General features: G+C 41.1%; 11 protein-coding genes across 32 annotated transcripts in view; 3 read left to right on the forward strand and 8 right to left on the reverse strand.

Moving 5' to 3' along the window:
* Window positions 1-1459: 1459 nt before the first annotated feature.
* Window positions 1460-45704, forward strand: trpc7b (transient receptor potential cation channel, subfamily C, member 7b). The gene is made up of 12 exons (XM_068325640.1): window positions 1460-1947; window positions 6365-7127; window positions 13527-13709; window positions 16855-17019; window positions 22126-22342; window positions 23324-23557; window positions 25133-25397; window positions 41363-41558; window positions 42272-42493; window positions 44275-44355; window positions 45085-45160; window positions 45506-45704. The coding sequence occupies exons 1-12, from the start codon at window positions 1460-1462 to the stop codon at window positions 45643-45645; spliced, it is 3030 nt and encodes a 1009-aa protein (XP_068181741.1). The 3' UTR covers window positions 45646-45704.
* Window positions 45705-103067: 57363 nt separating this feature from the next.
* On the forward strand, window positions 103068-106523 carry LOC137602340 (small integral membrane protein 32). 2 transcript variants are annotated; one of them, XM_068324948.1, is made up of 3 exons: window positions 103068-104287; window positions 104367-104564; window positions 104968-106523. In XM_068324948.1, the coding sequence occupies exon 3, from the start codon at window positions 105002-105004 to the stop codon at window positions 105341-105343; it is 342 nt and encodes a 113-aa protein (XP_068181049.1). In that variant the 5' UTR covers window positions 103068-104287; window positions 104367-104564; window positions 104968-105001; the 3' UTR covers window positions 105344-106523. The 2 variants fall into 2 exon arrangements, with proteins under 2 accessions (XP_068181049.1, XP_068181048.1); XM_068324947.1 differs by having other exon boundaries at window positions 103068-104564.
* Window positions 106524-106805: 282 nt separating this feature from the next.
* On the forward strand, window positions 106806-203772 carry LOC137603184 (protein diaphanous homolog 1). The gene is made up of 28 exons (XM_068326422.1): window positions 106806-108276; window positions 109413-109532; window positions 123428-123454; window positions 123831-123989; window positions 124401-124502; window positions 124757-124887; window positions 125762-125842; window positions 125941-126004; window positions 126578-126717; window positions 126893-126998; window positions 127295-127405; window positions 128504-128621; window positions 130671-130788; window positions 133617-133732; window positions 136191-136255; window positions 138039-138218; window positions 142056-142559; window positions 145539-145653; window positions 178859-178951; window positions 179078-179172; window positions 180346-180447; window positions 180740-180979; window positions 182517-182646; window positions 182902-183026; window positions 183172-183336; window positions 183874-184006; window positions 187467-187556; window positions 200125-203772. Exons 2-28 carry the CDS (start codon window positions 109434-109436, stop codon window positions 200310-200312), a joined length of 3597 nt encoding a protein of 1198 aa, XP_068182523.1. The 5' UTR covers window positions 106806-108276; window positions 109413-109433; the 3' UTR covers window positions 200313-203772.
* Window positions 203773-221574: 17802 nt separating this feature from the next.
* LOC137602779 (protocadherin gamma-A2-like) overlaps window positions 221575-288358 on the reverse strand; it is a 208616-nt gene continuing 141832 nt past the window's right edge. For 5 of the 21 annotated variants that reach the window (XM_068325809.1, XM_068325800.1, XM_068325812.1 and 2 more), the window contains exons 2-5: window positions 228912-228970; window positions 227926-227979; window positions 225620-225717; window positions 221575-224287 (exon numbers count right to left, since the gene is read on the reverse strand). In XM_068325809.1, the coding sequence (XP_068181910.1) occupies window positions 224004-224287; window positions 225620-225717; window positions 227926-227979; window positions 228912-228970 (495 nt within the window). In that variant the 3' untranslated portion in view covers window positions 221575-224003. Of the gene's footprint in view, window positions 224288-225619; window positions 225718-227925; window positions 227980-228911; window positions 228971-233107; window positions 235886-236722; window positions 237717-272819; window positions 275199-275658; window positions 278059-280669; window positions 283055-283847; window positions 286415-288358 lie in introns of those variants that run through there. The other 16 variants (XM_068325810.1, XM_068325807.1, XM_068325806.1 and 13 more) reach the window with 13 other exon arrangements.
* Window positions 240150-246677, reverse strand: LOC137603128 (uncharacterized). Its single transcript, XM_068326366.1, has 2 exons — window positions 244208-246677; window positions 240150-242662 (listed from the first exon to the last, which is right to left on the reverse strand). The coding sequence occupies exons 1-2, from the start codon at window positions 246663-246665 to the stop codon at window positions 240150-240152; spliced, it is 4971 nt and encodes a 1656-aa protein (XP_068182467.1). The 5' UTR covers window positions 246666-246677.
* Window positions 247654-250537, reverse strand: LOC137602964 (protocadherin gamma-C5-like). Its single transcript, XM_068326106.1, has one exon. The coding sequence runs from the start codon at window positions 250131-250133 to the stop codon at window positions 247662-247664; it is 2472 nt and encodes an 823-aa protein (XP_068182207.1). The 5' UTR covers window positions 250134-250537; the 3' UTR covers window positions 247654-247661.
* On the reverse strand, window positions 250898-253842 carry LOC137602975 (protocadherin gamma-C5-like). The gene has a single exon (XM_068326125.1). It carries the CDS (start codon window positions 253680-253682, stop codon window positions 251214-251216), a length of 2469 nt encoding a protein of 822 aa, XP_068182226.1. The 5' UTR covers window positions 253683-253842; the 3' UTR covers window positions 250898-251213.
* Window positions 254285-257868, reverse strand: LOC137602828 (protocadherin gamma-C5-like). Its single transcript, XM_068325885.1, has one exon. The coding sequence runs from the start codon at window positions 257455-257457 to the stop codon at window positions 254968-254970; it is 2490 nt and encodes an 829-aa protein (XP_068181986.1). The 5' UTR covers window positions 257458-257868; the 3' UTR covers window positions 254285-254967.
* Window positions 258363-267782, reverse strand: LOC137603130 (protocadherin gamma-C5-like). Its single transcript, XM_068326367.1, has 2 exons — window positions 267764-267782; window positions 258363-259521 (listed from the first exon to the last, which is right to left on the reverse strand). Exon 2 carries the CDS (start codon window positions 259302-259304, stop codon window positions 258363-258365), a length of 942 nt encoding a protein of 313 aa, XP_068182468.1. The 5' UTR covers window positions 259305-259521; window positions 267764-267782.
* Window positions 262214-264682, reverse strand: LOC137603131 (protocadherin gamma-C5-like). The gene has a single exon (XM_068326368.1). The coding sequence runs from the start codon at window positions 264680-264682 to the stop codon at window positions 262214-262216; it is 2469 nt and encodes an 822-aa protein (XP_068182469.1).
* Window positions 286845-288358, reverse strand: part of LOC137603132 (protocadherin beta-16-like) — a 2397-nt gene continuing 883 nt past the window's right edge. The window contains exon 1 of the mRNA XM_068326369.1: window positions 286845-288358. This exon is cut by the window's right edge and continues 883 nt beyond it. Within this exon, the coding sequence (XP_068182470.1) occupies window positions 286845-288358 (1514 nt within the window).

The following is a 288358-nucleotide window of genomic DNA, read 5'->3' on the forward strand; positions in this document are numbered from 1 at the left end:
TAATATGCAACATTTGTTATCTCCTGGAACTTACTATGAGGGACTTTATCAACCTACTGAAGTGAGCCAGATGTAAATAGGAAAACCTCAAAGCTTGACAGTCAAAACTGAACGCATAAACTAGAACCTGTCAAGAAATTTTTAGAAACTATTTAATTTATAGATTAATATTTGTAGAGATAATTGGTCTGTCATTTGTAAGAATTAAGTCATTAAGAAATAATCATCATTTTATAAAATTAAATTCAATGCCACATATTTCAATCCAGTCTTCAGTCTAGACATTTTGGGGAAATGCACATGATATTTTTTTCTTTGTGGTGAGGGTGTCTCTGCAGTGCACTGCGTCGCGCTCGGAGTGTCCCACGCCTCTCGCCCTTAAATCAAATGGGATAGGCTCAAGCAACCCCCGTAACCTGCAAAAGCAGTCAAGAAGATGAATGAATGAATAAATAAATGGTGTGTGTGTGTGTGTGTGTGTGTGTGTGTGTGTGTGTGTGTGTGTGTGTGTGTGTGTGTGTGTGTGTGTGTGTGTGTGTGTGTGTGTGTGTGTGTGTGTGTGTGTGTGTGTGTGTGTGTGTGTGTATTGATCACAGAAATTGGAGCACACTGGCTATTGTGTTTGTTTGGTTCAGGATTTCTACCTCGAATTGCTGGAACACACACACAAGAACATTGACAGGGACATATTCAGCGCTGCATGTTCTCAGTCTGTATTCAGATGGCCAATAACAAGATTATATCAGTATATCAGTAAGTGGCAAGCAACTCACTGGCACATTAACCCCTTCACTCTCGAACCCTAACTAAGCTTGCTCTCTTGCATTTTGATCCTGTCTTTCTGTTTTCCAGTGTCTCTCGCCTCTGTGAACAGGCTGGGCCACTGCAAACTATCTACAAAATATATAAGGAAGGAATTCCTGTTTTTCTCCATTTTTTTTAGTGCGTGCTAATCTATCTCACTTTCCTTTGAAAAATGTTGTCAGAGCTAATAGAGCCTTAATTACCACATCCCATAAGCGTGTTATGTTAAAAGAACAGGATAGTGAACCCAGAGTTTATTAAAAAAAAAAAAAGAAAAGAAAAAAGACACCCATTTCATTATATCAGTCAAAGTGCAACCACAGACCCATGTTCTGTCCAACATTAAATTGGAACAAGACATGTATTAAGTGTTTGAAAAGCAACACAAAGTGTAATTTAAGATACAGTAATTTCTTGAGCTGCCCGTCGTTTATTTCCCCCCATTTTGTGGGAGCAGGGCTGGTCCCTGCGCGCGCACCCTCGGTGCTCTCATCGCTCTTGTGTAAAGGTGCGGACTTGGATCGTCGCTGCTTCGTGGCTCAGGAAAAACTTGTGCCAGTAAGTTTTGGCAAAAAAAAAATTAAAAATTAATATACTGGATGTCTATCGCATAGATTGAAATATTTAAAGTACGTGTTGCTCAACAACTCCCTGAATGTCTGACGAGGGAGAGGAAAGCGACAGCGGAGAAAGAGGGCACCTCTCTGAGTCTCCCTCCCCGCCTCTGTCTGTCTGCGCTCCACGAGAATCCCCGTCCTCTGAGCGGACCCCGGACCTCTTCTCGTCTGCGTCTCCGCTACTGGAGGCTACGGATCCGCCTTACCTCTCATCCCCGGAACGCCTTCACGCGTCCCCAGAGAACCTGAGAACCAGGGAGTCACAACACTTAACACCTCCAAAGTTCAACCAGGCTACCAAAGACAGAGGCTCTCCTTTTCTTTCGCGACGGAATGTGCGGATAGATTCGGGGTACGACCGCAGCGATGACCCGTTTCCCAAGTGGAGAGGACGATGCGCGGCGAACGCGGAGCGCCTTCAGTACCGCGGACAGATGCTCCACAGGACCCCGGAGCTCTCAGACAAGGAGAACCACTGCTCTGTCGAGTCCAACGACACCGAGTTCAACTCCGAGAGCAGGCAAACGTGAGTCAGGCTTTTCTAGTCACCAACAACTTCTATTAATCCACCCGGATGGGTGATATACAGTATAAGTAAAGTGCCCGATTAGGCCTTGCTCTGTATGTGCTATTGGAGAAACTGCTATTTGCAGACGTGTAACCTGGCTGAAGGGTGCATTGGAATTGGTGGAGCTGCTCTGGGTGAACACAACTCAATCAACTCAACACCAATCAACAAGTAGAATGGTTGCTTGATTGGTGGATTTATTAACCCCCCCCACCACCACCACCACCACCACCACCACATGTTGCAAAAAGTGCTCAACCTCTACCTTGATGTAGTATTTGCTGAGTGATGATTTTAAAGAATTGTCCCCCCCCCACCCCACCCCAAAAAAGCAGTATACTTCTGAATTTTTCACTCTCAACCTTTCTACTAAGCAGTTGTGTATAGATTTCAATGAGTAGTGGAGGCCTGCATAATCCATCCAAGGGAAGTGTTTCTCTGTAGTGCAAAAGTTTAGAATAGTTTGAATACATGTGTAAACAGTGGTGTTTGGTTGCATATGTTTGTTTATGTGAGATACATTAAGTTTAGGGAGAGAGAAAGAGAGAGACACGTGAAACCTGACACACACATACCAAGACATAAACATACTCGTACAACTCTACTGTAATTTGTAAGAATTTTCATGTCACATTCTATAACCCAGTTGCCCTACTTTATATTTCTACTGCTTCAACTCCTTGTCAAATAGGTGCTCACATAACCTTATGCTGGATGAATTACATCCACAGACGAGTGGGACAGACACATGTGACAATGGACATTCATGTAGCACAGCCAGCTAAGCTTTGACATCAGATACGGAAAACGGCAGGCCTCATTGTCAGGCCTTTGATCTGCTCTGTCCTTTGATTCATCACTGTACGGATAGAAAAAGCAAGTATGCTAAGTGTGTGCGTGTGTGTGTGTGTGCGTGTGCGTGTGTGTGTGCGTGTGTGTGTGTAAGAGGGATGGAAAGGTTGAACATGCCTGTTTCTCATTAAGAGTGATATATGGTGTGAGGATTTTGCCTTTGATCTTAGAAATTGGCAATTTACTGCTTGAAAGTGTTTGTGTGTGTGTGTGTGTGTGCGTGTGTGTGTGTGTGTGTTTGATTAAGAGAGGAAATGTATAACTCCTCTAAATGTTCTTTTCACATCTTTGCAATGTTAAAATTAGTCACTCATGTAAATACAGTATATCTGCATGAATAAGAAAGTCTTTTCACATAATTCCAAACCGGATTCATCTTTTCTTCACGTATCTAGTCAGTTACGCTTCACGTTGTCTCCTTGGTCTAACTTATAGACCTAACTTATAGCACAAATGTTTTCTTGAATCAATCCTTTTTAAACTCATCTGAAAAGATGCTAAAATATAAATTATGTTGAAGAAATACCATAGAACTCAATTATATTTTCTTTGGTGCCTTACCTTTGTCATTAAGGAACTCGATTTACATAAAAAATGCATACCAATATCATTAAATTCAAGTGCAATTCCACTGGCATGGAAGAACTAGAACCTGACTGGATAGAAGATGTATAATTTAAACCCACTGTACATGCAAGTTGCAGTGGTGGTTTTCCATTTCTCCAACAGTTTGCTGTAGGGAGTGGAGGCTGCTGCTTGCCTTGGCAATCATCTGTAGCTGCCGGTGACATGAATGCATTATCGAAATGAGAGTTGCAATTCATTGACAGCTGAATAAGTGACGTGTTTGGTTTAGGGATTAAAAATTGTCAGCATATGATTATATCATGATTTGCTCGACACTGTAGATTAGCGCTAAATGAATGGCGACATATCAAGACACAGTTTTGCAAACTATTGAAGCTCTCAGTAGCTTTCATTTGAATATTTAGATTCTCATGTCAGTAGACTATTAAGACAGTCAAGCTTCAACGAAGCTGCATAATTCAAGATATTTATTGTAAAAGTCCGTAACTAGACCAATGATACGTGAATCAACAAGTTCCCCGATCGCATCTATGTGGTCAGTATATTTCATAATAAATGCTTTTGGGACCTTTTCCTGTCATAGCATGAACATGATGATGGTCATACGTTCTGCTATGTTTTGATGGGTTGCAACCAGAAGCACAGCAATGCCACAAATCATTACCCCTAAAAACACAATGTGATGTTCATTTCTCTGTGTACACACTAGGTTTGTAAGGAGATGCACAAAGTATACACAACCCAGTCCCACAGACAGACACACACACTTCCTTTCCATCATCCATCTCTATTGTAACTGCCCGTCTTATCTTTGTGATTGTAATTCCAAGCAGAAATGATGCAGGTAAATTCTATTTCACATCAGAACCACAAACAGGCAGAGATGAATGGAGAGGAAGACACAGTAGGATGGAAAAAGCCATTTCATTATGTTACTATAAGGTTATCTAAACGGGCTGGCATCCAGACTGTCTTCTCATGTATGAAGATGAGGATCGAAAACATCTGTGTGTGTGTGGACATGGGGGTTAGAAGAAATATCAAGTACTTCTTTCAAAGCAGACCAGTGGTTAATAAACAAAAATATGTATTATTCTTTTGTTTTCTTTATCACTGGTAAATATCAGATTTCATATGTGTGCCCCACTTCCACAAAGATCTATACCCAGGACTCAGACCTCTATGTGTGGAGTTTTCATGTTGTCCCTGTGTCTTAATGGGCCCACTTGTGGCTCTGGTTTTCTCCCTCATTCTATATTCATGCAACAGCAGATCTGTCATCTCCAAGCTGTCCATAGTTGTGAATCTGAGCATGAATGGTTGTCTGTCTGGTTCAATGTGTGAGAGCCCTGTGATGAGCCGACATTTTTTATGGGTGCTGTTGGTGTGATTCTGCATCACACATTATGTTTTTTTAGTGTCTGAAACACATAGCAGCAGTGCATGTGTGCAAGAAAGGGACAAAGTGAGCGAGAACTTCAGCCATACACTCGTGATTGACATTCTAAGGCATACAAACTGATCGTGTAGATCGAAAATCAAAAGCTGCAAGCCTTTTATACCCTTTCAGCATAAGCTGATAAAAACACATTCTCTCTGTGGGGCTGTCTCTCGCTGTCTAACACACACACACACACACATACACACACACACACACACACACACACACACACACACACACACACACACACACACACACACACACACACACACACACACACACACACACACACACACACACACACTCACACTCTCCTACAGCGATTTGCCTCGGTGAGTTCTCTTAATACTGTGAGTTTCCCTTCCTTTGACACCCTCAGGGAATTTTCGTTTTCACTTTTTCCTTCAATGCCCAGCCATTTTCGCGCATGCGCACACATGCACAGACACACGCGTGTGTGTACAGATAATTTTGTAACATAACTTTTTGCCAAGCTGGACCATTTCATTTCTGAATTTTAAAACTTAATTTCTCCATTTGAGCATGCAAGTCTGACTTTATCTCTTCTGCACAGTAATTATACATGCTATGATGTTGGCATTTTATACATTAAATTCAGATTGCACATTTCACCAATGAGGGCTAAACTCTTGCCTGTAATTTCCTACCAACAGCCCTAATAGCTGTTTCATTTCAAATCTCAGATTGAGTGTGTTTCCCTCTATACACACAACATCACTCGCTCTTTCTCACTCTCATTTTCCCAGCTTTGGAGAACATCAAGGCTTTCTCGCACGGGTCAGAGTGTCAGACAGTCATCAACCAGGTCTTTGTGTTTCTAAAACACAACAGGAGAAGTACAATTGTGGCAATATAATGTTTTTTTTCAGTTACAACACTGTTTTCTAGGGGCTCTGGAAAGTACAAGCTACAGTACTTATATTTGAAGAGTCCCTAGAGAGAAACATATTTAACCCATTGGAATTTGCTGCATACAGAAAGGAGGAATATGTTTATGCTTGTATGTGAGTGAGCTTCGATATATAGCCGTGGATTACCCTCTTTGGATGACCACTGAGTCGTAGTGTGAATTTTTCATACCAGAGACAATTAAGGCGATGGCTTCATCCTTCTCTCTAGTCTCTTGCCAATTGGTTGCTCTGAGATACCTGAGCAATGAATGCTGAACCTGGTAGCAGCTCATTGATCTGACACTGTGCAGATAGTTTATGGATGTCTTGGTGAGATTATTTGGCGGGCTATGGGAGAGTCCATGCTAAGTGCTGCTGGTTGTGTTTGACCTGTCCTTGTCTGTGGAGGACAGAAGACGAACTCATTTGATGAGTAATGACTTTGCCTTGTTATGCCATCATCAGTTTGATGTAACTAACGATATTGTTTTATTGTTTTGTTTTGTTTTTTCATTTCTCCTGTACTTACTCTCCATCACATCATCACTGCTTTACGATCCGTTGTCCTCTTTATTGTTCTCAGGGTAGAAGCCATGCATCGACGGCACACCACATTGAGGGAGAAAGGGCGTCGGCAGGCGGTGAGGGGCCCGGCCTATATGTTCAATGAACGTGGCTCGCCTCTCACTGCAGAGGAGGAACGTTTTTTGGATGCCGCTGAATATGGCAACATTCCTGTGGTCCGGAAAATGCTTGAAGAATCCAAAACCCTCAACTTCAATTGTGTGGACTACATGGGCCAGAATGCTTTGCAGCTAGCGGTGGGAAATGAGCACCTAGAAGTGACTGAGCTGCTGCTAAAAAAGGAAGGCTTGGCACGTATTGGGGACGGTCTGCTTTTGGCTATCTCCAAGGGCTACGTTCGAATCGTTGAAGCGATTCTTGCCAACCCTGCTTTTGGTGGAGGACTCCGACTGGCTTTAAGCCCTCTGGAGCAAGAGATGCGTGATGATGACTTTTATGCCTATGATGAAGATGGAACCCGTTTTTCACATGATGTCACACCCATCATCCTGGCTTCTCACTGCCAGGAATATGAGATTGTTCACATTCTTTTGACAAAGGGAGCCCGCATTGAAAGGCCGCATGACTATTTCTGCAAGTGTACAGAATGTATAGAGAAACAGAAGAGGGACTCGTTCAGCCACTCGCGCTCCAGAATGAATGCATATAAGGGCTTAGCCAGTGCCGCTTATCTGTCACTCAGTAGTGAGGACCCTGTGCTAACCGCCCTCGAGCTCAGCAATGAACTGGCAAGACTGGCCAACATCGAGACTGAGTTTAAGGTGAGTCAATGTCTTTATATTTTTTTCAGTGTCTTTTCTTGTTTGTTTTATATTTATTAGCATTCACGAGAGCTTTATTCTCACTTCTCACAAAGGGTTGTATCAAAAGTATAAAGGACATATCTGCCTAAATGACATATTGCACTGTTTATAACAATTTATTATTTATATATGATTACAATCCCAGGGTTCCGACTATCCCTGACCCCTTTTTGGGCTTTCAATATTTTAGGGACATTGTGCCAAATGAAAAAGTTGTTTAACTTCCAAAGATTCAATTTTGTCACCAAATTTTTAGCTTGAAAGGATCTCCCAATGAACATTCAGGTTTTTATTACGCTTTTTAACTTTTACCAATACAATTTTTCCCTCAGTTGTGGTGAAAGAAGATTTCTAAACACTTGTCAGCACCCTGGATGGAAACCAGATAGGGGGGATGGTGGGCCTTAACTAAACAAAATCTGTTTATGTCTGTGAGACCAGTTGTGTGTCTGTGGTCAAAATGTAAGATGAAGAAGTGCTCAAAATTTGATTAAGAAGACTTTTAGGATTTTTGCTACAGGTGGCAATCGTTGCCCATTTCCTAACAATAAAAATAACATGATTTCAGTTTTGTCTATTGACCGGTGCATTTTGTCTGTTGAATGTTGCATTTTGCAATTTGCACAGCACAAATTCAACAGTTGTCACCTTGGAGTTGCAACCAATAATAAAAAATAATAGAAGTGCCACATTCCACGAGTACACATACATTTGTGTTTTGTTACATGTTTTGAAACACTCTTTATTGCCATGTATTAAATTATAACCCCCGGTGTAAAATGTTTTCAAAACTTCTTTGAAATGTGGGTTCAGCCTGACCTCACGTTTTTTACATGTGGCCACAATTGATATCTATTCCTGAATGTTAATGTTTTTTAAGTCAAATAGATCTTTTCAAGTGTATTTGACTTCACTAGTATGATGTCAAGACTTTCATCAAAAGGCAAATAGGCTCAAACAATGCCAAATGTGAAAACTTCATGAGTCTGAACAGAACTCAAATTCTGAGAGATGAATTCTCCTGCTGCACGCACTTCTATTTCCTGTTTTTGTATTGTGAGACTATCATAAAATCTGTGAGCAATAGAGCTTGATTTTGTCTCCATTTTGCTTGTTCTACTGCAGAGCTGTTTACTGTCTCTTAATCCTCTGTGAAAGTTGAACTTTTGTTGACGTACTTGTACATTCAAAGGCCGTAGAAAGTTTTGTATTTACTGTGGGTGTCTGTTTTTCTCAAGCCAAAAATCCTAGGGAAAACACTGTAAAGTTATTATATGGATGGATAATTAATTTGTTAATATATGTCCGTCCTTATTCATTTACTCCCCAGCTTTAAGGCACATGTTTGCATTTGTCATTCAGGCTTTCTGCTCACCATTTGCACACACACACACACACACACACACACACACACACCAACACACCACTGTTCCCCATTTTCTTGGTTAATGAGAAAGGCTTACCTGAGGGACCACATTTGTGTGGGAGCACATCCGGCTCATTACAGTCTCATTATCACTACGTTGTCTTCTCTCTTTATTTTACCTTCTAACCTTTTCTGCCTCATCCTCTCATTAAGTTAAAACGTCAAACAATAGTGAAACAGTTCACCAGTAATATTAGATATAATATTAGTCTTGATTCACATAATGTGTTCAAGTATGGGTAATAGATAAGTCAGCACATTGATTGAGGCATTGTGTCCATGATTGCAACACTGCTTTATGACAGTCATTTTAAGGATAGCCAAACAATGTAATACTTTCCCTGCTTATACCAACTCCAGCATTGCAGTGTTGTTGTTTTTTACTCTTACTGTATGTACTTGTTTCAATGAAGAAGTTCATTAGGTGATAATTCAGTTTCTCAGGTGAATAGCTTATTCAAAATGTGTGGTATCTTAAAGATGGGAACTGCATATGGGGCTAAAACCAAAACACAAACTTTGAAAGCAGGACTTGTATTAAAATATATTCATCCATCCATCCATCCATCATTTGGAAATACAGTGCGCCCTTGTTACTCTCGATTAATGCATTCCAGGAACCACACGCGAATAACTAAATCTGGGATAGAGCGACAAACTATTTATCTTATTATTTACGGTCATTTAAATGTTTATGAACCCTCCCCATACTGATATTAAACCACCTTCTATCTGTATTACCTTTTCCCACACTTTTATCGACCGTTTAAAGCACTTTTGTGTCTCACGTAAGTCTGAGACTCACAGAACGGAGCGCACTTGCTGATGCCGTCAGCCAATAGAATGTGCATAAGATATCACGTGACTGCCTACCAACAATTTGTGATGAGGTGAAGTCCTTGATATGCGAATGCACGAGGGATTAGTGTAATTCAAAACATACTTTGTTTGAGAAAAGCAGTGCTAGTGTCACCACATCACCAACATCTTACATGCTGTAAGATGTTTGGAAACTTTGGAAACAAACTCCAGCAACTCCAACATTGACTGCAGCTCCAAGCTCAGACCATAACCAACCATGACTTCCACTCATAACAGTGAAGTGTTGCTGAGCCCTCTTCACTTTACCCTGCGCCATTCTATTCCAACTAATTAATTTATCTCTTCATTGTTCGACACATTCACAGGGTCCACAATAGTGATATTTCTTGCAATATTGCCATGCATTGCATACTTTCACACACTTGTAAACTCAAAGTAAATATTACTGTTTCCCAAGCTGCCCCTGTGCAGAGACAGTGTTGGTGCTGTTGGATGTTTATGCGAGGACTGCTTTAGGCATGTCAGGATAACAGTGTAACATTCATCTTCAACATCTTACTTTTCGAGACAGGCCATCAATTTCTCATAAGGGCCCCTGGACACACAGAAGAACAAACGGGACACATACACCCTCCATAGCCTGAGAAGAGACAGAGCAAGACAAAGTCTAGCAAAGTGGGTTTCATAAGATTTTTTTTTTTAATTGTAAATCCCATTTAACTTGTTTCACTGTAGTTTTAGTGCAGTTAAGTTCAAATTAGGACACACCTGAAGTAAACAAAGTGATGGTGGTGAATGTTCACATCTTTTGAGCCTTCAGTCCTCCCTGTCCTCTGTCCTTCACCTCCTTCTGTCAATGGTTTGTCTGCCTTCAGTTTTCTCATCTGTCTCTATTTTCATTCCCACAGCATTACAGATAGTAGACAGTACATACATTTCCACACACATCAATTGTGTGTAGTTTATTCTTGATGTTTCTCCGATGATGGAAATGTTATTAATAAATCCTTATTGAGTACTGTATTTACTTCCCTGAAGAATTGCTGTTCTCTACATGTAAGCAAATGTGAGACTGTAAGTGATTTTGTCCAGAAGCAGCCTGAAGGCAAAACTTACCAAATGTCACCTTTTTTTTCACATCCCCTAAAGCTTCAACAGATGCTGTGTACCCCATTGGTACTTCTTCATCAACAGACCATATACAAAGAGAATCACAGTAAAACCCTCCAAAAACAATTAGAATGTCTTTATTGCAAGAGTACGATCACAGAGATATTATAAAAGAAACTCCACTGCATTTTGGATCTTAGCCATCACCACTGCTTTAGTCTACACTCCTTGTCAGATGTCTGCAAGTGGATTATTGTCATTGGTCAGCATCACTACAAAACATATTTTTAATTTATATTGACCACATATACAAGAACAGTATATAAGCATTGTCTCTGTAACATGCTGCGTGTGAGAACAAATCAGGAGTGGAATTTCACTCTCATCACTGACACCCACATGACTATGCTACTGTTTCAGAAGTAGGATGTGAGATTTTTTCAAATGATATCACAACCAGAAAAGAACTTTATAGATGTTGATGTAAACTTGTCTTCAGTTGTTACTCCAAACATTTGGTCAAGCTTGGAAAGTGTTGAGAGATCTGCTACAGACATGAAGAATGAGGACAGATCAAATGAAATACTGTTCCTGTGTGTACAACATCAGAAATCAGGAGAATCAGGCAGAGTAGACAACAGAAGGGCTAGGAGCATAGGAAAATTATTCAAAAGTGTATTCAGTAAATATTGTTTTATCAATAATTACAGCCATATTTCTAGTTCAAAGTAAAATACCCAAATGCAGAGAGAAAAGCAACAAGACAAAAATGAAGTTGGATGGAAGTTCTGGTAAATCATTCAAACACAATTGCAGTAAGACTGATCCAGCAGAACAAAAGAACCAAAATAATTCAAAAAGCTGATCAAAACACACAAAAAACAGCTCAGCAACACAGAAAAACACAGAGACTTCTGAAAATGGCAGGAAAAAGGGTTATGATGTAGGAGTACACATAGGGGCTGATGAAAATAATTGCAGCAAGCTAGGAAGCAGGAGGAAACAAAAGACTTAAAATCACAAGACAAAATACAATTATAAAGGAGAGAAATCAAAAAGAAAAGGAATTAATTAAATAAAAACCCCAAACCACTGTATCTCAGCCAAACCACTATGGATTGCTCAAGCGGTATAATTTCCTAGTTAGCATTATTAAACTTAACAAACAATCAATGATGGGTAATAATGATCTGTTTAACACTCCAATTAAATAATTAAGTTGAATTGAGGTAGAATAAAACACAAGGAACCAACCTTAATCAGATTATGAAAAAACAAAAACAAATCTTCAATTTACTGCAAATCTTTTTTTTTTTTTAAGTTAAAGGGAAAATAATACAAACAAAAGAAAACATTAAGCATACAAAGGTTCAAATTCAAATCTAAATGCCCTCTGAGGACAAAATAAAGTTGAAAGTCTGCATCCAATTAATATTTAATATTTATTTAGAAACACAGACAGTCTGAGTGGAAGAACACTTTCACTAAAAATTATACAGTCAGCAGGTTAAACAGATTAAGACACTGTCCAACAAAGTGCAGAGAGATGTTGGAAGAAATGGGAAATATATTGTACTGTAATTATGTTGGTTCTTTAATTCCTCCATATTATAAATGAACACTCCTTGACATACAATGAATTTAAGTATTTTTCTCAGTCATCCCAGAGGTGGAATATAGTGTTAGAAGGCTACAGGCCCTCTCTGTTGTGGTCCTCATAGCTCAGTACATCCTGACACGGTCCCGGATCCATTTTTCCTTTCTGTCCTCTGCATCCTGAATTCATTCCCATTCAATCCACTCATTCTTGTCACCTGTGTTACTGCAGCCACCTGTTTTCCATCTCCATTCAGGCTCCAGCCTACTTATGCTCAACGCAGACCTCAGTTTGCCGCCAGATTGTCATTGACATCCTACTCTTCAAGCTTTCTTGAACTTCCATGTGATGCTGCCTGTTTGTCTGATCTTCTGCCAACCTCTTGTAGGATTTTGATAATTAAAACTATGAATGTGGACTGCATTTGGGTCCTAACCACACCTGTGACACATCCTTCTTGTAGACATCAACAGCAGGGAAGCATAAAAAAATATTGTAATGACCAGAAGATAATGATAATGTGATAATGTCCATCCATCCATCTTCAACTGCTTATCTGAGGCCGGGTTGCGTGGGCAACAGTCTCAGGAGGGATGCCCATACTTCCCTCTCCCCAGACCCTCTTACAGCTCCTCCGGGGGACGTTCATATTCCCAGGTGTTCCCAAGCCTGGGAATGCCTGGGAATGTGAGAATGTACCTACTAAATATAAAAGCGCAAGCATGGTAAGCAAGTAGCAATGTGTATGTTGTTGGTCTGTGAGGCCATTAAGTACATCAAGACCTGAGAATGGATGGTTTTCTCACTTTTTCATACATTCATTTTTTTGTAAATTATTGACCGCTTTCTAAATGAGTTGAGCAGTTCTAAAGCTTATGATGTCATGTATTTTCAGTAGTTTAGATTTAATGATTTGTATGAGCTCTATAATGAGCATTGTGGATAATTTAATAATTTAAAATGAGCATAAAGGGAATTAAACCTTTCATGGATACCCAGATCAAATCAAGGCATCTCCATTCATAAGTACACATATTTCTTAAAGATAGTCTTGCTCTTTGCTTTGGATGGAAGGTCAAACACAAACCCAAATCATTTATCAAGTCTTGTTGCATTTTATCTTAATCTATACCTATTTATTTCCAAATGAAAAGGTCATGAAAAAAATCACACTGTAACCCTTTCATTTTTTATACACAAGCCACATTATAATTGGAATGATAATAAATGTCTCTAAGATGTTGACATTTGTTGAGTCCAAGCTCTAAGGTAAGGGTTAAACAAACAAGGTCACAAGTTTAATGAAACCAGTTGTTTCAACATATAAAAACATTGATTCTTCTGTCCTTTCTTCCCTTTCTCTTCTCTTTTCAATATTCACCTGAAACCATGATCCATGCAGAATGACTATCGTAAGCTATCCATGCAGTGTAAGGACTTTGTGGTTGGTGTGTTGGACCTTTGTCGGAACACAGAAGAAGTGGAGGCAATCCTGAATGGTGATGTGGACCAGTGCCCCGCTAGCCCCTACAACCGACCCTGCCTCAGCCGTGTCAAGCTTGCCATCAAGTATGAAGTCAAGAAGGTATGATGATCAGAAATAACCCATGAATCCACTATCTGCTGTTTATACTGAACAAAATTATAGGTAGGTGCAGTTATAGTTAGCAGTGTGATCACATGCACTGGAACTGCACAACATGCAAAAGCTGAAATCACTTTAAAAGAATCAAAATTCTGCAACTAACAGTAACCACAGACCCCAGAAAAAAAGTATCTGCAGTTGTTCTTTCATACTCATTAAAGACTTATCAGCGTGTGTGCAGACAATACATGTTCATCAATGTGGCCTGAGTTAACAATAGAATTAATCCTTGCTGAATAGAGGTGTACTTAAAAGAGGACATTCCCTTAAAAGTCCCTCGTTCCCATTCTCATCTGTGTCCTATAGACACATGCACACATACTGTATTTATGTTTGACTTTCATGTGCTGCATTTCTATTCCAGCCATGTATGTCCTTTGTATGTGAGTGTGTGTGTATGTATGTGTGTGTGTGTGTGTGTGTGTGTGTGCGTGCGTGCGTGCGTGTGTGTGTGTGTGTGTGTCTGTGTCTGTGTGTCTGTGTGTGTGTGTGTGTGTGTGTAAATGGTGATGTGTGTTTGTGAGTAGAAGGCCTATTAGAGCTGTGTTTTCATCCAGTAGAGGAGAGTGTGACCAATACTAAGAGAGCTAATTAAGCTGCTGGCAAGAAGAGACCGGAGGGTGAGATTGTAATGGAAACCAGGTGGAGCATGACCACAGGTTGTTTGCAGGGTTCATGTTTTGGATCATTGAGCTGATAAACTAATGACTAGACTGGGAAACTATGTTAACTATGATTTAATCTGCAATGGCTTTGTGACATTTACCTCCGAATGCAGAAATGGTTGAGTGCAATCAGCATCACCAGCAGAGTGTCTGTTTGGTGGATAAGAGCAGAGAATGTCAATCAACACCTCAGGTACATGGTCCCTTTGGCTGAGGTTGATTTAGAAAAAGGTAGGGGTAATTGATTGAGGAAGAAAAAAAAGGAAAACGAAGAACAGCATTCACAAGAGACAACCTGTTGTTCAGATCTTAGATATGAATGAAACGTAATACACAAGCACAGTTGGATTTTTACACTAGCTGACTGTACAGAGAGCATTGATTTTCTCTGTTGTGTGCATCCTTCCTCTGGTTGGAACAAAAACAGCCATCACCAGACCTCTGGTTGCTTTGATTAATCCACTTCCTTTCTTGGAATAATGTTGTCAACAGATGCTGGCTAAGACTCATCTAATAAAGCCAACGTGCTCCAGTAATGAATACTAACACTTGGTGCCTCTTATTTCCTGCTTATTTTCCTTTGGATATTATAAGTCACAGGGATAATTTCCAAACTGTGACATTATTCATAATAAATTGACCATGAATAATTTATTTTAAATATGATGTATGCACATTACTTGTGCTCTAAATTGAAAAGCGGTTCACCCTCCCAGTTGCTTAAGAATATTTTTAATATGAATAAAAGGAGGAGCAGCGAGGACCCTCTCCATGAATATACTGTATATATTTTTCAAACTTGTTGCTTTTACATTCAGTACATTAATTTAATGGAAAAGCAGAAAAATATGACTTTTCAGGATGAAGGTAATTAATAGTGTTTTATATTTAATTCTGAGCAGAAATTGAAAAAAAAATCCAATCTGCTGTTTTTCTAATAAATATTCAAACATACTGTTGGGATAGGTCCAGAAACTAAAACCTGCATTTAATAACTGCTTGCAGATGTCATGTCCATTGCTGATGACTGTCAGCCCTGTTCAGGGAGGTCATGCTGGACTGTGCTACAGGCAGCATGGTATTCACCATGGCATGTCCAGAATCCTTCATGGCTGTCATGTGTGATCAGAGTGAGTCTGTAAGGAGAACGGTGCTAGAGACAGTTCTGGTATTCTCTGTTGATTTCCAATCAACCTGCATGGAGCTGGATTGTAAGTAAGTTTGTAAGGTTCCACTTGCCAACATTGAGGTGATTTTGTTGCGTTCTGGTAGGGTTTATCATTCTTTCTCCTCACACAAAGGACCACATATCGGTCCTCCTGCTGGATTGATGCCCTTCTATTACATTGTCCAGCTTTGTCTGTGTAATGGCTGGTCTCGTCCATGTCCTTTAGACTGTGCTGGAAGACACAGCTAGCCTTCTTGTGACAACACATATGGCTCTGCCATCCTGGGAAATCTAAATTACCTGGGCAACCTGACTGGGCAGGTATCACCTCATGGTACCAGTATTGCAAGGACGGCAAAGCAAGTAGAATCAGTCACAGCTGCTGCTTTTCAAACCAGTCCCTTTTGGGGGTTGACTTGCCTTTGCCCCTCCGTTACACCTATTGTCACTTTCAGTTGCACCATAGCAGGTAAAGATGATTCATAATCATGAGCAGTGTGTGTCCCGCCTTAGAGTCCAGACAGTGGTAGTAGGGTGGCAGATTATACTGACTGAAACTGATCAATGATGAACTTGGTGAATCTGTGATGACTGAGATGGAGCGTGCACAAAACAGTAGCATGAATGGTCTGGAACAGATTGAGTAATTTAAAGAGAAATCAGGAATATGCTGATGGTGCTAATAATGACGGTGTGGTATTGTTGTATTGGAAAGTTGACCATCTGAGGAGCAAAGGCTATAACTTAATGGTTGACCACAGACAATGAAATTAGCAGGAAATTAAGATGGAGCATGTGTGAGAAATGTATAATGACAGAAAGAACAAATGTATGCAGTGTTTATTTATGAGAATCCATGTGTACATGTAAATTCATATATTGTCTATGCATGTTTGTGTTCTTGTGTGTGAAACATTTAGTAAATATTAAATTAAATCTGTAATTTTACAGGGTTTTCTACCAAATACAGATCGATGTGACTGTGCCAGCTGTCAGTTTGTTATAGACTGCTGCGACTGCTGTGCTATTTTAGTGTAGCTGCCACAGGCTACATGCTTTCAGACTGCTCGACAGGGTGGCAAAAGCACATTTTATTGCTTCTTTGAAAATATCCATATAAATGGTTGTCATGGCTGCAAGTTGCTCCTGTCTGTCCGTCCACTTCTTTTTTGTCCTTCTTCATCTTCCTTGCCCTCTATCCCAATATCCTCTTCCTTTTCTTTATGTTTCTTTTCAATATATATCTTTCCAGTTTGTTGCCCATCCCAACTGTCAGCAGCAGCTGTTGACTATCTGGTACGAGAATCTGCCTGGTCTGAGACAACAGTCCATCGGAGTGAAGTGCTGGACAGTGCTGGGAGTAACTGTAGGTCTGCCCTTCCTGGCAATCGCCTACTGGATTGTGCCATGTAGCAAGGTATAACCACACATCCACACAGGGAATGAGTTTGCTTTTAAAAACATCAAAATTTATGGAAAAGTAAATCTCACAAAGTCTGTTCCATAAATGGAAAACAGTACCTCACTCTGGGTTTTTATTCCCACTTATGAAGTGACCTTCAAACCACCAGAGGCTCTAAAAGGTTATTAATAGCAGCAAATCTTATAAATGCATAGGACCAAGGCCAGTAAGAGTTTTATAAAGGAAAAGAGTAAACAATAGAAACCAAACAATAGAAACTGCATCTTCAAATCAATTCTGAAGGAGACATGTAGTCAAGATACTTTAAAATTAGCATAAGGTCTACTCTCTTTCTGCATACGAGCATCTGCAGCTTTGTGACATTATTTTTAGAAAGAATGTTATTTATTTATTTATTTATATTATTTTCTTAATATGAGACTCTTTTTGGGATCCAAGATCTGATTGTCACTCTTGAACTTGGGTTAATGCTTGCACTTTCATGTAAAATTTGTCTTTATGTGTCTGTTTTGATTTGATTGAGCTTCAGGAGATCTTACGCCACCCACAATTTAATATATGAAAGATACAGTAGTTAAGAAGGACATACGTTACTCTACGTCATCAGGAGATGTTGCTGTGTATCTTCAGCATGGTTGTTGAAGTAATGTTTTGCCTTTTTATATTGTTAATTAATATTGTAGTCACATGTAAAATAAACAAAGCATTATGAATTTCTCAGTTATCCACTGGACTTTTGAAGAAGCCTCTTCAGTTCTGAAGAAGCCTCTTGGCGAAACATCTTCAAGAAACTTTCTTGAAGTCCAGTGAATTGTAGTGAATATTTCCGCATCATCATCAAAATATGTCCTCATTTAAAAATACGTTTTTTTAAAATTAAAATTCAGACCCAAAATTCAAAAAACTGCATTGTAACTAATGATGGAGTACACACACATTGCATACGCACACGTCGCGTGCATAAACACGAAGAACACTGGCCTATGAAAGAATATATACAGTATTAGCTTGATTACGGTACAACATTCACAACATTCCACGATATATTGAATCATAACCGCTCTGTCGTCATCCATACTGTATCACTGGTTTCTTCAGTTCACAGACCTAAATGATATAACCATGTTATTAAAGCCTTATTAATGCTAACATTACTAAAATACCAAAGAAATACTCCATTCTACATTTAAGATATCTTTGAGTCAAAAACATTTACTATAGAACCATTTTGTTTCTTATACAGTATTGTATTTTCACAAATCTTTGAAAATGCTGTAATCTATTTTTGTAACCATATGTTTAAGGCAAAATATTGTTAGTCAAGATTATTCATGGAGTAGTACTGTAGGGTAGTAGTATGTAGGGAGTAGTAATATGCTGAACTCGAATATCAATTCATCAATTATTTTCCAGGAAATTTAAGTCTGGGTCCTAATGTTGGCTGCAGAGACAGGCAGAATACCCTGAAATACCACAGATTTCAAATTAAAAGCCATGCAATCACCATTTGATGATAAGACCCCAAGGCCACATTTGGTTAACATGCCATCAAGCAGATTATTATTCTGTGGAACACACACACACAAACACACACACACACACACACACACACACACACACACACACACACACACACACACACACACACACACACACACACACACACACACACACACACACACACACACACACACTAGGGCACTAACTTTGAAAGCATAGCTGCCATCAAAACAAGGATTCAGTCATGAGATGCTGCTTTAGATCTCATTGGACCACAGAAACACTTTAGTATTAATGTATGTGTGTGTATTCACAAATGTGCATATACAGTACATTTGATTATTACAATCCTATAAGCGTTGAGCTTTCAGCGAATGACAAAAAAGCTATGTAATGCAAACCACATGTTGTTATTGTTATTATCTTTTAGATCATTTTTAAAAGACTGTTGCAACCTGAAAACTGAGATGTTGAAAAGGCAGCACTACAGAGAGTGGCAAAATCAACTCACCCAAATCAATCAGTGAGCAACAATAAGAATGCGTATTGTGACAGCAGCTCAACAGAAACAAGTATAATAACAAATATGAAATAGGAGAAACGCAGAGGTGAAGACAATATTGCTGTTTTTGCTGCTCGAAAGTAAGTGGTAAACTGCTGAGGAGGTAGTCTATTTAAAGGATGAATATCTTGTATTTATTTGACATTGAATGTCTCTTATTGATTTAAAACGACTGGAAATAATGATAGCATGCATAGTGATGGCACACAAATTGTTAGGAGGACACAAGAATGGTTTGTTTACTTTGAGAGACAGAAAATAAAATAAAAACACAAATACAAGTTAGTTTTAAATAAAAAGGCCTGAAAAGACAGTTAGGTTTCCTTGTAAGCTGCATATGCGCAGCAATGAATACTTTTTTAAAAACCTTTGATGAAATTTATACAGCAACCAAAACAGTTTCCCTGGAAGGGTCAACAGCATTTGATTATTAATGAACTGTTGCTGAATTAATTAGAGAAATTATGTACTTGTCATTAACAGCTTCTATATTTTCATTTTATGCTGTTTAATATTCTCCCCCTTTACCTCTCCAATAAAATATTGCCTTTATTGGGATTAGGATCAAGTTGGATGGTTCTATGATGGGAAATGATTAATCAAACTTTTTGCACAAATCATAATGAAGGAAAGTTAGGAACAAAACAGGGAAAGGAATTAAACAGGTAAACTAAACAGGAAAGAAGGAAATGAGAAAGAAAAATGACAATAATAGAAATTGAGGAAACAAAAGCAAAATCTGTCATAAAAACTAGAAAAAAAGAAGGAAACAAGGGAGGTTTCCTCACTACTCTTTAGAGATTCATGAGCTCTGAGCTAATAAGTTCAAAAGTTAGCTACAGGAGAGAGTCATTATCATTTATTATCTCATCATTATCATTATCATTATTCCAGTAGAGTCTTAATTCATCTGAAAGGATGCAAACATTTTTATCACATGGAAAATATTACAGCTAGGAAGACAGCAAAGGGGATTTGATGCGTTATTGAAATGCATTTGTAAAAATATTAAAATTATATGATGGATTGCCAAGTAGATAATTTAAGTTTACCTCTTTCATGTTGATTGGAGGTTTGGACTCCACAGATGAATTCTGAAGTAGACTCAGAGAAAGCAGTGTAATTTTTTTAATTTGATTTTTTTCGCTATCTTTGACATATTGACATTGCTTTACATGACAGTTCTGTTGCACACAAAATACCCAAAGGAGTTTGATTAAACTTGGTCGAAGATATGATCACGTAACAGCAAAGAGCTGTTACACATTTTATAAAATATGCATGCAACATACAGTAGGGATTTATTCAGTATACTTATACATTTAAGCATACAATAGTTTGCTCATTGTACGTTAATCAGTTGAATTTGGATGAGGGTTTAACTTAATTAAAAGACTATTATGGTCTCTACTGAATCAATGTGTTAGACAGAGACAGAGAAATGGAAAGAAACAAGGAAAAGAAACTCAATATATCATCTTTTGTCATGGAAGCACAAAATGCAAATGTGAAATGTATTATCTCAAATGAAGACATGCTAATAAGGAATAATGAAGAGTGTAACAGCTCCTTTCTGGCCTTGTGAAATTTCCATTTTACATGAGACATCTTATTTGGTCAGCATGATCGTGTTACCAGTGGCCTCCATTTTAATGGAAGAGAGACGATCAACTTGTCACCATTGCACTAATAAAAACAAAAAAAACAAAAACGAGAACAAATAAACAAACCAAAAATTGGGATTACTTCTTGTCACTACAGTCGACTTGATCTGGATCGGCCATTGCATTTTATCTCAGGTGAATTTGACACGCCTTATTAGCAGCGCAGATGAAGTGAATGAAAAAGGGAATCATCCCGGTGGCAGAAGAACTTTCAGCAGAGGGTCTGCAGGGTTAACAGTTATTAGACTCTTACTGTGTAGTATGGAAGAGTTTTTTCGCACGGGGGCAGCTATTGAATCCGGTGTGTCAGTGTGCATGCAGAGAGTGAAGATATCCTGTCGGTAGATTTTATTAAACTCAGCAGGTTTGGGATCTGAGTAATGTCTGTATGGGGTGGGAAGTGTCTGTGAATGTGTGTGTACATACGTGTGTCTTGCCATTATTTCATCGAAATATGAGAAGCTCCCTCTGCGTGGCACATTTGATGCTCACACAGTAACACAGTACCTCACGTTCTCCCCGTATGATTTCCATCTGCTGATTGTTTAGCCTCTAGTTGGGATCTGGAGTTAGTACATCGACAAATTACAACAGCCGGTCTTTGCCTGGTCAGACGTGTGTAATAGTTGGCTTTCAGAATCTGATCTCCAAGGATACTTGTTGAAAAGCATGAAAAATGAAGTCTCAATAGTAAATAAAAAAGGATGTTTTTGTTCTGTTGCAATTTTGTTTTTTTTCTTCTATTTTTTTACCTGGAAAAATACAAGTTGAGCTTCAGCCTGATTCTGCTTCTATTTTTCATGAGTGATGGATACATTAAGTCTGACATCAGATCATGGACTTTGGTCACTTTTTACACATGTTTACAGACATAATTATTTATCCATGTGTAAAATGGTATTCATCAACTTCTTCAACTGGCGAAACAAGAAGACATAGGTGGACTACATATGATGCACGTGAAGTTTAAACAGGTAACACTGACACATATTTTTTCTGAGTTATGTTGAGAACAATACTCAAACAAAATTTCTGTTTTAAGAATGAATCAAAAGACTGACGAAATGAAAGTTACACAACTGTATGCATACAGTACAGTATATTGTCTGCATGAAGGAGACTCATTTTCATGAGCCATGTTTCTAAAAGCAGCTATAGTCTCTGCCTAGGAAGCAGCAGGTAGCCACAGTTTTATTCCATGCTTTTATTGGGGATCATTACCAAGACAAATTTTAACAGTGAAGATCACATAAACCAGACTAGTCAGCAAACCATATTTAAATGCAGATATTCCCGTGTCTCCTTAATCGTTGTGTATACTACACATACACCATGAACATGATCTGATTATGTCGTCATGCCTCCCACTTCCAGATTGGTCAGATCCTGCGAAGCCCCTTCATGAAATTTGTGGCCCATGCCGTGTCTTTCACCATCTTCTTGGGTTTACTGGTCGTCAATGCTTCTGACCGCTTTGAGGGTGTGAAGAACCTGCCCAATGAGACAATCACAGACCACCCACGACAGGTGTTCAGGGTAAAGACTACCCAGTTCTCCTGGACAGAGATGCTGATCATGAAGTGGGTATTGGGTGAGTGTCCACACATAATGGTGTCATGAAATTAGCCTCATTTGCAGTTGACCAAGATGCAAATAATTTTCTAAATACAAGTCACTCAATGAAATATGTAGGTTGGAATTACTGCATTGATGTCCAGTCACACAACCTGTGCTTGCTCCTACTTTCGTATCAATACATTGATAGATTGATGACAAAAAGGGTTTTTCTATCCTATTACATCGTCTCTCTCTCTCTCTCTCTCTCTCTCTCTCTCTCTCTATATATATATATATATATATATATATATATATATATATATATATATATATATAGTGTTGCTGCTCATCATGGTAAGCTCGGGGAAAATTTAGACGTTCACCTGACAGGCGGTGCTGAAGACATATGACACAGGAGAAGGAACGATGAAAGCAGTAGAGGCATACAGATGAAAATAAAACGACAGGCATGAAGAAACAGGCAGATGGACAGGGATGACAGGAAGATAGATAGGTACATCCAGATAAATAGCTACTGGCAATATTTATCTGACCTCAGCTACTTCCCATCTGCTGATGCTCTTCCTTCCATCTATACACGTGCACACACACACACACACACACACACACACACACACACACACACACACACACACACACACACACACACACATATAACAACAACATGTGGGTGGTTTGTGTACATCGCTGCTGATTTGCTACTATTTTTATTTATTTAAGTGTAATGGAACTCTTCTTTCCCAGATGTAGTGATTTCCAGGAGCAGGTGCTCATTGTTTTATGAATGATTGTGACTGCCCAAAAAATGATGGTGGCTTAGATAGAGCAGAGTAATTGCAAGTGTGTTTTCAAAGCCAATTAATTCTTCTAAAGATGATGGGTATCAAGGTGACTTCAGTGGACATTTTACTCCTTGTTTGGGTCTGAATCAAGTGTAGTAATCCAGGTCCGATTAGGGTTTCACTGAGTGTCAACATGTGTCATCCTTCCTCAGGTATGATTTGGTCAGAATGCAAGGAGATCTGGAGTGATGGGCCCAGAGAGTATGTCATGCACCTGTGGAATGTTTTGGACTTTGGCATGTTGTCCATATTTGTGGCATCTTTCACGGCACGCTTCATGGCGTTCCTCAAGGCAACCAAAGCCCAGCAGTATGTTGACATGCACGTGCCAGACGAAGACATCAGCAATGCTTCACTGCCTGAAGAAGTTGCATACTTCACTTTCGGTAAGCAGTTGCTAAATATGAATATAATTAATTAAGATAAAACATATTATATTTGCTTCAAGCTCATGTTAAGTAATTTCCTATATATTTCCTTTATGTGACAATCTTTTTTGTCCTTTGCCACTGTGATAACATTTATTCATCACCAATAAATTTTTCTGATTGGCACAAAAACACAAAGTCTTACCATGGGTCAATTTGACACCACCTGATGAAATATAATGGCCTTCATGAGATTCTTGGATGATCATTGGGCTGCATGAATCACTGATGAGTGATTCATGCAGGAGGAGCATATAAAAAAATATCAACCTAAGCACCTGTGATGACACATTTGCACTGCTGCTGCAGTCTGCTCTCGCCGTCTTTCCTGCTCAAGAACAGCTCCTCTCAAACAAGCAGTTATCAACGCATTATCCAGCTTCAGGCTACTGGAATGTACACCCCTGAGTGTCCTGCTCAGAGAACCTACATCAGTACTGTCATCTGGTGGTTTGACACTGTCATGACACATTATTAAACAGAAGGTGTACGGTTTATTACATATGTATGTGGTATTGCTATCCATGTCTCGTTTTTTTGCTAAGAGGATAAATTGTATGCACTCCCGTTTAACAGCAAATTGTATCTTAAACTTTATTCTTTTTTCTTTCTTTTTGTCTTTCTTTATTCATTTTTTTCCATTAAGGCTCTTAAGTAATTTCTTTTGTACCTCCTTTTTCCTTCAAGGTTAATTGTCCTCTCAGTTTATATGTCTCTCTCTCTGTCCTTACTTCTCAGACTCACTGCTCTTTATCCATTCTCTGTGCTACACACACATCTCATGCTTCTTACCTTCCCTCCTCCTTCATCCTCCTCTCAGCAGCTCTTTCATCACATAATTTGTATATTCAATATCCCCCTTTCCTACATCACAGTACATGTTGCTTCAAGACGTCAGAATTATGATCTTTAGGAAAATCATGTGGATCTTTGATTATATGGTTGGTGCATACCTGGAAAAAACAAATGTTTACATTCTAACTCAAACATTTCTGCTATGTATGCTTATAGTCACATTACAAAAAAACAGTAGCAAAGATGTGAAAAATAAACATGGACTTTGATGAAAAAAATTACTTATAGAATAGTTAAAGTATCAAATCATGCCACAACATGATTTTAATTGATGACGGAAAAGGACTGAACATTTATAATACAGGAATACAGTTAAAAATATAATTTCTCCTTTCAGTCCTTCCAGGAAATTTTGAAATTACATTTGTACTAATTAACACAAACTCAACCATACATTCTGCACCACCTTGCAGTTTTGTCCATATCACCACAAATGTAATTAAACCTTAGCAGTTTCTAAGATTTAGCCTCCAACGTCCTGGAAGAGCTGACCATTAATTCTGGAGATATTCCAGCCTGGCTGAAATGACTACCATCCAAGATCCCATTACTTTATTTTCTTAATGTGCAAATAACTCCCTTGAAATATAAATAACTCAACAAGTCATGTTCTGACTCTTCAGGAAGGCATTCACATGATAGAGCTTATCTCATCACTTGTCTTTAATTTTCTTCCAGCCAGGAACAAGTGGCGTCCATCAGACCCCCAGATCATTTCAGAAGGCCTGTACGCCATTGCTGTGGTACTCAGCTTCTCACGCATTGCTTACATCCTGCCAGCCAATGAGAGCTTTGGCCCACTGCAGATCTCACTGGGGCGAACAGTCAAAGATATTTTCAAGTTCATGGTCATCTTCATCATGGTGTTTGTGGCCTTTATGATCGGCATGTTCAACTTGTACTCATACTACCTGGGAGCCAAGTACAATCCTGCCTTCACCACGTGAGTTATGCTTGGCTGTGAAAGCAAATGTGTGTCACTTTTTAAATGATGGTTATGTCAAAACATAGATAAGCAGGGTGCACACAAAAATGTGTGCACTAGGCATGGAGGCTAAGCTTTATTGTAGCCTGTACTCTTTGCTGCATGACAAACCCCTGCTTTTCCAGTCACATTTCAGTTGTACCACAACAAGAAAAAGTTAAGTAATAAATAAATAAACCAGGTAGATTTCTATGATGGCCCTGCTTTTCATGTTTATATCTGAAATGATAGCAAGTAAATTAAAAGGAATATAGTATTGACAAAAGGGTTTCATTGGATGTGCCTACATTGCAGACAAAGGCACAAAACAAGGAAATCCTCAGGAGAAGATAAATTGTCACATGTCTTGCTTAATGAGACTGAGTTCATTAAATCCATGGTGCTTTGTCCATGGCAGAGATTAAAGTTTAATCTTCAATCAGGCATAATGGTAGCCATCTGAATAATACGTTAATTTTAATAAGGAGGACAGGGGAATGCAATGGCTCATTCATTATGTTTTATAGCATAGGCTGTTTGAGTGGGTTTTGAAATCACAATTTTAAAAAATGGGCAGAATATTTCGCTTTGAGTATTTTGTAAGGAAGAGAAATTGTCTTTTTGGCTTCCATAAAGACAACCAGTGTGAGGCAAATTTCCTATTTCCGCTATTTAGATGACCTGTCCTACTGTTCCTGTTTTTGTCCTGGTAGGATGATAAAGTTTTCACATCCTATCGTTCGAAACTACAACCCTTTGAATTGTCCGGACCACGGAGCTGTCTTCATCACCCTGTTAGGATGATGAAGTTTTCAGAGTTGAGTCAATAATCTGGGTGGGATGGGTCATGGTTGAACAATTGTAGGATTGTCAAAAGAGTAATTCAATCATCCAAATGCAGAATATAGCCCCTATTCTGCATTTGGTGGCAATGTTGTTGTGTTTGAAGCTGGAAAATCATCCAACTAAAATCACAAAAGTGTACTAACGACCATTATCATACACTTTTCTGAGGCAGAAAGTTCTCTAAATGTCCTGAAGTGAGTGGAGGGCACAGGCGCTGTACTTGGGGGCTGGAAAAGATCATCTGGAAATTGTGTCCCTTTGGTGCTGTGGAGCAACTAGCAAACACACATATGCAGTAACTCAGAAGACTCTTGACAAAGCAGTGATTCTCAAGAGATGCTTTTGTGTTTTCCGTGTTTGTGGGTGCAATACAGGGTGTGGAGGTTTTGTAGTAACCGAGTCTGCAAACTTCCCCGTTGGGGGCTGTTGGTTAGCCTGAGAGCTGTGGAGACCCACTGTAAGTCTTGAGAGCAATGACTTAGAAAGTCCTTGATCCTGAAGTGGTCAGCATTTGTTGAAACTCCAGTAGTTATGTGACCGGTCTGCTTGAGATAGAGGCAGAGCTTAGGTGATTAGGAACAACCTCATGGTGGTCCCCTGATGTTTCAGTCAAAGAACTGTGACAATGGCATCCTCCTTAAATCAATTTGCTCTGTATGCATATCAATTTGAGTCCAATGTGGATGGGAGGATGGTAATGATGTGGCGTCAGACTCCCAGGTCTACATGATTACTGCTGAAAGTTCCACCGGAAGACAGCCATTAAAGCAGATGATGGTGGTCTTTTCGGCAGCAGGATAAGTGTAGCAGACCTACAGCAGGGATTGAAACTTGTTTGTGTGTGTGTTTCTATGTAGCACAGCAGAAATTTTATTAAAATAAATGGCAAAAGTAAAAATTGATAGAGTTTGGGTTTATGGTTACCACTGGGGATTTTGTCTAAAGACTTGTTTGAACTGCAGGATTTATACTAACTCATTCAAGCATCTTGCGTGCTCATCCTTTCACATCAGGCACACCCAGAGTGATGGTGGATCTTTCAATGTCATTGTCTCATATTTGTAGGTCAGTCATTCATCTTTGGCTGCTGACAGAATTTTTTATCTTTATTTATGTCAGAATGAAAACTCCATATGTATGTTGTCGCTCAATGCCACATATTTCAAGATATCTGCAGATTCAAACAAATGATATTAGACTGTGCAGAATCTGACAGAGCTTTCTAGGTTGTGATTTAAAATGATGAATGGGTAAGATTTAAGTGGCTTCCAAGGAACCAATGTGGAATGAATGATAACAGCAAGGTAACTGTTAGTTAAGGAGTAATTTCTAATTAAATTTTTAGTAGTAAGTAAATTATAAATGATTAGTTAACTAAGAAACTAATAGTTTTAATTTGATTTTAATTTAATTTAATATATTTTAGTAATCCCTGGAGGGAAATTAAGAGTAAACTCTAGTTAGTCAAATCCAATCACATGTATATGTTAGTTTGTACAGGCCATGAACAAACAAACACACACAGGGGGCTGTACGCACGCAGAGCTTGGCTGTCATCTTCCTCTCCACCACCACCTCCACTGAGTCCAGGGAGCAGCCTAGGACAGAACCCGCCTTCCTAATCAGCCTGTCTCGTCTCTTCCTGTCGGCTGCAGTGATGCTGCTCCCCCAGCAGACCACCCCATGAAAAATAGCTGAGGCTACTACTGTGTCATAAATAGTCTTCAGGAGTAGCCCCCGCACTCCAAAAGACCTCAGCCTCCTGAGCAGATAGAGTCTGCTCTGAACCTTTTTATAGAGAGAGTGAGTGTTGGTACTCCAGTCCAGTTTATTGTTCAGGTGAACACCCAGGTACTTGTAAGAGGACACCACCTCAGTGTCCGTACCCTGGATATTCACTGGTGTAACCAGGCAGTGATCGCCTGCGGAAAACCACCACCAGTTCCTTGATTTTACCCGCGTTGATCTGGAGGCAGTTCCGCTGGCACCAGTTCACAAAGTCCTGGTTCAGTTCTCTGTACTCTCTGCCGTCCCCATCAGTGACGAGGTCGACAATTACTTAGTCGTCAGAGAACTTCTGCAGGTGACATGTGGGGGAGTTGTAGGAGAAGTCTCCAGTGTAGAGGGTGAACAGGAACGGAGCCAGAACCGTTGCCTGTGGTGCCCCCGTGCTGCAGACAACTGTGCTTGACACACAATCCCGGGTCCTCAAGAACTGCAGGCGATTGGTCAAGTAGTCCAATATCCAGTCCATGGGAGATAAATGAAGTTGTTTTTTTCCGGTGATCTCCAGTTTGTCCCTTAGCAGTGCCGGTTGAAAGCACTGGAGAAATCAAAAAACCTGATCAAGGTTAGAGCAATAGGCACTTTTGTTCCTTCTAGATAATTTACTGAATTACTGTGGATTTCCTCAGCAGTACAAAAATAAGGCAATACATAATAATACAAGAATGAGAATGGTTACTGAGCATGGTTACTGCTGTTTTGTTTCTAGTTGTGCTGAAGAATTGTCCCATGATTGTAACTTTTCTTGCTGGCAGTATTTACCTGCCATTTGTACCTGAATTTCCCTTGGGATCATTAAAGTATATATCTATCTATCTATCTATCTATTTGCTGCATGTGATTATACACCTGATTGTCTACCTGCGGGCTCTGTACTGCATGTTCATGTGGTACAGACCCATTTATCTTTAGTGTGTGTGCAGATGTGTTTCATCTATAAATAGTTTTTATTTACACATAACTGTTGAGAATCATCAGGTCAGAGAGCTTTAAAATTCCCTTTATATTTCCTTGTAAAAATATTACATCTCCAAAGCTTGTAAGCTGTAGTTAAGTGGGTAGTGGCCAATACCAGGTGGAGTAATATTATATACTAATCTATGTTATATTTGTGCCGCTATTTGTTAAAGTGCACCAGATGTCTAGCTACTATTATCCTCCCATGTTTCTCCTGAAGCCTGGGAGCAATTTGCACGTTTATGACCCGCTGAACATGCATCTTAGAATCACTGATGCTAAAAGAGGTGTGATGGGACTTCTTGTGTAAGGGCTCGTCTTTCCCATACTGAGGTGTGAACCTAGCAGCTTCTCTGCTCGGAGGACTTAGAGGCTGTGAGTTCTGCTTGACTGCCCACACAAAGCCCAGGATCCAAGGCAATGTGATGAACAGACAGACACAACATTGATATGAGACGAGTTTGTCATATAGAATAAAAGATGGGGAGAAACATGGGTTAATAGAGTTGAGACGGACAGTCATTGAGATTGTGGTCATAAGTACGAAAGAAAATTGTAGATGGAGTGCCTTATCATTCCTATTGTATACTGATTGTTTAGACCAGGGGTCTCCAAACTTTGTCCTGCAAGGGCCACATAACTTTTCCCTTCTCTGATGGGGGGCCGGGGTCAGTTTGTATCAGAAAAACTGTTGCGATTGCAGGAGTGCCTAAACGCAAACACTTATTGTCTTCCAGAATTAAATATTAATAACCCTTTCCAGTTATGTCATGTGGGAGGGCGGCATAGAAGTCAATGAGACTGTCCGGCTTGAATGCGTCCTTCAGAACATCACAGTTCTGTAACTCGGCCAATTCAAACTGATAAAAAAGCGACGCTTCATCAATGTCAGCAACAAAGGGGTTCTGGAGAAGACGGACTTTCTTTTGCATTAGCATAGTTAACGGAATCGCACACCGAACTCTGCCGTCTGCATTTCCAGTGCTTCCACACACCTCCAGTTGGGAACGGGACCGCTGGGTTCTCTGCAGAAAGGTTTTGGGTTGCAGGGAGATAAATGAAGTTGTTTTTTTCACTTTGTCCAAAACTCATGCTAGGTTTATTTCAAATGCTATTATTATGTTGCAGATGAGTTTACTTTGGCCTCGTAGCTGCAAGTTAAAGCTATCCAGCATTTCTGTCAAGTCTGTTAAAAATGCAAGGTGCCATTTCCACTCTGGATCGATTTGCTCTGGAACCGTTTTGTCGAAGGGGGGGAGCATTTTTCTGGAACTGTTCAAGGGGCTGTGCCAAATATGGAGGTGGGTTGTATCCGGCTCGCGGGGCTTAGTCTGGGGTCCACCGGTTTAGATTTTAGAGAATTTCATCAAAGCTGACATCAAAACTCTGTTAAAATCCTAGCAACGTCTGACCTCATCACTGAGGGTTATTTTTGATTATATAAATGTGCTTTTATTCCTGTTCCTAGGGCACTTCTCTGAATTACCTGTGACACATTGCTACTGCAGGGGTTTCAACATGATAGATACCTCTTAATTTTGGTTGTTGTTGTCAGTACTGCCACCAGGGGTCATTCTCGTGTTAAATCTCACCTGTCTCAGAAGTGGTTGGCATAGATGCCAGGACTGAACAGTCAAAGACAAAATAATTACACATTTGACATTTTTTGTTTGTCATGCTTTATTATTATTGTTACTATAAGAATTTGAAATTCACATATTATGATGCATTTTTCTGAGTGTTTTGTGTCTGTGCATGTTAATTATTCTGCCCCAACCAAATGGTTCTGCATGTGACATGTTTGAAGGGGGTAATTGTGAATTCAAAACAACATCTCTCTGTCGTTCAGCAGAGGACAAGAGCCAGTACAGATGGAAGTGTGTGTGGATGTGCTCTGTGTGTGTGTGTGTGTGTGTGTGTGTGTGTGTGTGTGTGTGTGTGTGTGTGTGTGTGTGTGTGTGTGTGTGTGTGTGTGTGTGTGTGTGTGTGTGTGTGTGTGTGTGTGTGTGTGTGTGGGCTGTGTGACTTAAACTATCTGGTAGGACATGTTTGATGGGAGGCAGAAGAAAGGGCTGTTCTGATAGCTCTGATACAGGAAAAGGAGCAGACAGCCAGGTGGAGGTACTAATGACACCTCAGGAGGGTCCATTCAGACTCAGGGGCAGAAGGAGGGATGGGTATGGTGTAAGAGTGTAGCAGATGATATCACTCTGTCACACATAGGCTCACACAAGCTAACATCCACAGAATACACACATGTATGCGCAGCTGGATAGAGCTTAATGAAGACTGAGCAGAAATAGCCACACTTACCCAATCCCCATAGGAGAGAAGACTCAGACAGGGATATCTGACTCACGCACAATGCTGTCTGTTGAGTGCACACACAGTAATGTTCTCAAATGTGCAAATACACTTAAGTGGGGTGACACATGCAAGGGGAAACACTTTCACACCTTCTCAGCCTCCTTTTTTTTTTTTTTTTTTTTGGATCTGCAATATCAAGTGCTATGGAGGGCTAATAAACATTTACGTACAGATCAATTCAAACACACTTATCAGGATTCTGATTTGGACAGTGTCACTGAGGCAGTGGACCTGTCTCCATGTTTTAGTCAACCATGCATGACAACACTGCCTAGAAAGAGAGACAGGGAGAGGAGGAGGACAGGACGGGTGGAGGCACAGAAAGGAGAAATGTGTGCAAGTTTTTTGAAATAGTCAAAGGTGAAAGCTGTGCACATTTTCTAGGCAAGACCTTGAAAGTTTTGTTTAAAATTACAGATGCTAAACTAAATAAATTCATCAAGGAGCAACGGGAAAGGGCAAGGAAGGGTGATTTTGGTTCAGCTGCAAAAAATGTATCAGACAAGCCAGGATTCTTTCAAAAAGGAGAAAAAAGAAGGATAAGAGGTCAAACTGCCTGAGAAACAGACAACTGCACATAATTAGCTTAGGTTTAAAGTAGATGCATTTCACTAGGAGGTGTTTAAAATGGACAGGTGAAATCGTAAAATTAAAGTGACATTAATAAAATAATATTGTATTTGCTGAATATACATTATGTCAGCTGTTCTGTTTCCATCTATTAAAGCATATTACTTTGCCACTTCTCTGTGTATCGTTATTTTTGATTTTACATTTTGATTAGGATTATTGGATTGCTTTATTTGGGCTATGTTTCATACTAGTGAGATATAATCAAATTGAAAATCACAATTAGACACTGTGGGTAAGACAAGAAATATATCAGAATTAAGTCATATTAGTCATTCTAAATGGAGAGAAAGATAGGCAGCGAGGACAGAAATAGTAGAATGGATGTGGAATGGATAAAGGATGGAACATGAAATTGGAGAGGAGTACACCAGGTTGCAATATGAGGATGAGGCTGAAGACTGAGAGAACATGTCAGGCAGAAATAAGGGAAAAACAAGAGGAATGAGTCGTTGAGATAGAATTGCCAAGATTTGGATCATAGTTCCAAGACTGGAATCCTGGTGAGAGAGAGTGATGAGGTCTGAAAAGAGAAGAATTGACTGAGAGAGAGCAAAGAGTGAAAGAGATGCTTGACAGGGTCAGGGTGAGCAAGAAAGAGAATTTATTCACTCTGGAAGTGGCTGTGCTCAGCCTTTAGCAATTGAAAGTATGTGAATGTGAAGAGACACGACCAAAGGACACTCATACCTCCACTACATGAAATGAATGCTGTTAAGGTGATGCCACAACCCACCCTACTCTGCCTCTGATTACCTCAACATTAGTATGACGCTTCACACGTAAACTTTTTTTTTTTGATATACTGATTATGATCCTCACAGGGAAATTAGTGGTATACTCTAGTTAGTTGAATATCATGCATATATATTAGTGTATACAGGCCCTGAACACACAAACACACACAGGGGGCCTGTACGCATGTAGGGGAGGTAGAGTGGCAGGCAGCTCCTCTGTGGTGCGCCCATATGAGCAACTTGTAAGGGGGATGGCACTTTGCTCAAGGGCGCCTCGGCAGTGCTCTGGAGGTGAGCTGACGCCTCCCACAGTCAGCTCACCTCCTGTTTTTTTGGGAGGGAGCGGGAATCAAACTGCCATCTCAGAACATTGGCCGTCCCGCTCTAACGCGCTCTACCACTGAGCCACTACCGCTCCCATGAACCTTGAATACATATAAAATATAATTTTTACACCAAGCCTGTCAGAGGCAGAGAAGATGGAACAATGCATCATCAAGAGTAAGATTTGAAAAGGAAAATCTTTGATCCTGTAAAGGGAATACTGGACTCGATAGAGCTCCTTGCTCATATTATTACATCAAATATGAAGCACCCCATCATGGACTTGTCCAACATTGTCCTGGATATGTCTTAAAACTACTTGATTAGCTGAGAGGCTCCCTAACCCGAATTCCCTAATGACACCTTGAGCTGAACTGATTAGCTTTGATTCCAGCAAGGCTTTGGGTTAAAGTTCAGACTCACCTAGCTGAATCAAGCAAGAAATCTAACAAACAGCAAGAATGGTTACACCACAACCAAACACTTCTCATTACACTGTAACCTGCAGAGATTAACATGTCAAAAAATTTCAAAAAGACTAAGTACAAACCAATGCCAGACCCTAAAGGATTACTCCCAACATAGCACATGTTAAGTGGGTGAAGGAAATATTAGTACCTATAAACATCTCTGTGACTGAAGACTCAAAAACTACACTTGTAAAATAAAAGACAGGGAATTTAGCAATGGCTGAGGCATCTGTCATGGAGCTAATAGGCCTACTGCCACTTGTTCTCTATACACATCCAAGCGGTGTGATAACTGGAGGGATTTTTTTGACATCCCACAAAGAAAAACTGAGGTCTGAAGAAGACTTTTCCCTGTTAGAGGAGAAACTGATTGGCTGTCAGTTGCAACATGCTTCATTTCAAAACACATTCCAACCCTTGGCAACAGAATCAAATCCTTCAGAAGAACATAGAGTACATGAATGGCTGTCATCAGGATGAAGTACCCATGGTATCAAGCTTATTGACAATTTTCACAAATTTTGGAACAAAGTCCCTGGGGACTTCTGAAGCAGTTGCAGGGTACCAACGGGCCAAAAGGACTGCAGCTTCGGCTGTGATGGAGGCAAAACAGAGGGTGTGGGAGGAGTTCGGAGAGGCCATGGAGAAGGACTATCGGACGGCACCAAAGTTGTTCTTAAGGACTGTCGACACCTCAGGCAGGGGGAAACAGGGGACCATCCAAGCTGTATATGGCAAGGATGGGACACTGGTGACCTTGACTGAGGAGGTTGTCGGTCGGTGGAAGGAACACTTTGAGGAACTCCTGAATCCAACCACCCCAACTGACCCGTCCTCTGTTGCAGAGGCAGAGCTGGAGGATGATGGGGGATTCGAGTCAATCTCTCGGGGTGAAGTCACTGAGGTAGTTAAACAACTTCGCAGTGGCAAAGCCCTGGGTGTTGATGAGATTCGCCCGGAAATGCTGAAGGCTCTGGGTGTTGAGGGGCTGTCATGGATGACACGCCTCTTTAACATTGCGTGGAAAATCTGGGACAGTGCCGAAAGAGTGGCAGACTGGGGTGGTGGTTCCTCTTTTTAAAAAGGGGGACCAGAGGGTGTGTGCCAACTACAGGGACATCACACTCCTCAGCCTCCCTGAGAAAGTTTACTCCAAGGTGCTGGAAAGGAGGGTCTGGCCGATTGTCGAACCTCAGATTGAGGAGGAAAAATGTGGGTTCTGTCCTTGTCGTGGAACAACGAACCAGCTTTTTACTCTTGTAGGGATCCTAGAGGGGGCTTGGGAGTATGCCCATCCAGTCTACATGTGTTTTGTGGACTTGGAGAAGGCGTACGATCGGGTCCCCAGGGATATACTGTGGGAGGTACTGCGGGAGTATGGGGTGAGGGGGCCTCTCCTCAGGGCCATCCAATCCCTGTACGCCCAAAGTGAGAGCTGCGTTCGGGTTCTCGGCAGTAAGTCGGACTTGTTCCGAGTAGCTGTTGGCCTTTGCCAGGGCTCCGCTTTATCACAAATTTGTGATTTTCATGGACAGGATAACGAGGTGTAGTCGTGGTGAGGAGGGGTTACAGTTTGGTGGCCTGAAGATTGCATCGCTGCTTTTTGCAGATGATGTGGTCCTGTTTGTGTCATCAGCCTGTGACCTGCAGCACTCACTGGTCCGGTTTGTAGCCGTGTGTGAAGCGGTGGGGATGAGGATTAGCACCTCCAAATCTGAGGCCATGGTCCTTGGCAGGAAACCGGTGGACTACCTTCTCCGAGGGGGGAATAAGGTCCTTCAACAGGTAAAGGAGTTTAAGTATATTGGGGTCCTGTTCATGAGTGAGGGAACAATGGAGTGTGAGATTGGACGGAGAAATGGGGCAGCAGGAGCGGTATTGCAGTCGCTTTACCGCACTGTTGTCACAAAGGAGCTAAGCCGAGAGGCAAAGCTCTCTATCTACCGTTCAATCTTTGTTCCTACCCTCACCAATGGTCATGAGCAATGGGTCATGACCGAACGAACGAGATCGCGGATACAAGCGGCTGAAACGGGCTTTCTCAGGCGGATAACTGGTGTCTCCCTTAGAGTTAAGGGGAAAAACACTGCTGTTCGCGAGGGGCTCAGAGTAGAGCCGCTGCTCCTTCGCGTGGAAAGGAGTCAGTTGAGGTGGTTTTGGCATCTGGTGCGGATGCCTCCGGGACGCCTCCCTAGGGAAGTGTTTCTAGCACGTCCAGCTGGGAGGAGACCTCGGGGGAGACCCAGGACCAGGTGGAGGGATTATATCTCAACACTGGCCTGGGAACGCCTTGGGATCCCCCAGTCAGAGCTGATGGATGTGGCCGGGGAAAGGGAAGTTTGGGGCTCCTTGTTGAAGCTGCTGCCCCTGCGACCCGATTCCGGATAAGCGGTGGAAGATGAATGGATGGAGACCTTTTTTTTCTTCATTCAAACATGACAGTCTACCTCATACTGTCAGTACTTGAAAATGAAGAATGTTGATGTAAGAGTAAATTCTAGCATACACAGATTCAGGTCTAATTTATCCCAACTAGACCCTAAGCCCCACATCACTCAATGCAATTAGGGACAAAATGTCTCCAGTCCCATTCTCGACCACCCTCAGCAGAGATCTGACATCTCTCCCACCAATCAAGAAGGGCCCTTAAACCACTGACACTTAGCAAATACTGTTATGGGCAGATAAAAAAATCTAGCAAAACCTTGTTAACTCCATGGGCTACTTAAAAGTACTGACAGATCTGCGTCTCTGGAAACATAAAGTCATCATTCATACCAGGTAATAATCCATGTGCAATGCATGTAAATAATATAATAGAAAAACAATGTTTACATTTCTGCTTAATTATGTTATACAACATATTTGAGCATAACAGAATAAACATTGAGGACATGGACTAATCACTGCAAGCATAAAACCAATATCATGGGTTGGTAGAGCAGTAGAGCAACCTCTCCAAACATATCTTTTTATCTAGTTTTGAAAAAAAGAGGCAAACGCACAAAATCACTGAGTATGGTCTCACTGACAGTCCCATGCACCACTTCAACATGCTGATAAGTTCTGGGAGGGGTTTGTCAAATGTCCATTACTGTAAAAGTTTTAGTGATGAAAAGAGCAAAACCAGTGCATTGTTTACCTGGCTCATACTTTTTATTGCAGGATACCAAAGGAGAAGGCAATTCAAAAAGTTGCCTCAAGACATACAACAAAACAGTTTTTGTTGCTTTTCTGGCTTTTATGTCTCAGTTTAAACCCTGTGGTCTGTCATACAAATACGCACAAAGCCTCTTGAATGAGTACGCTCACGACAGGCAAACACATCAGATTTGATCAGTTCCTTGTTCTGTCTCCTTCGATTTAAAGTAGAGGCATAGGTACTATGGAGAGAAGAGGACTGGAAGAGGAAAGGAGAGATTAATATCTGCCTGATGACTGAATGGAGGAAGAAGGGAGAAAGAACAGAAGACCAGAAAACTGCTGTTCCTTAAAAACATCTATATTTGCATTTAAAGTCAGCCAATGTGAAAATAATTCTACAGATGTCAGAATAATTCTACAGATTAATAAAAGTAGAAACATCGACAGGAAATAAACCAGTTAAAACAGAAAGGAGGAAATCAAAGGAAGAGATTGATACAGAAATGGCTCAAAGCTGTTTGGATGAAAGACTGAAAGAGCTTGAGGGAGGAAAGGAGAGAGATATAGAGAAAGATATCAAAGCAGTGGTAATGGGAATGTAATGAGAAAATGGGTGAGAGAGAAAGAGAAACCTAATGAGAGGCCTACCAGAGATAGGAAGAGGCAGATAGAAAGGAACGAAAACAACAAGAGAGACAAATATAAAGCTAGAAAGATAGGGGGGGTTGATTTTGTTCTGATGGTGATTGGGTTTGGACTGATCCCGCAGAGCTGAGGTGACTCACCAGTCTCCCACACAACCAAACATACACACACACACACACACACACACACACACACACACACACACACACACACACACACACACACACACACACACATATACAGCGCGTGTGTGTGTGTGTGTGTGTGTGTGTGTGTGTGTGTGTGTGTGTGTGTGTGTGTGTGTGTGTGTGTGTGTGCGCGCGCATTAGCACACAATTGGGAGCTGCCAATCTTAATAATAAATAATAACACACTGTCCTGCTCTGGCTCCAGATGCCCGCTGCTTGGTGTACAATGCTGCACAACACGTAAACACACACAGACACACACACATGCTTGTTAAAATCATCCTCGAGCACTGAGTATCTCATTTGTCTTACCAACAGTAACAGTATAAAACAAACATGGAATGACCAGCTAACAGGAGCAAAACAATATTTATTGATCTTGATATCCAAGGATATATTTTAGAATTTCATTAATCTCACTTTGTCCCAGAGAGACATCTATTATACTGTGTCCGATGTACAGAAAAGCAGAAACACCAGAAAACACTGTTGGGTCTGGAAACAGACCTCCTACTCTCATATAGTAAATCCTTCTATCCTTACCATTCATATCAGTGAATTAGGTAGAAGGAAGAGTGTGGAGGTGCAAAACATGTTGTCATGAACCATATGTTAACTCATATGGGGTCATAAGAGGGGTTCTCTAGCCATACTGCTGTCTTCACACACATTTCTAACAGCTTTTTGTAATTTTATATATTTATATCAATATATCCGCCAAGCTGGGCAGATGAACAGTATGCATGAATAGTATGTGTTGAGAGTGTAATTTTAACAATCTCAGAGTTCACTTATCCCTGCGAGTGTCTGGATTCAATAGCGCATTTGTGGCCTGGAACAGAGCCCTTCATCAGTATCTACACTCACATTTTCTGAACAAGAAAATCTAAATCAAAAGAACGTTTCACACGGGTGGGAAGGGAAGAAGTGCTGGAAGAAAGGATAATTTTATAAAAAGATAATTGGAAAAAGGGCGGCATGGTGGCACAGTGGGTATCGCTGTCGCCACACAACACGGTGGGTCCGGGTTCATATCCTGCTCTGTGCGGAGTTTGCATGTTCTCCCCATGTCTGCGTGGGTTCTCTCCGGGTTCTCCGACTTCCTCCCACCTTAAAAAATATGCGCTTCAGGTTGATTGGCCGGTCCCAAATTGCCCGTAGGAGAGAGTGTGTGCGTGCATGGTTGTCTGTCTTTGTATGTGGCTCCGCGGCTGGCATCGTGCCCGAAGTGTCCCCCGCCTCACGCCCTATGCCAGCTGGGATAGGCGCCAGCTCCCTGTGACCTCCTGCGGTCGATAAAGATAAAGATAAAATGAATAATTGGAAGAATTGCACAATCAGGGCTTTATAATTGTCCTTTTTTTCCAAGTTTTTTTTTTTTATTTCAGAGCGATGGACAAATGTTTTTTTAATCTTGAGAGAGAGGTTCCACGTAAGTGATGAGACATTATTTAACCAAGAGAAGAAGGCTTTTCTACCAAAATCCTTCTTTACAGCTCTCCTGATTGTGGTTATGGGTGATAGTAAGGGAGTGGATGATATTGCTGATCATAGCATTTGGTCGCTGTTAGTCTCACAGCAACCTGATGGCGAGGGCGTCTAACTCAAAGGATTGATACTATTCATCCTCAGGAGCTTGTTTGTGTTCACACGTCTCAAGTGTGATACGTAATGTCTCGGTGTTTATGATAATGATGCCTCTGCATCAGCGTTCACTGTGAAGGAAATGCCTATTTCTAAGATGTTAGAAAACAAGCGTTCACTGATTACAAGATTATCACTGATGTTCTTCTATTATTATTTATGTTTATGTTTTGTGCTATGCCACCCCCATGTCTGATGATATATTTATGTGGTTGTTTTTCCTGAAGTCCCCCTTTTGTTGATAAGCAGTGATTGATACGTTATTGAAGAGTTATTTTCCCGCTATGGTAAATTGTCTCATACCTCCACCTTCGGACAAGTCAGAGATCAAGGGTTGATAGGAGATCTGGACCTCCGAAAGTCTTGAGTATTTTGAGTTTGGGAGTCCAGTGTACAGTGTGTCCTCAAACTATAGAGGTTAAAGCAGTGCATGACACAGTGAAACCAAATTAAAGGTATAAAGGGCAGTGAATATGCGGAAGAGCTGCTATCAGCAGAAGATTTATGCTAAGTTTATGGAGGAACATGTTTTGGAACCAGATTTTATGCTCACCTCATCTCTCTTTTTTAAGACCAATAAAAAAGTCTGAAAAAGGGATTGATGGTTTTTTTTGTAGAAATGTTATTGCAAGCAACTTTTTCTTTCTTTTTTTGTTTGCACATCAGCTCAGTTTTTTAGCACTCAGGATAAAACTCTGCACAATCTCATACACTGAAACACCAAGATGGAGTTTAGCACTGATTCTAGGCATAATACCACAAGGACATCTGTCATGTTAGCAGATCACCAAGTAGTCGATACATGTTGACATTGAACAATCAATATAAATAAAATTTATTTTAAAGTGATGCATTATTTAATCTAAATAGGCAAGCAATAGTTAAGTCATTACTTTTTCAGCAGCCTATTCTTCTCTGACGAGACCAAGTACTGAGCCGATAATTGTACCCTGGAAAATGGTGTATTTTTTGAAAGAAAAGTGTTAAATGAAGGCAGAGATCTGTTTCACATCAGTTTTGACAAAGAAAAACACACACGCACGCACGCACGCACACACACACACACACACACACACACACACACACACACACACACACACACACACACACACACACACACACAACTCTGGTCTTGAAGGTTAAATAGTGTTTTTTTGTCTGACTAAAAGGTTAAATCTAAAGTGCCCAGAAGAGTTTGTTCCCATGGGCTTGTGAGAAAAAGAAAAAGGACACAGTCAGGCCTGTTTATCTGTTTGTGTCTGTCATCCTATACATTTGAGGTGTTTTTTGCTCTCTGTGCCCTCTCTCTGCTTGACAATGAAACTTGGTCTCTGTGAAAGAAATGAAGCTGGAACCTTCCTACAGCCACAAACCTAGATATCTGCTCTCCCCAGTCTCCTTCCAACTTTCCCCTCCCCCAGCAATCTCAGCAGGTGGCTTCTACCTCCTTGCCACTTGCCAGTCAAGGAAAATTTGCTGACAGATATGTAACTGAATGTCAATTTACACAGGTCTCAGAGCTTTTTACTTCTTATAAGTCTCAAAAGTTTCATAGTGGAATCCAGGTCAGAGCATGCTTCATTTTCGAAATGAGAAAGGTTTTTCGTCTCGGTGTCAAGGGAAAAAGTTTCGCTTAAAGAAATGCTGGTCTGTCTAACAAAAAGTCTCTGAAATCTAATTATTATGACAGTCAAAATTTGATAACAAAATGAATATCATCACAACTTTTTGAACATATTCCCTTCCGAACGACCTCTATGAATGGAAATACGTTGCCTTTTTATACATGCAGATTCGAAAAAGATCACTTACCCATCTATTGCAATGCAAGTGGGGTTTTTTTCATTACCTTTTGTGACTTTTCCAAATTTATTTGATAAAAATTTCAGCAAAATGTATCAGACTCTATCACTTTCTTCCTATTGACTCAACAATATCTTAAATCCGTCTGCTCCTTCAGCTTTGCAGAAGTGAAGCATGTATTTGTGAATTTGGAACGGAGAATGTGTGTAACTGTATCAGGTGTATGTGCGTTTATTTTTGAGAGATAAATGTCTAATGGTTTCGGGACTCATCAGGTATTTCATCAGTGCCACATCATAAACCCCACAACTGGGTGTTTGTGTGAAAGAGCAATAAGCTGTTAACACAGTTCATTGTCATATGCTGATTTCTCACTGCTGTATTTTCTCTTTCATTCCTTCCAGGGTTGAGGAGAGTTTTAAGACTCTGTTCTGGTCGATCTTTGGTCTTTCTGAAGTGATCTCAGTGGTGTTGAAGTACGACCATAAGTTTATAGAAAACATTGGCTACGTGTTATATGGAGTCTATAATGTCACAATGGTGGTAGTTCTTCTCAACATGCTCATCGCCATGATCAACAGCTCATACCAAGAGATAGAGGTGAGTAAGTTCATAGGCCTTTTTTGATCCAGTGAGAGCTGTAAACACCACAAGTCATACCCCTTAAAATCAGAATTCAAAATAAAAGCTGAGTCAAATCTCAAAATAAACTCAATGATATTATTCTCACCAAGTATATTTTTTTTGTTATCAAACATGTTAAAAAGACTACCACTTAATAGTCAGTAATCTAGCATATCTGAAATGGTCCAAGTGAAATTATTTCACCTGCAATATCCCACAAAAAACAGACGGACCATAGCCCATTATTGACTGACATATATTGCTTTTTGGTAGCAAAGCATAAGCATTACAGTTCATCACTTTGGCCAGCATTTTCATCCCGGATATCTGCGTTGTTGTGTGGACGGAAGGCATAACCGCAACAAAAAGCCTTGCTGCCCGATGCCTTACGCCACATTGTTCACGTGATTCCTTTGGGCAGATGCGCCGTGATCGGTTGGGCGGTAGTGGGTGGAGTTAAAACGTGACACCGTGAGGTTTTCAAGTGAGCTTATTCAAATATATAGGTGGGGAGATGCTTTTTGGTAGCAAAGTAAAAGCATTACAGTTATAGCTATTCACACATAGTTCTAGCAAACATTAGTTTCCTGTTGTTGAAATGTTTGATCTGTTCTAACTAATATTTTATAGTTTTGGCATAGCAATATTGATCATAATATGTATGAGTGTATGTCGGCTGGTCTCTGCAGGAGGACGCTGATGTGGAGTGGAAGTTTGCACGAGCCAAGTTGTGGCTCTCCTACTTTGATGAGGGTCGCACGCTACCCGCCCCCTTCAACCTGGTTCCCAGCCCAAAGTCATTCTACTACCTGGTCCTCCGCATCAAGTCCTGCCTGATACGCCTCTGCAAGGCCAAAAGTCATCGGCACAACAATGAATTGGAGTTGGGCATGCTAAACCAACAAGTCAAGGTCAGCATGAAGAATTCTCCTTGGTTGTGATCATGTGATAAATAACACAAACCAAAATCAAGTTGCTGTTTTATGCACGTTATCTAATGTTACAGACAAAAACTAATTGTCTGGCATTAATGTTGACACTTGTGATATTTGCTTTGACCATCAGTTTAGTTTCTTTACAATTGTGCATTTTTTTTACTTCTTATAAAGAATGACAGGTATGGTGATAATCAAGTTATATACTTTCCATGTTGATATTGCAGGATTATTTTCTGTTAAAGGATTTGTTTTCCCTTTAGATTCATTTAATGAACTGGTGAACTCACACAGGGGGCAAAGGAAAAGCTCATTATTTGCATCTATAACAATCTGCTGTGGGCTTGTTTTTATATTCTTGGGTTAACTGTTTGCCACTGACAATTATAATGTGTCCCATGTGTTCAGAAAACTCACACACAGCAAGTTTCATTTATTTACGCAGCTTCTTCTTCTCAAGGATTGTCCACCTAAATAGAATAGCTGCAATGAAATTAAATTGTCAGGTGAAGAAAATGAATTGTTTAACAGAGAATCCATCTTATAGAAGGCCTTGTCCACAGGCATTTGTCTCATTCCTCAGGTCAAATAGTTCACCTAAGCTATTAGTCAGGCCATCTGATCTGCCCGATCACCCAGGCAGGTTTCAGGTTGGAAGAAGATAAGTTACATCCATCTACCTCTGAGAGTGCCGAAACTTCTCTCCAGCCTTAACTGTTTAAGGGCATAGCTAAGCCGAAGCAGTAGCAATTAATGAAGCAGAAGCAATTAACACAATAGAGAATATCGTCTAAGAATCAAAGACTGAAGTGCTTCTTGTGTAGAACTTCCACAGTTTGAGGAAAGTCAATGCGCTGAATAGAAGTGAAAAATGTTAGTTTATTGTCAGCATATGTCTGGACAGAGTCAGACATAGAGCTACTTAATGCATAAGTCCAGTATGAATGACTGAGTCTCTTCTAATTAATTTATTAGGGACCAGTAAGTTCAGTTATTAAATTCCAGTCAAAAGGGGGGGTAAAGGATATTATATTAACTATATTAATATATACTATATATTATATTAACTAATTTTATTCTGCTCTTTGTTCAGACACCTATATAATAATAATTATTATTATTATAATAACAATAATAATAATAATAATAATAATAATAATAATAATAATAATAATAATAATAATAATAATAATAATAATAATGGATTAGATTTATTTAGCGCTTTTCTGGACACTCAAATTTGTTTTTACACTGGATGCATTATTCACTGACTCTTCATTCATACCTGGTGATGGTAAGCGACATATGTAGCTATGGCTGCCCTGGGGCAGACTGACGGAGACATGGCTGCCAATCTGTCCATACGGCCCCTTCGACCACCACCGGAAAAATCACACACATTCACACACTAGCGAGTGCCCCACTGGAGGCAAGGAGGGTACAGTGTCTTGCCCAAGGACACAAAGACAAATGACTCAGCGGGAACAGGAATTGAACCGCCGATCTTGAATCACTGGATGACTTGCTCTACCACTGAGCCACTGCCGCCCCTATATGCAGATACACTATAATGTTAAAGGAATTTTGACACTTCAGTGCTGAAATGAGGTGGAAGATATATCAAGCTTGGGATGCAAGTATTAAGGAAAGCCTTTTGTTTTTTGTTTGGCAGTGTTCCCCACTTTTCTGATGCTTCAGTTATAGAAGATTATTTGACCCTGAAATATGATGTTAACACTTAACTGATGTCTGCACAGGACGAGTGCTTCAGGTCTTACCCACGTCCAGGAGAAGAGTTCTTCCCCAGAAAATCTAGGAAACTCCCAACCAGATACCAGGTAAGACAGAGGATGAAGGATGGGTAGAAAATATCAGAAAAGAACAAAAGAGCATAATGAATGAAGAAAATATATAGGGAAAATAGAGATGGAAGGAATAATGCGAAGGGTGAATAGGGTAAAAAGTAACCAGAATGGATGGCAGATGTGAAGAGTGAGGAGAAATAAAAGAAATCAATTACCAAGAGTTCAAACAGAAGGGCACTGGCTGAATGGGAGGCAGGATGAAACAAGGCATTGGGAGTGAAAGGAGGATGAGCAGGGAACAAAATTAGAACAACACAGTGTGACTGAAAAATGTTACTAATGAGCTGATTGGAGGAGATTGAAAGCATCCCACTGAGCGAGGACAAGAAGCTCTCCTCCTTAGTCTGCCTTCACCCTTTCACCTGGGGGAAGTCTTAACTCTCTTCACTACTCATCTGTGCCTCATTTCCAACATCCAGCACACAGATACACAAAATGAGTCCTGCCAACCATTGAAATGTCACTTGATCGTACATTTGTAGATGTGCTGTATGGATGGTGACAGGTATCGACGTATCAGCCTCCTCACATGCGGAGATTGGCTGCTAAAGCCCTGCTGGCTGCTAATCCCTCATGGTTATAGATCAATATTATTTTCAACACACTCCCTGCCAGTGTGTTGCTCTCTACTACCTGGCACTATTCCTTTTTCCATCACACTTGCCACATTGGCCACATTTAATCTACGTCTCCTCTTCATAGAACATAATGAAGCGCCTGATTAAGCGCTATGTCCTTAAGGCTCAAGTGGACAGAGAGAGTGATGAAGTCAATGAAGGTAAATGCTCCCTCTTCATTAAAGCCTGCTGTCTTTATGTCATTGTTTGCTCAACGAATGTGAATGTGTTACTGTAGGCAATGTTGAAAGGCGAAGTGTTGTGTGAGTGTGTGTGTGTGTGTGTGTGTGTGTGTGTGTGTGTGTGTGCGTGCGTGCGTGCGTGCGTGCGTGCGTGTGTGTGTGTGTGTGTGGAGAGAGAGAGAGAAAGCCATGGAATGAGGTTGTCCTGCATATGCTCCTGCATTCCAATAGGACAGATTTGCGGCCTTGTTAAATGTAGACATGTCTGCATGTCCTCTGCTTTACAAGCCCTGACTGTTGTCTCCATGTGTGACTGCATTGTAGGTGAGCTGAAGGAGATCAAGCAAGACATTTCCAGCCTTCGTTACGAGCTCCTGGAGGAGAAGTCGCAGGCTGCCGGAGAGCTGGCTCTGCTCATCCAACAACTTGGTGACAAGTTTGGCAAGAACACCATGAGACACTGACAGAACTTGCAAGGAGGGGAGAGGAAAAGCGGGACGGATATGAAAGATTAAAGGAGGGCAGAAAGTAAGGTCCAAATGGATATTTTTAAGACCTTTGTAAAAATATAAATGGGAACAAAGGGGGGGGGGGTTCTTGGGTTAACAAATAAAGCACAGATATCAAATATTCTCACTCAAAAGGCAAGTGGTATGTTTATGCCATGAGCAATTGGGGGAATCTGAAAGCAGGAAACAACTAAAGCAAGTGTGAGTATAAGGGTCAGAGTTGAAGTAAACTCAGTTGGAGTGGGTTTGTGTTGACAGCTGAATACTAATTAAAAGCAAGGTCTTTGGGGAATGAGAGAGGAAAGAGAGACAGAGGATGGGGTAGGGTCAGAAGAATGAAAAAGAGAACTTCAGCAACATGAGAAGGGAAAAGGCATCACAGGTCAGAAGATTGAAGCAGTACAACAAAGAGGGCCGCCATATCTGCTGCCTAGAGATATTGGCATGTTACCCACATGAAGGAGAGAGAAATGCCAATTGAGAGAGAGGATGACACAGATGGCCTTTATAAGAATAGGCATAGTGAAGCCTGTTAAGGTACTGTACACCCCTTTATATACCAGGCTATCTAATTAATGCATTTCAACCCATGTGTCATAATTTCTGATCAGAGCTCAGACGATTCAGGGAAAGGCAGGATGCATGTCTCATATAGAAATGTAACGTCAACCTCATATTGTTGTGTTTGTCATAAAGCATTTTTATGTCCACATAACACAATAGAGACAAATTGCTGCAGCTCCATTTGGACCTTCTCCAAGAGATCTTACATTAGAAGAATCTGACTTTGATGAGGCAATAAGATTACTCCACACATCTTACCTTTTGCCACAGTGTTCCATAAATGTTGTAATAATAGCTAACTCATGAGAAGCACATCCAGATAGCTCATTAAAAAAACAAGGAGAAACAAGTCAATACCTATGTAATACATATTTTAACTGCTGCATATCAATACAATATTAAATATGATCACGATAACTAATGTACTGCAATGAACTAGTGACTCATCTAGGGCGTTTAGCCCCTCATTCCCGTAGCCAGCTGGGATAGGCTCCAGCGTAACCAACGACCTGTATTTTGGATAAGCAGCTAAAGACGAGAATTAAACTCGTCTCTTCTTCAAGAAGATGAATGAATGAATAACCAATGTAAATATTTTCCTTTTTTGAACCGTTGTAGCACACCGGCATGTTTTACTTCCGCTGAAATTTTCTCAAATAAGTGCATTTACCACGGGGGTAGGAAATCCAGATTGCGTCAGTCACTGGAAATGAAAAAAATTGTTTGAGTTAAAGAGATAAATGAAAAAATGTGAGATTTTATTTATGGAACAGCAGTATAGTCAATCCAAATTTGGCTGCTCAGGCTGTGTGGAGTAATTTTATGGTCTTACTTTTGGAGACTTGCTTTTTTACATACTGCTGCACAAGCTAAATGAGTCTTTTAGATTTCACCAGAGATTTGAATGAAGGCATTTGGAAAGTATAGCATTTACTTTGAACAAAGTGGGAGACCTTATCTACAGCAAACAATATAGAGAAGTAGATACAAATCTGGGGCTAAGGATTTTGTCTACAAGCCAAAACATCTGATGTTATTGTTACATAAACCTAGGACCGTTAATAACAAGTATATCTCTTCACTTATTTTCTGTAATCCTCTCCAATCCAGATCAGAGACATAATTGTACAATTTTAATGACATTCTGTAGAATACTGTATTGTTGTTATCAATCTTTATTATGTTATGATACCCCAGTAATTTCTAAATTCAACTGCTTCTGAGAGATATCATCCTGTTTATTTTTTCATGTAGTAATTCAACGATGTCATTATCATCATTAGACACTTTCACTGTTGAATTTTTAATCAATTTATGGAATAGGTCTCACCAAGAATTCAGCCCTGGAATCAAATCCTTGGAATGAATCATATAAATCCTCCTTTTTGTATAAAATGAAAACATTATCAAGCACTTCATGTATCTGTTCAGATTTGACAAGGTTCTAAAACTTGTGCAATCTACTGCAGTGCAGTAGACTCAGCACACATCTTTACACCATTGAAGTAGGATCTTTCACTATTGTTTGCTGTTGCAGACACACAAATGTTATTTTGAGTCATGTTTTCATTGAAGATAAACAGTGGCATTTAAACTTGTGTCTTCATTTATTTGTAATATGTGTTTGTCACAGAGTGTGCAGAAATCTATAAGTGATGAAAAGATTCCCAAAGTTTTATCATTCCATCTCCTGAAGTATAAATTACCTGAAATGCTGTATTTTTAACGTTCAAGTGAGAAATATTGATTAAAACAAAATCTTTTATGGTATATTGTCATATTTTTGATCCTTGGATTAAAGAGAGCAAGCTCAAAACTGTTTGTTTAATCATTGTCTCATTCCAAAACGTATCCTGAGCACTGATGATATGGATGCTGAGTTTAAAACTGCCAGGCAGGAGGCCTAGAGGAAAACCAAAGAGGAGGTTTATGGATGTAGTGAAAGAGGACATGAAGGTAGTTGGTGTGAGAGAAGAGGATGCAGAAGACAGGGTTAGATGGAGGCAATTGATATGCTGTGGTGACCCCTGAAGGGAAAAGCCGAAAGGATTTCTGTCTCTCATGGACAATTACTGATATTTTCCGAACACACTCAAGCATGGACACAGCTTCCATCCCATAAGCATCAATCACCTCCTCGAGCCAAATTAGTCATTCTTTGCTGTGTTTCATTTGAAAGAAGCCCGCAAGACGGGATCTAATGAGGGCCAACTTTAAACACATAAGAGATGGTTGAAGACCATGTAGATGTCTTAATCATATCATATATAAATAAAACATTTATCATGGTTGTAACTAACCTCCAATTATTTTACTACTCTAATAGGACAGTATACTTAAAAAAAAAAAACTAATTACAGTATAATCACCTGGGTGATGTTAAATGCTCAAGTCATCTGCGAAACACCCTTATCCAGTTTTTGGAGCCGTCACATAGCTGATGGAGTAAGGGAGAACTGGGCTGTCAAGGGGCTATCAAAAGAAAAGCCTCATCAGTGTTTATCAAAAGCCACAGTTCACTGCATCAGGATGGTTGGAGGGATTGAAATGACAACTCTCTGACAAGCCCTCCAGGTGGCTCAACTGGCCCGCAAGGCTGTGAGGAAAAATGGGAGCACAGGCAGCCACGATTATACTCAAAATTACAAGTGGTGAGCATGACACAGCATGAACACACAGAGAAATATGTGGGTTGTGTATTGAACTCTACTTTCTGTACTGATAAAGTGTTTGTGGGTTTTAATGTTAAGCAAAAATGGGCTTGGAAGTGTCAAGTATCTTGGTTTACTGTAAAAGCTTTCCCTATCATTTTCTGAATACCCACTCTATCAAAAACCTGTCCTGAACAGGAATTTCATTTCATTGTCCCTCTGGTGAGATATATTTACTCACCAGGACAAAGGATTGAGGGTTAATTTGTTTCAGAATATCCATACAGTCTGAAAACCTCTTAGCAATATCATTCAATTAATTTTCAGAAACCAGTCAGGATTATTGTGGAATTTAAAATGAGCAAGAATTAGTTTTCTCTTCAAATGATTTCATTTAGGCCCAACACAAATGCCTGTTGTATGTCATGCATTCTCTCTGGTGTCTGCCTTCCCTGTGTCCACCAGCTGTCACTATCATAATAAACCAGAAGTTTATTATGAGTGCCAAACAACAATCTTAAAACAAATTATTATTTTACATTATAATTATAATAACAAAATAATATTGATCCTGTTGTTATAACAAATTACATATTTAATACTCCTTTTTCCATACTGGTGGAAGACGGTAATTTCATATAAAAATTCATCAAAATGTTACCTCATACCTTACAATTGGCACTTCTCATAATCCAAACCAAGTCACATCCCATCCCTTTGTATAACTGCATGGAACCCTATCGCAGGAATCATTATCACTTTCTGTATCATTGTCTCACAGTATCTTTATTATTTTTTCTCCTCGATAAGTCACCATTCACAACTATAATCTGGGGATCTAGCATGTCCACTGTTTAGGGATGAATTACTGATATGTAATGCAACACTTGAACTGCTAAAATATTTCCTGCAAATATTCTCCTGTTCACTCTCTGTTAGAGCTGTGTATGATTATGCAAGTAGAATAAGGAAGACTTAGACAGAAGGTTCTGTTTATAACAATGCTGGCGCTGCTGCTTGTCATATACAGCAACATTTCCCTCAGCGTATTAATGTATCGTTGTGGCCAATACTGTTCATCTTCTGACTCCCTTAGCTTTTCTTTCTCCTTTGTTCACCTCTGTGTTGGGTTTTTTATGTACTGTCACCCTCTCTCATTCACACACCCTTCTATTTTCACTTTGAGTTTTTCAATATGCTGTTTCATCCTGTCTGTCTCTCCTCTTTCTGTTTTGTATCTACACATTTTTAATATCTCTTCCTTTCCATGCCAAACTAGTCGTGTCTAAGTATTTGTCCACCCCCAGTTTGCTGCTCAACTCACACTACAAATACACACATACTCAAAGTGGGATCAGAAACTCTATCCCTCCCTTGTGACTCCTTTTTTTTTTTTTTGACTGCTTAACTCCTGCCCTCCTTCATCACCCATTTCATCATGGTAGTTGGGGCTTCTGTGGAGAATTTCTGCTCTATTGTGTGGGTACTGGACTAGCAATGCCCTCCCCACACTCAGATAAGCCCCCATTTACCTGAGTCAGTGTGATCCCTGGCTTCCAAAGACCCTCTTCACTGATCCTGAACACAAACATATTCACATTTATTTAAAACAGGGATAGAAATGGAATGGAATTATTAAGAGACTAAGAATCAAATTTTGGTTTAAATTTTTTATTCCCAGACACACATATATATAAGTGTGTCTGGAAAGTGTATTTTATCCTGATTTGAAATTCTCAGTGTTCGGATTATGGTTGTATTATACTGTGTTACGTTTAAGTAAAGATTCAGTGTACGTTCACCACTGCCTTCATACACTACCAATTTAAATGCAATTGCCCAAAATACAGCAAAAAATATTACATAGTAATGAATGTAGTCTATTTACTACATGTACATGTGTGCGTTTCATTGATTACATGACAGCTGTTAACCATTGAGACTATCTATCTGTCACTTTATTGCAAAATACGTAGATGCATCATTCATGCCTCCATTAGTGAGGCAGCATTTACAGTAGTGTTCTGATGAGATAATCAAGTGACTCATTATGAAGCATTTGATTTCTGCCAATGGCCAGATACACAAGCTGGGAGAAATCATATTTTACTATTTGATTTTTTCCCCCACAGATGTCAACAAAGAGGTGGTTGGGAGGAAGACTGTACAAAAATGAAAGACAATTACATGTCACTTTGTTGTTTGCATAATGTTCTTGTTTGAAATCAGCCAGACAATAAAAATATACTTACTTGAGGGTTAAAAAATCCTAGAAAAAAATTCTAAAATCCCTATTAATGTAACAGGTGATTCTCATCCTCGTTTGAAGGATATCGGGATCGGGTTTTGAATATTCCTGTTCTGCTAGGGGTTTGATCGGTGGAGTTGGCTCATTACTCGCAGTTAATGAGTTCCAGGAAACAAATCTTTTTCTATCCGGGCTGCGTGTCCCTGCGATGAAAACTGCTGGGACCTTAGTGTGTGTGACCCGTCTCTACATATACAAACAGAATGGACAGAGTTAAAACAGCAGTTTTCTGATGTGTAACAGCTCCATGTCAAAGACGCGTTGAATATTTGTCTTCTTCTTTTTTTAGGAGTCACAAGTTTATATATTTATTTATTTATTCATTCATTCATTCATGTTCCTCGCCAAAGACGCCGACGCCAGTTCTGGGTCAGACAGTGCTGCTGGTGGGAGAAATCTGTGATAGAGGTCGTCCTCTAGGAGGAACGGCATGAATTTACACATGTCCCGGTCCTCTCTCCTGTCGTTCTTGGAGTTGTTACAAAATTATCCGTTTATAAATTTGTTGCCCAATGCACTTATGCGGTTACGTGTGGACAGAGATTTTTCGAAAACGGACACAAATTTTTTTCTGTGCGGGCAAAAAAAGTTGGGGTTTCAAAAAGATCAAGCTATGTGCAGACATGGCCTTAGTCTGGTTGTAGAAGATGATCGCTTCTGTTTTTTTCTTTGGGCTGTTTTCATCCACCGTCTTATGGGAGTGCATTGTGCTAAGCAACAGAACAGCCTTTCCCTTCTTTCTTACATAGCTGATCATGGTCATGTTGCCATTGAACCTAAATTCGGTGTTGTGGACTTCTCTGGACTTGATCGCCTTCATGACTGGAAGAATGTCTGACTTGTTCTGTCGCAAACAGTCAGATGCTCCACCAGGAGATGTTCTCCAAGAGGCACGCTGGTGAAGAAGTTGTGAGTGGAGATGTTACAACCTGTGTGTCTGAATCTACTCCACAACTGACAAACAACATTCTTCCCAGGTTGTCTCCCTGTCTCCACTTTGAGTATCCCATCAATTGCATATGGGATGCATGCATCACAAACCCAGAAGATCTTTATGTCGTACTTGGCGGGCTTGCTTGGCTTGTACTGCAGAAGCTAGGTCCCCTCTCTGAAAGCCAAAAGTTGTTCATCCACTGTCACACATTCACTGGGGATGAATTGGCCCCGGCATTTGACCAGGAACAGGTCCCATATGTGGCGCAAAGCTGCCAGGCGATCTGTTTTAAGTCGGTTGGCTCTGGTCCACTTGTCTTCAAACATAAAGTGGCTCAGTGGTAAAGCGGGCAGTAGAGCGCGTCATCCAATGTTTTAAGATTGGCGGTTCGATTCCCGCTCCTGCCCAAAAACACCAGGAGTGCGAGCTGACAGTGTGAGGTGTCAGCTCACCTCTGGAGCACTACCAAGGCGCCCTTGAGCAAGGTGCCATCCCCCTTACAAGTTGCTCATTTGGGCACTCCACAAAGGGGCTGCACGCCACTCTACCTCCCACTGCATGTGTACAGGCCCCTTATGTGTGTTTGTGTGTACACACTAATATATATGCATGTGTACTAACTAGAGTGTGCCACTAATTTCCCTGTGGGTATTCATTCAGTATATAAAAAAAAAATTACGAAACGGCAAATGTCATCAAATCCTCGAATTTACATTGTGGCCTTGCACAATGACTTGTGCTGAGGACTCCAAAAAAAGCATACGCACCAAGTGACCCAGAATAGTATGCCTCCATGCATGATTGCTCTTCGCCACATGAATTTTTTGTGTGTGTGTGTGTGTGTGTGTGTGTGTGTGTGTGTGTGTGTGTGTGTGTGTTTGTGTGTGTGTTTGTGTGTGTGTGTGTGTGTGTCAGTAATGGAACTATACAACATCCAATTTGAATTTCATTCAAAGACGCTGATGCAAGCAGAGTCATCAGAGTCAGCATTACCAGCCAACCGTTAACAAGCGTCTCATATGAAGATGTCTCACTTTCTCTGTGTTTGAGGAACTGCCCATCGAAACTTTCCTCACATGATTCTCAGGGTGATGCTGAGGCCGACTCTTCATCTTCATCTGCTGCTTCACTAAAAATGCTTGCTTTGGAGGCTCTCTATTTTCAATAAGTTACTGCTTTTTAGGCAAGAGGAGGAAACAGTTTGTCACACTACCTGCAGATTCTGTCACACACATATGTGGAGGCTAAGAATAAATTCAGTGCATAATAAACTTCTTCATTCCAATCCGTTGTTTCTTATGTGCAAGTGTTACGTTTATTTATTTGAAAAGAATTGGTGTCTCACTTATGTAATTTTTTGTCAACTTTTATATTTAAAACATGGTTTTCAACTTCCAACTAGGAAGTTTGTTCTTTTCTTTGAAGCTTTTATTTTGGATCCCTCTGTGGACTTAATTCCCCCTTTATGTTTTTTTAAAGTTCTTTGCACTCCTTTCTCTCACAAAATCGATTCTGCCCAGTGTTTAATCCCTTTCTGTGCTGTCTCCAATCTTTGTGTAAAATCTTATCATTTTGATGGCATAGCTTTGCATTGAAATTGTGGGAACTGGCCAAATTAGTCACCATTAATTTTAGTGAGGCGGCACGGTGGCGCAGTGGGTAGCGCTGTCGCCTCATAACACGGCGGGTCCGGGTTTGAGTCCCGCTCTGTGCGGAGTTTGCATGCTCTCCCAGTGTCTGCGTGGTTATACATTTCATTCATCTTGCGATGATAGATGCAATTTATTGATCCCAAAGGAATTTAGTGATGTTGAAGTGTCTGTTGAAGTGTCCAGGACGGCCTGTTGGTGAGAAAATAGGATCCCCAGGGGGACTGTTTTTTTGGGAATCAGATTGTGCAAGTAGTTTTGCCCTCTGCATTACGTTTAACTGTCCTTCAGATGGCTCATGATGGCGCAGCTGGTCATTTGGGTGTGAGGAAAACCTACGATTTAATCATGCGGCATTTTTACTGGCCACGTTTGAAAAGAGATGTTTCAGCCTTTATCAAAACCTGCCACACATGTCAGTTGACTGGAAAACCAAATCAGGCAATTAAACCTGCCCCTCTATCCCATTCCAGTTGCTGAACACCCCTTTGAACATCTGATTGTTGACTGCGTTGGCCCTTTGCCACGTTCAAAAGCTGGTAGTAGCTTTTTGCTAACTGTCATGTGTCAGGCTACCCGTTATCCTGCTGCTTATCCCCTTAAGAACATCACCGCCAGGTCAGTTGTGAAAGCTCTGACACAGTTCATGTCTATTTTTGGAATTCCAAAGGTTGTCCACTTTGATCAAGGGTCTAATTTCTCATCAAAATTTTTGTTAAAACAACTAAATATCAAACATTCACAGTCCAGCGCCTACCACACCCGGAGCCAGGGAGCTCTGGAGAGATTCCATCAAACGTTGAAGTCTGTTCTCCGAGCATATTGTACAGAGTTGGACAGAGATTGGGAGGAAGGTGTCAGGACTGAGACAGGAGCGGAGACCAGGTGCGTCTGAACTAAAGTCTTTATTCCAGCAAAGGCACACGAGGGAAGCACGGGAAAGACCGGTGCACGAGTCCAGGGAAAACAGAGCGGGACGGGCGGCGTGCAGACACGGGAGGATACGGACAGGACTTACGGGGAAACAGGCAGGCAGGCAGAGGTACAAGTCCGAGAGGCAGAGTTCGTGGTCGGGGACAAAGCTGAGTTCTAATACAGTTCCAGGCAGGCAGGTCGGGGTCCAAAGACAATCCGGGGTCAAGGTAGGAGTCAGGATGAACTGGCGACAAACAAGGCATCTACACAGAGGATCTGATACTGGGTCCGTGTTCCAGCTGGGTCTTTATAGTCCGCGATTAGGGGTAAAACGGTGACAGGTGTGTCTGTGATGATTGGATGCAGGTGTGGGATCTGCGCAGCGGGAAACCCAGCGCGAGGCTGGGGTCGGACCCCGAGCAGGGTCGTGTCATAAGGTTTGCCCTGGCTGCTGTTGGTTGTCAGGGAGGTGTCCCAAGAGACTTTGGGTTTCAGCCCCAATGACCTGGTTTTTGGACATAAAATTCGAGGCCCTTTAGCATCTTCAAAGTGACTGGCAAGCAAAACAGGCCCCACAAAACTTAATAGACTATGTAAATGGTTTCAGACATCGACTGCATTGTGCAAAAAAATTGGCAAGAGAGAATCTACATGCAGCTCAAAATAACATGAAAAGTCTCTATGATTGGCTCTCCTCTCTCTTAAACTGCTTCCTAAGGAACCAAGGTTGCTGAGGGAGGTGGTCGCGACGGTCGAGGATGGAGATCGCCTGCAGGTCGTGAGGTTATTCATAGCTAACTTAGTAGCATAGGTCTTGAGGTTACTCACAAGTTAATATTAATACACCAGGGTGTTTTTGTTTGTTCTCAGCCTTCCGAACTGGTTATGGGATGACAATGGAATGGTTATGTTTTAGCGGTGATTTAATTTGGGGATCCTAGTTAGGATCCCCCATTTTTAAGGGAGGGGGTGTCACGACTTTGAGCAATCTGTTTGCCTGTCTCTCACTGGTCTGTCTTTCTTGCAGCTACTAGGCGTTGGATGGTAGGCGGAGCTGTGAGGGAGTGCCAGTTAGTGCCCGCCATACTGGGTACTGCCTGCAGGGCTTTTTAAGGACTGCCCATTTGGTCACAATCACTCTCAGCTGGGCCTGCTGGAGCCTCATCAGCCTGATCACTTCGCTTGGTTTGTTGCACCTTACAACACGACTTTACACCATGATTCACTCATCCACGCATGGCTAACATGACTGATACCCTTCATACATACACATGCCATCAGTAACTTGCTTTTGCTCATTTGTTTTAGTTAAATAAAACTAACACTGACTGTTACATCTGTGTGTGGCCTCCCTTTTGTTGCCGACCTTGAGCCAGGTGGTAACAGAAAAAATACAGTGTGTTCTGGTTTTGTCATATTAAAAGACAAGTAGTCTTCAATGGTGTGTATATAGGTTTTAATGTGTAATATCTTTAATGATCATCCATTGTCTTTGGCAGTTTCTGCCATCAGACTTGTAAAAAATTCTTGAAACTTTCCTCCCTCCCTAAAATGACAAGGACTTGTTTACAGAGAAGATGTCTATATCCTAAATTAAACAGCACACTTAACACAGTCATTAAGCTTTTAACTTGTATAGTTGAGATTAAAAAAAAATCTGAAAAAAAATTATCAAGTCTCATAGCTGATACCTTTAGAGATGGTTTCTATGTTCCTTAATACTAAGTCTCCACATTTTTGTGGGTAGAGCCCGTGGGCAGTATGAGATGCTCGACCTGCTGCTTAGATGATGGAGGGGTACAACGATTTGAGAGAATACTTTGTCTTTAACCCTGAAAAAATCTTTGCAGAGGAAATCTTTGGTGACCTCAACACCTTTAAAAACGTATTCCTGGTAATTTTTTTTGCATGTGAATGAAGAGTTATGTTTCATCTTTTGAAAAGGGTGCAGGTGTAGCTGTAGTATGTTGTTGAGCCATATGATGAAAAAGGGACAGCCTATATTATTTTGAAGTTTTCTGTCGGGGAAGTTTATGCTTTTATTTTTAAAAGTGGAAAGTACCCCTTCCGCAGAGACGTTCAGGAGTTTTTCAGGAGTTCGACTGCGTTCGTCAGAGAGATGATCAAGAGGCCTGTGACACAGGCACACCTTGTGCACAGGCACACCTTGTGGTGGTCCACCTTGTGGTCGTCTCTGTCATCTGTGGTGAAAGAGACCACTGGACTTGGTCAGCATCTCTTTTATAGCTGCATGTATGTCCTCTCCCCTCGTGTGTGTTTCATAGTGGTGTTACACTCAGCAAAGAGCTCCTTATCTTTGTGAAGGAACCTAACACACACAAAAGCTACAACTCATCGGTGGCCACAGATATACATGGTGCTCTCTGAATAGCTTCATCAAGCTGTAAATATTTCTGATTTTCTGGTTTCTGAACATTCGTTTGCATTTTCCTCGGTCATTTTACCCTCAGCTCGGACTTCGGGAGATAATTCTGCGCAAAAGCTCTGTGCTTTGTTTCGTAGTGGTGCTTCACGTTATTAATTAATTAATGCTACGTGTTCAGACTATATGAGGTCAAATGGTTTTGAACTGCCTGACGGAAGAATAAACATAAATTTCATCCACTCATTGTTAAGCGGCGGTTTCCCTCATTAACCTCCCTTCGTTTGGAGCTATTCTGTCTCCAGTGTCTCCCTTCCTCTGTGGTCCGCTATAGCGGTAAACTCACAGCGGTAGCCGGCTATCTCACCTCCAGTTGCGCAGACAGCGCAGGTAAACAAACGATCTGATTGGGTGAACTGAGTGGGGCAATTACCGTGTTAACTGGAGGAGCAGCGCCCGCCGTCTGTAGACGCGACCGCCAGTAAAAATGCGCCAAGAAAATCTACTCGTGAATTTATCATGGAGTGGTCATGGGCCCGGACAGAACCATCACGCGGTCGAGATCCGGACCGCGGTCAGCCATTTGGTGACCCCTGGTCTATTCATTGAAGGCCACAAGATCATCTTTTGTCTGAGGATACTCTCTCTCCTTCCTTATCTGTGCATATCAGCACCTCTTCTATTATATCATCAGACATGAACCCCTTCCATACATCTATTGGGGAGACAGTCCTAAACCCAGGTACAAGTCCTGGCCGAATACGTTGAAAACTGTGACTTGGTGTTGTAGCCTGTCTGGGGGGATAACTCTGCCCAGTAAGACCCCTTGTGGCTCCTTCAGTTTGGTACAAAATCCACATCATCTTCAGATGACTCATCAGTGTGTGTCTGACTAACCTTGTTCAGTGGGGGGACAATAAGCTCGGTCTTCCATATCTGAGATGTCAGAATCTGAGTCAATGACTGCGACTGGCTCTTCATCCCATCCGTCCTGGATCATTTGCAGGGCATGGTCCAAAGGGATCCTAGCTGGCCTGCTATCAGCCATTTTCCTATAAATTAAAACACACATTTAACCGGTAATGTGATCACACGTTAGAATATGTCACGAAAAAGGTAAGTTCATAAATAGAGAAATAACTTCTGCGTATGTTACTCTGTAGCAGTGGAGAGCTTCCTGACACCAGGTGTGTTGTTTGGAAAGTTTCAGCAGGAGTGAATAATTGACAACAGGTGTCTAAGTGGGACAGTAAAAGTGGCTACAAATTAAAGGTTCATACAAAAATCCATAAAAACTATTTGGGGGTCATATGTGACCCCAGTTTTGGAAGTGGGGCAGTGATACAAAAAAATTGCAATTTCTTGAAAATACTTCATTATATTTTCAAAATGAAATGGCTCCATGTCACAAACATATTTTACGAGGAATACCTCTCCTTAAATCATTTCCTATATATTTCCTTTATGTGACGATCTTTTTTTGTCCTTAGCCACAGTGATTGCATCTATTCATCACCAATACATTTTTTCTGATCGACACAAAAACAGTCTTATCAAATAAACGCTTCTTAAAAAGGGCTAATTTGACACCACCTGATGAAATATAATGGCCTTCATGAGATTCTCAGACAAACATTGGGCTGCATGAATCACGGATGAGGAGAAGCATATGAAAAATATCAACCTAAGCACCTGTGATGACACATTTGTCTCGACGCACTGCTGCTGCAGCCTGTTCTTGCCGTCTTTCCAGCTCAAGAACAGCTCTTCTCAAAGAAGAAGTTATCAGAGAACCTACATCTGTACTGTCATCTGCTGGTTTGACACTGTCATGACACATTATTGAACAGAAGGTCAGTCAGTCATCTTCAGATTACCACCGCCGCACCGTGTCACGGGGAGCCAGAGCCTATCTCGGCGGCATAGGGCGTGAGACACTCCGGGCACGACGCCAGTGCACCGCGGAGCCACACACAAAGACATACAACCATGCACTCACACACTCATTCCTACGGGCAATTTGGAACAGCCAATCAACCTGAAGCGCATGCTTTTGGAGGTGGGAAGAAGCCGGAGAACCCAGAGAGAACCCACGCAGACACGGGGAGAGCATGCGAACTCCGCACAGAACCCGGGTCCGCCGTGTTGTGAGGCGGCAGCGCTAACCACTGCGCCACCGTGCCGCCCTGAACAGAAGGTGTACAGTTTATTACTAGTGTGTCTGGTATTGATATCCATGTCTTTTTTTCTTTGCTAAGAGGATAAACTGTATGCACTCCCATTTAACAGCAAATTATATCTTGAACTTGATTCTTTTTTCTTTTTGTCTTTATTCATTTTCTTCATTATGGCTATTAATTAATTTTTAATTAATTTCTTTTGTACCTCCTTTTTCCTTCAAGGTTAATTACATCCTGCTTCAAACTGGTGATGTATTGTGATTGTCAGTGTTCATCTGTTTGTCCGTTCGTCCGTCAGTCTGTTCGTCCGTTAGTTAGTCCACCAAATATCTTCTTAGACGTTGCAGATAGAAAGATGACACAAAAGGCACATTACTTGGGCGGCAAAGAGGATGAAAATGAGATGACCTAGACCTTGAGAAAAGTAAGTCAAGGTCAAATTTCAACTTTTGTACACTCAGGAACCGGATAACATAGAAACACGAAGGAGAAGGCCTGTGTGAGTAATGATGTTCATCATGATGTTTGTGGCCTTTGCACCCGGGATGTTCAACCTGTACTCATACTACCTGGTAGCCAAGTACAATCCTGCCTTCACCATGTGAGTTGTGCTTGGCTGTGAAAGCAAATATGTGTCACTTTTTAAATGAAGGTTATGTGAAGACATACATAAAATACATGAAAGTGTGTGCGCTACGCGTGGAGGCTAAGCTTTATTGTAGCCTGGACTCTTTACTGCATGATACACCCCTGCTTTTCCAGTCACACTTCAGTTGTACCCAAACAAAAAATAGAAAAGTTCTGAAATCAATAAATAAACCTGGTATATTTCTGTGATGGTCTTGCTGTTCATGTTTATATCTGAATTGATAGGAGTTTAATTAAAAGGAATACAGTATTGTCAAAAGGGTCTCATTGAATGTGGCTACATTGCAGACAAAGGCACAAAACAAGGAAATCCTCAGGAGAAGATAAATTGTCAGGTCTTGCGTAATGTTCTGGTAGGATGATTGTTTTCAGACTTGAGTCACTAATCGGGGTAGGGTGGGTCATGGTGGAACAATTGTAGTATTATCCATCCATCCATCTTCAACCGCTTATCCGGGGCCGGGTCGCAGGGGCAACAGTCTCAGCAGGAATACCCCTTCTTCCCTCTCCCCAGACACCTCCAGCTCCTCCAGGGGTGGCCTGAGGCATTCCCAGGCCAGCTGAGAGACGCAGTCCCTCCAGAGTGTCCTAGGTCTTCCTCGAGGTCTCCTTCTGGTAGGACATACCCGGAACACCTCCCCAGGGAAATGTTAAGGAAACAGAACACAGAATTATGTATTTCTGCTAGGAGCCGACCCTTCACCACCTCAGAAGACGACAAAACCTTGACGTTGTCCTTGGATTTAAAAAGAATAGCCAGACCTGCACTAAAACTACTGGCATGACTGAGGACAAGGGACCCCTCCCACCATAAAGTCCATTCCAACTCATCAGAAGGAGTATTGTGAGTCTCCTGGAGAAACATCACTTCCAACTCCTTTCTGAGTTATAACTTCAGACGCTAAAGCTTTTTTGTGCTTATCTCTCCCTCTGTTGATGCTCAAAGAACCGATTTTAAATTTCTCCATACGAAAGATAACAAAGAGAAACAGACAAAAAGCAACATTCAATGAAACAAAAGTTCAGCAAGAAACACAGTGTTGTACATGATCATTTAGAATTTCTTCCTTTCTGAACCATTTTACCAGATTTTTTCCTTTCGCAGAGTTGTAATGTGTGTTTTTTAAATGAAATCGCTTTCATCCAACTGATCAAAACCAATCCTCCTTTTAAGTACATTAACTGAACGGATTAATTTATCAGTATCATCGAAGTAATCACTAATGTCTGTTGATCTTTTATATGTTTCATCAAGGAAATAAAAAATGTCCTCTAAAGAATACAGATCCGTAAGCTTGCTGGAAGACTCACCCACAGAGACTGTATCTAACTCAGAATCGTAGTCCATCTCAGTCTCGACCGATTCCTGAGACACAATCTGTCCGTCATTCCCATTTTCATTCACATCATTTGAAGCGGTAGCAGCAACATCACCGGTCCGAGAAGCCCCAGTGACCTCAAACGTAGAGCTGCTGCCGCCGCTGGCCTCCACAGCTCCGGTGACCCGCTTCTCCTCAGCCTGGTTCGACCTTCCATGGATCTCTTATTTGACCTCTTTCTTGATTTTTTTATTTGGCACAATTACAGAAACACTTTCAGTACCCCCGGCATCGCGTGCCGTCAACGATTCGACCACACTGGTTCCATTTTTTACGACATCAATATACTTTTCCGTTTCATTATCGGGTGTGTCCAGAAACATGAACACCTGCCGGCGCAGGGACTGAACATGCTTCAGTTTAGGGCTTTTACAACCCAATTTTACCTCAGTGAACCCCCTTACAAATTCACCGAACCGACGGAGCCCATTTTCCAACATCTCATTTGAAATAAACGGCGGAACACCTGACATGGTGATCCGCGTGGATCGTGCAGACAGTGGGGGCACCTGAACAAACAGCTGATTGATGAACACACCACGCTCAGCTGATAGACGTTCTGGTCTTCATTTAGGAAGACAACCACGCCTTTGTTCATCCTTGAGGCACACAACACATTCTCATGACCCACCTGGTCTCCTACCGCCAGCAGAACATCTTCCACCGATCCGAACTCCCTGCTGAAGTGGCGGCTCGGCGGTCGCCATTTCGCCCTGAGAGTCCTCACAACACCAGCAAATACACAAATAACGATTCACACACCAAAAAAGATTAACCACTTACCTGACCATGTGCATAGTGCAGAAGAAAAAGAAAGGGTGCAATTAGTCCAACCACAAGGACAGAAAAATTATTCAAACCATTCGCACCACTCGATCCACCACTCACACTCACTGGAAACCGGAAAGAGGAGAGGAGAGGAGATACTTGCTGATATTTTTGACATTTGCTCGCACATTACATTGTACATTATGCATAGGGGGAAATATCATATTACACATAGAGTTTACAATGTTCTTATTGGGTGCAATAATGGCTCTGTTTTTCTGATTTAATGGTTTTGAGATGCCTTCCAGAATTCAACTAGTCGAGGTTGAGGTATTAGCCTCATCTATAGTGCGATGAGGCCTTGAGAATACCATACGCTTTTCTGAGGCAGACAGTTCCCTAACTGTCCTCAAGTGAGGGGAGAGTACAGGCAATGATTGGGGGGTGGGGGGGGAGGTGGAAATGACTATGGAAATTATTTCCCTCTGGTGCTGTGGAGCAACTAGCAAACACACATATGCAGTAACTCAGAAGACTCTTGACAGAGCAGTGATTCTCAAGAGGTGATTTTGTGTTTTCCGTGTTTGTGGGTGCAATATAGGGTGTGGAGGTGTTGTAGTAACCGAGTCTGCAAACATCCCCGTTGGGGGCTGTTGGTTAGCCTGAGAGCTGTGGAGACCCACTGTAAGTCTTGATAGCAATGACCTAGAAAGTCCTTGATCCTGAAGTGGTCAGCATTTGTTGAAACTCCAGTAGTTATGTGACCGGTCTGCTTGAGATAGAGGCAGAGCTTAGGTGATTAGGAACAACCTCATGGTGGTCCCCTGATGTTTCAGACAAAAAACTGTGACAATGGCATCCTTCATAGATCAATTTACTCTGTATGCATATCGATTTTAGTCCAATGTGGATGGGAGGATGGTAATGATGTGGCATCAGACCAGTTTCTCCGAGCGCTTCATGATTACTGCTGAAAGTTCCACCGGAAGACAGCCATTAAAGCAGATGATGGCGTTCTTTTTGGCAGCAGGATAAGTGTGGCAGACCTAAACCAGGGATTGAAACTTGTTTGTGTGTGTGTTTCTATGTAGCACAGCAGCAATGTTATTAAAAGAAATGACGAAGTAAGATTTGATGGACTTTGGGTTTATAGTTGCCACTGGGGATTTTGTCTAAAGACTTGTTTGAACTGCAGGATTTATACTAACTCATTCAAGCATCTTGTGTGCTCATCCTTTCATATCAGACACACCCAGAGTAATGGTGGATCTTTCAATGTCATTGTTTCCTATTTGTAGGTCAGTCATTCATCTTTGGCTGCTGACAGAATCTTTTATCTTTAGTTATGTTAGAATGAAAATTCCATATGTATGTTGTCGCTCACTGTCACATACTTCTCAGAAAAATATATCTGCAGATTCAAACAAATGACATTAGACTGTGTTGAATATCTGACAGAGCTTTCTTGGCTGTGATTTCAAATGGTAAATGGGAAAGATTTAAGTAGCTTCCAAGAAACCAATGTGGAAAGAATGATAACAGCAAGGTAACTGTTAGTTAATGAGCAATTTCTAATCCAATTTTTAGTAGCAAATAAACCATTAATAATTAGTTAACTAAGAAACAAAAAAGTGACATAATATTCATGTTATAACGAAGAATATTCCCAATAATTTCAGAGCAATAACTATATAAATATGATGATTAGTTATCTTCTCTATTTAAATGTGATGTTCAATTATCCACAAAAAATAATGACCACAGTATATAATGTATTTATGAACTTTATTTCTTTTTTCTGTTGTTTAATAAGAAAACGCTGACTATTACTCTACTACTCAATCAGTTGTCTGCTAACCTTCAAGAATTCTGTAAAAACAATCATTGTTTTCCATCCTTTGTCTTAAACATAATTCCCTAACCAGAAATGTTTCGGCATGTTAGGTATGTGGTACAGTCAGGATCAGATTGAACTCACACTGAACTCAGAATTTGTTCAAGGTTAGAGCAACATGCAGTTATTATCACTTGGATAATCTACCACAGAAGTGTCTACATTTGTCTTTACAGACCTTTTTTTTTGCTCCACTTGCCTGAATTGCTGTTGATTTTCCCAACAGTATAATAATAAAGCAATTAATAACAATACAAGAATGAGCACGATTACTGAGCACGGTTATTGATGTTTTGCTTCTAGTTGTGCTAGAAAACTGTCCCATGATTGTAATATTTCTTGCTGGCAGTATTTCCCTGCCATCTGCTGCATCTTTTTTTTTTTTTTAAATTTAATTTTATTTAGTTTATTTTTTTCGGACATGTTAATATAACAGACTTTACACCTTCATCATATTTAAATTCAACAACAACATCCGAAAAAGGGCAGACGGATAGCAGCCAATAGGCTTGTGAAATTCCCATCCCCCAGAAACAACAAACATTTTTCATTAGAATATGTAATCAACAAACTCAGACATTAAAAGTTTTCAAGCAGTTCATAGATTTAATTTTGACAGACGTTCATACCCTTATCCACTTCCAGATATTAGCCTTTTACCCTAGAGTATAACCATGTTTACATTCTTCCTAGTAACACAAGGTTTGTTAACATCATGGATAGTCAAAACAAGAAGTTGGCCTTGCCAGTGTTCTCCACAAGAATATAATGATCATATTCACCTCTTTCAGCAGACAGTGTTTATACAAGAATTAACCAGTTTATTGCAGACACTTTAACATTTTCACATGGTATTATATTGTGAAAAGATATCAATATGCTCTTTAAAGTCTCAAAGTTAATGTTATCCCATGTTATCACAAATACATGTTTTGTTTTGTTTTTTTGTTGTTGTCCACCTGATTGTCCACCTGTGGGCTCTGTACTGTATGTCCATGTGTTACAGACAAATTTATCTTCAGCGTGTGTGCAGCTGTGTTTCATCTATAAATAGTTTTTATTTACACATAACTGTTAAGCATCATCAGGTCAGAGAGGTTTAAAATTGCCTTCAGCCATTCACATTTGCTTGTAAAAAAATATTACATCTCCAAAGCTTGTAAGCTGTATTTAAGTGGGTAGTGGCCAATACCAGGTGGAGTAACATTATATACTAGTCTATGTTACATTTGTGCTGCTATTTGTTAGAGTGCACCAGATGTCTAGCTACTATTATCCTCCCATATTTCTCCTGTCTGGTATATGAAGCCTGGGAGCAATTTGCACGTTTATGACCAGCTGAACATGCATCTTAGAATCACTGATGATAAAAGACGTGTGATTGGACTTCTAGTGTAAGGTCTCGTCTTTCCCATACTGACTTACCCCACACTGTGGTGTGAATATAGCAGCTTCTCTGCTTGGAGGACTTAGAGGCTGTGAGTTCTGGTTGACTGCCCACACAAAGCCCAGGATCCAAGGCAATGTGATGAACAGACAGACAAAGCATTGATATGAGACGAGTTTGTCATATAGAATGACAGATGGGGAGAAACATGGGTTAATAGAGTTGAAACGGACAGTCGTAGAGATTGTGGTCGTAAGTACTAAAGAAAATTGTAGAAGGATTGCCTCATCATCCCTATGATGATTGTTTAGGCTTCAGAGAGAAATATCAAAGTTGACGTCAAAACTCTGTTAAAATCCCAGCAACTTCTGACCTCATCACTGGGGGGTTATTTTTGATTATATAAATGTGTTTGTATTCTTGTTTCTGGGGCGCTCCTCTGAATTACCTGTTGACACACTATTGGATATGTTTCAACATGATAGATGCCTCTTAATTTTGATTGTTGTTGTCAGTGTTGCCACAAGGGGTCATTCTCGTGTTAAATCTCACCTGTCTTAGAAGTGGATTGGCACAGATGTCTTGACTGAACTGAAGTGAGAAAATAATTATATATTTTACATTTTTTGCTTGTCATACTTTATTATTATTGTTACTACAGTATAAGACTTTAAATTCAGGCATTGTGATTCATTTTTGTGAGTGTTTTGTGTCTGTGCATGTTTAATATTCTGTATCAACCAAATGGTTCTGCGTGTGACATGTTTGAAGGGGGTAATTGTGAATTCAAAACAACATCTCTCTGTCGTTCAGCAGAGGACAAGAGCCAGTACAGATGGAAGTGTATGTGGATGTGCTCTGTGTGTGTGTGTGTGTGCGTGCGTGCGTGCGTGCGTGTGTGTGTGTGTGTGTGTGTGTGTGTGTGTGTGTGGGCTGTGCGACTTAAACTATCTGGTAGGACATGTTTGATGGGAGGAAGAAGAAAGGGCTGTTCTGATAGCTCTGATACAGGAAAAGGAGCAGACAGCCAGGTGGAGGTACTAATGACACCTCAGGAGGGTCCATTCAGACTCAGGGGCAGAAGGAGGGATGGGTATGGTGTAAGAATGTAGCAGACGATATCACTCTGTCACACATAGGCTCACACAAGCTAACATCCACAGAATACACACATGTATGCACAGCTGGATAGAGCTTAATGAAGACTGAGCAGAAATAGCCACACTTACCCAATCCCCATAGGAGAGAAGACTCAGACAGGGATATCTGACTCACGCACAATGCTGTCTGTTGAGTGCACACACAGTAATGTTCTCAAATGTGCAAATACACTTAAGTGGGGTGACACATGCAAGGGGAAACACTTTCACACCTTCTCAGCCTCCCTTTTTTTTGTATATGCAATATCAGGTGCTACGGGGGGCAAATAAACATTTATGTACAGATCAATTCACACACACTCTTATCAGGATTCTGATTTGGACAGTGCCACTGAGGCAGTGGACCTGTCTCCATGTTTTAGTCAATCATGCATGACAACACTGCCTAGAAAAAGAGACAGGGAGAGGAGGAGGACAGGACGGGTGGAGGCACAGAAAGGAGAAATGTGTGCAAGTTTTTTGAAATAGTCAAAGGTGAAAGCTGTGCACATTTTCTGGGCAAGACCTTGAAAGTTTTGTTTAAAATTACAGATGCTAAATTAAGTAAATGCATCAAGGAGCAAGGGGAAAATTCAAGGAAGGATGATTTTGGCTCAGCTGCAAAAAATGTATCAGACAAGCCAGGATTCTTTGAAAAGGGGGAAAAAAAGAAGGATAAGAGGTCAAACAGCTTGATGAGCTGACAACTGCACAGGATTAGCTTGGGTTTAAAGTAGACGCCTTTCACTAGGAGCCATTTAAAATGTAGAGGTCAGATTACCACCGCTATATCCGCTGCAGCGGGTCACGGGGAGCCAGAGCCTAGGCGGGCGGCATAGGGCGTAGGGGGACACTCTGGGCACAACGCCAGTGCACCGCAGAGCCACACACAAAGACACACAACCATGCACACACACACTCATTCCTACGGGCAATGTGAAACGGTCAATCAACCTGAAGCGCATGCTTTTGGAGGTGGGAGGAAGCCACAGAACCCGGAGAGAACCCACGCAGACACGGGGAGAGCATGTGAGCTGGAGCGGGACTCAAACCCGGGCCCGTCGTGTTGTGAGGCGACAGCGCTAACCACTGCGCCACCGTGCCGCCCCAAAATGGAGAGGTGAAATCAGAAAATTAAAGTGACATTAGTTAAATAATATTGTATGTGCTGAATATACATTATATCAGCTTTTCTGTTTCCAACTATTAAAGCACATTACTTTGCCACTTCTCTTCTCTCATACTAGTGAGACATAATCAAATTGAAAATCACAATTAGACACTGTCGGTAAGAAAAGAAATATATCAGAATAATGATGACATTTTAAATGGAGAGTAAGATAGACAGAGAAAACCGAAATAGTGGAATGGATGTGGAATGGATAAAGAACGAAATATGGATTTTGAGAGAAGTACATCAAGTTGCAATACAAGGACAAGAACTAATGCAGTCAGAGACTGCAACATCCTGCAACACCCCTGAATTCAAAATTTTACCCTGCCCTACTTGCATAGGTCAAAGATCAAAGCTAGTGCTCTGACCTACTTTCATAGAACAAAGCAGTAGCTTTGGACTACGGTCTTACTCAAGTTTTCTCAAGGTCAAGGTCATCATCTCATTTTCATCCCCTTTGCCGCCCACATAATGTGATTTTTGTTTCATCTTTGTATCTGCAACGGTTGCGAAGATATTTGGTGGACGAACGGACGGACAGTCGGACGGACGAACGGACTAACAGATGAACAAACAAACACTGACAATTACAATACATCACCGCTTTGAAGCGGGATGAGAGAACATGTCAGGCAGAAGGGAAGGGAAAAACAAGAGGAACGAGTCGTTGAGTCTAGAATTGCCAAGAGTTGGAACATCGTTGCCAGACTGGAATCCTTGTGAGAGAGAGCGACGAGGTCTGAAAGCAGAAGAGGTGACTGAGAGAGAGCAAAGAGTGAAAGAGATTTTTGAGACAAAGTCAGGGTGAGTAAAAAACAGAATTTATTCACTCTGAAAGTGGCTGTGCTCAGCCTTTAGCAATTTAAAATATGTGAATGTGAAGAGACACGACCAAAGGACACTCATACCTCCACTACATGAAATGAATGCTGTTAAAGGGACAGTAAAGTTCATTTTAAGTGACATATATTTTATTCATCATTATGAAAAATAGACGTCACTGGGGCCAAACATAGATTAACAGCCATAAGAAACGATGCAATTCTAGACGCGATTAACACCAACAATATCATGGTTGCCTGCGCAGTGAACGTTGTGTCAACAGAACAGCAAAAAGACGTGAAGACAAGGACCTGTCGTTCTTTAGAATAGGTACCTTCTGGGAAGGTATCGTGCTAAAAATGCTAACACCTATCAATGGGATTGTCCATACTATGTTAGCACTGAGCTAACCGTCATTTATTACTATTGGACTGTGTGGAATTAATAACAACTCCAGTAGTTATTAATTCCACACTGAATTTATTTGAAAGGCGCGTCCTTATGCTGTTTTGTTGACACAACCATTCACCGCGCAAAAAATATCCAAAAGACAAAGTACAAACCAATGATACACCTACGGGATTACTCCCAACATAGCACGTGATAAGCAGGTGGAGATAGGAAATCTTGGTACCTACAATCTACAAGTGAAACAAAATAAAAGACTGAAAATTTAGCAATAGCTGAGGCATCTGCCATGGAGCTAATAGGCCTACTGCCACTTGTTCTCTATACACATCCAAGCAGTGTGATAACTGGAGGGATTTTTTTTGACATCCCACAAAGAAAAACTGAGGTCTGAAGAAGACTTTTCCCTGTTAGAGGAGAAACTGAGTGACTGTCAGTTGCAACATGCTTCATTTCAGAACACATTCCAACCCTTGGCAACGGAATCAAATGCTTCAGAAGAACATAGAGTACATGTATGGCTGTCATCAGGAGGAAGTACCCATGGTATCAATCCCCCTTACTAGATCTTACGCCTCACATCACTCAAATACAATCAGAGATCAAATGTCTCCAGTCCCATTTTCCACCACCCTCAGCAGATATCTAACATCTCTCCCACCAATCAAGAAGGGCCCTTAAACCACTGACACTTAGCCAATACTTTTATGGGCAGATAAAAAAAATCAAGCCCATGTAAGCTTCATGGGCTACTTAAAAGTACTGGCAAAGCTGCTAAAAGTACTGACAAAGCTGCTTGTCTGGACACGTAAACTCATCATTCATACCAGGTAATAACCAATGTGCAAAGCATGTAAATAATGTAATAGCAAAACAGTATTTACATTTCTGCTTAATTATATTATACAGCATATTTAAGCATAACAGAATAAACATTGAGGACATGGACTAATCACTGCAAGCATAAAACTAATATCATGGGTTGGTTTGCTACAGTAGTGCAACCTCTCCAAACATATCTTTTTATCTAGTTTTGAAAAAAAGAGGCAAACACACAAATTCACTGAGTATGGTCTCACTGACAGTCCCATGCACCACTTCAACATGCTGATACATTCTGGGAGGGGTTTGTCAAATGTCCATTACTGTAAATGTTTTAGTGATGAAAAGAGCAAAACCAATGCATTGTTTACCTGGCTCATATTTTTTATTATAGGATACCAAAAATAAGTCCTAACACATGGTTTAGTGCTGTCTATAATAAAAAGACAAAGCAGAAAACATGTAAGAAAAAAACCAGGCAGCAAAAGAGATGGCAATTCAAAAAGTTGAGCTTGATTCACTATCAAAACATTTTTAATTGCTCATCTTGTGGTGTTATATTCCCAGCTTAATAAGATTTGTTTCACAATTTGCCTCAAGACATACAACAAAACAGTTTTTGTTGCATTGCTGGCTTTATGTCTCAGTTTAAACCCTGTGGTCTGTCATACAAATACACACAAAGCCTCTTGAATGAGTACGCTCACGACAGGCAAACACATCAGATTTGTTCAGTTCCTTGTTCTGTCTCCTTCAATTTTTGTCTCCATCAAGCACACACAAAGGCTGAGAGGCTGTATCAATTCATTTTATTCATTTATTTAAAGTAGAGGCATAGGTACAATGGAGAGAAGAGGACTGGAAGAGGAAAGGAGAGATTAATATCTGCCTGATGACTGAATGGCGGAAGCAGGGAGAAAGAAGACCAGAAGATTGCAGTTCTTTAGAAAATCTATGTATGCATTTATATTCAGCCAATGTAGAATAATTCTATAGATTAATAAAAGAAGGGCAGGAAATAAACCAATAAAAACAGAAAGGAGGAAATCAAAGGAAGAGATAGATACAGAAACGGCTAAAAGCTGTTTGGATGAAAGACTGAAAGAGCTTGAGGGAGGAAAGGAGAGAGATATAGAGAAAGATATCAAAGCAGTGGTAATGGGAATGTAATGAGAAAAAGGGTGAGAGAGAAAGAGAAACCTAATGAGAGGCAGATTTGAGAAAGGAAGAGGCCGATAGAAAGGAACGAAAACAACAAGAGAGACAAATATAAAGCTAGAAAGATAGGGGGGGTTGATTTTGTTCTGATGGTGATTGGGTTTGGACTGATCCCGCAGAGCTGAGGTGACTCACCAGTCTCCCACACAACCAAACACACACACACACACACACACACACTCACACATATACAGCATGTATGTGTGTATGTGTGTGTGTGTGTGTGTGTGTGTGTGTGTGTGTGTGTGTGTGTGTGTGTGTGTGTGTGTGTGTGTGTGTGTGTGTGTGTGTGTGTGTGTGTGTGTGTGTGCACATGTGCATGCGCACATTAAGACACCCTATTGGGAGCTGCCAATCTTAATAATAGATAATAACACACTGTCCAACTCTGTCTCCAGATGCCCACTGTCCCTGCTGATTCACTGCTTGGTGTACAACGCTGCACAACACGTAAACACACACAGACACACACACACATGTGCTTGTTAAAATCATCCTCGCGCACTGAGTATCTCATTTGTCTTACCAACAGTAACAGTATAAAACAAACATGGAATGACCAGCTAACAGGAGCAAAACAATATTTATTGATCTTGATATCCAAGGATATATTTTAGAATTTCATTAATCTCACTTTGTCCCAGAGAGACATCTATTATACTGTGTCCGATGTACAGAAAAGCAGAAACACCAGAAAACACTGTTGGGTCTGGAAACAGACATCCTACTCTCATATAGTAAATCCTTCTATCCTTACCATTCATATCATTGAATTAGGTAGAAGGAAGAGTGTGGAGGTGCAAAACATGTTGTCATGAACCATATGTTAACTCAAATGGGGCCATTTACTGTATATCAATTTATCTGCCAAGCTGGGCAGATGAACAGTGTGTATGAATAGTCCACTATGTGTTGAGAGTGTAATTTTTACAATCTCAGAGTTCACTTATCCCTGCGAGTGTCTGGATTCAATAGCGCATTTGTGGCCTGGAACAGAGCCCTTCATCAGTATCTACACTCACATTTTCTGAACAAGAAAATCTAAATCAAGCGAACGTTTCACACGGGTGGGAAGAAAGAATAATTTTATAAAACGATAATTGGAAAAATTGCACAATCAGGGCCAGATAATTTTCCTTTTTTTCAAAGTTTCTTATTTCAGAGCGATGGACAAATGTTTTTTTAATTTTGAGAGAGAGGTTCCAGATAAGTGACGAGACATTATTTAACCAAGAGAAGAAGGCTTTTCAACCAAAATAATCCTTTACAGCTCTCCTGATTACGCGATAAGCTCTGGATATGTGTGATAGCAGAGGATAGGATGATATTGCTGATCATAGCATTTGGTCACTGTTAGTCTCACAGCAACCTGATGGCGAGGGCGTCTAACTCAAAGGATTGATACTATTCATCCTCAGGAGCTTGTTTGTGTTCACACGTCTCAAGTGTGATACGTAATGTCTCTGTGTTTATGATAATGATGCCTCTGCATCAGCGTTCACTGTGAAGGAAATACTTATTTCTAAGTTTTTTTTTAAAAAGGCATCCAAGGTTCACTGGTTATCACTGATGTTCTTCTGTTATTCTCTATGTTTATGTTTCGTGCTATGCCCCCTATGTCTGATGATATACTCATGTGGTTGTTTGTTCTGAAGTCCCCTTTTTGTTGTTAAGCAGTGATTGATACCTTATTTAAGGATTATTTTTCTGCTATGGCAAATTGCCTCATATCTCACCTTCAGAGATCAAGGGTTGATAGGAGATCTGGACCTCCAAAAGTCAGCAGTATTTTGAGTTTGGGAGTCCAGTGTACAGTGTGTCCTCAAACCATAGAGGTTAAAGCAGTGCATGACTCAGTGAAAACCAAATTACTCGTCATTCCCTCAACGGTGTCAAGGGCAGTGAATATGTGCAAGAGCTGCTATCAGCAGCAGCAGATTTACGTCACATTTGCTAAGAAACATGTTTTGCTACCAGATTTTATGCTCTCCTCATCTCTATTTTTTAAGACCAATAAAAAAGAAGAGAGGAGTCCTGGTTGTGAAAAGGGGATTGATGATTTTTCTTGCACAGATGTTATTGCAAGCAACTTTGTTTCTTCCTTTTTTTCCCACATCAACACAGTTTTTAGGCACTCAGTATAAAACTGACATCTGTCATGTTAGCAGGTCACCAAATAGGTGATAGATTTTGACATGGATCAATCAATATAAACAAAACTTCTTTTATAGTGATGCATTATTTAATCTAAATAGGCAAGCAATAGTTAAGTCATTACTTTTTCAGCAGCCTATTCTTCTCAGATCAGAACAAGTAATGTGCAGATAATTGTTTCCCTGGAAAATGGTGTATTTTTTGAAAGGAAAGTGTTCAATGAAGGCAGAGTATATCTGTTTCACACTAGATTTTAATAAAACACACACACACACACACACACACACACACACACACACAAACACACACACACACACACAAACACACACACCACTCTGGTCTTGAAGGTTAAATAGTGTTTTTTGCCTGACTTAAAGGTTAATCCAAAGAGCCCAGAGGAGTTTGTTCCCATGGGTCTGTGAAAGAATGAAAAAGGATACAGTCAGACCCATTTATCTGTTTGTGTCTGTCTTCCTATACATTAGAGATTGTGTTTTTTGTTCTCTGTGCCCTGTCTTTATTGCCACTGAAACTTTGTCTCTTTGAAAGAACTGAAGCTGGAACCTTCCTACAGCCACAGACCTAGATATCTGATCTCTCCAGTCTCCTTCCAACTCCCCCCTCCCCCAGCAATCTCAGCAGGTGGCTTCTACCTCCTTGCCACTTGCCAGTCAAGGAAAATTTGCTGAAAGATATGTACCTGAATGTCAATGTACACAGGTCTCAAACGTCTAATTTTTACTGTGGAACCCAGGTCAGAGCATGTTTCATTTTTGAAATGAAAAGATATCTAACAAAAATCTCTGTAATCTAATTATTATGACATTCAAATTGTGCATAACAAAATGAATATCATCACGACTTTTTGAAAATGTTCCCTTCTGAACGACCTCTATGAATGTTAATATGTTGCTTTTTTATAGATGGAGATTCAGAAAAGATCACTTACCCATTTATTGAAATGCAAGTGAATTTTTTTTTTCATTACCTTTTGTGACTTTTCCAAATATATTTGATAAACGTTCAGCAAAATATATCAGACTCAATGAATTTGTTTCTATTGATCCAACAATATCTTAAGTGCATTTCCTGCTTCTTCAGCTTTGCAGAAGTGAAGAATGTATTTGTGTATTTGGAAAGCAGAATGTGTGTAATTGTATCAGGTGTATGTGCGTTTATTTTTCAGAGATAAATGTCTAATGGTTTCAGGACTCATCAGGTATTTCATCAGTGCCACATCATAAACCCCACAACTGGGTGTTTGTGTGAAAGAGCAATAAGCTGTTAACACAGTTCATTGTCATATGCTGATTTCTCACTGCTGTATTTTCTCTTTCATTCCTTCCAGGGTTGAGGAGAGTTTCTGTTCTGGTCGATCTTTGGTCTTTCTGAAGTGATCTCAGTGGTGTTGAAGTACGACCACAAGTTCATAGAGAACATTGACTGTGTGTCATATGGAGTCTATAATGTCACAATTGTGGTAGTTCTTTTCAACATGCTCATTGCTATGATCAACAGCTCCTACCGAGAGATAGAGGTGAGTAAGTTCATAGGCGTTTTTTGATCCAGTCTAAGCCTGTTTAACCCTTGGATGCACAAGTTACCGATACATCCAATCTTCCACAGGGGAGGTCAAACATGACCCCATGGACTGATTTTCTTCCACAGCCTCAAAATGAAAAGTTGCAATATGTAGCATGTATGTGGTCATTGACAATATCAAATTGGGCTAGATTAGAAGATATAGTTCGGCTCCAAGAGTGAAGGGAGGAAGAGACTGAGTATTGAAATTGGTACCATATATTCAAAAAACATAGAATAACAAAGAATGGCTATTCACATAAAGAAAAAACAGAAATTAAATTTCAAACTTGAATTAGCTTTCAAGGGGAAAAAATCAGTGCCATCAAATGAAAACATTCAATTAATACATTCAATTCAAGAGTCGAGTGCACATTGAGCTCAACAAAAGTTCGGGTTGTCCACAACACTGGGCTGTAACACGATGACTTGTGGCAGGATTTCCAGAGGGATAGTGTACAAAGTGAGGGAAGGGAATGGACGCTGGCGACCACAGACTGATAGAACATCCACAGGAGCTTCCTGCAGACGTTGAATGCCCTCAGCCTCCTCAGACAGTACATCCTGCTCTGTGCTTTCTTGTACAGCTGCCTCATGTTGCTTGTCCAGTCCAGCTTGTTGTCCAGCCACAGCCCAAGATATTTATAGGTCTGTACAACCTCCACCTCCTCTATTCCTATCAGAACTGGTCTATGTTGGGGTCTGCCCCTCCTGAAGTCAATGACCAGCTCTTTAGTTTTGGAGGTGTTGAGCTGCAACACCAGTCAACAAAGTTCTTCACCATGCATCTATACTCCTCCTCATTGTCCCTGATACATCCCACGATGGCTGTGTCATCTATGAACTTCTGGATGTGACACAGTTCTGAGTTGTAGCAGAAGTCCGCCGTGTACAGGGTGAAGAGGATTGGGGACAAGACAGTCCCCTGTGGAGCACCGAAGCAGCTGACCACAGTATCAGACGTGGCATTCTTTAGCCTGACGAACTGTGGTCTGTTGGTGAAGTAGTCATGGATCCAAGCAACCAGGCCGGGGTCCACTCGCATTTTTAAGAGTTTGTCCTGCAGTATACAGATAAAGCGCAACTCACCAGTTCAGCAGTATAACGAACGTAATCACGCTGGTAGTAAGCTCTCACAAGTTGACGTAGTTAACGAGTTGAGTTTCAAGTTTTGGCACAGCGAAATTACAACTTTCAGCATGCAGCGTTGTCTCTCTCCTCCCTGCCCCTCTCGCATCACCCGACTGACTTCCTGTGACGCCGTTTTAAGGGTACCGATAGGCTGCGTGGGGTCATGTGACAGTCCACAACGATGCCAGACTGTTGCTAGGAGACAGCTAGAAAATCCGAATGAACTGTTTTCCACCAGGTTACAAATACATTCATATTCAAGGTATTCGCAATGAAACAAGTTTGTAACACGAAACCATTGGAATTATTTATTTATTATCTCATTTTCTGGAAGAATTTGCAGCAAAAAAAGATCGATCTCTCAACGTCTGCATCTGTCACAAACTACTTGCTTCTGGCTATGACCAATGCACAACGGGATACTGCATTTGACGCAGCAATCAGTGGTTTTGTGTTCTTTCTTTCTGGAATACAACCTGCACCTCTTCCGCTGGTGATGTGTATCTGTTCCCTCCGGTCGGGTCGCAGCAGTCTTTGTCACTCCGACCTTTTCCTTTGTGGCTGTGATGTAGGCTGGTAGGTTCGGAGTACCTTCCAGTCAACTTCTCATGCGAGGTGTCACAAGCTTTGTTGAGAGCTCCGTGAGTAATTGTCGTCTTCCATAGGTGATGCCGATGTAAACTTCAGGGTGCTGAGCCATGTAAAGTGTATAGGCATTCAGAGCAGCAACGTCAATCATGTTATACCAGAGCACCATGCGCTATGTCTGGGTCTGGCGTTTGCAGGTGTAGTTGCCAACCATCTGGTACATTATATCCACTCCTCCTTTCGTCTGATTGTAGAAGAGAATCGCTTCTGGGATGGGATACTGGCTCCCAAGTTTCAATTGTGAATGAGAAGTGGAAAGAAACACAAATGCTGTTTGAAAAATTGAGAGATGTGGCAGAACTGATTGATGGGCCAGATGATTTAAAGATAGCAGCCGACAATGGGCAAGACATGCCTTATGTTGGCTGGATTGAGGTTACATTTAAACTTGCTGCAGATAGCGCTACTACAGAGGAAGTTGTCGTTCCTATGCAAGTGATGAAGGGTCATCAGTTCCATCAGCCCATTGTAGGCTACATGGTCATTGAACAAATTGTGGAAACGGCTATTAATCATCCAGAGGATACAAGTAAGGAGCAGCTACATGCAATTCTAAAAGCTGCTTTTCCAAATTTGGAAAAGACTACTGTGCCTGTGTTTGTTGAGGTAGTGAGTGCAGAGCAGTCATGTGAATATGTTGTGAAGACAGGCAGAGGAAGAGTCAATATCCTAAAGCACTACTCTCTTCAGATTACATGTAAAGAACAGACAAGACCCTTAAAAAATTATGCCGCGCTTCTTTTTGAACCGGAAGTGAACCCTCAGTGGACTGAAGGATTCATATTTTGTGAGACACTTGGAACAGTGAGAGGGGAAGCTCCACCTTACGTGCTGCTTGATGTCCAAAATCCTACCGATCATGATATAATATTGTCAGGGAAAACGGTGGTAGGCACCTTGAATCAAGTACAAGCGATATATCCTGCTAGTGTTTTTGAGAAGTGCACCCCCTCCCCCACAATGACAGTAAACGAGACCACGGTTGGTAGTGAGAAAGTTGATGACAGTGTATGGGATCTGCCTGTTGATGTGAGCCATCTGAGTAAAACAGAAAAGTGTAGACTGCAGAAGATGTTGCGTGAGGAGTGTGCCTAATTCTCAAAATGTGACGATGACATAGGAGAAATCCCAACATTGGGACATTCCCTGTCCCTAAAGGACATGGAACCAGTGGCACGCACCTACCTCTCCGTACCAAAACCATTGTACAAGGAGATGAAAGATTAACTCCATAATCTCATCTCCCAGGGGTGGATATAAAAGTCAGACTCATCATATGCATCACCTGTTTTCTGTGTGAGAAAGAAGGATGGAAGCCTGCGTCTGTGCATAGACTACAGGGAGTTAAACCGGAAAACTCATACCGATAGACAGCCCGTTCCAAGGTTGCAGGACATCCTCGATGGACTCGGGGGCAACAGCTGGTTTTCAGCGTTAGGGTAAAGCATATCACCAGGGTTTTATGGAGGAGTCAAGCATGACGATTGACTGCATTTGTAACTCTGTGGGGCCTGTACGAATGGATAAGAATCCCATTCAGGTTGATGAATGCCCCAGCTGCATTCCAACGCTGTATGGAAGAATGTCTTGTAGATGTAAGGGACAACATCTGTGTGCCATACCTGGATGATACTTTGGTATACAGTCAGTCTTTTGATAACCACGTGGATCACGTGAGGCAGGTACTTCAACAGCTGAGAAAATATGGGATAAAGCTGAAACCAGGCAAATGTGAAATGTTTAGGCGTGAAGTTCGTTACCTAGGGAGAATTGTGTCAGCTGAGGGAAGTAAGATTGATCCAGCTGATACAGAAGCAGTAAGGGCATTGAAGGAAAAGAGACCAAGTACTGACAGTTAAGATCAATAATGGGTCTTTTGAGCTACTATAGACAGTACATCAAAGATTTCTCATGAATCGCAGGTCCACTTTACAGTTTATTGAAAGGAGCATCAGATAATGACAAAGAAAAGAAAGAGGCAACGGAGGCAACAAAGGACATTGAACATTATGTCGCCAGAGTATGCACCTGTCGTAAACAAAAGACAGAAACCAGAGCACCATTGGTCAACAACTACACAGCCTTTTGAACTTGTGTCAATACATTTTCTTGATCTGGGTAAGTGTTCAGGCGGCTTTGTATACATCCTAGTCGTGGTTGACCATTATACTCGTTTCGATCAGGCGTACCCAACCACCTCAAAATCTGCGAAGACAGTGGCAGATTGGATTTTCAATGATTATGCTCTGAAGTTTGGACTCCTAGCTCGGATCCATCATGATCAAGGTGGCGAGTTTGAGAACCAACTTTTTGCTCAGTTAAAGAAAAACTGTGGTGTGTCAGGATCAAGAACAACCCCTTACCACCCACAGGGTAAAGGACAGGTAGAACGATTCAACCGAACACTCCTGCAAATGCTAAAAACACTAACTGAAAAAGAGAAGTCAAATTGTAAGTCATCCCTGAATAAGCTCATACATGCATACAATTGCACAAGATCCGAAGTGACACTGAAGAAAAGAGAGCGAAAGAGAAGACGAAAGAATTGGCTAGCGTCGTGTGGTCAGATGGAAAATTGATAAAACATACACCTGGATTAAGAAAACGGCATCGCTCATTGGTGATTTTAATCCCCCCTTTTTCCGGAGTGTAACATTCCCAGCCTGATGCTGATAATCAAGTGTATACTTTCCATGTGGATATTGCAGGGTTATTTCCTGTTAAAAGATTTGCTTTCCCTTTAGATACATTTAATGAACTGGTGAACTCACACAAGGGGCAGAAGAAAAGCTCATTATGTGCATCTATAACAGTCTGCTGTGGGCTTATTTTTATAGTCTCGGGTTAACTGTTTGCCACTGACAAATACAATATGTCCGATGTGTTCAGAAAATTCAAACTCTGCAAGTTTTTAATGCATCTGAAGTTTCATTTATTTACGCAGCTTCTTCTTCTCAAGGATTGTCCACCTAAATAGAATAGCTGCAATCAAAATAAATTGTCAGGTGAAGAAAATGAATTGTTTAACAGAGAATCCATCTTATTGAAGGCCTTGTCCACAGGCATTTGTCTCATTCCTCAGGTCAAATAGTTCACCTAAGCTATTAGTCAGGCCATCTGATCTGCCCGATCAGCCAGGCAGGTTTCAGGTTGGAAGAAGATAAGTTACATCCATCTACCTCTGAGAGTGCCAAAAGTTCTCTCCAGCCTTAACTGTTTAAGGGCATAGCCGTGCTGAAGAAGCAGCGATTAATGCTTAAGGTAAAAAATGATCAAAAAAACACAATAGAGAATATCGTCTAAGAATCAAAGAAGACAGGGAGGACTGAATTGCTTCTTGCGTAGAATTTCCACAGTTTGAGGAAAGTCATTGCGCTGAAAAGAAGTGAAAAATGTTAGTTTATTGTCAGCATATGTCTGGACAGAGTCAGACATAGAGCTACTTAATGCATAATTCCAGTATGAATGACTGAGTCTCTTCTAATGAATTTATTAGGGACCAGTAAGTTCAGTTATTAAATTCCAGTCAAAAGGGGGAGTAAAGGATATTATATTACAGCACACAAAAATAAAGCATGCTATCGATAGGAAAAAGGTCATAACATACATGCGTAACAAAATTAAGCTTTGACAGAAAGACTTTGTAAAAACCTCTGCATGAAATTTTCCCATTAACCATATAACCAGATAGTAACTGTTTTTTTTTACAGGTAGTGAGATAGTTCAATAAAGGAGTAAGTAGACAACTATTTCAGTTGCCTCCTTATAGTAAATAATACGGTGTCACATTAAGTGTTAGTGTTAGAATACAAATGAGTTTCCCTGAAAAAAAAAAAGGATAAATCAATATTCAGGAGTCAAACATAAAAACCAATAAGATTATAATTCATTACAAAATCAATATGATGCCCTGGGTGACTGAATACCTCTGTATAAATGTCATCTATGCCATATTATGGATTGTTATTCCATATTGGAACATTGGATTGTTATTCACATTTCATGTGAAAATGATCCTTTGTTAAACTAATTTTATTCTGCTCTATGTTCAGACACCTATATATGCAGATACACTAATGTTAAAGGAATTTTGACAACTCAGTGTTGAAATGAAGTGGAAGATATATTCAGCTTTGGATGTAAGTATTAAGGACAGCCTTTTGTTGTTGTTTCCGGCAATTTTTTTCCCTACTGACACCCTTTTCAGATGCTTCAATTATAGAAGATGATTTGACCCTGAAATATGTTAACACTTAACTGTTGTCTGCACAGGATGAGTACTTCAGGTCTTATCCACGCACGGGAGAAGAGTTCTTCCCCAGAAAATCTAGGAAACTCCCAACAAGATACCAGGTAAGACAGAGGATGAAGGATGGGTAGAAAATATCAGAAAAGAACAAAAAAGCATAATGAATGAAGAAAATATATAGGGAAAATAGAGATGGAAGGAATAATGAGAAGGGTGAATAGGGTAAAAAGTAACCAGAATGAATGGCAGATGTGAAGAGTGAGGAGAAATAAAAGAAATAAATTACCAAGAGTTCAAACAGAAGGGCACTGGCTGAATGGGAGGCAGGATGAAACAAGGCATTGGGAGTGAAAGGAGGATGAGCAGGGAACAAAATTAGAACAACACAGTGTGACTGAAAAATGTTACTAATGAGCTGATTGGAGGAGATTGAAAGCATCCCACTGAGCGAGGACAAGAAGCTCTCCTCCTTAGTCTGCCTTCACCCTTTCACCTGGGGGAAGTCTTAACTCTCTTCACTACTCATCTGTGCCTCATTTCCAACATCCAGCACACAGATACACAAAATGAGTCCTGCCAACCATTGAAATGTCACTTGATCATACATTTGTAGATGTGCTGTATGGATGGTGACAGGTATCGACGTATCAGCCTCCTCACATGCGGAGATTGGCTGCTAAAGCCCTGCTGGCTGCTAATCCCTCATGGTTATAGATCAATATTATTTTCAACACACTCCCTGCCAGTGTGTTGCTCTCTACTACCTGGCACTATGCCTTTTTCCATCACACTTGCCACATTGGCCACTTTTAATTTATGTCTCCTCTTCATAGAACATAATTAAGCGCCTGATTAAGCGCTATGTCCTTAAGGCTCAAGTGGACAGAGAGAGTGATGAAGTCAATGAAGGTAAAAGCTCCCTCTTCATTAAAGCCTGCTGTCTTTATGTCATTGTTTGCTCAACGAATGTGAATGTGTTACTGTAGGCAATGTTGAAAGGCGAAGTGTTGTGTGAGTGTGTGTGTGTGTGTGTGTGTGTGTGTGTGTGTGTGTGTGTGTGTGTGTGTGTGTGTGTGTGTGTGTGTGTGTGTGTGTGTGTGTGTGTGTGTGTGTGTGTGTGTGTGGAGAGAGAGAGAGAGAAAGCCATGGAATGAGGTTGTCCTGCATATGCTCCTGCATTCCAATAGGACAGATTTGCGACCTTGTTAAATGTAGACATGTCTGCATGTCCTCTGCTTTACAAGCCCTGACTGTTGTCTCCATGTGTGACTGCATTGTAGGTGAGCTGAAGGAGATCAAGCAAGACATTTCCAGCCTTCGTTATGAGCTCCTGGAGGAGAAGTCGCAGGCTGCCGGAGAGCTGGCTCTGCTCATCCAACAACTTGGTGACAAGTTTGGCAAGAACACCATGAGACACTGACAGAACTTGCAAGGAGGGGAGAGGAAAAGCGGGACGGATATGAAAGAAAGGGCAAAAAGTAAGGTCCAAGCAGATATTTTTAAAGACTTTGGTAAAAATAGAAATGGGAAGAAAAGAGGAGGGGAAACCTTGGGGAAACAAATAAAGCACAGATATCAAATATTCTCACTCAAAAGGCAAGTGGTGTGTTTATGCCATGAGCAATTGGGGGAATCTGAAAGCAGGAAACCACTAAAGCAAGTGTGAGTATAAGGGTCAGAGTTGAAGTAAACTCAGTTGGAGAGGGTTTGTGTTGACAGCTGAATACTAATTAAAAGCAAGGTCTTTGGGGAATGAGAGAGAAAAGAGAGACAGAGGATGGGGTAGGGTCAGAAGAATGAAAAAGAGAACTTCAGCAACATGAGAAGGGAAAAGGCATCACAGGTCAGAAGATTGAAGCAGTACAACAAAGAGGGCCGCCATATCTGCTGCCTAGAGATATTGGCATGTTACCCACATGAAGGAGAGAGAAATGCCAATTTAGAGAGAGGATGACACAGATGGCCTTTATAAGAATAGGCATAGTGAAGCCTGTTAAGGTACTGTACACCCCTTTATATACCAGGCTATCTAATTAATGCATTTCAACCCATGTGTCATAATTTCTGATCAGAGCTCAGACGATTCAAGGATGTATGCCTCATTTAGAAATGCAACGTCAACCTCATATTGTTGTGTCTGTCATAAAGCTTTTTAATGTCCACATAACACACAATATAGACAAATTGCTGCAGCTCCATATAGACAGTCTACAAGAAATCTTGCATTAGAAGAATCTGACTTTCATTTCTGAAATTTGAAGGAATGGGATTACCTCAGACATCTTACCTTTTGCCTCAGTGTTCCATCAATGTTGTAATAATAGCTAACGCATGAGAAGCACATCCACATAGCTCATTAAAAAAACAAGGAGAAACAAGTCAATATATGTAATGCATATTTTAACTGCTGCATATCAATAAAACATCAAATATGATCACGATAACTAATGTACTGCAATGAACTAGTGACTCATCTAGGCTGTTTAGCCCCTCATTCCCGTAGCCAGCTGGGATAGGCTCTAGCATAACCCACGACCCGTATTTTGGATAAGCGGCTAAAAACGAGAATTGAAATCGTCTCGTCTTCAAGAAGATGAATGAATGAATAACCAATGTAAATATTTTCCTTTTTGTTGAACCAATTTAGCACACCGGCATGTTTTACTTCTGCTGAAATGTTATTGAATTAATGCATTTAGCAAGGAGAAAATCCAGATTGCTTCAGTCACCGGAGATGAAAAAAATGTGTGAGATATAGAGATAAATGAAAAAATGTGAATAGCAGCATAGTCAATCCAAATTTGGCTGCTTAGGCTGTGTGGAGTAATTTTATGGTCTTACTTTTGGAGACTTGCTTTTTTACATACTGCTGCACAAGCTAAATGAGTCTTTTAGATTTCACCAGAGATTTGAATGACGTTAAGCCATTTGGAAATTACAGCATTTTACTTTGAACAAAGTGGGAGACCTTATCTACAGCAAACAATATAGAGAAGTAGATACAAATCTGGTGCCAAGGATTTTGTCTACAAGCCAAAACATCTGATATTATTGTAACATAAACCTAGGACTGTTAATAACAAGTATATCTCTTCACTTATTTTCTGTAATTCTGTCCAATCCAGAACAGAGATATGATTCTACAATTTGAATGAGGTTCTTTAGAATACTGTATTGTTGTTATCAATGTTTATTACGTTATGATACCCCAGTAATTTCTAAATTCAACTGTTTCTGAGAAATATTATCCATTGCTCTGTTTATTTTTTCCTATTGTAATTCAAAAATGTCATTATCATTAGATGCTTTCACTTTTGAATTTTTCATCAGGTTATTGATTCAGCCCTGGAATCAAATACAGTGCCTTGCGAAAGTATTGACCCCAAAAAAACTTTTTGACGTTTTGCCACATTTCAGGCTTCAAACTTAAAGATAACAAACTGAAAATATTTTTCAAGAATCAACAACATGTGAGACACAATCGTGAAGTGGAACCAAATTTATTCAACGTTTTATATTGTGTTTAAAAATAAAAAACTGAAAAGTAGGATGTGCAAATGTGAGACCAAATGACACACAGGTGCACTGTGACTGCTGACTGTTTATCATTGTTGTCATTTAGGTCAACATTGGATCATTCAGAAGTCATCAGGGAACTTCTGGAGTCAGTTAGCTGGGCTGAGAGAACAGGGGGCCAACACTTCTGTACATCCTACTTTTCAGGTTTTTATTTGTAAACACAATATAAAACATTGAATAAATTTGGTTGCACTTCACAATTGTGTCACACATGTTGTTGATTCTTGAAAAATATTTTCAGTTTGTTATCTTTAAGTTTGAAGCCTGAAATGTGGAAAAAATGTCAAAAAGTTCTTGTGGGGGGCCAATACTTTCACAAGGCACTGTATACAGAATATATCATATAATTCCATTGATTCTAATAAATCAAAACATTATCAAGCACTTAATGCAACTACATTTTGAAATGACTGTTGGATGCTAACGTAAAAAGGTGATAAGAATCAGCAGACACCTACTACGCCAGTTCAAAAAAAAAAAAATCTAAACTGTGAGGTATCTCTGTTCAGTTTGGACAAGGTTCTAAAGCTTGTGCAATCTGAACAGATGTGTGCTAATTCTACTGCAGTGCAATAGACTCAGCACACATCTGCACATTTTGTGCAATTTCCTCCGGGATTATTAAAGTATCTATCTATCTATCTATCTATCTTTACAACCATTGAAGTAGAATGTCACCAATGTTTGCTTTTGCAGACACGCATATGTTATTTTGAGTCATGTTTTCACTGAAGATAAACAGTCGCATTTGAACTTGTGTCTTCGTTTATTTGTGCTGTGTGTTTGTCAGAGAGTGTGAAGAGGTCTATAATAAATCATGAAAAGATTCACAGACAAAGTTGTATCATTCCATCTCCTGAAGGATAAAATTACCCAAAATGCTGTATTTTTAACTTGTAAGCAAGAAATATTGATTAAAACAAAATCTTTTCCTGTATATTGTCATAGTTTTGATCCTTGGATTAAAGAGCGTAAGCTCAAAACTGTTTTTTTAATCATTTGAGAACACCGCTGACAGTTGGAGTTTTATCAAATTCACTGACAAAGCAGGCTGCTACAACGCTCTCCCCGTCAGCAATGGTATCGGCACACATACACAAAAGTACACATTAGACCAAATGCTCCTTAGACAAACATTTGGGCAACCAGAAAAAGTGCGCCTCAAATGAGCAATTTGTAAAGGGGACGGCACCTTGCTCAAGAGTGCCCGGAGGTGCTCCGGAGGTGAGCTGACACCTCCCACTGTCAGTTCACCTCCGGGTATTTTTTTTTGGGTGGGAGTGGGAATCGAGTCATTGGACGACCCGCTCTACCGCTCAACCACTGAGCCACTGCCGCCCCATAAATTGTTGTAATATATCAATGATTTTCAAATAGTGTGGCGCGCCTTCCAATGGGGGGGCCTGGTGCATGCAACCTCAGGGTCACATGTAAATAATAGAGCATGCACAGGAAGTATGTACTCCTCTGCTATGGTGTAACGTTTTTATAACGTGTGCACACACACACACACACACACACACACACACACACACACACACACACACACACACACACACCAAAGGCTTGAGTGGCAGAGGGTGGGAGGTGTACAATGTTTTTTTCTTTCTAGGGGTGGCTTAACAGAAAACATTTGAGGTAGCACTTTTTAGAAAGCAACATTTCAGTAGCACTGTTCTACATATATACACAGTGTGTGCAGCTGACTGAGGCACCTCTTGCCTTGCTAGCAGCCTGAACATGTCAAACATCCTAAAAACTCTTTGATGCAGCGCTGGAAACATCCAGTTTCAACATGCGTACAGATGTTCATCAGGCCATCAGGCCTCTATACCGTTCATCCGCCACACTCTCTCTGCATTGTCTCAGCCTGTCACTGCACGGCTTCCTTTTATTGGCTCAGCTTCTGTCACACAAAGGCTAACAAACACTGAAATATTTACCTAGACTTTCCGTACATGGACATGTTGTCGACTGTGATGGAGGGTTGACATTTTGCGTGTATTTTTGTTGCATTTGCATTGAATCTGGTTTATATAGAAAGTGTCATTTCAGAACCAGATATATTTTAAATAAAAACTGTTTTCCATTGATTTTACCATCATTTCACGGCTGGGCAATAGTCATCAGTAGATCCATCTGTCCATCCACCTGTTATAATTTTTTTTGTCTGAAGCATATCTCCAGCACCAAACATTGCACATATCAACCATTTTTTTATATTGAATTCAAAATTACTTACATTTAATGAGGTTTTCATGAAAACCTGGAGGATGATCATCATTAGGTTTAGAATTTTTAGAATTCTTGTTAATTCTTGTTAAGACTACGTTGTTTGGTTTCTCCATAATATACATCTACAGCATTAGATTTTTGGCTCTCTAAAGTGTCATGGTTTACTGTAGGACCCAAATGCGCAGACGTCAGGTAAAACAGGGGGAAAAAAAAGATTTATTAGACAATAAATGTGTAGAGACAGTGGACCAGATGACCAGGCTGAAGGGGTGAGTCGGCAAATCCTGTCAGTACCCCCCCCTCCATGACCGCCTCCTGGCGGTCCACTGAGCTTGTCAGGATGGGCACGGTAAAAGTCCACAATCAACTCGGGATCCAGGATGAGGCTGCGGGACACCCAGGAATGCTCCTAAGGGCCATACCCCTCCCAGTCTACCAAGAACTGGTAGCCACGGCGGCGAACATCCAATAGACGGCGAATGGTAAACGCCGGATGGTCATCAATGACCCAGGGGGAGGAGGGGAATCGGTAGGAGGGCAGAGAGGACTAGAATGAACCGGTTTCAGCTGAGACACATGGAAGGTGGGGTGAATCTTCATGGAAGAAGGTAACCTCAGACGAACAGCGGCAGGATTTACAACTTCAACAACTTCAAACGGACCAATGAAACGGGGTGCCAATTTTCTAGACTACCTGCAGGGGAATGTTTTTGCTGCCAGCCGCACTTTTTGACCTACTTGGTAGGGAAGAGTTGAGGTCTGGTGTCTATCAGTGATCTGCTTGTTTCGCTCAGCAGAACGAAGCAAGGATGAACGAGCACACCTCCAAATCTCCCGACAGCGCCGAACATGCTGTTGGACGGATGGAACAGCGATCTCTGCTTCCTGTTCAGGAAACAGTGGAGGCAAATATCAAAGAGCACATTCAAAAGGTGACATACCAGTAGCAGCTGACGGGAGAGAGTTGTGAGCGTATTCCACCCAAGGGAGATATAAACTCCAGTCCGCAGGATTTTGTGCCACAACACAACGAAGGGCAGCCTCCAAATGTTGATTAACCCGCTCACACTGGCCATTAGTCTCTGGATGAAAGCCGGAGGACAGACTCACTCGAGCTCCCAAGGCTTCACAGAACCGCCTCCAAACATGGGAAATGAACTGTGGTCCTCTATCCCAAACAATTTCCAGAGGAGTCCCATGTAACCGAAAGACGTGTTGGACCAGCAAGTCAGCAGTCTCGCGGGCAGTGGGAAACTTGGGTAAGGGCACAAAATGAACAGTTTTAGAGAAGCGGTCAATTATGGTCATAATAATGGAGTTACCTTGAGAGATGGGAAGACCAGAAATGAAGTCAAGGGCTATGTGAGACCAGGGACGAGTTGGAATGGGCAAGGGACGGAGAAGACCAGCTGGCCATTGATTGGACATCTTCCCTCGAACACAAACTGTACAGGCTAAAACATTCTCTGGTGTCCTTCTCCATTGTTGGCCACCAGAAATGGCGTCTGAGGAGGGATAGGGTTCGGCGAATTCCCGGATGGCAGGCAAATCGGGACGTATGCCCCCACTGCATGACCTGGGAACGGACAACCTGTGGGACATACAAACAGTTGGGAGGACCATTACCCGGATCAGGATCAGTCTCTTGCGCTCTCCTGATGCAGGACTCTATCTCCCAAGTAACAGCAGCTAAAACACAAGAGGGTGGGAGAATGTTTTCAGCAATGTCAGGTGAGTCTGCAGGAGAAAACTGTCGGGAAAGAGCATCGGGGTTGGTGTTTCCTGAACCAGGTCGATAGGTCAAGGTCAAATTAAAAAGTCTAAAAAAACGAAACCCATCTAGCCTGACGGGAGTTGAGCCGCTTAGCTGACTGGATGTACGATAAGTTTTTGTGATCCGTCTAGACCACAAACGGGTGTTCTGCTCCCTCCAGATAGTGCCGCCACTCCTCCAAGGCCAACTTGACAGCAAGTTCATCTTTCAATTGTTCAGAAAGTCCATTCAAGAAAACGCTCTGCAGAGCCAAATCATCCCACCCACTCTCGACTGCGAGAGTCCGGAATTCAACTGAGTAGTCTGCCACACTACAAGTCCCCTGGGTTACTGAGAGGAGCCTCTTAGAAGCTTCTCTACCCTGGACAGGATGGTCAAAAACCTCTCAGCTCCTGTTCAAAAGTCATGTAATCATTGCAAATCTCAGGTTGGTTTTGCCATTTTGCAGCTGCCCACTCTAACGCCCTCCCATGGAGAAGTCCCATAATAAATGCTATTTTGGAATTGTCCGTGGCGTAAGTGTTCGGCTTTTGACTAAACACCAGTGAGCACTGCAGTAAAAAAAAACTCCCACATTTACCCATACCACCTGAATAATGCTCAGGGTCCGGAATATGCACTTCTCTGAAGGACGGCGGTGGAGACTGAGGTGCAGGCGGAAACTATGAGGGACTCAGAAGAGGGAGAGAGAGAGAAGCAACTGCAAATCCTGACAAAAGGAATGGAAGATATGTCATATTAATGCAGTTGCTAAGTTACCCTTGTCAAGGAGAAACTGGAACATCTCTCCACGTGAAGGATCCGATCATCAGACCTATCGATGCATAACAGGCATGATGAAGCTGGTTTAGATTAGCCTAGCTACTCACTACCTTACAGATATTTAATCTGCTTCTTCTGATGCAACGTCCAGTTGAATAGCCCTTGAACTAAAAGCAGTAGTGGCGTTCAAAGCAGCTCTCTTAATGATATTGGCACTTGGTCCTGTATTGTTTCTACAGTAGGTATATTTTTAGCGGCTTGAAAAATAAACTTCAAGATTTGTTTATGTTGTTGGCTAGAATGAACTTTGCTAATAAGAATAAACAGCTCATCTCATCATCATTGAAAGTCAGTCTAAACCAAAGAGATTTGCATTCATTCAGACTTTGAATACTTCTAAATGATCTTTTACTCATTTCTGGTTTATTATATACTGTGTGTTGCTTTTTTGCATATCAAAGGAGACATTTACTCACTGATTCTTTGATGGTTGTTGTCACTGTCCAAAGAAAAAGTTGGTTTCAATCCTTTCAGTGTAATTACCAGGTACCATATACCAGCAGAGAAGGAATATCAACCTACTTTAACAACACACGCACGCACGCAGGCGACACACACACACACACACACACACACACACACACACACACACACACACACACACACACACACACACACACACACACAAACTCACTCACTTACTCACTGCAGCTGGTGTTTGGTTGTGGAGCTACAAAATAAGTACTATGAAACTTTAACCTGGGTTTTTATTCCCCTTTGAGAGTGCTGATGACATAGAGGGTGAAGAAATATGTTTTTATAGGTTCAGCCTTCATCACTAGTTCTGTGTTCTGTGCAAGAGAAGCTCACAAGTGGAATGCTGATGGTCAAAGTAATACCAAGATTTTCCTTTTCTTTCTTGGCCATGCACCCCACCAGAAGCCCAAACTCACACAATGAATAAAATATAAGTTGTGTTTTAAGTCATATTTCTTGATGAATCACAAATGATCATCACAAATGTTCTGTGGTAATCACAGAACAGACCATAACCATCTGTTTTCCCCATTTTTCCCCTCTCTTCCCCATCATTTACTGCTACACTATTGCACTATATATGCAGACCATTAAAACAGACAGGCCAAAACACTGTCAAGAAAGAAAAGATCTCATTCAATCCAAGAAAGGGTGTACAGCACACAGACACACACGCATGTACGTGTGTGCGCACACACACATACACACACATAATCAACATCAGTCATGATCCTTACTGGACTATCTCCATAGCAACTGAGTCAGTCCAAGGTGGATGATGTTCTGTTGGAAGTTTACAGGGATTCATCCATTATCTGATTTCCCTAACTGAATTTTAATATGAGATTTTGGCCGTAAGGATATTATGCAATAATACACTATCAATATGAATATTTATGGTTGTGTGTATGCGTTAGTTATGTACATGTATCTTAACCAGGAGATGAACTTTGATCTCCTGTGACCTGTGAGGAGACATTAACATCTGGATTTACATCGAAAACTGTGTGTTTGTGTTTATTTGTTAGTCTGTGTCTTAGAGCAGCACTCTATAGCATGACATCACTTCGCTGGTTTAATTTGTCCCAATAGCCCAAGGCAGGAAAGTATTTCCATTCCACCCTCACTTCCTCCTCCTCTTCATCCTCCCTCTCTCTGTCTCTCTCTCTCCATTTATTTATCTCTGCTTCTGTCTCTACTGAGCGATATGGCGTCCCGTCATTGAAAGAAAGGGATCTCAGGAATTTGGAGGTGTTGCTAGACTCCAACGTGTCTCCTGACTACCGCCTGAAAGTCGCCTCTGGGAAAAACTTAGCAGTATGTATAGAGGTAGAAAAATGCTTGCCTGTATAAATATACTCATACATGGCAGCTACACCTGGTTTATTGTTAGAAACTCAAAACATGCGTAGGTGGGCTCAAATACTCTCTCTGCCAGAATTGAAATCCTCAAACATTCAGTGAGGTGTGAAAACTCACATATCTACCACAAGACTAAATAATTTCTTATATCCTATATACCTCTCCACCAATTTTTTTGAACATGCATCATTAAAATTCAAAAACATGACATGTGTAAGTATGTATGCAAGGTTTCTGAGTCTTTTTTTGTGTAAAAAAAATTACAAGACAATGTAGTCAAGAGTGTACTTCATCTATCATGTCTAACTTTTCACGGTTCGGTATTGGGGCTCTGTTGCTCTGTTGTGCTGTGGTGTGGCAGGAGGAGAGGCCGAACATGTGGGCGGGGCCTTATCTCCACATCTGTGGCTCCGCTGATAATCCTGAGGTTTTTTAAGCCTGGTTCCCTTTCGGGTCTGTGCCAGATTATTTTGTACTCACGCCCTTGTATCTAGTTTTTGGAATTCTTGAGTCTTCTTGTGTTTCCTGATTTTTTTGCTTTGCCTGAATAAACAATGGAGGAAAACTTCTCCACCGATGTTTACATCTTTCATATTAGAGCCACATGCATAAAGAAGGACACAAGCACTGTGATAGTGTATGTAACACTTTAACTGTGAGCTCTTTGAATGTCACTGAGCCTAAGTCTTGACCTGCAGTAGGTGTCATGAGATGTGATGCTCTATATGCCTGATCTAGCAGCATACTTATTGGCTTTTTTAGGATCAGAACATGCCAGGGCTTATCAGGCCTCCTCTTCTTCCTCTTATTCTCATGTGTGACTCATCTACTCAACCCACGTCTTACTCAACATCATGTAAATATTTCTTAAAATTGTTTAATGTACATAGTTAATTTATTAAAAGTAAAGATTACTGATTAAACACCTTAAACACATATCACAACAAAAAAATCTGAATTTTGAATTATCTGAAAACTGAATATATCTTAATTCATATTTCAGTCATTAAATTTTTTTTTTTTTAAATTACCAAAAATTATACCTCATTCAAAAGGGCTGACTTCAATCCTGGGCGATGTTTTTCTACAAAAACAAGTAAAAAATAATTTATCACGCAAGATAAAAAACAGTAAGGTCATTGATTGAGCACCATTTTCTGTTGGTGATGTTTCAGGCTGGTCAGTCATCTTAACCAAATTGAGAATATCACATCAATGTTCGACTGGTTGATAGAAAATGTGGGGGCACTGGTAGCTGTCAGAAATAAAATTAACAGCACTAATGTAAGACACTGCAAAAAAGCAACGATAAGAGCAAATGGCTGATTTTTGAAGAAAAACGAGGGGAAATCTATCACATTCTAAAACGAACCCTGACCACAGACAATATGGTATTTTGTACCATTGTCTGTTAATTATTGTTTATAAAAGAGTAGCTTTCAAAATTTCACATTATCTTTATTCTCTATGATTCTGTCTCCCATGGACAACCATTTTTAATTTCTGAAAACACTCAAGCATGGACACAGTTTCCATCCCATAGTCATCAATCACCTCCTGGAGCCAAATTAGTCATTCTTTGCTGTGTCTCATTAGAAGGAAGCCCGCCAGAGAGGATCTAATGAGGGCCAATCTTAAACACATAAGAGATGGTTGAAGACCATGTAGATGTCTTAATCATATCATATACTGTATAAATAAAACATTCATCATGGTCGTAACTAACCTCCAAATATTGTACTGCTGTGATAGGACAGCACACTTAAAAAAATCATAACTACAGTATGATGACCAGTGTGATGTTAAAAGTTCAAATCATCTGCGAATCACCCTTATCCAGTTTTTGGAGCCGTCACATAGCTGATGGAGTGAGGGAGAACAGGGCTGTCAAGGGGGCTATCAAAAGAAAAGCCTCATCAGTGTTTACCAATTCTTAAAAGCCATAGTTCACTGCTTCAGGATGGTTGGAGGGATTGAAATGACAACTCTCTGACAAGCCCTCCAGGTGGCTCAACTGGCCCGCAAGGCTGTGCTAAAAAATGGGAGCACAGACAGCCACGATTATACTCAAAATTGCAAGTGGAGAGCATGACACAGCATGGACACACAGATAAATATGTGGTGCATATATTTGACTCTACTTTATGTTCTGTTAAAGCGTTTGTGGGTTTTAATGTTGAAGGGGTCCTATTATGAAAAACACATTTTTTCAGGTCTTCCCTAATCCGACCAAATCCTAGAATCTGGAAAACAAATGCTCTCTGCATCAATAGATATTTGGAATCTTTAGGATTCATTGCCGAACAGAATCAAAACGATTGGATTCATAAAGCGCCAAACCTTACCTCATCTCCGAGGTGATTGGTAGAAATATTGACTTATCCTGAGTCATATTTGATTGTCCACCCTGATATTGGCATGGTCATCCCTGAGTGGGAGTTTGTTAAGGCTAGTAGCAGTGTGTGGTAGCGACATGGCTCAGAGCAACACACAGAAAGTTCCAAACAACCTGTTGAAATCAGCTAGCATTTGGCTAACTAGTGAGGTGTGTGTGTGTGTGTGTGTGTGTGTGTGTGTGTGTGTGTGTGTGTGTGTGTGTGTGTGTGTGCGTGTGTGTGTGTACGCGCGTGCGCATGGACATGTGTGTGGTTCATGATCAGACTACGGTACCAGTGTGTTATAACGACCTGGCTCAGAGCTAGACAATGAAAGTTCCTCACAAGCTGTTGAAGTCAGCTAGCATTTGGCTAACTAGTTAGCGCTGTTTCAGTCATGTGTGTGTGTGTGTGTGGCCATCCAAGGCTATCTCCAGTATCACAGCGAACACATAATCAGTTACACATTAAACAGTAATTCAGAACAATTGTTTTTTGGTGAAGGAAAGCAGCTTTAGCTCTTCTAAGTGATCGGAGAGCTGCGTGTACCCACACACACACACACACACACACACACAAGAATACAAAACTTGGTCTTACTGGTAAAATCCCATGTTTCATTAGTTAGCGTTAGCTTAGCTCCCCTGTCATTTGCAATCTCTCATTGTCCATGACGATGGATGGATCTGTAATGCGGGCGCGTTCACGTTTGACACGTAAACAAAATGCACGTGAACGCAAGGACGAGGGAGGTGTTGATAGAGGCAGCTCAGAGGGGGGAGGGGGTTGTGACAGAGAGCTTGCAGGCACGCCCTGTAAATTATATACATCTAAATTATGGAAATTTAGGTCATAGAGCAAACGTGCTTGAACATTTTAATAGCGATATATAGTGAGATAGCATTACGGTCTCACTGTGTAGTTACCAGCACAGCTAGCCAAGTCATTGCGAAATCTACGTTGAGGCTTGGCTGGCTGGTACCTCACTGCAGGTCTCTTCTCAGTATTTCAGGGATAAATGTGAAAATTCAGCAATTTTGGGTAACAATAATCTATTGGTGATGCTAAACTGAAAACAACTTTATAATACTGTTACGATTGGAGGTATGTTATGTTATGTTGTTTCCCCTTGGTTTGTGTTTGTGTTCACCAGATCCGTCCCTTCTCAATAGGTTTCACCAGTGTGATCATTCTAAGGCCTGCACAACTGAAACCATTTGCTCTCCAATCAAGAACTCACCAATCATCTCTCCCCTGGTTTCTATATCAGTTCAGTTGTTTGCCTTGTGGAGAGAGGTGGCAGCTCTCATTTTTGGCTTGTGTTGTTTGTGTTGTTATCTTGTTTTCCCAGCTTTGTTACAATTTTGTTGTGGTTTTGCTTATGACCATGTGTTTGCCTTTTTTTGATGTTAATCTAATTTTGTCTTTTCTTCTCTCCTCAGGCGGGGCCAGAGCCAAGAGGTAGGGGACTTAGCTAGACACCTGCAGGTATACATCGTGTTTCCCACCTCACGTAGCCAATCCTTTGTTATACACACTAGCTAGAGTGCTGGCACTAACTTTTGTATTTTTGGGGCACTACGGTGCCTGTTTTGTTAGGGATAGTTTTGGGCTTATTTTTTGGAAGAAGGGTTTAGTTTCTTTTGGGACTTTTATTTAGTGACCAGTGCATAGCTTAGGGGGTTGGGGTCTATGTGTGTCCGTGCTCTGTGTTTTTTTTTTTTGTAAATAAATCATTGTTATTAGTAACATTGGTTGTCCTGCCTCCCTCATTCGCACCCGTGCTGTCTTATGTTACGCTGTCGGCCTGACCATCAAAGGAGGGCGTAACATACACATCACTGGATATATATAATCATTTAATTTATTTCTTCCATTTTCCTTTTTTTTTATGATGGCAGGTGAGGTCGTGCCTCACCTGCCTCCCCTGACCGCACATCACTGCTATAATCTATAGCGATCTAACATGTCCACCAATGAATTACTGACATGTAATGCAACACTGGAACTGCTAAAATATTTCCTGCAAATATTCTCCTGTTCACTGTCTGTTAAAGTGGTGTACGAGCAGAATAAGCAAGACTTAGACAGGAAGTTCTGTTTATAACAACGTCAGCGCTGCTGCTTGTCATATACAGCAACATTTCCCTCCCTGTATTTATGTATCGACAACATACTTTCCCTTTTATGGACTGGTCATAGTTGTGGCCAATACTGTTCATCTTGTGACTCCCTTAGCTTTTCTTTCTCCTTTGTTCACCTCTGTGTTGGGCTGTTTTTAATTTACTGTCACCTTCTCTCATTCACACACCCTTCTATTTTCAGTTCGAGTTTTTCAATATGTTTCATCCTGTCTGTCTCAACAACTATACATTCCTCTTTTGCTTTCTGTTTGTATCTACACTCTTCTAATATCTCTTCTTTTCTATGCCAAACTAGCCGTCTGTAACTATTTGTCCACCCCCAGTTTGCTCCTCGAATCACACTACAAATACACACATACTCAAAGTGGGTTCAGAAACTCCGTCCCTCCCTTGTGACTTTTTTTTTTGACTGCTTAACTCCTGCCCTCCTTCAACATCCATTTCATCATGGCAGTTGGGGCTTCTGTGGAGAATTTCTGCTCTATTGCGTGTGTACTGGACTAGCAATGCCTTCCCCACACTCAGATAAGCCCCCCTTTACCTGAGGCAGTGTGATCCCTGGCTTCCAAAGACCCTCATCACTGATCCTGAACACAAATATATTGACATTTATTTAAAATGAGGATAGAAATGGAATAGAATGGGATGATGAGATTCGCCCGGAAATGCGGAAGGCTCTTAGTGTTGAGGGGCTGTCATGGACAATACGCCTCATTAACGTTGTGTGGAAGTCTGGGACAGTGCCAAAAGAGTGGCAGATTGGGGTTGGTGGTTTCTCTTTTTAAAAAAGGGGACCAGAGGGTGTGTGCCAATAACAGGGGCATCACTCTCCTCAGCCTCCCTGGGAAAGTTTACTCAAAAGTGCTGGAAAGGAGAGTCCGGCCGATTGTCGAACCTCAGATTAAGGAGGAACGATATGGGTTTCGGGTTCTCAGCAGCAAGTCGGACTTGTTCTGAGTAGCTGTTGGCCCTCACCAGGGCAGCAGGAGCGGAAGAATTGGGGCAGTAGGAGCGGTCTTGCAGTCGCTTTACTGTGATGTTTCCACAAAGCTCTCCATCTACCGTTCAATCTTCATTCCTACCCTCACCTATGGTCATGAACCATCGGTTGTGACCGAAAGAACAAGACTGTGGATACAAGTGGCGGAAATGCGCTTTCTAAGGCAGATAGTAGTGTCTCCCTTGAAGATAGGGTGAGAAACACTGCTATTCGTGAGGGGCTCAGGATATGGATAAGCGGAAGAAGATGGATGGATGGATGGACGGACGGACGGACGGACGGACGGACGGACGGATGGATGGATGGATGGAATGGAATTATTGATAGACTAACAATCCACTTTAAGTTTATTCTTTTATTCTCAGACACACTTATATTGTGTCTGGGAAGTGAACTTTATCTTGATTTTGATTTCTCACAGGGTTTGGGTTATGGTTGTACAGTGTGCCCTCGTTCTTCTCGGTTAATGCGTTCCAGGAACCACATGCGATTAGCAAATTCTGCGATAAAGCGACAGAATATTTATCTTATTATTTACAGTAATTTAAACGATTATGAACTCTCCCCATAGTGATATTAAACCACCTTCTATCTGTATTACCTTTTCTCACACTGTTATTGACTGTTTAAAGCACTTGTGTCTCACGGAAGTCCAAGACTCACGGAACGGAGTGCATTTCCGTATGCTGTCAGCCAATAGAATGCACGCACAGTATCACGTGACTGCCAACCAGTGAGGTGAAGTCGCAAGCGTTGATGCACAAATGCGCGAGGGCGCACTGTATTACACTTGATATTATATTTAAGTAAATATTTAGAATACCTGTACTTTCTCCACTGCCTTCATACACTACAAATTTAAATGCATTTGCCCAAAATACAATAAAAAATATTACAACATTGTAATGAATGTAGTCTATTTACAACATGTACAATTTAATATGTAGTGGTAGAGTATGTGTGCGTTTCATTGATGACATGACAGCTGTTGCCCATTGAAACTATCTATCCATCACTTTATTGCAAAATCAAGTAAATGCATCATTTATGCCTCCATTAGTGAGGACTAGCATTTAGTGTTCTGGTGAGATAATCAAGTGACTCATTATGGAGCATTTGATTTCTGCCAGTGGGGGAGTTTGAGACACAAGCAGGGAGAAATCCTACTTTACTATCTGATTTTTTTCCCCCACAGATGTCAACAAGGGGATGGTTTCGACGAAGACGGTACAAAAATGAGAGAGAGAGAGAAAGAGAGAGAGAGGGAGAGACAGAGAGAGAGAGAGGAGACAATTGCATACCATTTTGTTGTTTGCAAATGTACTTGTTTGAATCATTCAGACAGACAATGAAGATGTACTGACATAAGGGATAAAAAAAATCCTAACTTGCTGTGTTGCTATTAGTGATTGCATTGATGGTGTTGTGTGATGTTTTTGACTTGCGTACAGTATGTGTTTTGGGTTTGCTGGCACGTGTCACTGCATGGGCTCTGTCTTTGCCTCTGTTTATATCAGTGTGTAGGACTGTGCGTGTCTATGTGTGTGTGTGTGTGTGTGTGTGTGTGTGTGTGTGTGTGTGTGTGTGTGTGTGTGTGTGTGTGTGTGTGTGTGTGTGTGTGTGTGTGTGTGTGTGTGTGTGTGTGTGTGTGTGTGTGTGTGTGTGTGTGTGTGTGTGTGTGTGTGTGTGTGTGTGTGTTGAATGTGTTTGCAGGAGCATGCACACCAATGTCCTCTTAATCTGTCTGTCTTTGGCTTTTGTATGTTTTGGTCTTGACAGACTGTCTGGGATGGCTCTTATCAGATGTGATGTGTGTGTCTTACATGTGAGTTTTAATAGTGTGTGTTGTGTGTATGACTGTGTCTGCCCAAGTGAGGGAAGATCGCAGCTTTGCTTAGAAAAACTGATTCTAATTCATTTCAGAGTTTTGGTAGTTTTGTTTCCTGACCTAACCTGCCAGTGGAGTAGTCTCGCACTGGCAAAAATAAAGGAACACTTCCTTAAGCTGTGTGGAAAACAACAGAAACAGACTTTGCTGTGAAAATGACATAAGAGTAGCACTTGCCAAGGTGAAGCCCCAATATCTGAACTGGTCTCTCAGTAACAACAACAGAAGTCACTCTGATTTGCAGGTAGGTCATTTCATGTGAGTTCAAGCACTGTCTTGGTTTTGTTCCTTGAAATAAGTGACATTAATGCACAATTCATTAAACACAAAAGTAAAACATATACAGTATTTTCCACACCTAAAAGCCTTTAATTTTCTCAATTTCTTATAATCCAATGTGCCTTATAAATGAAAAAAGTTTTAATTAAGACCATGTATTGAAGATGAGTTCTCAGATGCATTTTATAATCCAGTGCGCCTTATGTATGATTTTTTTTTTTTTAAAACAGGCCATTCATTGAAGGTGCACCTTATAATCCAGTGTGACTTATAATACGGAAAATACAGTACTTACTGTATGTCTTAAATTTGAAAAACTTATTTATTAATTTATTTACTAAAGAAGGGTTCGGTGAGTGAGTATATGAAACTGGCAGGGTTTGGTACCTCCAACAAGGTTAAGAACCACTGCTCTAGACCAAACCACATCGCTGGTCTCACCACAGTTTTGTACACCTTTCCTTTCATTTTAGCTGAAACTCTTCTATCACACATCACACCTGACACTTTCCTCCACCCGTTCCATCCTACCTGTACACGCTTGTTCTCCTCTTGTCCACACTCTCCATTGCTCTGGACTGTTGACCCTAAGTACTTAAAATCCTCCACCTTGTTGATCTCTTCTCCCTGTAACCTCACTATTCCTCTTGGGTCCGTCTTATTCACACACATGTACTCTGTCTTACAGCGGCTAACCTTCATTCCTCTCCTTTCCAGGACAAACCTCCACCTCTCTAGCTTCTCCTCCACCTGTTCCCTGCTCTCACTACAGATAACAATGTCATCTGCAGACATCATAGTCCGTGGAGATTCCTGTCTAACCTCGTCTGTCAGCCTGTCCATCACCATAGCGAACAAGAAGGGGCTCAGAGCTGATCCCTGATGCAGTCCCACCTCCACCTTGAGCTCCTCTGTCACACCTACAGCACACCTCACCACTGTCTTACAGTCCTCATACATGTCCTACACTGCTCTAACATACTTCTCTTCCACTCCAGACTTCCTCATACAATACTAGAGTTCCTCTCTGGGCACCCTGTCGTAAGCTTTCACCAGATCTACAAAAACACAATGCAGCTCCCTCTGACCTTCTCTGTACTTCTCTATCAACATCCTCAAAGCAAATACTGCATCTGTAGTACTCTTTTTTGGCATGAAACCATACTGCTGCTCACAAATGCTGCTGCTCTAGGTACTCTTTACTTCACTGTTGCTTGACATGGTATATTTTGAGGTGACTGGAATCACCTGACGCAAAGACAGTATGCAATATTTTTGAGGGAGGATTTTCTGGATCCTTCTGCCATGAAGAAAGAATGCAAAAAAGACTAATGAAAAAGAGCCCCTGAGCAGATAAAATTCTCTATTTATCTCAGTACAGAGCAGAGTTTTGTTAGTGTGCATTTAATGACAAAAAGAGAGTGTTGACTCTCTGTGCATGAGCTACATAATCCATGCCAGACAATTTTGTTGGTTATGTCTTATCACCAAACACAATAAGCTTCTTTTTCTTCATCTTGTAAAATAACAGTATTAAAAAGAAATTTAAAAACTTCAAGTTTTCTTGTTTATCTACTTTTTGAGCTCTTGGTCTGTCATGGATGAGTTGTCATTTTCCCCCTTTTTATGGACTTAAAGGATTAAGAAAAAAACAGACGAAAAAGGGTTGCAGAGAGAAGGGAGGAAAGTGATGGAAGGAAAAACATGAAGACAAGTGACCACACAACAGAGAAAAAGAAGCTGGAACTGGGAGAAAAAAGAGATGAAGACAAGATAGTACACAGGCAGTAATGTATGTTGAATGTTTGTTGTATATATTTTTTATTGTATTGTGCTATTTATTTTAGTTTTGCAAGTTTATATACAGTGCGCCCTCGTTGCTCCCGGTTAATTGTTCCAGGAACCACACGCCAATAACGAATTCCGTAACATAGCGACAGACAATTTCTTATTATTTACGGTAATTTATACGTTAATGAACCCTCCCCATGCTGATATTAAACCACCTTCTATCTGTATTACCTTTTCCCACACTCTTATCGACTGTTTAAAGCACTTTTGTGTCTCACGGAAGTGCGCTGAGTTGCGAGACTCACAGAACTTAGCGCACTTCCAGATGCCGTCAGCCAATAGAATGCTCGCACGGTATCGAGTGACTACCTACTAAAATTTGCGATGAGGTGAAGTTGCATGTGTTGATGCGCAAATGCGTGAAGGATTACTGTACACTGTGGTGCACTGGCATCACGTCCGGCGTGTCCCGTGCCTCACATCCCCTAGTGGGCTAGGAAAGGCTCCAGCAATCCGCGACCTGGGACAGTGGATGAAGCGGGTATAGACGTTGAATGAATGGATGAATGCAACTTGGATACAGGATCTATGGATGTATCAATCTATCATCTATATCTCTGTCTGTCTAGTTGTCTTATGTCTCTCTACATGATTTGTTCATATAAAGTTTTTAATTTATATTCATTGTCAGATCTATTATAATTTTTATATGGACAAAAGCAAATGCAGTGGAACATCAACAGCACGATTACTGACTCAATGTAAAATATTTAAGGTGAGGTATTCTTTCTAAAACAAAATCAGATCATGTGTATCTGCTACGTTTATTAATTTTCTTTAAAAAAAACTGTTTCTATTTATTTATGATGTGTAATTTTAGTCTGTTAATAAACTCAGTGGAGGTTTGCAAACACATTTCAATATCACCGCTTGAAGGCAGTTAAGCCATTTTTGGTTTTTTGCAAAATGGGTCAGACTTTTCTTGTGTCTTCATATTTGCCTTTTGGACTGTTATTTTTGTGTTTTGTGTGTGTGTGTGCATTTGTGTTGTATTATAAGGATGACGATAGCAAAAAGCCCTTAGCAAAGCAGGGAATGCATGCTACACCCCAAAAAGCAATAATAAACGGTAATCTCCTTAGCCACCACAATTATTGCTGTCCCTCTACATATGTAAACAATGCTTTAGGCTGTATTTATATTTCCCATGTGACTGGCACATTGCAACAAACTGTGCTCCGTATAATCCTCTTTGTTGGTGAACACAAAGTTGATGTCAGACATCCTTATTTGTTATGTGTTTTTCTAAAACTTTATGTTTGCTTGTGTGTCTGTACATGTGGAGTAAAAACTGTCAGTGGTTTACAATGTGTGTGTACATGTGCCTGTGTCTGCATGCGCACCTCCATGTTTGTCCTCTATGGCTGTCCGCCATTCCATTGTGATAAAACTGATGCAAATGAATATGAAACCAGAGCTTTTAGCTTCTGGCCCATTGTGCTGCATGAATCCTCATGTTTGGAGTACACCGTAATGCCTTGATAGAAATATACATTGAACTCTGACCATTATTCAGCACTTACAGACATTGTCATTATTTTCAGGGATGTACTATAAATGTAACTGCAAAATAAAAAAGATTGACCATGTTGTGAGAAGTACAGCCCAGATATTCAGAGCTGATAGAGATATAAGTAATGCCTGTGATGTAAATTACTCCTGTAAGTGTAAGAAAGATAGGAAATGTCATACCAAAATGAGAAAAGTATGTCACTTGTCATTTCCTAACATTTTAATTTAAACTTGTCGGCCCAAGCACTCTTAACCATCTGACTTTTATAAATAATAATAATAATAATAATAATAATAATAATAATAATAATAATAATAAGAAGAAGAAGAAGAAGAAGAAGAAGATTTTTTTTTTTGATTTTTGCAAAAACACTTTAATCTCATTCAAACATTTTGCAGTTTTACATCAGATGAAAGCATTTAAGTGCCTCAGAACATCTTTTCCAAACAAACTTCAATCACATTTAGAACATTTAGAACATTTAGAACATTTTACAAATTTTCATTAGATGAAATTTCAAAAACACTAAACACTCAAAAACATTAAACACCAAGAAACAAAGGGAAATACAATATAAGAATTAGTGCATTATAACAGGAAGTTTGCAAAAGTGAGGTGGTCATCAACTAAAGTGCATAGGACATTTTTGTAACACCAGATGTTCCTAAAGTTATTCAGGTCTTTTGTCAATTTATAGAAACCAAATTCTAGTTTTAAGCGACATCTGATGTTACAGCAAAAAACAGTAGCTGCTTCTTGAGCGGTATTGTTTTCAATTTTCCTCTTCCTGGTCACATGAATTGCAAGTTTTGCCTCCCCAGAAATAAAATTTAAAAGCTGCCACTTTCTCTGATTCGATCTATTGTACCCAGCACCGTAGATGAATTTCCTGATACTAAAGTTTTCATTAAACAAGTTAAAAAGAAGAAGAAGAAGAAGAATAACAATAATAAGAGGAAGAATAATAATGATAATAACAACAATGATAATAATAAGAGGAAGAATAATAATGATAATAACAACAACAACAATAATAATAATAATAATTAGTTTAGTAATGCAATGTAATTTACAAACACAAAAATCAACTGTAATGAACTGACTGCTAGTCAAATCCAGCAAATGTACAGTGAAGAAAACGTAGCAAATGGACTGACAGTCTTGCTCTGATATCATATAATCATTTCACACCAAAAAATACCTGGTAGTTTTCATTCATTCATTCATTCATTCATTCATTCAATTTTCTTGAAAATGAATGAATGCACCTTGCAGATCATGAGATACGATGGATCATATCCCAGCTTATTGTGGTCTAGAGGCGGGGTACACGCGTAGACAGCCAACCACTCACCCACACACTCACACCGACGGACAATACGGAGCGATGAATTCACCGTAGTTGCATGTTTGATGGAAGTGGGAGAGACCCATAAAGAACCCACTCAGACACGGGGAGGACATGCAAACCGCACAGAAAGGAATCAAACCCTGAACCCAGAAAGGCTGCCCACTGCGCCACCCTGCTGCCCTCCCTGGTAGTGTTCTAAAATGTAATACAGTACTGTAATCCCCATGAGTTCTTACGCACACTCACCAATTTCACACCTTTTCTATTCTCCCATCACTTGGATATGAGGCATTTCCCGCTCTAGCACAATAGCCAAGAAACTTTACTAAAGCATGAGAGACTAGATAGACGGACGGACAGACAGACAGACAGGCAGACAGACAGATAGATAGGTCTTGTGATTTTACAGTAATAGTGACGTACCGCCAGAGTCATCCTTACCCTCTCCAGATGTCCTAATATGTAATTCTTCTCTCTCTCTCTCCCTCTCTCTCTCTCTGTCCCTCCCTCTCTCCCTCTCTCTCTCCCTCTCTCTCTCTTTCTGTCTTACGCTCTCTCCGCCTGTCTGCGGGACAAACGGAGAGCTGTTTATGACCCGCTGAGCTGTTGTGCCATTCAATAATCCATCCATTCTACTTCACTTGGTTAAACCGAATCAATAATCGGGTAAACCGATGGTTGCGACACGTATCGATCATATACCGAATAAAAGACAAAGCAAACCACGCCAAGTAAGTACAGTACAAGCAAAGGTGATGTTCTGCGTACCGAGACGCACAAGGCGACACGTGTTCGCACCAGCAGGCGTAGTCGAAGTTCATCTCTTTGGATGAATCCTAGTTATTCGGATATCTCAAGAAGCCCGCGATAACGACGCCTGTCTTCAACCATCACGTTTTGCAGCAGGACGATTTGACTGTAACCCTCAACAAGTGGATTTGGTAATGACTTTTCTTTTTCTAGGATTCTGATGTACAGTGGTACGATTGATTTATCAGATTGTTTTGTGTATTGGGATAGGCCGCTTTAATACCCCACACGGCGACACATGGTACGTGGGGGCGCGTTGGAAGCTATCGACCCACCGCGTCTCCACAACGCGTCTTCGCTGGGGCTGGAGCGGACAGAGTCGGACAGAGTCGGGGACGCTGAGGAATGCGGAGTCGGGGTTTTGTCTTCTTCAGCTCACCTGCGGAATCCTTCGCAGCGCACACCAAAGTAAGTGATTTCCTCAACTAAATCCAGGAGATCTGTGTCGTTTTAATGTGAATTAAGATTCTACAAAGAAATCATAACATCACTTGCATTTCTAGGAATCTTTAGTTTGCCCTTAACAATGACTCCCGCCTGCTACTTCAAGGTGCTTTCATTACCTCTAATGGCATCGCTGCACACAGTGCAGATTATCTGTGGATGGAGTTTATCAGTGACCTTGACAAACATTAAACCTATATTTGGGGTCGTTAATTATAAATCTTCATGTCATATGCTAGAATGTTTTTGTTAATTTGTCCACCAGATATCACTTGTGGTTTTCTACCGCTGCTGTTACAGTAGAGAAACATTGAGTCGACAGTGTCAGAAGGCTACATAACCCTCTCCCCGTGTTGTCGTCCTGTAGCCGACCGACGGCACCGGTGAGTCCGTGAGGCGCCATGCTGAGGCAGATCTTCCTCAATTCCACCGACACACCGGACTTCGATCTGGTGCTCATGGCCCAGTCCTCCACGCACAATCCCTCCTCCGTGAACGGCTCCCACGGCGGCTCGGTGAGCGTGGCGGCTCTCCTGAGACCCACCACCGGGCGAGGTGGGGGAGGGCTCCGGGAGGGCGAGCTCCACAAACCGGACCTGATCACTTACATAGTCATGTGCCTGCTGCTCTTCTTGTTGGTACTGCTCATTGTGTTCTTCATCAACTGTCAGCTCCGAAACTCATTTTTCGCCTCCATGCCATATGATAGGTCGCTGAGAGAGGCCCGGACCTCCTACAAATAGCTTGTGAACCACAATGACAACAACTGAACTCCAGAGAATCCTGTGGTGATACAGACTTTACGGTCACCCCTGAACTGCTACATCATCCGATGAAAGGGATGGATTTGAATTGTCATCCGATGAAGGGGATGGATTAGAATAGGCATCCCATTCTGGCAATATCCTGTAACACCAAACAAAACACTTGTTTCAGTCTTGATCATGTCAGATGCTGTCCACATTGATCTCCTCATGACCATCCCAAAAGTATGGCACTTCTGCCCATGTGGAAGAGATTAGTGGTGGGTCAACATAGAATTGAATGAATTATTATTGGTCATTAAATGAAACTTGAAATAACCATTCATCCCTCCTGCAACCACCTTGTTCCAACTGCGCTGCACTTTGGAGAGATATTATTTATTCCAGATTATGTGTTCTACAATATTCCAAGATTTGCATTCATAGTTGCTTAAAAATTTGACCCTCGGGTTTGGGTCCATTACATGGAATGTCACACTGGCCTGGCAAGATACATTTGGTTTTTTAATGAGTTCGCTGCGGTGTATGTATGTAAAATATTTTGTACATCTGTAACTCAACTTTCTTGTCTTGTAAACCGAATCAACATGCAATTTTCACCCTTGTTGCCCATTGTACAAAGTGGTGACTTAATGACAGACTGTAGCTTTGTATACACATAAAATATGCAAATGCATTTGGAACTCCCTTCCTCTATCCGCCTGTTTATGAATGGTGATGCTGAAGATGATGCTGCAGCTGCATGAGTGAAGGGCCAAACTGTTAATCATTTTCTATGAGTGTTAACGTGTCTTGTCGGGTATGTCTATACCATATGACGAAATCGTGCATTTTCACTTTTGCTTAACCCTGTCCTCACAATCTATGGAGTAACAACCCCTGCAGGGAAATTAAGTTAAAGTGTATGAGATTTGTATTATAAACCAAACTGCCATAATCTGTGTCAAGGGTGATGTGAAAATCTTGTTCAGTCTTCTTGTTGGAAAACACTTCTCACATACCAGGACTGGCAGTCAAATGCTGCAGTCCTGTTCCTGTCTGTGTGCGATTTTGAGAGTGCACAGGTTTGTGTATGTCTGAGAGGTAAGAGAAACATTGCATTCAGAGTATCTTACATCATGTCGAAAACAAAGTTGTCATACCACTGGGATTGCACTGAACGAAGCCTTCTGAATATGCATTCAGTGAGCACTGAATGTTGCATTTAAAATACAATGATCCTCTGATGAGCTGAACATGATGATTGTTGTCTGTGGTGCAAAATCAGAATATTTTATTTTATACTATATCTAGCAAGCACAGATCTAATTTAACACATTTGCATGAATACAATGACAACCCTAACTCCCTGCATGTTGTCATTGTTAAAGTGAATCAATTCTGTCAGTGTGTAGAGAAAAAAAAGAAACACACAGTCTTGATACTTTCTTCATTGGCGGCAGATGGCCTTTAAATATACTTTATTTGTCCTAATTGCCACAATTGTGGTGACCTGCCTTTATAACTGCAGAGAAATAATTTTTGACAGTGCAATTACTTTCAATTGACAAAATGCATTTAACTGATGCGCAGAATTAATTCTGGTGAGTTACTGCGGTGCCTGATCTTCTACCACTTGGTGACGCCACAAGTCTAATTATTTATTAATGTAGTACATTTCAGCATGTTAATAGTACAATGTTCAGTGTTGCTAAGCTTCACACAGTGAGACGTGACCTTTACTAGAAACGAAAAAAAAAGACCTGCACAAAACAGGCAGAAGGAAACAGCTTCTCACCAGATCAAGTTTAATAAGGAAAGGAATGTCAGTGATCTTTATTAATAATCAATATACTATCTAGTCTCTCTTAGCTCCAGCATCCCAATAATTCCAGATATTTGAGTAAAGATTAATTTCCTGTGTAATATCTATGGCAGGTGCATTTTATTATATATAAATAGATGTTTTTAGGCAAATAGCCTAACCCTAAGAGGGAAAGAGACAGAAATGTGTGTCACAACCAAAATGTAAGTAATGGTGACAAGGACCGTGTGGAGGAGAGGACATTACAGAGTTAGAGTTTAATGCCACATGTAATGAATGAATAAATGAATGGATTGATGAATGACAGAGATGCAGATAGACAGATAGATGATGAATGATTAAATGAAATAACGACCTCTTAAGTCTTAAATTGAACTCAATTTTAGTTTAGTTGAACTCAGATTAAGTATCTATTGCTGGTGTCGGTGTTCAGGTGCTGTCCTGTGCTGCCAACTGGTGGTAATTTTTTCCTGCTACATTACTTATGTCACGTTTCAGCGGATAGTTGTGGTCATTTATTTCCTCTTATTTCCTTTTAGACCATATATTGCGATATAAAATGATCCTATACATTCTTAAACTACCTCACGTTTGTGTTTCCTGTCAAGCCCATGACGTCACCAAGGATGCAGGAATTTTTTTTAAACAATTGTACTGTATAAATGAACATCTAAACTTTCTGGAACGTTATGACCTTTGAGTGATGGTCCATGTGGTCGCAGGTCTCTGCGGTGTTACGGGGGACAGGTGGCTCAGGTGTAGTCGCGGGTTGAGGCTCCTCCCCTGGCAGCTCTGACCGGACTGTCAGAACAGGAAGACAAACAGGGCTCCGAACCGCTGCATGGAACGAAAACCAAAAGCAGAAACTTTTTGTATTTTTCCAGGATTTGTTTAATGTTCTAGAACAGAATAGATTATTCAAAAGAATAGAAACCGGTTAACACCTGTTTGTTTGTTTTTTCGTTCTTGGGGAAAAAAACAAACATCTGACCTCATGTTTCACTTCCTGTCATTCAGTCAATGCGTGATGAGAGCGGAGAGAAGTTGATGCATACCACCAGCAGTCAATGAAAAGGCAGGCACGCAATCTCGATTATATTCATAACAGGTAAACACTGCCGTCTGTCAATCTTTAAAAAAAAAAAAGCTTAATGTAAACCTTAAGTCATTGGCTGCCAGACATTTTCAGAGCAGAACTCCCTGGACTCTGCTCTGAAACTTTGAAGCTTTGAAACTTTGAAACGTAGTTGCATTATAAGCTGCCGCAACTTCTCCGTCTCCCTCTGATTCTCCATCCTCTGTTCCGAAACACGGATCAGTGTTGTCCTGTTTACTGTCGGGACAAATCTATAGTATGTAAAAAAAATTGCTTTAATCGCCAATTTAAAAGTCCTAAAACTACTTACCCATTTATATTTACAAGGAACGTTCTCAACAGGTTCTGGAACTATGGCGTTTTCTTTTGTTCTAACCGGCTCACGAACGCTAATTCATGGGTGGAACGTAAAACCGGAAACGTAATAATTGTGTTTCTGTTCGGAACGAACCAATTGGCAAAAAACAAAACAAAAACCGTGTGGTTCAAAGCCCATTTGTCTTAAACAAGTGAAGACCGAACTTTTGTCTTTGTTCCGCTGTCATTCCACGGGTGGAAAAGTAAACACAACTTGTGGCAGTCATAGAAACCCAAATTGCGAGACGCTGCGGGGGAAAAGTATTCTGTAACACCTCAGCGTCACCGTGGTGTAGTCACCGAAACAACTCCAGGAAGTAGGACATCATTATTATTTTCCCCACTACCTTCTGTAGCTACACACGTTAGCCTAGCTGAAGCTATCGTTAGCTCAGTCTGTATCGCACACTTTCGGGATGTAATGTTCACTTTTTTTTATATATATATATCCTGTTTCGTATTACACTGCGATACTAAACAAAGAAACCACTAATTTGTGTCTTATAGATGTAACAGGTGGTTCCCATACTCGTTGTTTGGAGGACGTCGGGGGTCGTGTTTTGAATTTCCCTCCCTGTTCTGCTCGGGGTTCTCTCGGTGGAGTTGGCTTTCTACCAAATCTTTTGCAACTTTTAGCTAGTTAGCCTGAGTACTAGCCGAGGCCCCAAAATGAATTGATAGTTAAGCTTTTCGCAAGTATATTAACGCCATCGTGGGAACTTTTGCTTTGTTTTTTGTTGCATTTGATTTTGGTCTTTACCCCACGCTTTTATTGTGACACTTGGCTCAAGGAAACAAATCAACTTAACAATATGGATCCATCCACGGGAAGTTCTGCCTCAGCTGCTGCATCTAAGAAGGAGAAGAAATCCAAGAAGAACTCTGAGGATGGAGATGGGAAAAAGAAATTTGTAAGTATCCACCAGGTTTAACCTGTTGCACACTGAGCTGTTTGAGTACCTGGGCTTCAAACTCCACTGATATGTTTTCTTTGTGTTTTATGTGAAGCTACAAGGCAGCAAACTACCACCAAAGTTACAATTACCTTTAACTGTATAAAGATGTGCACTGACTGTTCAAGAGCATGCAGCGTTTCCCTGAAGTGTTTATTATTACGATCAAAGTGTCAGAATATGAGCAACTAGTTCTTCTAACTCTCAGGACTTACAAAATGCATTAAAGGTGAAGTAATATTGTAGAGAAATTGCTACATGTAACCATGTGATTGATATTTTTGAAATACATTTAACAAATTATACAGACTTTTCCCTTTGTAGAGTCATATAGAGAATTGATATTGATGTATTTTGTATTTTTTGTGTCACTATATGAAATGAAGGACCCAACTTTCAATGATAGGGTATGGCTGTGGTACATTTCCCCCCATATCCTTTAAGGAGACTCTGGCATAATGTGGTCATGTGATGTCAGACTTCATGTCAGCATGAGTCAGTGTGGCGTCTTCGTGGGACTGAAGCAGTAAAAGTAATCAGTAATGGTGTTTGTCGTGAGAAGTTTAGTGTAACTTAACCCTTTGTCTGGTCATGTCTAGCTACAGGTGAAAAGTGATACTGCACACCTAGACAAAGAGTAACCATGGAGTATACAGACAGGAGACATATGGTCACTGAGTGATCAATACACACACACATGCAAATGAATGCATGCTGAACTCTTGTGACTTTGAGACAACATATTTTAAAACACACCTGACAGTTTAGTCTGTGCTTTTGAATTTCTCACAAATGGCATACATATCGGGCAATGCTGGTAGGAGGGTTTAGTTTGTCTCCCCTGTTTGATTTTTAATGAATGTCTTTGTGCATCACATGTTCATCAGAATGTGAGGTTTCTCCTTGGTATAAACAATGCCAACAGTACACAAGGAATGAATCATTCTATTCATTTACTATTGTTTGCATTTTATAGTCGGGTTCATATTTGGAGTTTTTAATCACAGTAATCTTCTTTTTGAATCTGCAATCTGACAGAAGAGTACAGTATGTGGACTGTCCAGTTTTACTGTCATTCACCAGCTTTGTACAGTCTTACAGTGATGTTAAAGCAGGAATAATTTTATTTTTCTTCAATGCATTATTGTATAGAAATAATGCAAGAAGCTGTCACATTAGATTGAATTGATTACTGTAAATGTTTTATATCCGATGACCATTGTGTCTAATGTTTATATTGGTGTCTAACACCAATCAAAACAGATTCTGCCTTTTTATAATTGTCTCTGTTCATACAGTGATTGCTTTTTACTCCATCAGTGAGTGTTAGATGTAATGTGAGTCCTGAGGTTTATTTGTTTACGTTTTTTTTGTAAGAAGGACAATTTAAAAAGTTTCAGTGGATTTCAAGGACAATTTATGGGGAACAGAATACCACACGGTCATAATTCTGATTCTACCATTGCCACTCTGGACAGTGCCTGTTCTTCCCCTCACCATCTTCGTTACCCCTCCTAGTCTTCCTTCCTAGTGCTGTAATCCTTCTGTTCATTCAGTCTGTGTTTCTGCAGAAAGTAAATACTGTGTGAGTTTATATTGATTTAAATGTTGCCATTGTTTGAGTTAAGCAATAAGCAAATAATATCTTTAAGCAATACAACCTCAAGTGAAACTCTCCTTAACATAATCACATGTTTTAAAGATGCTGGTCCCTGTTAACTCTTAGTCAATTTTATGTACAGCTTATTTAATTTGTTGTTTCTACTTATTTTAGTCAAGTTTATGATTAAAATTTATCATGATGCTGCTGTGAAGCAATTATTCAACTAAATTAACGTCTATTTACATTTCTTAATGGTTAATTGTAAAAATGACTGCTACTTGTACTAGTAATGGTAATACCAGTGAAATACCATGTTTTCTGAGATGACTGGGCTTGTGCTAGCCGATCGCCACTACGCCATAGGTGATGTAAAGTCCAGAGTGGCTACAAGGTTTTTAGCATGTGTAGCCACAGTGGCATTCTTATTTTTAGGAAAAAAAGGCTAAAACTTACAACTTTTTTGGACTCGCGAAAATCCCCAAGCGATAACATAAGAAAACAAACGTTATCTCGCTAGGCGGCGCACATGCCGACGGAAATAGCCAAAGTGATCCAAACGCTCCCGATCATTAAATATGCACTCGTGTCATGACCTCCTCTCGTCCAATGACGAGAGGAGGTCGTCCCCCTGTGGGGGAGTGTCCTCCCACACCCCCCGGCGAAGAATGTTGGTCGTCCGCACGGCCCACTGTCTTGGACACAGAATGTGCCTTTTTGTGGCTTACTCAATTCTTTTACACTGAGCCACAGTGGCTTTGTCATACTACCTCCTAGTGCAAGCCCAGGATGATTAATGGTGAGAAATCTTGTTGTTGCAGTCCTGTAGTGGCAATAGGAAAGGACATTTTTTGGGTTTCTTACTAATACTAATGTGCTTTGTGCTTTCTTTGCCTGGCTGGGTAAGGGTATGATCCTTCTCATAAAGTTGACATTCTGTCATTGAAGGTCTGTAGGAGAAAGGCCATCATGCCAAGCCATGGGATTTATATATTTTGCTTTGCAGAAGCACTCTCTGATTGCACTATGGTTTGGCATGGGTAATGTGTAGTTGTGTTTTACAGCAGTTCTCACTTTCATGTGCTTATTTTTGGCGGGTATTGCATGTATTTTGCTTTGAAGCCAAAAGCAGGTTGTTTTAGCTGTGCTTCCTGATGCGCTATCTGTGTTCTTCGAGCCCAGAGACAGAAAGGATCAGAAACCGTGAATGCTGTTGATAAAAATAGGCTGCCTCTATCAAGCAGGTAGACACAGTGAGGATTAGCCAGGGATCACTGGCTTGGACAGTTGTCTGTGATACATGGTTAATTGATGTTTACGTACTTCTGTGGGACACCTCTATGAGTTTGAAGGTTATCTGTTCTGTATTTGAAAGATTTGCTAATTTCTCTCAAGGAAATATTTTCCCCCCAAAGGCCTTGATAATGAATATATCCTGTTAAGATTAGATAAGAGCTTCTTATCTTGATCTTGCTCTCCTGGGCATTTTTGAATTCTATTTTTGAATAAAATATTTTGTGTCACAACGCTGCATCTATTTTTTATTGACGAACCTCATCTTTCTTTATCAATTCTATTCCAAATCATTGCACATCATCCAACCTGACACAAACAATTATTTAATAAGAAAAAAAGATTTGTGGAGGAAAAAATATATTTAACCCAGCCACTCCAAAGGAGTGACTTGTTTACAACATTGAGTTATGTCAGTATAGCATTCAGTGTATTAAATTTGTTTCACTTTAAGTTTTACGAAAATCACTGGATGAAGAGGAGAATGACTGACTCATGAGTGTCCCACAAATATCCACAAAGTCCACAATAATCCTAAAATTTAGGAATTTGCTATATAAGCAGAAATCCGCACCTTTTGTAGGTGAAAAAAGATTTGAGGAGCCGGCTACGGGGAGTACCCTTAAGGGCCTACATAATGATATGTATAAATGGTCCTCCTGGGAAGAAGTTTCCGTACCAAGTCGGCTTGATGAAATTTTCTGTTGCAGCAATGGACTTTGCACTCTTGTTTGCATGGTGTGCTAATGTTTGTAAATATATGGAGAGGTTATAGTATTTTTGTATGCATTAAATACTTTATGAAGCAATTCATGATTGCTTTGTTTTAAGCCTTGACTATACCTAACAAACAACAATTTGAATACAAATATAAATAGACTGCCAGCTGATTGTATCCAGCTACATAATTTTGCCATACCACACACCATGTGTGTAAGGTATGTGTTTGTTCAGAGGATACCACCAGTCCTGAACAAAATCCTAGGGTGAAGATTTTGTTGTATTTGGTTGTTCCCTATTTTGACCTAGTGACCATGATTTTAAGTGTTGAACATCATTTGTTGTATTTGACACGTTGTTTATTTTTTTTTATTTGAGCTATTAATGGCAGAAATAAGTCCAGTTTGCATTTTACATAAAATGTTGTTCCTGTGTGTGTCATTGTGTCGCAGTGGACCAACATCCTGGGGAACCACCTCAGCAAATGCTTCATTTAAGATGCTTAATGAGTGTAGTCACAGTCTGACTCAAGTAACCTCAGTCAAGTCGAATCAAAGTTTGCTTTGGTGCACAATGTACCTCTTTTGTCCTTATTTATTTTTTATGTATGCATTTTCTATTTCTTCAACACACTCGACTTCAAATACACATAGTTTTATGATCTGAGCTGAAAAAAATGACTGAGTGCCAGTGTGAATCTGAAGTGGTTACTGGCCTGCTTATGGCAGAATCCTCTGGGATCAAAGTCAGTGGGAATTTTTCAGGCGAGAAGGCTGAGTCATTGAAAGCAAGTACGCTGCTGGTTCACAGGGACTGGGTGAAAAGCAAAACAGTGTTAGCAAAAAGGAGACTTAAAGAAATGCAGATATGTATAACAGAAAATGTGTACAAGTAGGTTGCAATAAACAATAAGTTTTCTGGTGTTGTGATGGGAAGAAAGATGAATCACTGAATTTCCTCAGAACAGACTAGAGTGGTGTTGAGTCATACAGAGGGGGACACCAATTTAGCCTGATTCAGATTACCAAAAATCTGGCCTGCTCATCGTGATTGTTGATTATGGTGGAGTCTGGTTTTCTTTTTAGTATTAATTTTTCCTCAAAGGTTTTCAACTACAGTTAAAAGTAGAACCAAGGCAGTCAGAGACTGCACCATCCCGCGACTTACCCTGACCTACTTTCAGGGTAGGTCAGGGTACCCTGAAGTAGTACCTGACTAGTGCATACGGAGAAGGCCAGTGTAAGACCATAGATCAAAGCTAGTGCATAGGTAGATCAAAGCACTAGCCTTGAATTATGGTCTTACTCACACTGGCCTTCTCCCTCATCTTTCTATCCTATCATGTTCCTGAATGTACAAAATTGAAATTTGAACTTGACCTAGTTCTCTCAAGCTCAATGTCATCATCTCATTTTCATTCCCTTTGCTGCCCGAGTAATGTGCTTTTTGTTTCATCTTTCTATCTGCAACGGTTGTAAAAATATTTGGTGGACAAACTAACGGACGGACGAACGGACAATCACATGAACCCTTACAATTACAATACATCACCGCTTTGAAGCGGTGATGTAAATGTAATTGGCTCTTACAGACAATTACATTCAGCTAATTTTTTTTTTCACTGACTACAACAAAGAAGTAGGATTTTGTCTCATTCAAATAAATCTCATAATCAAGGTAAAAATTAAGTGCTCCAGGTTACTTGATTTTGTTTTTTAAATTATAAAATACAATTAAAAATGATACAATGTACAGTGATACCTCTACTAACAAATGTCTCTACTTATGAAATTTTCTACTTACGAAATTTCTCAGCAGGAAAATATTTCCTCTACTTACGTAAGAAATTTCGACTTACGTAATGTAAAAACACAGTATCGGCTGATAGTCGAATCTCCCACAGGCTCCTGAACGCAACAATCTCATAGCTGCTCTGCCATTGGCTATTATTTATTATGTACCTTCCTGGCATCCCGTTGGCTAAGAGTGATGCCACTCCACCTCTGTGTTGAGCTAGAACGGTTTCTATGGAATATGGAGTGTCTTCGGCATTCGGCACTCGACCCGTGAGGTGTTCTGATAGTTTTGCGCAAATATTATAACTTTTTGAGTACGTATTCGCTATGGACCCCAAAAAAGTGATGAAGAAAAGAGGAAAAGAAAAGACGAAGAAGAGTTTTTTTGTCCACACAAACAAGGCATGATATCAAAAAGCATGAAAAGCTTTGAAAAAGGGATTCGTTTGGTTGATATCGCCAAAGAATATGGCCGAAATGCATCTGCAATCGCCACGTTATTAAAACAAAAGGAAGTTTAAGGAGTTTAAGGTATCGCTTGGGTGGTTGGGGAAGTTCAAAAGGAGGACTGGAATTCACTCTGTTGTTGAGATAAAGAGCGCATGATCCAAAGAGGGCAAAAAACAATGGGGACAGCTGTTAAAAGGTAAATGACTGTCATTATTATTCTTTACTCTATTCGTTGTTTTTTACGTTACGCACAACTCTCATTTATTGTGTAATAATCTTATCGTAACATGTTTTTGTTACATGTTTTCATGCATTTTTATGCTTAATAAAACATTTTTGTCAGAATTTTTGTGGGCTGGGAAAGGATTAGGGCATTTGCATGGAAAACGCGTCTCTACTTACGTAATTTTCTACTTATGTAATTTCTCCTGGAACCAATTAATGTCGTAAGTAGAGGTAACACTGTATACCAATCATGATGATAATGAGTGGCACTTAAATTGAAACTCAAGGATTTGAGGAAGATATTCCTATCTTTTTTTGGTGCAGATTTTTGCAAAGAGTGAAAATGAGCTCGTGAAGCCAGCTAGTGTAGCTTTAGCCATTACTGCTGTTGAGTTAAGGCATTTTCTTTGCTTATGAAAAACAAAGATTTTGGTGGGTCTGCACTGCCACAAGCTTCAACCTGTCTCCTAACACAGGCATCTTGAACATATTCCATCACTCCATATACTTTTTCCAGTTAAATTAATTTTGTTCCGAATGCTTTTGAGTTTGTACTTCCTTGGCTTGTTTCGGCATCACAGGCATGACACATTTCAAGTTGGGTGTTTAAGTTATTCCCAGGTAAAAAATAAAAAAGTCTCCACTGACCAATTAATGTTTTTCTGGTTTGAGCATCTATGTAACAGTTACTGAACCAGCCCTGATCACAGGAAAATAAGCATTCCAGCCTCAACTGAGCAGTTTGTTGGTCAGTTGTGTGCAGTGCTAGTCTAGTCTGTTGGTTTGTAGATTACATTGTGTAAATAAGGACAGTCCGTGATGTCTTCGCTAGCTTGCTCTCTGAAAGGGGCAGTGGGGGGCTCACTAAGTGAAATCCTGAGCGGGAATATATCTCGTGGTAAGGCAACAGGGTCAAATGTCAATATAAAATGTGTGATTCCACTATTTAGCAGTGCATTATGCTGGACGGCATTAAAGACATTGTGCCAGCAGAGGCGGTATGCCAAATGATTGATATAAATATAAGGAGAGGGAGGGGGAGTGTTTTGTACCTTTGGCACATTGTGCCTTTGAGAAATATGTGACCTGTATAAGTTTTAAATTTTTAATCTGAGTGGAAACCAATTCAGGTTGTCAATTTCCTGGCGGGAGTGACGACAGTCTTGGAGAACAGCTCATTTTGTGCCCTTTTGAACCACTGTGGGGAAACAGAAGAGAACAGAACAGGAAGCAAGGGCGGGCCTGCACAACTACTACTTTTTCGTGGTGTATATTGGCTATCTTTAGACTGCTGTGTAACGTATAATGTTATGTCAGAAGTCATTCAGTGGAAATGACTTGAATTACACCAGGAAAGTTGAATCTGTTTTTTGACGGGGCCATTAATAAGAGGATAAGGCGAGTCAACAACCACCTTATTCTCTTCAGAAAAAAACTGTCTCTGTCAAAACTTTTTTATCTTTATAAGATAATGCAACTATTTGTACTGTACTTGCTGGCTGTAGAGGAAGCCTTTGTCATACATATTTCCTGTTACTCATGGGTCATACAAGAACTGTCACTTTGCGTAGCCCAGAGCCATTTGGTACTCATCAGTCAGTTTTACCTGACACAATGTTTGTCTAAAGCCTTCAGCAGGTTAAAGTCTGTTCAACTCAATTGATAAAACTGGTTGTCCTGATCCCTGACAGAGTTGTCTCTGAATTCAAATGAACTGTTTCCTTTTACATATGTGGCGTCTGTCTTCAGTAAATAACATGGATTTGATTTTCACCGCGCTCAGACTTGGCTATTCATTAGTCATTTTTGCAATTCGCAAGTCTTCTCTTTCATTTTTTGTCTATTTGGCTATGTGCACACATATGTCTCAGTGTCCCATGCTGATTTATGATTTCTCAAATTCTATGTGCTGTGAACGGATTTTTTGCAAAGATAGCAAATATGATAATTCCTTCCATGCTTTGTGAAAGCAGTTGCGTGTGTTACAGTGTTTACACATTCACAGTAGCACATTAATATTAAGCTTTCAGAAACCTAGATAGTGTCAAAAAATACATAAATATATGGTTTTTCAGGTTCAAATCATTAAACTGCAGGGGGTTAACACTGAGTAGTTTTATCCAATGTGCTTGCAGTTTTTATAATTAAATTCAGTGTTTTTGCTTCAGGAAAGAAATTATGAATATATATATATATTTATATATGAATATAAATATATTTTTAACTTCTCCATAGAAGTTATAAATATATTTTCTGTAGATGATTTTGTCACCGCATGGTGGCCGTGCTTTGCGTCATCCTGATCATCATCCTCTTTTGCACATTCCCCAAACTGCTGATCAATATTTTTTTATATTTTTAATATTGTAATAAAAATCAGTAAAAAGGTTCAGTGTTAAATAACTGATTCTGCTAAGTTGTGTGGCAATTTACTATAAAGGTGAAAGTGCAGTAAGGAAGAAATACCTTTCCTTAATAGAGGGGTCACCATAGAGTAGGGGTGTCAAAGTCAAATACACGGAGGGCCAAAAAAACAAATTTGCTACAAGCCGAGGGCCGGACTGGTTCAATGTTTATTAAAACATTGTGAAATGAACATAGCCTATTGAACCAAGAGCTAACACAGTGTATATTATGTAACGATTAAATAAAGGAATATTTTCTTATGGCTCTGTCAGTAACTTCAAGGGGGGGAAACATTTTCAACAGGCAAAAACATAAATGTCCTTCAAAAACAAAATATGTTCCTTAATATCAAGATAAATGCATAAATGAAATTGCATGTGTTATAAACTGAAAATACATTATTGTCCTTGCACGAACAATAATAATATTGGGCATGCACAATAGTAATGCGTTATTGTGCTCCTGTGTGATGTTTTGTTCAGCTTGATCAGAGAGAGTTGTTCACACAGGTATGTGCTGCTAAACATAGAGAGCGTCCGAGATGGATGCGCAGCTGGGGCATTGTGTCGTGGATGAAACGTGCAAACTCAGCAGAAGACACACAGGTTTACCTGAATATAAATTCTGACTCACAGCTGGCTTGAAACCCCCTGCTCTCAGCGTCCACCTTCCTTTAACCGTTTTTGAGTCGGGGAGTAGCTAAATGCAAAATCCACACTGACTGCTGATAAACATCCGTCCATCCATTGTCGCGGGTTGCGGGGAGCTGGAGTATATCCCAGTTGGCTTAGGGGGTGAGGTGGGGGAAACTCCGGGCGCAACGCCAGTGCACCACGGAGCCACACACAGACACAGACAACCACGCACACACTCTTTCCTAAAGTCAATTTGGGACCGGTCAATTAACCTGAAGCGCGTATTTTTGGAGGTGGGGGGAAGCCTTCGAAACCGGAGAACCCGGAGAGAACCCACGCAGACACGGGGAAAACATGCAAACTCCACACAGAGCGGGACGTGAATCCAGAACCGCCTTGCTGTGCGACGACAGCACCGCCCTGCTGCGACAGCGCCGCCCTGCTGCTAAACAATGAAACCAAAGCCCGCTTGCTGCACTGCAGTGACTTCCTCTACCGATGCATTGTGGGGAATATAGTTTTGGTACATGCAAAACACCAGCGGGCCTATATGGCCTGTGGACTGGTTATAATAGCAATTAAATATCATCCGGCAGGCAATAAATAATTCACCACGGGTCAGATGTCGCCCGCGGGCCTTGTTTTTGACATAGGCCCACAGTTTTTGTTCAATTCAACTAACTCCTGAATGCAAAGCAGGGCTACTCCCTCCGCCCATCCGTCCGTCCTTCCTTCCTTCCTTCCTTCCTTCTTTCCTTCCTTCCTTCCTTCCTTCCTTCCTTCCTTCCTCTCCTTTCTTCCTTCCTTTCTCTCCTTTCTTCTTGCAGGATGAACATACCGTAGTTGTCAGAGAAAACATACCAACTCCACACAGAAAGGAATTGTAACTGGAATCTTCTTGCTGTGAGGCGTCAGTGCTACCTACTACAGTACAGTGCCGCCCCACAGATTTTAATTTTAAAGAAAAATTGACAGAATAAATTTATTACGTAAGGAATCTGTCCACCTGTTATGAAGGTGGTCATCTGATCTACTTTTTTGAAAATAAGAAGAGCAAATCACAAACATTGTCAAAGGAAATTAGATTATTTAAAGACATGCCTGTAAAGACTGTCACCAATGTCATTGTCTCCACTTCTGCTGCTTGGTATTTTTGAGGCATATTATTACAGACTTCTGTTGCTATATTTGTTGATGACCTTTGTCTTCTCACTGCTGCAGCGTTTGATATGGAAGTATGTTTCTGTACATACATGGTGTAAATGAGCCGTTCTGAATGTATCGTTTTGACTTAAGATCCTCTGACTGCAGTTGACCTTTACTGCTATTTGATTTGGATCAACTGCAGATAAGTTTTTCTTCACTTTCATGGAGTAAACAAATTGTTGACACATACTTACAGCATTGGGTTGTGGTATCTTTGCTGTTTACTGTGACAATACATATTTAAAATATTTAAAAATGTTTATTTCTGGTTTATTGTATATAACAAAGTCAACAAACTACAAGCAGGGAATAGTATTTTTGATTGAAAAGATTCTCCTCCAATCCTTAACAATGCTTCACAACGTATGTGCTGAGCAAGCAATTTCACCACTTTACAATGGGAACACTGACAACATTGTCTGAAGCATGCTTTTTCACAACAGTCTCTTATAGCTTTACAACCGTGTCATTTGCATAACATAGCGATATCATATCATATGTTATTTTTGTTCTTCTTCTAATATATAAGGATTCTTTTCTGGTTTTCTATTAAAATATTCACAAAAAAGTTTTACATTTTCGTGATTTAATGTTTCATGGTTGTTAGTTTCATAGAAAAACCTTGTGTTTTTGTATTTTTTGCCCTTATTCAGTAGACAGGCTGTGTGTGTTTCTCAGCAATGTATAATGGCAGGCTTTGTGTATCAAACAGTACCAACTTAATTACACATTATCTAACGTTTTAAAGAAGTTCATGACCTGTAGCTTTCATACAAATAGGTGTCAAAAATCCTAATGAGCAAAGATTAATTGATAGTTTTTATTTTTAGTTAATCAATTTTAAGGGAACTTCCCGCTATGTTCTCCTACCCTGCTTGTTAACACGAGGAGCTTGCTTGTAAGCAGAATAGAACGACCTGTAGGCTCATCCTGGGATATATGAATGTTCCTTACTCTGTGTGTGACCTGTGCTGTGTATGGGGGCTTAGGATTACTGTCCTCTTTTGTGACTCTCGTCTCAGTCTACTCGACAGATTAAAATTGAAATATTAAGTCAGCCCTCATCCCCTGATTCAAACAGTTGGATACCTATAAATATTAATTTATTCATTTTGCCAGGCTGGAGAGATTAGTTAAGTTCACATTTTATTCAACACAGGTTGGAGTGGTGGTGATAGAAAGAAAGGTTCAAATTAGTATGTATTTGCTAAGGATGGTCAGCTCTGTGTATTAGAAGTTTTTAAGGTAAGGGCAAACACTTCTGTTTTGCCACAAATACTCAATTATTGATGAGTAGCTCTGCAATTCATAGGTTTCAGAAGCTACTGTGTTTGTTTGTTACATCCCGCAGAGGGGATGTGTTGTAATTGTCAGTGTTGTAATTGTGTGTTCGTCCATTGGTCCATCAAATATCTTCACAGCCATTGCAGATAGAAGGATGAAACAAAAAGCACATTATTCGGGCGTCAAAGGGGATCAAAATGAGATAATGACCTTGAGAAAAATAAGTCAAGATCAAATTTCAACTTTTCTACAGTCAGGAAGCAGATCAGATAGAAAGACGAGGGAGAAGGCCAGTGTGAGTAAGACCATAGATCAAAGCTAGTGTTTTTGAGCTATTGTCCCTTTCAACTAAGGCCCCGTCCACACAATGATGGATTTTTTAAAAAACGGAACTTTTTAAAAACGCATTGAAAACGATTCGCGTCCACACGACAGCGTTTTTAAAATAATCTACGTCCACACGTAAACGTATCAGTGCGTTTTCGAAGACGGCTATAAGCGTGCCAAACCATGTGGTGGCAGTATTGAGTCAAATTTTATCCAATAAGAATCCTCCGTGTTTTGTTGTCACAACACATGGGCCCATAAATATGACGTCACAGCGGTTTTCGTCGCAGGCAAGACGTCAGCGTTTTTAAAAAGTCGCGGATACACCGTCCACACGACAACGCAGACCCAGTGTTTTTAAATAAATCCACCTCGGCCAGCGTTTTTAAAAAGTTGCGTTTTCGTTCCGGATATCTGTGTTGCTGTGCGAACGGAAGGCGTAAACGCATCAAAAAAGTTGCGTTTTTAAAATATCCGTTATCGTGTGGACGGGGCCTTAGCTTTGTGCTGGTCAGACTCTAATTCAGTCCCTGTCCAAATGCCCAATCCTCACAGTGTTTGCTGTGATCATTGTTTCCATTCTGTGGCTTCAATAGCACCACAACATTTGTGAATATGTTACTTTCTGCACCTGCATGGGTTGAAGGTCTGTTATTCAAAGGCAGCTGTGTAAGTGGAAAGCATCCTCTTCTTGCCTGCTCTCCTCATGATCCATGTGATTCCTCGCTATATCATTTTATGCCATTAGAAAATGTGTTCAATGTGCACCTGTGGCAGTCCTAAAAGGACAGTCCACCTTCTTGTATGTATATACTCAGGAAGTCTTCATTAGTACAACAAGGCAGTTATTAAATCTATAACCAGTGGTGACAGTAAACATTTTCCAAAGCCATTTATAGTTCGGCAAAGAACCTTTATAAAGAGCATTGATTAATCTTATATTAATCTTATGACTGGAACAAGACAGTCCTTTATGTCTTGTTCCAGTCAAGGTAACTGTCAATATGCCAAGTGAATGTCTACATATTTCTACCCAGATGTGTTTCTACATCATACCATTTGGTATGATAATATGATATATGAGAATATGATACCATCACAGGACCTCTTTCGTTAAGACAGAATCTTTGTGTGGATTCTTCTGACAGATGATATATTATAATATTATATTTCCTATTTACTGATAATTGATTGAATCTCACCTGTTCTCTGAGGAAGGTAATTGGTCTTGCTATTTTGATGACAAACAGATGGCTTTTCTGAACACTGAGATGTGTGTGTTCAAAACAAAACACACACAAAAAAATTCTTTGGAAACTAAGTATTTCTTGTGCATGTACAATACACCGGTAACATATTCCATATTGTGTGTCCAACAATTTTTTGTAATGCCGAAGAACTTAACAAAAGCACTGCTGATTCTGCAGTTTAGCCAAATTCGATTTGTGAATATATTTGGTTTAATATTCTTAGCCTAATAGTACAGGCTATAATGTTATACTATCCTGAAAGAGAAGATTCTTAAGCAGAATTTTTCACTTTAAATTTTCATCTTCTCTGACTCTCTTGCTTGTTCATTAATGATCAGTGTAGGATGAACTCTGTCATGCAATACCTGCTCTAAAAATTGGTCATAGCCTGCCCCCTAGTGGCTAAAATATGCATGTGTCGTTGAAATAAGTTTGTGCCTGGTCACCCACCTTCAAGTTATTTTGATGTTCACCTGGCTTCTCCACGAGTTGTAATTTGTTACTACAAATAGGTCACACGTGTGATTACTACTTTTCAAATGTATTTTGGTACAGTTCTTAACCCGAATCTGTTATTTTTTTAGACATATGTATGAATGACAAGATTTGTTCAATATCGGTGATTTATGTATATTTCCTTCTTTTCCTTCACTCTTTACAGAAACTCAAACGGCTGATACCAGATGAGGTTGGTTTGTTACTGCTTGCCATCATCACTGTTGTACTTAGCTTATCCCTGTATCATTGTGGTCTTTCATTAATCAAGTTGACATTACCCTCTGAGTATAATATCATCACCTGTCAAGCTAACATGTTTTGTACACTGTTTTGTACTATTAGAAGACACACACTGATGCATGGAATGCTTTGCTTCATAGAAAATTGACACTATTTACACTAAGGGAGACGTAGCCCATATGGATTGTGCAATTGATCAGTTGTTCAACAGATTCTAATTTGGACTGTTTTAAAACAGAGTTCAGTTATGATTCAGTTGTTACACTTTTCAGTTTTTCCTTTGGCCCCTTTCCTTTTAACTTTTACCATATTATCCGCTAAACCAGTTGGAGCGTTTCACTAGCATGAGGATGAAGAAGGAGAAAGCCGTCCCTGTGCCAGGTCAGCGATATTCTTCATCTGCCAACTATGAGATAAATCCTCAGAGTGCGATGCTGCATGATCATTCTGATGAGTACGTCCTGGAACTCTTTGAACAAATGCTGGTAAGAAAAACTGCAAAGATTCCGGAGCATACACAGATTTGGACGTCTTTGACGGACATTTGAGTCACATGGTTGCAGCCATTTGTGGACTGCAACCACAAGGATTTAATGAAGGACTTGCTGAAACAATAACTATTCCTATTTTTCACATTTCTATTCTTCTGCAAATGTTTCAACCTTGTGTAATCTTGAACTTAATACCACCACCAATAAAATTAATACAGGTAATCTAGATTAATGGCATCTGGTATTGGTTAGGGTTGGCTATCCAAATTCAAGTGTTGAAATTATTTTTTAGTGGCACCTCACACAGAAAGTTTTTATCATGTTATCAATATGTTTCAAAAAGATTTCTTTATTCCGGCATCGTAATTTGTTTTGTTTTTTCTCCTTCCTCCTGTCTGTCTCCAGGTGGATATGAACCTCAATGAGGAGAAGCAGCAGCCTCTAAGGGAAAAAGACATTATGATAAAACGAGAGATGGTCTCCCAGTATCTCCACACATCTAAGGCTGTCAGTATTGAATAAATAATGCTAACACAATGTGGCGAGAAGTTGTAGAAAGTCTTATCAAAGTTGCCTATTTGTTTAGTACTTGCTAAAATTAAAGTAAAAGTGTTTGAGTATTTGAAAACATTACATGGCGAATCATCTTTGGCTAAAGGAATATTGTTCCAAACGTGTAGTTAAATACTTGTCTTCCTACTTTTCCTAAAACTTTTAGTAGTAGTAGTTTAAATGTTTATTTCTTGTATTTTGTTGTTTAGGGCCAAAACCAGAAGGAAAGCACCAAATCAGCCATGATGTACATCCAGGACTTAAAGTCAGACTACAGAGAAACACCGCTGCTGAGCTGTCTGGAATCTCTGCGTGTCTCACTTAATAACAACCCTGTCAGGTAATATACACACATGCTTACATGCAGATACACACGTATTCACCAGTGCTAATGAAAACAAAGAACACAATAGTAATAGAGAATACATCAAGGTAACTGTGTCAATATGCTGGTGTTGAAGTCCAGACTGTCACACCTACACTCTATATTGATAGAGCTTAATTAACATGAAACAGATTTTTCCAAGCTTTCCAACTACCGCAACACCAGAAAACATTTTTAATATTTTGTCTTTGCTGGTGTAGACATTAAAGTAGAATATTAAAGCATATCTGAATGTTGTCATAAAACACAATTTTTGACCCTCAAAGATATAGAAAAATGCTGTGGACTGAGATGTTGAAAGAATCACTTTTATGGACAGGTAGGAAATATGGAAGAGCAAATGAAACTAAAGTTTTAGAGCAGATGAGTCTTAAGTCTGGATCTGAACCCCATTTAGAGCTGATGAGAGAGGATCCTGCTCTAAAACACTCCTGTGTGGCCTCACCATGGTAGTCTTGCCAAAAAAAGGAAAGTTGGCCCAACGAGCCATTCAGTACAGTACAGGGAAACAAGACATTTTCACTCCGGTGATGTAGGTGTTAATAATGTAAACATTTTTGAATTACAAAAAAGACTGTAATTCAAAGCTGTTTTTTTGTGTTAACTCTGTTTCCCTTTGTGTTTGAATATTCAGTTTAGTGTGAGGCACACACTTAATGAAGTAATCAGAAGTGCGTTAAACACTGTCACACTACTGCACTCAAAATAACAAAAGATAGAATTGTCTTATTGCTGTTTAAGTTTATATTGAACTTATATTAACCATGACATCAAAAATTAAGGTAGATCAGGCTTGTCTTTAAAAAAGTTTGTCGTCTTGTCAATTTAGTTGGGTGCAGAACTTTGGAGATGAGGGACTGGCCCTGTTGCTGAATCTGCTTAGAAGACTACAGGACAAAGACGAATACTCGTAAGACATTTAAACCATAGACAGTAATAGTTAATGCATACAAAAAGCAATGTTTTCTAATGTGTTCCTCAACCTTTTTTTCAACATCTACCAACTAGATTAATGGGGGTTAAATGTCAACATGAGATCATTCGCTGTCTAAAAGCCTTTATGAACAACAAGGTAAATACATTTCTTTACTTAACGTATGTTATCTTTTCTCTAACACTTGCGTGTAAATAATATGACATTTAGTGGAATATTCTTCATTCTATGTCATTATGAAGGCAATACCACTGACTTTTCAGCTCATTACAGGGAATACATCTACCATTTACAACTTCCAAGAGTGCTTGGTATAAAGTTTTTCAAGTCTAGATTAAAACAATTACTTACTGCACAGTCAGTGAATATTAATAGTCTCTTTATATATATTAAAGTGATACAATATACCCATGTAACACTAAAGCCAAAAACTATGTGTTGTTCAAAATTTATACAAACTAAGACTTAAAGGTGGTGGTTTTCTTTATATTTTTATTTTTGTGTGAAGATAGTGTTTTGTGACAAATCCACTCAAGACACAATTATTGAAATTATCATTATTTGCCTAAGCCATAGTAAACTATAGCATATTCATATTTTATTAGTGCTTTCGTCTTTTTTTCTACAACTTACTGTAGTGTGAAATGACAGTCATTTTTTTTTTCTCTCTTTCACTGTCTTTTCCCATTGTTGTGTTTTATTTAAATTTAGTGTGGCATGAAATCCATGATAGAGTCAGATGCAGGAATTCCTCTGCTGGTCAGAGCCATAAACCCTAAGGTGCCTCATATGATGGTGGATGCAGTCAACGTGCTTTCTGCCCTCGCCATTTGGGATGATCCTGAGAATCTGTAAGCATGAGTGAAATATGGACACCTTGTATTTCAGTTTTAAGTATTGCATGGGATACTAGTAATCACTTTTAATAGTTCTCTTTACTTCATTTTTTTGGTTTCATGAAAACCTACTGAAGAAAGCAACAAAAAGCTTGTTGACTTTAATGTTTAATGATCCATCTTTGTGCAGTACTGAGCGTGTTTTGGAGGCCATCACAGAAGAGGCAGAGAAACAGGACATTGAGAGGTTCCAGCCTCTCCTTGCCGGGATAGACAGTCATAATATTGCTCTCACGGTAAAGTTGTGTGTGTGTGTGTGTGTGTGAGAATTTATAGAAAATTGATATATATGTATTCCAGTATATATGCACATTATCTTGGCTGTTGCTAGGACTGCGCTCTTCCAGACTGAGGTTTGAGGAATCTGCATTCTTTATAAATTTTCCCATGTGGTTAATTCGGGGAAATACACCAACCCACTTCCGTTACATAGAAAAGAAGTGCCCTGTACACCAGGCATCATAGAAGACTGACTTCTGCTGTCTTCAATACATACATTGTGAAATTGACTTTGCAATTTTCTTTTTTCCAGAGAGGCTGTATGCAGCTGATCAATGTCTTCTTAAGCTGTGGAGGGGAGTTGGATTTTAGGATCCATATTCGCTCCGAACTTTTAAGGTTGGGACTCCGAGAACAGCTGACGGTGCGTCCTTTCTGCTGAACTTTTTCTCCAAAGTCACTTTACAACAACACATAATTTCATGACTGTGTTTCACTTTTGATGTCTCTATCTTGATGACAGCCTCAACCTTGGCAGTTATTATATGAGGGCGCAAGACACTTTTGAAATTTATTACTTTATACCCACACACACGCGCGCTTTTGAAAAATGGGTCTATCCATTCAGCAGTTTTTTTACAGCATTGTGTTAGTGCTTTCTTATTAAATCGATTCTGCTTATTTAGCCACAAATCAATGAAATCCTGTTTCCACAGCTAGCTTAAATGGGTGGATTCACACAAATGCACACATTTAGACCTCTAACAGTGGCTATTCATGGATGCCCAGATACTAGTTAGCTATTTCAAGCTGTGTCACACATCTCCACCACAAAAATCGTTGAGCAAAGTGTACTTTTTAAGAAATTGAAAACATGACAGGCAGGGGAAAGTAATGATTTGAGTTTGAAAGAACCATTAACAAAAGGAATGGGAGACGACTTTCAACTTTAAGATTTTTTTTCCACACTTTTTAGAAACTCGGTTTACAACTCCGCCTTTCTATGATTGGTATGGTTGGTATAATTTGTACCGACATGTCAGGTTAGAAATTGAATATATATTTGGAAAGGCAATGAAAGGACACATACCTCCATCAAAGCTCCAGTATGTCCGTAAAACACTAGAAAATCTCAACAGTATAACAACTGAAGTAACATAGAAAGGTAGGTAAGATCTGGTGGAGGAATAAAGACAACAGGTATAAATTAACAATAAGGAAACACAGTATATGTTACTTCAATATGTTATTAAGGCCATCCTCATCCTCTTGATAAAGTTTTATAATAAAATATGAAAACATCTGTTCAAAGTAACCAAGGTACAAAAAAAATCACATCTGCTCTGTATGTTTCTTTTTCTCGGTGAACACCCCCAGACTCCCATTAGTTTATCTCACAGTATCCATGCTTCCTGCACCCATGTGGTTGACGCACATACCATAAACTGTTCAAATTCCCTTTGTCACACTGTTCTTGCCAATGTCCCCTATTGCCTTTTCATATCCATTATGGGCTCTGCAGGAGGTACGGATGATAGAAAATGAGCAGCTGAGGGTCCAACTGTCAGTGTTTGATGACCAGGCTGAAGAGGACTTTGATGAGCTCAGAACACGTCTGGGGGACATCCGCACTGAGATGGAATATCCTTTCACTAGACAACACTGTCATTCTGAGAGTCTGCTTTTGACCTTGAAAGTCTATTCCTGGAATGCCATAACTTTGCATGGTTGTGTTTTACCACTTAGATCATTTTGCTGGTTTGGTGAGTGTAAAACATGATTTAAAATGATTTGATAATAAATAATATGCAAATTCCAGACTGTTTAAATTAATTGTACGCGTATTTCCCTTGCGCTGTAATGAGCCTGCTTCTGACACAGCACAAATTTCTCCTTTCTACTTCTGACCACCCTGTTTACTCTCTTCAAAGACGGATGCAAATTAATATTGTTGTTACTTAATATGTAAAATTAACCCTGGGGGGAGAGCTTCTTAAGCATTCAAAGTCCATCTTCACCAATTTGCATCCCATCAACATGAGCTACTCATCTGTAGTGCTGTAAAGAACAGGAAGCACCCAACAAGTAATGAATTTTGTCACCGCTTTAATGAAACTCTTAATAATATGTTATGGGAGGAGACATTATATAACAATTCAAATTACGTTATTAGGAGTTAAGCAAAATTTTGATTGGCTGTAAGTGATGGTAGTACGTGTCCATTGGCATCATTTTCAGGTACAGTACTTTATATAGGAACATTGAGATTAGACTTTTATAAAAATATGCAATGAATAAAAAATACATCTGTACTATAATGTACTATAATGTTCTCGTTAGCATGCTTCCTTGTGTCCTTGACGCACATTTTCTGACAGGGACACACGATTGTCAGACAGCGTGCGTCCCTGGGACGGAAGCTTTTAATGCACTTCCATTCAACAAAAACATTCACAATTTTCTCCACTTAAATGTCGAATCCAGAAAGCACCATTATTTTTGTGATCTCGGGTGACTTTCTCGTCACGAAGCTCACCTGCGTGATTCTGTCTTATTAAAATTGATGTCTGCTTTTTTAACGCGCAGCAGTGAGAGAGAGGATTTAGTTATACCCTCCAGAGCAGTCATAAGTCGTCGCTTATGCTTTGAGAGTCCTTTTGGGTTTCTCTGTTAAAGCGCTTTGAAACGTCTGCTGATGTGATTAAGGGCTATACAAATAAAGGTTGATTGATTGATTGATTATTATCATGCCTCTGAAAAAGATGCAAAAGTTGGAGAAAACAATCAAAAGTAAATCAAAAAGAGGCAGATATTACTGACGGAGAAGGCTCAGCTTGGTGCCGGTTCCACAGGAGAATACGATATGTGAAATAAAGGCAAAGAAAACTATTGAGTGAAAAGCAAAAGTGAAAAAATAACACAAAAAAACGTAATTATATTTTTCTTTACTTCTAAAACTTTTTAAAAATGACTACCAGGCTTGAACATGTTGATAAAACTAACAGAAAATTTCACTCTTTTTTTCCTTTGTACTTAAACATTTATGACATTTCTATTAATAAAATAATTTATATTAACATTTTAGTTTTTACATTGTACTATTGGCAAAATTCAATCTTGCGTATGCTTCTACTGTACATTCTGTTATTACTTTTCGGATGCATAAACATCATGTTAGGAAGCACAAATTTTTCTTGAAGCGCATCCTAGGGATGTACTACTTTCTTCAGGTAAAATGAACTGTGACATAATTATGCTTTTTATATCAACTCAAAACCAATTTCAACTTGTAGAATTAACGTTGTTGTTTGTGACATGCAGTTCTGATTTTCAACACCAGGTGTCTCCCAAGGCTCTAAAACCAAAACAATATGCAGTACAGGTACATCTGTTTTCTCACCTTAAGGCTGTATCTGCTACCTGCAGTTACAATAGGCACTAAGAGATCAAAGTAGTTTGTAGGACATGAGCTTACACCAAACTGTCCCTATGAATTTAAGATGCGCTCCCGTTGTGGTTTCTGAATTGTATGTCACTGTATTGGTACAATCCATAATTGGCACTGTTCAGATTGGATTTATCATTTATGCAGCAAAGCTCAGTGCAAGAATTCCCAGCACTGATAATGTAAATATTTGATTGTTTATCTTCTATTTACTGCATTTTTTGAGCCTTAATTTTTTTTGTCAAAGATGTGAGGGAAGTTTTTGACATCCTTGTCAACACAGTGAAGGACTCCAAGGCTGAGGGCAACTTCCTGTCCCTGATGCAGCACCTACTGCTGATACGTAATGATTATTTGGCCAGGTAACACATGGACTTGTATACATTCGTACATCTAGATACCCGCACATACTGTATGTTAACAATATCGCACATTTCCTCGGTGTTCCTATTAAATCATTACATGCATTGTCATTTACGGTTAGTAAAAACTATAAGAAAGCATTTTAAAGAATGCTTGGGCAAACAGTGAAAATCAGCATGTAAAACAAGGCCTTCCTAGTGTGATAAGAAATACAGCTTGGTAATTAGATGAAACAAGGAGGGAGGTGGGGGAAATAATTAACAATGAATTGAAAGTGGAGATAAATTACTAGGAAGATGGCAAGAGAATGAGGCAGGGAGTTCGGGGGTTAATGACACAGTACTGGCTGTTTTGGTCTGTTTTCAATTTCAGTTTCAGATTTAGTAGAGTGGGCAAATGCATTCATAAATGGTCATACTGACTATCATGCGCCTGTACATAGTGTTTCAAGATGATTACAACCCACATTATAATATACACTATAATGCCAAAAGTATTCGCTCACCTGCCTTTACTCACATAAGAACGTAAGTGACATTCCTAATTCATTGAGTTTAATATGATTTCAGTCCACCCTTTGCAGCTATTACAGCTTCAGCTCTTCTAGGAATTCTGTCCATAAGGTTTAGGAGTGTGTTGATGAGAATCTTTCACTATTCTTCCAGAAGTGCATTTGTGAGTTCACATGACACTAATGTTGTACGAGAAAGCCTGGCTCTCATTCACACCAGACTCTGTCATCCATGTCTTTATGAACCTTGCTTTGTGCCCTGGTGAACTGACTGTAAGAAGAGGAAGGAGCCAATCTATTCCCACACAGTTGGGAATGTCTTGATATGCTGAAGCATTCAGTGTTACTTTCACTGGAACTAAGGGACCAAGTCCAGCTCCCGGAACACAACCCCACACCAGAATTCCCCCTCCAACAAATTTTACACTGGGCACAATGCAGCCCGACAAGTACCGTTCTCCTGGCAACCACCAGACCTAGACTCGTCCATCAGGTTGCCGTATGGACAAGCACGATTCGTGACTCTAAGGATCATGTCTCCACTGCTCTAGAGTCCAGTGGTGGCGTGCTTTACATCGCTGCGTCCGACACTTTGCATTGCACTTGGTGACGTATGGCTTGGATGCAGCTGCTCGGCCATGGAAACCCATTCCATGAAGCTCTCTGCGCACCGTCCATGAAGCCTCCAGATTAGCTCATGAAGTTTGGAGTTCTATAGACACTGCTGAAATTTGGTGACCTCGTCACACTATGCGTCTTAGCATCCGCTGACCCCGCTTCATTAGTTTACGTGGCCTAACACTTTGTGGCTGAGTTGCTTAATACAGCTGACTGTTATCTGTAGAATATTTAGGAGGGAGGAAATGTCACGACTGTATTTGTTATACAGGTGGCATCCTATCAAAGTTCCACGCTGAAATTCACTGAGCTCCTGAGAGCGACCCATTTTTCACAAATGTTTTAAAAGCAGTCTGCATGCCTAAGTACTTTATATACCTGTGGCTATGGAAGTGAATGGAACACCTGATTCTGATTATTTGGATGGGTGAGGAAACACTTTTGGCAATAGTGTATGTTGGGTTGCTGTGTACATAATGACACTACATAAATACAAGATACAACTATGTTTCACATCGTGGTAAACCTCATCCCAACAACTGATCCCACCTAATTGGTAAACAAATACATATATGAGATTTTAGGATCCATAAATATCTGAAATCTGGTGGCACCGTTGTTTACAATGAATTTGAAAATGTAGACCATCCCTCTGAAGGTCAATGCAGTCATGTACCGCTGGCGTGCTGGGGCATATTTTGGTTAAAATAGGCAGATGTAAATGTTGAAAAGGATGAGCAAAGTATCACGTTACGCTTTTTAATTTGTACAATTTTCACATATATTTCAGTGTCATTTCAGTGATTGGGTTTGGTAATGTTTCAAAATGTGGAGCCTCAGAAATGAGGATAGGGTAACGTTCACCACTTTGACACGCCTATCATTGTAGGAAAGCACATGGGTTTCGAGAACATGGGCTTCAGTAGATACCATTTGTCTATAAATAATTTCATTTTGCTTTTCTATGTGCCCAATGTTTTTAGAAAGGTTTCACAAATACCTTGAGTTTTCCAGACACTAGATGTCTCTCTCGCTTCACGGATAAATTTGAGCTCAGTTTTAAAAAAATGTTGTGCAGTATAGAGTGGAATAAGTGTTAGACAAAGGCAATGTCACTATGAGCGACAGGGGAGGGAGGGGGACTGAATAAATATTGAGTTTGTGACTCTGGCAGCATCTAATAGGGTCAGGGAATAAGACACATCCAAAATTGAGTGTCTGTGTGAAGCTGGCTTAATCAGACTGGACATACACCAAGACACGCTCATGAACACAGTTGCACACAATCATTCTTTGTGACAAGAAACTCAAACTGTCATGCTCACACAGACAGCCAATCTCAGTTGCAGACAAAGTGACAAAGCCTTTGTGTTCACACATTTGTCTGCACAAATGAACCTGCTTGCTCTTTGTCTATCCCACCTTCAGTTTGTGGTGTGCCCATTTTTTTATTTATTTTTTGGTTATGTGGTTGAGACTGACTTTGTAGAAAGAACAGGGATTTATCATAACTGTTATTGTGAACACAACATGCAAAGTGTATCGTAGAAAATCAGTCTTACATTTTTTTTCTCTCCAGCACCATGTCTAAACTGTTCCATTTATTGTTACCCACTCAACTTATCTTCAACTGTCAACCATTTTCTTCCTGTCCTTGATCTGTTTCCCTGGAAACCCTTCACTGCTTCCCTTCTGCAGGCCTCAGTACTACAAGCTGATAGATGAGTGTATCGCACAGATAGTGCTTCAAAGGAATGGAGCAGACCCTGACTTTAAGTGCCGTCACCTCAGTCTCAACATTGAAGGCTTGATTGGTGAGTTGGTACACCAGAACACACACGTGATCGACTGCCTTCTCACCCTTGACCCAATCTCTATAGATAATAGAGCTATATTCATGCAGCTTCACGGGCATTAATGAGCTAATCTACATAAAAGCACAAAGATCAGAAAGTCAAAGTGGTGGTGTTGCATTGACTGAAACATTAAACAATGTTACTTTGAGCCAATTGTACCCCATTCACTGACACATTGGCTGTGTAGTAACACAGCCAATGTGTCAGAAATGTGTCAGAAATATGCCATCCTTATGTGATTTAATGGTAACTTTGTCATGATGTACAGTCAAACCTCGGTTTTTGAACGCTTCTGTTCTCGACCAAATCGGTTTTCGACCAGAAAATCCAAGAATTTTACGACTCTGAACTCGACCAAAATTCGGCTCTCGACAAAACATAAAGAAGCCGAGCGTACCTGAACGCGACTCACTCGGGAGTCGAGCAAACTGGAATGCTTCCTACGTAGCGCATTCGTGTTCAAAGTTCGATAGGATATCTTTATTAAAATAAAACACAATGTCTCTTTCTACCCTTTTTTATTTATGGTAAACAGTATACAGTGCAGTTTATGGTGTAAAATAGTAAAAAAAAATAAAAAAAAAACTTAGAAAAAGTTTTTTTTTAGACTTGGAACGGATTAAAATGATTTACATTAATTATAATGGGGAAAAATAGTTTCAGATTTCGAACAACTCGCTTTTCGAACAGCCTTCTGGAACGGATTATGTCCGAAAAACCGAGGGGTTGACTGTATATGAGAATGCATCTACAACGGTCGACAAAAGTGTAGTAGCCCCAAAATGCCGCCAGGTGGAGGCAGAGAGAGGTTGTGTGTCAGTGGAGGCTGACACACACCAACTTTATTGAACGGACAAATCAATCAAGCTAAATATTCCCAGGCACTGATTCCTCAATTAAATAGGTTACATTTTTTTGTTCATCTCAATTGCTTGGCACCTGATGTACAATGATAAAAGAGATAATTGGTAACTCTGAGACACTTGTGATCAATGCATTAATATTATAAGACAGCTATGCTAGGGAGCATACATTTGCAAGCATCCCTTATTTGTCCAAGGCTCTCTTAAAACAAGATTAATTGCCCTTATTAGCACAGAAAATGACTTTGGTTGCTGTGGTGATTTCCTTTTTATATCGGCCGTAGATGGATCTTGATCCCAATGGATAGGGTGGTAGTATCATTCCCTTGAATATAAGCATGACTTTTACCTAAGGTTGTGGTTGATATCGCTATACATAGACCAGAAAGCACATGCTGACAGAAACAGAGGTGAATGGGAGTGCAGGCCATGTCTCAAGAGTTCAATACTCCTTTATGGTAGGTCTACGTTGCTCACCACAGGAGGTTCTAATTGCACTGCTTCTAAATGTGCCCTGATGCGAACACACATGTACGTATACACACACACACACACAGACTGGCTGGCCTCCTTTAAGGCTGCCAGAGTTATTATCGGTGGAAAGCAGCCCAATTCTGCCCTCCATGCATTATTTAGTGTTTTTCTTTGAACTCTGAAATTCAGCACAGTTTCTCCCCCCTAACATTCTTGTTCCCTTAGTGCTCTCTATTCGAAGTTTGTCCCATTTTGCCTAGCTACTGTGACAGAAGTTGCACATCCAATAACCATGTAAGCTCTTAGACAAGTGTACATTCTGAAATCGTATGTGGGTTGGCATATTATTGTGAGGGTCTTTCATCTGGCAGTACATCCTTTTTCACAAATAGATTTTTTGTTTTTCTCTGCTTTTGTCACTATATTGAGATATAATGAATCCTGCACAATATCCTCCTCCTTCCACTCACCAAAATTTCATTGCAACTGTGAAGACTAAAACATTATCTCCTCTCAGTCTGTATAATACAGTTTCTACATGTTTATATAATTGCTTCATTTTCTTTTTTTAGGTTTTAACAGCTCCTCTATCTCTGCTATCTAGCTGTTTGATCCCTCTCCTGGGCATCATGATTAGCTGTCTTTGATCCAGTGGCTTTGTGGCATTCATCTTCATGTTAATTAGCTCTTTTATTGCATATGCTTGGCAAGCCCTTGGGCGCTAAACCACCTGTAGTCCCTGCAATTATTCTGTAAAAGCACCCAGTTGGTTAGTCTCTGTCCTCCTCACCCTGTCCTCTGCTAAACAGAGGACCAGATCTTGTAATATTTGTGTTATTATGTGGTTTCTTTCTTATATTTTTGATGATAAAATAAGTGTTAAATTCAAGGTTTTGAAACAAAGTGTTGTGTTATGTACTTTGAGAGAAGTCTGTGCATTCCCACCTCTCGAGCAAATACATAGATAGACAAAGGTTATGTTTTGGAGGCTTACTAGGTAAAGATGTGTAGATGCAGAATGCAACAGATAGCCTGTTGTAGTAAGATGCCTCTTTCATTCCATCTCTGTTTGTCCACAGACAACATGGTGGACCAGACCATGGTGGAGGCTAGTGAGGCCACGGCAAATGAGATGCAGAAGAAGGTAAATTCACACTGATTTAATCACTTTGGAAAACCGTAATTGCATTTGCACAAAACCAGTCAATTTATTAAAACGTCAACTAAGACGTTTTTAGTTCTTGTGGAATGAGAAGTAATAATTTACATTTTTTACAATCAACATTTCCCCTCTCAGATACAGACACATATTTTGTTGGATACATTGGTAATAAAACTGTATACAGTAGGTGTCTGGCTGGCAGATATGAGAAAAAGGAAAGTCTACCTGACATTGACCCTAAAGACAATAAGAGGCCGGAAAAAAAAACCCCCACACAAACCCATTTACACAGAATGGTTAATGCCTTGTAGTATGTTGCCACCGTGATGTTTCTTTCATAGTGACAGGATAATTGCCAAAAGGGAGGTAGCTTTCATTTAGGTACCAATAATGACTCCTAATCTCTTATAGGTTCATATTAATTGAACATGTCCACATTCAAAAAGCACACATGAATGCACTCGGATTAATTTTCAGTGACCACAGAGTCACACCATAATGCAGGCTGTGCATGGTGGGACACTGTTTGAGAAGAATTAGGAATGAGGCTGTCGAGGCTCCTACGGCAAGCGTAACGGATTTACTGTCTGCAGATTAAACAGCAGTGTGTGTCTCGGTGTTCATGCATTCATCTTTTCAAATGCTCTTATCCTGTTTGTGAAGTGTCTCTAAAATCCCTGAAAACTTGAAAAATGAGAAAATTAAAATGGAAATAAAAATATTTCATTGTCCTTTTCGGTTTTATAGAGATGAATGGCAGTTAAATGGTACTAAGAAATGTTAATTTATATAAGTAACTGACTCAGTAATCATTGCTAATTTTCATTGTAGATTAATAAATCTGAAAGCATTAGATGCCAGGAGTAGCTCTTAGGTATGGAAACTGTTGCACTGTCAAAAGTGGCTACACTTCACTCCCATATTTTATTGGAATTTTGCATGTTTCAACCTTTTTTTTCCAGTCATCCATGGGTGTTGACCACTTTAACACCTAAGACCACGTCTCACGCAAGATTTGGTTTCAAATCTTTGTTAATTTTACATTTTTAAATTTTAATTAATTTATTTTTATTTTTTTTAAATGTTTCGCAAGAATGACATAAAAACGCTCGGAAGCTTGTTTTCTGGTTCCTTTTGTTTTCTTGTGTTTGTTTGCAAGTAAGAAATTATCAGAATGTTCCCACAATGTTTAATGTCACAATATAATATGCACTGTTATTACTGGTTGTTCTTTTTCAGAATCAGAATCTTTTATTAATCTCCCAAAGGGGAAATTACTTTTTGTCACAATCACTCTGCAGTAGAACAAAGTAAAAAAGTGAGACGAGTAAATCTAAATTAGAATCAAAAAGAGCAGATAAGTAACAGAATAAATAGACAGAATTTAAACATATACACATTGTCAATGCTTAAAGTAAAAGTTGCTCATGAACAGTAGAATCTTTGGATATATAGATCGACAGATACACACATACGCACATACTTATTTACTTACTTGATCACTCAATCAGACAATCCCACAGGAATCTTTGTCACTCAAACATATGACCACCATCTTCATGGTAGTGGCACAGTATGTTCAGATTCTTGCTACCAGTGGGACCTGTGATTTATGGCAAAAGAGAAACTGCTTAAGCTCCTCAAGATGAGGCCTTTTCAAATGCAGCAGTACACATAAAACGCAAATTTGCCTAAAGGTTCTAACAGTTTTTAGGATGTGATAAGGGAGTCTGTCTCACGTTATGACCCTTTATCTACATGTTAGTATGATGCAGAGTTGATGGCACGCCAAGAGTTGCAAACGAAGCTGAAGAAACTGGAAGGTGACTACGAGCTCAAGTTGCAGAACTTGAGCCAAGATAAGGATCAGCTGACCTCCTCCAAGCTGGAACAGGAAAAGGAGAAGGAGGGACTACAACAACAGCTGGGCACTCTGCAACAGCAGGTACACAGAATCTCACACTAGAACCCACGTGTCCACATGGGAAATTAAAATTTTAAATGACTCATGATCTTAATAGAATTTGTTTGCATCTTTCATCTTTTTTCACTGTGAAATACTTTGGAGCCATCAATGAAATATTAAAAAAAAAATCTCTCAACAGACTTTCATTATATAAATTTGTGGTTAATGCCAAGATGCGCTGAGATGAAAGTGTAGACTGAACCCAGCGTGACTCTTACAGAAATCTTTGTAACAAGTTGACCAGCTCAAGTAGACTTGCTGACATATTTCTGTCATTTCTTCATGACTTAATTAATATTAAAGTATTAGGGCTGCCTTTAATTTTTTAAGCTTTGAATCTTTGGAGAAAATAACCTATAAAGCTTCTCTCAATGTACACTCTTATAGCCAAAATGTTATACCACATATGTCAAGGCCCATGGGCCAGATTTGATGAATTATTTATGGCCCCCTGGATGATTTTTAATCACTATTAGAACCGGCCTGCAGGCCACATCCGCCCGCTGGTGTTTTTCACGCACCAACACTACATTCCCCACAATGCAACGATAGCGGAAGTCACTGCGGTGCAGCAAGCGGCCTCTGGTTTCATTATCAGTACTTAGAGCAGAGGTTGAATTTAGCTACTCCGCTGCTCAAATATGGCTAAAAGGAAGGTGGACGCTGAGAGCAGGGAGTTTCAAGCAAGTTGGGAGTCAGTACATGTTCAGAGAGCTAAAAGGTCAACCTGTGTGTGCAAACTCTGCTGAGTTTGAACGTTTCATTGAAGCTGCTTGGACGCTCCATGTTGGGCAGCACATACCTGTGTGAACAACTCTCTCTGATGAAGCTGATCAAAACATCACACAGGAGCCGTCTGATAAACACCTTCACTCAATCCTGATGATTTCCTCAGCTCAGAACGTGAACCCGAACATTGATGAACTTTGACAAAAGATGAGACACCATCAAATATCAGTTAAATTTTTACATTTGTTTCGACAAGATGTGATGTCTCTTGAAGGAAGTATTGTTTTGTCTGTGTTCTACAGATGTTCGTATTTTATTTAATTTATATTTTCAGTTGCAGATGAGAGCCACGAGAAAGACTACAACTGATTTGATTTATTTATTTATTTTTTTACCGTTTGAAAGCAGTCATTGGTAGGATCATGGAGCATGCACAATAATACGTTTTCAGATTACAATGCATACAATTTCATTCATGCATTCATTTAATCATTAAATAGTATACTGTACACCTTGTTAGCTCTTGGCTCAATAGGCTATGATCATTTCATTATGTTTTAAATGAACCAGTCCGGCTCTCGGCTTGTAGAAAATTTGTTTTTTGGCCTTCCGTGTACAGTATTTGACTTTGCCACCCCTGTGTTCCACTCACGTACACACAGTCCATGTTCATTATTTTACAAGCAGAGGTAGGAGGACAATAAAATGCAGGGGTGAAGCGTTTAATTATGAAAAATAATATGCTTGGATAAAGATGGAGATTGGATAAAGCTTTTTACATCCCGTTTCAAAGCGGTGATGTATTGTAATTGTCAGCGTTCGTGTGCTCGTCCGTTCGTTAGTCCACCAAATATCTTTGCAACCGTTGCAGAAAGACGAATCAAAATGCACATTACTCAGGTGGCAAAGGGGATGAAAATAAGATGATGACCTTGACATTGAGAAAAGTAGGTCAAGGTCAAATTTAAACTTTTGTACACTCAGGAACCGGACAAGATAGAAAGAGAAGGGAGAAGGCCAGTGTAAAACCGTAGATCAAAGCACGATCTATGATAGTAGGTCAGAGCACTAGCTTTGATCTTTGACCTATTCAAGTAGGTTAGGGTAAAATTTTGAAATCGGGCTTGTCGTGGGATGTTGCAGTCTGTGACTGCCCTGTTTACTTTTGTCAACGTTACTTTTTTTGTGACTGAGTTGAATGAAGCAGGCAAACCTGTAGGTGAGACCTCGACCACTGCCTTTGTCTCGGTCTGCTGCTCACTGGACTGCATTTATGCACGTGGAGCAGAAGTGCTTGTTGATTTTGTTAAGTTCTTATGTACAGATGTTTTGAAACTAGTTAAACTCCAATTTTATACCCTTTTTCACTCTTTAACAATTTTTTGCTTTTTTTTGTGGCATAGCCATTGCATCAACTTCCTCCTTGTCAAAAAAAAAAGACAAAAACAAATTATTCACATACTGATTTGGACTGATTATCACTGCAGTGGCTAAAACCTTTGGGTAAGCCCTAATAAGAATGCAAACATTCGGGCAGAATCAATTAAGATTTAGTGAGATACTGAATAATTTAATGTCCTGCAAACACACACAAAAGAAACTATTCTTGCTGCTGCAAGAAGCAAAATACTCGTAGAAGCTTGTAGAAATGGAATATTACACCTATGCATGTCCATACACATACCAAAGCCCCCCAGCCTTAAATGACTTAGCCAGCCACTGGCATGGCATGAAAAGAAGAAAAAGACTTCAAAGATATTATGAGAAGCCAAACCCTTTAGATGTAAAGAAACTCAGTTGAATCATAGAAAGTGGGATGATCCAAGTTAAGAAAACTGAAAAAGGGATAAGACAAAAGAATAAAGGAAAAGATAGAGATGGGACAAACAATCTTTTTTCAGGCCAAGTTGCATACACAGGGTGTGGTGTGTGTTTGTGTGTGAGTGCATGCCGCTGTGTGTGCGCTAATCTTTGTACACTCATACTCTAGGGATGCAAACATGAGGTTTGTTTAGCTGTCAGTGTCCTGCTGCCACACCAGCTGGACTTTGCTTCACAGTGACATCCAAACTCACAAACGCACCAAGTGACCCAGAACAGTATGCCTCCACGCATGTGTGCTCATCGCCACATGAAGGTTTGTGTGTGGTGTGTGTTTGTGTTTGTGTGTGTCAGTAAGGGATATACAACGTCCAATTTGAACTTCATTCAAAGAAGCTGATGCCAGCAGAGTCATCTTCTTAAGAAGCACACAACACACACACACACACACACACACAAACTCACACCCGTCAACAGCATCACCAGCCAGACCGTTAACAAGCGTCTCATACAAAGATGGCTCACTTTCTCTGTGTTTGAGGAACTGCCCATCGAAGATTTCTCACTGATGCTCAGTGTGATGCCGAGGCCAACTCTTCATCTTCATCTGCTGCTTCACTAAAAATGCTTGCTTTGGAGGTCCTTTATGTATATTACTGTTTTTTTAGGCAAGAGGAGGAAACAAACAGTTTGTCGTACTACCTACAGATTCTGTCACATACGTGGAAGCTAAGAACAGATTCAATAAATAATAAACTTCTTCATTCCCATTCCAACCCCTGTCGTTTCTTATATGCAAGTATTATGTTTGTTTATTTGGAAAGAATTGGTGTCTCACTTATGTAAATTTTTTTCAGCCTTTATATTAAAAGCGTGGCTTCACTCTATCTTCTAACTAGGAAGTTTGTCCTCTTTTTGAAACTTTTTTCTTTTAGATCCCTCTGTGGAGTTATTTCCCCTTGTATGTTTTTTTTTTTTTCGGTGCTTTGCACTCCTTTCTCTCACAAACTGGATCCTGCCCAGTCTTTAATCCCTTTCTGTGCTGCTGTTTTTCTCAAATCTAATCATTTTGTTGGCATGGCTTTTCATTGAAATGGTGGAAACTGGCAAAATAAGTCACCATTAATATCACTGAAAGAGAATCAAACAGTACACAGTCTGAATTTGCCAGTGCCATACTGTTTGGTTTTCTTTTGAACATGTAATGTATCCTGTTTTCTATACATCAGGTTGTATGATGACCAACTATTTCTGCTCTCCCTGCAGTTTGAAAGACTCTCTAAAGAACTGGAAGAGGCCAAGAGCAAGGTTGGCACAGGGACTGTTCCTGCATCGACCCCAGGCATGCCCCCTCCACCTCCTGCCCCTCCCCTCCCTGGTCAAAGCGCAGGTGTGCCACCTCCACCTCCACCTCCACCTCCGCCTCCACCACTACCAGGCCAAACGGGTATACCTGTTCCCCCTCCTCCCCCTCCACCTCCTCCTTTACCCGGTCAAGTCGGTATTCCCCCACCTCCTCCCCCGCCTCCTTTGCCAGGCATGGCCGGATCTGTACCACCTCCACCACCCCCACCATTACCTGGGATGGGACCTCCGCCACCACCACCACCCCCAGGAATCCCACCTCCGCCTCCAGGCCCAGGCATGCCTCCACCCCCACCATTTGGTGGGGGCTGGGCTCCCTCCGCACCACCTCCGTTGCCTTTTGGGCTCCAGCCGAAGAAGGACTACCAACCTGAAGTCCAGCTGAAAAGAGTCAACTGGAGCAAGGTCGGTCATGAGATCAAAACACTATCAATTTTCAAAGATAAACTGCAAGGAATGATGTCATTATTCATATGATGATGCGAGGATACATTTGAAAGAAGATATTCACATTTATAAACAATATTCATTCCTGATAAGATGGAAACCATCAGTTTCAAATGGTCAATACCCATAAATTAACTTGATACATGCATTCACAAATAGTTTAGTTACATGGTTCTGCTTTGCCAGGCCTCTAATATTTAGACAGCTATGTGATTTTCATATAAAATAAGTACAGAATTATACTGTGATTAACCCTTATTATATAGCAGTTGGAAATATCAAGTATTGGGCTTTTTTTCTCAGTAGCAATATGAGAGAAGTTTGAAATGTAGCTTTACCAGTCCGATCTGACCTAAAGTGACTTGCATGCATACGTGTTTCTCATGAATGTGTTTCATGTTCCTCTCCTCACTCTCATCTGTGATGGTTAAAACATCAAAACGGCCCTCTGTCTTTCTATAGCCTCTAGCTACTGTTTAATGGCTTCAGCAGGCTTCATCAGCATTTAGCTTCTCTCTCTTTCTCTCCCCGCTCTCTCTCGCTCTCTCTCTCTTTCTCTCTCTCTCTTTCTCTCTCTCTCTTTCTCTGTCTCTCTCTCTCTCTCTCTCTCTCTCTTTCTCTCTCTCTCTCCCTCTTTCTCTCTCTCTCTCTTTCTCTCTCTCTCTCTCTCTCTCTCTCTCTCTTTCTCTCTCAGGCTGTTGAGAGTGTTTGACGAGGATGTCACAGAAATTGCTTTTTAATAAGCCGCCTTCTTTTAACTGTGCCACTGAAAGATAATTAAATTGCTACTAGAAAGGACAGTATTCTTTTGTAATTTAAATTAAAAATTTTTTAGGCTTAGTCTCATCCTCCTTTTTGCATGCTCTCTTGCATTCTTTTCTGCTCCTTCAGCTCATCCCCATATCACATTTCCTTTCCCACCACTATGTCTTTTCTTTCTTATGTGCCATCCTGGAGGCATTGTCCATAATGAAAGGACTGATATCCGTAAATTTGCTACCACCGCTTTCTTACCGGTTTTCTCTTTCAGTTCTACTTATTCCTCTTTCTGAATTTTCCCTACACCTTCTCAGCGGCTTCCTCTTCTTAGAATAAGAGGCATCTGTCTCTTCTTGTGTATATAATTTGCCTGTTGTGAGAATAGTTCATCTGACATGCATAAAACTTCACATGATAGTTGCTGGGGGTCGAAGGAAGTGCTGACGTCCCATCAAGGTGCAATATGGATATATGATATCCCCAATATTAATATATTTATAATATAACTAGCGGGAATCCATGGAAATTCTACAATAAAACAATAATATCAGACTTTGTTTTCTTTTTTTTTCTTCGCCGTCACAAGAAAATATACCGCTATGTTTGACAAAGCCAAAATGGCTCCGTAAGTGAGAGACATGGACAAATGTGAAGACTGGAGTTAATTCGAACTTCCGGGAAGACGCCAGCAAAAAAAACGTTTGTTTTCTTGTGCACAGTGTGTTAGCATTATATGTCAATGGTCATTAAACAGAAAATAGAGTATTTGTTGGGCGCTTGATTGCCAGGTAGTGGAGTTAAAGCGTGACAGTGTGAGGTTTTCATGTGAGCTTATTCAAATATATAGGTGGGGAGACGGCAGGTGAACAATGCTCAAACAGGGGGAATATGATATCAATGACATAATTGCTTATTTGCTCTGTGTGTGCACTGTTTTGTTTTGTTTTTGTACCTCTTAGTTTATTGATACTTTTATGCCTTTGCCAAATCATTCTATAAATTTGAGGAAGTGGTCAAAAACAGATAACTTTTAAAAATTGATTTTTGTCAAAAACATGTAACATAAAAAAAGTAACATTTTATACTTTGTATAATAAAAATAAAAGATTATTTTAGTCAAACTATAAACATGGAGCCCATATTTGTAGGTATATAACTGTTTGGTCTCAGCAGTGGAGTAAGTAAATGAAAACCCATGGATTAAAGTATGATTCCGTCAGAGAACAAGCTGCAGCTGAAAATCCTCATCCTCAGTCATTTAAATGTGTGGGAGTATTTTAGATTGACTGAATGCTGTGGTGCTCTGTAAGCTCTGCAAACTGGACATGTCTTCCTAACTAAGCACAAATGCCCTGTATGAATACCTGGAGTAAAAACAACACAGCACTTTGTCAAGACTTCAAAAAGACCCACAGCTTCCTAAGTCCAGTTTATGTTTTTAACACACAGAATGTGTTTATGAGAATAGTAGGTCCTTATTAGTTCAGACAATAAAATATTTGTGTCAGCTTTTACACCAACATAATGTGTACACTTGGGGTTTGTTAGATAAAGTCACTTGTCAGGTGCATTGTGAGGGCCCAAGGATGAGCGAAGTATGTTAGATGGGAGTTGATCAAGAAAACCACAAGCATCTTTACTATGGGCCAATCAGAGGCCATCCTGAAAGGGCATGTTCTGAACTGGTGTTGCATTAGTCACAAGTTAATTAAGGGAAAGCTATACTGAGACAAAGAGAAGGATATAACGTAAGTGACTAAGGCTGGGGAAGGACAAAATAAGGAGATGAAAATAGTGGAACCCTCTGCACGTCTTTTTCTTTGTGTGTGAAGCTCAAGGCGCTTTGTGTTAGACAGGGTGTGAAGATTAGAGAAAATGACTTCTTGTTTCTTTCCCCCTTTGTTCCTTCCTTCCTTCCTTTAGCCTTCTCTCTTCCCTCTACTATCATACTCTGCCTCTTTCCTTTTCAGCCCTGCTGTTTTTTTTTATGCCTGTGACTTCTTAATCTACTCCTCATTGTTTACCCATTGTTTACCACTTGCACAGATGACCAATTTTGGAATTCAGTTTAATCAATCTGATAAGATTGTTTTTAAGTCATACAATGCTTGTCTTTATTTTATCTCCTTCTGTATTTGTCTTCCCCTCACTGTAAATATTGGCATTTGTTTCTCTTAGCTCGGACCAGAGGACCTTTCTGAGAAGAGTTTCTGGATTTCAGCAAAAGAGGAGCAATTCGAAAACAATGAGCTCTTTGCCAAACTCACTTTAACCTTCTCTTCACAAACAAAGAGTGAGTGTGTGGCTTGTGTCTTTTCACTATAGCTTTGTTCATGTTTTGTTCCTGAGTAATGAGTGTTGTCTCTCTCCTGTCTTGCCGACTCCTCGTCTACTTCCTCTCTCCTGTGCTGCTTCCATCAGCCACTAAAGGTAAGAATATCTCACGCACGTTTAGTTATTTCTCCTCCTATAGCCTACATCTCATCTCTTTGCTTGGAGGACACACTGTACATTTACATTATTCAGCAACGTTGTGTCAAAACAACCACCCACATCTGTGGTTGCGTGTGCATTCTTTCAATGTGCCCCTGACTTATGTAGAAACAGAACGCTCACTACCGAGTGAGATGGGACTCATGGAAGGAGGAAGAGATGGACAAAGGGAGGAGGGTCGAGGGAGGGATAAGCAGAAGGTCACTAATGTCCTTTGACTAGCCACCTGCTGTCCTGGCACAAATCGCTGACACACAGGCGTATGCTAGCACCCACACACATACACACACCTGTCCCCCCGTATCACCTTGTCCCTGTGTCCCTGAGTCTCCTCCTCTAACTCCTCCATATTCATTCCATAAGCAGGACACCGAGAAAACAGACAGTGTGTCTGGATGTGTATATAATTCAATCTGACCTTCAGATTTGGTGTCCGTACTCATGTGTCAGGCACATCAACAGAAGAGCTCCTGTACACATGGCTGATGCTAGCTGCTGATGCCAGTTAAATGTCAGCTGTTCCATCTGCATTCACCTGTACAAATCCTAATGCAGGCTTGTCACTTCTTGATTTGATCCAGCACTACCATCCTCTTGCCCTGACACCTATGCTTCTGCTTATTATTGGCTGAGACAGCCGCCTGTTCAGGTTGATTTCTAATAACCTTTTCTGAGAGCTGACTATAAAGACACCGTGGCCTTTTCATAGCCCCACACCTGTCTGTAATTCCGTTCGCGTGGATGTGCTGGATGTGTGTCTCTGTAGGTAAGAGAGTGAGACAGACCGTTATTCACTTATTGTTTAACGAATCGTTTTCCCTTGCATGTTTTTAATCTGTTGAATTTTGCTCCAGAACTGGTATAGCATTGAGCTTTTCATGTGCTTTTACAGTTTAATCAATGCATATTTGGGTATGCAGATATGCAGACCCTTCACCTCTCATCTTTCCTTCTCTTGCTCAAACACACCACTCATGGTCTAATGCATTCCTACTGACCTCCCTATCTTTCCTTATCCCTCACCTCTGGGAGACTTGCTTCATTTCCTCTCATCCTCCTGCTTTTCTTCCTCTTATGCATCCAATTCCTCGTTACCCAGCAAGTACAGGCCAACACCACACTGAGCCAACACTGACCTTTCCTGACCCTTCTTCCTCCTCCTCGTCATCCGCTGCCCAGCAGCGCAGTAAGGTTTGCACACACACGCACTTGAACACACGCACCCACACAGAACACTAATATATGGCGGGGGTTCTGCTGTGCCGAGGGCAGGGGTCAGGGGTGACCTCTGAGGCTTGGTGGAAGAGCAGAGAGCTGATGGTGGGAGACACATCCTCTGGCTATACATTGCTGTAGCTTTTCATCTGTGTAGTAATTTTTATTTATTCTGCAAACTACATGTAGATCTTTCTCTTTCTCTCCTTCTCTCTCTCTCCTTCTCTCTCTCTATCTCCCTCTCCCTCCCACCCTCCTTCTGTAACTCCACCCTCTTATTTAACTCCACAATCTCATCAGTGTTTCTATATAAAATGTCCACATTACTATATTAGTGAAACGGTGGCTCATATTCGAGTTATTCCAGTCTTGCATTTGTTCCCTCAACACATTTTACTGCTGTACAGTTAAACGATTAAACTTCACTTGCAAACAGCCATTACTGCTATGCCAGGATTAGGTGTGTGTGAAAATACCTACTTAACTATATCCACATGCTCTAAGTTAGGGACTTCATTCAAACATCAAAGTATTTAGCTTGATTGGTACATTTTTGGTATTACTTATTTTCTTATTGTCTTTCATACACCAAAAAAAACAAACATTTTTCCAGACGTCTTCTCCAAATCAATGGTCTGCTTAAAAAGCCCGCATTTTGAGATTTTTGACTCTTCACCTTAACTTCAGCCAGACACCCCATACAACCCTGAAGGCATGCAGAGTCTTGAACTTCCCCATGTTGATTCAAATGCTCTAAATCATTTACACATTTGCAATTTTTTCACTATCAGTTTCAGTTCAACAATTTCCAGAATATTTTAAGATTTTAGAGTTCATTGGTACAGAGGAAAGAAGCTTGAAATTTTTTTAAAAAATCTAAAATTGTTCATAATCCAGTTCTCTCCACAAGCATAATCTTAACATTCATTCATTGGTACATTTGTACTAGTTCTATTTATTCTGGTACAAAAGTACTCAGAGTTTCATTCAGTTTTTTAGCGTTTTTTCGAAGTTGGTTTTTTTAACCAACTGCATCACATTTTAAGTGCCCCTTTTGGATGCGACGGGCAATTTTGGACAAAATTGTTATACAATAGTTCTATTTTCATAATAGACTCTTTGTCATCTGTTTGCAGTAGCCGGATTATAGTTTTCTTGTGCTTGGTGCACAGATGTTAAATTTAACTTCTTTTAAAAATGATTCATCAATAACATCTACCATAAAAGCACTCATGTGTAAATAATGTTATTAATGTCTGGAGAAGGAAAAAACAGCTCATGCTTGAGGGAAAAAATAAACTTACCTTGAAACATGGCATTGGCTTGATGATGCTTTTAAGTGGTTGGATTACTCCAAAACTGAAAATAAGTAGGCAGCTGACGGTAAAATGAATCCCATCAAGTACAGGAAATGTTAGCAGTAAATTAAATGTAAATGTGACCAAGCTGAAGCTTGGGCTTTGTTGGACATTCCTGAAGGACAATAATCCAAAACAGACCTCAAAGTCCACCAAGGATTGGTTTCAGAAAGATCTTGTAATATTATAGAGTTGTCGTCATAGTCACCTGATTTTCATCCCTTGGTTGGGATTTGACAGTAGTTGCAGCATTTAAATCCAGAAATGCAACAGAATTGAAGCCTTGGCCCATAAGGAACAGACTGGGGTTCTTCAAGAATGTTTTTCATGAACCTAGTACCTGGAAATTCGTCACTTTGGCAACAGGTCATAGCAGCCGAAAAGTGGTCTACAATACAAAGTGCTAGAGACGCTGATCGCAATGACATTGAATGGTTTGGTGTCTGCGAAGATCAGGAAAAGAAGTATTTAGGATATGAAGGACTTCTGTCTTTAGCAATAGGCTAAATATAAAATGTTTGGGATGACTATTGCAGACAGCTCATCAATGGTATATTGCCTAACCCTAACTCCATCCATATAACAATAATTTATTATGATTATTACATTCCGCGGTGCACTGGCGTTGTGCCCAGAGTGTCCCCCGCCTCACGCCCTATGCCGCTGAGGTAGGCTCCAGCTCCCCGTGACCCGCTGCGGTGGATATAGCGGTGGTAATCTGAAGATGACTGACTGACATCCCGCTTCAAAGCGGTGATGTATTGCGATTGTCAGTGTTGGTGTGTTTGTCCGTCCGTCCTTTCAATCGTTCGTTCGTTCGTCCATCCACCAAATATTTTCGCAACTGTTGCAGATAAAAAGATGAAGCAAAAATAACATTACTCAGGCAGCAAAGGGGATGAAAGTAAGCTGATGACCTTGACCTTGAGAAAAGTAGGTCACAGTCACATTTAAACGTTTGTACACTTAGGAACCCGATGAGATAGAAAGACTGCGTTTACTAGCAGTGGTTTTTGAATTCTGCACCTCATATAGCCCAATTAGCAAAAGAATAACAGAAAAAGAGAGCAATATATGGCTAAAGGAAGGTAGAGATTGGTAAAACAAAAAGAAGAATGAGCAGAGGGGGAAAGGCTTGGCTAAGGGGAGCAGTGGTGATTAATTTGATGCTAGAGATAAAAGGGCCTGTGGCATACAGGTATTTGATTTTTAATCCACATAATATAAGGATCATTTTCCTTTCCCAATTCTCCCAGGTTTGCAGCCTTCTCTCTCCTGTGTTTCTCTGTTGCCGTATGAAGATCTCATTTCTCTTTGAGATCCTCCATCCTAATCCAGAGTTATTATTCTGTGATGTTTTTCACTGGGACGACTACATAACACCTATGAAAGCAGTAGCAGCTCTCTGTATCACATTTGGTCCCAATAAATTATGGACAATTTTTTGCAAATAAACTCAGATTTGTTAATGAAGGTTTGTCTATATACTGTGTTCAAGAGTGGCTGGATGAAGGAGCTCAGTATATTTGACAAATCAAATGTAATAACCCTTTTGATCTCCTTGTCTTCAAAAAAAATCTTTTTTTCCTTTTCATCCTCCTGTTTGTCTCTCGCTCTTTTTTTGGCATGTTTCATTCAGTGTTCACCTTAATGAGACATCAGCAAGAAAATACTTTGGATAACGTCAATTCATGTGTGTGCACTTGCCTCAGGTTGGTTGTATAACAATTTATTAAAGGGATGACATATTTTTTTCTATAATCATTTACTTGATGAGCTTGATTAGGATTTCATGCCTTGTTTTTCAAGGTCCATTGTTTTGACATGCTTTTTAAAAAAAATCTTCCTTTTTTTTGCTAACTTATTACAGAAGTCCTTTAAAAATGTCCAATACTTGGCATATAATCATTTAAATTTTGCCGTTTGATCTTTCATAAGGTAGAGTTCATAGGCTATATCATGTAATAGTGGTACAACCAAAACTGTTTAAATCAGTCCAGTGAAACAAGAACTGAAGTAGCCTCAAATGAGAGGTAAAATATCTTCAAGAAATTTTCTTAAAGTCCAGTGGAGTGATTGTAAACAGCTTTGGATAACCATGACCTGGATAATGAGAACCTACACAGACATCAAACAATGATACAGTTTAGAGTCTGTTCTAATTATGTATCAGATGGCTCATCATTTATACTGCTGCAAACATGACGTACCTTATAAATAACTTTAAGACTGTTGTTGAAAGTGATCACAAGTAAGAAATAGAAAGTCTTTAACTTTTACTGTCCTTACCAACCCAACCCCCCCACCCCTTTTCTATTTTCATTCCATCCCAGTTTCATAATCACCCCTGCAACCCAATTCTAGATGTTTGTTTTCCACTGTTAGATCTCCCACAGCCAATGGGCATTTGTGTGTTTTGTGTGTTTGTGTGTGATTGTTTATAATTAGGGAGAGATTTAGATTTGAGTTTATGGGTAGTGTGCATAGACTCAGAGCTGCAGTCTCCTGGGACTCCTCAGAATATATACTAATAGAGCACTTCAGTGACTAAATGAGGAACGGGAATGCTGTATTAAGTCATAATAGTGTTTTTGTGTGCCTGTGTTGAATTAGTATTGGCTTTGAGAAGCTTGTTTGTGTAATGCGCTTTAAGTTTTGTGTGTATGTCTGGGTGTGCATGTTTGTACTTGCGTAGTCCACATGGAAAGCCTTGTTTATAAATCATGCAGTGTTCAGGCTGGGGTACAGAGAGAGGCAGGTTAATGTAAGGGTCACTAATGCTGTAGAAAGTCCCAGAAAAAAATCCTATTCTTTCTGCATAGTCTTTCTTATTCAGTATATTTATGGATGCACCCTTTTCTCTGCTTATATCTGTCATCCCTGTTTTTTCTCCTCACCATTTTGGCAAAATCAAATAGCCACACAATTGGATAACCATGGATCTGTGTGCATTCTGTTAAAGATGCATACATCTGGTCCACCCTTTCATCTGTGTTTGCATGTATCACCAGAGAATGAAAATGTTTGTTGTTTATAGATTGTGTATGGCAAAATGTTTATATTAAGTTTGAATCCTAACTCTTTAAGCCTTGAACGGTAGCAGTGCATTAGGTTGGCTTTGCTTGCTGTCTAAGCCTCAGTGTGTATTCTCAGTGCAGCAACAGCAAGTGTTCCCTCATAAACCATCTCTTTATGGTTGAGGAACAGCAGCAAAATGCCACTCATTCATCAGGCCTTATCAGGTTCAAACACATCTGTGTTTACTCACATTGCCTCTCTCAGCAACAGCTCACTCACGTGCACAAGCGAAGCATACACTCATGCATACACATGTAAGCACACACTCAAACACACTTTTGTCCAACTCATTCTCTTTATTCCATTCCTTCGTCTTTATATCTCCTCTGCTTTACATGCAAATGAGCTAAGTGTACTCATGGCGGAGTATTACCGCTGTGTGTGCCTAATCTTCGTGCTGCCTTTTCTCTTTCCTGGAGATTATCCTGTTTTTAAACGGACCAACCAGCCAAGAAGTCCTCCGACCAGCCAGTGTTACAGGCTCTCATCTCAACACCATTACCATTTAAATGTTCCCAGTGATATGACAGCTGAGCAAGGACAAAGACTGTGTGTGTGTGTGTGTGTGTGTGTGTGTGTGTGTGTGTGTGTGTGCGTGTGCGTGTGTGTGTGCGCGTGTATTGCACACAGGTGGTTGTGTATGTGTGTGATTTTTGCGTGTGTGTTTAATTGCAGGATTGGTTGAGCTTGTTACAGATGCTAAGTATCTACAGTCATTGGAATAATATTTCTTTTCACTCAGGCCAAGAGAGAAAAAATTAGCAGGATGTGGGAATGAAAGCATGTATGTAAGCACACCTACACTACTTTCACCAGCTCTTACCTTTATAGCCAGTCTTGACAGTGTATTCTTTTCCCTCCCCCTACATTTTTCTTATATATGTGTGCTGCGTGTGCATTTGTGTGCACTTGTGTGCTTGCCTGCATTTGTGAAGGTAGAAGGGTTTTTGTGTTGGTATAGATGGGTCTAAAAAAAGGGTCATACTGAAACCGTGGTTTTGAAGAAGAATGCTAATTTCTTTTTGAGTGCCAGTCGAGTGTTGGTCTGATTACAGCTGTACAGCAGCAAATCCCTGTATTTATTTATTTCCTTTTATTTATGTCTTTTTGTATTTTTATATTAGTTACCCCTGAGGGCAATGATATATACACAAACTTGCTGAGACACATACACACAGGGAGACTTGGCCCAGTTTGATGCCACTGATAGCTTACAGAATACAATTGCAAAGAGCAATAACTTCATTGATGGCGTTTGCAAGACAGGAGCATCATGTCCCATCTCTCTTCCTTCTTTTCCTCTTCATCTTCTCTCTCCTGATTTCCTCTTTCTTTTGTTATATCTGCCTGATAAAGGGTTTTTTATGGAAAGAGACAATGTGTGAGGGATGGATCTGGAAAAATTAATGAAGACGGGTGAGGGGGGAAGCTGAAGCCAGCTGTAAAATGAGAAAAGGCATGATAGATTGCAGCATCACAGGCATTTTAAACCATCCTTTAAAATCCAGAGCTCCTATCTCAGTCTAATTGTTTAACAGTAGCCTTAAGCTGCTCCTGATGTGGTGTTAGCTCGCTCCTGACTTATTGTGGCGCTGTTAGACTACCTTTTCCCATTATGCTGATCGCTCAGACCATGTCTTCAGGGTTCTCACACAGTCACACATATTAAAACTATAAATTTCTCCCAAACTTTGTACACACTTGTACTAACTTTCTTAAGGCACGTACTATCCTGTTTATTCTCATGTGTGTTCTCTGACTTGGTTTTTGCTTGACCAGAGTCTGCTTGTTTTTTTACATTTTAACCTGCATCGTTTTTATTTCTACTGGTGTAATATGGCCCCTGGTAATATGGATAACCCAGTGGCATTTACACTAGAAAGCAATGATATTTACAGAGCTTGGTGGACTAGGCATTGCTCCACTTTCTGACCTCAATCTCCAACTATTAAACATGTGACTCTGTGTGTAGACTATGATTTATGTGTTTATGTGTTAGTACGTTAACTCAAATTTGAATTCATAGTTTGAGAGTATAATAATGCTTTGTTTTTGTCCTATTTGGTCAATTACAGCTTGTTCGTGTGTCTGTGTGTGTCTCCATTTCTCAGTATCTGCATGTGTCATGTTCTGTGAGACATGGGTTTTGCTTCAGCCTGCAGGCACCTTAATTTTTTACCACGTTGTGTGCTACACTACACTGCACTTCGGGAAAGTGTACATCTACACAATCTCCTCCTCCTCCTTCCTCACTTTTTTCCTCCCCCATCCTTGTACTCTACCACTACCCCCCCCCCCCATACACACATCTAATCAAAGCAAGGAGCTTTCTAGATTAGCACTTGAGAAATCTCCCTAAAGACATTCCCTCATTTTGACCATTTTCAGGTACTCTCTCTCTCCCCCCCTTCCCCCCAGCCTCCTCTCTCCTAGTTTTGAATTTTTAACCTCCCCTCTGAATAAGAGATGTGGTTAGCCTCTTGGGGAAAGAAAGTTGGAGGCAGGGCAAGCACTGAAGGAAAAGAGAAAGAGGGGGAGGGCTGAAGGGAAAAGGTTGTCCCTAAACATGCTTTCACATTTATTCCCTAAAAACCCCACTCTGTATGCTCAATAATGTATGGCCATTTCTCACTCCCATCCCCCTTTCTCCCTCCTCTCATTCCTTTTTTTCGTCATCTCCTTCATCTTACTCTTGTCAGTTCCCTAAGCACTCATCAGTCCACCCGGCAGATTAACTGCAGGAGAAAACTGAGACCGTCAAAGCAGGGTGAAGGGAGTCGGGCATCAGGGACTAAAAGGAGAAAAGAAATAGAAACTACAGATGAGTAATTCATCATAATGTGAATGCTGGTAAGACTTAGTATTGATCTTATTTGGGGAACTTTGGAATTTTATAATGTCAAAGGGACCATAAAGCTCGACTTGCAATAAAATTTGGCATCTGAATTCACCCTTCGCCGAAAAAGTCACATTTTCTGCTACTCAATTTCCAGCTTGTTTTTGACCGTTGTCAGCGACAAACACATCCCTGGTTTGCCCTAAATCTTCCTGTTTTCTTTTTTATGGCAAGTTTTTAAAGTATCACGTTTGCTATAGTACTATATACACAGAGTGTTGTGAGATCCATTGGGCCTTTTGCTGTGTAACTTCTACCAAACTAAGAGTTTGTCAGATTTTTAAACATAATTTAATGTAAAATGAACGATAGTCTTAATTAATAAACATAAGATGTAAGATTTTTTTTTTTTTTTAATCAGACAAACTAGTTATCCAGTACCTACACTGCCAGTGTTAAAAAGCAGTAGCTGTCCTAGAAGTAATATTTGGTTGTGCCACTTTTAGCAGTGGCAACTGCAATACAACACTTCTGATAATTGAAGAGCAGTCTTTGATATTACTGTGGTGGAATTTTTAGTCACCCTTTGCCGAGCTGCTTTAGACTAGCCACAACGGTGGGTTTATGAGCATGAACTGCTCTCTTCAGGTCTTACAAAGCATCTCAATGGGTCTGGACCGCTCAAAGTCTTTAGTTTGATTCCTTTTAAAACAGGCAGAAGTGGACACCCTTACTGAATGTTAGAGACTGTCTTACTGTATGACACAATTGTGTGTCTGCAGAAGAAGAAGAAATGTCCTTTAATAATCCCCTTGGGGAAATTATTTTTCCACTCTGTGTGTGTGTGTGTGTGTGTGTGTGTGTGTGTGTGTGTGTGTGTGTGTGTGTGTGTGTGTGTGTGTGTGTGTGTGTGTGTGTCTGTGTGTGTGTGTGTCTGTTTGTGTGTGTTTCAGGGCCTGTACCTCGCTCAAGGGGCCTGTACCTCGCTCAAAGCCACCTCAGTCGTGCTCAGAAGGTGAACTGGCACCTCCCCACTGCTAGTTCACATTGTGAACTTTTTTGTCCACATAGGCTTTGACCTGACCACCCTCTGGTCCCCAGCCCAAGACCTAGTTGACTGAGCTGCTTCTTCCTTTACTACTACTACGACAACCTCTGAGGTTCTAATACATTTCAGAAAATCCTTAATGTTCAGGGTTAGCAGTGGCTTTCACTTTGACTTTATTCAGTGGATGCCATTTTAGCCCAGCGTCTTTCAAATGGAGGATTCACAGACACAGGCTTTTACTGAAACGAGAGAGGCCTGCAGATTCATGGGAATTCTTTGGCTCTTTTGTGACTTCCTGAGTAAGCTTTTACTGTCTTTTTTCTGTATTCTGGGTTGGCCACTTCTGGAACGGGTCACGGTTGTTCCAAGTATTCCCTATCATAGATATTATCTCTCACTGTGAATCTGTGGTGTCCCAGAGCTTTAGACATAACTTTGAAACCGTTGCTAAACTGATATATTTTAATCACATTCCTCCTCTTATCTCACATGAAATGGCAGTTTCTTCAGCAGTTTCTTTTGATAGTGGCATAGTGTGCTACTTTTGACCTTACTAGTCAATGTCATGCTCCTGAAAATGGTCTATTACACCAATTTGATTGATTGGAGCTGATGGTAATCTGGCCTGGTTTTGCTTGTGCCAGCCATCACCATTTATTAATAATTTTTATGTTGATTTTGTAAGGGATTAAATACTCACACATGGGCGGCACGGTGGCGCAGTGGGTAGCGCTGTTGCCGCACAGAAAGGCGGCTCCCGGTTTGAGTCCTCTCCGTGACAGCGGATGAAGCGGGTTTAAATGATGAATGGATGAATGGATAAATACTCACACACACTGGCTCAGTCAGAAACCAATGTGATTAGTTCAAAAAATGCAATTAGCGTTTAGAACAATTAGCATTTAGAACCTCTTTTTATGTTGAATTTTTTGAGGATCTGTCACAGTATACTTTTAGAAACACACAATAAAAATAACATTAATAGAGTAAAGCAATGGTCCATTAACCTTTTACCGCGCTGAGTATAACAGACATAATAAGAACTAAAAACACTGTCATTTCATGTGAGATCAAATGACGGCATTAATAACAAGATGGAATATATGAGACTTACCATACATATAAAGAAACTGCATGTTTTGGTACCCTTTCTGTTGTATTGTACTTGGAAGTGCTTTGTCTGCTCAACCAGCTACTTTTAGATTTTCAGCGAGCAGAGCAAACCTTTCAGGGTTTGTTTTGCATGCACAACAGCAACTCCTGTCTGTTTGGCTGAATGGAGCGATGCGCCTGAGACTTCTAAAGATCTCTCTAAAAATGTTTTTTTTAGGTCTGTTCTGGAAACTTTTTGAAGAACCCTGAGATTTTACTTTCTATTTTGATTTTTGCTTCAAAGGTTTTGACCTTCTCAGTGGTTTCTTTGTTTTTATTTATTATTACATCATGTATTACTACTTCAAAAGTAACATAACGTAACAGCAAAAATTGACAAAATACTAATTATTTTTTAATCTATTGTATCATTACATTTCAGACAGATCTTAAGAATTAATATGTTATGCATTGCCTGTTTATAGACAAGTTTCTTCTATCAAATTTCATTTTAATAAGATTCCTGCATAGAATGAACCACAAATGTGCTGCTTTCTCTTTGTTTAAGAAAGATTTTGGTAGCACGTGATGCAGCACTGTGAGCTTTTGAAGGAGAAAATAACTGAAAACACTCTTTTTTGTTGCTTCTTAAGATACTTCTTCTCAGCATAAAAGCTTGCCATCAATATGGGAAAGTCCAAATATTTGGTTGCAGGACGGATGATGAGAAGTATGCTGCCTAATTGAAACCAGATGAAGGAAACAAACATCAAGATTATGCATTGTTAGCCTGAAAAGGAACAAAAAAGTCAATATACAGTAATGCAAGAATACCATGGCAACCCAAAGCTCTAATGTTAAGTTTTAAATTTTGGAATTAGTGTGACTTTCAGAAGTTGTGAGTAGTAATACTGTTAGGAACTATAGGGGAGATACTGATGGATGGGGGTAAATGTTGGTTCACGAGACAAGAAAATGGATGGAGTTGTTTAGGGTTGAGTGACAGAGGTACAGAATGAATGAGGCTCAGAGAGGAATGGATGGCAGCGGTGATTGTGTGCAACTGAAGAGAGCAGTGAGGGAGTGAGTGAAAGAACAACAAAAATAATTGAGAAGAAGATTCATTAATGAAAATAGACCAGTGTTTTACAAGGTAGAAATGGAGGTAAGTAAAAGGGGAATGAATTAAGTTTCTCGTGGGATTATGAATTACCAAATGTGAAGATCCAAAGCAGACCAGGTGTTTAGGTCTCGCATAGTGATGTAGCTTATTTTTGCAGTAAACACTGCTGATCAACATGTCTGGCAGTTCTGTGTTTTTAATTCTCTGCGATGCTTTTCTTTCTCACACTCTTCCTCTCACGTTAAGGCAAGTCATGTAATGCGTTCCTCTACTGACACTGTTTGGGTCTCCATAGGTTTTCTTCACTCCCCATATCAGACTTTTTTATCTAGGCCTTGGTACAAAACTACACACAGTTAATGGCCAGCCACAGCACATGCTGTGCACTAGCAAGCACAATAACACAGGGCCTCCTTGGAGATCATCTGCTTAATACTGCATAGCACTTCAACAAGCCCTGTGGTGTAGAATGAGTAAAAGCTCATTAATTCTTCCCTATCTTATGCCATCTATCCATTTGTGACATCTTCCATCCACATTTTTAACTAGGATTTTTCACGGACTGTTATGTATGTAGTCAATGAGTTGTTTCAATATACAGTTAACTGTTAGTTGCCAAGGATGGTTTAGTTAAAAGAATTGAGAATGTCACTGATGTAGAATGGACATTCTCCTGATGTGAAAAGCATATGCAAATCATATGCAAATTGCCCTATAGTTGACTTGGTGTTTTGCAACCGTGTGTTTGTTTGTCATAAGTGCACCTTATCTTCAGGGAGTGGAATATTTGCCATTTGGTTCATAGTGACGCAGATACAGACGAGGGTCTAAGAAAATCACACATGGTGATTGAAGTGTTCATTTTTCTCTACATTATTTTCCTTTGTCCTATTGTTGTGTTTGTCAGCACATGCTGGACTGGTGTTGTCATGCATCAGTCAAGGAATCTGTTGTACCATGATTTATTTAGCAACTAATATTTAATTACTAATAACTAATACTATTTAGCAAATTTAGCAACTGACAGACGAGGTTAGGCAGGAATCTCCATGGACTATGATGTTTGCAGATGATATTGTGATCTGTAGTGAGAGCAGGGAACAGGTGGAGGAGAAGCTAGAGAGGTGGAGGTTTGTCCTGGAAAGGAGAGGAATGAAGGTTAGCTGCAGTAAGACACTCCTTGTTTTGGCCTTTGCTACCTCTACTTTCACCTTACGCTGCATCTCCCTGTACTCCTGTCTACTCATTTCAGTCCTCTCAGTGTCTCACTTCTTCTTAGCTAGCCTCTTTCTCTGTAAACACTCCTGTACCTCCTCATTCCACCACCAAGTATACTTACCTACTTTCCTTCCAGATGACACACCAAGTACTCTCCTACCTGTCTCCCTGATCACATTAGCTGTAGTTGTCCAGTCATCTGGAAGCACCTCCTGACCGCCCAGAGCCTGTCTTAACTCCTTCCTAAAAGTCATGCAACACACTTCCTTTTTCAGCTTCCATCGTTTGTGCTGCGGATTTCAAACAGTGACTCGTGTATGTGTTGGTGGACCAGTGCCTGTTATGAGTAAGAGCAAATCCCCTATGAGTCCTGTCTTAAAATGTGTAAAGTGATGCTTCGAGTTTTTTAAATTCTCCACAATAATTCATAAGCATTTAAAACCTGTTGTCTAGGGACTGTTGTTGTGGGTGTATGAAAGACGTGTGTGCGTGCGTGCGTGCGCGCACACGCTTACATTGTGCATACATGTGTGTGTGTGTCAGTCACAAGGGACCAGAGACACTGTCAGCTTCATTTCCCAACATCATGTAACTGAAGACAGGCCAGCCTTATGAGACCTCAAGCTGGCATAGAGTGAAGACACATACACACACACACACACACACACACACACACACACACACACACACACACACACACACACACACACACACGAGCAGCATGCACACACACGCACACTCAGTCATCAGGGTGGAATCCTGGTCCTGTCATGCTCTGCACCATAATCCAGTTTAGAGGGATTAATTAGGAATTAAGGAGTGTAATGTTATCGGTGCGTGGTTGGTTCACTTCCATGAACATCCCCATCTTATTCTGATTGCGTATATAGGCCAAATACTATTCATAAGTAAGAAAGAAAAGTGAAGTAATCTTGGGATTTTTCTCATTTTATCTTTCTTTTTACTCTCTCTCCTCTCCCTTCCTCTATCTTTGACTGCCTTACTTCTTATATTCCTGGTTGCATATTACCCATCCTTGTTCTTTGTTAGTCTGCATACTCTTTCCATTCACCTTTCATCTTTTTGTATGTTCTGGGGACATCCATAAACAGACAATGTTTATCTTGCTTTTTTTCTGTTGGTTCTTTGTACATGCTTTGACATTACCCTGCCTTTTAAGGTCCTGGGTATGCTTTCAGCAACTGCTCTGATGCCTACAGCCAAGCTTTGTCAACGAGTGTGAGATTACTATAGCTCTGCTGCTCTTTCAAAAAAGCGACGACACTGAGGTGTGCCCCATTAGATGTCCATTCTGTGTCTCTTTCTATTTTCATTGTGTTTTTGTGTGTATGTGTCTGCATTCCAGATTCATTGTCATGTGTGTTGATATTTTGTGTGGGAGACACTAATGGTATAATTTTTATTAATGCCTGATTAGAGTTTTAGTGCATGGCTGCCACTGTTTGTGCGTTTGTAACACTGTACCTCAGCCTCCTGACAAAATGCTGGCTCTTTCCCTCTTCGTGTTTTTCTCATAATGAGCAACCAGCATTCAAATCAAAACAAACAGTAGCCATCTGACCACTGTGCACACTATTATCCATGCGTCTCCCTTTCTGTGCCCTGCTTTTAAGCTCTACTTTCTTTAGCTGTCTACTCCCTCTTTCCTTCTTTTCTTTCTCACTGTCTGACACCCTCCCTCCCTCTTGTTCCCTCCGGCACTATTGGCCACACTCCGTCTCTGTCAGGTGTGCGTGAGATAGCCTTCATGCCAGCTTTCAAGCCATTGACTTGGAGGAGATAGACTTTTGGATGCCTCAGCCCCTGTTCAACCTATCCCTTAACTATTTCCTTCCCGACAATTCTGTATTCTCTTGTAATTTGATTGAATTGTGACCGATATTTAATTCGTCATAGTGATTGGACTGCATGTTTAACACATTGCAAATCACCCTTTTTTCTTTCATAACTATTGGTGAATATTTCCCCCCCTTGTTCTAAGTATGTATTTGTTTCTTCTCCTATCAGCTTGCTTTATGTAAGTCTTAAATATATATTCCATCAGTAAACTTGATGATTTTTTTAAAAAGTTTGCAGGTGTTATCTTTGTACAGTAATGTTTATCAAAGATTGTTTGACAGTAAGTTATCAGATAATTTGAGCTTATGGGAGTTAAGCAGCTCTTTTTTGGGCCATAAGTGCATCACACTTGCTGTGTTACGCTTGCTATGTTCGTCACTGATGGCAAAACCTAACCTTATCAGAAAGAAGACAGTCATAAAATTAGCTGTAATGGATTATCTGCCGCATGCAAGTTTCAGGTTTTAGTCATTTACTTTCATTTGATCAACAATAAAAAGTTATTCCATGTTATAAGAACTATGTAATTAAATATTAATATAAAAAAATACCTGGGGAAGAAAGTATAGTTTAGTGCATAGGATGTTTCACTGTTGACTGGCACTGTAATTACCAGTGAAATATATACCAGTATGAATTTTTATGAGTTATTTGTAAATTGTTGGAAAGATTATTCTAAATATCACAGCATCCATTTTTATGGCTACATCCTTGGTATGAGTTTCAAAAGGCTCAGCTTGTTACGGTGGCTTTGGTCATATTTGGTGTAGATTTGAGATTGTGTGTTGATGTTGGTTTGCGAAAAAAGAAAGGGGGGGGGGGGGGTAACAAGGCCAGCTCTGCCTGCAGGCTGTTTGGCCTCAAACTCTCATCAGCCTGCTGGTGCTGAAACACAGAGCCTTCTGCCCCTTGCCACTGTGTACACACACACACGCACACACACACACACACACACACACACACACACACACATACATACACATACAATCTGTGAGCACTACAAACTCATACATAAAGGAAACTCATTTGCATTCATACACACACAAAATCAAAGTTTTTTAACTTAATCATCTTTCCCTATCTCTCACGGTTGTCCTTACTTGTTTTATCATTGCATCCCATCTTCTTTTATCCACCTTCCTAATCTGTGTGTGCCTCTATCAGACACTTTCTATTACCATATCTTGCCTCTGAGACGAACTCCCTTTTCTTACTCCTTTTTCCTTTTTCCTGATCTCGTTTCCTTGAACTCCCATAGATCTACAAGCCTCTGATAGAGAAATTTTTTTTGGTCCCCTATCCTCTCTTTTCCATCCTTCTCTTGCTCTGTGCATTCATTTCTCACTACTTCCCTCATCCTTTTCCTCACTTCTCAGTGGTGGTTTTAATGCATTATGAAAATGGACTGGGGCTATGAAAGCGAAACAGGACAAGTTTGGCTGTTTAAAGTGACTCCTTTCACTCTTCATCTGCCTCATTGGCAGCCTGCGTTTGTGTGTATGTGTTGGTTCATTCTACTGTGTGAATTGTGCTTTTCGTGTGCATCTTGAGCTGTCTTTGGGTCACACACGCACATTCTCTGGCTGATTTGAACATGTTAAAATCAGTGTGACCGACACATCAGCTGGTTTTCAAACAAGCAGTGACACATTATTGCTCTTTAACGTGAACGTCCAACACTCGTAATGGAAAAATACACACACTTTCAAGAAGGCTTTGAACACCTTTCTCTTCTGAACGCTAATCCTAAAGAGTGAGCATGGATAATCAGATGAAAAAAAATGGGGAGTGGTGTTTATGAAACAGGGCATACGTTCTACCCCACAGGGTGGTGTGACCTGGATGCAAGTTTCCTCATTTCCATCTCTTATTCCACTGTCACGTTTTTACCAGCCTGTCCTTCACCTCTTCTGCTACATTCCTGCTTTGTTAATTTGTGTGAAGCTGAAGCTCTTCATCTCTGGAGAGACCAAGATCATCCTGTGGAGCGAAGGAGCCAAATGAGCTGATGAGATGGATAGAGACAAATTAAAGACAGATGAAGAATGTGAGCAGTGTAAGAGAGAAAACGGAGAATTGAGTACGGCATTGAGGCCAGCTAGTGGGGTGTGAAGAGTTCACGGACCCACCTCATGATGCCAACTTATAGCATTTAAATAAACAGGATGATGTAGCTCATGTTGTTTAATTTAGGTGTTCAGTGCATGTGTGCTGTTACACTTGATAGAAAAGTAGCACTGATTTAAAATAGCCTCAGTCTTGTCATTTCTGTTTTCTCATTCCCAGCTTCCCCATTTCTGTTTCCTGCCACCTCTTTCCTCTGTTGCTCTTTCTCTCTGATGTTGAAGTGTGAGAGTGTGTGTGTGGCTTTTCGCAGATATTCAGAGCACTGGCGGTGTATGTGTGTGAATCAGGGTTTAATTGCGGTGTGCATAGAAACGAGTGTAATTAGCTAGCCCTCACTTCCCTGCCGCCCGGCTAACAACCAGCATCCCCTCTGTGCTTGCTCTTTCTTTCTCAGTCTTTCTTCTTTGTCTCCCTCCCTCTCTGTTTCTTGTCTCATGCCTGTTGCCACAACGACAAGCCCCTCTCCGCCATTGTTCCCTGCTGTTCTCCAAGAACAAAGGAGGAGGCTCTTAGCTCTCCAAGAGAGGAGTGATGGAAATGGAGGAGAGGGATACAGAAAGGGAGAAACGATTGCTGTGAGGGTGGGTCAGTGAAATGAGTGAGAAAGAATTTGCCAAGAAGTGAGTGATGGGAAGGCAATGAGACAAGCACAGAAGAAGTTAACAAGGAAAGAAAGAGATAGAGTGAAAGAGAGGTTTGGAGATTTTCTTTGATCAGGAGAAAGGAGGGAAGGAAAAGGCTATAGAAAGAGCATGAAAAAAATAGTTGGAGGATAAGAAGCAGATTAGAGGAGAAGAAAGTCCAAGTAGAGATTGAAAAGTGAGATTGAACAAGTTATTTGATTTCATTCAGCGCAACATATCCTTTCTACATGGAGTTTCTTTCTGTCCACATTTTCTTGTTGAAATCTGTCTTCCCCTCCTCCTCCCCCTTCTTCCCTTTTCTAAGGCCATTACAACCATCCATTTTGTGGTAGCACGTGCACATGCGAGTGTACGCGTATCCGCTTTGTAGTTTTTATGCACATCATTTATGTGTCCTTGCTCTCCTTGCTTTTGAGTGTTTGCATGTGCACACTATGTGAGGGTCATTAGCAGGGAGTGGAGGCGCGTAAATGTGGTGTCTGCAATGCTGGCCATCTGAATGTTAACAGATTGTAACACAGCACAGAAAGTGAATTTGGATTCCCAAGGAAAATGGAGCAAATTGCACTTTTATAGCTGTCTGACAGTATCCTTTGGTCCTGCCATTACTCACTGGATGTAGCGAGGGAGATAATAAGAGAACAAGTGATTGAAAAGATTTCCTCACTGAGAAGGACATTGAAGAGCAATGGTGAAACTGGTTTCTATGCATAGGAAGTGTTAGTATTTTATTGATGCTGCTTATCTATCTGGATAATTATTGATGGTGTTATATTTTTTTCCATTATTCAAGACTGTGGTCATCTCCCTACTGTAGGGCATGTTAACAAGCAGCAATACAAAATGAATGACCGGGGTGACTGAACAGCTCACACAAGCGTCTGTCAAACTTCAAATTGCCCAGAGCCAAAAATATACTATGTTTAGCCAACTTGGGTCCTTTTGGTCAAAGAGCTGCTGTATGATTGATTGCATAGCTGCAACTGTTTCCTTCAAAAAAAGACATAATTAATAAATTATTATATTCCTAAAACAATATTTTCATAATAACCAATACATGTTATGATTTTTGTTTCAGAACATGAAAAATAAATATGTTCATATTCAAACACCTTGTCAGAAAAGTACAAAAAAACAAACTGTTTTTTTGAGACCTCCCTCAAATTTGGTTTTGGCTTTAGCTTACTCATGAAAATGTCAGCAATGTTAAAATCAATTTGCATTTTTAATTACCCAGCAATAGTTTGCCCAAAATTGTATTAGTAATTTGGTAATGGTGTCTCAACTTGTCACCCACATACAATGCAGTTTTTCTGTCTCTCCACAGAAAATGTCACCATTCAAACTTTGAATCAATTGAGAATACATCTTCAGTTTTTAATGGTTTGTTAGTTATGGGTCCTGGAACTTATGTTATATAAAATCTTTGTACTGTATGTATTTAGTCTCCTCTTTAGTTTGGTTGTTAACTGAATTAAACTCTGTGAAGGTTTAGCCAAATCAGAAGGAATGTTCCCTTTAATTGGATCTAGTCGTTACATTGACAGGTCTGCATCCGCTTGTCATCTTTGAACTAGGACTGAACAGCAAGATGAAGAAAGCTAGAAGAGTGTTTTGATAGACAGCATTGATACAGTCTCACTATCACGTAGTGGTGAAGTGTAATAGGAGAGAGAAGTAGATGGCTTTTGATTTGGGAATTAAAGCAAAGCTTAGCTGGAGGGAAACAGCAGCCAAGGTTGGCTCAAGGGCAACATTTCCCACTTAGACAATGAATGTGTTAGTCTACACACAGAAACACACATTCACATCCACTATCATATGGGGATTCACCTTCCTGACCTGGCGGCTCTGTTTCCCCCCATAGGGAAATGGAGAATATCCTGGTGATGTTTTGCCTCTAAGCATCAAAAAGATTCTATTCCTTCTTCCTGGGGGGAGCAGTAATTGTGTCTCCATCACCCTTCCTCACCTGTCGTCTTCTGGATGTTTCTTTTCTCTGCTCTCCCTTCTTTGTCTGTCTCCCTCCATCTGCCGCCCTTCTTGAGCTGACATTTCTACAGCCATTATATTGTTTTTCAAAGTTCTGATTAGGATTCTCTGATTCCTTCTCTTCCTCTGCATCTTTGTGCCCCACAAACAACTAAATCTATCCGAAATCTTTCTCTCACATTTTTATTCTTTCCTTGACGTATTTAATTGCACATAATCTATTCAGTCTGTCTCTCACCATACCATCTTTCATTATACCTCTCATCTCTCTATTTTGTCTTTGTCTCCCTCTGTGTTTTTAAAGGTCAGTTCCCTTTTTTCCTTTCTTCTCTCCATAAAGTTCTTGCTCCATTCTTTCCCAAGGACTCTTTGTCACTGGTTTTTAATTATACTCTGTGGGCCCTCTACCCTGTCCCTGTAGAAACATGGACACACGCGGGTTTATTCACCTCACACTTGGTCTTGGAGCACACTTGCTTAGTAAACAAAGTAGGCATCATTGTCCTGCTATTAATTCCTAAAGGTTGCTCGTTGGTCCTTAAACATGCATCTTCTTTGTAATTAATGACTGAATCTGAAACTTGTCACTGCTAATTGCCTAATCACAGATTCCTGATCAAACCATGATGTTTGCTATTTCGTCCGTGTAGAGATCCACTAAAGTAGTATGAGTTCATCACGCAACAGGACAGGAAAGGAGACGGGAGAGGGTAGTCATGGTGATGAGAATCCCTTGAGGGCATACCCCCCCCCCCACACCTTCTCCACAAGTCTACATCCTGTCCATTTTTCTGTATTTTTCTTTTTCCTCCGTTCCTTTGTCTGACTGCGTCTTTCCGTCTTTGTCTTCCAATTCCTCTTCTTACTCTGCCTGTCACACTCTGCTCTCTTTTACTTTGTCTCCATATCTCCCTCTGGCTTTTCATTCTTTCCCTTAATGTCTTCTTTTGTTCCCCGCTTTCTTTCTTCTTCCCCCTCTCTCTCTCTTCCACCTACCCCTACCCCACCCCCACCCCCGTCCCTGTGGTCCTCACCTCTTGTCCAGCCGTCGAGGGAAGCAGAGGAGGGAAAGGAATGCTAATTTTATCACCACATGAGAGACAGAAAGAGAGAGAGAGAGAAAATGTCACTTGTCTGAGGAAATGAGATGGCCATTGCTGTGTGTGTGTGTGTGTGTGTGTGTGTGTGTGTGTGTGTGTGTGTGTGTGTGTGTGTGTGTGTGTGTGTGTGTGTGTGTGTGTGTGTGTGTGTGTGTGTGTGTGTGTGTGTGTGCGCGTCTCAACAAAAGATCAGGGTGACAGTTTGAGTGACATTTCATGGATTTTCCCCTTTTTTCCCCTTCCACTGTCAAGTAAATGATATATATGCGGATATAGGTGTGCATTTCTGTGTGCATGTGGCAAATGCTAATGTATAAATTTGTGTGTGCCCATTTGTTTTATTTTTCCATCTGGTGCCAGAGCTGTTTTCTACCCTCTCTTTGTTTTTCAAGTCAATCATCTGTCTCGCACACTTTTTCTTCATTCCACTGCTTGCTCTCTTCGCCCCTCACTCAAGTCGGAAATGTAATCACTTTCAGAAGCTGCAGTGAGGGGAATCATGGTGTAAGAAAAGGTGGGAGGGGGTGGCTTTGAAAAGAACGTGGGGAAGAGGAAGAAAAAGGCATTTGTATGTGTACCCAATTACCACTCTAGCCAGCCCAAAGTCACCTTCGAAGGGAACGGACAAACGCGCTCTGAAAATAGCTTCATCCATCCCACCTCCTGTGTGTGTGTGTGTGTGGGTGGGTGGGTGGGTGTGTGTGTGTGTTGGTTACAATGGTGAAGAGGTAGACTGAATAATTTGATGGTCTTCCTCTCGTCCATAAGCTCAAGGCTTGTTACATGTGTGTCATCACTGTGTGTTGTTGTAGCTGTGTATCCGAAAGAGTGTGTGAATGTCCTCTGACTGATTGCAATCGCTGATTGAGTCCCTCCAGCATAGATTTCAGCCCAGGTCCTCAGCCTCTGATGAGGTGTGTGTGTGTGTGTGTGTGTATTCGTGTTTTTCTTGCTTGTGAGTAATCATTTGTGCTTCAGATCTTATGATTGAAGATAGAGAAATCAGGAAACGTATCTTTCTAAAGTATTTTTAAGCATTGAAAGTTAAGGGTATGAATGTTATTTCAATAATTTAATGTATCCAAATCAGTGTCAAAGAGTTAATACTGAGGTCAGACATGTGGTGCTCATGCAAACTTTTAACAAGTGGACCTATAGATAATGTGGTTTTTTGCAATTCAACCAGTGCAAATGTCTGTGTATGTGTGTGGCCTCATTCCGCCTTGCTTCTTAATTAAAAGACCACAGGCCTTCCAGTATTGCCTACCATCCTGCTCTCCACTGGGGCAGAGAAGGACAGGGGGACAGGAACAGAAAGATTGGGTGTAAAAGAGTATAAAAATGTGAGTCAGTGGGAGGACAGAGAAATGAAAAAGCTATGCATCAAAAAAACATTGAACAGAACGAATGATAGATTCAGAAAGGACAGGGGGAAACTGAAGGGACTGTTGGTGAAGGAGTGAGAAGCCAGAGCTGATGAGGAAGAAAGTAATAGAAAGTGTGGATTTGGTGAGAGGGATAGTGTAAACTGATGGATGGAACACACATTTTCCATTTCCTCTGCTGAATTGATGCCTCTCATTTCTGCAGCTGTCTATGCATCGTGTGTGTGTGTGTGTGTGTGTGTGTGTGTGTGTGTGTGTGCGTGCGTGTGTGTGTGTGTGTGTGTGTGTGTGTGTGTGTGTGTGTGTGTGTGTGTGTGGCCTACAAGGAGTAATCTGTTCCATCTTATTCTTTACTTTGCATCTGGATGGAATATTTTGCTCTGTTGTTCCCCATCTCTTTCTATCCCATTACTCACTTTGTGTGTGTATGTGTGTGTGTGTGTGTGTGTATTAGTGTGGTTAGATACATCCCTGTATAGTGTTCTATGTCTTGTCAGTATGTGGTGAGTGGTGAGATGGTGGGTTAAATTTTAATGGTGCTGCCATCTCTCAGTACCTTCTGAAAGAAGGCCAATGCAGGCTGACACACTCACTGAGCCGTGAGAAGAGACAAGACAGAGAGATGAATTATAGCTTGCTAGACATACGCACACACATGCTGGGTCACAGGTCTGTAGTACAAACAACAGGTAGAACAAAGAATATCATACATGGCAGCTTTTGGAATATTATATTGTTGTCAAACCTCAAAGGCTAACTCTGATATTTTACCACGTGTTTTTTGGTGCTTTCACACCTAACCACTGAGACACACTTAAAGTTTGGAGTTTGATGTTACACTAATTTACAGGCATTAACACTTCCCAGACCATGGCCTCATCAGTTTTTCATTGGACAATAAGATTTTGTGTCACTGCAGGTCAAAATGCACCTTTGTGTTTCTAATATAATTTCTGTGGGGAAAAAAATAATTTGTTCATTGTCTTCTCGCCAGTCATTCAAGCATTAATGCAAAGTTACCCAAAATCTGATCACAAATTAATGCTACATGTCCTACTGTCTATGAAGTAATCAGTATAGTAGTTTAATCTGTTCCATGGCTGAGCTCGTAAGTCAAACACCCCACTCAAAACTAGAACCAATGCAGTCACAGACTGCAACATCCTGCAACACCCCTGAATTCAAAATTTGACCCTAACCTACTTGCATAGGTCAAAGATCAAAGCTAGTGCTTTTCATAGATCGAAGCACTAGGTTTGATCTATGGTCGTACTCACTCTGGCCTTCTCTGTTGTCTTTCTGTCTTATCCGGTTCCTGAGTGTACAAAAGTTGAAATTTTACCTTGAACTAGTTTTCTCAAGGTCAAGGTGATCATCTCATTTTCATCCCCTTTGGTGCCTGAGTAATGAGTTTTTTGTATCATCTCTATCTGCAACAGTTGCAAAGACATTTGGTGGACTAATGAACGGACGAACAGATGAACACACAAACACTGACAATCACAATACATCACCGCTTTGAAGCGGGATGTAATAACTAAAACCATTTTAATCTGTTCCAGCTATGTAAAAAACCCCAAACCCCTCTGAGTGAAACTAGCCAGCTATCTACTCAGTGAAACTAGCCGGCTAGTTCAACTCAGAAATCGTTGCCGTTTTCTGTGTTGTTTCTGCTGTTTGGACTCTCAGCTCAGAAACATGAAAATTGTCGGAACAGTTATGACACTCTAAAATTATGTTAACTGTGAAGTCCATGTATAGTTATGTCTTCTCCTAACATAGCAGATGCCTTATGCAAAATTGTTCACGTGTTTCCTTCTGGCAGATGCGACGTGATTGGTTTGGCGCTTGATTGACAGGTAGTATGTGAGTTGGTGACACTGTGACCATTTGAGACTTTTCAAGTGAGCTTAATCAAATATATAGGTGGGGATGAGAGAGAGAGACACACACACACAGAGTATATGTAAAATTGTCAGGATAGAAGTTCTATGGTGTCATTGCATCTCTGCTTTAACTTAAACTCTGCAGTTTTAAAGATAATTCGTACATTACATTCATTTTGCAAAATAAATGCCAAATGCCGTTTCATGGATTAGACCCTAAACCATTGATTTTCATCTTGACCAAGCTTCGTTTGTCATTAATCAATGTTGGTATTGTTCCAGAAGAAGAGTCAAATCAAATAGAATGAGATAACATAAAGTGTACTCACCCAGCCCCTATAGAAATATACTGAGTGATCACACAGGGTTGTCTATGATTGGAATTATATGTGTGTCATCGTGTGGACTCGCACATCCACAATATTTGCACCTCACTCACTCCTCACCACATAAACAAATGACAGTCTTGTGGCCATATTGTGTGTGTTGCTCCATGATTGCATTCATTTGCCCAGCCTCACATAGCTGTCTGATTGGCAACAAACACATCCCCAGATGTCTCTCTAAACATAAGGTGGGATTAAGTGTGTACTTTGTGTTTTTGTGTCTTTGTGCGCATGGATGTGCATCTTTTTGTCTAGCCCCAACTAGAGCCGATTCCAGTGAGAGCCCAGCAGACAGATGTTCAATGAGGGGATTTGCACTTCTGGCTTTATATTTAAATATCTCTTTTCCCCTTTGTTTAGTTTACTGTATTTGCTGTTGGGGGAGTTTTTGTTTTTTTCTCTTTGGGGGGAGAGGGGTAAAATGATTTCACAATTTGAAGAACCTGCAGCCCCACAGTGGATTGTGCACGAGACAATCTTTTTCCCCAGTTACCCACACAGAAATAAAGGTTGCCAGATCATGGCTGTCATCCCCCTGCAGCTACTTAGTTTGACTGTGATCTCCTGTTATTGATGTATTTCAAACACCTGCAGTAGTTTTACTAAAGCATTTGCAACAAAGAGAAATAGTTTTAGCAAATAGTTTTTTTCCCTTTCTTTTCCATCCTATATATTGTAAACATACTAAACCTGCTTCCCCCCCCCCAAAAAAAAATTATTCAAAGCTGGAAATAATATTGCACCAAATAACGCTTTGAGTTTATGTGAAGAGACAACTGCCTGTCAGTCTTCGTGTGTGAATCTACACAGATGAGAAGGTCTGCCTTTGCCCCCCCCCCCTTTTTTTTTTTTTACTAATTTGCCCTGTCACATTTCCCTGCTCATCCTTGACTCTCATCCTTGTTACTCTATAGCATTGTTAACACCACTCTGTTTTCTTTGTAATTGCTCTGATCCCATTCGATCAAATCCACCTTGGTTGTATTGGTATTTTGGGTGGAAAAGAAACTGTTGGAACCATCAGAGAACAGAGCAATCTTTTTTGCCTGCAGAGAGATACACTTTTCCGAGTCTGACATTAGAAAAAGGAAAACTCCCTCCTACTCTTCAGCGCTCTACTGGTCTCTGGGCTTAGCTCAGGGGGTAATAAGACCGAACAAAACTGGTCCTTATCCTCCCCTTTCCCACATGCATGTGAACATATTTGTGCTTGTGCATGCATGCCAATCTTTCTAACATACGGTCAAGACACAATTGCTAATCAAGCCTCCAAGCCTTGCCTTAAGAGACCAAGAAAAGGGAAAATGAGAGTGGGGATGTGGGAGGGTGGGAATAAATGAGTGAGTGCTTTCTTTTGTCCTCATCATTGAAGCAGAGATAAAGACAAGTAAAGGGATGGATGGTTGGAGACAAGAGGACAGGAACAGAGAGATTAGCAGAGAAGGAGTATGCTCCAGTCTTTCGATGAGCTTTTTACTGTCCTCCATGGCATAACACTGTGCAGACCTCCATTTTTCTCTGTCCTCCTTTCATCTGTTTTGCTTTGCATAAGTCAGAGTTGCTTGTATTCTAAAGTGCTTCTCTATCACTTACTCACGCTCGATTCTTTGCATGCTCCCTTATGCCAGCGCCTTCTTACTCCGGCTCCCTCTCTGTTGGCTGTATTTCCATAAGGTAATAATGAATATTTGAGGACTGACAGGAGCGCGGCACCTAATCTTTTTTGCTCAGGGCAAAATGTGCCTCATGGGTTGCATGAGTGTTACAGTTCAGCCAACTTTTTAATTTAGATAGAAGCCCAATTTATAAGTTTTCATTTCTACATGCGTGCTCATGTAAATGAGATTTTCGACATGGTTGTGCGTAAGTCATAGGATGGACACTGCTCTTGAGAGGCAAGGAAATGTCTGAACAACTGACAGTTAGCTGATGCATTCGACTGCACAATCTGACAGAATGAAATGTATATGATGAGGAGCAATGCTTTGACTATACATTATAGTCATATATGAGAGCTGTCAGATTTCTCATAGCTCTGTTAGAATACTAATCTTGTCAGGCAATTTTATACGCACACACGGCTTACACATGTCCCTTTTAATAACACAGCATGCCACTGCTGCTGGAACAGGAATCGGGGTTGATTGATACCTTGAATTAATAAAGTAATTCACTTTCCTCCCCGTAGAGGGAGCACTGTTCTGTGAAGGCCAGTGCAGCATCAAGGACATTCACACTGTGAATAACAAACGCTGAGGCACTGTGCAGACTACCAGACTACCAGAGAAAAACTGCTTACATCCTCAGTGAGTCCTTTAGTTAGTCAGTTAGGCAAACATCCACAGCTGGTTTGTGAATTTGAACATAAAATATTGTGTGTTCCTTTTGTGTTGTGGCTGACTCAAGGTCACATCCTTGTTGTCTTTCCCCTTTGAATCAAATTTTCCATCGCTCTTCCCTTTGCTTTCATTGTCTGTTTTCCAACCTGTATTTGGTCTCAACTCTCACTCCTTTTCATTAGATATCCTTCCCTTCTCAACTCTGTAGCTCTCCCTCTATCTCTCTTCCTTATAATTAGCCAGTGTAATTGCTGTAGTAAATCTTTTGTGCCCAAGGAGACCGGCTGATATAGGACTGATATAATAAGCACACCATTGCAACTCACCTCTCCCCGTGTGCGCGTGCGTGGGCACGCGTGTGTGCATGGCGTTGCAGGCGGGGGGTCCTGTTTGTTTCCTCTGTTATTTGCTATGGGGATTTATGGGCTTTTTGTGTGGTTTCAGCAAGTGAGAATTCAAGTTCAAGGTAGCGCTGTGTCTGTTTGTCGACTGTACTGCACCTTATCAGCAATGCAGGCAGCATACTTTGTGTATGTGTGTCTCATCAGTGATGCCGTGTGCGCGTCATTGCTGAAGACCTTCATGGCCAGAAGAGCAGCAAGAGGTCAGAATGGCCCTGAGAGAACAACACAAGCACACACAAACTCACCATTTCCAAACGCGAAAAACTAATGGACTTCTTTACCCAGAGATTGTGCAATAGTGCTGCAATGAAAACCTTTGTCTATGAGGCTTTTGTTATTTTCAGCAAAACAATTTTGTTACATTGCAGCTCCGGAATGTTATTTTAAATAGAGGAATTATGTTTTGCAAAAGGCATATGTTGTATAACACAGAAGCATCTGTGCTGTCTTAAATATGCACTTAGCAGCGCTTTGTAAATGTGAATTAACACATCGAAAAACAATCTTAAAACCGCTGTCATATAGTGGTTGATCTTATTCTCTGCTGAGAGGGTAAAGACTTCTTGGAGCTTTCTGCAAACCGAAGACATTTTTTGTTCTTTCCTTGCGTTACCCTGCCATATGTCTTCTTTGGCAGGCTTTGTAAATGGGCCTGTACACATTTTGTAACCATTAACACAACCCATTTATACTCGAAACACTGTCTTAAACACAGTCACTTGCTTCCATGCACACAGTTAGGTTATTCTTGAGCATTTGTTCCTTCTCTCTGTTTTGTGAAGACTTGGGTACCAGTGAGATGAATTGTGATGTGCAAAAAGTAGTAAATATCCAGGTTGAATGGGGTTTGTGTGCCTTGTCACATAGCAGCAGTATGTCACATTTACCACTGGAGGGCACTGTTGCTCCACATATAAATACTAACTTGACTGATCAGACTTGAGAAAGTGCCTGGAATAACTTAATTTAAATATAAAGAATAGTCAATAATTCAATACTTTTAACAGACAGTGGTTAAAACAGTATCTCAGATTATAGTTTTGCTTTGTATGTAAGTCCAGGCAAATAAAGATCATTATATATTTATAATACATGTTCAAAGCAAATGGGGAGGGTGTTGTTTTTCTTATATCAGAGGTTTTGTATGAATTGCTGTAAAAAGAATTTTGTCCTTAAGTACAGAATGTTACCAGGCATCCAAATATAATCAAATAATAAGCAGAACAATATGGGAACAACCAATTGGGCTGAGAATGTAAGTCAATCATCACATCTAATTTGTATCTTAAAATATTATTGAATGTTATTAAACTATTGAATTTTCATCTTTGATTAAATTAATATCAAGACCTAGTGCTTTAGTATAATTGATTGAACTTAGAATAAAAGTAGATGAATAAAATAAAAAAGTTGTTATACATAGTATTGTACATTATGTTGTGCCATTAAATAACACATTATTTAATGGCACAATATGCCATTAAATATGTTGTGCCATCTTTAAAAAATCATGTAAGCTTGAGACTAAAAATATTATATTTAGACCTCTTTAAGTGTATATGTCTAAATTTTGGTGCCCCTCAGTATTGTTGAATACATTAGTTAGAGCCAACAGGAAAAGACCATTGAGTGTAAAAACGTTAAAACACAGTGGAATCCTGATTTTTACATCTCTTAAAATTTTTACTAATTTTTTAAAAAATGCTTTATGTTTCTAATCCAATTTAAGTGTGAAAATGTCTTTATCTTTATATTTAAGTTGCAATTACATTGATCATGCACCAGGGGAGCGCAAGTGAGCAACCACATGGCCCCTCCCACAACTCCTCCTCCTGTGTCCTGGCCCTCCCATGTCCTGCCCCCAGTCCCCCCTCCTTACTGCCCCACCCTGCCATCTGGTCCTTCTCACACACACACAGACAGCCGGCCAGGATTTTTTCCCCCCCTTCTCATATCCTTTCACAGCAAAAAACAGGATGAAGGGACTCTTTCAGACTTGGGGTTACCGTGGAAACACCTTTATTCTTCTTTTGTCAAACTTGATTTCATTGTAGCACACACACACACACACACACACATGCAGCTAGTGACAGAATGTAAGACATTTAAAGTTTAAAGGGAACAAAGCTACAGCTGTCCTGTCTGTCATAGTTCAGGCCTTCTGTTTACTTTAGAGAACATTGTGCCATATCTTTTTTTTTTTCCGTTTCTCATTCCCTGATTACTTCTCACACTTAAGCTTTAATAAAATGTTAACTTTTTAAACCATAAATTTAAAATCTTATTGAGATTCTCTGAGATACATTCAGTCCTTGCTGACATTGAAAGCTGGCAAAGAATTTGTTTGTGTTTCTGTGCAGTTCTTTCTGTTCGACTAACTTTTTCCAAAGAACTACTCAGCCTGTAGATTTTGTGTGTTGTAACTGTAAACCATCTCCCATGTTCCACTGAAGACATTTTTTAGCTCAGGAATGTTGAATGTGGAAAAAAAGAAGAAGTTATGTTGTGTCCAGAGGGACTTTAAAAAATACTTTTATTGCAGTCAATTTAGAATAGTGCACATTATTTAAAAGCTAAAAGAGGGATTAAAAATAAACTTCCGCCCTCCGAAGACAGAGCAGTGATGAAATGATGAATAGACCACATGGAAGGACAGAGAGGAGGCTCTGCTTTATGGAAGATGACTTGAACTTTTCAACTATTGTTTGATGAGACTACAGAGTAGAGTAGACAGCAAAGAGAGTGCTCTATACATTCTTTCCTCCCTGTTTTCTTTTTCTGTCTCTCTTTTTCCATTTTTTTTCTTTGTCCTGGCTATCCATTACCTCCTCCACCACACATTTCTCCTTTTAAGGAGAGAGAACCAGAGAGGAAGGGAATGGGGGTGGATGTGTGTGTGTGTGTGTGTGGGGGGGGGTGAAGGACACTCTCAGGTCTGCTGACTGACAAACAGACTCCTCTTTGTGCAGAAAGACAGACAGACAGACACACACACACACACACACACGACACAAGCCTCATGACTTGGCTCCTCATGATTGTGTGGGCACCCCTCCTTCGCCTCCCCTGTTTTTTTTTTTTCTCTTCCCACTTAATTCAAAACAGAAGTCAGAAATGGAAAAATGTAGGGTTTTTTTTTCATGACACAGACTTTTGTGTATGCATGTGCATGTATGCGTGCACACACATACACACAAACAGACACACACACACATCCTTTTCTTCTCATGACTGTGCCAAGCAGCTGTTGGTTAGAAGAGGGGGAGGTGTTCCCGGAAAGTGTGTGTGTTCATATGGGTGGTAGTGATTAGTTTCAACAAAAGGGCCCAACAAGGGTACAACAAAGAGAAAGCTTGGGTTATTGGAACATATGACAGATATGATGCCAATGCTTCATAGCCATGTTGGCGTGTGTGTGTGTGTGTGTGTGTGTGTGTGTGTGTGTGTGTGTGTGTGTGTGTTCAGTAACACATGCTTTCTGCCTCTGTCATTTCCTCTCCTCCCCCACAATCATTAAATTGTAGGAACCCACAACTGCCACTAGAGGTGCCATTGGCTCATAAATGAAAAGAAGGCATTGCTGCATGTGGAAGCAAAGCAGCCATTTTATAATCTGCACACCAGACCCCATTTTATGAATCAGGCATGATGTCAGCAGAGCTAAACCTGATTCCATTGGCTAGAGCGCAGCTGGTACTATTTGTCGCTATTATAGCATGAGTGCGCACACTCACTCACACACACAGACACACACACGTTCATCCATGCTCACTCACCAGGTCACCATCTCTCCAAGACACACACACTGACCTAGTGACTTAACACCATCATTAGCTGTGTCCCAGATCAACTGGATTATCTCTTCTTGAGATTAAGCAGTACCTAAATGACATTCTTTATGCTGTTTATGTCTTATATAAAAGGCTGCATGTGAAAATTTGCATGTCTTCACAGGGTGTAGACTTTAACTGATTATCTGTAATGCCTTTTTAAACTCTTTATCTCTTACGTTGTTTAAGACATAATTAGCCTTATTTAAAGGTGACACTGTTTCAGAGAAGTTGATAATTTTAGCTCACTGTCAGTCTTCCTGTTTGTGTCTCTGCTCCAATATATTTATTTGTTCAATTCTTGTCACTTCCTGAGAGTTTCTTCCTGCCCTTTCAGCTATAATTGTGTGTTTGTGCCAAGATATCTGTGTTGTTTCCTCTCAGATGTCCTGACTGATTTTCTTTCCCTGTATTTTTAGTGTAATGGCTTTATAGTGCTGTTTTCTGGACTAAGCAGGGACTTCAGTAGTGACTGTTGTACATGTAGTAGTATTAGTGATTCATATAAGTAACACACAGCTGAATATACTGATGTACAACAAATTATGTAAATGATATAAGTGAAGAGATTCAATAGAAGAAACTCCACCTAAATTTAAGTCACACTTTCAACCATGAAGCATCAGCTGACACTGAGTGACCCTGACTTAATGACCTTTTGTCTGTTCATGTGTCCTAAATGATGATGATGATCTGATTAAGAGGCCTGTACTGGTTACCAGACTGTCCAGCATACCGGCCTCTCTCCTACACACAATAGCCTATTTGATTGGACTGAAGGAAGGATGGTCAGAATGATGAATGAGGTTCTGTGCTGAAGGGGATATCTCAGCACTGTGTGGACAAGACTTACAGTGTATCTGCATAGATGAGAGAAATCTGCAGATGAATGTCCACAGATTGTGGAAAAGATGGAATGAGTTACTGTAAAGATGTAAAGAGACCAGGACGTGTTCAATGCAGAGAGATGGGGTTGAGTTAAACTATAGTTGCAAAGTCTAACACATGGTAAAGTCTCTGTACAGGGGGTGATTACAGTACTATGCTGGAGATCTGGTCCAGCCATGCTTGTTTCAGTTGAAGACTTAAACTATGTTGTAGTGTCATTAGGTGAGGTCATTACTGGGCAGCGGTGAAGTGACCAAGACTGTAGTCAACCTTAGGATGGCGGTTTCCAGACATTGATTTTGATTTCCTGTTACTATGTAAGAATCAGATACGGTAAAGGCCAGTTAGAGTATTAGACATAAGCTAAAGACAAACTGGAAGAAGTCAGTGGGCAGATAAGATATGTTTAAGCTTGTTGGGGAAAAGAACAAAACTGGAAAATTTCAATGATTTCAGACATACAGAAACTTTCAAATTCATGTTACACTGACTGTGGGAGGGTTCAGCTGTACTATCTAGAGCTTTGATCTGATGTGTCTGTACACTCTGAGCTGAAAGGCTCCTATTTGGTCAAACACACGCGCATGTTCATCTTTCACTCTTGATCTTCATCCAGTGCACATTCACCCCCGCACACTGACACATCCTTACAGTCATAATCCTGACCTTGTCATAATACATTAATGCAAATTGTTTCTGTCAAGTGTGTGCATACGTGTATCTGTGTGTATGCTTGTGTTTAAGAGAAGGCACTTTGTGTACTTGTACTGATATCTGTCTTGAAATGCCTTACAGCTCATAAACGTCCAACTATGTTAATCAGGCTCACAACACACCATAGACATTTTTCCTGTAGTGCTGAAGCCATTTCATTGCAGTGCTGTCTTACCCTAGGCCATTGACGTAATATTCCCAACACCTCCATGACACCATACAGTTGGGAGAGAGTAAAATAAAAGTGAAGACTGTGCCGAGGCTGTCAGTTCTCATAGTCTTCATCAGGGCCCTCAGTCCATGCCTTGTTTCCACTTTTCACTCCATTACAAACCCACTAATTATCCTGCTGTCTTTATAGTAGACTCTATTATATCCAGCTATACAAGTCAATAGATCTGATTTATAACAAAAACTGTCTTTGTCCTGTCTTTCCCTGATCATTACTACCACCCTCCCCATCTTTTTATTCATTTGTACAGCCAAAAAGGAGCATGATGGGGGAGAAGAAAAGAAGCAGAAGAAGAAGGTGAAGGAGCTGAAGGTTCTTGACTCCAAGAGTTCACAGAATCTTTGTAAGTGCTGTTATGTTTCAAAAGGCAGATATCACATTAGTTATTCCATCGCTTTTTAAATACATTCAGCATTCAATACATTTATGAGAATGTAGAAAAAGTGTTCAACTATATGTGCACATACAGCCATTTTTCTGGGATCGTTTCGTCTGCCTTATGAAGACATCAAGAATGCTATCTTGGAGGTTGATGAGAAGGTCCTCTCAGAGTCGTTGGTTCAGGTAAGGAGTTCTGACTTGGCCCAGTGTTTGTGTTTGGATTGGAGTTGTTTGGAATTTGTCTGTCTCAGAAAATACTCTAGTACACATACGGCCTGCGGGCCAGATCTGGCCCGTGATGAATCATTTATGGACCCCTGTATAATTTTTAATTACTATTAGAACCAGCCCTCAGATCTGCACGCTGGTGTTTTTCACACACCAACACTACATTTTCCACAATGCAACATGAGCGGAAGTCACTGCGGCGCAGCAAGCGGGCTTTGGTTTCAGTGTTTATCAGCAATCAAAGCCGAGGTTGAATTTAGCTACTCCCCTGCTCTAATATGGCTGGATGGAAGGTGGAGGCTGAGAGCAGGGGGTTTCAAGCCAGGTGGGAGTCAGAGTACGTGTTCAGAGAGGTCAAAGGTAAACCTGTGTGTCTTCTGCTGAGTTTTTATGTTTCATTCAAGCTGCTTGGATGGTCTCTGTGTTTAGCAGCACATACCTGTGTGAACAACTCTCTGATGAAGCTGATCAAAACATCTCACAGAAGCCGTCTGACAGATAAACACCTTCACTCAATCCTGAGGATTTCCTCAGCTCAGAACCTCACCCTGAACATTAATGAACTTGTATGAAAGATGAGACACCATCAAATATTAGGGTCAGCCTCTGACAATCCAGCTTCAAAGCGCTGAGTTATTGTAATTGTCAGTGTTCGTGCGTTTGTCAGTTATTCCACCAAATATTTTCGCAACCATTGCAGATTAACAGAACCATTCATCCGTCATGTTCTGTTGATAGAAAATTCTTTAGTTTTCACTCCATTATGCTCGTTCGTAGTTTTGAGAGAAGATCTGTTCATATGTCTATAGCTGTTTGAAACATATGATTTCTTTTAGTGGTGAGACTTAAATAATGGCATAAAATGGGTATCACAAAAAGATCAAACCGCAGAAGAACTTTCTTTCACTTTGTTTTGTCCTTGTCTGGTTTAAGGGAAAGTTGACACGGTCCCAAAATTGTCCCCAGCCTCACGCCCTGTGCCAGCTGAGATAGGCTCCAGCTCCCCGTGACCCGCTACAGCGGATGAAGCGGCAGAAAACGAATGAATGAATAATGAATGAATGAATGACACATGTGTCACGCATGTCATTATCATGAAACTGATTTGTTCATTTTATTGCTTTTTAGAATCTGATCAAACAAATGCCAGCTCCAGAGCAACTGAGTGTCCTTGGAGAGATGAGAGATGAATATGACGATCTGGCTGAGTCTGAACAGTTTGCAATTGTTGTAAGGAAACACACACCCAAATGTAAAACAGCACTGTTTTAGTAAGATATGTATATTTACATTTCCCAGCTGACTTCAACATGACTAACCACAAATTTAGTCAGGATATCAATCTAATTTCAACATTTCTAGATTTAGGGTTATGATGCTGTTGAGTACTAAATATTTTTTTCTGCTGGGAAGGTGTGATTTAAGTTTAAAACACCTCCACTCACGCAACTTCATACACACAACTTATGTGGCAACAAAAGTATTTGGAACGAGTCTGAAATCCTGTCTCTGCTCTCTCCAGATGTCCACCGTGAAGCGGCTGATGCCAAGGCTTCAGGCCATCCTGTTTAAGCTGCAGTTTGAGGAGCAGCTGAACAACATCAAGCCAGATATAGTGTATGTGACGGCAGCCTGCGAGGAGGTCAGGAAAAGCGAGAGTTTCTCCAAGCTGCTACAGATCATCCTTCTATTTGGGAATTATATAAATGCTGGCTCCCGTAATGGAAAGGCGTTTGGTTTCTCCATGTCATACTTGTGCAAGGTAAAATGTGGTAACACTAACAAAAATAACTAAATCAGTTAGTTTCCCTGTCTTTATTTTCTGCAGTGATTTATACTGTATCAAGATATCATGTTCTTACAACAAAAACGGTCTCAAATGTATGTGAGATAGTGGGAGCTGTCTAGAGTGAAGTTGTTTCGGACCCTTCCCAGTTTCTTCAATTTTTGTGTGTCTACTGCTAAATGGAACGTAACGTAAAACAGTCATCATGTGTAATCCCAAATACAAGTTTTAAATACTTTTTTTGTTGAAAATAACTGTCTATCTAATTCCATCTGGACTTGTGAAAAAAAAGTATTCCCCTCTGACAAAAAACTACCAAACTGTTTTGATTGGTTAGACCCATGCCTAATTACTATCAACCTCGATCAATCAAATCATCATTTAATCACTCAACTAGACTTTTCAGAAGCATGGAGATTGCTAGTAGGTATCATCAGGACCACTTGATGTCACAATCAGTAGAAATTCCAGAAGATCAGGACAAAGGTGATAGAAATACTTTTAAAGATGGATTGAAAGCTATTTGCAAGGCTCTGTGACTACACAACCTCCCAGAAGTGGCGGAATTTCCACAGTGAAAGGCTTATTCAGGAAGCCAAATTATATTTGAAATTGAAAACCCTAAAATATCCAATTAAATGCTGGCCTCCCACCTCAATAAAGGTCAGCGTTCACGGCTCCATTTCCGAAAAGATATTGTGCAAAATGTCATCCAATGCAGAGTGGTGAAGTGATAGCCTCTGTTAACCTAGAGGAACCTTAAGAACATCTGAATTTCCCTCAACAACCCGCAATGAAACTAAAAGCTTTCTGGGAAATATTTAATGGACTGATAAGTCAAGGCTACATCTGCTGTAAACCAAGCTTGAATTGAATTTACCAAAAAAAACCTTAAAGCTAGTCAAATATAGAAATCACTTAATAAAGAGAAAAACATAAAGTTGTGGGCATGATTTACTTCTTCAGGGCCAAGAGGAAATATGATATTTGAAAATATGGAAAAATTGTGATCCAGCACATAAGTCAGCCTCTATGTTGCTCAAAAGGAATAAAATTCAGTTTGATTAGGTTAGCCAAAGCCAGTCATGAAGTCACTGAAGTGTTGTGGCTGAACAAGGAAGAGAGTAGTTCATGCTCACAGACCCTTCGATATGGTTTATGATGAGATGAGTTTTCTTTTCTATCAATACTAGCTTTAGGGTAAGCAATGCCAGTTAACACCAATATATGTGAAGAAGGCCTTGTAATTCCTTTGTCATTTAAGTGATTATTTTAAACAATACCTGAGTAAGCAATACCTGACTGAATTTTATTGTTTTCTATTTAATTTTATGATGTAAACTAGGTAACTTGGATGCACAGACAACATAAATGCTGGGATTTTTTTAAACCAAAATCTTATTTGTGCATCCAACGACACATCTGTTAGCAGAGAAGTTGAAAACTTGTGGCCTTTAAATCACTTCTAGTTATTGCCATTTTATCGTGTGACTTTCTGAATTCATCTTTTCAGCTGCGTGACACCAAATCAGCTGATCTGAAGCAAACGCTGCTCCATTTCCTCGCTGATGTGTGCCAAGAACAATATCCTGATGTCATGAGCTTCACAGGCGACCTCATCCATGTTGAAAAGGCCAGTAGAGGTATATTGGTCATCTATCTGATAATATGCGTACTCCAAACCTACGTACCTTTATGGTACCATCCATTACGATTTGTGGTTATACATTTCATTCATCTTGGAATGATAGATACAATTTATTGATCCCAAAGGAAATTTGGAAAAAATACAGTGTGTTCTTGTTTTGTCATATTAAAAGACAAGTAGTTTTCAGTGGTGTGTATATATTTTAAATACGTCTGTCATGTCTTTAATAATCATCTATTGTCTTTGGTAGTTTCTGTAGAGACACTTCAGAAGGGCCTCGAGCTGATGGGCCGTCAAATCAAGAACTTGGAAAAAGATGTGGAAACTTTCCCCCCTCCCCAAAATGACAAGGACATGTTTACAGAGAAGATGTCTATATCCTAAATTCAGCATCAAATTTAATACATTTATTCAGCCGTTAACTTGTATAGTTTATATAAATGAAATCAGAAAAATAATCATGTCTCATAGCTGATACCTTTAGAGATGGTGTCTATTTTCCTTAATACCATGTTTCCACAGTTTTGTGGGTAGAGCTCGTGAGAAGTATGGCGAGCTCGACCTGCTGTATCAGAATATGGAGAAGGAGTACGACGACTTGGGACAATACTTTGTCTTTAACCCTAAAAAAATCTCTGCAGAGGACTTCTTCGGTGACCTCAACACCTTCAAAAACATGTTCCAGGTATGTTTTTTGTGCATGTGAATGAAGAGTTATGTTTCATCTTTTCAAAAGGGTACAGGTGTGCTTTTCAGTCTTTTTTTTTTTTGACCACCATCAAATCAGATTTGTACACATACAGTACAAAGACATACACATAACAATGGGAGGTGGAGCAGATAAAAAAATTAATGGATGTGTAAAAGATGAAAGGGCAGAGGAAAAAGACTACACACCTGTTTTTATTGACACTACATACTGTAAATGTCCTCTTTAGTGGAAGTAACTTGTTTTACCAGTTTGTAAGGATAACTGTCATCCCTGATTTAACATCCCGCTTCAAAGCAGTGATGAATTGTGATTGTCAGCATTCGTGTGTTCGTCAGGTTCGTTTGTCCACTAAATATCTTCGCAACCATTGCAGATAGAAACAAAAAGCACATTACTCGTGCGGAAAAGGGGATGAAATGAGATGATGACTCAAACTCATACATTTTATAATAATAAATGTGCTGTCTTATTTTTCTTTTTCTAAATTCTCTTATCTTTTCTCCTAAACAGCAAGCAGTGAAGGAGAATCAGAAAAGGAAGGAGGCTGAAGAGAAAATCAAGAGGGCCAAGTTGGCCAGGGAAAAGGCTGAGAAGGAAAAGGAGGAGAAACTCAAGAGGAAGCAACTTCTTGATATTAATACAGGTCACATTCGTTTCATACCATATTTATAATGTATCGGATCTTGTCTTGAGAGCGTCCGAAAGGTGCAGAGTCAATTCACTTCTCAAATTTGTATTTCCCTCAGATTCCAGTTGGGGGCAGTCAGAGTCCATACTTCTGTGAGACAGTTGTGTGTCTGCAAGATTTCCATCAGTAGTTAAAGACCAGAGTTAATCTAATGTTGATGACTTGTGTTTTGAAGTAAGGAGGAAACAATAAACTCCTCAGAAAATGAGAACAAAAAGAGATGTGTAAAGCAGCTCCACCTCTTCGGTCCTCTAAACTGGAGGATGTGCTTTTATAAAAGAGAGCTTAAAGAGACTAATTTCTTTGTCTCAAAAGATGGTTATGCTGCTATTCAGCAAATTTATTGTTTGTTAAAATCCTGCCTTGCAGGCTCACTTTTAAAGGGACTTTTTGCCAGTTCTCTCTGACAGTGACCTAGTTTCATTGCATTCCTCCTCACTCTGGCTGCAGCCAGCTTCTCCTGGGACCCCAGAGTTGGTTCATCAAAGTTTGCTGTAGCCTCAGTGAATTGTGTGTATGTCTTTTTATCTCACAAAAATACTAAACTACTACTACAAACATTCTGCTTGTGAATACTCCTATTTTGTTTGGCCTGTTTCTGCACTCTGCATGTGGATGTCTGTGTGTGGGACTATGTTTGTGTATGTCTTTTGAACCCTTTCAAGTCTTTTTTTTTTTGTTTGTTAGTGTTCCATGTTCCAGCTGGCTTCTCCAATCTTCTGTTTCTTGCTTTTGTTCGATACACTCTCCTCTTTTTCCTCCTCCTTCCCCTTGTATGTGGCATTCATTTAAAGGTCACTTAAAGAGGCTCTACTTTGTATACTGTGTCCCTGTGTTGAAAGCATGGACTGTAGATTTTGTTGTATAAAGTGAGACAGTCAAATTTCATGTTCAGCCTCCAAGGGCATGTGTGACTGGAGCATAAAAGTTCCTCAACTATTTGTGTGTGTGTGTGTGTGTGTGTGTGTGTGTGCGTGTGCGTGTGCGTGTACGTGCATTGCTGGTCTCCAGATCGTTTACATACAGGTGGCATATTTGACTGCCCCTGTGGCCCAGAGTCATTTAACACCCCCATATTTAAATACAACCCTGTGCAGATCTGGTGCACACATGCCTGCTCTTTGTTCTGTACTTATGTAGAACCTTTATGCTGGCTTCTGATTATCCAAGGGTTGTTTTGCAGCTACAGTTTTGTAAGCTGTCCTTGTTTTCAATTTTTATGATATCTCTTCAGATAATGCACATACTGTAGGGAATGTGTATTGTCTGTGAATGTTCTCCTTTCTCATGAATTCTCTCAATGCCTCTCTTTCTTACTTTGTGTAAACATAATGTCCCAGTTATCTGTTAACTCTGGAAGGTCAGTTTGTGTTTGCAGTTTGTGACCCTTGTGAGTCAGATATTCAACCAGTGGACCCTCACATTGTGTTAAGCATGTGGTGATAAAGTAATTTGTGTTTCTGAGAGTATTAGATTACTGCCGTACTTCATTTTTTATTTATTTAAGTGCTTTTACTCGGCTTTTCTATGGCTTTCATAAAACTTTTCAGTTCAGGACACCAGGCACATAAAGCACTTCAATGATGTACCCAAAAATTAACTTTCACCGTTTGGATCATAAGTATGCTGTCAGAGTCTGTCTAATAATGTAATGAAATATTCATCTCTCACTGTCATGTGCACATCTTTGATCAGATGCCAGAGGACTTGGAAACATTTTGTCCTTTCTGCAGCTAGGTGTCAGCACTGTCTGTAAAAGAGTAGCTTTTTATGTATGTGGTCAAGGTTGCGCATGTGTGGCCTCACACCCACACTGTTGTTATTATGGGAACTACCACTAGGTGTGCTCGTGCTCCACACAAAGAAAATGAAGCAGCAGTGTGGGGGATGGAGATGGAATTACGAGAGTAGGTCAGCAGATGCTCTCATGGGGCATTAGACTGTTTTGTTGTCCTTTAGAAAAAGGGTTAAGAGGAGGAAAGGAGAAACACAGTAACGTGGGATGGAGTAATCCTTGGTAGACTGATGTCTAACATAAGGCTGCTGTGAAGGATGGGAAAATAGAAATAGCCGTTCCATCTCCAACCAACTGAAACAGTATTTTTATTTTTCTGGGGTTTTTTTTTTTTCTTTCTTTTTTTTTGGCTATATGCTTGTTTTATCCATGTGTTATGTTCTTTGTCTGTCTGTGTCTGCTGTTGTGTGAATATCCATTTGGGGTGCTGCTGCTCCTCTAAAGATGCTGTCCTGTGGGTGTGTGTCTGTGTGTGTGTGTGTGTGTGTGTGTGTGTGTGTGTGTGTGTGTGTGTGTGTGTGTGCGCGCGTGTGCGCGCATGTATGTGGTAACCCACTGTTGTACTGACTCTCACTTTGCTGGTACATTTTCAGGCCAGCCAAATATTGATCTGGAATCGATTGCCAATAGTGACTTTTGTGTTCACAGAACACATGATCATCAAGTGACTCCATGCCAGAAATGTGGTCGTTGCTGCTGTTAACCCAATTACTAATCAGTAACAAACTAATCATTGTAATGTTTTCTTTGATAAACAATGCACAGATTTCTTTTAAAAATGGATTTGCCTTACAAACACAGCAGAGTTGTATTTGTGGGATATTTAGTCGGACATTTATTTCACTCTGTAAGCAGTTGCTGAATTCACAAATAGTTCTGTGTATCTGTGTGCTTTCACCAGTGGTTTAAGCCAACCATATGATTAGTTTGAGTGGAATTATGCCAGATGTGTTTCCTCATATGGAGAAATGCATGGCCTACGTCATTCTGGCCTGTCTGCAGTTCCAGGACTTGAACATTGGGGGGTATGTGTGAGTTGTGGAAGGCCCTCAGTGTGTGAGAGACTTTCTCTGCCCTGACAGCATGACATCTGCTCCATGGCTTACTGCAGGATTACTGAGTGTGTGTGTCTGTGTGCACGCGTGTGTCTGTAAATGTGTGTTGTGGAGGTAACAACACAAACCTTTAACCCCCAACCTCTCTGCCCCTTTTTCTGCACCCCCTATCTCTACTTTGGTTCAAATAGAAGTAATTAAAACCATCTGCGTGAGTGTTGAACTAGGCTACTGAAACCTCCCCACAGACTAATCACTCAGTATCCTACCCCATACCTATACTTTAGTCTCCTTTCTGTAACTTTAGGCTAACAGTCTCTCTACAGACAGTGTAAATATAAAGATACAAGGTCTCATTCCAAGAAATACTATTTTAACAAGAGGCAACAATTATGTATTTCTGTAGGAGTAATGTAAGGTTTAGTTGGAAGCTTGATCTCAATTGATGTGTCTGTCCAATAAGGCTGTGTTTGTGTGGTGCGTACAGTGATAGTAGCTGAGCCAGGTCACTGCCTATCTGGGCCAATTCAATTGCTGATGTCATATTTTGCTTTTATCTTCACAGAGGGTGATGAAACTGGTATCATGGATGGCCTGTTGGAGGCGCTGCAGTCTGGTGCTGCTTTCAAGAGAAAGAGAGGACCCCGGCAAGCAGGTAATCAATTAGAAACAGGGCAGGGAATCATGATTGGGAGATTATTGTTTCTTTTCACACACATTTCTAGTATTATGTTGAAACTCACACAATTTATTTGCTTCTTCCACTGTCTTTGTATTTCTGTCAACACAGCAACAGATTTGTGTTTCCTTTTTTTTTGTTCCAACTGTTGCTGGGCTAAGAGCCTTGGGGTTGTGGTAGTATTTATCCTCTGGCCACGTTTTAAGGGGGCGAAAGCAATTCCACCAATTGCTGGTGCAATAACAAATGAAGAGTGCCAAGGGTGGGTGTGGGCAGTAGAACACATCAGAGAGAAGCAGCTGGTGAGGGTGTGGTTGTGGCATTGGAAGACAACAAGGAATTTCAATGCAGAGCTTAGATGGACGGACCGACATGTGGGCAGGAAGTCACTGGGTCATTGAGTGAGCAACAGACACAGCATATTTGAATAGGGTGAAACAAAAATCATTTTAGCTCCTACCCATTCAAATATCTGTTTTGCTTATTGCGACTTCACTTGAAGCTGCAGAAGATTGTTTCTGTTTTGAGCTTCAATCTGAGTCCAGACATGTAGGCATGACATGAATTGGGAAAGAGCACATTTAACACCTATTTCTCACGGTGTTGTGGACCACAGACACTTTAAATGACCACATGGGTTTGGATCCATTTTATTTTTGTGCCAACACAAGCTGCAATGTTTCTGGGCCAGCCAGCAGTCCATCTCCTGTTTTTGAGAACATACATAATGTTAGCCTGCATTGTTTTTCATTTAAGGTTGTTCATTCTCTAAGCTCATAAAGACAGGTTAGTAATCTGGTTACGTACTTACGTGACTGTCTGTCCACTGCCCAGTCTAATTACGTTCACGTCTTGGAGACAACAGTAGTTTTGTCCCTGGTTTTTTTGTTTTTTGAAAATGTACAGTACATGATGCTCATTTTATAGATAATACAATCAGGTGCGAGCATAAAAACCAATAGAGGAGGGACTTTGTAGCTTGATATGTAGTAGTAAGAAATTATGTGTAACCATGTGAGTGGTTAAGTGTCCAGTGCCTATTAACAGAGAAAGAATGGGTGTGTGTGTGTGGTGTGTGTGTGTGTGTGTATTCACATGTATTCTTATGTGGGTCGAGTATTCACACATAACAGGCTTGGGAAAGAGTATGTGCAATCTAATCCCTCCCTCAATTGAAGCCAGATGTGACAAAGTGGTGCTCCAGAGTGGAATAGCTGAAAGCCAGAGGGGAGACTGGAGTCTTTCCTGTTTTTTTCTTAGTTTCTTTCATTTTCTTTTATCCTGTCTGTATTTAGTTCTTTCTGTCTTTACTTCTGGTAATGCATATTTGTAGCCTGCTCGCTTTTACTTTGCGTAGCCATTAAATGTAGGTGGTGAATGCTGCCTTCAGTGGTCCACATATGAATGCTGAAAAAATCTATAAAGTTTAGCAAACTGTCTTTAATCACAAAGTTATTACATTGGACTGACAGATACAACAGTGAAAGGCAAAAATAAAGGGAGAAGCGAGAATACTGTGTGAGAGGAAAATGAGGCCCACACAGGGGCTCTGTCAGTCCCCCCATAATACTGTTTGGCCAACTCACACTCCTAACAGGAAATACCTTAACATGTGTTTTCAAGAGAGAGAGAAAGAAGAGAGAGCATTCCTCTCTACACGCACTTGTCTGTGACTAGAAAGAAAAGTAAAATATAAGCATTGATTTGTATTATATCTGCTCAGTACCGCCTCCATTTCCTGTCGCTATTTTTCCTGCACAAAAATGAGGGGAAGATGTAGCGGTTGATATTGTCAGAACCATATCTCACAACTTTCTGTATACTGTGTGTGTGTGTGTGTGTGTGTGTGTGTGTGTGTGTGTGTGTGTGTGTGTGTGTGTGTGTGTGTGTGTGTGTATAATTAATCATAATTGCATCGTGCTTCAAAGCGGTGATGTATTGTAATTGTCAGTGTTCTTTAATTAGTTGCAGATATAAAGTTGAAACAAAATGCACATTACTCGGGCAGAAAAGGGGATGAAAATGAGATGATGACCTTGACCTTGACAAAACTAGGTCAAAGTCAAATTTCAACTTTTGTACACTCAGGAACTGGATAAGATAGAAAGACGAGGGAGAAGGCCAGTTTAAGACCATAGATCAGAGCTAGTGCTTTGATCAATGAAAGTAGGTCAGAGCACTAGCTTTGATCTTTGACTTATGTAAGTAGGTCAGGGTAAAATTTTGAATTCAGGGGTGTTGCTGGATGTTGCGGTCTGTGACTGCCTTGTTACATCTTGAGTTTAATTATCTTCTTCTGAGTTTAATTAGAAGTTGAAAAAAAATTCTGAATTTTCCATTGAAAGATGATTTTTAAAGACTTGTCTTACCAAAGGGATGCAGAATATGTTATACTGATGCATTTGTTGTGCATTTTTTTGGGTGTGTGTCATTGAGATAGGTTTTTTCAGATGACTCTTGTTTTTTTGCTCGTAACTTTTGGGTTCATTCATGGCTGATGTGGTTGTATTTAGCCTTGCTTTGGTTTGATCTTAGCATTGAGGGTCTTTACTCATTGCACACAAGAAGGGCCTGATGGTCTCCACCCACATAATAGAAATGTGTTTTATGGCTTTTCAGATGGAGTCAAATCTTGATTCAGGCTAAATTAAATGAATATCTGGCCAAAAAGGGGTCACAGGCATCCTGTATCACAAGTCTTAAAGCTCAACTCAGTCCAGCTCATTTATGTATGGAGAATAGCTTTAGTGTTTACTCCACTCAGTCTCAATTGGTATCACAACAAAACATGAATTATCTACAGCTGTAGGAGGCAGTAATTCATGTTCTTGAATCGTTTGGGTCACTAATGGGACTTAGAGATGGAAAGTATTGTTATGGGACATCATTTTATAGGGACATTTCCATGTCTCAGCCTCCCCCTGACTTTTAATTGCATGTTATTTTTCCCCACAGTTTATTTTAACTCTTGTTGGAAAGTGATACAGATCAAACGTCATGCAGTCGGCAAACATTTTTAATGCTTTTTAAAGCTTTTATAGAAATGGAGTACAGTAATCCCTCGTTACTGTACTCCAGTTAGTTAATGTGTTCCAGGACTACCTGCGAAAAATGAAATCCCGCCATATAGCAACCGAGAATTTATTTTATTTACGGTAATTTAAATGTTTATGAACCCTCCCCATACTGATATTAAAATACCTTAAAATACCTTATCTGTCTTACCTTCTCCACACTCTCATAGACTTGTAACACCCCTGTGTTTCTTATGGTGGAAAAGGATGACACACACAATATTCCTTGAACGGTCTTTATTTGACGTCCAGCCTTAACAAAGAACAAATAAGAACTGACAACGATCTCCCGCTCCACTCTCTCACTTTTGCTCTCATGCTCCCTTCTCAGTCTTGCAAACACATGCAGAAAACAAACACGGAGGCCAACTCATGGCAACACACAAACACATAACAGAACAACACAGACTATCACAAACTGTTTAAAACACTTTTGCATTGAAGAAAAGTTGCAGGAGGAACAATGAGTCTCGGAACGCAGTGCACACACAGATGCTGTCAGCCAATAGCATGCGCGTACGGTATCACATGACTACCTAATAAAAATCGGTGATGTGAAGCCACGTGTCCTGAAGCGCAAATAAGCGAGGGATTACTGTACTGGTTTCTCTTAGCAAGGGATTACAGCATATAGACAAAATAACATGAGCATGTGGTTAACACTGTGGCTTTAAGGCAGAATGGGGGGCTGTGAGAGTTTGCATGTTTTCCATTTAAAACATGTTTGTCTGGAGTTTGTCCACAGCTCCCATAAAATGGCTGATTCTATTGAATAAGTGAAAGGACAGAGACTCTATTTATGTTTAATGGAGGCAGTGTCAGTAACAAAGGAATGTAATTCAAAGCAGTACTTTCAGACAAGTATGCTATTTACCCTCCAAAAAAACGTAATAAGACTCTCAAAATTATGATGTAAATGTTAAACTTAAGATTCTGTCAGAACAAGCTGATCAGTGCAGTGGCATGAGTCACACATCCAAATACAAATCAACACTTAACAAGCTACAATTTTGAATAAGAGATTCATTGGGTGCTTTAAAAATGCACCTTGGGATGGTAGTTGTACCTTTTAAATATAAGCGACATTTTACCAGTACTATATGGTCATGTGAAACACTAAGATTTTTATGTTCATAGAGTTGGTGATCACTTTTGAGCATTTAAACATCTTTATTACATAGAGTGCCCCCCCCCCCTTTATTCCCTCTGCAATTTCCTCCCGTCCCTGCTGTGACGACTGCACACGTCACCAGCTTGATGTTAAAGAACCCCTTTGGTCTTATTGAGTGTGTTGTCATGCTCATTGTGGCACAGCAGTGTAACTGAAAGCCACGAGGCCACGAGCTTTCAGAGGCTGTATACCCCCCCCCTCACCTTTGACCTGCCCCTCAGCTCACTGCATGTGCTTGAGCTAGTTGTGTAGAATGAGCAGAGCTACAGCTGTCTGCCCCACCGTCTGTCTACTCTTTCAAACACATATAAACAAAGAACACACAGCAGATGTTTGCATGCCATCACAAAGACACACATCCATGTCTCCATACTAATACAAACACCCAAACAGAGACTTCTTGTTCCACAGGACACATTTCTTCACAGAATATTCCAAACACCATCTCTCTGGCCTTCTTCATTAGATTATAAATTATTGTCGATTTGTGTTTTGTTTCATTACACTTAGGAACTTTTCTAGGTTGATTTATAGGAACATGAATGAATTTCAGGGCATTCATGTGTGGAGGAATGACACTCACATCCCCATAGTCCCATCTGCTGGGTCATGACTCTTCCAGGGCGACCAATCACAATAGCGACTAGCTGACAGGCACCAATCACAACAGAGACAACGATTAGGGGTCTGGAAACAATAGGCACACACTTGCTCTGCAGACAGTCTGTTCATACAAAGACCCCAACAAAGATACACACACACACACACACGCGCACACACAAAGCAGTAAGAAACGACGCATAAGTAAAACCATTATTGTTGCAGTGATTGTTTTAAATGCATAATTAACACCACTTAAGAAAGTACTAGCCATCAAGTCACACATCTGACATAAAAAGATAAAGAGCATAGTTGCACATCAATACTAACCCCTAGGCAGAAGCTTGCAGTGGTGTCACATGACGTCACTCTTTCCAAACATCCTGTACTGCAGAGCAGTAGTGTGTTACACAGCGCTGCCTGAGGAGGGTGATATAAGTCCCTTCTAAAATGGGTACAGGGATGGAGGTCCATCCTACATCTGCAGTTACACCATCAGACTAGTTGTGGCACTGCTTCCGTGCTGTCATGAGGCTGTAATTTTGCTGCAGTTGCTGTATTAACAATAAACCAAGAGTACAAAAATGGCTGCTTCCTTATCAACCATTGGGATCCTACTCTGCAGACTTTAGATTTTGTTGTATGTTGTACAATAAACACAATCTCTAAATCAGGAGTAGCTATACTCCTTATATTTCTTAAGGAAGCTCTTTCTTTCTCTCAAAGCCCTTTAAAGTCTGCAATTCTGTCATTACTCTTTCTCCTGTATTTACATGTTTTCCCTCACCAGGCCACATAATACCGTATAATTAAGCCTTCTTTCTCTCAATGGTCATTACTGAGTCTCCCGTAGTGTAATGTGTTACAGATGATCTTTTCACTACACTCTTTGTGCCACTGATCACCCCTGTTTGCAAACTCATTCATTCAACCTTACTCCCATCAGTAAACACTCCTTAAAAGATGTCTTTGTTGGGAGTCCCGCCATCTCTTTTCCTATTGCTGTAATATCTAGGCTTTTTGCCAAGGGCATGGATCATATGATCAACATCACAGATACTTTTTGATACCTCACACAGAGTATTTCCTGTGTTTGTCGTGCCTCATGTGAAATGGCTTGGAAGAAAACTTTTAAAAAATCTTGTTCAAAATGACAGTCACAGATACTGTACATTAGCTTTAGTTAAAAGCCTAGTATGGGTTAAGTTCCAAAAGCATTGGATCAAATTTATTTTAGGGTTATTTCCCCAATATGAGAATATATAGCACAGACAAACTTATTTCAAAAGATGCCTTGTTTGGGTATATTATAGCTTTGGCTCATTTCTTGAGATTCAATTGCAATTACAAAGACACAAAATATCATAAAGATTTAATGATTTTTTTATTCCAATTTCTCATCATCTTGGGGGGTGTATAAAAATTTGTCAAATTGTAAACATTTGATGAGGTTAAATTTGTTTGACATTATGGCTGCATCTCCATATAGTGGATAGATGGTTCTCCCTCGGGTGCTAAAACTATCTGTCGTGATTTTCTTTCCCAGGCTGAGGTAGATGCTGCTAATGCAATTGTCTTGATTATGGGGGACTTTAATTACATTAGTTTGCACAAACATTTACAAAGATACCATCAATGTGTCACCCAAAATGAAGTTTTTTTTCGACCGAGATTAAAACATTCAGACTTTCATAATATGAAGATTTTCTCTCAGATATAATGGTATGCAGTACTTCATTGTTATTTTACAATGGCCCATAAAGGAGTGAAAACAGTGGCATATGGAATTAACTTAATTGTTTTTGCAAATAATGACAGTTGGATGAGCTGGATCATGAGACAGCTTTGCAGAGGTAAATTTGACTCTAAGGAATTAACAGTAGTGTTACAGTAACAGACAGAATGACAACCACAAACTAATATGTTATATTAGGAGTCATTAAGAGTTGTAACACGATAATATTTTCACTGTACTATAAAAGTATACGATATCAAGGTAAATGGTGTTTCTTCTTGAAAAATCCTCCCTTTGAAAATAAAAAAAAACTAACATAATAGGATGTTTAAAACATATAATCTATGCAAAGCGATATTTTACTTGAGGGACAGCTGAAGGATGGAAAACCTGAATGTGCCTGAAGGCATGAGTAAATAATTTCAACTTTGCATTTTACAAATAGTATGTACAGTTATGTTCATAATAATAGCAGTGTGTCTAAAAATGTGAGGTAAACATCAAAATTCTTCAAATACTTTTTATTCTAATGCACACAATTGCATTGGGGAGACTTCACATTCTATTCTCAAAGTAAGAAAAGTGGAAAAAGTCAATGAATTTGATAATATTTTACAAAAGTCAAGAAATATAATGTTCAAAAAATAGCAGTGCTGAGTTCAATTAGTAATGTCATAGATTATGTGAAAGAAAATGGGATTAAACAGGTGGCTCTTAGTTAAGGATCAAGTCTGATGCTGTATATGCTGGCTATGCATTTGTCCTTGAAACTGTCAAATGTGTCGTTCAAGGAATTATTCAGAGGATGAGCGCTCTTTGATTGAGACATTAATAAAAGAGGGGAAAACCTGTAAAGAAGTGCAGAAAATGATAGATGTTCATCTAAAATGATATCAAATGCTTTAAAATGGCAACAAAAACCAGACAGGCGAGAAATAAAAAGAAAAACAGCTATTTAAATTGATTGGCAAATAACCAAAATGGCAAAGGCTCACCCTGTGATCAGCTCCAGGAGGACCAGAGAAGACCAAACGTGGTCTCTGAGTACTGTAACAACCAGACGACGTCTGCGTGAATGCAACCTACCAGCAAGAATCCCCTTGCAAGCTCCCATTGTTAAAAAGAGATGTGCTGAAACGGTTAGCTTGCCAAAGAACACCTCGACTGGTCTAAGAAGAAATGGCGCAAATTTTTGTGGACTGATGAGAGTCAGATTTTTCTTTTTGGGTCTAAGGGCCACACACAGTCTGTCAGACGACCGACAAACACTGAAAATGAAGCCACTTTACAAAGTGTAGACGGTGAAGCATGGTGGTGCAAGCATCATGATATGGGGATGTTTCTCATACTGTGGTGTTGGTCCTATTTATCAAGTACCAGGGATCATGGATCAGTTTGAGTCCATCAGAATACTGGAGGTAGTTATGTCGCCATATGCTGAAGAGGAAGTGCCCTTTAAATGTGTGTCTCAACAAGACAGTGACCAGCAAGCGAGAAAATCATGGTTCCGGACAAACAAAATTCAAGTAATGGGGTGCCCACCAAATTCCTGGAACCTTAATCCCATAGAAAACTTGTGGGCTGACACAAGAAATGTTGTTAATGAGGCAAAAACCAAGAAAGGTAGAAGAATTGTGGAACCTACTGCAATTCTCCTGGGCTGAAGTTCTCGTTGACCGGTGCCAGAAGTCAGTCGACTCCATGCATCACAGACATGAAGTTATGCAACTAAATATTAAGTTGTGATTCTCAGAGAGTTAAGTCTTCAAGCATTTCTTAGTTTATACAGTAGATTTTTGGGTCTGCAGATAAAGATGTCAACAGTGCTATTTTCTTAACATTATATTTCTTGACCTTCTGTAAAATATAGAATATAATAGAAAGCTTTTATTGTCACTATACATAGTATAATGAGATGATGATCAAATTCAATGACTTTTTCCACTTTTCTTGCTTTAAAGTAGAATATGAAGTTTCCCCAATGCATTTGTGTGCATTAAAATCAAAAGTATTTGAGGTATATTGACGTTTACTCACATTTTTAGACAAAAGCTATTAATTATGAACATAACTGTAAATGTCATGACAGGGAAATTTTCCGTTGGTGGTGAATTCTACTTTAGGTTATCTTTCTTGTGTTTTTGCTCACTTCTCATGTCCGGTTTTTTAAATTATATGTTGTTATATAGATATTAAGCTTTTTTGTGTACTTTATTCAAACTTTTATGTATTTGACTTATTCCTGTATAGCAATGGGAGCCCTTAAGGCACCCGGACAACAAGTTGGGACAAGTGACATCCTCAGTTAAAAGTACAATTTACCTTGTGTTGGAGTTTGTGGTAGAGCAGAAAGACATCATGGATGGTGCTGCAAGGATGAGGAAGGTTAGTTTGCTTTTTAGGATGGGTATTTAACTGGGAACTCTGGGATTTTATTTTTAATTTATTATAACAAAATCCCATCTTTTTGGATGGAGTAGTTACTGCATTAAGATTTTGAATATTTTAGAGGAATTCCTATTGCTCATCAGGATACTTTTTGTTACATATGTGTTATTCCTCTGTTCTAATCCAGCTGCTTTAACATGATTTACTCATCGTTGAAAACATGTTTAATGTTGACCTTGAATTGATAGTTGAAACTATCTTAATATGCTTATTAAAACTGTCCATTGATGAAAAGCTTCAATAACACATCAAACTACCTCATCTGAATCAGCATACTCAAAATTATTTTCTCATAAGGCTGTTAGACTTAAAGAGGTAGGTGAGAGTGTAGCCAAACAGCATAGGATGGTGGTGTGTAGGATGACTCTGGTGGTGAGGAAGATGAAAAGGGCAAAGGCAGAGCAGAAGACGAAATGGTGGAAGCTAAAAAAGGAAGAGTGTTGCATGACTTTTAGGAAGGAGTTAAGACAGGCTCTGGGTGGCAAGGAGGTGCTTCCAGATGACTGGACAACTACAGCTAATGTGATCAGGGAGACAGGTAGGAGAGTACTTGGTGTGTCCTCTGGAAGGAAAGTAGATAAGGAGACTTGGTGGTGGAAAGAGGAGGTACAGGAGTGTATACAGAGAAAGAGGTTAGCCAAGAGGAAGTGGGACTTTAAGGATTTTAAGTACTTAGTCTCAACAGTCCAGAGCAATGGAGAGTGTGGAAAAGAGGTGAAGAAGTGTGTACAGGCAGGATGAAACGGGTGGAGAAAAGTGTCAGGTGTGATGTGTGATAGAAGAGTTTCAGCTAAAATGAAAGGAGGTGTACAAAACTGTGGTGAGACCAGCGATGTTGTTTGGTCTAGAGACAGTGTCACTGAGGAAAAGACAGGAGGCAGAGCTGGAGGTAGCAGAGATGAAGGTGCTGAGGTTCTCTCTGGGAGTGACCAGGAAGGATAGGATCAGGAATGAGTACATCAGAGGGACAGCACATGTTAGAGGTTTTGGAGATAAAGTCAGAGAGGCCAGACTGAGATGGTTTGGACATGTCCAGAGGAGAGATAGTGAATATATTGGTAGAAGGATGCTGAGTTTTGAACTGCCAGGCAGGAGGCCTAGAGGAAGACCAAAGAGGAGGTTTATGGATGTAATGAGGGAAGACATGAAGGTAGTTGGTGTGAGAGAAGAGGATTCAGAAGACAGGGTTAGATGGAGGCAATTGATTCGCTGTGGCGACCCCTGAAGGGAAAAGCCGAAAGGAAAAGAAGAAGAAGAAGCTGTTGACTTAAAGAGAAATATCTGACATAATTTTAATCTTCAGGCTACTCCTTAAATTCATCTTGTTCGTCTGTAGCAACTGTCTTATCCTGATCGTCCCCCTCATCCTCTGTTCTCATTCTCCTCTGTCTTTTTCAGAGGGGAGTGGAGAAGGAAGTGAGATGAAAGGAGCTGACAGCTTTTTAAGATCTCTTCTCTGTCATGCTTCTTTTTTTTTCTTTTTTTACACTTATTACTGCAGTCCTACGTAAAGACACACTTTTGCTTGTTTTTGGCTCATGTCCATAATTTCTAATTGATACATTTTGAATAAAGTAGAGCATTGGATTGGTATGCAAGCACGTATTGAGAACAATTGGGGAAGTAGGTTGTTTTTTTTTAAGTGTTTTTTTATGAAGGTTTTATAGGAGGTGAAAAGTGATTTGTGCACCTCGCCAAGGAAAAAGTATTAGCGGATAATTTGACACCAGTTTTTTTTTTTCTTATATCCAGCTGAGGTTCATGATTTAAGACAACAAGTTAACACAACAGGAGTCTAAAAACAAACCTTCCTTGTCCTCTGTCTCCCCAGACTCAATTGTGTCTTTGTCACAGCTAGTTTTGGAAACCTGTTAGGTAACTCTGTGTGTGTTTTGAGGCATCAGAACCATGTGTTGAATCATTGTTGTGTGTGTAAACATGGTTCATTTGCATGCACGTGTTGTTTGGTTTTGAAACAAAATGTAAACAGGATCATTTGGACAGAAACACCTCAAATCTATTTGTATATCTGTACTGATGTGAGGAATAAAGAGTTCTGAATATGAGACATGAAATAACAACAAACACAATCTCCCACTGACCTATATTGAGTAATTCAAAATGGCCACTGCTGCACAGCTGTCCACCCACACAGGAGAATAAAGATGGGTGAAGGATATAGAGGTGGGGGGGGGGGGTGAGAGAGAAAGAAGGAGGAAAAGCCACAGTAAGCAGGTAGAATAACTGACAGCAGCCTTAGGACACATTCTGTTTCGATTGTGTTTCTCTGTCTTTGTGGATATCTCCTCCTCCTGACTGCATTCGCTATTTCTCTGTGAGATATTTTGCTTCTTGCTCATCATTTCCTCCTTTTACTCATTCTATCCATGTTCATCTCATTTTCTTTCATCCGTGTCTCTGTAATCTTCCCACAGTGTGACTCATCCTGCCCGTACTGGTGTCTCACCCCTCAGTTGTATCTCTCCTTCCCTTCCTACTTTTTTTTTTTACCTGAGTTCCATATTTTTCCCATTTCTTCCAGAACATTTTGAGTCTAACCTGACATTAGCAGTGAGGTGGTCCAGACGTCAAACTAATCCACACCATTAAGCCATTTCTGTGTGTGTGTGTGTGTGTGCGTGTGCGTGTGCGTGTGTGTCAGTTTAATGCTAATGTGTGTCTGTTCGGATAGAAGGAGGTCTGATGTTCTAGCATGAATTCATTTGCTCTGTGCTTGACTCTATACATTCTAATCTACTGTATGTGTGTGTGTATATATATATAATATATATATATATATATACATACACACATATATATACACATATTTATATGTAAATATATTTAAATGCACACACACACCACACACAAAAAGCAAAATTTAAATGTTTATGAACCCTCCCTATACTGATATTAAACCAGCAGCATGTTTGGGTGCCAGTTCACTGCCTTCACAAAGAAAAAATTCCACTTCACAGGGCAAAAATAAACTTTCAGGAGGAACCATGAGTCTCGGAACACAGTGCACACACGGATGCTGTCAGCCAATAGCAGTGTATATAATTTTAAAAATCTGCGACATAATGAAGCCGTGCATCTTGAAGCATGAATAAGCGAGGTAATACTGTGTGTGTGTGTGTGTTTGTATATGTATATGTATATATATTTATGTATATATATATATATATATATATATATATATATATATATATATATATATATATATATATATATATATATATATACACATATATATACTGTATATACATATGAAGCCGTGCATCTTGAAGCATGAATAAGCGAGGGAATACTGTGTGTGTGTGTGTGTGTGTGTGTGTTTGTGTATACAGTATATATATATATATATATATATATATATATATATATATATATATATATATATACACACATATATATACTGTATATACATATATACAGTATATGTACAGTACACACTGTATATATATATATATATAAAATATGTAATTCCTTGACCGCTGTCCTTCTCGTTCTCAGCCAACCACAGACGAGCTGGTCATGCAGTGACCAACATCTTGGCCAAAGAACTGATGCAGGAAGACACGCCTCCAACCAGTGCAGTGCTCACTAAGAAGAAGAAGACAGAGGATGCAGAGGAGCCTACATTAGAAGGAGCAGAGTCGTTAGAAGAGTTACTGGATGCCGCTCCAACTCGGTCCAGTTAGACACCCTGGGCTTAGGGGGTTTTTAGTCACTTATATCCAAACACAAATTTAATTCATATTAATTTCAGGGGCTAATACCCATTGAGATAGTTTGATTAAAACCCTCTCCTTGTTTTCTGGAAAAACAGGCGGAGGATGAAGGGCTCTCAGCCATAACCCTTGGATGCCCCGATCAGTCTTTGCATCTTTTCCATTTCCGTGAAGATTTAATCTTTTTTCCTTATCATGCACACAAAATCCATTCAAATGTTCTCATCTGTATCTGCTTCTGTCACATCACTTGAATTTCACCTGTCATTCTTTTAAAGGCATTTTGAGTGATTCCAAAGACTTAACTCAAGAAGATGCCACAGGTTTTTTCATGGTTCTTTCCAAGTCCCAAATGTAACCTTGGAATTTTCAGAATGTGGTACATCATGCAGGTGCTGCATTATCTTCTGCTTCTTCCAGGGCTGTGCCACATTCTTTTTCACTTTCCTTTTTTAGAATCTGAACATATCACTTTATAATTTTCTGATATCAGTTGTTACTATTTGTAAATGTTAAGTCATTTTGCTGTATTATTGAAAAAGAAGTGCCAACCATTAGAAATCCAGACTGTTTGATTCAAGATTTGTCCTTTCACATTTTGCACTGGGCTGGTGCGCGGACCACTCGGACATTTTTCTCCAGAGTGTGCGTGTTTCAGTTTTCTTTTTACAGAGAAGGGATTTTGTTCACAGGTGTGCATGCGTAATTTAGATTTCATATGAAAAGAGGGACAATTTTGATAAACTTTTTGAGACAAACTTGTCACAACAGTAGCATACCTGAAAATGAACATTGCCATAAACCCCCGAGAGTACAGTTAGTTTGGGAGAGGAAATTTTTCCACCGTCTGTCAAACCCCCAAAAAATCTGTTTTTAAAAGCAGTTTACATTCCTGTGTTTTAATGTGTCGAGAGTGTGATGTAAACTGCCTTTTTTTTGGTGCACGTTCAGCTTCCTCTCTGTGTGTCTGCGTGTGGGTTTGTGCATGTGGGTGTCCATCTGTAATTACTGCAGGGTCCTGTCTGTTTTCATAAACTCTAGGTTTCATTACCAGATTTGTGGTCTTTTTGCTGAGGATATATCACACTGGAAACTGCCCTAATACTGCTGAGACAAGCACTTGTTTATGTTGCTCACCCACCTTCCCTCCCACTGAACTGCTACAGAATTTACTGAATGTCTGGCCTTGCTGCTTTTTGTATTCAGTAGCCATCAGTGTACATGTTGCTTGACCTTGTGTTATTTATTCCTATGCAAACACAATACTGTAGTCAGCCTCAGGATGTAGAAGCTGCGAGATGGGCTTCATCAAGCAGGTAGTGGAAGATCAGTGGTTCATACTGTTGGTGAATACAATTTGAATGTCATCAGAAATATCAGAACTAGCGTTTCAAAAAACTGGTGCTGGTGGTTCATTTGGATTCAGTAACGTTTAAAATAACTAGATGCAAAAGCAGCTCCTTTTCCTGTCATCACAGAACGTGTTGTCGCTGAACTAAGAGAAGACGTGATCGCTGTACCCATGTCACCAGCACCGGGTGTGTACCACATATTGAAAAGTGTCGCTTTTCAGCATTAAAGACATACACACAATAATGGAAATGTCAAAACATCACTGGAATTTTTGTTTTCTAATTTGAGTCATTCTTTAGTTGATTTTTTTTTTTTAAATAATGTTTTGTATGAAAATTTTTACATTTGATTATTTTAATGTATTTGAATGGACACAGGATTTTTGTTTTCCAGAGATCTCCTTTTGAACAGCGCACATTCTGTTTGCTACGCAAAACTATTAAACATGTCTTAAATACTTAAATGATCTGACGCCTCGTTCTTCCAGATCAGAACATAGAAATCATCTTTAGATGTGTGTTTGTGATGAAATGTCTGCGCTCGTGTGTTTTCGAGCACAGTGAAGTCCTTTCAAACGAATTCTCTTTATTGTAAGTATGCATTGAAATTCCAGATTGTGTCTATTCAACTGGAATGTTTTTGACAAAAGGCAGAAGAAGAAAAGATAAATATTAAATAGCGGGATTAGTAGTTTTCAAAGAGTATTCCCAACTTTTAAACTGGGTGTATTTTAGTATGAGGAAATACCCGACTTGTATGTCTGCCGCCTCTAGTTAGCATAGACTGAAAAGTTTCTCAACATAAAGACAGGTCATGTTTTCCACTGATCTCCCTGTAATGGTTGCCTAGCCAGTTCTGGTCTGTCTGGGAAAACCCTGCTGTGTCATGCAACTACACAAAAATAACTCTTTGCTTCGGCTGTGTTCTGGAGGAGTGGATTCATTTCACATAGAATATTCTCCACCTTTTATATAATAATCTCTTCTAGTGCTGCGAGTTCAACTGAAACTTTTGCATCAGTTTTTAAAAAATGAGATGAACTGATAAATTGAATAATGAACGTGGAAAGTTCAATCTGTGTGAAGATGAGAGACACTTAGCCCACGCTCAAGAAATCTTTATGGACAGTGAAGCTCTCCAGTTAAATCCATGTGTCCTGATATTACTAGTTTTATTGTTTTAACAAATGTAGAGAGCTTTCAAAGTGTTCAAACTTACTTGCAATGCACAAACACATCTCCCTCTTATTAAGTGGGATTCCTGTTATCTCAGCCCAGACATAAGTTTGAGAAAATTAGTTCTTCATTGAAGTCATGTGACAAAGTTGGAAAAGCATAAATTCATGTTGCTCTGGTTCTGTTAATGAAGCTCTCAGCTTTTCGATGACCTGGGCTGCAGCTGCTGTCCTTCCACCTGATCAAATTTCCAGAAAGCCCTGACTTTTTCCTCATTATATATGATCAGTGCTTGGTCACACACACAATATAGCAGTGATTCAGGCTATACGCTAAAAAACAATGTGTTTACTCATGCAAATGTCCAACACTCTTGCTGTCTCTCAACATCTGATCCTAATCAGAGAAAAAAAGGTTTTCCACCAGCGGTCCTTCATCTGATGGTATACTGCAGAGAGTTTGTATTCATGATCTAATTTGAAATAATTTGCACAATCATAGGTGATATTCACTCAATTTATGAAACAGTTCTTAACCTGTTGTTTCATTCATTCTTTGAAGGGAGTTCAGAAGTTTTCTGAAGAATTGTAGATGAAGACTTAAGAATTAACTTTCATCAGTTTTCAAAGTTAACATGCTAACCACCTAGCCCAGGCTGTCTTTTTTTACTGTTTTTTTTAAAAAGGTTTTTCATTCATTGGAGGTCTGATACCCCTCCCTCATTATCCATTTCCTATGCTGCTTTCTCATTAACTTTTCTTTGTCTTTAGTCACCGCTGGTTTAGTCTAGATTGGTCACCACCTCACAGAATTATGTAAATGTACTCTACACTTATGTTTCACCTGATGCTTGACTTCTTTGCTGCTTCACCTCTCAACAAATCCAAATAAAGAGCATAAAACCTGAATTTCCCTTGGGATCATTAAAGTATATATCTAAAAAGAAAAATGTACACTAAAAAAAAAAGACAAAATATCTTTAATTTATTCTGAAGAGCAGATCAAGACTGACCACAGGATTGAAGAACAGAATTAGTCACTGTAGATAGTGTGTGGGTCTGACAGACAATCAGTCCTCTGGATTAAAACCATGTACATGTCAATACGAACAACACTTCGGGACCTGTTGTAAAGAAAAAAGAGTTTCCAGTGTTTCCGATATGTTCATTTTCTGACTCATCCTGCTTTTTGTCATATTTGCATCCTTGAAAGCAGCCTATAGGCCTATTCTAATTTTGGTGTGTCTGAATGTGTTTACTTCAACTGCTGCTTTTTCATGCTCATGAGTATTTACACACCTGCTTGTGTACACATGTGAGAATGTGTTCATATCAACCACAGGGACCTGAACCAAGATGCAAAGCAAATAGTGTTCATGGAGAATGGTTGCCGACGTCATCTGTGAACAGAATGAAACAGACACCGTGTAGGAAAGAACATTCACTTATAAAAATACTTATTATGGCTGATTAAATCCAGTAGTGCAAAATTGTTCATGCCCAAAGTAGATGACCTGTGGGGATGTTGTTCACACAGTCTTCTCACAGGAAGTAGGTCTGGACTTCAGTCCTGACATGGTGATATGTGTTCTTCCTGTATCTGTGAGGGTTCCTTCTGGTTTCCATGTAGATTCTCTAGCTTCCTCCGACACTTGTAGGAAAATAAGTAGTATTGTTAAATTAGTAAGGGCATGATTTCTTTTTTCTCTCGCGGACAGGCTCCAGCTCCCTTCTAGCCCTGCAAAGAATAATCAGTAATTTGAAGACGTATGGCTGTGTGAAAACTAGTGAAATCTGGCAGACAGAGCATCTGATAGACAGCAATGTGACCAAGTCCAGATCTTCAATTCCAGCATTCACATCATAGTCTCACTCATGTTATCTTAACCTCATTAATGTGGTACTAAAATAATACAATCGTCAGCATTCCTGAATAAAAAATAAAAAAAATTGAGTAAAGTTTGATTTATTAAGAAAAGATTTATGTTGTAATTTTGACTGCACTTTCTTAGTTACACAAAACATGAACAGTTAATTCAGTCCACCGTCATTTTGACCGCTGTGTCCTTTTTACAAAAGGGTCAAATAGATAATGAAATGGATTGCCACTAATTATGAAAAAGTTATTACAATCTGAATTGCATCAATGCAGTTATCGCTATTTCTCAAATTTTAATGTGCTTAATAAGGTAGTGAATCTATATTTATATTCATGTTATGGACGCTGTTGATCTTTATCCATATGTGGTTATTATTCTACTTGTTTTAACAACATATTTCAAGCATGGGGGAACAAATACAGCAAGCTAATGAGAAAGTGTAGTACTGTACTAACATTCTACATGTAAAGATATTAATAACAGGTGACAGGTAACATCATAATTCAGTGTGAAATGGATGTCATAGATCAAAGATGGGCTGAGGTTGAGAACTGCGTGAAACAAGGGTAGGGCAGAGGCGTGTGAACACATTGTGAAACATTACACAGTAAAAGCTAAGATCACCAAAGATGAAAATTCTGTGACTTCCTGTTGAAGCATTTGCAAATGCAAACTGATCAAATACACTAATATGCAAAGAATCCGTATTAACATGGTTCATTTATAGCTGCAGTTATCTGCAAGTCAAACAATAGATGCTTTGATTCCCAGCCACAGCATTTTCCATGATCAGGACATTGCTGCGGATTATTTTTATCTACCCTGCAGCAAACACAGAGGATCTCAGTGACCTCTCAAAGGTTAACATGAAGTTTTCTGTAGGCAACAGTTTGAACTTAATGTGTATTTTACTGATTGATGCATTTGGGTAAAACAAAAGAAAAAAATCTCTCAAAATGGTTCATTTCTGTGAGGTTCAGGTCCTCTGATTCCCAGCCTGCATCTGTCTCTTGCTGTGACATTCTGGGGAAACAGGGTGGGTGTGTGTGTGCGCGCACTCGTGCGTATGTGTGTGTCTTAGGGGCTCTGCTGGGTAAAAAAGGTCTGGACAAAGAACAAGGGCAGTATAATTGGCTTCAGCACTGCCAGACGACACAATGACACGGCCATTGATAGTGCAATGAGTTCCAGGGAGCGGTGGACCAATGGGGGAGCAGGTGTCTGTTTTTCTAAGTCTGTGATTGGCTGGCCGATGGAGGCTGTCGGTCTCCAGGTAGCAAAGTGAACCTTGGAGGATTCTGCCACCCCCTCCTCCTCCTAATCTTCCTCCTGCTGGAGAAAGGATGTAGACGAGGGTATATGACCTCAGCCAAGAGAAGAAAACAATAGATTAAATGTGAAATTTTGCCTTTTTCCTCGTCACTTTTTCGATGGCCTATCTTTCTTTCCCCCTTCTAACACAGTTTCAATTCTGCGCATGTCTGTGATTGGCTGTCTCACATTCCTTTGGCTGCTGTTGGCATCCACATTGCCAGGGCTCTGACATAAATTTGTTTCATTTGTCTTTAACTTGGCGGTACACTCCACAGCTTCTCTGTCTTTTTCTCAGCCTCCTTTTCTGAGAAGTGTGGAATAAAGACTTTTCATTTGTTTAGACTGGCTTTTTCTCAACTTTCCCCATTTCAAGAATGAAATAAACTACTGATGCATTTAAACTCACAGAGAAACAGGGTTTGACTGACAGAAGAATAACAAACAGGCCTTTTAACCACTGTTTTGACTATGAATTTAAATATAACTCATGTGTTGTTGTTTTGTTTTTTATATCTAGGTACTCTTTTTTCATGACTTCATTTGCCAACTAGTTAGTAGGTAGTAATATTCCAATGCCTGCTTCTCAGTGCATCTCCACCTGCTTCATTCAGTTAATGTACATCGGACTTCATTTCTTAATATCCTCTTAATGAAATTACTCAGTTGCATGTATGACATTCATCATGTGACACACGATTAGTAGACAATTAACATGTGCGGGTGATGTGTTAACCGATTGGCTGTGCCGTGACACTGTTGATTGACATCTCTATCATTGCAGCGCTGCCCTGCATCACCCTGATGCAGGAGGTTATGGAGGCGTCTAAAGCTGGACTGTCGGTCTGCCTTCATCAAATCTGTGCCATCGATGATTTGCTTTCTCTCCTCGCATGCATCTATACTTTTTTGACTGTCTGTGAACATGGCCTTCATCATGTTTGCAGCTGATTTCTTCTTTTGTACTCACATCCTTCATTCCTTTGTTTTGTTTACTTTTGACATCTTAGAATTATCTGCCTCCTGATTTGTCTGCTCCTCAAAGGATCTATCTCTTTCAATAATATAATGTGATGCCCATCCAATGGGGTGGTGTTCCAAGATATTAAGACAACTAAAGCTTAAAATACTATGAAAGATCAATGTTTTTTTTGAAGATACAGTATCTATGTTTTATCTGAAATATATATTATCAATCCAAAGAATTTGTGTCCATAAATAAAAAAAATAATAATAAATGTTACAAGAATATGCACAAATTTGACTTAAATCTTCCCTTATTTTTCATGTGTTTGTACACTGTCCAGGTTAATGACTTTGTCTGCTTCTTGCTTTGACCTTTCCCACTCGAAAATGAAAAGATCTCACCCAGTTTCTCCACTTGTTCTACTATATGCATGAACTCCGACAGCCATTCCATCTTATTAAGATACGCATGTGTCGCTGCGCAATTTGTGTTGCAATGTTGTTAGGTAGCTAACCTGTTGGCGTGTATAGCAGGGCGCACATGCGGCACCGTCAATGTTATGATTGGCTGCGTAGTTTCAGTGAACTTTATCGCATCATTGGCTGAACACCTGTCACTGAGTTAAGATGCAAAATGACAGCAAACAATAGTATTGGTCTAATTAATTAGATTAGGTCTAATTTCAGATATTATTTAATACATATATATCTAATTTTATTTTGTACGCCGCATAGATTTTCTTGTGTGCTGAGAATATATATGGTTGTGGACCCCTACCTCGTGAGCTAGATTACAGACTACCTAACGGACAGACTCCATACGTGGCATGTATCCTGGGAGGGTGATGGGGGGGTACAGGGCATTGGTGGCTGACTTCGTGAAGTGGTGCCAACAGAACCAGCTCCAGCTCAATGTCTCCAAGACGAAGGAGATGGTGCTGGATTTCCGACGGGCACCTCCCTCTCCACAGCCGGTGATCATCGAGGGCAGTGAGGTGGAGGTGACTGCAGCTAGACAGCAGACTGGACTGGTCACTCAACTCGGACTGTGTGTACAAGAAGGGGCAGAGCAGGATGTACTTCCTGAGGAAGCTGGCCTCCTTCAACATCTGTCCTAAGCTCCTTCTCATGTTCTATCAGTCCGTAGTCTCCAGTGTGCTGTCATACGCCGCTGTGTGTTGGGGTGGTGAGGCCAGGAAAAGAGATATGGACCGTCTGAACAGACTCATCCGCAGAGCGGGCTCAGTGGTCGGGCTGAGCCTGGACTCTGTGGAGACGCTTCTGCAGAGCAGGACCATGTCTGAAGTTAAGGCCATCATGAACAACACCAGCCACCCCCTACACACCACCTTCTCCCAGCAGAGAAGCACCTTCAGCGGCAGACTGCTGTCACACAGCGCCTCCACAGAGAGGCTGAGGTCCTCCTTCGTGCCCCGTGCCATCAGGGGGTACAATGACTCTCTCAGGAGGAGCGGGGGGGAGGTGGCGAGGTCTGCACGCGGTTGAATGGATTTGATTTAATGTTATACTGTCTTTATTTTAATTTTGTACTGTTTATATTTTAATTTAATTTTATACTGTTTATATTTTAATTATAGTTATAGTTTAGTATATAAGTCTGTTGCTGACTGGTTGACAACCTGTATGTGCTGTGGTCTCCTGTGGTTACTTTCATTGTTGATGGTCATGACAACCTATTTATGAGACCACAGCTGGCTGATGGTGGGTGTCTTTATGGGTTGATGAATGTAAGAATGCAGGATCAAAACTCAATACGTGCATTCACATCAGTTAATACGTCCTTGAGGGTGACTCGGCAGTGCTCACTTCAGAGTGTGAGCTGACACCTCCCACTGGGCAGGAGTGGGAATCGAACCGCCAATCCTGTGATCACTGGACAACCCACAATACCAACTGAGCCACTGCCGCCTCATAATGCTGGCCTGTGTTTGGCCTTCATCATCATTCCTTATGATGCTTGGTTGTGATGGGGGAAGCCATGTGTTCTTCGTTCTCTTTACATGAATAAATAAATATTCTGCACAAGGGATGAGGGGTGTGGTGGTACTGAGGCCACTAATGTGAAGGAGGATGATACTGGTTTTCATGTAAATCTCTGGAGGATGCTGCATCTGTCTGAACTGGGTTAGTTCAAATCCCAAGAGTCAGAACGTTGACCTATTTAAACAGGTGATCATGTTTGTTCACTGAATGTTATCATCGGTCTTATATTTGAATCATGTTACTGAAATGTGGCCTCAAAACCAAGAGACTTGTTTCTAGTGCATCTGCCCCTCCCCTCTGCTCGCTATCTGTCCATACACATTTGTGGAGGTCACATGGTTGTCAGTCAACTGACCTACATTAATAGAGCCTGCAGCAGTTAGGTTTTATCTGGGGTCAGTAAATGTCTGGGTGTGGTCTGGATGACTGTGTGTGTGGGGGGGGGGGTGCATTTGTCTCTCCATGTGGGTGTCTTAACTGAGCTAGGACCCCATCCTCCAGAGGTTGTAAATGGGGTCATAATGATAAGGCTACATACACAGTGACATTTAGAGGTTATAAAGTACCGGTACTAACAGAGGCAGACGTTTTAACCTCACAAAGGGCTTGGGTTGCATGACCTTTCGAGTTGATGATTTAGATTTCTTTTAATGCCTCATTTACTGTTTTACTGTTCTGTTACTGTATTTCTGATTTTTTTTTTTTTTTGATCATTCTGTTGGAAGTATAATAAAGATTCATATCTGTGTCTTTCTGATTGACACGTCAGCATTTCTGGTCAACATGAAAGTCAAAATTATATTTCATTTGCAAAGTTTTACAGAAGTAAGTTAGTCCACATTAAATGATGCCAAATGATAAAATAATTGATCTACATAATCGTTTAACATACCAAACATTATTGGTTTCTTGCCTCTCAGATTTTAGAATTTGTATATTTTATATTCCTGTATATAATAAAAGTTGATCATAAAAAAGCATAGTTCTCTCGGGACCTTCACTGCTACATTTCATAACAACTTTTGACTTAATAATTTGTAGACAACCTATGTTTCTGCATTTAACAATATCCATTTCGTTTATTTCTGTGAAACCCTGGTGGGATGGTTCTTCCATCAAGAAAATAATAATTCTATTGATAACCAATAGGTACAGTCTTCCGCAGCCTAGGAAATAAGCTTAGATGACATTATTCAGAAAAAGCGAATGGAATCTTCAAAGTGATGATGACACACACGGAGTGTGTGGTGCCATGCCACTGCACAAACAAAATGAACCTCACCAAATGTTCAAACTCATCTACAAGATTGTCACCATTCGCCTCCTGATGTGCTGCAGTGATTTGCTCAGAGTGAGGAACACATTTAAAATGCCAACCCCAAAAATACCCCTACCATGCCAAGCACCCACAGGCAATGACATCACTCTTTTGCCTCGTTGCCATGGATACACTCAACTCCATTTTGCAAAAACCATCACCCACACCAGAGTTCTCTCGATTTTTCTTTCTTCCTCCTTCCTGTATAGTCTGGTTTCCTCACATCTTTGTCTGGGCTGCAATTCGCTTGTTTCTTCTTCCAGGTCTCTTTCTTTTTCTGACCTGACTCTTTTATACATTTCTTTCCATCTTCCGTGTCCTTTTCCCTACCACTTATTAATTCTCTTAGCTTGCTGAGCTTAATGCATTTTGTTATTTACAATTCTCTTCTCTACTTTTTTTGCCTTGAAGGCACATGCAGATAGATGAAAATACAACAGCCATATAGTAATGATATTACATCTTACATTAGAGGGTGATGGTGCAGTGGATATTAAGCCGTCAGAAATAACCAGAGGTGATGAAAGATAAATATTATGCCTGGCAACAATGTATAAACTCAGATGGGGTTAAGTACAACATTAAAATCCATTCCGAGGATGTTTTTTGTAGAAAACAATGCTTCAGTGCTGTGTCTTCTCGTTCAGAAAATCTACACCACCCAATGTAAAGATGAGAAAACAGGAACAGTGCACCATATTGCAATCTGTTTTGCAGACCGGCAGAGTAGATGGGGGGTAAAAGAGACATATTAAGAGGCATTGTGTAGCCGCATTAGAGTAAGCAGCTTACAGTCTCTCTGCTGGACTGACGGGACAAAGAAGCATCACAGAGGACGGGAAGCAGGAGCTTGCAGGGATGGCAGGAGGACTGGGACACTCATCTTAGTGTCCCTCCCTGCTGAGAGATGTGTTTTTGTCTGTGTTTCAATGTACAATCACAAAACCTTTTTCCTTTTTCATTTCTTCTTCTTCCTCTCAGTAGTTCAACATTAAAAATGAGCTTTTTCCCCCCTTTTACTCCTTCATTCTCACACTTCCTAATGATCTACTCATTGTTATGCTTATGTCTCACCTTTTTGTGCTACAGGAAGTCAGTCACAGCCACCACTATCCCTCTCTACCACCCATCTGTGTCAAAAAGAGGAGGGGGTGGATGGTGGAGGTTGCCATGGAAACTAGGAGTCCGTTGCTTCCCGACATCATCTTGTTGTTGCACATCGCAGAGCGGGCACATGAATATTTGAGCTTTATGGACACAGATTCACAAATGACACAAGATGCTCTCGGGACCTTGACTGCTACCCTGAATGGAAATACAGAGGGGTTATTGAAGGGGGAAAGGGAGGGATGGCAGGTAGTATAAAGATGGCAGGAAAAGCTGTGCGACAGAAGGAGACTGACATACCTCCATTTTATTTAGGGCAAAGAATGTCTTGTTTTGTAGCAAAGAGAAAAATAGTGATAGGAAAAACTCTCTCTGTGTGTGTGTGTGTGTGTGTGTGTGTGTGTGTGTGTGTGTGTGTGTGTGTGTGTGTGTGTGTGTGTGTGTGTGTGTGTGTGTGTGTGTGTGTGTGTGTGTGTGTGTGTATGGGGAGGGTGTGACCACTTGAATGAGTTCTGTATATTAAGAGAATTGCATAGTAGATGATGGAGCACAAGAGCACAAGGGGGGGAGAGAGGGAGGGTGACGTGCAATGAGAGCAGTAAATTAGGGCACTGGAGCTTGTTTTTTTCTCTGTCCTCCCTCCTTTTCACTTCAATTCCCAGACTGTCCTGCAGTATTTTCTGGCTGAACCTTGCTTTCTCCGCCTGCTTTGATTCACACAAACACACATGTAAACAAACTATCATCTTCTTCTTCTCCATTCGGCTTTTCCCTTCAGGGGTCGCCACAGTGAATCGGTCGCCTCCATCTAACCCTGTCTTCTGAATCCTGTTCTCTCACACCAACTACCTTCATGTTCTCTTTCACTACATCCATAAACCTCCTCTTTGGTCTTCCTCTAGGCCTCCTGCCTGGTAGTTCAAAACTCAGCATCCTTCTACCAATATATTCACTATCTCTCCTCTGGACATGTCCAAACCATCTCAGTCTGGCCTCTCTGACTTTATCTCCAAAACCTCTAACATGTGCTGTCCCTCTGATGTACTCATTCCTGATCCTATCCTTCCTGGTCACTCCCAGAGAGAACCTCAGCATCTTCATCTCTGCTACCTCCAGCTCTGTCTCCTGTCTTTTCCTCAGTGACACTGTCTCTAGACCAAACAACATCGCTGGTCTCACCACAGTTTTGTACACCTTTCCTTTCATTTTAGCTGAAACTCTTCTATCACACATCACACCTGACACTTTCCTCCACCCGTTCCATCCTGCCTGTACACGCTTCTTCACCTCTTTTCCACACTCTCCGTTGCTCTGGACTGTTGACTCTAAGTACTTAAAATCCTCCACCTTCTTGATCTCTTCTCCCTGTAACCTCACTCTTCCACTTGGGTCCCTCTCATTCACACACATGTACTCTGTCTTACTGCGGCTAACCTTCATTCCTCTCCTTTCCAGGACAAACCTCCACCTCTCTAGCTTCTCCTCCACCTGTTCCCTGCTCTCACTACAGATCACAATGTCATCTGCAAACATCATAGTCCATGGAGATTTTTGTCTAACCTCATCTGTCAGTCTGTCCATCACCATAGCGAACAAGAAGGGGCTCAGAGCTGATCCCTGATGCAGTCCCACCTCCACCTTGAACTCCTCTGTCACACCTACAGCACACCTCACCACTGTCTTACAGTCCTCATACATGTCCTGCACTGCTCTAACCTACTTCTCTGCCACTCCAGGCTTCCTCATACAATACCACAGTTCCTCTCTGGGCACCCTGTCATAAGCTTTCTCCAGATCTACAAAAACACAATGCAGCTCCCTCTGGCCTTCTCTGTACTTCTCTATCAACATCCTCAAAGCAAATACTGCAAAATACTGTTGAACAACCCAGTCAGAAACTCTACTGCCACCTCTCCTAGACACTTCCATACCTCTACAGGTATATCATCAGGACCGACTACCTTTCCACTCTTCATCCTCTTCAATGCCCTCCTCACTTCATCCTGACTAATCTTTGCTACATCCTGGTCCACAACAGTCACCTCTTCTAGGCTTTGTTCTCTCTCATTTTCCACGTTCATCAACTCTTCAAAGTACTCCTTCCATCTTCCCATCACACTACTGGCACCTGTCAATAGACTTCCATCCCTATCCTTAATCACCCTAACCTGCTGCACGTCCTTCCCATCTCTATCTCTCTGTCTTGCCAACCTGTATAGATCAGTCTCTCCCTCCTTACTGTCCAACCCAGCATACAAGTCATCATCAGCCCCTTGTTTGGCCTTTGCTACCTCTACCTTCACCTTACGTTGCATCTCCCTGTACTCCTGTCTACTCTCCTCAGTCCTCTCAGTGTCCCACTTCCTCTTAGCTAACTTCTTTCTCTGTATACACTCCTGTACCTCCTCATTCCACCACCAAGTCTCCTTATCTACTTTCCTTCCAGATGACACACCAAGTACTCTCTTCCCTGTCTCCCTGATCACATTAGCTGTAGTTGTCCAGTCATCTGGAAGCACCTCCTGACCACCCAGAGCCTGTCTTAACCCCTTCCTAAAAGTCATGCAACATTCTTCCTTTTTCAGCTTCCACCATTTTGTCCTCTGCTCTGCCTTTGCCCTCTTCATCTTCCTCACCACCAGAGTCATTCTACACACAACCATCCTATGCTGTTTGGCTACACTCTCACCTACCACTACTTTGCAGTCACTGATCTCCTTCAGATAACACCGTCTACACAAGATGTAGTCTACCTGTGTGCTCCTACCGCCACTCTTATAGGTCACCCTATGTTCCTGCCTCTTCTGGAAGAAAGTATCCACTACAGCCATTTCCATCCTTCTTGTAAAGTTAACCACCATCTGTCCTTCTGCGGTCCTCTCCTGGATACCAAACCTGTCCATCACCTCCTCATCATCTGTGTTTCCTGCACCAACATGTCCATTGAAGTCTGCTCCAATGACAACTCTCTCACTTCTAGGCATGCTCTGCATCCCTTCATCAAAGTCCAACCAGAATTTCTCCTTCTCCTCCAGCTCACATCCTACCTGTGGAGCATACCCACTAACAACATTGAACATCACATCTTCGATTTCTAGCTTCAGACTCATCACTCTATCTGAGACTCTTTTCACCTCCAGGACATTCCTAACAAACTCCTCTTTCAAGATAACTCCTACTCCATTTCTGTTGCTATCTATACCATGATAGAACAACTTGAACCCTGCTCCTAAACGTCTAACGTTGCTATCTTTCCACCTGGTCTCCTGGACACACAGTATGTCTACCTTCCTCCTCTGCATCAAACTATCATGATTCATTCAAATTTCCAGAGGAAATGCTCCACTGACTCAGGAAGTCAGTCTACCTACGTCAAAAAACACTAACCGCAGCAAATATGGACTGTAAGTTTGGATCATGTTACATAAGGAGCATTATGCAGTGAGAATACAGGCTGTGTACTGTATAATAATTGGGAGCTGTCACCCGTCCCAGCTGATACTGAATGAGAGGTGGGGTACACCCTTAAAAGGTCACCAGTTTATCACAGGTCTGACACATAGTAAGACGAGCAACTACGCTCACAATCACACCTAGTAAGTCTAAAGTCAGCCTTGTTGCATCTTTTTGAAGTGTGAGACAGAACTGGAGCCAACCCACAACATGCCATCATGCAGCCCATATCTACATCTTTATCTGCAATAACGATCTTTCTCTGGTTTGTCTTTTATTTCAGTCTTTCCCATTCTCATGGTTAAAAAAATAGATTTCTCATCTTTGTGAATGTCCTCCACTGCTGATGGGTTTAGCACCTGTCTCAGAGGTTTCAGTGTGCAGAAGAATCTCTTGTATCCCACTATGCTTCTGACATCCAGACTGCTGTCAGCTTGTGAAATATGAGTCCCACTGGTTGTTTGCAGATGTGTTTATGTCCTCTTTGTTATTTCCAGGTGTTTTACAAATATGCAACTTTCTCTTTGTGTTTTCTGTCCAACAGCGCTTGACTAGATACAATGTGGGTAGTTCTGGCTATTTATGTGTTCATTATAGGCATTTATTGATTTATAATTATTAATAACATAAAACTTGTATCAATTACTTGCTAATTCATGACATTGCTTTCTCATTTCCAACATTCTTTAACTATATTTCTGGATCTGTCTCACATCTTTCTAACAATACACAAATGGAGAAGAATTGATAATGTGACAAAGTTGCTAATATTTTGCTGTCTTTTCTACCTTTCCACCTAAATGTCTGAGTCTTAAAAGAACATATCGTAAAATAATAAATGTTTGTCTTTTGTCTGTCTCCTCTTTCAGCTAGTTGTATTTCAAATAGAGAATGGAGAAACTGACAAGTATCATGATCTGTTGTAAGGTTATTTGCTGATGCTGCCAGGCAGATACCACTGTCAATTAAATCTAAGGAAACCTCTGTGAATACTGAATAAAGAGTTATTCCTCACCTCAACTTTTAATTATCATCTTTAGCCACTATTATCAATGTTGTCGATTGACACTGAGAGGAATATTTCGACATTCAGGTCAATGTGTTGATTTGTTCCTTGTCGTAACAACATATGTGTTTGATAGCTTAATTTAGCTTAGCTTAGCATTAAAACAGGACGGGTTGTGAAAAGCCAGCCTGGCTCTTTTTATTGTTGTTGTTGTTTATTGTAGTAATTACTCCTTGAAGAGCTATGCCTTTCTTCACTCTTGTTACCATAAGATTGACAGACAACAACTGTTTGCAAAGTATAACTGATATAATGTTCACCACAACTTGTCATTTGCAAACATCTGTTTGGTGGTCAGATGGCTTTGCCTAGTGCAGGAATCTCAAAATAGAAATGTTAGATTCCTGCCTGATTAATGTCGACTATATTTATGCAAATTTGTTGTGTCTGTGGTACGTCAATACAAATGTTCCGTTTAATGACATTTTTTGGATTTCTGTAGTCAGGCTAACTATCACGTAAAAAAGAATTCATGTCCCTGCATTCCAATCTTGGTAATCATACTTTTCTTTTGGAAATATTGATTGACTGAAGCATTAGATTTATCATCACCATCAACTCCCTCATCTCCTCTTATCAAATAACTAAGCAAGCAACTTTTATTCTCCAAGAGTTTGTATTCCAGTTTCTAATGTCAGGCATGGCTGTGTTGGATCAGTGAAAAGAGGGGAGAATAGAGAGGGAGGGAGAGCAAAGAGGAGCTTGATTGTGCATGCTTATTACCCTGAAATATCCACGTAGCAGCTGCACCATTTCCGCGGCAACACCTGTCGCCATTGCACTGAGCTGTCGACATGCCTCTGTGTCAGAGTCTGCGCGTCTGAGGCTCGGCACATTCACAGCGTGTCCAAACCCCAGTACACACTTTCCATACTAATGATCTGCCATGTACAAAATCTCATGCATGTACCACAGCATCCTTCATGAACACTTATGCTAACACACACACACACACACACACACACACACACACACACACACACACACACACACACACACACACGTCGACAGCAGTGTTGAAGAAGCAGCTGTAATATGAAAAAAAAAAAGCATAATGATCATTTTTGGCCTTATTTGTTATATATAGAATTCCCAGCATTCTCTCTTGTCCTGCACTGCTCAGTTCCTTTTTCCTTCACTCTAATGGGGAATTTTGTGTTTCCATGACAACCACAGTGGTGAAGGAAATGGATTACATATTCTGCACTCTCTGTGCTGGGGGTGTGGCAGCTGCTGAATCGGGGTTTATGTGCCTGTAGTGTGCACGGCTCGTAAAAGAGAGATCGGGTTATGGTTGAGTGTAGTTCAGACTGAAGGGATGGGGTGGGGGCAGGAGATGCCCTCAAACCACACTGCGCCAGATGGAGGCTCCTCTCAAAAGATGCACTTTGATATCCAGTGGGTGGAAAGGCAGACATTATTTTTTTGTTTTCTGTCCATTACCTTTAAGAACATCACATGACTTAACTGTATTCTTTACACACATGACCTTTGACTCGAACCTATAAGGAAGCATCATATTAATCATATCACACTGTTCTCTCATTTACTCTCTTCAACCTGTACAGTGGTAGAATAATAATGAGGCATTTAAATTTCTTCACCTTCTCACTGTCTCGTAAGGCCATGTTTCCCCCCTTCATTCCTCGTCTCCCCTCTGTCTGACTTCCATGCCCCAGCTGAGAAAACAGGCGCTAGCACATTTGGCAGTGAAGATGAGGGGAGAGAGAGAGACAGAGTGCAGGCTTTTCAGATGAAGAGAATAAGGGTTTGCTGCTGTGAAAGGAGGCATTGTGTTCTTCTTCCACATTGCTCCAGTTCCATTGCTGTGGTTTAGTTGTGCAGCCAACACATTACTATGTCTCTTTAAATCAGGGCTCTGTTAGCCATAGTAGCCTTAGTAATGCTCAAGCTCCAGGGCCACTGCTCAATGGCTCCTACTGATCTCAGCTCTGCCTGTTGGCCGTATTCCTCTCAGCTGACATGATAAGTGAAAATAGGCAGTTATTCAAAAATATGTGAAACACGGTACGCTTAGAAATACAAGGTGGATTCAGCAACCAAACAGTATATATCATTATCTCCATCTCTCCCTCTATCTCTATCTATATTTATATATCTGTCTATATCTATATTTATATTTATATCTATATGTGTATCTGTATCTATATCTTATCTGTCTGTATCTACATCTATTTATCTCTATATACAGTATATCTATGTAGAACTGACTGCTATCTACGTATGTAGATAGATAGATAGATAGATAGATAGATAGATAGATAGATAGATAGATAGATAGATAGATAGATAGATAGATAGATAGATAGATAGATAGAGAGAGAGAGAGAGAGAGAGAGACAGACAGACAGACAGACAGACAGACAGACAGACAGACAGACAGACAGACAGACAGACAGACAGACAGACAGACAGACAGACAGACAGACAGACAGACAGACAGACAGACAGACAGACAGACAGACAGACAGACAGACAGACAGACAGACAGACAGACAGACAGACAGACAGACAGATAGATAGGTAGGTAGATAGCAGTAGACTTGGGAATATCTGTATATTTTTAGAAATGTCTCAGTGTGCTACAGAAAAGACTCCATTCTTTCTTCTCAATGTTAATTCTTTATGAGGAACATCCATCTTGACCTAGAACATCCGTCTGTCTCTGAATGAAAATAAATCACCACCCAATGCTGTCAGTTTCTATGGCTCTTAAACTTTTATATGTAATCTTCAATAATTGTGCCATTTGGATTCAGGCCATGCTTAAGTTGATTGTGACCCTATAGATATATACATTTCTCCTGAGTCAGCCACTTGTTAAAACCAGATTAGGCTGGCCTTTATCCACCCTGTGTTTCCACAGAGCAGTGCTCTGTCCTCCAACATGTGGTGACCTAACACACTGCAAAGACAGCTGCAGGATAGGCGGAAGGAGGCAATGGAAGTGGGAGGGGGGGTGGGGGAAGAAGTCTGAGGGGAAGGATGGGGGGACAAGGTTCCTTCCTGTCAGTGACTACTGAGCAATGAGCCTGGGGGAGGCGTGGAAACTCACTTCCTGTCCCGCCACAAGCAGCTTTTGCGTCACATCCTGTTCTGACATCTGATAGCCCTGGCAGTTCAGAGAGTCGATGTGGTTCTGCTCTACTTTCAGCTCCAACTTTGATGAACTACAATAGTTTATTTATGAGGCTACTCCAGAAAATTCTTTTTTCACTCCTCTGGTATAAAATGTATTGGAATGTGTCTGACTGCAGTGTTTCAGTGTGTCTGGCCTGTCACATGCCTGATCACATGTACATGTGTCACATTGGGATGTGATGATGCTTTTATTCTCTTGGGTGTCTGAGCTGTCTGACTAACGTGATTATGGCACACAGGCAGTTTATTGTCAGCTTCCAGTCTGTTATGGTGTACAACCCTGCTATACATCACTGGTTTGGTTTTTTGGCTGTGTGTGTCACTCTATTGTGCATGTCTCAGTGCATATAATCAGTAAGAATGTGATTAATTAAGCGAGATGGGGTGGGGGACTTAAAGGGGGCAATAAAACAACCTCTCTATTCTGCTGGGTCTCCCTTCCAGGAAATGCTTGACACATGGGGACAGTAGGAACAGTTACAGTCTCTGTGAATCACAGGATGACAAACATCAGCTGATGAATTCAAAAGTTACTCTAAAGGCAAAGAGCTAATGTATAGAGTAGAGTGCTCCTATAAATAATACTTCAGTTTCCTTTAATTGTTACCTAAAAGTAATATATTACTCTCTGGTGGAAGCTGTAGTGCTCCAGTGACTCAGACTGGGACAAACCCACTGTGCATTATGGTTTATTCCCTGGTCCACTCTGCCATGTTTCCTGCATGTGTCACCATCAGCGTTGCCAGGTTTGACTGAATATGTGTGTCTCTCAGTGGCTCATTCAGCCAAAGCAGTGTGATCCAATAGTGGCTACTGCATAGATTTGTAATGTAGATGTTGAGAACAGAGAAAACCTTCCAGCAGCTGGGGTTGACAGTTGCTGTGGCAACAATATAACACAATGAGGGAAGGCAGCCATTTTGGGTATGAGAATCTGCAGCATTTGATATGAGAGTGCTGCTCTGCGAAAAACAGATGATTGAGGTGACATTATTTGGTTTAACCTGAAAAAGGAAATGTTTAATAAGAAAGAAAGCAGTTGAAAATGAACAGATAGTGATTTTTGAATAATGAAATGTGTGGAAAAAATGGACTGGACCCCTCTTGTTTCACATTATCTGCATCCTAGCTCCCCCCTTCCATCCCCCTACATCTGCAACAGAGGCTGTTCCTTTTGTTATGTCCGGTGACGTACCATGAGCTATTTATAGGGACATATGTTATTGTGTACGGCTGAAAAGCACGAAAAGCTCTAGCAGGCTGCCTTGTCCTCTTTAGCGGTCAAAGATCTGTCGGGGGAATGCAGAATAACACGTGGTCTGGAATAATGAATCACATAAGGAGTCATGGAGTTAAAATGGAATGATCTGTATGAAAATAGAGTTTTACTTTTATAGTTGCCTGTAGTCTGGTTTCTGTTAATGTATTTGACAGACTTTATCAGACAACCTCAGATCCGCTGTTTATATAGCACCAATTTAGCAATGTTGTTAACGAATCCTCTGCCGGTGTTAATTATCGAAAAGGACGACTAGGCTGACCTGTTTGTAAGTAAACAAAAGTGATGGATTTTAGAGCTTATCTTCACTACTGCTACAAATTATAGATAACGTCAAATACGACAATATACTGCTAATAGATTATTTTTCTATTTAGGCCAATACTTTGAATAAGCTACTTTTCTTTCTTTAGTGACTTTTTACGCAAGTAGTGACTAATTTAGGGGTGGCAGTGACTCAGTGGTAGAGCTGGTGGTAGAGAGGGTCGTCCAGTGCTCCAAAATCGGCTGTTCAATTTCCGCTCTATCGCGGAATTCATTAATCGCATGTGGTTCCTGGAACGCATTAACCGCAAAGAATGAGGGCGCATATATATGCATATGTCAGACTGACTAACATACTAGAGTTTGCATTCTTAATTTCACTTTGGCGATAAAAATTAATATGTAAAATAAATAAATAAATTTTAAAAAATATTTTTAAACTTTATTCATGTAAATAATTCAGTATTAATTAGGTAGATATGATAAAAATATAGCTGTGAATCATTTTATCAATAGAAGGAGCGTGACTGCAAAGTTTCATGTCTCCCTTTTTACATGTGACAAAGGAAAAGTAAAGTAATTACAGCCCCATTATTGGAAGTAATATTTTGCAGCCTCATGCTGTTTTTGTGTTTTTTCCAACACCATAAGTGCCTGAAATGGGCCACCGATACAGCAAGGCTTCCTGGAATACTTCATTCCTTTTGAATGTGGGTCACACAAACAAGAAGCTGCAAGCAACAGTTTTAATGCACAGCACAGATAAAAAAGCTTTCTCCTTGTAAGTCTCATGAAGTAAGTGATGCATACGTTATCTCACTCAAACTGTAGTCAGCGTGGGAGTTATATATTAGCACAGAACAAACCACACACACACACAAGCATTTTCTTTAAATGATTTCAGAATATTTTTATTTGAAATGTCAGTGTTCAAGAGAAAATAAAACAGCAATATAAATATTAGCATAAAAATAAGAGTAACACAGGGATATAGCAAGGGGGCTAAGCATTTGATAAGAAAGATAATACAGCAGGATAGTTAATTCAGCAGCAGACGGACTTACACATATATAATATTTATAATCATTTGTTCATATGGACAGAAAGAGAACGAGAGGCATTCTTTCACAAATGCACAAGATAAAATCACCGCAAAAAAACATTAAGAGGTTACAGAAAGATAGAAACAGTTCCATACTTCTTTTTTTTTGTTTTGTTTCTATACAGGGTGATAAAAGGTAGTAGAGAGAAAATGAACATAAAAATATGCGCAACACATATCACAAGTTAACTAGTCTACGTGTGTCACTTTGCTTACTTATCTAAAGTCATCTTTAATTCAGTTATTTACACTGAAGAGTTAGTTGGCTTCCATGGTGCTTAGTTACTACATTGCAACACAAACTGTTGAAGAACATCTCAGAATTTTTATTCATAATTGGGTTTTTTCTTGTTTGTATGATTTTTTTTTTAGTTGTGGTTTTCTTATTTTTCTTGAAAAACAAAATGCAACACATTCCAGTAGTAAGCCACGCCTTGTGGAGAGGGACTTTTATTTTGAAAATGTTAGACATGGTCCCTACTTTACAAACAACTGGCTCATACCATCGACAGGACTTGTGTTTATTTACAGTGGGAGAAGAGTCTCACAGGAGTAGGGAGTGCAGGGGGGGGGGGGGTGAGTGGTAGAGAGGCTAAGGTTTCCCACTGCTTCTAGTGGAGGAGGGATCACTCAAAGGGTCTCCGGTGGTGTCTCCTCACCAACAGGGTCAGATGTGCTTGGCTCTGTTGACCCCTACCTGGGTCAGTGCATAAGAGATAGTGTAGGGGTGGGCGGGTCAATATTGGTACCTTTGTACATTCAGTGGGTAGAGCCGAGAGTGTTATCCCCACCCATGGTGGATTTAATGGTTCCACCTCAGTCTGTATACCCCTCACCACACCCCCTTCAGTCCCCCTGACTGATCCTGCAAGCTGTCTTTTCTCATGCAGTTGTATCTGGCCAAGAGGCCTAAAGGACAGATGGACGGTTGGGCAAGGACTTTATTTCTTATACAAACAAATGTTCTAAACTATGGGATCATTATCTCCCCCCAAAAAATGTTACTGTGTCAAGACGTTTCATCACTTCATAGCTAGTGAAGAGAAATACTCTAGTGGCTTGCAAAGTCTCGAGAAAAAACATAAGGAATCAGGTTTACCACATTTCACTAAGAATGACGTGATTACTACCCCTACATTATCTCATCACAATATGAACAGTGCATTTTTCTTTGTTTGGCTCTCAATGTGGGGTAGTGAGTGAGAGGAGGACACAAGCTGAGCGTGAAGAGGGGAGGTACAGGGTTACTGGGCAGCACTTTTTTTTTTTTCCCATCTGGAGGTTTCATACAAGAAACTATTCCCTTCTGTTGGACCACATGCATGGACAACAGGGCTTGAGACACAACAGAAATGCCATCCTCTGCCAACCCTTCCTCTGGGTACATGCTCAGACCATAAAAATATCTCTAAACTATCATGACCAAAGTCATTTTCATTTGCTGTCAAGTAAATGCTACATGTGCATTCTATTGACCTGCGATTGGAGGGAGGAAAACAGATTCAGAATCTCCTCTTTACTTTTGTAATGCATAGTTTACAACTCTAAACTAGTATAAGCAGGTTGAATCTTAAAGAGCATGCAGAAGAGTTTGTAAAGCGTATCAGTCAGCAGCCATGTATCCACAGGACGTATGCCCAACCCCTTACAAGGCTGACCCTATATAGAACTCTAATGGATGGCACCTAGCTTACGTTACAATTGCTAACTTTCCATATGAGGAAAAGAGCATAATAAGTCCAACATGAAAGATATTAACATTTTATCTGGCAATGTATCACTAGCCTCGTCATCCCAGCAAGGTTCCTCACACTGAATCTTTTTATTAAAAAATTAATTTGAATTTGCCAAAATTTAAAAAAAAAAATTAAAAAATTAACAAAACAAAAAATCCCTATAACCTCCCATACCCTGCCACAATTATCCATCAATGAAGATTATATGAGAAATACTTAACCTTAAGCACAGCTTGGGTTTCCAACACCTGTAACAGCCTTCAACACATTCAGATTCCTCAAGACACTCTTTAAAAGTAACATCAACATCGTCCATGTTGTCACAAGTGATTTGCTGACATTATTTAGACCGTGGCTAGCATGAGTGACCATAGAGCAGGAAGATACCTAAAGGGAAGGGAATGGGATGGGGTGGGGGGTGGGTGGGGGTGTTTTTTCATTAGATCAGACTGGGTTCATCATTCCTTCACCTCTTCCCATTCAACTCTATTTCTTCTCCTTCTTGGTAGACTTCTTCTTGGAGGCGGGGGTCTGGACGGCCTTTGGGGGCTCGGGTTGGGCTGAGGCCTGGGGAGGGGGCAGTGCCTGCTGGGTGGCCTGCTGGGCTGTGGCCTGCTGTTGCTGAGGGTTGGAGGTAAGGGTGGCCGTGCTGCCAGGGATGTAGACGTTCTGGCGATAATCAGGCACATGCTGCAAGGTGAACTGGGGGCTGTAGCGGGTGCTGAGGCCCATGGTGCCGGGTCCCAGGGTGGCTGTAGCCTCACTCACTTCTGGGGGGAAGGGAGACAGAGTGGGGGAATAATGGGTGAGGAGGGAGAGGAGAGAGGAATGAAACTTGTTAGATAGGAAGAAGTTTTAGTACGACAGTGTTGTGTCAAAGTAGCGAAATGACAAAGAGGTCTAAAAAGGAGATGAAAGTTATTCCTTTTAGAGCTCCTGTGCTGCAGAATATATTTAACTGGAGGAAAATTAGAGGAGAAAAGGAAACACAAAACTGTGCTACAAAATGGTTGACTGTGTGCAGATGGGATGACGAAGCCTCCCCAGATTATTCCTCTATATGTCTTTGGCTTTTTTCATGCCTTCTCAGAGTGAATGTGTGCGCATGCATGACGTAGCTGCTGAGCTCACAACTCTCCCACAGCCCCTGCAATGCAGAGCCTGAGACACAAATGACCCCTCCCCCATCCCAATGTCCCTCTCAGGCTACATAAACACATACATTCTTATATGAAATACTGCCACGGCGATCAAAATGGATACTAAAGTTCTATGGCAGCGATCAAATTCATCATTATTTAACATTTAATATTTCTTTTCCTTTCTGGTGACATTAATGGTTCTAATCCTGTGCTATAACAAAAGCTATCCCGAAAACTCAAGACACAGCTTTTCCCTTCTCATCCCTCAGTTCTTTCCAATTTCACACAATATTCATCATCTAAGAGATGGAGGGTGTGTCTGTGGAGGCAAGAAAATGGGAGCGTCACTGCTTAAAATAACAGTGGAAACAATGACTTGAGCTTATTTTGCAATACAATTTAGGTTGAGTTTGTTCCACGTCATCTCTGTGAGCTTTGTTGTTATGTGTCTCTCAGCCCGCTTTCCATGCTATGTGCATTTTGATGTGACCTTTTAGTCGGGCTTCCACTGTGACAGCCAAAATCATGGCATGTGTCCCCCCTTACTGCTGGTCAGGCAGCCCCTGAAGGGACACAGGGCAGTTGTTATTGTGGAATGTGGAATTACTTGGTTATATCCAGAGGCTATATCTATTCTTCTGCTTGTGATTAAAGAACTGTACAGGGACCAGTTTGTGTAGCGGAAACATGCATTTCTGTTGTGTTATTCAGTTGCACTGTTAATCAGTGGACTGCCCACTGTCTGGATATCATCTGAAGCCTCCTCTGGATATCCACTTCCTAATATCCAGATATGAACACCAATGTGGAGACACAGTGGAGTTTCATCAGTGAGCTAATCTGGATTCCCTACAGTCAGACCAACCACTGCTTCCCACCCACACCCCTGCTAGACATTGATTTGGAAAGAAGATGAAATGATAGGAAAGGAGGAAGAAGATGAGGTGGTACAGGACTCACCGTTAGCTGCAGCCATCAGGGCCTGGAGCTGCTCAGCCTCAGTTGGAGGCTGGGGCCAGGGGCCAGTTCCCATGGCAACCTCAGGTCCTCCAGTTGCTCTGTGGAAAAAAACAAGGAGGGAAAAAAAAAGCTGAAAATAACCGGCGGCGTGTCCTCTACAGTGTTTGCATGTTCTGAATATGCTGGTTTAACATTTGGTGATTCATGATGTAAAGGCAAAGCAACTGACAGCATGGTACAGCCTGAGGAGACCTTAGCAAAGATAACAAGAAGGATGTATACTTTACAAAACAGGGTGCGGCACACTCTTAAGGACAGTCTTGTTAAAGCGTGAGCAATTTGTGTCTGCACACAGACACACAGTAGCAAGCGTGTTTGCATTCACACACAGTAAGTGTACGACGCTCACTCTGCTTCCAGCAGGAGCATGAGAACTGTACCATCTAGTTAAGCTTATTAAATATTTAATGATCGCACCTTTAAAGGAAATACCTGTCTGCATAGTCACACATGCGGCGCTCACTAGGCACTGATCATTTCCATCTGGGCCAACTTCACCTTCAAAGGCCTGTTTACTTTAAGTCTGAAATTTGCATGTGTGGGCAGTGGAGGAGAAAGCAGACCTGCAATCCATTATGCTCACCTACCTATTTACATCCCTCACATGTCTCACGTCAACTCAAAGTGTTAGAACTGAGAACTGCAACGACGCTTTAGCCATAGCTGTGCCCCTGTTCCTGATGAGCTGATGAACCTTGATTTCTGGATTTTTAATGATGCTGCTGTATTTACGCTGTTTCATGCTTCTTGTACTCTAAGTCAACAAAGACCTAACAATGCTACTGCAATTCAGTAAAAGCCAGTAGAAGTCACGAAAACCATCTACAACCAAAATATGCAGCTTCTAGAGTTGTTCCAGAGCATTATGACTATGAGGCAAAGGCTCCGCTGAAGTTACTAATCAAGAGTGGAGACTTTTTGGGACAACATTTAGGAGTAGAACAACACATAAGTTTCAAATATCCTGTCAAAAATATGGGCTGCAGTAATAAATTAAGACAGAAAGGCTATATACATAATGGGTTAAAATACAACAGATGTAAGTAAACACTATCTTTCCCTTTTAAAACTATGAAACCTCTTGGACAAGTTGGTCTCCAGAGAACGTAAAGGACACAACAAGTAAAAAGTGCAAAGGAATTCTAAGATAAAAAGAGGAATTTGTTTCAGAATAGGTTGCCAGATCCTATTGCCAAACCTCTAAAGTGGTTTTCAGCTCAGTGCCAGAGAGAGACTGAGAGAAAGATGTGTCCCCCTGAGCCAGATGGAAAATGAGAAACAGCCTGGGCAAAAACTCTGTCGATTGAGTCATTCTGTGCCGCAACACATCACCTAAGATAACACGGAATGCTTCATTTGTACTAAATTAGCACCTCTCTGTACTTATCACATCCTGTGGTCATGTTAAGCACTTCCTGTGGTTAGGGTTATCACTTCCTATGGGTCAGATGGGAACTGTGGTCCAGAGGGATATCCTTTGTTGAGAAGATGGCCTTCAATTTGTCTTCTACCATGTAAATGATATGATTTATATCTTGCCTGTTGTTTTGCAAAGAACCATTGAGACACAATACTAACTTCAAACTCCAACCAAAGACAGTAAAGACAGTCACATGTCTCACTCACTGACGTGTCCTTATGTTGACCACAGTCATTTAACATAAAGACCTGTTTACTCAATAGAAGAGCTGTTTTTAGAGAAATGATTCATGGGAGAAGTGTTTGTCTTATCTATTCCTCATAGCAGATCTTTGGATAAATCAGATGATGTTGGTGTGATGTGGGCTACAAACATCACAGACATAATTGATCGTAACATCGTATGGGAAGCCAGCTGTCTAGAAGAAGAGAAATCATGAGCTCTCAGGCTGTAATGATTATATATACATTATATATATATATATATATAGCACACATACAAGGTTGAACAAATCTACAAAACACTGCACGCAAACTCAAACGTGTCACAATCCTTTCTATGCCACAGCAGGCATTGTGGCCTAAGCACATTGATCAACAGACCCCATCAAACTTTTAGGGAGACTAACAGAAGCTATGGGTTAGGTACATCTACACACAGCACAGCATTCAACTGCAGTGCACTAGCTAAAATATTTTAGCAACTCTCTGCCCTTAGCAGCTGATTTGTGATCAGGTCCCTCTCCCACCAAATGAGTGGACAAAAGTGAACACTAATCAGCCGCTGAGGACAGGAAGTGAACCATTCTGTATGTCTAAATTGGTACCTTGTCCCATCCTTCGGCGTCCATCGTATGTGTGTACCGTATGGCATGTGGGGACTAAAGACACAACAAGTTATACAGTCTGAAAGAACCATGGTGTAGAAACAGGAAAATACTGAGATACTGTTTTCTACATCTCAGTGGAAAATATGTGAAGTCGTTCATGTCAATTTAAATACCACAGATGGAGAGAGTTAGTTGTCTTTTTTTCTCCACCGCTAACATGAACTACATCGAACGTGTCCAGAAGCCTAGAGGTTCCATAATGACAGTGGTGAGTGTCTGTGTGTCTAACATTTTCCTGACGTAACTGGACAGAGCTTTCAGCTCCAGCTGGTAAGTTTCACGGACAAGACTTGACTCAAAAAATGTGTTGTGCAATCTCTGTTGTGAAAACTGTTACTGCGTGTGCTGCATTTCAGCTGACACAACTGGGGCTAACATCAACCATTTATACGAGAGCATCTACTCTAGTGGATGGGACCGTCACTGGGTTCAAGGGTTACATTTGATGGAATGACACATCAGATGGAGAATATGAGAAGATTGCAGGGTGAATATTGGTATCCCATCCCCCCCTGCTAGCTGTAGCCGCCGTCCCTCATCAGTAGTACTGAGTGATGGCGCACAGGCGCAGGGAAGAGAGGAATGGGGGGAGGGGGAGTCGAATCTGCAGCAGCCATTTTATAAAGCAGCCTGAAACAAGGCAGAGACGCCGATTCGTGCAGGAAAAAAAACCAAAACGTGTCGCCTCATTCTAAATCAAAGTCAGCTTCAGGTTGCGTTTTGATTTTAATTTCATCACAATTTCTCTGCCAGCTCCCTGCTGTGGTTGCTAGTAAACTCCTTATCCCTCTCTGTGTATATTCCTCATCCTTCATCGCTCCCTCCATCTATAACATAAGTTAACTTTACACGGCACCACATGTATTTTACAATACCGCACGTTTTATCAGTACATGCGTGTTTGTTTGTGTCAATTTACTCACCCACTAGGTCCGGGTCTCTGTCCCTGGGTGAAGCGCCAGTCGTTGTTGGGAGGTTTTTGCTGTGAAGAGAGCAGAGGATTGATCTTGAATTGAATGAATTCCCTTGAAGCGAAAGTGACTCATATCTGAGGTGCAACTTTGGGTTTAAGTGGTGTTGCTTTTGTGATAGACATGTCTGTGTGGAATGGTGTGTGTCTGTGACTAGTTGCGACTTTGAAACCCTTTCTGTTTTGCAGTGAGGCTTGATAACACGTTACAGATGGCGGAAAAATATCTGTTTGTTCAGGCATCCATGTTGTCCCAAAAGCAGCAGAGTATAACATTTTGCAAACACACACACACACACACACACACACACACACACACACACACACACACACACATGCACGCACACAAGTCTTATAACTGAAAGGAAGTTACTTACTTTCAATCAGTCTTAGAAATTTACTATCTTGTGCTTTTTGCCATCTTATACCCAAACACCATACAGCTAAGGCTGTGATGGAGGCTCTGTGGTGGTAAAAGCTCTCTCATCACTACGTGTCCATGCTAGTCTCTATAAATATCCTCAAGCCCTTTCTTGCTCATCTCTGCCTCAGTGGATATGTCGCCATGTCTTTTCCATCTCTCTAGCACTTCCTCTGTCTCTTAGGTTCTCTTGTTGTTCACCGATGCGGTGAATAGACCTCTTGGCCAGGATCCAGATTATGCCGCCTAATCGACACAAGAGTTCCCCAGAGGGAGAGGGCAAACAGGATGATGTGCTGCATTATTAAAAGAGCTGTTCTTCCCAAGGGAATGACAAAAATAAGTGAGGGAGCAGTAGAGGAAACATTCCTATAAACATACCGACACGGACCAAACTGGTGACTGCATAGATTAAAGTGTTGATTTGAATACAGGTAAATAAGGTACAAAGGCACACAATGTGAAAGAGGGAATAGTGTTCAGCATCCATCAAGACAAATTAAGTGAAAGCCAGGCAGCAAAAAGTTGTATATAGCAATGTCTTCGAATAGCCCTATAATATATTCAGTCCCTATAGTCAGTCTGGTTAATTATTCTCACATAAAATCTCAGTAGATGAGGATGAAGATGAGACCAGGCAGACCTTCCAAATAAAATCCTATCCCTGTTTACAGTTGAGCTCTGGCAAGGTTTATCTAAAAACAGAGTCAGAGATAAGTGTGTACTATACTCTGTGCGTGGGCATTACTCCGTCTGAGCTTCGATGGGGAGACAGAAAATCAACACTGACTGGAGAAAACATCCACAGAGGCCCAGCATTCCAGCTGTGTGAGTTGTTCTCATCACAGAGGGAGTCCTACACACACGCCTGTCATTTCCAAGGTCAGATCCCACTGCAGGCAAATGGAACAAGGGGTAGCATACAGGACACCACTGATAACTTCAGGTTAACACCTCATATAGACTTTACTTTATCATTCATGTCATATAAGACACGGACAACCAATAAAAAAAATTAAAAAAACTGACAGACTATCATTCTCTCATTCACATCCTAAATTATTAAAAGTAGTTAAACTCTCAAGTCAAAGTGGTTTTGACAACAAATTCTTCCCAGAAAAAAAAAAAAAATCCAAACCATTTCATTGCATGCAGTAGGGATCAAAATATTTGGCTCTGTTTATCTGAACATCTTTAGATGTGCTTGATTTTTTCTGGATAGTCTGACGTGAGTTCAGTTTTAAGGCATGAAGCAGAGACAGAGAGAGAATGTCAAATAGACAACTCAGGTAAACATGATGGGTTTATAGCTCTGTGGGCCTGAATTCTCAAATAATACTGGTGTGTCTTTGCATACTGTCACACTGCTTACCTCTGGAAACTCCAAATGAATTACCTGATGAAACGTTCTCAACACAGTGTCTACAGAATTAAGTTCTATCAGCTTTCACGAAGCGATAGATATTCATTATATGAGCACTGGATTCATCAGGGTTATGAACTGGACTAACCAGACTATGGAAATCATATAGATGTGCCAGTAAAGCAAGTGTACATGAACTTTGTTAAAACAGTCTATTGATTAGCCTCCATACATAAAGGTCTATGCAGGGGCTCAGAAGGAAAACGATTTCATCCCTTTAGCTCGCCCTCTGACACGGGTCCAAAAGTACACAAAACATGTAACTGCTTCCTTCATGCGTACATGTCCACCTGGAACTCTTTGTGGAAGGTCTCCTATCGCATACAGAGAATATATTGATGCTGAAAGAAATGTGACTGGACTGCAGCTGGTGCTCTATCTGAAAAGAGGAAGCTGTGTCTCTTTTGTTCAACTGATAAACTTCAGCTCACATAGCCACCATAAAACCTACAGCATACATTCACTCCTTCACCTCTACGCTCTTTAACACAAAGCAGTAATTACAGCTATACAAACTAAAATATATAAAGAACAATAGGATGCCCAAACTCTAAAACGCTGGCTCTATTACACTGTCAGATTATTAGTTTTGAGCAGTGGAGCCCTGAGAAAAAAGCACAAAGGGTGGTGTCTGATTTTAATCTTCCTCTCCTTTAAACAAATATCATGACTCAACTGACAAAACACCTGAGGACAGTTTCCGTGGACCACATGAACTAGTTTGGTGAATGTGCAGGTTCATCACCTATAATAAAGTATATTTACAAAACACTTTGCCAGTAAAAAATAAAAAAGGCATACATAGGGTAAAGTCTGCCAAAACACACACTGCAAATGAACACAGGACACAAAGAAGGGGAAAGTGACAAACAATCAGGCTCAAAGGCCTCAGGGTTCTGCTAATTTTACATACTACTAGATGCTCTGTACACACAATAATCATTAACTCCCACAGAGATGGCTGCTGCTAGTGGTGGTGGTCTAAAACTGTTATCGCCTGAGCAGTCTGTCACTGTGGCACACGTCCATAAGCCATCTTTCCATTTCCTTTATCTATCCCCCATCTCTTATCCTCCATTGTCCTCATTGCACACGTGTCACTGGAGCAGGGGACATATGGTATCCTGCTGATCTCACGAACTGCCTCATTCAGCAAAGAGTGGAAGAGTAACCCGATCTCAAGAGAAAACGGAGTGGATGTTAAACAAACAATTTTTTTGCTGAAAAATATTTATCCTCAATTACCAACCGTACATTAAACATAACATGACTCAGGATGACCCCTGGGGCTGTATGACTTTAAAGTGGAGTGAAAAAAGAAAACTTGTCAGTTATGTTCTATTCCTAACCTAGTTGGCAGTGCTTAAAACTTAATATTTATTGTCTATGACTCATATATTTGATTATTTCTATGGAAATCCTTCCCCTATATCTTGCTCTGAATATATCAGAATTTCTGACAAATCACCTAAGAATGGAAATTACAATTGTCTGCAGAGCTGACACAGGACAAATAGCCTCACTTGTCCAATGCTGAGTCCTGGAACTGATCTTCAAGAGTTTAGAAGACAACAGGAAGTCAAGGGGGCAGGCCACTGACCCCCTGAATTCCTGTTTTTCAACTACTGCTTTATTCTTTCCTCCCCAGCCCTGTCAAAATGTTCTTTCCTTGGCCCTTTTCCTCTCCTTCACCCTCCATCTCTCTCTCTTTGCCTTCCTGTTCCCCTCTGGCTCCTAGTCATACCAGAGTCAACACTAAAGGGCTTTTTCTTATTTGTCTCATCCTTTCCATCTGTCAGAGGCACTACTGTTTCTGACTTTGCTCTTCCTTTGCTACTTTCTACACATTCTCTTTGCTTGACCTTTTCTTCATGTACAACTTTCTTATCCATTAAGAAAATAAACTGTTTATGTGATTAACTTGAAGTCTACAATAGAAGTCATAACCCAAAGCCGAACATTAAACATTAAATATTAAGCCTAAACCAGTTTTGTAGGACAACAAAGCACTTGACAGCTTTCGAATTATTTGTAAAGAGGATATGATCGTCCTGCTAATACAATAAGAGATTAAAAAAGAAACTAAGGAGCAATATGACCAAGAAAATCTGGGTTAGCTTCTAACACAATCAAGAGTAAAAAACTTCAAAAGTTTGCCTTCAACCCAATTATTCCATTGACAAAGCATCACAATATCAAACTGTATGTTAAAATATGCCTTGAGGTACTCAAGTGTTTCAACTTCTGTATTGGTCTTATCCTACCATGATATATCCTGTGCGTGATCTCCCATTTAATCTCTCACCTCACTGACTGAGTTCATAAGGTGCTTCCTGCTGAGTGTCGTGTTGAGTGTGTTGTTGTGACTCAACATGGGTGTCTTCATAAATACAAAGTCACTCCGGCTGGATAAGGTGGAGTAACAGGGCCTGTAGGTGCGTGTGTGTGGATCCTGGGGGCCTCCCACCACCTCCATGTAGCGTATAGGTCCATCAGTATTAAGTTGCAGGTGCAGGTCTTTGCTGGGCCTATGATGATAGCGACTGGATCTATGGCGGCCATAGCAGCAGCATTCAGAGTCGTCGAGCCCTGGGCCACGGTGTCTCAGGCAGCGTACCATGAGGACGACAAAAGTGATGAAGGACACCGCTGAAACGCAAGCTAGAGAGATGATGAGGTAAAAGGTGATGTCCGACATCCCAGTCCGGTGGTAGAAGGGTGTGTGGCGAGGGCTAGCTGGAACTTCATTCGACATTCCCTTCTCATCCACAGTTATAGTAATATTCACATAATTGGACTTTGGAGGGTCACCATTGTCCTGAATGATCACCACAATATCGTAAGTCGTGCCTACTTCCTCCTCAGCCCACTTACGAGCCGTCCTGAGCTCACCCGTGTGTGCCCCAATACGGAACATGCCAGCATTTGGTCCAGGGGCAATGGAATAGAACAGCCACGCATTATGTCCACTGTCAGCATCCACCCCTACTAGTTTATTTATGAGATGCCCTGGGCCAGCAGATGGGGCCACAGTGAGCTGTAGTCTTTTGTCTTTTGGGTAGGAGGGATGCACAATCACCGGCACATTGTCATTTATATCCACAACAAACACATGCACGGTGACGTTAGCTGTCCGTACCGGCACCCCGGCATCCCGGGCCTGCACTTCAAGTCTGAAGGCATTAAGCTGTTCATGATCCAGAGAACGCATGCTGTAGATTTGGCCAGTCTCTGGGTTAATGTAGACATACGAAGAGATGGACGAGCCCTGGACCATGCTGGGAAGGATGGAGTAGGAGATCCGGGCGTTGTCACCAAGGTCTGGATCAGTGGCTGAAACAACAGCAATGGGAGCACTGGGAGCATTGTTCTCAGGGATGTCCACAGAGTAGGAAGGCTGAGAGAAGGTGGGGGCATTGTCATTAACGTCAGAGAGCTTCACAACAAAAGTGGTTTGTGATGAAAGGGGAGGGGAACCAGCATCTGTGGCTCTGATGACCACCTTGTATTCTGGGACCGTCTCACGGTCCAGGGTTCCAGCAGTGGTGAGGCTGTAATGCATTCCAAAAGCTGAATTCAGTTTAAAAGGCAAACCTGCTTGGACAGTCAGAGTGACCTTCCCATTCGGACCGGAGTCCAAGTCTCGTGCACTAATGAGTGCTATCACGGTTTCTGGTGCAGAGTCTTCACTAATAGGACTTGTCAGTGACGTCAGTGTGACCTCTGGTGCGTTGTCATTCACATCAATGATGTCCACTATGACGTTACAGGAGCCCTCCAGAGCAGGTGAGCCACCATCTCTGGCCTGCACCGTGATGTGGTATGCAGCGGCTTTCTCATAATCCACGTCACCCTTCACACGTAGCTCTCCACTTTTAGAATCCACGCTAAAAAGGTTAAGAACGCGCTCTGGTGTATACTTACTAAACAGGAAAGATATGTCTCCATTATTACCCGAATCCACATCAGTAGCGTTCAATTTCGTTACTAAAGTGCCGGGTGCAACATTTTCTAATAGCCTAACTTTCTTTACCGACTCGCTAAAGACGGGCGAATTGTCATTTACATCCAGAATTTTAATGAGCAGAAGTGTTGATCCAGATTTCTCCGGCTGACCACCATCCACAGCAGTGAGCATCAGGCGAAACGAGGCCTGTGTCTCCCTGTCTAGAACTTTATGCACCACTAGCTCTGGAAACTTGCTGCCATCACTTTTAGTTTCTACATTCAACACAAACAAGTCATTTGCTTCGAGGTGGTAAGTGCGTAACGAGTTGGCCCCGACGTCTGGGTCGTGCGCGCTATCCAAACGGAACCTTGTGCCCAGCGCGGCCGCCTCCGATATCTCCAGAGAAATGTTGCTTGTTGAAAACTGCGGCGCATTGTCATTCACATCCAGAATGTCCACCACGACGCGATGAATGTCCAAAGGATTATCCAAAAGTACTTGAAGGGATAGTGAACATTCTGAACTTAACTCACACATGTGCTCCCTGTCGATTTTTTGTTTTATAACCAAATCTCCAGTCGTCTGTTTTACCTCAAAGTACTGCGTCGTGGAGTCTGAAACCACCCGCAACCTTCTCTGCGTAATCCCATCAACTGTAAGACTCAAATCTTTAGCGATATTCCCAACGACAGAGCCCGGGTTTAGTTCCTCCGGTACAGAATAACTGAGTTGAGCGGACGCACAGGAGAGGAAGGCTAGATAAAAGCACAGCCTCCGAAGCCTCCCTCCTCCGGAGCGCTTCCCCTGTCTGGAGTCCATTGTGCTGCTCTCCGTTGATCGGAGAATGGGAAAGTTTTTATCTTCTCCTTTCACCGTCACGTATCCATAACAGTATTAAAACAACGCTGCCAGGTCTGTTGGTATACATCTCCGTTTTAAAAACAGATCGATAGGAAGTTTTGATGTGATCATGACGGCCTTCTTTTACGCGTAAACGAGGACAAAAATCAAAGTAAATTCTGCTCCCAGTGAAACTCCGCTCTGTCTACCCGCCTCCGCTCCCCTTGGTGGGCGGGGAGAGGCCGGAAAAGCCTTGCCTCTCATTGGAAGACTGGACTGGAAAAGCTCTGTCCCTCAGCTCACTCAGTGAAAACTTCTCACTGGACTCCGTTTCCACTGAGAGGAGAGAATCAACTGGACTGGCGCCGTAAAGATTTTAGAGGAGGATGAAGGCTAAATAAATTAAAGGAGACACTGTCACTGACGTCACGGACCATCAGAGTGAAATATTCTCAGAAAATATATTTTACTGCCTGAAAAAGGAACAAATGAAAACTCAGTCACGTGTTTCCACCGAGCGCTCCTCGCCAAATACTGTGTATCATGCGATTGTTACTTGTGGCAATACTGCTTGTAACCGCATGGGGGCATAGTTTCTAAACTGGTTTCGCTCTACATCAAATCTAAGATTTATCGTGGAAAACTTCCAGTAGGACATTATAAAATAGTTAACACTTTCTTATGGGAACTTTATAAATTAATTGCAGTTGATGAATCATTGTTCCAATACAATGAATGATAATAATCTAAAGTCAACAGGTGAAAGAAATACTGATAAAAAGACAAGTGGTGAAAATTATCTTCTAATTAAAATGAATTAAATTCATTCAGTTTACGTAGAAGTAAAAAAAATGCAACTGATTGAAAAAGGTTACTAATGCCTTCTTTAGTGATGAGCATAGGTTAGTTATAAATAGATGTGCAATCTGTTTCCATCACAGAAGACTGAAAAAGGTTTTCCCCGTGTTCCTATACAGTTTTAAAAAATGCAGAGACTTTTTTTTAACACGAATTAAAAGAATTCTGTGTTAGCTGTCGTCAAAACTGAACAGTGAGTTGTGGTATGGTGTGCCGATGATTTCTATGAAACTTGAAACCATCAGTTCAATAACTGTCTGGTTGTCTGCTCACCTGCTGGCTCTCAAAGGTCCAGGTGCTGTCGGGTAAAGACGCATCCAGGACACTGATCACCTCCTTAAAGTCACTGGTGCTGCTGGGTTTGATCAGAGTGAAATCACTGTACTCTGACATGGGGGACATGCAGGACCTGAACGACTGACTCTGAGACAACATGTCTCCTCCCAGGACCTCCACGTACTTTATGGGTCCGTCGGTGTTGAGCTGAAGCTGCAGGTTTCTGTTGGGGTTCTTGTAATCATCACAGTCGCTCCGTCTCACGCAGCAACTACCGCTGCTCCTGCTGTTCCTCACGCATTTCACCGCTAAGATGACAAACGTCACCAGAGACAGCACGGACACCGAGGCCAGAGACACGATCAGATAAAGGGTGATTCTCCCAGTTTTCTTGCTGGGCTCGGACACTTTCTGTCGGAGGTCTAAGATGGGCTCCTGGAGGCCGTCCTCCAGCAGGATGGACACCGTGACGGTGGCAGACTGGAGCGGTTCTCCGTCGTCTTTCACCTCTAGAAGCAGCCTCTGAGAGGAGTCGTCCTGCTCGGACACAGCGCGTTTAGTCCTCACCTCCCCTGTGTACAGATTGACCGTGAACAGAGAGGCGTCTGTGGCCTCCGCCAGTCTGTAGGAGATCCAGGCGTTATGGCCCGAGTCGGCGTCCACGGCCGTCACCTTGGTAACCAGGTGACCCGCTTTGGCGGAGCGGGGCATCCTCTGATGAGAGAGGGAGCCCTGGGCAGCGGAGGAGGGGTAAATGACGGAGGGGGCATTGTCGTTCTGGTCCAGGATAAAAACATGGACGGTGGCGTTGCTGCTGAGAGACGGAGAGCCCTGGTCCTTTGCCTGAACCTGGATCTGAAACACCTTCACCTTCTCGTAGTCAAACGAGTGCATGCTGTAGATGCTGCCGTTATCTGAGTTCATGTAAACGTAAGACGAGACAGAAACGTCCTGCACTCTGGAGTCCAGTATGGAGTAGGAGATTTTGGCGTTTTCTCCAGAATCCAGGTCGGATGCTGATACTGAGTACAGTATGGATCCTGGTACCCCATTCTCTTTTAAATAGACATTGTAGGAGGGCTGAGTGAACACAGGAGGGTTGTCATTCACATCAGTGATGCTGACAGGAATGATTTTCTTACTGGACAGAGGAGGAGACCCTGAATCAGTGGCTGTTATCTCAATATTATACTCAGAGATTTTCTCTCGATCTAAAACACCACTGGTAACCAGTGCGTAATTGTTAGAAAATGACGGCTTCAGATGAAAAGGGCGGTCTTTGTTGAGGTGTAACGTGATTTTACCGTTAACACCGGAGTCCAGGTCCCGAGCACTGATCAAAGCTACCACTGTGCCACTTGGTGCGTCTTCACGTACTGGTTTTGGCTGAGAAGTGAGAACTATCTCTGGAGCGTTGTCATTGAAATCAGAAATATTAATCTGTACGTGACAGTGACCCTCCATTTCAGGACTGCCTTTGTCTTTTGCAGCTACATCAATGTCATATAACTGGGTGCTTTCATAGTCTAGTTCTCCTTTCAGAGTGATTTCACCCGTTAAAGGGTTTATATCAAATAATGATGACACAGAATCTGGTGTCCGAGAACCAAATGAGAATTCAATTTCACCATTCGAACCTTCGTCTGCATCTGTTGCTTTGGGCTTCACAACAATAGTTCCCTTGGCACTTTTTTCACCTAGGGTTACTTTATAGACGTTTTTTTCAAACACGGGAAAGTTATCATTAATGTCAAGTACATTTATGGTTATCTGTGAGGTTCCGGATCTGACCGGATTCCCTCCATCTAAAGCCGTAAGTAAGATTTTATGTACAGATTTTTTCTCCCGATCGAGAAGCTTTTCTAAAACAAGCTCAGGAGCAGTCTTTCCGCCTTCGTTTTCTTTTACTTTTAGGGAAAAACACTCGTTTTTACTAAGAGTGTATAATTTTAACGAATTGCTTCCAACGTCGGGGTCCGTTGCGCTCTCTAAAGGAAAACGTGTGCCGACTGCGGCAGACTCCGCTATTTTTAATAACAACTCCTTTGAAAGGAAATTTGGAGAATTGTCGTTAATATCTTTGATTTCAACTTCGATTCGGTGCAACTGAAGTGGGTCTTCTATCACAACCTGCAGAGGTAGAACACAGCTGGTGCTTTGTCCGCATAAAGCCTCTCTGTCTATTCTGTCGTTCACCACCAGCTCGCCCTTCCCCGCATTCACGCTGAAATACTGCTTACCAGCCTCCGAGGCGACCCGCAGTTTACGGTCATAAATGTCTGATAGTCCCAAACCCAGATCTTTGGCGAGATTTCCTACCACAGAACCCTGTTTTAGCTCCTCCGGGATGCTGTAACGAGTCTGTCCGTCTATTGTAGTCCACAAGAGGAAGAAATGATGCCACCAGAGCGCCTGCCATCTCCAGTCTCTGCATCCCGTTCTCTTTGTCATAACTGACTCAGTGAAATGCATTAATTCCATTCACAAAAACAGAGATGATAAAAGCAAAATATCTAGTCCAGCAGCGTGACATATTCCGTTAAAAATGTGCATTTTCGTGATTAAATAAAACACGATTGAAATGATAAGATTTTATTCCGAGGACATGAGCCATTTACCCACTCGCCTTCTACTCAGAGCAATTTGGTGCTGAAATGGCGGGGGGGATGGGGGAGTAGATTTCTTTGTACAGTTCTGGATGCGATTGGTGCACTGGAACCATCTCTCATCCAATGAGAGCAGACTGAGCGGAATAGTTAAAGGTACACTGGCCGCTTTGTCCAGTCTGAAAGAGCAGGTGAAGTACCACCAGGAGATTCCCTGAACATCTTCAAGACGTAAATGAATACTAATATAAATAGGCATGTTAAAAACTCCCATTTTATACAATAAAAATAAGTGTTGTGCAAAATTACATTTCACTGAAACAAGCTGTTATTGCGAACCTTTCTTTCTATAATGCTTAGATGATTACAGATTTAGTGTTGTGTAAAAATAATAATTTTATTAATTAAGAAAATTTAAAAAATTGAAATGCTTATTACTATTAAATGTGGGAATTAAATTCATTCGTTTTTATTTGTCGCGCTTCAGTGAAGGTCATTTACAGCAGCCAGAGCCCCACTGGTCACAGTTGCTGTCCGCCGTTGTGGTGCTGAAATGGTCAGCTTGAAACCGAGCATCCAACACACGTTTCACATCAAATTAAATAACAGTCGATGAGACACAGATGTCAACATTAAACTAAAAAATTTGCACGTTGTATTTCGGAGGAAAACAAATTCTAAATATGTAGACAAACAGTAGGACGTAACAGATTTTGGAAGATCCGTGAACGTCAGGATTTTTCTTATTGTTGAGGGAAGTGAAAGGATGTTTTTTGTGTACTGTAGGTTAAAAATAATATATATACCACTGATTGTTCCTAAATATTGCTCACCTGCTGGCTCTCAAAGGTCCAGGTGCTGTCGGGTAAAGACGCATCCAGGACACTGATCACCTCCTTAAAGTCACTGGTGCTGCTGGGTTTGATCAGAGTGAAATCACTGTACTCTGACATGGGGGACATGCAGGACCTGAACGACTGACTCTGAGACAACATGTCTCCTCCCAGGACCTCCACGTACTTTATGGGTCCGTCGGTGTTGAGCTGAAGCTGCAGGTTTCTGTTGGGGTTCTTGTAATCATCACAGTCGCTCCGTCTCACGCAGCAACTACCGCTGCTCCTGCTGTTCCTCACGCATTTCACCGCTAAGATGACAAACGTCACCAGAGACAGCACGGACACCGAGGCCAGAGACACGATCAGATAAAGGGTGATTCTCCCAGTTTTCTTGCTGGGCTCGGACACTTTCTGTCGGAGGTCTAAGATGGGCTCCTGGAGGCCGTCCTCCAGCAGGATGGACACCGTGACGGTGGCAGACTGGAGCGGTTCTCCGTCGTCTTTCACCTCTAGAAGCAGCCTCTGAGAGGAGTCGTCCTGCTCGGACACAGCGCGTTTAGTCCTCACCTCCCCTGTGTACAGATTGACCGTGAACAGAGAGGCGTCTGTGGCCTCCGCCAGTCTGTAGGAGATCCAGGCGTTATGGCCCGAGTCGGCGTCCACGGCCGTCACCTTGGTAACCAGGTGACCCGCTTTGGCGGAGCGGGGCATCCTCTGATGAGAGAGGGAGCCCTGGGCAGCGGAGGAGGGGTAAATGACGGAGGGGGCATTGTCGTTCTGGTCCAGGATAAAAACATGGACGGTGGCGTTGCTGCTGAGAGACGGAGAGCCCTGGTCCTTTGCCTGAACCTGGATCTGAAACACCTTCACCTTCTCGTAGTCAAACGAGTGCATGCTGTAGATGCTGCCGTTATCTGAGTTCATGTAAACGTAAGACGAGACAGAAACGTCCTGCACTCTGGAGTCCAGTATGGAGTAGGAGATTTTGGCGTTTTCTCCAGAATCCAGGTCGGATGCTGATACTGAGTACAGTATAGATCCTGGTACCCCATTCTCTTTTAAATAGACATTGTAGGAGGGCTGAGTGAACACAGGAGGGTTGTCATTCACATCAGAGATGCTGACAGGAATGATTTTCTTACTGGACAGAGGAGGAGAGCCTGAATCAGTGGCTGTTATCTCAATATTATACTCAGAGAATCTCTCTCTGTCTAAAGGACCGCTGGTAACCAGTGCGTAATTATTAGAAAACGATGCTTTTAAACTGAAGGGTGATCCCTTTGCGAGCTTTAACGTCACTTTTCCGTTATCTGCGGAGTCAAGATCCCGTGCCCTGATTAAAGCTATCACTGTGCCTCTTGGTGCGTCCTCACGTATTGGGGTGGGGTTTGAAGTGAGAACTATTTCTGGTATATTGTCATTAATATCTATTACTACTACTTGCACACGACAGTGCCCCTCCATCTCAGGCATCCCTTTATCTTTTGCAGTAATACGTATTTCATGCACTGGACTACTTTCATAATCTAACGGACCCGCTAAGGATATTTCACCTGTACCTGAATCCAGTTGAAATATAGATAAGAGCGATTTTGGTGTATTTTCGGCAAACGAATATTCAATCTCCCCATTCACACCTTCGTCTGCGTCTGTCGCTTCAACTTTAACGAGCACAGAACCAGAGGCGCTATTTTCGTTTACAGTTACGTTGTACTGTGGTCGTTTGAAAACGGGCACATTATCATTGTTGTCGAGTACAACAATCATTATTTTTGAGGTACCAGTTTTGACCGGATTACCGCCATCCTTTGCCGTCAACAATAACTGATGAACATCTTTTTTCTCCCTGTCGAGAGATTTTTCTAAAACGAGCTCCGGAACCTGTCTATTTCCAGAGAGCTCTTTTATTTTCAAACTAAAACACTCGTTTTTACTCAGAGTGTAAGACTTCACTGAATTACTACCAACATCCTGGTCTTGTGCAGTATCAAGAGGGAAACGAATGCCCGTGGCAGTAGATTCTGCTATCTTTAATGATCTTTCCCCTCTTAAAAAATTGGGAGAATTATCATTAATATCTCTTATCTCTACTTCTATCCGGTGTAGCTGCAGCGGATTCTCTGTTAGAACTTGTAAAGTCAATACGCAGCTGTCGCTTTGTCCGCATAAAGCCTCTCTATCTATTCTGTCATTCACCACCAGCTCGCCCTTCACCGGATCCACACTGAAATACTGCTTACCAGCCTCAGAGTCGACACGCAATTTACGGTCATAAATATCTGATAGTCCCAATCCCAGATCTTTGGCGAGATTTCCTACCACAGAACCCTGTTTTAGTTCCTCCGGGATGTTGTAACGAGTCTGTCCGTCTATTGTAGTCCACAAGAGGAAGAAATGATGCCACCAGAGCGCCTGCCATCTCCAGTCTCTGCATCCCGTTCTCTTTGTCATCCCCGGTCCGTTAGAACACATTATCTCCCTTAGAAGTATTATTCCTCATCCCAATTTCCAAATCCATATCCAACAGAAATGTTCCTATTTCCTAATAACTGCTTAAATATTTGGTATCCAAATATACAATATTTCGGTTGCTTTCGAATAAGAACATCTCCTCACATCTTCACATCTCTGCAGCTCGTAGCACTGTGAGGGTTACCGTTGTGAGACTGAATGGGGGATGGAATAGATCTCTTTGTACAGTCCTGCATGCTATTGGTTCACAGCGTCAATCCTTGCTATCCAATCACATAGAACGAACTGCTCAAGCTGCTGCACTCCTCTAGGTCACAAACACCGATGAATGTCTCTGACGGTACGAATGGAGCAATAATATGTGTTCACAATATAACCACGAACAACAAAAAACAACAAAAGCACTAAAGAAAATATAAGGATTTTAATTATAAAACACATGTGGACTTAAATTTAAAAGGGTAATTGCCAACACATTAATAATTTTTAACAAAGAACGAATTTGTTTGTGGTTTCTTTAAAAACTATATATATATATATATATATATATATATATATATATATATATATATATATATTGCACTCCATGCTTTCTACCATTAACTATGTTTAGCATTATAATCTGTCATTTTTATTTGCTATTTCAAATCTTTTTTTTAAGTATAAAATGGTCTGCCACCAGGGGCCTCAAAAATAAAAGTAAAATGCGTGCCTCTTGTAACACAATGACAGTTGTTAACACTAGGATTAAACAACGAATCATTGACAATAAAAATCTTTCTGATCTGAAACATTCAAGGATGAAGAAAATTTATTGAAACTCTATTCCCGTTACGTGAATAATGGTGGTGGACTTTATCCTCTCCAGGGAATTTACGGCAGAACTACATTATACCCACGTGTCATTTCGATAAACAAACGGATTACTCCGTGGATAACAAGTTGGTATAATGTGTGAACAAATAACAAGAACACAGAAAACAGATCATGATGTTTAAATCATTGTATTGGAGAAATACCATAAATTATGTAACGAAAACTGAACTTTCAACACGGCAGCAAAACTGTTCATTTCCTTAATTAGGTGCATGGTTCGCAACACGAGGACAATTAACGCACCGGAAACAGGTAATATCTTTTAAAAGATAGCCCGATATAAAGAAACGTTGTAATATACACACATGTCTAGAAGAACAAGCCTTGATTTTCGAAAAGCTGTAATATCATCTGAATGAATGTCGAGGCTAATAAAAAGTTTTACGAATCAATGATAATTTAAAACTGATAAATACGATTATGTAGCGCTCTTACTGCGGGACTTCCTGTTGTACCCGGAAGTTGTTACATGTAATTATAATGCGCTTGTTCTGTTTTGGCGCGACACGCGTAATGTGCCTGTGTTTAATTGAGTGCCCGGTTCAATAAAGGAAAGAAAAACTTATTTCGTTCCGCTTATCATTCACCACGCAGGTATCGTAACAAAAACTGTTTGAGTCCATAATTCGTCATATGAGCAAATGGATAGTGTATAAATAAGTCAGATGAAAACGCGAGTGTTTATTCTCTGCTCACCTGCTGGCTCTCAAAGGTCCAGGTGCTGTCGGGTAAAGACGCATCCAGGACACTGATCACCTCCTTAAAGTCACTGGTGCTGCTGGGTTTGATCAGAGTGAAATCACTGTACTCTGACATGGGGGACATGCAGGACCTGAACGACTGACTCTGAGACAACATGTCTCCTCCCAGGACCTCCACGTACTTTATGGGTCCATCGGTGTTGAGCTGAAGCTGCAGGTTTCTGTTGGGGTTCTTGTAATCATCACAGTCGCTCCGTCTCACGCAGCAACTACCGCTGCTCCTGCTGTTCCTCACGCATTTCACCGCTAAGATGACAAACGTCACCAGAGACAGCACGGACACCGAGGCCAGAGACACGATCAGATAAAGGGTGATTCTCCCAGTTTTCTTGCTGGGCTCGGACACTTTCTGTCGGAGGTCTAAGATGGGCTCCTGGAGGCCGTCCTCCAGCAGGATGGACACCGTGACGGTGGCAGACTGGAGCGGTTCTCCGTCGTCTTTCACCTCTAGAAGCAGCCTCTGAGAGGAGTCGTCCTGCTCGGACACAGCGCGTTTAGTCCTCACCTCCCCTGTGTACAGATTGACCGTGAACAGAGAGGCGTCTGTGGCCTCCGCCAGTCTGTAGGAGATCCAGGCGTTATGGCCCGAGTCGGCGTCCACGGCCGTCACCTTGGTAACCAGGTGACCCGCTTTGGCGGAGCGGGGCATCCTCTGATGAGAGAGGGAGCCCTGGGCAGCGGAGGAGGGGTAAATGACGGAGGGGGCATTGTCGTTCTGGTCCAGGATAAAAACATGGACGGTGGCGTTGCTGCTGAGAGACGGAGAGCCCTGGTCCTTTGCCTGAACCTGGATCTGAAACACCTTCACCTTCTCGTAGTCAAACGAGTGCATGCTGTAGATGCTGCCGTTATCTGAGTTCATGTAAACGTAAGACGAGACAGAAACGTCCTGCACTCTGGAGTCCAGTATGGAGTAGGAGATTTTGGCGTTTTCTCCAGAATCCAGGTCGGATGCTGATACTGAGTACAGTATAGATCCTGGTACCCCATTCTCTTTTAAATAGACATTGTAGGAGGGCTGAGTGAACACAGGAGGGTTGTCATTCACATCAGAGATGCTGACATTTATCGTTTTCTTACTGGACAGAGGAGGAGAGCCTGAATCGGTGGCTGTTATTTCAATACTGTACAGCGAAAAAGTCTCTCTGTCTAAAGCACCACCGGTAACCAGTGCGTAATTATTAGAGAATGATGGTTTTAGACTAAAGGCAGATCCTTTCGGGAGGTGTAACATCACTTTACCGTTGTCACCGGAATCCAGATCTTTGGCACTGATTAGAGCTAATACAGTACCACGTGGTGCGTCCTCGGGTACAGAGTTTGGTTGGGATGTGAGAAAAATAATCGGAGCATTATCGTTTACATCTAACACTTCAATGTGGACAGTACAATGTCCCTCCATCCGAGGAGTTCCTTTGTCTCTTGCGCAAATGTCGATTTCATAATTTGCATTTGTTTCGAAATCTAGTTTTCCTATCAGACGTATTTCCCCGGTTAGTGAATCAATATTAAACACAGAGGGGATCATTTCTGGTGTGTGCTTTCCAAATGAGTACTCGACTTCTCCATTTGGACCTTCATCAGTATCTTTCGCTGCAAGTTTCAGAATAGAAGAGCCCTGTACACTATTTTCAATGATTGAGACTTTGTAAGAGTTTTTCTCAAATACGGGGAAGTTATCGTTGTTATCAAGCACATTTATGGTTATCTGCGAAGTTCCGGATTTCACCGGGTTTCCTCCGTCTATCGCCGTTAGTTGAAGCTGATGAATCGACCTGTTTTCTCTGTCCAGTGATTTAGACAAGACTAGCTCTGGGACTTTTCTTCCACCCGACACATCTTTTATCTTTAAGATAAAAAAGTCTCCTTTACTCAAGGTATAGGATCTCACAGAATTTACTCCGACATCGAAATCTTGCGCAAATTCAAGCGGAAAACGTGCCCCGGCCGCTGTGGATTCCGCTATTTGTAATACTATTTCTTGCGACGGGAATATTGGAGAATTATCATTTATATCTTGTATTTCCACCTCAACTCGATGAAGCTGTAATGGTTTATCAATGACTACTTGCAGAGGCAACACACAGCTGTCGCTTTGTCCGCATAAAGCCTCTCTGTCTATTCTGTCGTTCACCACCAGCTCGCCCTTCCCCGCATTCACGCTGAAATACTGCTTACCAGCCTCCGACGCGACCCGCAGTTTACGGTCAAAAATCTCAGACAGTCCCAAACCCAGATCTTTGGCTAGATTTCCTACCACAGAACCCTCTTTTAGCTCCTCCGGGATGCTGTAACGAGTCTGTCCGTCTATTGTAGTCCACAAGAGAAAGAAATGATGCCACCAAAGAACAAACCATCTCCAGTCCCTGTATCCTATTGTCTTTGTCATCTCCGAACCGTTAGAAATATTTTCCAGTGATGTAATCAGAAAGCAGACAGGTACCATCCATTTTCATAAAATATGAATCCCTGGTAAGGAGGAAAAATCGCTGCTTGCAAAAATGAAAATTATTTTATTTGTGCAACCACGATAAGAGCGTCACTATACCTCTCGTCCAGCCTTCCACACTGAAAATGTGTACGGTCCTGTAGCCTGCATAGGGGAGGGGGTGGGGGAGTCGATCTCTTTGTACAGTGCTGCGTGTGATTGGTGCACATGAGCAATCTGTGCAATCCAATAGCAACGAAGTGTTCAGTGCTTTTAAAGACGCAGCCTCCCTTCAAAAAAATCTACCTCAATACATTGAGTGCGTGAAAATGAATGATGTTAAACGTCTCAAGTGATGACAATAAAATACATTTGAATGGGTTAAAATACATAATTTGTCTACTGACTGTTGTAAGTTTGGATTGAAACAACTGTATGAATTTAATCTGAAAAAGATGACACTATTGGCAGAGGAGATGCTGAAAGCAGTTCAGTGCATGTGATCAGTCCGATTCAACATGTCGTTGTCCACCAGAGTGGTGCTGAAACACGTTTTAATAGAAGTTTTGAAGGAAGCATTCCTCAATTTCATAATACACCTTCACACAAACAAAGCTGATTATGAAATATGTTTGACATAGAAGAGACGTTTAGAGCAAAATTAAATACTGTATCAGGCTAGTGTGAAATTTTAACTCAAATCTGAGAATAGAAGTACATGAACAAAAAAAAAATCCAAGAGGCCACCATTGCTTTTATGCGTTGCTCTTAATTGAAATGATGTCGTTATGAAGGTCTAAATAAATTATTTGCATTACATATCTGACAACAACAATTACAAAAAAATAAAACAATAATACATAGTCATGTGAAATATTGAAAGTGTAAGCCTGGAGTACTGATATCAGAGGCCAATTAAATAGAGAGCGTAGAAAAATCACATGCAAAGTAGCTCAACTACGAGGTTCTTCTCACCTGCTGGCTCTCAAAGGTCCAGGTGCTGTCGGGTAAAGACGCATCCAGGACACTGATCACCTCCTTAAAGTCACTGGTGCTGCTGGGTTTGATCAGAGTGAAATCACTGTACTCTGACATGGGGGACATGCAGGACCTGAACGACTGACTCTGAGACAACATGTCTCCTCCCAGGACCTCCACGTACTTTATGGGTCCGTCGGTGTTGAGCTGAAGCTGCAGGTTTCTGTTGGGGTTCTTGTAATCATCACAGTCGCTCCGTCTCACGCAGCAACTACCGCTGCTCCTGCTGTTCCTCACGCATTTCACCGCTAAGATGACAAACGTCACCAGAGACAGCACAGACACCGAGGCCAGAGACACGATCAGATAAAGGGTGATTCTCCCAGTTTTCTTGCTGGGCTCGGACACTTTCTGTCGGAGGTCTAAGATGGGCTCCTGGAGGCCGTCCTCCAGCAGGATGGACACCGTGACGGTGGCAGACTGGAGCGGTTCTCCGTCGTCTTTCACCTCTAGAAGCAGCCTCTGAGAGGAGTCGTCCTGCTCGGACACAGCGCGTTTAGTCCTCACCTCCCCTGTGTACAGATTGACCGTGAACAGAGAGGCGTCTGTGGCCTCCGCCAGTCTGTAGGAGATCCAGGCGTTATGGCCCGAGTCGGCGTCCACGGCCGTCACCTTGGTAACCAGGTGACCCGCTTTGGCGGAGCGGGGCATCCTCTGATGAGAGAGGGAGCCCTGGGCAGCGGAGGAGGGGTAAATGACGGAGGGGGCATTGTCGTTCTGGTCCAGGATAAAAACATGGACGGTGGCGTTGCTGCTGAGAGACGGAGAGCCCTGGTCCTTTGCCTGAACCTGGATCTGAAACACCTTCACCTTCTCGTAGTCAAACGAGTGCATGCTGTAGATGCTGCCGTTATCTGAGTTCATGTAAACGTAAGACGAGACAGAAACGTCCTGCACTCTGGAGTCCAGTATGGAGTAGGAGATTTTGGCGTTTTCTCCAGAATCCAGGTCAGATGCTGATATTGAGTACAGTATAGATCCTGGTACCCCATTCTCTTTTAAATAGACATTGTAGGAGGGCTGAGTGAACACAGGAGGGTTGTCATTCACATCAGAGATGCTGACAGGAATAATTGTCTTACTGGACAGAGGAGGAGACCCTGAATCAGTGGCTGTTATCTCAATATTATACTCAGAAAATCTCTCTCTGTCTAACGGACCGCTGGTAACCAGTGCGTAATTATTAGAGAACGATGTTTTTAAAGCGAAAGGAACCCCTTTTGTTACCTGTAATGTTACTTTGCTGTTATTTCCGGAATCAGCATCACGCGTGTTGAGCAAACCCACCACTGTGCCGCCAACTGCGTCTTCACGCACCGGCTGCGGTTCAGAAGTGATAATAATTTCTGGAGTGTTATCATTAATATCTAGGACATCTATCTGTAGACGACAGTGACTCTCCATTTCCGGAAAACCATTGTCTTTCGCAGTTATTTCAACTTTGTACGATGTCGTTCTCTCGTAATCTAAGTCTCCTATTAAATGTATTTCTCCTGTTAATGAATTTATTTTAAACACTGTTAAGAAGGAATCGGGTGTTCGCGAGCTAAACGAAAACGTGAGAGCTGCGTTCGGCCCCTCGTCAGCATCAGCTGCTGTTACTTTGATAACGAAAGAATTTTTTGCAATATTTTCATCTAAAGAGACTTTATATACACTCTTATCGAAAATTGGAAAATTGTCGTTCGCGTCTAGCACGGTGATAATGATCTCCGACGTTCCAGACATGACTGGGTTTCCTCCGTCCAGCGCAGTGAGCTGCAGCTGATGAACTGCCTTCTTTTCTCGGTCGAGGGGCTTCTCTAGCACTAACTCTGGAACTGTTTTGCCGTCCTCGATCTCCTTCATTTTAAGTAAAAAACAGTCGTTTTTTGATAACACGTAGGATTTCACTGAATTGCTACCAACGTCAGAATCTTCTGCGCTCTCTAGAGAAAAACGGGTTCCCACCGCTGCTGATTCAGAGATTTTTAAGGACAGTTCTTTTGTATGAAAACTAGGCGAATTGTCATTCATGTCTTTAATTTCGACCTCAAGTCGGTGTAAACTAAGAGGTTTTTCAAGAACAACCTGCAAAGGTAGAACGCAGCTGGCGCTTTGTCCGCATAAAGCCTCTCTGTCTATTCTGTCGTTCACCACCAGCTCGCCCTTCCCTGCATCCACACTGAAATACTGCTTACCAGCCTCCGAGGTAACGCGCAGTTTACGATCAAATATCTCAGAGAGTCTCAAACCCAGATCTTTGGCTAGATTTCCTACCACAGAACCCTGTTTTAGTTCCTCCGGGACGCTGTAACGAGTCTGTCCGTCTATTGTAGTCCACAAGACGAAGAAATGATGCCACCAGAGCGCCTGCCATCTCCAGTCTCTGCATCCCGTTCTCTTTGTCATCCCCGGTCCGTTAGAATGCGTTACTTCTCATCACGAAAATCTAAATATTCCAATCCAATATGCAGTGGATATTCCCAAAAGAATGTGCGAATCACTTTTTTTTTTTGTCATGCCAAAGCTGAAATAATCGATCCCCTCTTCATCTCTGGGACACGAGTGTGTCACCCACCGTGCTCCATCTCTACACACTGTTAAGGTTTACCGTGCTGAGCCTCCGAGGGGGAAGGGTAGATCTCTTTGTACAATTCTGTGTGTGATTGGAGCACAGCATGCATCACAGGCGTCCAATAGGAAGAGGCAGAACCCTGTTCTTAAAGACATAACCGCCGTATGACAGTCCGCCTTTACACTATTGTGACAAAAGGCTGAACATTTAATCTAATCTCTGTGGTTTCCCACTTCAATTGAGAACTCAATGTGCGGAGTGGGAAAATCAAAATATATAAATATGCATTATGAGGAAAAAATATGCAGCAAAAGTACCAAAGTAAACCCAGTAAAAATCAGCACATTTCAAGTGCATGAAGAGCAAAACCAGAAATCATCGAGCTAAGTTCAGTGGAAGTTGAACACATAATTAAAACCAGAGCTCGTTGCTCATGTTTTATTGTTTGCCAATATATTTTTGAATATAATATTAGAATATGCAGCTAATGAAAACACAAGCCCAAATTTAAAGTTTAACAAATAAAGAAAAACAAATAGAGGTATATTAAAACAGTAAAAATCATCATATAGTCTGTAAATACATTTTTGCTTAAGAAGGAAAATGCTCAGTTTATGATTAATGAAATACTACCACCACCACGACCATCACCACCACTACTAATAGTGACAATAAAAGCAATAATAATAAGAAAAATAATAGTTGTAATGTCGTTTTCTTTCATTCCACAAAGAGTCGCTGTCTGCCTCTGTGGTGCTGAAATATTTCAGGAAGGGCAATGGAAATATAAGCAGGACGATGTATTGACAGATGTCCTGAAAACCTTTATATCATTTTTTTTTAAAAACACAATGATAAATTATATTTATTTTCAGCTCTATCGAAACAGTTATCAGAGGTTCAATAGCTGCTTTTTATTCTCTGCTCACCTGCTGGCTCTCAAAGGTCCAGGTGCTGTCGGGTAAAGACGCATCCAGGACACTGATCACCTCCTTAAAGTCACTGGTGCTGCTGGGTTTGATCAGAGTGAAATCACTGTACTCTGACATGGGGGACATGCAGGACCTGAACGACTGACTCTGAGACAACATGTCTCCTCCCAGGACCTCCACGTACTTTATGGGTCCATCGGTGTTGAGCTGAAGCTGCAGGTTTCTGTTGGGGTTCTTGTAATCATCACAGTCGCTCCGTCTCACGCAGCAACTACCGCTGCTCCTGCTGTTCCTCACGCATTTCACCGCTAAGATGACAAACGTCACCAGAGACAGCACGGACACCGAGGCCAGAGACACGATCAGATAAAGGGTGATTCTCCCAGTTTTCTTGCTGGGCTCGGACACTTTCTGTCGGAGGTCTAAGATGGGCTCCGGGAGGCCGTCCTCCAGCAGGATGGACACCGTGACGGTGGCAGACTGGAGCGGTTCTCCGTCGTCTTTCACCTCTAGAAGCAGCCTCTGAGAGGAGTCGTCCTGCTCGGACACAGCGCGTTTAGTCCTCACCTCCCCTGTGTACAGATTGACCGTGAACAGAGAGGCGTCTGTGGCCTCCGCCAGTCTGTAGGAGATCCAGGCGTTATGGCCCGAGTCGGCGTCCACGGCCGTCACCTTGGTAACCAGGTGACCCGCTTTGGCGGAGCGGGGCATCCTCTGATGAGAGAGGGAGCCCTGGGCAGCGGAGGAGGGGTAAATGACGGAGGGGGCATTGTCGTTCTGGTCCAGGATAAAAACATGGACGGTGGCGTTGCTGCTGAGAGACGGAGAGCCCTGGTCCTTTGCCTGAACCTGGATCTGAAACACCTTCACCTTCTCGTAGTCAAACGAGTGCATGCTGTAGATGCTGCCGTTATCTGAGTTCATGTAAACGTAAGACGAGACAGAAACGTCCTGCACTCTGGAGTCCAGTATGGAGTAGGAGATTTTGGCGTTTTCTCCAGAATCCAGGTCGGATGCTGATACTGAGTACAGAATAGATCCTGGTACCCCATTCTCTTTTAAATAGACATTGTAGGAGGGCTGAGTGAACACAGGAGGGTTGTCATTCACATCAGAGATGCTGACAGGAATGATTTTCTTACTGGACAGAGGAGGAGAGCCTGAATCAGTGGCTGTTATCTCAATATTATACTCATAGAATCTCTCTCTGTCTAAAGGACCGCTGGTAACCAGTGCGTAATTATTAGAAAATGACGGCTTAAGAGCAAAAGGAAATTGTTTGGGGAGTTTCAACGCCACTTTCCCGTTATCACCAGCATCAATGTCACGGACACTGAGTAAAGCCACCACCGTCCCGCTGCTAGAGTCTTCAGGCACAGAGGTGGGGTTTGAAGTCAGAACTATTTCTGGAGCGTTATCATTTACGTCTAAAACATCCACCTGCACACTACAGTGCCCCTCCATCCTCGGCAAGCCTTTGTCTTTTGCACTGATATCTATTCTATATGAAGCCTGAGTTTCGTGGTCCAGCTGTTTTTTTAAAAATATGTCACCTGTCACCGCATCTATGTGGAATAGTGACAGCACCGACGGCGGTGTGTGAATACCAAGCGAATACTCAATCTCTCCATTCGGACCCTCGTCTATATCAGTTGCTTTAGTACTAATTAGAAAGGATCCGTTTTCACTGTTTTCCTGAACAGCGATTTTATAAAAAGTATTTTCGAATAATGGTCGATTGTCGTTATTATCAAGCACTTTTACGGTTATTTTTGAAGTCCCAGACTTCACCGGATTTCCGCCATCCACAGCAGTGAGAAATAAATTGTGAATTGCCTTTTTCTCTCGATCTAATTGTTTATTTAACACAAGTTCTGGTATCTTTCGTCCATTTTCAATTTCTTTAACTTTAACAGTGAAGCAGTCATCTTTGCTGAGTGTATACGTCTTTAATCCGTTACTGCCAACATCGCTATCCTCTGCATTCTCTAAGGGAAAATGTGCACCTACAGCGGTGGATTCGGCTATTTCTATAATGTGATCGCTTTTCCGAAAACTAGGGGCATTGTCATTTACGTCTCTTATTTCCACTTCAATCCGATGTAAATGTAACGGGTTCTCTAAAACAACCTGCAGAGGTAGAACGCAGCTGGCGCTTTGTCCGCATAAAGCCTCTCTGTCTATTCTGTCGTTCACCACCAGCTCGCCCTTCGCAGCATTCACGCTGAAATACTGCTTACCAGCCTCCGAGGCAACGCGCAGCTTACGGTCAAAAATATCTGATAGTCCCAAACCCAGATCTTTGGCTAGATTTCCAACCATAGAGCCTAGTTCCAGCTCCTCCGGGATGCTGTAACGAGTCTGTCCGTCTATTGTAGTCCACAAGAGGAAGAAATGATGCCACCAGAGCGCCTGCCATCTCCAGTCTCTGTATCCCGTTCTCTTTGTCATCCCCGGTCCGTTAGAATACGACGTCAATACCCGTTAAAATACTGCCCAAAAAGACGTCAGATAGAAAATCCAACAAAGATGGACTGGATGAACTCCACATACAGCCATATTTATGCATCATGTGGTCCAAATACGACGTGTATTATTTAGTCAGAGTCGTCAATCGCATCCTTCACGTCGAGCTCAAAGCACCGTACTGCTCTAGTGCTGGATGACGGGGGAGGGAGTAGATCTCTTTGTACAACTCTTAATGCTATTGGTGCAGAGACTCCACCCAGCATCCAATAAGACTAACACAGCAGTGTGGTCCGGACCCAGTACTGCAATTCAAAGACTGACAATTGCAACGTTTACTACAGGCAATGCAAAAAACGGGCAGTTTATTAAATTAAGGTCAATATTTTATGATATGCTTTGAACCACTCCTGTATATTAATTGATACTGCAAATTCTAAAAATACACTCACTTATATTTTTAAGATTTGCAAAAATGATATCCAAGCTTAAATAAATAAAGCCTTTTGCGACATGAGACCTCTGGTCCACTGCAAAATATTTATTAAACAACTTAAAATAACACAAGTCACTCTCATATCCTCCAAGTTGTTGCACTTGATATGTTTTAGTTGCTTTAATCACACAATCATCCAGTCACAATCAGACTCTGCCTTGATGTCTCATAGCAACTACATTCAGTGCATGTAAATTTCAAAGTCAAATGTGCGCAGCTGCATATGTGACATTATATCAAACTTTCATACAGGTTAAGACAGACCAAACAACAAATTAGGCAGGTTAAATAACTTCATTTGTAATTACAGGACACAAAGAGGGTTAATAATCATATTATAATGACATAAAACGGGTCTAATAAGCCGCTGTAAAATCAACAATGTCATCAAGACGTGAAGGAAACCGATGATTTACGCTGAAAAATTAGTCACCAGTTTGAGTTTTGGTGTCATTCACCAGCTGCTAAGAATTTATCAGGAGCCACTCATGAAGAAGACATTCAAAAGAACAAATAATTCATCTCTGTTTCCCCAATGATTTCCGTAATGAACAATAAAGATATTATCACTATATTTCCAGGGATATCAGAACAAAGTCCTCCTTGATTTCTGACTTCTTTAATAATCAGTTGATTAGTAAGTTATCAATACCATCTCAATACATTAACAAACTCATTAGCTGTTGGATGACTAGTAATCATTTCCTTGTTCATTCCTCAAAATTTAACTCCTCAGTAATGCTTGTAAAATATTACAAAGTGGTAAAGATAATTTTATTCTCTGCTCACCTGCTGGCTCTCAAAGGTCCAGGTGCTGTCGGGTAAAGACGCATCCAGGACACTGATCACCTCCTTAAAGTCACTGGTGCTGCTGGGTTTGATCAGAGTGAAATCACTGTACTCTGACATGGGGGACATGCAGGACCTGAACGACTGACTCTGAGACAACATGTCTCCTCCCAGGACCTCCACGTACTTTATGGGTCCATCGGTGTTGAGCTGAAGCTGCAGGTTTCTGTTGGGGTTCTTGTAATCATCACAGTCGCTCCGTCTCACGCAGCAACTACCGCTGCTCCTGCTGTTCCTCACGCATTTCACCGCTAAGATGACAAACGTCACCAGAGACAGCACGGACACCGAGGCCAGAGACACGATCAGATAAAGGGTGATTCTCCCAGTTTTCTTGCTGGGCTCGGACACTTTCTGTCGGAGGTCTAAGATGGGCTCCTGGAGGCCGTCCTCCAGCAGGATGGACACCGTGACGGTGGCAGACTGGAGCGGTTCTCCGTCGTCTTTCACCTCTAGAAGCAGCCTCTGAGAGGAGTCGTCCTGCTCGGACACAGCGCGTTTAGTCCTCACCTCCCCTGTGTACAGATTGACCGTGAACAGAGAGGCGTCTGTGGCCTCCGCCAGTCTGTAGGAGATCCAGGCATTATGGCCCGAGTCGGCGTCCACGGCCGTCACCTTGGTAACCAGGTGACCCGCTTTGGCGGAGCGGGGCATCCTCTGATGAGAGAGGGAGCCCTGGGCAGCGGAGGAGGGGTAAATGACGGAGGGGGCATTGTCGTTCTGGTCCAGGATAAAAACATGGACGGTGGCGTTGCAGCTGAGAGACGGAGAGCCCTGGTCCTTTGCCTGAACCTGGATCTGAAACACCTTCACCTTCTCGTAGTCAAACGAGTGCATGCTGTAGATGCTGCCGTTATCTGAGTTCATGTAAACGTAAGACGAGACAGAAACGTCCTGCACTCTGGAGTCCAGTATGGAGTAGGAGATTTTGGCGTTTTCACCAGAATCCAGGTCGGATGCTGATACTGAGTACAGTATAGATCCTGGTACCCCATTCTCTTTTAAATAGACATTGTAGGAGGGCTGAGTGAACACAGGAGGGTTGTCATTCACATCAGAGATGCTGACAGGAATGATTTTCGTACTGGACAGAGGAGGAGAGCCTGAATCAGTGGCTGTTATCTCAATATTATACTCAGAGAATCTCTCTCTGTCTAAAGGACCGCTGGTAACCAGTTCGTAATTATTAGAGAACGATGGTTTCAGTTTAAAAGGAAAACGTTTGGGGAGTTTTAACGCCACTTTCCCGTTATCACCAGAGTCCGCGTCCCTCGCACTGATTAACGCCACTACTGTGTCACTCGCTGCGTCCTCACGCACCGAACTGGGTTTCGAAGTTATCACAATTTCTGGAGCGTTATCATTTACGTCCTCTATGTCCAACTGTACACGACAGTGACCCTCCATTTCAGGAGTGCCTTTGTCTTTAGCTGTTATATCGATGAGGTATGATATTGAACTCTCGTAATCTAACGGTCCTTTCAAAACGATATCTCCTGTCATTTCGTTGATTTCAAATGTTGATAAAACATTATCCGGAGTACGCGATCCGAAAGAATATTTGATTTCACCATTCAGACCTTCGTCGGCGTCTGTTGCTGTCAGATTTACTACAAATGTTCCTTTGGGACTGTTCTCTTTTAGAGATACTTTATATTCATTTTCGCTGAATACAGGAAAATTGTCATTAGTATCAACTACAGTAATGATAATTTGACAGGTTCCGGATGTGACAGGGTTTCCACCGTCGAGTGCTGTAAGCAGCAGCTGATGAAGACCGTTCTTTTCCCGGTCTAACGTCTTCTCTAACACTAATTCCGGTACTGCTTTACCATTTTTTGTGTCTTTATATTTGAGAGAAAAATATTCGTTTTTGCTCAAAGAGTACGTCTTAATAGAATTGCTTCCAACATCAGGGTCCTCCGCGCTCTCTAGAGGAAAACGTTTGCCCAGCGCAACGGATTCCGGTATTCTAAGATTAATCTCCTCTGTAACAAAATGAGGGAAATTGTCGTTCGTGTCTCTTATTTCTACCTCAATTCGATGTGACTGCAGAGGATTTTCAACAACTACCTGCAAAGGCAGAACACAGCTGGCGCTTTGTCCGCATAAAGCCTCTCTGTCTATTCTGTCGTTCACCACCAGCTCGCCCTTCCCCGCATTCACGCTAAAATACTGCTTACCAGCCTCAGAGGCGACCCGCAATTTGCGAACGAGAATGTCTGATAATCCCAAACCAAGATCTTTGGCGAGATTTCCGACCACAGAACCCTGTTTTAGCTCCTCCGGGATGTTGTAACGAGTCTGTCCGTCTATTGTAGTCCACAAGAGGAATAAATGATGCCACCAGAGCGCCTGCCATCTCCAGTCTCTGAATCCCGTTCTCTTTGTCATCCTCTGTCCGCTATAGAACATTAATTCCGGTCGAGATCTTCTTTATCATGACAACTAAATCCATGAGAGTTAAAATATCCATAAAGCTATGTTTAAATGGGTTTTTACTTGCCTTTAAATTAAAATTGAGAATTCCCACGTCCTAAAAAATGAGAACTCATCAACATCTCATCGAGCTCCGCGCGTTCAGAGCGCTCAGACTGCATGGGGGCAGGGACTAGATTGCTTTGTACAGGTCGGTATGCTATTGGTGCATAACCACTCTTTCTACCATCCAATGAGAATGAAACCAATCGACACTGTTAAAGAAACAGGATGTGTTCTGCATGTGTGTAAGCCTTCAGCTGACACATAATGGAAATCACGGAGAACTAGAAATCCTAAATGTTTTACACCATAAAGGATCACTGAAAACCAATTTACAGAGAGTACTTGAAATTAAATGACATGATGGAATTAAATTTCGTCCCACAAAAATAAAGAAATAAAGAATGAACTCGTAAGATTCATAACAAGCAAGAAACAAAGATTTATAGTCAATATCATTTTGCAAAATAATAATAAATACAGAAATAAATGAGTACTGGCACAGAGCTATGTGATCTGATGCTGAATCGATACAATGCGCCAATAAATGCATATAGATAGACAGACAGACAGACAGACAGACAGACAGACAGACAGACAGACAGACAGACAGACAGACAGACAGACAGACAGACAGAAAGAAAGAAAGAAAGAAAGAAAGACAGAAATAAAGAAAGAAAGAAACAAAGAAAGAAAGAAAGAAAGAATGCTGCATATATTTGCTGTTTCTCACATTGAGTCGCTATCCACCTTCGTGGTGCTGATATTTTAATAATTGAAATTTGTCTTGGAATGTTTTACTATCTGTGGTTAAAGAATCACGATTTAATGCATGGCTTTTATTCTCTGCTCACCTGCTGGCTCTCAAAGGTCCAGGTGCTGTCGGGTAAAGACGCATCCAGGACACTGATCACCTCCTTAAAGTCACTGGTGCTGCTGGGTTTGATCAGAGTGAAATCACTGTACTCTGACATGGGGGACATGCAGGACCTGAACGACTGACTCTGAGACAACATGTCTCCTCCCAGGACCTCCACGTACTTTATGGGTCCATCGGTGTTGAGCTGAAGCTGCAGGTTTCTGTTGGGGTTCTTGTAATCATCACAGTCGCTCCGTCTCACGCAGCAACTACCGCTGCTCCTGCTGTTCCTCACGCATTTCACCGCTAAGATGACAAACGTCACCAGAGACAGCACGGACACCGAGGCCAGAGACACGATCAGATAAAGGGTGATTCTCCCAGTTTTCTTGCTGGGCTCGGACACTTTCTGTCGGAGGTCTAAGATGGGCTCCTGGAGGCCGTCCTCCAGCAGGATGGACACCGTGACGGTGGCAGACTGGAGCGGTTCTCCGTCGTCTTTCACCTCTAGAAGCAGCCTCTGAGAGGAGTCGTCCTGCTCGGACACAGCGCGTTTAGTCCTCACCTCCCCTGTGTACAGATTGACCGTGAACAGAGAGGCGTCTGTGGCCTCCGCCAGTCTGTAGGAGATCCAGGCGTTATGGCCCGAGTCGGCGTCCACGGCCGTCACCTTGGTAACCAGGTGACCCGCTTTGGCGGAGCGGGGCATCCTCTGATGGGAGAGGGAGCCCTGGGCAGCGGAGGAGGGGTAAATGACGGAGGGGGCATTGTCGTTCTGGTCCAGGATAAAAACATGGACGGTGGCGTTGCTGCTGAGAGACGGAGAGCCCTGGTCCTTTGCCTGAACCTGGATCTGAAACACCTTCACCTTCTCGTAGTCAAACGAGTGCATGCTGTAGATGCTGCCGTTATCTGAGTTCATGTAAACGTAAGACGAGACAGAAACGTCCTGCACTCTGGAGTCCAGTATGGAGTAGGAGATTTTGGCGTTTTCACCAGAATCCAGGTCAGATGCTGATACTGAGTACAGTATAGATCCTGGTACCCCATTCTCTTTTAAATAGACATTGTAGGAGGGCTGAGTGAACACAGGAGGGTTGTCATTCACATCAGAGATGCTGACAGGAATGATTTTCGTACTGGACAGAGGAGGAGATCCTGAATCAGTGGCTGTTATCTCAATATTATACTCGGAGATTTTCTCTCGATCTAAAACACCACTGGTAACCAGTGCATAGTTATGCGAAAACGATGGTTTGAGGGCAAATGGAATTTTTTGGGGGAGCTGTAATGAGACCTTCCCGTTAACACCGGAGTCCAGGTCCCGAGCACTAATCAAAGCTACCACGGTTCCATTCGGAGAGTCTTCACGCACTGGTTTTGGATGAGACGTGAGGATTATATCCGGCGCGTTGTCGTTAATGTCAATAACTTCAACATGAACAGTACAATGCCCCTCCATTCTCGGGCTGCCTTTGTCCTTTGCACTTATGTCTAGTTCATAATTAGAAGTTGCTTCGAAATCTAATTTACCTTTAAGAAATATCGTCCCTGATTTATGATCTATATTGAAAACAGAACGGACACTGTCTGGAGTATGAGCTCCAAATGAATATTCTATCTCCCCGTTTGGACCGTCATCCATGTCTGTCGCTTTCGTTTGCACAATCAACGCTCCTTCTGCGGCATTTTCACTAATAGATACCTTATATAATATTTTCTCAAAAGCTGGAACGTTATCGTTGATGTCAAGAATTTTAATAGATAGCTGAGCCGTCCCTGATCTCCCAGGGTTTCCTCCATCTAGAGCTGTCAGCAAAAGCTTATGGACAGACGTCTTTTCTCTGTCTAAACCTTTCGCTAAAATTAATTCCGGGACTTTTCTTCCTCCGGCAACATCTTTAACTCTAATATTAAAACATTCATCTTTACTGAGAGAGTATGACTTCAGTGAATTACTGCCAACGTCTAGGTCTATAGCGCTCTCTAATGGAAATCGTACCCCTAAAGCTGTCGATTCTGCAACCTCCAACGCGATATTAGTTGATGGAAATTTAGGTGCATTGTCGTTAATATCTTGTATTTCTACCTCCACGCGAAAAAGTTGCAACGGGTCTTCTATAACAACCTGCAGCGGTAGGATACAGCTGTCGCTTTGTCCGCATAAAGCCTCTCTGTCTATTCTGTCGTTCACCAGCAGCTCGCCCTTCGCAGCATTCACGCTGAAATACTGCTTACCAGCCTCAGCCGCGACAAACAGCTTACGGTCAAAAATCTCAGACAACCCTAAACCCAGATCTTTGGCGAGATTTCCTACCACAGAACCCTGTTTTAGCTCCTCCGGGATGCTGTAACGAGTCTGTCCGTCTATTGTAGTCCACAAGAGGAAGAAATGATGCCACCAAAGAGCAACCCATCCCCAGTCTCCGTATCCCGTTCTCTTTGTCATCCTTTTTCCGCTATAGCACAATAATTCCAGAACACACATTGAATGGAATAATGCTGCAATCCCACATCATAGGTATAAATCCACTCGATTTTTTTCCACATTCGTTGAACATGACCGCAAGTTAGAATATCAAATGTTCATATTCTAGAATAAGAGCAGTGTCTCCCTTCTCGGTCTTTGTATTCTTCACGTTACAGCACGGGGGCTGAAAAGGGGCAGGGAAAAGATTGCTTTGTACAGCTCTTAATCTTATTGGTGCACATCAATACAACGACCAACCAATGAGGGAGAAACTGATCGACACTCTTAAAGTCACAGCAGCTATTTTCTTCAGTCCCTTTCACTCACTTTAACCAGAGAGGATCATATCAAAATGTATGGAACACTGACAAATTAAATTCACCATACTGCTAAAATTATTTTCTAAGGAGAAAAAAAACGAAAGAACAAATGACAAAAGAAGTATTGGACATATACCAGTTACAACTGTAAAAATTCACAATTTCAATACTGGATCGTAGCCCCTCACACTCTCAGGCCCCCGTCCACACGATGCCGGAACTTTTTGAAAGCGCAACTTTTTTGTTGCGTTTACGCCTTCCGTCCACAAGACAACGCAGATATCCGGAACGAAAACGCAACTTTTTGAAAACTGCTGGCCGAGGTGGAATTTTTTGATAACGCTGGGTCTGCGTTGTCGTGTGGTCGGTGTACCCGCAACTTTTTCTATCCGGGGGGGGCGTGTCCCTTCAAGGAAAACCGCTGTGACGTCACGCATGTGACCCACGTCTACAGGTACAAACGGAGCTAAAACCGGCTATTTTCTGACATTTAACAGCTCCGCGTCTGAGATGCGTTGATAACATGCTTCACACTTGAATATTTGTACGTCTGTTTCTTTTTTTTATGAGTCACAAAGTTTATATATTTATTTGTTCATTCATTCATTCATTCATTCATTCATTCATTCATTCATTCATTCATTCATTCATTCATTCATTCATTCAGTCATTCACGTTCCTCGCCAAAGTCGCCGGCGCCAGTTCTGGGTCTGACCGGGATGCGCTGTCTGCTGGTGGAGGACTCAGTGATGGAGGTCCTCCTACAAGTCCCGGTCCTCTCTCCTGTCGTTTTGGAAGTTGTTCTGCTTATAAACGTGTTTATCAACGCACTGATGCGGATACGTGTGGACGGAGATCTTTTTGAAAACGCTGTCCTGTGGACGCGAATCGTTTTCGATGTCTGGTGAAAAAAGTTGCGTTTTCAAAAAGTTCCGGCATCGTTATTAGACGGGGCCTAATAAGGGCTGTTCACTTTTATTGTGCTGAAACATTCAAAAAAATATTTATGTAAATGTGAACACACTGACACATTTTTTTTGGTCAGGTGTCTTGAACATATTTTTTTTCTGTGCTCACCTGCTGGCTCTCAAAGGTCCAGGTGCTGTCGGGTAAAGACGCATCCAGGACACTGATCACCTCCTTAAAGTCACTGGTGCTGCTGGGTTTGATCAGAGTGAAATCACTGTACTCTGACATGGGGGACATGCAGGACCTGAACGACTGACTCTGAGACAACATGTCTCCTCCCAGGACCTCCACGTACTTTATGGGTCCGTCGGTGTTGAGCTGAAGCTGCAGGTTTCTGTTGGGGTTCTTGTAATCATCACAGTCGCTCCGTCTCACGCAGCAACTACCGCTGCTCCTGCTGTTCCTCACGCATTTCACCGCTAAGATGACAAACGTCACCAGAGACAGCACGGACACCGAGGCCAGAGACACGATCAGATAAAGGGTGATTCTCCCAGTTTTCTTGCTGGGCTCGGACACTTTCTGTCGGAGGTCTAAGATGGGCTCCTGGAGGCCGTCCTCCAGCAGGATGGACACCGTGACGGTGGCAGACTGGAGCGGTTCTCCGTCGTCTTTCACCTCTAGAAGCAGCCTCTGAGAGGAGTCGTCCTGCTCGGACACAGCGCGTTTAGTCCTCACCTCCCCTGTGTACAGACTGACCGTGAACAGAGAGGCGTCTGTGGCCTCCGCCAGTCTGTAGGAGATCCAGGCGTTATGGCCCGAGTCGGCGTCCACGGCCGTCACCTTGGTAACCAGGTGACCCGCTTTGGCGGAGCGGGGCATCCTCTGATGAGAGAGGGAGCCCTGGGCAGCGGAGGAGGGGTAAATGACGGAGGGGGCATTGTCGTTCTGGTCCAGGATAAAAACATGGACGGTGGCGTTGCTGCTGAGAGACGGAGAGCCCTGGTCCTTTGCCTGAACCTGGATCTGAAACACCTTCACCTTCTCGTAGTCAAACGAGTGCATGCTGTAGATGCTGCCGTTATCTGAGTTCATGTAAACGTAAGACGAGACAGAAACGTCCTGCACTCTGGAGTCCAGTATGGAGTAGGAGATTTTGGCGTTTTCACCTAAATCAGGATCAGCTGCTGACACTGAGCATAAAATATTTCCGGGAACCTGGTTCTCTTTGATATAAATGTTAAATGAAGGCTGAGAGAAAACCGGTGGATTATCGTTTACATCTAACAATTCAACAAATATTACTCGGTCACTGGATAATGGAGGTTTTCCAGAATCCGTAGCACTAATCTTGACACTATACTGATCATTTTGTTCACGGTCAAGTGGCCCACTCGTCACTAAAGAGTAATGGTTAGAAACGGATGGCTTTAATCTGAACGGGGATTGGGAAGACACGCTCAACGTGACCATTCCATTGTCATCTGAATCCGGGTCTTTGGCGCTTATTAGCGCAACAACTGTTCCTACGGCTGCATTTTCAGGAACGGGTGTCATCAAAGACGTAACAATTATTTCAGGAATATTGTCGTTAATGTCAACTACTTTAATTTCAACGCCACAATGTCCATCCATCTCGGGATTACCTTTGTCTTTAGCAGTTATGTCGAATCTGTGTACGGAGTTTGTTTCGTGGTCTAAAAGTCCTTTAACGATAATAGCTCCAGTGGATGGGTTAATGTCAAATAATGATAAAATCAAATCTATTGTTTGCTCTGCAAAGGAATATTCAATTTCACCGTTCAATCCTTCATCTGCATCTGTAGCTCTAACTTGTAGTATCTCCGTTCCAGCTGTAGATTTTTCACTGACATTCGCCTCATATACTTGTCTTTCAAACTGTGGTGCATTATCATTGTTGTCCAGTATAATAACAGTTATTTCAGAAGTCCCTGATCGCACCGGATCTCCACCATCTACCGCAGTGAGGATGAGCCTGTGTACAGGCAGCTTTTCTCGATCGAGCGGTTTTTCCAGGACCAGTTCGGGGATTTTTCTTCCGTCTTTGTGTGTTTTCACAGTCAATTTGAAATTGTCATTTCTACTTATAAGGTAAGAGCGTACAGAATTGGGGCCGACATCAGGATCCTTTGCACTTTCTAACGGAAATCTTGCGCCCGGATTTACTAATTCCGCAATTTTGACTACTTTCTCTTTAGTAAGAAAACTAGGCGGATTGTCGTTTGTATCCAGAATTTCAATTTCGACTCTATGCAGCTGTAGAGGGTTATCTATAACCAATTCCAAAGGCAGCAGACATGACGCTCTTTGTTCACACAGTTCCTCTCTATCTATTCTATCAGTCACCAACAGCTCTCCCTTCCTCAAGTCCACGCTAAAATATTGCTTACCAGCCTCCGAAGTTATCCGTAATTTACGACGATGTAAGTCCGAAACAACCAGACCCAAATCTTTGGCTAGGTTTCCTACCACAGAGCCCTGTTTCAGTTCCTCTGGGATGCTGTAGCGGGTCTGTCCTTCTATTGTACTCCACAAGAAAACGCAGTGATGCCACCACACAATCACCTGCCATGCAGGCATTTTGTTCCACATTATTCCTCGTTCCTTGAATCCCTTTTCTTTCCACTCCAATCCCAGATTCTTAAATGAATAAATGTAAACGATCTAAAATCCAACGTAGATGTGTCTTCCGACATTAAAGTGATATTCATGCTTCGCGTCTGCATGTGCATCTCTCTCCTCCCGTGCAGGACATGGCGCTGGTTATGAAGCAGGAGTTTCTCAGAGGGAGACAGAGTAGATCTCTTTGTACAACACTCGATTTCATTGGTGGACAGAATAAAGCCAGTGCACCAACCGTAGCACCAGAAAAAAATCTACAGAACAGTGACGTATAACGTGTTCCATGGGGGATGAAATATCATCTGATACATATTTATCTCACATTAAATCCAATTTTATTAAATTATGCGTTTTTGTACTTATAATATTCATAAATATAACAACAACAACAAGAACAATACTCCTACCACTCCTAACACTACTCCTTATAATAATAATAATAATAATAATAATAATAATAATAATAATAATAATAATAATAATAATATTGTCAAATACAAATATTTTGAATTATATTCTTCCGTCTTCTAAATAACTGGATGACCGATTATTATATGATCGCTTAAACAATCCTTTGGTCTATCAATGATTTTTCTGTCTGCCTGCATGCATGCACCTGCCTTTGTGGCCGACAAGGCTCGTCGTTGCCTTCCTGTGGCCAGAGAAAGCCAATGCAGCCTCTGCAGACGTCATTACGCCCGCAGAGCCACAGAAAAATAATAACGTCAGCAGCCGACGTAAAATACCCGTATGGAGGTTTGTAGAGCAAATGAAATGGGAGGGGGAGCACAGACGGTGTGGGAAAGGCTTTTACTCCGATGATGCCTGCCTCTCTCTCTCTCTCTCTCTCTCTCTCTCTCTCTCTCTCTCTCTCTCTCTCTCTCTCTCTCTCTCTCTCTCTCTCTCTCTCTCTCTCTCTCTCCTCTCTCTCGCTTTCTGTCTCTCTTTTATATTACAATATTAATACAATATTGCTTAGCATTTTATAGATGAGTGCTCATGCATCTTAATTAAGGAATACTCTCTATATTAATGGTTTATCTCAAAATTAAATTCATTCCAATTGTTAAAATAAACGATTTCAGGATATCAAAATTAATACTAAAAATTAAAAGACGAGTAAAACAATAAATAGGTAACAGCCGTGTGCTGTAAATAGAAACGGACGACAGAGGGAGATGTGGAGAGGCAGCGGGACAGAGACAGAGGGAGGGGGGGCTGGAGCTGCTTTCAGCACCTCCAGAGCGGATAGCGCCACGCAGGCGGCCGACTGTCGCTGCTGCGTGGGGCCGGAGCAGCAGCTGGAAAGGACCGACCACCGCAGGCAGACAGGAAGAACAGTCCTCCGCCTCCTCACCATTGAACACATAGAGTGTAGAGCAAGAGCAGTAGGAGATCCACTCCAGGCGCAACTAATTCATTTTTACTGCAGAAACACAAGCATGATCGATTCTACAATATATTATCGTCATTTAAATACAATTTGAATTTGCCTGGGTTAAGCTTGGATTAAAACATGCCAAAATTGCTTTTCCATTAATTTGTTTTAGTGTAATTTTGTCACTTCACCAGTTATTTCCATGACTTCCCGGCATCATGACCAGACATAGTAATTCTGATGTAAACAATCAGAATAAAACAGGCATTTTATTCACACGTTAAATTTCCTGTTAATGCATGTGGTCACTGTGAGGAACTGAACTACACAATACAAAGTGCCTTACATTCATTACACTCCTATGCTCAGTTAAAATGTGCTGGCTGGAGGAAATCCTGAACCACAGACCAGAGGTTACCTGTTTAATGTAGGGAAAACACACACGGAGTCCACCAGAAAGAATACCATCCTATGCAGTGTGTTCAAACATGTTATGAAAGGACGGTGTTATCATTTCATACAGTCATTGATCAGTGTTGAAAATATCCACACAATGAATCGAAACTTTTATTTTGAAGCATGGTCTGTGATAAACTGTCAAAATGTGTGGGTTTGATTAAACAGATGCATGTAGACCATAAAATGAATAATCATAAATGCATATATGATAAATAAATATGATAAATATTATTAAAATGGCTTTTTTTTGGCTTTTATGAGTGCTTGCTTGTGTGCTTGCGCACGTGCACACACACACACACACACACACACACACACACACACACACACACACACACACACACACACACACACACACACACACACACACTTTGTAGGTGATCAGATCAAGTCACAGTCAAAACTTGAAAGTTACCATTATCGTTTTTCTTGAATTTGGTAGAACCGTGGTAGAAGATGAAAGATGTTTTAAAGAAGTCCATCCTGGACTTATTTTAAACTTATTTTAGAGAGGGATAAAGGAAACAATGCTCAGTACCATAAACTACATCATCAAACATGGCCTTAAATTTAAACTGGCAAGTCCAGGAGGATTACTTAATAGATTATAGAATATCTTCTCTTGAATGAGTACTTTACTGGTCATTAAATTACCTCTCATATGTTTTAGATTGTTTACTTACATGCTACGGGTACTAATATTTATACTTGCGAGTTATTGCCTGCACTGTTTGCATTCTTTTGTCTGATGACCTAGAGTACTTTGCTTTATGATAGACCCTATGTAAAGATAATAGCGGCCCAGAACACCAAAACAAAAGTTACAAACCGATATAAAATGTATTGACCGCAAGTTAATCCGGTCATAACCACACAAGTCAAAGTAAGAGAAAAGTAAGTAATAGTAAGTGGAACAAACCGGACAGGTAAGTAAAACTCATTCTGTTGTTTTAAGTGACTCATGCTGTTTCACCTTTCGTGTCACATTGAATGAACCAACAGTGGTGACGGTTGTTTTGTGAGCTAAACAAACACATGAAGCTGTCTGACTCAGTGACTAAGTGTCATATTAAATACTTAATGTTCGAAGATGTCACTGTTATGTTTATCTTTGAACTATGTCTGTAGTGATCTATAGTGTGTGTAGAGTCATCAGTTAATCAGTAATAAGTTGTGTGATTTAGAATAAAACTATTTCTTACCTTATTTTGCAAGTCAGGATTAACCAGGAAACAAGGAGGAAACAGGATCGGTGTCAGGCCATGACAGGAACACATGGAAGACAAAATAAGAGAGACGGGATACTGGTTAGACTGGTGGACAATACAGAGGTTCTGGCTTTGGCTAATAAAGAAATTTGAATACTTACCGTGTGGCTCATAAAAAAACTAATAAATGACTTTGATGGGAAAATGATATGTTGTTTGATCAGCCCCCAACACTATAAACTATACAAATTCTTGTGGCAAATCGTATACTTGAAAGCAAACAAATAGAAAATGACAATTTAAATTAATGAAAGAATATCTCACAGAGCCTTAAGTGTCAAACACATTTAAATAACCACATTATCATGTGAGTGTGTTTGTTTGTGGATGTTTTAGCTTGTGTGTGTGTGTGTGTGTGTGTGTGTGTGTGTGTGTGTGTGTGTGTGTGTGTGTGTGTGTGTGTGTGTGTGTGTGTGTGTGTGTGTGTGTGTGTGTGTGTGTGTGTGTGTGTGTGTGTGGGTTAGAGAGAGAGAGAGAGAGAGAGAGAGAGAGAGAGAGAGAGAGAGAGAGAGAGAGAGAGAGGGAGGATGGGACATTAGGGGACCTTCCTTTTTGCATCGCTGCTCATTGTTCCCTGTCAGAACTACAAAATGTGATGAAAACAATAAAAATAATATTTGGGGATAGAGAGGAAAAAAAATAATATTACAGTCAACATTCGCAGGTAGTTATTACCAACTAAATGAAATACATTCAGCCAGGCTTTATGAATGATTTCCAACAGTATTTACTCAATAATGTGTTACATATCTGTTTATGCTCTATGGAGGGAGTGGTGCTGTATAACCACTCCATCCTCCTCTGATTCCACTAACATATAAAACCCAAACAAAATACTGCTGAACAGAGCCATTACCCTCATTACAACAGCAGGGGGCCTCAAGGCGATGCCCCTGATACAAATTCATGATTTATTAATTGAATTCTTCACTCTGTGCTCATGTGTTTGTCACAGCTGTTGTGTGCGTGACTGTTTTTTGTGAGCTGAAATTTAGAATCCTGGGACAAAGCAGAGCAGCAGGACTTAAATGATTAAATGCAGGGAAGGTACTTTTGTTTTTGTACATGTAGTGATTTTAGGAATGCTATGAGGTGTGAGAATGGGTCCAAAATCCAAATCTATCCAAGTAAATTTAAAATAAAGTCATAAAGGAGAAGAATGAACAAAGAAATTAAAACATACACAGTGAGGCTGTTGCCCTTTTCATATAACTGACACAGATAATTGAATAAGAAAATATTTTATATTTACATGGACACAGGTTTACTGAAACAAGAGGTCAAAAAACAAAAGAGTATGTACTAATACAGTGCGTTAAAAGCAACCATGATCCCCCCACATCCTTCTTCATCATCAGCCACCTCGGATCTGAGGATGGTGTATCTGCTTGTCAAAAACAGGGGTGTCTCTACTCAACCAGTACCACCTCATACACAAAGCCATCACAGCTCATTGGCTACATCTGCTGCTGAACCCCCATGGCTCAATGAAAAATGGAATAGCCCTGCCCGTGAGTCAGCTTGTTGCTATGGTAACACATCCACCGTGTTCGCTTGCATCCCACCCTTGTATCCTGTGAGCTGGCAATGAAGACAGAAACAGCAGGGAGGATCCACGAGAAGACAAATAATGATGCTCAGACATGATGATTGATGATGATGATGATGATGATGATGATGATGATCAGAATTGATCATCAGAATTATAATGTTATTCAAATAAAGTGCAGTTGTAAGGACTGTTATTTAATAAAAACTCTCCAGATAAACAACTGAAATGTGATACAAGTTAGATCTTTCTACTTAAGGTGACCTACAAGGGGATAGAGTAGCACCATGTAACATGCACTGACTTTTTATAGACTGAACAAAATATCTGACACTGAGCTGTGTCCTTCTCTCTTTTTCTTCATCTCTTTCTCTCTGCGGCATAATGCTGCAGCTGGAGGGGGGGGAGGGATGCAGGAGAGGGAAAAAGGAAGAGCTCTGTAAACTAGCAACGCTCTTGAACAGTGGCCATCCAGTTTCAGCTGAAATCTTGCATAGTAGTGAGCCATAGTAATAGACCTGTGTAAATATTAAATTACATTAATCAGTAAATGATTCCATGATAGTTACACTAAAATGATATCATAATTATACATTATAGTATGGTTGCTTCAGAAATGAAGACTTTGGTCATTTTGTTGCATCAAAAGTAAAGAATAGTGAGTTGAGAATAAAATACAGACGCAATCAATTCCTGAAATGACGTCAAATTTGAGGAATCTGACAGGATTCTCCATCATTCTATCTAATAGCTCGTGTGCCTGGTACAGAAACACAACACTCACATCTCCACAAAACTAACACAAATGCAAATACAACACTTTAGTTATGCTCTCCAGTAAACACCAGTTATACATATGTTTATCATCTCTACATTTGTCCAAACAACATTGTAATATTACAGGCTGCATGTTCTCTGGCATCACATTTTATAATGTCGTCTGAAGTGCATTTTCTTGACCCCTTTGAACAAAGAAAATAAAAAAATCAGGGTCAGGAGCAGAACCGCACTGTGTCCATGACACCTGAACAGTGCACCCAGCTCCCTCTCATTAAAATGCACGCTGCTGTATAAAACAACAACAGTCTAAGAGGGAAAGGTGGAAGATGGAGAATGAAAATTGTAATATGGAGTTATTTACACATTGTTTTTTTTTTTATGCTCGGTGTACTAAAATGTCTGTTCTGATCCCACATATGTGGAATAGCTCACTGACAAAACATTAACCACATCCTGACATACACACAGTTCACAGTGTGTTGACAAGCCCATCGGCACACACATGGACACACAGCTGCTCACCAGACAGCGTGGCTATGAAGGTGGGACACTTAAACAATAGCGTGGGTCTGTGGGAACCGGGAGCTTCTGCATGTGGTTATAGTTTTGTGGTCAGTTGCAAAATTAGGAAGCTGATGATTTTTTGTTTTTTTCTTTACATTCAAAGTCATTCAAAGTAATTAATGACTGCTCCAAGGTAAGATTCTCAAGCAGGTAAAAGACAAAATACCAACAAACACAATGGGTAGGGAATATAAAAGAGGTGGAATTGTTTAATTGCATGCAAAGGTGGTTTTTTTTTAGCTCTGACTCCTACGGAGAGACTATCCAGAAGAATTTATTATACACTATAAAAACCTGCAAAACTTTGAAGCGTGACAAAATAAAACACCAGGATTTGAAAACTGCTAAACAGATAAAGTCCACACAGATGTGTTCTGATGATAGACTGCTTAAACTCAATGTTACAGTTAATAATAGACTTTGTAGTTTCTATTTTCAGATGCAAACACGCCAAACACTGTCAGGATTTGTGCTTTTTGTAGACTTACACCAACATAAAACAGACCAGGCACAATCATTGATCTCAGACTTCCTGTCATGTAGTAACTTAAGCAATGACATCTTTATATTAAGCTGAATATACTCTGTTAAAGCCATGATAGTTTCACTGAGTTGAAATGACAACAGTCAGTAAAGTGCGTTAATTTTCCTCACACACCAATCACTTTACAAACAGCACAAAGCGTTGATATTCAGAATTTAACACAAACCCTCACAGTTACTTTTACCGCTTATGCGAATTGACGTAACAGTCTCACAGAATTTCTTGACCACTACATTTTAATCAGGTTTGTGACAGATTTTTGCTTGTTATTGAATGTTTCCACTCAAACACCTTCATCCTCTGTCCTGATTTCCTCATGCCCTCAATTTCCTTTGTATACCTACTGCAGATCTCTCCCTCTGTGTGTATCTCTCTCTCTCTCTCACACACACACACACACAGCCATACACACACATTCACATAATTTATACCATCATCCATTCCCTTCATTCGTTATCATATCTCATCAACCCTTTATGAGACACAACTGTTTCTCTATCAGAACTTCCCTGAACCCCTAATTTCATCAGACAAAGAGGGCTGCACATCAAAATGGCTGCCCTGCATCTCTGACGAGAAAGCTGCACAGGGATGGTGGAGTGTGTGCCGCTTTACCACGTGCTTCCTCCCCTCCCCCACCGTCTCTCCTCTTCTTCCCATCACTCTCTCTGCTGCCTCGCTCCAAATCTCCCCAGCAGCAGCAGTAGCAGAGACCGTTCTCTATTCCATTCTAATGAATTTTAATCATCTTTCTAAATCTAACTGTTTAATTTTAGTTGTTGGTTTGGATGCCGTGCCTTCTTTATGGGTTTCATACATCTGTTTACTGCTTTTTGCTGCACACACTGTTTCCTCAGTGTGTGAAGGACTGTGTTTATGGCTGCAATGTATTATGAAGGGAATTAGGTCACAGAAAGAATAGTGCAGTACAGGACTGTGTGTCTCTATAAGACACCGATCAGTTGCAGTGTTTTAGCATGGGTATAAGCTAAAACATGTCTCACTTTGCAGCTCCTGGATGTAAAAATAACTAAACCCAATGTCAATGTTTTCTGTACATAATTTCGCATTTCAATGAAATATATTATATAAATTACAAACTCTATAATAAATGAATCAATCAATGAGAATGTCAAAAGAGGTGGGGAAAGCAAATTTAAAATCAGCCATTATTTCAAGGAAGTGTTGTATCATTAAACAAAACAGCTGTTTGACAACTCATACAACCACATACGAAGAGAACACATGAAAATAGTGGAAAGTCACTAGCAGCATTTGGATGTGAGCAGAAGCCTTGTGGAAGAGAAACAGATGTGTTTGAAATCAAAGTGAAATGTGAAAAGAATACAATCAGTTTGAAATAAAATCCCGTGTTGTATATTGTACAGTCTAAATAATTTAATGGAAGATACTAAAGTGGAGGAAAGGGAACAAAATGAAAGTACCATACCAGAGCTAATATATGATGAGTCAGGATTGGTTTGTTATGTTACAAAAAAGTCTGACAAAGTAGAAAGAAGTGTTTTAAAGATGCAAAGAAGATACTGTCTCACCTCTGTGAGCATGTTCTCTGACTCAGGTTTAAGTCTTGGCACTGTCCTGTCAACACTGAGAGTGTTCTGGGTGAAGGGCCGCGAGCACTTTATATCACTCTTTCTGGAGTCAGCGGTTCCATACGCATCATAACTGAGTGTCTGCTTCAATGTACCAGTCCCTCCAATGTCTGCGTACAGGGGCGGATAATATGGAATGACAGGAAGAGTCCCTTTTGATTTGTAAAACATACGCTCGTTTCTCCACCTGTAGATTTTCACCGAGATAATCACCACCAAAGACGTGATGAAGAGGAAGGAAACTACAGCCAAAGCCAACACCAAGTAAAAAGTCAGGTTGTCATTGTACTCCTTGTCGTGTGGAAAGTCAGTGAACTCCGACAGCACTTCAGGGAAGCTGTCCGCCACCACCACGTTAACAATGACTGTAGCTGAACGAGAGGGCTGTCCGTTGTCCTCCACTATAACAGTCAGTCTTTGTTTCACAGCATCTTTATCAGACACTTGGCGGATGCTTCTGATTTCTCCATTCTGTGAGCCCACTTCAAACAGCGCCCTGTCTGTGGCTTTCTGCAGTTTATAGGAGAGCCAGGCATTCTGTCCAGAGTCCACATCAACAGCCACCACTTTGGTCACCAGATAGCCCACATCTGCTGAACGAGGCACCATTTCAGCCACCAGAGAGCCTCCAGTCTGGACTGGGTACAGAACCTGAGGAGGGTTGTCGTTCTGGTCCTGGATCACTATTTTCACACTCACGTTACTACTGAGAGGAGGGGAGCCTCCATCCTGAGCTCTGACACGAATATTAAACTCTTTTGTCTGCTCGTAGTCAAAGGAACGCACAGCAAGAATCTCCCCACTATTTGCATTCACTGAGAAATAATCTGAGGCTGACATCCCATTCATTTGATTGTGTTCAAGAAAATAGGAAATGCGTGCATTGTTCCCGGAATCTTTATCACTTGCTTTGACAGAAAGAACTGACATCCCAGGTGAATTGTTTTCAGACATGAACGCGGTCAAAAGCGGTTGAGTGAACATTGGGGCGTGGTCGTTTACGTCTGATATTTTCAAATTAATGGTCTTATTGTTAGAATAAGGAGGGGAGCCTTCATCCATTGCCGTTATTGTTATGTTGTATTCCTGCTCTGTTTCGCGGTCCAGAACGTCATCGGTCACCATCGTGTAAAAATTTGTTGACGATGATTTGATTTTGAAAGGTAAATGAGGGCTAATAAAACACTTCACCTGGCCATTTTTACCTGAGTCCAGATCTTTGATGTTGAGCATTGCTACAACAGTATCTGGAGCCGAGTCCTCTGGTATGGGATTTGAAAGAGAAATTATACTTATAACGGGAACGTTATCATTTACGTCTGTCACTTCAATTAGAACTTTACTTGTGTCTGTCAACCCTCCTTTATCTGTAGCTTCTATATCCATTTCATAACGTTTAGTTTTTTCATAATCTAACGCACCGATTACAGTCATTTCCCCGGTGTTTGGGTCCATATTAAATAGAGATGACGCACTGTCGGTGTGCTGGGAGAACCAATACGACACCTCTTCGTTCGATCCTTTATCATTATCAGTAGCAGTCACTGTTAAAATAACAGTTCCCCGAGACGCGTTTTCTGGAACACTCAGTCTGTAAACTGACTGAGTGAACACTGGCGCATTATCATTTGCATCCAAAACAACGATATTTATTTTAACAGAGCCGGATTTCTGAGGATCGCCTCCGTCAAATGCAGTCAGAGTTAATTTATGCTCCTCTTGTTTTTCTCTATCAAGCGTAGTGTGGAGAACCATCTCAGTATATTTGGTTCCGTCAGGCCGAGAAACAACATTCAACTTGAAATGATCTGTAGGGTTGAGTTTGTATGTTGAAATTGTGTTTTTGGCCACATCTGGGTCTCTGGCGCTTTCAAGAGAAAAGCGAGACCCTGGAGAAGTAGATTCAATAACCTGGAATGTGTATTCCCGTTTTGAAAAGAGCGGAGCATTATCATTAATATCTGTGATCTCTACATCAATTCGGTGCAACTCCATTGGATTTTCTAGGATAATTTGGAAATGAAGAGAGCAGGGAGACGCTTGTTTGCACAAATCCTCTCTGTCTATCCTTTTAGCCACAACCAGAGTTCCTTTTTCTGCATTCAGACCGATGTACTCACTGCCGTCTTCGGTAAAAATCCTGGCCCGGCCGGATTTCATCCGCTTTACATCCACACCTAAATCCTGATTGATATTCCCGACAACTGAACCTATCGTCATCTCTTCAGGTATAGAATAACGAACCTGTCCAAGAGCTATGTCTGCGACACAAAAGCAGACAAGAAACGGGAACAATGCGGAGGATTTTTTTCCGGCCATGACATGCAGACCTCCCGTCATGACGGAAGCCTGTCAAAACCGAATGTAAAAAGAAAAAAAAAAGAAACAAACAAAACGAAAAAGAAATCACGTCAGAACCCGAATAAATACTTTATCACGAAATAATTGCTGGGAACTTGGCTGCTGTCTTTGTCAGGCAACTGTTCCGATTAAAATGGAGCTCGATAACGCAATGGACCAACCCGTTCAGCAGAAAGATGACGGCGGACTTCTGTCTGTAAAGGACCTTATTCTCATCACGCTAACCAACAGCGGCACTTAGGGACGAAAAAATAAAATGCAGAAATATTAGTCTGTATAAAAGCTGACAGAAGTATACGTGCGGTAAAAATATAAACAGACGGACCAATCAACAGACAGACAGACAGACAGACAGAGAGACAGACAGACAGACGTTTCTCTATCCATGGTCCTGAATTCATTTGTACAAATTTCTAACCTCTAGAGGAGAGTCTGGTTCATCCAGGATGCTCTTCTCACTCTGTATCCGCTGCATCGTCCCTGTAGAACTGGGATCCATTATCAACACGTTCTGACCAGCAGCTCTGCCGAACTTACAGTCACTCTTTCTGGAGTCAGTCGTTCTGCACACCTCGTAATTGTACACGTGTGGGAGAGTCCCTGTCCCCACAGTGTCTGAGTAACGTGGTGGATAATATGGAATGACAGGGAGACTGGAGTGATACAGGATGCGAGACTGTCTCCACCTGTAGATTTTCACCGAGATAATCACCACCAAAGACGTGATGAAGAGGAAGGAAACTACAGCCAAAGCCAACACCAAGTAAAAAGTCAGGTTGTCATTGTACTCCTTGTCGTGTGGAAAGTCAGTGAACTCCGACAGCACTTCAGGGAAGCTGTCCGCCACCACCACGTTAACAATGACTGTAGCTGAACGAGAGGGCTGTCCGTTGTCCTCCACTATAACAGTCAGTCTTTGTTTCACAGCATCTTTATCAGACACTTGGCGGATGCTTCTGATTTCTCCATTCTGTGAGCCCACTTCAAACAGCGCCCTGTCTGTGGCTTTCTGCAGTTTATAGGAGAGCCAGGCATTCTGTCCAGAGTCCACATCAACAGCCACCACTTTGGTCACCAGATAGCCCACATCTGCTGAACGAGGCACCATTTCAGCCACCAGAGAGCCTCCAGTCTGGACTGGGTACAGAACCTGAGGAGGGTTGTCGTTCTGGTCCTGGATCACTATTTTCACACTCACGTTACTACTGAGAGGAGGGGAGCCTCCATCCTGCGCTCTGACGCGGAAGTGGAAATCTCTGATCTGCTCGTAGTCAAAAGAGCGCACTGCATGGATGACTCCACTGTCAGCACTGACGGACACATATGAGGAGACTGGCACTCCGTTAACAGAGGAGTCCTCCAGGATGTAAGAAACACGGGCATTCTGGTTCCAGTCAGCGTCTCTAGCTTTCACCGTGAATACAGAGAGACCTGGTGTGTTGTTTTCTACAATGTAGGCCTCATATGAGCTCCTCTCAAAGACAGGCGCGTTATCATTGACGTCAGAGATCTGCAAGGTGAGAGTGACGCTGCTGGAGAGGGAGGGTACTCCCTCATCAGAACAGCTCACGGTGATGTTATACTCAGAGGATCTCTCTCTGTCTAAATCACTGTCTGTTACTAAAGTGTAGAAATCATTGTTTGAGGATTTCATCGCAAAGGGAATATTATCATTTATTGCGCACTGAACGTTGCCGCTTTCACCCGAGTCCGCGTCCTCAACATTTATCATTGTCACAACAGTACCAGTTTTAGAATCTTCTGATATCACGTTTGATTTTGACAAAATGTGTATATCAGGTTTATTATCATTAATGTCAATGACATCTATTATTACTTTGCAGGAGTCCACTAGTCCTCCATCATCACTTGCTCGAATATTGATTTGAAACATTCGATCCTTTTCATAGTTTATAGTTTCCCTTAGTCTGATTTCCCCATTTTGATGATTTACTTCAAACACACCACGCGCATTATCCAATTTAGTTGAGATTGAATACGTTATTCTACCATTAGATCCTTCATCTGCGTCTGTCGCTGTCACTGTCGCGACAACTGTTCCTACTGGTGCATTTTCTTCTATGGATGCTTTATAAATGGGCTCCGTGAAAATAGGAGCATTGTCATTTACGTCTAAAACAGTGATAAAAATCTTCATTGTTCCTGTCATCTGTGGCTCTCCGCCATCTACCGCCGTCAGCACCAAGGAAAGATCTTCATTTTTTTCTCTGTCAAGAGGTTTTGTTAAGACCATCTCAACATTTTTCGTTCCATCTGCCTGATCGTGTAATTTAACAGAAAAATTATCTGTCGGTTCAAGTCTATATGTTTGCAGTCCATTTGAGCCTACATCAGGATCCACCGCCCGATCCAGAATGAATTTTGCCCCAGTAACGGCGGATTCACTTATTTTAAATCTGACGTCATTTTTCTCGAAAGATGGGGGGTTATCATTGACATCTGTGATCTCAATAGTAACACTGTAAAATTCCATCGGATTCTCGAGTATAATCTTAAAACGCAGCGCGCAGGGCGTCGTTTGTCCGCAGAGCGCCTCTCTGTCGATCCTGTCTTTGATGAGGAGGACTCCTCGTTCGTTATTCAGCTCAATATACTCGTAGCTGTCCCGAGTATAAATGCGAGCTTTACCAGACTTTAATCTTTTGACATCCAAACCAAAATCTTTTACCATGTTGCCTACAAGAGATCCTTTCGGCATTTCCTCGGGAATGGAGTAACTGACCTGTCCGAGTACCGAGCTGAGACAGTGGACCGAGAAGAACAGAAGTACTTGCCCTCTCATTGTTCTGTCCGATGTTATCCCGATAGAACCCCAGATCTAGGATTTATTCCCGTGAAATCTTTGCACCAAATTCGTTGTAAAGCAAATATTCAGCGAGAAAAATATTCCTTGTTCTCTATCTCCGTTAAATCCCAGACAATGTGCATTGCTTCGGTCTTTCTCTCTCTCTCTCTAAAATACAGATTTGTTGGGAGGTGCAGCGTGTCTGCGGTAAGTCTAACGCAGACGAACAGCGGCACTCTGAGTTCAAAATGCAAAATAGCATGTGAACTATACCAATATGTCTGTGCAAAAAATAAGAAACAGCAAAGAAACACTTTCAAATAAATACGTCTCAATACGTCTCATGTGAAGATAACATATATCCGGAACATCATCCAAAACACTAGAACAAATGCATCAGTATCACACGGATCTTTTAGTTACTTTTGCAGGTCAGAATAATGTATATTATTTCAGACAAACCCAAGGGAGGATGACAACCTACAATCACATTAAAATCTTATTTCATTGGATATAAAAACATAATAAAACAAGATAAGATTTGTAGAACAGTCAAAAATATTATGAGGCACAGATATTTCTCATAATTAATATGCTATTAACGATTGCAGCACCACTAAATATATAATTTAAAAAAATGAAGAGACGCGTAGAAATCAGGGCTTTGAACCGGTTCATTGAACGAAAACGAACCGAAAACTTTATATTTTTTAATGTTCCGGAACAGAATCGAACAGAAATTAATTGTAAACCGGTTAATACCGGGTTTTTTTTCGTTCTTAAAAAAATATTTGACCTCATGTGTCACTTCCTGTCATTCACTGGACGCGGGATGAGAGCGGAGAGAAGTAGCGGCTATCAGCAGCAGTAAAGAAAAGGGAAGTCTCCTAGTCACCATTTAATCATTACAGGTAAACACTGCAGTATGTCAATCTTAAAAATGTATGATTTAGACATTAACTCATTGGCTGCAGTCATTTTCAGAGCAGTGTGTTCCCGTACTACCAGCGCTTTGTAGCAATACTGAGTTATGGGAGAAGAACAATGAAGATCTGTTGTTCAGCAATAAATGACATGGTGGAAGTTATTCTTGTCTTATTTCATGTAGTGTCTAAGTAGGAGGCATAAGCCTTAACTACAGTGATACAACTGTCATAAAGCAGTGGTGTAGTGCTGTGTTTACTGTAGGGTAGGGGCATATCTATAATTATAGTCTATAAACTAATTGCTTTAGTTGCCAATTTAAAAGTCCTTAAATTATCGTATTTTGCGCACCATTCGTCTCATTGTATAAAGAGGCGCAGTCAAAATAACGGAGTTTATTTCTGTACTTTAACGACACAAGGCGCACATCATTGTCCAGTACATGCTTGCTAACAAAAGCAAAAAGCTGATTGAGGTTGGACTGTGTTGTACTACGTATTTAAATTTCAAAAAATACACCGACATTATTTTTTAAATATGTTTTTATTTCTTTATTTTTTGATAAATCTGTGCTAAATCCTTCTAAGTCCTCATCTTCGGTCTGCATTGAACATCTCGGTAGTTTCTCCACCGCTGACCGTCTGGTTCCCGGGTGTCTGTCCGGTAATGATGCCGGCTTTAGCGAAACATCGGACAAAAGTCGAGGCAGACACGTTAGTCCAGGATCCACAACCCACCACATATTGAGGGGGTGTAACTCCTCGGCACTGCCTCCAGTCCTGGTGAACGTGTGTTCACGTCTCTCATCCATCGCTCCACGACACGCAGCTTGACTTTAAGGCTCTGTTCACACCGATGTCCAGCGGGTGGAGTTCTTTCTTTAATCCTCCAGGATGAAGACGAGCTCCGAGTTCAGCCGCTTGACGTGTTTCTGACAGAAGCGGTGGTGTGGGGGGGGGGGGGGGGGCATGGAGTCACAGATCAAGAGAGATGGAGAAGCGTGAAAAAAGCCCCCCGGTCTCTTTACGTGAACCGGAACAACCGGAACTGATAGTCTGGAGTTTACATGTTGTGTCGTAAGCGTGTCTCTTCGGTGACGTCATTGTCGGGGGTCTTCAGCCAATCAAATGTGGTTAACAGCATACCTGCGGTACCGTACCGGCATACACCCTATACCGGTACCTACCGGGGGTGTGCCGGACGGAGCCTTCCGTCATGTTCTCTAATTGGTCCATCGCTGCCGGCGTACGCAGTGACGTAATACGTCCTACGTCGGTGGACAATGGCCGATCTGGCGGATCGCTGACTAAAACCACAGAAAACATTTTTACAGATTTTGGAACTCAGTGACGCGTAATGTTAAAAAGCGTAGGGTTGATTTTTGAGAAATTTTAAGGCTTTTAAGCGCGTCTGGTGCGCAAAATACGGCACCTACATATTTATATTTACAAGGAACGTTATTAACCGGTTCAGGAACATCAGTTTATGAGTGGAACGCGAAACCGGAAACGTTATAATTCCGTTTCTGTTCGGAACGAAGCGACTGGCAAACAATTCTGGTTCAAAGCCCTGGTATAAATACAACTCGACTAAAATACATGACTATCGACACGTGAACATGCCGCTCTACAAGGTAATGAAAACGATGGCGTTTTCAAGTGTGATGACAGCAGAGGAAAAATAGCAGGTAATTTCTAACCTCTAGAGGAGAGTCTGGTTCGTCCAGGATGCTCTTCTCACTCTGTATCCGCTGCATCGTCCCTGTAGAACTGGGATCCATTATCAACACGTTCTGACTAGCAGCTCTGCCGAACTTACAGTCACTCTTTCTGGAGTCAGTCGTCCTGCACACCTCGTAATTGTACACGTGTGGGAGAGTCCCTGTCCCCACAGTGTCTGAGTAACGTGGTGGATAATATGGAATGACAGGGAGACTGGAGTGATACAGGATGCGAGACTGTCTCCACCTGTAGATTTTCACCGAGATAATCACCACCAAAGACGTGATGAAGAGGAAGGAAACTACAGCCAAAGCCAACACCAAGTAAAAAGTCAGGTTGTCATTGTACTCCTTGTCGTGTGGAAAGTCAGTGAACTCCGACAGCACTTCAGGGAAGCTGTCCGCCACCACCACGTTAACAATGACTGTAGCTGAACGAGAGGGCTGTCCGTTGTCCTCCACTATAACAGTCAGTCTTTGTTTCACAGCATCTTTATCAGACACTTGGCGGATGCTTCTGATTTCTCCATTCTGTGAGCCCACTTCAAACAGCGCCCTGTCTGTGGCTTTCTGCAGTTTATAGGAGAGCCAGGCATTCTGTCCAGAGTCCACATCAACAGCCACCACTTTGGTCACCAGATAGCCCACATCTGCTGAACGAGGCACCATTTCAGCCACCAGAGAGCCTCCAGTCTGGACTGGGTACAGAACCTGAGGAGGGTTGTCGTTCTGGTCCTGGATCACTATTTTCACACTCACGTTACTACTGAGAGGAGGGGAGCCTCCATCCTGCGCTCTGACGCGGAAGTGGAAATCTCTGATCTGCTCGTAGTCAAAAGAGCGCACTGCATGGATGACTCCACTGTCAGCACTGACGGACACATATGAGGAGACTGGCACTCCGTTAACAGAGGAGTCCTCCAGGATGTAAGAAACACGGGCATTCTGGTTCCAGTCAGCGTCTCTAGCTTTCACCGTGAATACAGAGAGACCTGGTGTGTTGTTTTCTACAATGTAGGCCTCATATGAGCTCCTCTCAAAGACAGGCGCGTTATCATTGACGTCAGAGATCTGCAAGGTGAGAGTGACGCTGCTGGAGAGGGAGGGTACTCCCTCATCAGAACAGCTCACGGTGATGTTATACTCAGAGGATCTCTCTCTGTCTAAATCACTGTCTGTTATTAAACTATAAAAATTATTTGATGTGGACTTCAATGTAAAATGCGTGTCATCACTGATGAAGCACAGTAGCTTACCGTTTTCACCAGAGTCAGCATCCTCAACACTTATCATTGTCACTACAGTGTTAGTTTTAGCATCTTCCGATATGATATTCGATTTTGACATAATATGAATATCAGGTTTATTGTCATTTACGTCTAACACATCAACTATCACCTTACAAGAACCAGTTAGCCCACCACCGTCATTTGCTAGAATATTTATTTGAACATTTCTAGACTTTTCATAATCGAGTGTTCCAACTAAAGTGATCTCACCAGTGTCTCTATTTATTTTAAATAGTCCACGGGCATGATCGAGAGCATTTGAAATTGAATAAGTTATTTTACTATTAAAGCCAATATCTGCATCTTCTGCAGTCACTCTAGCTACGACTGTTCCTTCTGATGCATTCTCTTTAATGGAGGCTTTATAAATAGCTTGTGTAAAAACGGGTGCATTGTCATTCGAGTCTAAAACAGACACGACAATCTGCATTGTTCCCGTCATCTGCGGGTCGCCTCCGTCCACGGCTGTAAGAACGAGAGCTAAATGATCCTTTTTCTCTCGATCCAGTGGTGTTTGCAAAAGCATCTCCACAATTTTGGTGGAATCTACACGACTGTTCATTTTGAGTGAGAATGTATCCGAGGGTTTCAGGACATACGTCTTTAAACCGTTTTCTCCTACATCGATATCGATCGCCCTGTCTAAAATAAATGTCGTTCCAGGGGGCGTAGACTCGCTGATATTAAAATGTTTCTTATCTGTTTCAAATGTGGGAGGGTTATCATTAATATCTGTGATTTCGATATTTACACTGTAGAATTCCATTGGATCCTCTAATATTATCTGATAATGTAAAGCGCAAAGCATCGTTTCCTCGCAGAGCGCCTCTCTGTCTATCCTCTCTTTGATAAGGAGGACCCCTCTGTCTTTGTTCAGCTCCATGTATTCTGCGCTGTCTCTTGTGAAAACGCGAGCCTTGCCTGATTTCATCCTTTTGACATCTAAACCCAAATCCTGAGCTATGTTACCGACGAAAGAACCTTTCGCCATTTCCTCGGGAATGGAGTAGCTGACCTGCCCAAGGACTGCGCTGAGAGAGAAGACCGAGATAAACAGCAGTACTTGCCGTGTCATTGTTAAATCCGAGTTCATCTCCGTATTGAATTCTCTTGTAAACCTTCCAGTTTACCTTTAGAAATGTGTGTTAAATCCGATGGGCAAAAGCAGCGTGAAAAATCATACCAGAAAAGAAAATAAATAAATCCGAGTTTGTTCTGTTCTGAAAAGAGCGTGTGCTTTCTTCCACTTCCCCTCCTCTTTGCGAACAAAAAGAGAAAAAAAATACGGTGATGGGAGGCACAACGTAACTGCTGTGAAACTGAAAGATAATGGTAAACAGCGTCCCTTTGAGTTCAAAGTCTATATTGCAGAATAAATGTCCAAACCGTCCATCTGACTATGAAGACATAATAAAATGTCTGAGCTGACTACGGTTTTAGACAGATAAACCAAACAAATTGAGAAACGAAACTGCACAAAATACTATAGTGATAATTAGAATTTGTGAGGTAATTGACGTAAAAATTTCCGTTGAAACCGCACTTATTTTACAGAAATGTAAAATTCATCAGGGGGAAAGAAAGAAGGATAACGTAAGAGGAAGGAATGAGATTACAGGAATTTATTAAAATCTACGAAGTATCATAGCTAAAATTGAGCAACCATCTCAGGTACTAACAAAATAGCTGCAAATCAAATCATATTCAACCATTTAATTTTGTCAGTGATGAGTCAATCCACATCAAAACGGGAATGTCTCTGTCCATGGTGCTGATGGCAGAGGAACTACGAAGCGACCATTAATTCTCTTACAGATTGTAGACACTTGCTTAGAAGTTCCAAATTAAATTAACTCTAAATTACAAACCTCTATAGGAGAGTCTGGTTCATCCAGGATGCTCTTCTCACTCTGTATCCGCTGCATCGTCCCTGTAGAACTGGGATCCATTATCAACACGTTCTGACCAGCAGCTCTGCCGAACTTACAGTCACTCTTTCTGGAGTCAGTCGTCCTGCACACCTCGTAATTGTACACGTGTGGGAGAGTCCCTGTCCCCACAGTGTCTGAGTAACGTGGTGGATAATATGGAATGACAGGGAGACTGGAGTGATACAGGATGCGAGACTGTCTCCACCTGTAGATTTTCACCGAGATAATCACCACCAGAGACGTGATGAAGAGGAAGGAAACTACAGCCAAAGCCAACACCAAGTAAAAAGTCAGGTTGTCATTGTACTCCTTGTCGTGTGGAAAGTCAGTGAACTCCGACAGCACTTCAGGGAAGCTGTCCGCCACCACCACGTTAACAATGACTGTAGCTGAACGAGAGGGCTGTCCGTTGTCCTCCACTATAACAGTCAGTCTTTGTTTCACAGCATCTTTATCAGACACTTGGCGGATGCTTCTGATTTCTCCATTCTGTGAGCCCACTTCAAACAGCGCCCTGTCTGTGGCTTTCTGCAGTTTATAGGAGAGCCAGGCATTCTGTCCAGAGTCCACATCAACAGCCACCACTTTGGTCACCAGATAGCCCACATCTGCTGAACGAGGCACCATTTCAGCCACCAGAGAGCCTCCAGTCTGGACTGGGTACAGAACCTGAGGAGGGTTGTCGTTCTGGTCCTGGATCACTATTTTCACACTCACGTTACTACTGAGAGGAGGGGAGCCTCCATCCTGCGCTCTGACGCGGAAGTGGAAATCTCTGATCTGCTCGTAGTCAAAAGAGCGCACTGCATGGATGACTCCACTGTCAGCACTGACGGACACATATGAGGAGACTGGCACTCCGTTAACAGAGGAGTCCTCCAGGATGTAAGAAACACGGGCATTCTGGTTCCAGTCAGCGTCTCTAGCTTTCACCGTGAATACAGAGAGACCTGGTGTGTTGTTTTCTACAATGTAGGCCTCATATGAGCTCCTCTCAAAGACAGGCGCGTTATCATTGACGTCAGAGATCTGCAAGGTGAGAGTGACGCTGCTGGAGAGGGAGGGTACTCCCTCATCAGAACAGCTCACGGTGATGTTATACTCAGAGGAGCTCTCTCTGTCTAAATCACTGTCTGTTACTAAACTGTAGAAATTATGTGACGTTGACTTCAATACAAAGGGAAAATTGTCGCTAATAAAACAAATAACTTTTCCATTTTCACCAGAGTCTGGGTCTTGAATGTTAATCATCGTAACTACCGTGTTTAGTTTAGCACTTTCTGATATTATCGCTGACGTAGACATGATCTTGATTGTTGGTTCATTGTCATTTATATCAACGACATCTACAATCACTTTACAAGTGTCCGTTAGCCCACCATTATCCCTCCCTCGCACATTGATCTGAAAATGTCTTTTCTTCTCATAATCTAAACGTCCCTTTAAACTAACATCGCCATTTTCCTCATTTATTTCAAACATGTATTTGACATCATCTAATGTGTTTGTAATTGAATACGTAATTTTACCGTTTAAGCCATGGTCAGCATCGGACGCTCTTACTGTCGTCACGACTGTGCCTTTTTCGGCGTTTTCGTCCACGCTGCCTTTGTATATCGGCTGCGTAAAAACGGGGGCATTATCATTAGCATCTAATACGGTGATGAGAATCTGCATTGTCCCGGACATCTGCGGCTCTCCTCCATCTACAGCCGTTAACGTCAGAGATATTAACTCATTATTTTCTCTGTCCAAAGGTGTCTGTAAGACCATTTCTACATTATCAGTACCATCTGCTTGGGTGTGCAGCTTAAGTAAGAAATCATCGCTTGGTTTGAGGATGTAGCTTTGGAGAGAGTTCGTGCCAACATCCAAATCCGCAGCTCTTTCCAAATCAAATTTTGACCCAACGATTGCAGACTCGCTAATAATGAATCTTATTTCGTTTTTTTCAAAGGTTGGCGGATTATCATTGATATCTTTGACCTCAACAGTAACGCTGTAATATTCCATAGGATGTTCTAACACAATCTGAAAATGCAATGCGCACGGAGTCGTTTCGCCGCACAACGCCTCTCTGTCTATTCTCTCTTTGATAAGGAGGACCCCTCGATCACTGCTCAGCTCGATGTACTTTTTGCTATCACCAGAATACACACGAGCATTACCTAACTTCAGTCGTTTCACGTCTAAACCTAAATCCTGAGCTACGTTGCCAACAAACGAGCCGGTCGCCATTTCTTCAGAAATGGAATAGGCGACCTGTCCACTGACCGAACTAAGAGAAAAGACCGAAATAAATAGCAGCACTTGCCGTGTCATTGTTTCAAATTAGCTCGAGGAAAAGAAACAGCAGCGTCATAAAATCCGACAGACAGATGGTCAGCAGTTCAATGTAAAAACATGAAGCACAAATAATCCTCGGTTTAGACGCAAAAGACAGAAGCGCTTCGTCGTGTCTATTTGTCCGTCTACTGGAGACAATGAGGTCTGTGCCTCCCCTCTCTCACACACACCCATCGGAATAAAGAGTCGGTACGACAAAAAAAAAAAAAAAACTATATCTGCAACAGACAAGGCAACAGCGGCCCATTGAGTTCAACATGTATCACTGCACAAACATGTCAGGGACGAGGTGGAGAAAAAGGAAACGCGCGTAGCAAAGCTGTACAGTATTTCACTCTGGTGTTTTAATTAAAAGTACGGTAATACCATTCAAACCAGGTGTGTATAAAATGTGTCAAAAATATCTAAAGCAAATTCGAATTATAAGGGTGTAGTTTATATTATAACATAGACATATTTAACAAAAAACCCCGATGCAAAATGTCACATGTCGTTCTGCATGGTTCAGAAAATGAATAGGGAAAACAAAATTAGCATCGAACTAAAGTTTTCCGCAGTGACAACTAATAAGTGGGAGTTTCTGTAATGCTACAGCCTTCTCACCTCTAGAGGAGAGTCTGGTTCATCCAGGATGCTCTTCTCACTCTGTATCCGCTGCATCGTCCCTGTAGAACTGGGATCCATTATCAACACGTTCTGACCAGCAGCTCTGCCGAACTTACAGTCACTCTTCCTGGAGTCAGTCGTCCTGCACACCTCGTAATTGTACACGTGTGGGAGAGTCCCTGTCCCCAAAGTGTCTGAGTAACGTGGTGGATAATATGGAATGACAGGGAGACTGGAGTGATACAGGATGCGAGACTGTCTCCACCTGTAGATTTTCACCGAGATAATCACCACCAAAGACGTGATGAAGAGGAAGGAAACTACAGCCAAAGCCAACACCAAGTAAAAAGTCAGGTTGTCATTGTACTCCTTGTCGTGTGGAAAGTCAGTGAACTCCGACAGCACTTCAGGGAAGCTGTCCGCCACCACCACGTTAACAATGACTGTAGCTGAACGAGAGGGCTGTCCGTTGTCCTCCACTATAACAGTCAGTCTTTGTTTCACAGCATCTTTATCAGACACTTGGCGGATGCTTCTGATTTCTCCATTCTGTGAGCCCACTTCAAACAGCGCCCTGTCTGTGGCTTTCTGCAGTTTATAGGAGAGCCAGGCATTCTGTCCAGAGTCCACATCAACAGCCACCACTTTGGTCACCAGATAGCCCACATCTGCTGAACGAGGCACCATTTCAGCCACCAGAGAGCCTCCAGTCTGGACTGGGTACAGAACCTGAGGAGGGTTGTCGTTCTGGTCCTGGATCACTATTTTCACACTCACGTTACTACTGAGAGGAGGGGAGCCTCCATCCTGCGCTCTGACGCGGAAGTGGAAATCTCTGATCTGCTCGTAGTCAAAAGAGCGCACTGCATGGATGACTCCACTGTCAGCACTGACAGACACATATGAGGAGACTGGCACTCCGTTAACAGAGGAGTCCTCCAGGATGTAAGAAACACGGGCATTCTGGTTCCAGTCAGCGTCTCTAGCTTTCACCGTGAATACAGAGAGACCTGGTGTGTTGTTTTCTACAATGTAGGCCTCATATGAGCTCCTCTCAAAGACAGGCGCGTTATCATTGACGTCAGAGATCTGCAAGGTGAGAGTGACGCTGCTGGAGAGGGAGGGTACTCCCTCATCAGAACAGCTCACGGTGATGTTATACTCAGAGGATCTCTCTCTGTCAAGAAAACCGTCTGTTAGTAGACTGTAGAAATTATTTGAGGTAAATTTAATTTTAAACGGGATGTGATTATTTATCACACAGGTAACTCTCCCGTTGTTTTCAGCATCAGGGTCGTTCACACTCATTAAAGCTATCACTGTCTCCTCAGGTGAATTCTCGGGTGCTGATCCTGACGTTGATATCATATTTATAATTGGGCTGTTATCATTCACGTCAATAACATCAATTATTATCTTACTGGAATCAGACAGTCCACCAACATCTATTGCTTCGATATCGATATGATATTTTCTTTCTCTTTCATAATCTATTG

The sequence above is a fragment of the Antennarius striatus genome, chromosome 10 (assembly GCF_040054535.1).
Source record: "Antennarius striatus isolate MH-2024 chromosome 10, ASM4005453v1, whole genome shotgun sequence".
Classification (NCBI taxonomy): domain Eukaryota; kingdom Metazoa; phylum Chordata; class Actinopteri; order Lophiiformes; family Antennariidae; genus Antennarius; species Antennarius striatus.

Excerpts from the sequence above, each read along its gene's own strand:
- LOC137602975 (XM_068326125.1), bottom strand. The coding sequence starts at position 253,682 with ATGACAAAGAGAACGGGATACAGAGACTGGAGATGGCAGGCGCTCTGG.
- trpc7b (XM_068325640.1), top strand. The coding sequence starts at position 1,460 with ATGTCTGACGAGGGAGAGGAAAGCGACAGCGGAGAAAGAGGGCACCTC. Across the intron at positions 17,020-22,125 it reads GGATTGTGCCATGTAGCAAG|ATTGGTCAGATCCTGCGAAG; the intron begins GTATAACCACAC and ends TCCCACTTCCAG. Across the intron at positions 22,343-23,323 it reads GATCATGAAGTGGGTATTGG|GTATGATTTGGTCAGAATGC; the intron begins GTGAGTGTCCAC and ends ATCCTTCCTCAG.
- LOC137603130 (XM_068326367.1), bottom strand. The coding sequence starts at position 259,304 with ATGAACTCAGATAACGGCAGCATCTACAGCATGCACTCGTTTGACTAC.
- LOC137602964 (XM_068326106.1), bottom strand. The coding sequence starts at position 250,133 with ATGACAAAGAGAACGGGATGCAGAGACTGGAGATGGCAGGCGCTCTGG.
- LOC137602828 (XM_068325885.1), bottom strand. The coding sequence starts at position 257,457 with ATGTTCTATAGCGGACAGAGGATGACAAAGAGAACGGGATTCAGAGAC.
- LOC137603131 (XM_068326368.1), bottom strand. The coding sequence starts at position 264,682 with ATGCCTGCATGGCAGGTGATTGTGTGGTGGCATCACTGCGTTTTCTTG.
- LOC137603128 (XM_068326366.1), bottom strand. The coding sequence starts at position 246,665 with ATGACAAAGACAATAGGATACAGGGACTGGAGATGGTTTGTTCTTTGG. Across the intron at positions 242,663-244,207 it reads CTTTGAGAGCCAGCAGGTGA|GAATAATACTTCTAAGGGAG; the intron begins GCAGAGAATAAA and ends AATTGGGATGAG.
- LOC137603184 (XM_068326422.1), top strand. The coding sequence starts at position 109,434 with ATGGATCCATCCACGGGAAGTTCTGCCTCAGCTGCTGCATCTAAGAAG. Across the intron at positions 123,990-124,400 it reads AACTCTTTGAACAAATGCTG|GTGGATATGAACCTCAATGA; the intron begins GTAAGAAAAACT and ends GTCTGTCTCCAG. Across the intron at positions 184,007-187,466 it reads ACTTCTTGATATTAATACAG|AGGGTGATGAAACTGGTATC; the intron begins GTCACATTCGTT and ends TTATCTTCACAG.
- LOC137602340 (XM_068324947.1), top strand. The coding sequence starts at position 105,002 with ATGCTGAGGCAGATCTTCCTCAATTCCACCGACACACCGGACTTCGAT.